The 245,956-nt window shown below is 43.5% G+C and overlaps 20 protein-coding genes across 34 annotated transcripts in view; 9 read left to right on the forward strand and 11 right to left on the reverse strand.

Annotated features, from left to right (window-relative positions):
* Positions 1–31,700, forward strand: part of ctnnal1 (catenin (cadherin-associated protein), alpha-like 1) — a 44,731-nt gene extending 13,031 nt beyond the window's left edge. Inside the window, exons 2-19 of the mRNA XM_070984994.1 lie at positions 14,363–14,552; positions 18,136–18,323; positions 19,082–19,201; positions 20,620–20,709; positions 20,975–21,145; positions 21,992–22,192; positions 23,319–23,405; positions 23,701–23,859; positions 24,658–24,750; positions 25,711–25,861; positions 26,881–26,918; positions 27,007–27,060; positions 27,346–27,500; positions 27,835–27,883; positions 28,445–28,501; positions 29,853–29,972; positions 30,713–30,796; positions 31,006–31,700. Of these exons, the coding sequence (XP_070841095.1) occupies positions 14,363–14,552; positions 18,136–18,323; positions 19,082–19,201; positions 20,620–20,709; positions 20,975–21,145; positions 21,992–22,192; positions 23,319–23,405; positions 23,701–23,859; positions 24,658–24,750; positions 25,711–25,861; positions 26,881–26,918; positions 27,007–27,060; positions 27,346–27,500; positions 27,835–27,883; positions 28,445–28,501; positions 29,853–29,972; positions 30,713–30,796; positions 31,006–31,176 (2,178 nt within the window). The 3' untranslated portion in view covers positions 31,177–31,700. The remainder of the gene's footprint in view (positions 1–14,362; positions 14,553–18,135; positions 18,324–19,081; positions 19,202–20,619; positions 20,710–20,974; positions 21,146–21,991; positions 22,193–23,318; positions 23,406–23,700; positions 23,860–24,657; positions 24,751–25,710; positions 25,862–26,880; positions 26,919–27,006; positions 27,061–27,345; positions 27,501–27,834; positions 27,884–28,444; positions 28,502–29,852; positions 29,973–30,712; positions 30,797–31,005) is intronic.
* A 1,008-nt stretch (positions 31,701–32,708) lies between these two features.
* Positions 32,709–34,860, reverse strand: abitram (actin binding transcription modulator). 2 transcript variants are annotated; one of them, XM_070984995.1, is made up of 6 exons: positions 34,686–34,860; positions 34,464–34,515; positions 33,864–33,993; positions 33,669–33,745; positions 33,520–33,589; positions 32,709–33,220 (listed from the first exon to the last, which is right to left on the reverse strand). In XM_070984995.1, exons 1-6 carry the CDS (start codon positions 34,765–34,767, stop codon positions 33,083–33,085), a joined length of 549 nt encoding a protein of 182 aa, XP_070841096.1. In that variant the 5' UTR covers positions 34,768–34,860; the 3' UTR covers positions 32,709–33,082. The 2 variants fall into 2 exon arrangements, with proteins under 2 accessions (XP_070841096.1, XP_070841098.1); XM_070984997.1 differs by having other exon boundaries at positions 34,697–34,831.
* Positions 34,861–43,569: 8,709 nt separating this feature from the next.
* On the reverse strand, positions 43,570–48,749 carry sla1a (Src like adaptor 1a). Its single transcript, XM_070984753.1, has 8 exons — positions 48,617–48,749; positions 48,037–48,117; positions 47,658–47,757; positions 47,358–47,444; positions 47,025–47,128; positions 46,094–46,225; positions 45,211–45,340; positions 43,570–44,727 (listed from the first exon to the last, which is right to left on the reverse strand). Exons 2-8 carry the CDS (start codon positions 48,107–48,109, stop codon positions 44,535–44,537), a joined length of 819 nt encoding a protein of 272 aa, XP_070840854.1. The 5' UTR covers positions 48,110–48,117; positions 48,617–48,749; the 3' UTR covers positions 43,570–44,534.
* A 16,449-nt stretch (positions 48,750–65,198) lies between these two features.
* Positions 65,199–72,369, forward strand: ccn4a (cellular communication network factor 4a). Its single transcript, XM_070984023.1, has 5 exons — positions 65,199–65,533; positions 68,645–68,933; positions 69,814–70,068; positions 71,505–71,698; positions 71,798–72,369. Exons 1-5 carry the CDS (start codon positions 65,486–65,488, stop codon positions 72,095–72,097), a joined length of 1,086 nt encoding a protein of 361 aa, XP_070840124.1. The 5' UTR covers positions 65,199–65,485; the 3' UTR covers positions 72,098–72,369.
* A 238-nt stretch (positions 72,370–72,607) lies between these two features.
* ndrg1a (N-myc downstream regulated 1a) lies at positions 72,608–85,456 on the reverse strand. Of its 3 annotated transcripts, none has more exons than XM_070984020.1 (16): positions 85,305–85,456; positions 81,472–81,549; positions 80,879–80,914; positions 78,616–78,721; positions 78,291–78,411; positions 77,897–77,959; positions 77,736–77,796; positions 77,070–77,156; positions 76,813–76,869; positions 76,617–76,720; positions 76,391–76,447; positions 76,231–76,282; positions 75,777–75,824; positions 75,241–75,276; positions 74,829–74,880; positions 72,608–74,125 (listed from the first exon to the last, which is right to left on the reverse strand). In XM_070984020.1, exons 2-16 carry the CDS (start codon positions 81,526–81,528, stop codon positions 73,866–73,868), a joined length of 1,197 nt encoding a protein of 398 aa, XP_070840121.1. In that variant the 5' UTR covers positions 81,529–81,549; positions 85,305–85,456; the 3' UTR covers positions 72,608–73,865. The 3 variants fall into 3 exon arrangements, with proteins under 3 accessions (XP_070840121.1, XP_070840120.1, XP_070840122.1); XM_070984019.1 differs by having other exon boundaries at positions 81,472–81,546; positions 85,305–85,453; XM_070984021.1 differs by lacking the exons at positions 80,879–80,914; positions 81,472–81,549; positions 85,305–85,456 and adding an exon at positions 79,145–79,305.
* A 9,346-nt stretch (positions 85,457–94,802) lies between these two features.
* Positions 94,803–95,857, reverse strand: LOC139346138 (forkhead box protein I2-like). The gene is made up of 3 exons (XM_070985069.1): positions 95,714–95,857; positions 95,524–95,619; positions 94,803–95,420 (listed from the first exon to the last, which is right to left on the reverse strand). The coding sequence occupies exons 1-3, from the start codon at positions 95,855–95,857 to the stop codon at positions 94,803–94,805; spliced, it is 858 nt and encodes a 285-aa protein (XP_070841170.1).
* Positions 95,858–103,259: 7,402 nt separating this feature from the next.
* LOC139345479 (forkhead box protein D1-like) lies at positions 103,260–105,461 on the forward strand. The gene is made up of 3 exons (XM_070984088.1): positions 103,260–104,510; positions 104,605–104,700; positions 104,804–105,461. The coding sequence occupies exons 1-3, from the start codon at positions 104,355–104,357 to the stop codon at positions 105,401–105,403; spliced, it is 852 nt and encodes a 283-aa protein (XP_070840189.1). The 5' UTR covers positions 103,260–104,354; the 3' UTR covers positions 105,404–105,461.
* Positions 105,462–106,758: 1,297 nt separating this feature from the next.
* Positions 106,759–107,795, reverse strand: LOC139345579 (forkhead box protein D1-like). The gene is made up of 3 exons (XM_070984255.1): positions 107,652–107,795; positions 107,462–107,557; positions 106,759–107,358 (listed from the first exon to the last, which is right to left on the reverse strand). The coding sequence occupies exons 1-3, from the start codon at positions 107,793–107,795 to the stop codon at positions 106,759–106,761; spliced, it is 840 nt and encodes a 279-aa protein (XP_070840356.1).
* Positions 107,796–109,354: 1,559 nt separating this feature from the next.
* LOC139345572 (catenin beta-1-like) lies at positions 109,355–118,617 on the reverse strand. 3 transcript variants are annotated; one of them, XM_070984239.1, is made up of 17 exons: positions 118,476–118,617; positions 117,422–117,471; positions 116,636–116,845; positions 116,281–116,531; positions 115,890–116,128; positions 113,709–113,910; positions 113,429–113,573; positions 113,117–113,220; positions 112,619–112,753; positions 112,239–112,442; positions 111,958–112,116; positions 111,736–111,855; positions 111,470–111,620; positions 111,147–111,268; positions 110,949–111,009; positions 110,391–110,586; positions 109,355–110,293 (listed from the first exon to the last, which is right to left on the reverse strand). In XM_070984239.1, the coding sequence occupies exons 2-16, from the start codon at positions 117,432–117,434 to the stop codon at positions 110,396–110,398; spliced, it is 2,307 nt and encodes a 768-aa protein (XP_070840340.1). In that variant the 5' UTR covers positions 117,435–117,471; positions 118,476–118,617; the 3' UTR covers positions 109,355–110,293; positions 110,391–110,395. The 3 variants fall into 3 exon arrangements, with proteins under 3 accessions (XP_070840340.1, XP_070840341.1, XP_070840342.1); XM_070984240.1 differs by having other exon boundaries at positions 118,467–118,550; XM_070984241.1 differs by lacking the exon at positions 118,476–118,617 and adding an exon at positions 118,157–118,178.
* A 2,188-nt stretch (positions 118,618–120,805) lies between these two features.
* Positions 120,806–128,737, reverse strand: dync1li1 (dynein, cytoplasmic 1, light intermediate chain 1). 3 transcript variants are annotated; one of them, XR_011603237.1, is made up of 14 exons: positions 128,523–128,680; positions 128,196–128,269; positions 126,525–126,641; positions 126,116–126,346; positions 125,695–125,849; positions 125,416–125,509; positions 124,707–124,842; positions 124,513–124,624; positions 124,203–124,262; positions 124,034–124,078; positions 123,848–123,935; positions 123,625–123,747; positions 121,488–122,225; positions 120,806–121,422 (listed from the first exon to the last, which is right to left on the reverse strand). XR_011603237.1 is itself a non-coding variant. In XM_070985211.1 (13 exons), exons 1-13 carry the CDS (start codon positions 128,624–128,626, stop codon positions 122,107–122,109), a joined length of 1,458 nt encoding a protein of 485 aa, XP_070841312.1. In that variant the 5' UTR covers positions 128,627–128,737; the 3' UTR covers positions 120,806–122,106. The 3 variants fall into 3 exon arrangements, 1 of the variants encoding a protein (XP_070841312.1); XR_011603238.1 differs by having other exon boundaries at positions 121,484–122,225; XM_070985211.1 differs by having other exon boundaries at positions 120,806–122,225; positions 128,523–128,737.
* A 2,343-nt stretch (positions 128,738–131,080) lies between these two features.
* cpne4b (copine IVb) lies at positions 131,081–151,779 on the forward strand. The gene is made up of 16 exons (XM_070985261.1): positions 131,081–131,437; positions 135,026–135,216; positions 138,082–138,261; positions 141,118–141,189; positions 141,425–141,499; positions 142,081–142,164; positions 142,276–142,365; positions 144,184–144,282; positions 144,572–144,658; positions 145,408–145,467; positions 145,577–145,710; positions 145,944–145,998; positions 146,202–146,253; positions 146,957–147,090; positions 147,513–147,749; positions 150,812–151,779. Exons 2-16 carry the CDS (start codon positions 135,046–135,048, stop codon positions 150,941–150,943), a joined length of 1,662 nt encoding a protein of 553 aa, XP_070841362.1. The 5' UTR covers positions 131,081–131,437; positions 135,026–135,045; the 3' UTR covers positions 150,944–151,779.
* A 1,405-nt stretch (positions 151,780–153,184) lies between these two features.
* On the forward strand, positions 153,185–160,766 carry mrpl3 (mitochondrial ribosomal protein L3). Of its 3 annotated transcripts, none has more exons than XM_070985406.1 (11): positions 153,185–153,402; positions 154,494–154,675; positions 154,765–154,856; positions 155,848–155,946; positions 157,893–157,992; positions 158,098–158,158; positions 158,372–158,483; positions 158,615–158,692; positions 158,808–158,885; positions 160,480–160,622; positions 160,655–160,766. In XM_070985406.1, exons 1-11 carry the CDS (start codon positions 153,329–153,331, stop codon positions 160,716–160,718), a joined length of 1,083 nt encoding a protein of 360 aa, XP_070841507.1. In that variant the 5' UTR covers positions 153,185–153,328; the 3' UTR covers positions 160,719–160,766. The 3 variants fall into 3 exon arrangements, with proteins under 3 accessions (XP_070841507.1, XP_070841509.1, XP_070841510.1); XM_070985408.1 differs by having other exon boundaries at positions 160,673–160,753; XM_070985409.1 differs by having other exon boundaries at positions 160,480–160,690.
* Positions 160,767–169,970: 9,204 nt separating this feature from the next.
* cspg5b (chondroitin sulfate proteoglycan 5b) lies at positions 169,971–183,835 on the reverse strand. 2 transcript variants are annotated; one of them, XM_070984315.1, is made up of 6 exons: positions 183,250–183,835; positions 178,088–178,865; positions 176,697–176,885; positions 175,939–176,101; positions 173,319–173,483; positions 169,971–171,205 (listed from the first exon to the last, which is right to left on the reverse strand). In XM_070984315.1, the coding sequence occupies exons 1-6, from the start codon at positions 183,329–183,331 to the stop codon at positions 170,573–170,575; spliced, it is 2,010 nt and encodes a 669-aa protein (XP_070840416.1). In that variant the 5' UTR covers positions 183,332–183,835; the 3' UTR covers positions 169,971–170,572. The 2 variants fall into 2 exon arrangements, with proteins under 2 accessions (XP_070840416.1, XP_070840417.1); XM_070984316.1 differs by having other exon boundaries at positions 169,974–171,205; positions 176,023–176,101.
* A 6,106-nt stretch (positions 183,836–189,941) lies between these two features.
* Positions 189,942–197,955, reverse strand: smarcc1b (SWI/SNF related BAF chromatin remodeling complex subunit C1b). Its single transcript, XM_070984111.1, has 28 exons — positions 197,689–197,955; positions 197,175–197,294; positions 196,687–196,772; positions 196,525–196,606; positions 196,340–196,432; positions 196,118–196,187; positions 195,954–196,023; positions 195,787–195,862; positions 195,480–195,605; positions 195,185–195,267; positions 194,997–195,103; positions 194,833–194,892; positions 194,686–194,714; positions 194,461–194,576; positions 194,278–194,349; positions 194,075–194,188; positions 193,621–193,774; positions 193,322–193,432; positions 193,063–193,122; positions 192,665–192,923; positions 192,477–192,548; positions 192,335–192,381; positions 192,141–192,249; positions 191,891–192,030; positions 191,147–191,281; positions 190,707–190,839; positions 190,408–190,512; positions 189,942–190,307 (listed from the first exon to the last, which is right to left on the reverse strand). The coding sequence occupies exons 1-28, from the start codon at positions 197,863–197,865 to the stop codon at positions 190,240–190,242; spliced, it is 2,874 nt and encodes a 957-aa protein (XP_070840212.1). The 5' UTR covers positions 197,866–197,955; the 3' UTR covers positions 189,942–190,239.
* Positions 197,730–202,521, forward strand: aste1b (asteroid homolog 1b). Of its 4 annotated transcripts, none has more exons than XM_070984116.1 (7): positions 197,730–197,838; positions 198,576–198,826; positions 199,172–199,438; positions 199,569–200,509; positions 200,633–200,864; positions 200,970–201,162; positions 201,378–202,521. In XM_070984116.1, exons 2-7 carry the CDS (start codon positions 198,589–198,591, stop codon positions 201,688–201,690), a joined length of 2,184 nt encoding a protein of 727 aa, XP_070840217.1. In that variant the 5' UTR covers positions 197,730–197,838; positions 198,576–198,588; the 3' UTR covers positions 201,691–202,521. The 4 variants fall into 4 exon arrangements, with proteins under 4 accessions (XP_070840217.1, XP_070840216.1, XP_070840214.1 ...); XM_070984115.1 differs by lacking the exon at positions 197,730–197,838 and adding an exon at positions 197,913–197,999; XM_070984113.1 differs by lacking the exon at positions 197,730–197,838 and adding an exon at positions 198,157–198,206.
* On the reverse strand, positions 201,959–207,265 carry klhl7 (kelch-like family member 7). Its single transcript, XM_070984117.1, has 12 exons — positions 206,801–207,265; positions 206,513–206,615; positions 206,108–206,201; positions 205,874–205,998; positions 205,385–205,560; positions 205,053–205,227; positions 204,671–204,813; positions 204,191–204,431; positions 203,835–204,036; positions 203,559–203,656; positions 203,237–203,420; positions 201,959–202,984 (listed from the first exon to the last, which is right to left on the reverse strand). Exons 1-12 carry the CDS (start codon positions 206,927–206,929, stop codon positions 202,819–202,821), a joined length of 1,836 nt encoding a protein of 611 aa, XP_070840218.1. The 5' UTR covers positions 206,930–207,265; the 3' UTR covers positions 201,959–202,818.
* A 397-nt stretch (positions 207,266–207,662) lies between these two features.
* Positions 207,663–209,067, forward strand: LOC139346140 (uncharacterized). The gene is made up of 4 exons (XM_070985072.1): positions 207,663–207,721; positions 208,125–208,203; positions 208,339–208,560; positions 208,670–209,067. The coding sequence occupies exons 1-4, from the start codon at positions 207,668–207,670 to the stop codon at positions 209,065–209,067; spliced, it is 753 nt and encodes a 250-aa protein (XP_070841173.1). The 5' UTR covers positions 207,663–207,667.
* A 1,580-nt stretch (positions 209,068–210,647) lies between these two features.
* Positions 210,648–229,427, forward strand: hycc1 (hyccin PI4KA lipid kinase complex subunit 1). Of its 2 annotated transcripts, XM_070984441.1 has the most exons (12): positions 210,648–210,832; positions 218,135–218,216; positions 218,764–218,865; positions 219,195–219,374; positions 220,199–220,279; positions 220,364–220,479; positions 221,320–221,415; positions 222,061–222,177; positions 222,798–222,885; positions 224,209–224,371; positions 225,437–225,780; positions 227,188–227,305. In XM_070984441.1, exons 2-11 carry the CDS (start codon positions 218,166–218,168, stop codon positions 225,733–225,735), a joined length of 1,293 nt encoding a protein of 430 aa, XP_070840542.1. In that variant the 5' UTR covers positions 210,648–210,832; positions 218,135–218,165; the 3' UTR covers positions 225,736–225,780; positions 227,188–227,305. The 2 variants fall into 2 exon arrangements, with proteins under 2 accessions (XP_070840542.1, XP_070840541.1); XM_070984440.1 differs by lacking the exon at positions 225,437–225,780 and having other exon boundaries at positions 227,188–229,427.
* Positions 229,428–229,875: 448 nt separating this feature from the next.
* On the forward strand, positions 229,876–232,733 carry tomm7 (translocase of outer mitochondrial membrane 7 homolog (yeast)). Its single transcript, XM_070984664.1, has 3 exons — positions 229,876–230,035; positions 231,707–231,755; positions 232,368–232,733. Exons 1-3 carry the CDS (start codon positions 229,933–229,935, stop codon positions 232,381–232,383), a joined length of 168 nt encoding a protein of 55 aa, XP_070840765.1. The 5' UTR covers positions 229,876–229,932; the 3' UTR covers positions 232,384–232,733.
* Positions 232,734–234,370: 1,637 nt separating this feature from the next.
* Positions 234,371–236,472, reverse strand: LOC139345817 (interleukin-6-like). Its single transcript, XM_070984663.1, has 5 exons — positions 236,407–236,472; positions 236,137–236,315; positions 235,874–235,972; positions 235,637–235,780; positions 234,371–234,602 (listed from the first exon to the last, which is right to left on the reverse strand). Exons 1-5 carry the CDS (start codon positions 236,420–236,422, stop codon positions 234,372–234,374), a joined length of 669 nt encoding a protein of 222 aa, XP_070840764.1. The 5' UTR covers positions 236,423–236,472; the 3' UTR covers position 234,371.
* Between the last annotated feature and the right edge of the window lie 9,484 nt (positions 236,473–245,956).

Below are 245,956 nucleotides of genomic sequence, written 5' to 3' on the forward strand. Positions count from 1 at the left end.
CCCTTTCAGCTGCAGACTCACAGATTATTTTAGTGGAATCCATTCACTTCTCACACTTCTCAAACTCTAATGTGTAACGTGAGAGAGGAAAATTGCCGTCCCCGCTGTAGAGATTCGAGAAAACGTCACATTTTTATGTTTGGACCAACATTCACAACCACATTAAGATAATTCTACATAAAAGGTAGCGTGACCGTGATGGCTCGTGGGCTACTGTTTCGAAGCCTTGAGTTGAGTGGCCATCGCCATCTTGGTTTTTCATAACAAGGAGTATATTTGGACGAGACGGCGGAGCTGGGGATACACATTGCTCTATCCCGATTGTGTCTGACTGCGAACCCAACAATACGCCGTGGTACTGACTCGTCAGTCACAAGGTAGCCATGCCCTCAAGCATACCCTGCAGTATTGTCTGTTTTCCTCTAAATGGGACAATAATTTACAAAATGAACAAGGTGCTGTATTGAAGATGATTTGAAACTAGCAGTGGAGTCCATAAACTCAATAGGGGCATTTTTACTGACGAAATATATCAGTTGAGAAGTTGGGTCATTTTCTCACATGCATACAATGAGACTTCTCTCTGGAGTCGCCCCCTGATGGCCAGAGAAAGAATGCAAGTTTAAGCCATGTCCACTGTTCATGGACGAGAAGACTGTTAGTATCTAACGTTTTGTCGCCACCACAGAGACTCCAGCTAAGTGCTAAAGTATGATAAGGTTGTCAGACATCCACCGATTGCAGTTAGCTGTTGGTTGGTTGATTAATGGTTTACAGTCTAATGATGTGTTTTTGTATTGATTACTGACGGTGTAATTATCAGCTAATTGTAGTCAGTTTCTAATGGCAGTGTGCAGTAAATGGTTGCCCTTTTTGTGTGTGTGTTTTCTAAATTACTTTCCTAAACATAATGTGCTTGATGGTGTTATTAATGACTCATTATGAAACCTGAAAGCTCAGCATTCCTGTCGGCCTTTTTTAGCTTCCCTTTAATAAGTAACATCAACATTTACTCACCCAGAAGCAACTTCTCTGTACAATATCTCCTCTTTCTGTCAGCTGCTGTGTGGCTGCAGTGACCTGAAGAGACCCAAGAGGCAAAAAAGTGTTTTCAGTCATTTTTGGAACTGCTAATCTTGATCGCAATTGGCCCATTAATAGACTTTATTCATCATTAGAATATAACAATAACAATTGAGTTGGTCACATTTTAAACAGACATTCATGTTACACCTTTAATAAACTTTTCAATACAGAGTCCTACATACTTTTCTGTGTTCATAATATGGGTTCAGGGCTTCGCCTTTGAGTGCCTCTTGGTGCTGTTTTTAATGCCGTGTTGCCATTAGATTAATTGTGATCAAGTTTTTTTTTACTCACTACCCTCCCACCAAAATCTGTAAAGGATTTTTGAAGAGAAACAAGGTCGGTGAACCACAACAGTGGTTTTTGTCATGGTCCGGTGTTCTGCAAACAGGGGAGATCGATTCCCTCTGCTCCCCTTCCCATCTTAGTTAACCTTGGATCGTGGTTAACAGAGCAAAAATCGATCCACAGCCATATTTTGTTTGTCTGCCTCCTCAGCAGCGACCGTTGAGGTCACTCCCTCGCACTCTCGTCCATCCACCACACCGAGAGGAGTTTCTTCACCGGCCCACTACAGTTTTAAAGACTCATTTCGCTCTGTGGCTCCCCTCAGCCTTCTGTTTTTCTCCGTCCTAGCTGTCCACCCTCTTTCCTTATTTACTGTATGCCCTCTGCCACTCTCCCGCATATCTCTCCATCACAGCTGTCCATCTGTTTTTCTCCCAGGTTTATCATTCTGTCTTATCAGCCGCTGCTGGTCCCTCTAGGCTTCCTGCACCTCATATCAGCCTTACTGATTACACTGTAGATTATGTGTTACTGTCAGTGCACTAACAAACCAGGTCAGCGACGTCCCACAAGACGTTCTTGTACTTGAATGAGTAATACATCCACTCAAATGTCAAGTACGGCTTTCATGCATATGGGGGCTAAGCACGTGAATGAAAGTGTATTTTATTGATGGCTGTTTTAATGGAGACTGATTTGAACTTGCTTGTCAAAATGTGTCACACATAAACTACAACTGGCCCAGGTCAGAGTGACTCTGGAGAGCTCGCTGCTCAGCACCCTCGGTGGGCCCACTTAAGACTTGATAGATTTCCCATTATTTTCAGACAGCCATGATGGAGTACCAGGAAGCACACAGCCTGTTCTGCCTCCCTTTTCGCTTCCACTCCCTGAGCCGCAGAGCTACCCTGCTATGGCACATGAGTGGTAAACCAGTCTGCTGCCAAGCCCTGGAGATGAATACTCATCTTCATGGGAAACAATCACAAATATGTAATCTGGAAACCCTGGGCCATATTTCCACCCCCCCTGTTTCATAGAGGCTATGAACGCTTGAACTGTGGCAGAGCACCAAGGATCGATGCCAAGCTGTAACACCAGGCAATAAGTGGGATTATATTTGTCGTTTATTTGACAGTGAATGGTCCCTTGGAAAATATGAGCTGAGTTTATTGGTTTTGTCTACCGTGTGCCAACCTCACAGTCTATTCTGTTGTCTTGGCCTCGCTGCATGCACGTGGGCAGGCTGAGCTGATTGTCAGATTGCCGTAACGTAGAGCTGGGTGCCCTTGATGACCACAGCAGCTGCAGAAGAAGCGACTGATGGTAGCACAGGTTCAGCGTTTGACTTGCTGAATTGTACCATTTATATTCCATTCAAAGAAGAGTACTTTTGACGTTGTTTTGAAGGCTCAGCCAAAAGAAAGTCACAGAGCAAGTTTGCACTGTCGGCATTAAAAATGTTTTGATTGATATGCTTGTTGTTAAATTGGTTTAAGTGCTTTGTCCAGTAAAACACATCTGCATTTTCACAATATTCAAGGGGCTCCTTGGTGAGTCAGCTAATCTAACTGAGCTTGAATTCCTTACACCCCCCCCCCCCCCCAAAAAAAAAAAAAAATGATGATGCACGCTGCAGCAGCACTTGCTGTTGTGCCATGGTGCGACAAAAGCTGAAGCAGGAGGGAAGGAGTACGCCGCTTGACACGTTGGCCATGCTGTGAGTCATGAGAAGAGCCCGGAGCTAACATTTCAGTTGACTACTCAAGGGTTAGATGCCACCTCAGCTTTAATGGGAAAGTCACGGTCGCCTGCAGAGATTTCACTGCAATGAGGACAGATGGGACAGTTAGCAAGTCATGTTATTGCTTTGACCATGAAAATGTACAGTGGAAGCAGCTGAACTCTCAGTTCTGTCCGAGAAGAGGGATTAAGGATGGAAAGGAGAGTGAGGGTTTGATCAGAAACACATCTTCAGTCAGATGTCTGTAATCCAAAAGTTGCTAATTTTAGAGAAAGGGTTAGATGAGAGGAGCAACACCACTCTCACATGAGTATGACAAATCAAGGAAAGCAAATCTATATAAACCTTCCCATGCATCTTTTCCTTCAGTAAAGCAAATGTTTACAGCACAGAGGAGGCACTGTCACAGCATGGGAAGCTCGGTGCATGTAGGTCTCGAGGCCCAGGTGAGCCAGCGCCTCGGGGTGCTCTGTATCCGATGCTGACCCCCACAGTACATTCCTAGATGCTTCCCCAGGTAGAGCGGAGAAGGGGCAGGTGAACAGCTGAGGCAGCCAGAGGGACTTTGACCCAGCAGTCACGTTGTGTTCAGGGCACATCTCTCTTCTCCTTGCTTGACCCCCCCCCCCTTCCTGACTTTCTCTTTGTCTGCCTCTCCCTCCCTCCCTCCCTCCCTCCCTCCCACCTTCTATCCAGAGAATTACGTGAGCAAGAAGGAATGAAAAGCGGTATTGTGCTCTGTTGACTGCAAGCTGTGTGTGTATGTGTGTGTGTGTTTCAGTGACTGTCTTCTCTCCACTCGAATGCTACGCAGCTATTGCAGACATCACAGCCTTGGCATGCCACAGTGGTCAGAGGTGCAAGGAACATGTTTTAACCGGCATCATACTCATCATGTTTTCCATATGTCAGGGTCACATGCAACACACACACACACACACACACACACACAGCATGCCTCTACAACACCAGCGGCATAAATTGATGCTAACAAAAAAGTTGTTTTCCCAAAGACGAAAGTTCCATTACATCATTTTTACATGTACGCAAACTTGTTTCATTCACTGAATAATGCAGGTGGTGCAAAGTATCCTAGTTAAACTGCAGTGCAGATAAAACATTGCCTCATGGCAGCGGCTGGAACAGAGCCCAGGAGCACAACACTGTGTCCGCTAACATACGACTTAGACAGCACTGCCCATGTGTGGCCTCCTTCTGGCGTCTCTCATGTGATTGTTCACAGTGAGAATGAAGACATATTTTGTCAACCCCCTGTAATCAGCCATTTACAGAGAAAAAGTAAGTTATTGTTTCCCATAGACGGGAAGAAAACAGGTCGAGGTCTGCGCTTTCACTGCTCGTAGTGTGCAATTAACTGTTTTTGTTTTTTTTTTTTAGTCAGGAAATGTGAATTGCACACAGTGGAACTAAAGCTTCAGATTGAACCCTCTGTACTCATTAAATGCTGACAGAAATGTGCCCGTAGCACTCAAACTTTGCATGTCTTGACAGATTTGTTTTCTTGTTTACTTATCAGATAAATCCTGATTGAAATGAAAAAAAAAACATCCATTGTAGGCTATTGTGTGTAAGAAATGTTCTTGTGTTGCTGCCTGTGTTCACGCAGCCTTCAACATTTGCGAGATTGGCTTCTTTTGTTGAATACAAAAAGGGTTTTGCAAGAAAAACATACTCAAAATTTCAAACGCTTCCCAGCCCTAACTGGTGCACAAGTAAATGCGTTGCTGGTGTTAACTATTTCCGACTGTCATGTCTTCCAGCTCTTAAATAAAAGGCCTCAACGGTGGGCCTGTGTGTCATTCAGAGCCACTAAAGACGATGATATGCAATTGGTGGCCATTGGCCTTCTTGAGGAGTTGGTCTTAAACACCGGGATGCAGCTAGTTGTTATTCATCGGCTTTAACCTTCTTGCTGATGTTTGCTGTGGATTCAATCTGCCTGTCCACATATTCAAATGTCAGCTGTGATTGCTGAGCCAAAGCTTGAAGGCCAAACAGTGCCCTTTTCACATACAACTCCAATGGGGTACAATCTGATAAAAATCCAAACTGATTCAACTGTTGGCCCGCATGCCATTCAGGCTGCCTTCACTGTTCGTCAGCCCTCGTCTGTGCACCCCCATTTCTCTGTGTCTCCCTCCATCAGCGCCCCCCCCCCCCCCCCCCGCTCGTCTGTCTCCGGGGCTGCATGTCTGTTGGCACGCATGAGCCGAGTGTTCATGTCATGTGCTCCTCATCTGGTCTATAACCTTTGTCACCTGCTCTCTCCACCATGTTTGCTGTGTCTACTCACTGGCCAGACGAAGTGAAGATTGGCTCAGTGTCTTACATGGTTGCCACTTGAGAGCGACTTGGAAACGTGACAGCTTGAAGATTGAGCTCACTTGAGCAATAGTAACACAGTAGTTCCAAGATCGTGGTAATAGGTCATTTGAAATGACCTGAAGCATTAAGAAACGGCTTAACTAACGAGCAAAATCATCATCACCGTGTCAGTTCACATGTCTCCAGCAAACATTTGCATCTACACAGAACATCATTCATTCAGTGTTTTCCCCTGGACTGAAGTCAAATATTCACTGTCATTCCAGGTCCGCTCTTGTCCATATTTGGCTCTTCAAGCTGCTCCACTATGTTCACCCGGCTAGTCTCTCACCATAGAAAATATCACAAAGTATTGATATCAAGCTAATGCTGAGCAGTGTTCTCATGCAGCTGCAGTTAAGGCTCAGTCATAAGTGTCAAAAGAGACAAAAGCACATGGGGATGCTTGCCCTTTGGGCATAAATACGCAGAGCTGCTAATCTGTTTGTAGGCAGCAGCTCCACCACACTGTGTGGCTGTCAGCCTGCCCGTCTGTTGGCCTCTGTAGTCTTCCCACATCCATCACCTCCTCCGTACCCTTCTCCCCTCTCTGCTTCTCTCTTAGGCAATCAGCTGGTATTATCCCTGTTATCTGGTGGTCGTATAGGCACACAGCGATCTTTTCTCTGGAGTTATCCGTCTTGCTGGGTAAAACCATCTGTGTTCAATCACCCTAAAGGGTCGCAGCTACTACTGCCAAATCACTGTGCTCTCTATCTTTATCTCTGGGAAGTACTGGGAAGGAAAAGCGAGCTTCATTAGGCGGATGCAGCCTTATAATGCTGGGCTGCTATGGCTGGTTTGGAGAGCTGAAATTAGGCCCCTGAATCAGACAGATCTGAGGTCAGCTTGTCTCAGGAAAAGATTAAGAGAAGCGTAATGCTGTGACCTCCACGGTTTCATTACAGCAATCATAGTCGGTGCTGATAAAACATACTTTCTCTTTTCCCTCTCTAATCTTGTCTTCTGTCACGCCCCCTGCATTTGCTCTGTTGAAACAGCTGTTTTTCACTGTGCATCCTGATGGCCTTGCTGTGTGTGTCTGAATGATTGTGCGCAATGATTAAGTTGCAGAATTCTTTAGTTTCTGCTTCTTTCTACCACTTTCTATTTGGAAACAACAGAACTTTCCTAATTTCACCCGTCAGTTTTTTTCCTGGCTTGAGGTGGTCTTCGCCCTTTTCAATACAGAGTTAATGCGATTAATGGGGCGTGGAAAGGCCTTGTCTGAATAAATTCTGAAGTAGTGAAACATTTAACTCACATTCTTGATGAGCTGTTTCTGCTGTGGCAGACGAAGAAGAAGAAGAAACTGGCAGCATGTTTCTGTCAGAGATAGTCAAGGTGGCTGGTTTTGTTTCTTCTTTGAGGAAGCAACTGCTTTTGTTCCTGGTTTCTTCTTCTTCTCTCTTTATTACAGTCACGTGTAACGTAGCCTATACCGCCACCTTCTGAGTTAAAACCATGCTGCTCCAAACCAGTTGAAATTTCTAGTTTTGTTTTCCTTTTTTTCTTTACGACTTTTCAAAAGTTTGCTTCAAATTCGCTTAAGAATTAGATGGAAACACGGCGAATGCTTATATAAGGGTTATATAAACTGTATAATGATTAAATTGTACCCGAACCCCTCAGCTCAAGCAGATTTGAGTGTGTGTGAATGCCTCTGCAGGTATGTGTGTGTGAAAAATTGCTCTGCGTATGCAATCTAATTCCCAAAGAATGCATGACCAGTCAAGACTACATATGGATGCGGTTCAGCTCGGGCTTTATGCTAAATTGAACGGCTGCCTTGTGGTTCTAATTTAACAAGGTACGCCAGAGAACTTGCACTCCCATTAGCCGAATGTAATTCTCCACTGTGTTTGCAGGCAGCTGAAAGAGCATAAAATAAGTGCATCTTGCATTTGCTACATAAAGGCATGACTCATTGGTGCAGAATATGGATGTAAATTGGAGGCTGGCCCGGCGTGTTTTACTAATTTTTTGTTCTGTAATGACCAACTGGTGTACAACTTTGTGTCCAGAAAACTGGCAGTATTCATTCGGACCAGCTGTACGGTGCATTGTGCACTTAACATAAGGGCCCTAGAATTGAACTCATTTCATGGGGGAATGAAAGAGCATATGCTGCTTGAGCAGTAAGTTTTTTCAGGTTAAGAGTTGAATGGTGTAGCAGCTCTACTCTTTGTTATTTCTGCTGTTCTGTGCACATGCTGTTACAGTATACCCCAAAGGATGCAGCTTAAACATCACAAGCTGCTGCTATACTGTATCACACTGTACTGTACCGCAGCAGCGTGGCTCCAGGGACAGACTGGAAGCTCTGCACACACGGAAGACGGCTAAAGGAGGGACGGATGCAGGTGGGGAGGCAAAGACAGAGGCTGCTGAAGCCACAAGGGAGGGAATTTTGAACGAGAGGAGTGCGGTGCCAGATACACAGCGAGGAGGAAGAAGAAGAAGAAGAAGAAATCCTTTATTAGTCACAAATTACATACACAACATGCAGAGTTAGAGCCATGCATTTTGTGAAATTCTTTCTCCGCTTTTGACCCATCCTGGTCGTCCTTCCTCCGTCCTTGCTCCGACCAGGAGCAGTGGGCTGCCAGCCGACCGGCGCCCGGGGACCAGTTCCTTCTTTGGTCAGGTGGTGGTGATCTTTTTGCATGTTTTTAGCGGGGGTATTTTTGTGGAGGATACCCCAGGTGAGCACGGGGAGAACATGCAAACTCCACACAGGAAGGCCCCTTTCCTCGAGCAGCAGGCACTGAAGGCATGGTGGAGGACACGCCCCCAGCGCCCACAGCGGGATTCGAACCGGGGACCTTCTAGCTGTGAGGTGACAGTGTTGCCACCTGTGCCACCTCCACCAAGACACAAGACATGATGTAGATGTGACATGTCCTCCTCTTTATTCTCTCCTCCCTGTCTCTCTTTTCATCTCCCTGTATCTCTTCTCCAGCCTGGCTCTCGTCCAGCGCAGTGTCGAACTCCCGTCTGCTAGCAGCCAATTTGGAAGGAATTTGCTCACCCATTAAAGTGCATGTTCAGTACGACTTTCATCCCTTTCCTCTTATTTTTTTTTTCTCTCTCTCGCAGTCCCCAGCAAGCAGCCAGCCACGTCTCTCTTTGCATCCATAAAGACCGACAGACACTCACAGTTCAGATTCTGTGGAAGACAAAAAAAAAACCCCTGTACAGCTCAAAGAGAAATCAGCATGGAAAGGACAAACATGTCCTTTCGGGCGCAGCTCTCCCTGCAACAATGATCTCTTTGTTCTGTAATGGGCCCAAATGAGACCTGGAAGCGTTCCTTTTCCTGCAGATCTTAACAAAGTGATCCATATGCTGTAGAGACGTGTACCAAATCAGCACAAATGGAGAAATTCTTTTGCATATTAACAAGGACAAGCCTGAAAACTCAGACGTTCTCCTCACTTAAACTACTGTCCAATCATTGCCTGCACACACACACGTCATGGTTATTCAAGCACACAGCAGTGCTGCAGTAAAGCAAATACTCGTCTGCACACTCACACATGCTGAAGTGGACAAAAAAGTCACTGTTGATGGATCGATAATGTTCCTCCTCTGGTTCACACCCCCACATTCACATGCGTGGAAATCCTTGAGCTTGACTGCTAATAGCTGAATGCGAGATGAGCCCCTTCACCGGGATTTCGTTTCTAATCTAAAAACTTAACTTGTTTTTGCACTTTCAGTCTCGTCAGCAGGCGGAGTAAATCTTCACAGATATAAATTAGACAAATAAACACACTGATATAACACTTACCAAGCAAGCAATTATTGTGATGAATGGCCACAATGTGTGTTTAATAAAAGCCCCGTCAGGCCTCCAGGATGAGCTCGTTCACGCTCACTTTAATGCCGCTGCCTTTCTTTTGCCAAAAGGATTTGTTGCAGTTGTTAAATGACAAGAATGACGCAGATGTACCACTGGAAACGGGGCTTTGAATCGATCTGTTTGGAGTAAACTGGAGTTTTCTCCCACAGACGCACCCATTTATCTACTCATTCATACAGCCGCACAATCCAAGAATCTGAGCAGAGACGGAAAACAAGCAGGGAGAAGAATGACTCTGATTACAGCAAACTTTCTCCCTGCGTAGCCATTCAATGAAACTCAGCCAGTAGCCATGGGAGGCAGACACAAATGTTTCCAGCCTTTGTTACCCTCTGATTTATAGTCGGTCAGTGTGTCCTTGAGGTGTTAGTCTAGATTTCCCACGAACCAATGGGTGAGCTCTGTTGGTGCATTGTGTTGCTCCGAGTACGCCGTTGATGTTGCTTTTATGGCCTTGTAATTGTCCTCCTAATTATGGACAACAAAGAGATGAGAGGTGGATGACTGGGAATTGACTGGTTGCATCCTAGCAGAGAAAGTAACAAGAAGATGACGGACAGGCTCTGCTGTGCTGATGTGAGGGTGAAAAAGAGAGGCTTTATAAGAGATTATGTCCAGAGTTGTGTGTGTAGGTGCAGGAGCAGGGCTCACACTGTTCTTTCAAGTCCTGAGATGTGAAATTTTTACAGGGTTTTCTCTCTTTCTCTTTCAGTGTCAAGTGCACAGTAATGCCTATAACAAGCTGGAATTAGCAGGCGTGTTGCTTTAGTGAAGCTATTCTTAAAACATCAAAACAGAAATAGAAGGTTAGTGTAGCGTTCACACTGTCGGAGTATCGGCTGAGTGTAGAATGGAGCGGCAAATCACAGTTTAACCTATTGAATCTAACCGCCGAGCAGACTGCAGAGCGCCCAGAGAAAAACCCCGGTTGGGGCTCAGTAATGATCTTGAGTCACTTGCTCTTTTCTGGACTGGAAAGCATTCAGAATTAAAGGGTATTAAGGGAGAAAATACGGTCATAACCTATGGTTGTATCCTCCCCTGCCACGCAGCACTGAGGGGACTAAATGAAAATTTTAATCATTTAATTATTCTTCTTTTGTGGCCCAAACTATTTCAAATGAAATAATACATTCAGTGTGTGAATTATACCATTTTTATCCACTTAAAAAAAGCCATTATTGAAGAAAAGACTGCTAAAAATGTAATGTATTACATTACTGTAAATAGTAGATTAATAGCTGTTTGTCTCCACAGCAGACACTTCTCTATCCAGGCCGACGCAACGCCCGTCGACACAACCAAACCAGGAGGAAGTTCAATAAACAGATCTGCTGGAGGTCTGACTCTGCATCGGAACCAGCATTTGTGCTTATTTCACAGATTTCATATCGCGTAAATCCTCAGTGGGTTTTGGGAGGCTTTGGGCCGGATGCTGCTTTGTTGGGAGTGCTCATTGGCATTCAAACGCTGCTGGAGTGCAGCAGAGCACAGCAGCATGGTATGGAGCGGGGTGTGTGTGTGTGTGTGTGTGTGTGTGTGGGTGAAAAGGAGAGAATGAACTGAGGAGACATTTTAAATGAGTCGACTGCGGTGAAATATACAGTACACCCCTAACCTTTGGCCTGAAGGCAGCTTTAATGATTCAGCAGCTGCCAGCCAGAAGCGAAGCCGGGAATCGAACCTTGGTACTTTTTCTGGTATCGATCGAAAGGCGTCCGTAGAATATAGAGTATCAAACTCTGTGAAGGCCTGAAAGTTGGCATTGGATGTCTGGTCATATTTGTAGCCTTGTTTACTGAGTCTCTGATCAGATTTTTACCTTGAACATGATTTTTGGCTCCCTTTGTAAGAAGAGACTCCGGAGAAATCGCGCTTTTTGTGAACTTCGCTGTTTCTGAGGCGTTTCTCTAACAAACCTCTGCACAGTGAGACTGACACACAATGGCCTCTCCTCTGCGATGGCACTGTATCAATATTATGTGCTCTCCACCCTGCTCGGTTCCTGTTTGCACAGCCCAGTGAACGTACCCTCCTAGTAATCCCTAATGGAGGAAATCCCAGGCAGCGGTTATTCTCTGCTTCTCTCTCTCCGTCTCTCTTTGCAATCCACACAGACTTTTTCACTGTTTTTCGCTCACAGATGCTCCACTTGAATCTTGTTAAACCGACTTCACCCTCCGCTCATCTGCTGCAGTGTGGAAAAAGCTTCTTTTTTTTTTTTTTTTTTTACACAGGAAGCTCTGTTATCAGGTTTTCTCCTGGTGCCATTTTGACCCTCTGTTGTTTCCCTCCGTCTGTCTCTCTATCTCTTTCTGTCACTTCCTCTTCCTCGCCGCTCTCCGCGAGCCTCAGGTGCTGGTGTTTATATACCTTCACACACATACACACACACTCGTAGGTTGCTCTCTCGCGCTCTCTCCCCTCTTAAACACTGCTTTCTGGATCAGTGCCAGGCCCGAGTGCTCATGAGTGTCACCGTTTGCTTGTACAAGTCCTCTGGGGGAAACGATCATGCCTTTCCCTGCTCTCAGACGTGCACCCTGCAGACATTAAAGAAAAACAATGCCGTCCACGCACATTTTTAGACGTGCACAAGACACACAGAAAAAGACAGGGACAAATGACTCATCAGAAGCAGACACTTTACATCACAGAAATGTCTATCCGTTGTTCCATGAATGCCACCTGCCGCTGAGCAACAGCCTATTTCATGACGTGGGTCTGAATCGTGTGTCACGGTGCCCTAATTCCCTCCGTTAGGCTGCATAATGTCCAGCCAGCCAGCGTTGGTGTTTTCTGAGGAGTAGCCTCCTCTGAATGGGTGAGTCAGTGAAAAACACTGGGCTCGCACCGAGGGAAGCTCTAATGCTGAGACATTTAAAGTGACTGACCGAGGCCTCACGGGCACTTTGAGGGTCAGGATCCTGCCGCCGAACAATGGTCCTTCAGAGAATGAAGAGCGAGACGAAAAGGTGAAAGGTGGAGACTGATAAAAGGGTGGAGGAGAGAGAGAGAGAGAGCAGCGTGGTTACAGTAAGTTTATTCCAACCGTGTGCTTGTGGCATTTAAGCAACTACTCATCAGAGCAGCTCACAGTGTGATACTCACACACACACACACACTCACATTGTTTGAGCCGCAGTCTCTCATTAGGCCTTCGAGCACCTTCACGGTCCTGCAGCGTTCAGGCTGCCCTTGAGTGATTTTCTGTTTTTTGTCCACTCAAATCTTTTTCTTTATATCCTTTTTATCATGAGTTTTATAACACAATTAGATTCTTAACAATCAAGACCTTTCATGTTGTTTTATAGAAAGCAACAGGAAGGCTCTTGTGTTTGTTAAAAATCCTTGATGAGTGCTGTGATGAAAGCCCGTGGGATTTTTGAGTAACAGAACTACTATTGCAGCATCAGTGCAGTACAGAGGTATGACCTTCATTGTTCAAGGGATTTATGCATCCAGCGCAGTTTTCTGTGCCGTGCAGAATTTATGCCAAACCAGGCAGCAGTGATTTCTTTTCTTTCTCTTTAAACACATTTACAGATAAGGTATTTCTCAGAAAGACAGGCGTGCTGTGCTCAGTGCTAATGGGCACGAAGAGGCTTCCTGATGTAGTGAAACAGCTTAAGCAGCGTTAAACAGTGCTCGTAGACCTTTGAAACTCATGATACTTGCTGAAACTGTCAGTGCGGGTGATGCGTGATGTACGGTTTTGATGTGGGCAGCAGCTCAAGAGGTTTGCTGTGCTGTGGCATTCAGAGTTTACGGTCTCTCTTTTGTGGTCTGCCACTGGGAGGCATATTTGAAGTCACTGTGATGGGAATTTCACTGTTTTCTTACATTTTATAGAGTTAATGGTAATGATAATGATTCGGTGTAGAGGTTTCTCTTAACTGCTCCTAATTTAACTCAACAGTTTATTACAGATTTATGTTTTTGATGTTTTAGTGGATCAAAATGAATCAGGAAAATAAGTGGCAGTCAATCGACTAGTCAACTGACAGAAAGTTCACCTCCATTGCTAGTTGTATTGTGTTAAGTAAGCCAGCAAAAACCTTAATGTCATGTTTGGGCACAATCTGTATGAGTATGTGTGCGTGCGTGCGTGCGTGCGTGCGTGCGTGCGTGCATGTGTGCGTGCTTCTACCTGGGAGGTGCTGATCTGTGACCGTCCTGTTCAAAGTCCAGTCAAACATTCCTTTAATGCATTTCTTTCAGAGTCTTTTGGGCTCAGCGTGTGCTCTGTGGCCCACAAAGACTTCGCCGTCAAAGATTCCCCACGTGGACCACCTGCAGCTGATGGACCAATTAAAATCACCGCCCACCACCCCGCCTGACCCAAGCGCTTTGGCACACATACACACACTCACACCCACAATGATAACAGCTGGAGAGAGTGGAAGCAATCAATAAATAATTGATGATAATTGGCTTCCCATTCATAATTGATACACTCAGATACCACTAAGAGGCCCCACCTGAGTTTCGTGTGTCTGTGTATTCACCGGTCTTGTCACACAAGGCGTGCGAGCATGTGCTGTGTGTTGCGTCTCCTCTTTCAGATTGCATGAAAGTTTGTGTCGGGGGTGTTGGAGATCGGGTGTGTGTTCGTTCCCTGCGCACAGCAGCTTTTACGTGTGCCGTCCTCCAAAATGTTATCTCCTCCTGTAGCTGCACAGGCAGGAAACTCCTCTGCTGATAAGCAAATGGAGTGTGCGCTCCAGACTCAACATGCTCCCTTGTCAGAGATGTTGTTGCACATTATCACAGCATACTTTCACTGTTGAACAAGAAGTTATGATCCTATATTGGCAAGGTGCAGCCATGCAACTTGTGTATTCATTTATCTTCCTCCAGGCTCTTAGACGGGTCAGTGGAAAAGTAACTAAAGTATCCACCAATGCAAGCCTTAAATAACTGGTGAGTGTAAAGTCTGAGGCTTCCTCCACATAAATAATGTCGCCCTTTTCTTTTTCCATGCATTCCTGCAGATAACCACTCTGATCAACCATAAAGACAAGCCAAAGAAGTCAGAGCGCACCCTGGCAGCCATACACAGGGTGGGCCAGGCAGTGAGCGTGGCTGTGGGTCGCTTTGTCGCCGTCGGGGAGGCCATCGCCACCGAGAACCAGGAGCTGAAGGATGAGATGGGTCAAGCCTGCTTCGAGGCACGCAGAGCAGGTAGGAATCTTTGTCTGCATCTTATTATGGCTGTGTGACGTTTTGAATGGCCACTGAGGATATTAAAGCGAGTCAGCCAATAAGACTTACTGTCTCCTCTTCAGTGTTTATTTGTTAAGACAAACAGTGACAGTCTCATTAAGCAACCGGCATCACCTGCAGGCGCCGCACGGTTATCAGATTTCAGCACATTTCTATTTGTCTGGACAGCCTGGTTGTCAAACGGCATTATGCCAGAGGACCTCCAGAATGATCTAAAGACATTGTTGTTATTAGGTTGGAAGTAAAGGGGAAAAAAGCACTTCTTCACCCAAGGGTGCTGTGTGGAAGGAGGGAACGAATGTGCCGGCCCTGGCTCGGAAAGCACAGCTGTAATAGATTCTGAAAGAAGGCTCCCAGAGACTTTATGCGTCAGCCTGTTGGCAAGATTGAAGGGGTCGTTTTCCTGATATTCACTGCCACATAGATTGCTCCTGTGTTACGTTAAGAAGTTTCTCAACCTGAGGTCAGGACCCCTATTTTATTTTTATTTTTTCAGTCTTCGGCTGGGCTTTTTCGTGGAGTTTACATTTCTCCTCACATCTGTAGCCTGTTCAGGTTAGCTGGTAGACTCATGAACTGTCCAGGGTGTAGTCCGTCCCTCGCCCAGGGTGTAGCTGCAAGGGGCTTCATCTGTTTGGATGGATGCATGTCAAGTAAAAAAAAACAGCAACTGAGAAAGACAAAGCGACACGGAGGGTTGCAGGAGGGGTGGAGACAGTGACAACCAGTGTGAAGAAACAAGAGCGTGTGGATCACTCCTCGGCTTTTATTGAACCCGAGAAAGAAGAGGTGATGGTTTTGTCAGGAATTTGTTTCCACACTTTCTTCTAACATTTTGCCGTTAAAGCGCTGTCTCAAAATACTCTCACGCGCACGTCAGCTGTATCTTCCCGTCTATCTCAACGTTCCTGCAATTCTTTGTGTAGATACTCGTCACCACTTGCTTGGAGAAACAACTCTTTCTATCTGGAAACTCGGTTCTTATCAGGCAAAACAAGGACCTCATATAGCCTCCTACAGAGCGGACTGCAAACAATATCACACCGGATAAGAATTTAGACACAACACTGTGATAATAGGTTTATGTTGGGGGATCCAGCTTGTGTAGCAAAGCGTTTAATCCTCACACAGTGCTGATTTGTAAAGACGGCTAAAACTCAGACAAAGAGAGCGCTGGTGGGAGGAGGAGAGTAGACTGATGAGAAAATGTGTGTGTACATGTTTGTGTGTGTGTGTCCAACCATAAAGCCAAGTAAAGTATATGTGTGCGTTGCCCACTGTCACTAATTTATTCCAGTTCTCACTTTCCTCTTCGGGAGGTGTTTTCACAGTTTTGCCTTGCACCTCTCCCGACAGACACTGCACAACTGTTCCCTGATTAAAAAAAGAAGACGTCTTTGTCTTCTTTGCCATCGTTTAAAAAAGATGGAGACATTTCCAGGGATGGAAAAAGAAAGACTTTTTTGGAGTCTTTAAGTCTCTTCTCAGAGAGAAGGGCTAGTTAGTGAAGGATTGACATTTCTGTAATACCTAGCTGCAGGCAGAGTTTAATCAGGCAGGCTTCAGCCTTGTGCGCTGTAATGAATGAAATAAAGGCAGGCTGAAAGCACTAGTTTAATTAGATGCTACCCATCATCAGAGCGGTGGTGAGATCCAATGAGGCAGGTCAGTGGAGGCAATCTGCGTTGGATCTCTGTCTCTGTCTCTTTCACTCAGTCTCTCAATGTCATTCTCACGTTCACGTGCTTCTGTCTCACTTTCTCTTTCTCCCTCAGAAGCTTCAAGATAAGATGGTGGTTAGGATGAAAACAAAGTCCTAGCGCTTACAGTCTGTGTTTGCGTACGGGACTACATGTGGACTGCAGGTGGCGGACGATGTGTTGAATGTAAACGCCAAAATTCATCGCAATCCAGACAGACAGACGTTGCCGTCTGTTGAGTCATGTGAGATCAATTGCCTGCAAGCGCTGTACCAACACGTCAAGGATTTGCCCTTTCAAGTTTTCACTTATGAATAATACATTTATCCTACAGAAAAAAAAGCAGAATTCATTACCATCATTCATACCTCATACATGATTGTCCGTGTAGGAACCCAACTGCTTTTCACGGTGGAGACACAAAGGTCGCGAGTGCGTACGATAACGAAGGGGCGTGTGGAAAAGCTCAGCGTTACATTTTAAGGTCGTGAAAAACTCATTCTCCACTCCACAGCATCCGTACTCTGGGATTCAGAGGGGACAGTTGGCTCGCTCTGCTTTAGTGTCGTGGGGGTTGAGCAGCAATCTTTGTGAGCCAGGCCGAGATGCTTTAACTGGTTAGCGGAGCTGGCGCTGAAAAGCAGCCTGTCGGATGCAATCAGTTTGTCAGTGCTGCTTCTTTTAAAGGACCAGCCAAACCAAGTAGACGGCCAAGCTGCATGACCCGATAGAGACAGAGCCCTCCCCCCTCCTTACTGAGCTCTCTCTCTGACATTTCTCCCCCACTCCCTCTTGCTCTTAACATTTTTCTCTTGATAGGTACTATTTTGGTGATGTATTCTGCATTCTGCCCTCTTTTGGGGCTCGTGTGAGCGAGTTAGAAAGGGAGAAAGGGAAAGTTGGACACTGTACAGATATTTTTGCCTTTGCATATATTCTGTGTATGAATATACTCTTTGAGGGCCTTAGTTGTCCACCCCAAACAATTGCTCACATAATCCAGAAAGCATGCCAAAAGTGTTTGGGTCAGGCTGGCGTGGCTGACGCTCCACAGTGCTGAATATAGTACTGTTGTTTTTCATCCTGTCTAGGACGATATGTTCTCCCCGAGGTGATGAGGTTGGAGGCAGGTTGGAAGTACATTTCTCCATAGTGCTGTCTGAACTAACATGTAGGAAATAATCAACTGACCATCCATCCTTCCATTTTCTGCCTCCTTTTCTGGGTCCAGATCTCAGTGGCAGCAGGCAGAGCAAAGTAGCCTAAAGGTCTTTCTGCGCAGGCACATCTTCCAGCTCCTCTTAGGGAATCCCTGGGTACCCCCAGTCCAGATGGGAAATGCAAACCCTCCAGCATGTTCTGGGTCTGGCAGGAGACTTTTCTTGAATGGTCTGACAGTTAGCCAGAAACTCTTCAACTCTGACCGAAAGTGCCTCTGAATTTAGTGTTTTCTTTATTGTTTTTGATAAGAAGAAAGTGCATTTCTTCAAGAACTGTGACCAGGGTTTATACTGCAAGTTCCTGTTACTTATCATTTAAAAGGTAATCCATCATCTGCTACTCAGATATATGCAGGGAGATTTGTGCATTATAATGACGCAGTCTCATAAGCCATGCATGGATGTCTTACAGTTAATGTTTCAGCTGTCATCTTTGATCCCAGTGAGCATTCGTGCAGTGAGGAAGGCTTATACAGATTTTAAATTTGGGAAAAAAAGAGTTTACCCAGAGTTCAGGTAGACAAATTGGTAAGAGGAAAGAAAATGTCGAATTGCTAATATCAGACAATATATTGCCATGTACGATTTCTGACTTTAGCACCCTTCTCTCCTCTCTTGCAGGTGATGCCATAGCCCAGCTGACAGATGTGGGATCAGCCTTGCCGTCTCAGCCAGACGGACGTGGCACGGTGTTCAGTGATAGGACAGGGATGGTGAAGGCTGCCCGCTTGCTCCTCTCCTCGGTCACCAAAGTCCTGGTCTTAGCCGACCGCATCGTCATCAAACAGATAATCACATCACGCAACAAGGTGAGACGTGCAGACGGAAGGTGATGCAGCCTTTCAGAATAGGCACAAAAATCTCCTGCTTAGCCTCTCTTGCAAACAAACACACACACACAAACACCATCCCCAGTCCTTTATTTCCTTATAGACAAGCACTGACTGTCTGAAGGAGTACTCCAGAGGTAATTGAAGGGAAGCAGCACATTTAGCGGCCACATAAAAACACAGAGCGAGAGACTGCCTCCCTCTCTCCATCGTACCTGGCTATGCTCTTAGCCAGACTGCGTGATATGAATGTAGCTGCAGACTGAGCCAAGAATGGAAACAGGAGGCCTAATCATGACTGGTTAGCCTCGTTTGGACAGACGCTCGACAGCCCCCTGTTCTCCATTACTGGCAAACACAATTACATCTCTTTCTCCTCTTTGTCTGGTGTGGATAAAAGCTGCTGCGTTAGCGCTGCCAGCTAGCCTACCGTCAGCAGCTAAATTAGCAGCTACATAGTCTACTATTAACTAAAGTGCAGGTTAGCAGCTACTTAATCTGCTGGTTTTTATTTTAGGAGATCACTGATATAATTCCATCACACTGAACTGTTATTACTACAAAAGGGAACAATGAAGTAGTAGAAATAGCATGTGAAAAATGTCATTTTGAGTCTTGGTTCTGTTGTGAGGTAAGGATTCACTCTTGGCATGCAAACATGGTGTATGATATCCAGCAAGATCAGAAGCAGGTTGTGGACATTCGCTATACTACCTCGATGTTTTCACCCCTCTCAGGTCCTGGTTACCCTGGACCATCTGGAAAGAGTCAGCACCTTCCAGGAATTTGTACAGATTTTCAGCCAGTTTGGCAATGAGATGGTTGAGTTTGCCCACCTCACCGGGGACAGACAGAACGTGAGTAGCATGTGAAGAGAGCAGCTCTCTGCTTTTCTGTTTTAAGAGTGTCAAAATCATCAGCGCACTGTAGATTTCTCCCAATAAATGAAATGCAAATGCAGTCTAGCTTGGCAAAAAAAAAAAAGCTGCATATGGATAGAGTGATGTTTATGAACATGCAGTAATTTGTCTCGTTTCTGCAACGCCGAGCTTTTTTTGTTTATTCATGTAGATGTAATCTTCTAACAAGCAGCGGTTTTCCGAACATGGGATTCTGAATATGCAAGCAGGTGGTGAAATTAGGCTGTGAAACCTGCAGTATTTACTCGATGAATGCGCAGGCATACCCGGATCAATGATTCAAGCCTCAAATATTTATACTTCCCAAAAAGAATCTAATGACGCAGTAACAAGGCTTCTCTGGGCTTCTCTGTTAAGTTTCTTTATTTGTGTCTGAGTGTATGTTCATTTTTCCAATCCATAAAAGAAATGCACAGGCCAGTTATGACTCACACCCCTCAGACGCTGCGCTTCACCGTTGATATAAACTGACCTGTTCGTTAAGATGCGTTCTCTCTGCGAGAGTTCAGCAGATCTGCAAAACAAAACTTTTTCTCAAAGCTGTAGAAAAACAGTTCAACTTAGGTGTTTTTTCTAACTTGGGTCTGTCAAAGACTGCTAATCCTACTTTGATGCACACATACAGCCTCTGCAACTAAAGCGCTTTGCCTGCAGAAGCTGATGTAAAGTGCAACGGCTGCGATATCTCGACAGGGAGAGCGGATCGACCGTCCCTCTTTCTGAGTTTCCTCTGGGCTCGTGTTTTGACACACATCGTGTCTCTCCCCAACGCTCCTCATCGCAGCTAATGCTCTCTCTCCTTGTTTGCCAACCTGTTTTCTTCGTTTTTTTTTTCTTTTTTTTTGTCGTACTCACTCCCACTCATGCACTCACGTACGCACGCGCCCCTACAAAAAAATCCACCATCTTCATCTATTGAAGCCAGGCGAGCACAGAGGCAAAAATAATGACAGATAATCACGTTGTCTTTGTAATCTATGGCGACGTGATGGGAGACGGGTTGATTCAGTTGTCTTTTCCAAATCCCGTATGTACCCAATTCAAGCCTATTTCTGTTTGCAGGTCACACACACTCACTCGTCTTTCCTATTCTGGCTGCATCACTTTTAAATTGACGACAATTAACCTAGGAAGTTTCATGTGTGTGTAAACTTGGAGAGGCGTCTGTGTCACATTTGTGTGTCCCTTCGTACCAGCATGAAAGAGATTTGTTGCATGTGTTTGATGCTTCATGTCCCTCGGACACCCGGAGAGTTCTGAGAAGTTGCAACTGAAGTAAAGCCACCCATTACCATATGGTGTGTGTGCATGTGTGTGTGTTTATGTGTGTGTTTGTGCGCTTGTTTGTGCTGTAGGACTTGAAGGATGAGAAAAAGAAAGCGCGGATGGCAGCAGCCAGAGCAGTGCTGGAGAAATGCACCATGATGCTCCTCACAGCCTCCAAGGTAAACAGCTGGCACACCAACACTGCACCTCTGGGCGAGGGTTATGGATTATGTCCAGCCGCAAGATTTAAGGCCTTCTAAAGTTTATTTAATTCCAGGGTCTCTCAGTCAGTGGTGATGCTCACAACTAAAAGTCACACAATCATAAAAAAGAGAAACAAAATGTGAATAATCGTGCTGGAAATACTTCTATAAAAAGGATGGAAGTTGAAAAGAGTTGAGGAGGATGCAAGCTTTGACATTTCACATCGAATTTCTTCTTAAGACTTGCCTGAGGCACCCAGATTGCGAGTCTGCGCGGATCAACAAAGACGCCGTGTTCCACCGAATGCGCTGCGCCCTGGAGCAGGTCATCGAGATAGTCACCGAGGCACGGAGCTGCGGGGAGAACAAGGTCCTTCCTGCCAGCATCTACGACGGCATCAAGGATTTCAAGGTGGGATCAGAAATGAGGCTTAGTGAAGGAGACGATGCATATCACGGCAAAAGCTTAAGGTCACTGATGCTCAACTGACAGGTGTTGTCCCGTGAAGTTACGTCATGATCCTCTTGTGGGCGAAGCATTATGCTGAGTTTTAGCTGTTTAAAAATCAGTGGAGCACAGCTTTGAAAAAAAAAGGTATAATAATATTATCTGTTTATTTCAAGAAGAAAGACCAAAGCAAAAATCCTCAAATCAGAATTTTCAAATGTAACTCAGACAGTCGACACTGAGGACCAGACTTACTGTATCTCTTTTATAATTTGGTTGCGTGAATCACCATTAAACTTACATGTCTATGACTAATCCCCTCTCTCCTCCTTGTGATCTGAAAAATGAAAGACATGAAAACAAAACACAGAAATGTCCTGAAGGGGTCTTTTACATTGAGAGAAAAGAAGGAGAAAGTATTTTAATGAAAGGACTCTCGGATGCTTATTGCCTTTAATGAATGGTTTCATAGCTTTTAATGGCAGAGTCGAACTAAAAGCTTATGTAAACATGTCACCTTAGGACGCGCAAGCAGAGGCTATTTCTTAAAAACAGAGCCTTGTTGAAAAAGGATGAAACAGGAAAATGCATTAGCTTTTATGTTTTTGTGTTTGTTTTTTGTTGGCCCAGGTTTCTCTTAGGCTAAACCCATATCCCACAATCCTATTTGATGATGAGGTCAAGTGCATATTAATAATGAGATAGTACATCGTGTTTTTCCCTGAAGACGCTGGTTAGTAAAAGTTTTGTGTGTCTCTCGTCTCAACAATCCTTCAAATGCTCCTTTAACTCCAATGACCCCCCCCGCAGTCCAGCGTGGAGTGCCTGCGGGAGAACCTGTACACCTCATCACCCCAGAGCGTGGGCAGCCAGCTGGAGGCGCTGGTGGAGCGGACAGAGGACTTCACTGATTCGGCCTACACCAGCCACGAGCAGCGGCAGGCCATCCTAGGTCTGTGCCAGCTGGCCCGCCAGGACACTCAGCAGCTGGTGCACGCCTGGGTTGAGGCGGTATGTTGGCGCAAGCAGGCAGGCTTGCACAGATGCACATACGCCTGCCGGAATATTCATAAAAAAAACATATGCTCCCATATGAAGGACGATAATAAGTACCTCATCTGTAAGACACTTGTAAAAGCAACGTGTAATAATACGATGCAAAACAGAGTTATCCAAGCAGAGAGGAAGAGATGTGGTGGGTTGTTAGTGTAAGGAATGATGAGGGATTGGCAAGGTTATGAAGAAAATGTAATATTTTTTACAGTGCAAGTGGGAGCTCTTGTGTGTGGCATGCAGTATCCGTACAGCACACACAGCATGCTGCACAGAAAGAAATCCATAGACAGACTCTTTTTCCACACATCGCTCTCAGAACAACAGAGCACAATAACCCACTTGAATAACTTTATTTTTTAACCAAGGCTCGTTCAGCCAAGACAGAAGCATCACGTAGTGTTTGGCGCCGTGCTGCCATTCAGCAGATTCTCCTTGGCCTTCAGAATTGATGGACTTATGAAACACAAGTCATTATGTTGGAGTTTCTTTTTCTTCTTAGACTTTCTCAGTGTGCTCGGAGTACACAGAGACCGCTGCAACATGACTGTATAGTAGCGCCTCACCTAGCCTTTGCCATCAAAGATCATCTGGAGAATTGAAAAGACCAGAACGCTGCAATGTTGGGAAATTGCAGTGAATCATCTGAATGTGCAAATATTCCTGGGTGTTCTGTCCAGTCCAATTTGTGGTCTTCATTCTTATTGTGGCACGTTTAGGAGAAAATATATATTTGTTTTCGTTCCAACTGGATTTATGAGTCACAAAGTATGAAATTAAGAAAATTGTGGGACAATATTTAAATGAAATAGTTTGTTTGAGTCGTTTTTGTGTGATTGCACAAAATTGCATGTTGAAATGCCCAACTTTCTCTGCGTATTGACACCATAATAGGACACAAATGTAATTGGAAAGTCAAAAACCGTGCTATTAAGACCCAAAGTTAATTTCGCAATCCAGTCTTTTTCAAGTGCATTATCATACTCTTCCACATAATAATGCAGCTTTGTGTGTGGGCCTGTGAAACCATGCTGCCTCTCACGCTTTCTTCTCCTCTTCCTCTCTCTTGTCTCGCTTGGAGCAGCAGTCTGTCCATGCCAAAGAGGCCACAGAGGACATGGAGGTGGCCATCCTGAAGACATGCCAGAGCGTCAATGACCTCAGGCGTGAGGTGAGCAGCAGTCTGCCTCTGCTCTGTCCATCTACCCTCTGAGTTTGAGTGGATGTGCTCAGTTTCAGACACGACTGGGATGTCTCTGGCGGGATGCTTTGCCTCTGCCGCTGGTTTTCTTTTCCACATCACTCTTCAGCTTGCCTGTCACCTCGTGTCATTGTGTCGCCTCTGCTGTTCCTCCTCAAACCCTCCCTCATTCATGCCTCTCACTCATCAGTCTTTCCCTCATGTCGCCTCTCCTCTGCTCCATCCCCTTCCCATTCTGCTATCTAATCTTTGATTCCTCCTGCAGCTCCATAAGGTGGCAGTCGGTCGTGCCTCAGACTTGCTCAAAGTTCACGGGGAGCAGCTGCCTCTACGGGCTCTCAAAGCTGCCGGCGCCGAGGGGAACCTGGAGGCGGTGGCCGAGTATTCACGCACACTCACCGAGCAGAAGGAGCAGCTGGTGGAGGTAGGGTCGGAGCAGGGAGAGGAGAGGTTTTTGGTGGTGGTGCCACCCAGTACAAGGGTTTAAAGAAAATACACCAGTAGAAATGTGGAGTGAAGTTTAGATTTGTCCATTTATTTGTAGGTACTTATCAATCTTAGGCAAAACAACTAGTGTGCCACAAGCGCTTGTTTAAGCAAGTGAACTCATACTAGTTGAGATAAGTGAAAATGTAGACTAGACATTGAACCCAATTAAAGTCAACATGTGGTTTTGTTGTGCAAACACTGAGCAGAAAAATACCGTGCAGGCTTACTCGTGTCTTTGCCGGCCCTAACAAACAAAGCTCCAAGTGCCGCTTGACAAAAGACGCTTCGTAAGGGAAAAGGTGCTCTTTTTGGAAAATAATAACATATTCTTAAGAGTCATTTACAAAAAGTACACAGAGCTTTTCTTAAATATGCAGCCTAAACATTCACTCATTATCCACCCACACTAAAACAAGCAAAAACAGCATTAAAGTTCCTGCTGACACCACAAATGAAAAACATACCTTTCTGCAGGTTTTCGTGCAGTCAGCATCAATGCTAATAAGGCTGCTGTGTAAACCTCTGAAATATATATAATTCGTCCACTGTGAGACAATTAGGTCTGATCACCTGTGATTCTGTTTGTGCCTTTAAGGTTCAAATTGGTAGGTAGCAAGTTGGTATATAGAGCCAGATTTAACATTTATCCTGTATATATATCCATTTATGTCCTGCAGTATAACTTTCAGTGTCTCCAGCCAATCATTCTCTCGTCCTGTGTCTTTGTCTTCAGACGTGCCGGCTGCTGTGCCACGTGTCAGGGTCAGAGCCTCTGGAGATCACCTGTATACACGCTGAGGAGACCTTCCATGTCATTGGTCCACAGGTAACTTTAACCCTCCAAACTTTTTTTTCTGTATTGATTTTTGGGTTGCTTAGTGTCAAAGCGTACCCCGCTGACCTGCTGTGTAAATGGCAGCAAACAGGGGAGACGGGATGAGAGACGTACAGGTTTACTTTTAATTAAAGCTGAGGCCCATTTCGTTCCATTCAACACTTTTATAGTATGTCAGTAAAGTCAAACCAGTCTCGCAGTGGTCTGGGAGTGAAATCAAACCTGAGTAATATTCTTCTTCAACACAGTAGGGAGGGAAAATAGACAAATTACCTCATGTCTCCTCTGCCTACCTCCTACACCTGCCGTCCATTCAAGATGGCTGAGAACATGCTGTCCACCTAGTCCCCCCATCCCAGATCTAATTATGTTTGCTCTTGGAAACCATCCATGCCAGTAATTATCCAGCAATGTAGAATGTTCCCGTCCTGCGGCGTTAATGTCAGGCCCCGCATGACTCTGCAGTAATGACTCCGCTCCTAAGTTCAAAGGTCAACCAATCAATAACGTTGCAGTGTGGGTTGGTGGTGGCGTTATGTCTCTGTGTGTGCCCAAAGTAATAGAGGGGTGGCCCAGAGGGTAATTGGCTATTAAATACTACACTGTAGGGGATGGGCGTGCGGTGCGTGTGTGTGTGTGCGCGCTCGTGCTCGCACACGTTTGTGTGTGTGTTTTGTTTTTTTAATTCAGATTTGGAAATGCAGTGCCTAATTGTTGCTGTCTTATACTCACTGACTCCAGATACCAGACTTGATTGCAGATTTTCTAAATTGTGAAGTTAAATTTAATTTAATTGATTTTAATTATAATCCACTATTAATAAATTGTGTGTAACATTTGAGCCGCTTATTCATCTTCCTGCCTTTGTTGCTCATTTGTGAGTGTGACACTGACAGGTTCATCCGTAGAACATGGTTGTCTCATGTCACAATTCTTCCCGCTCTTCCTCAGATCATCTCAGCAGCCCAGACGCTGGCCCTCCACCCGTCCAGTAAGATCGCTAAGGAGAACCTGGAGGTGTTCTGCGAGGCCTGGGAGTCGCAGCTCTGCGACATGGCCCTGCTGCTGAGAGAGATCAATGACGTCTTTGAAGGCAGGCGAGGTGCGTTTCGGTTCAGCGAATGGATGCTCGTGTACATTTGGTGGGGTCGGGGGGATGGGGGGGTGGCACGTACAGGAAGTCTTTCGGAAAGAGAAGCAGAATACAAGCTAAATGTGCTGTCAATGGCATTTTAGCCTGAGAGAATCAAAAGCTAATTTTGCAATGAACACCTCAATAGCCTTAATGAAAATTAAAGTCACTGCAAAGCAAACAGCATGAGCACATCTATTAAAAGTGAATCATCGCAGACTGTGGGAAGTGTTTTATAAAAGGGACGTCAGTGCCATTAAACACCCATGCATTCATTCATGCCTCCTCTGTACTCCCTCTCTCTCTGCGTTAATACACCACTTACCTGACGTGTCCAAATCACGGGCCGCCCCCTTTTACAGAGCAGCTGCTTGTTTCCTCACTGACAGACACTCAAATACATACCCAGTGTGTATATTTGTATCTTTGTCGTGCACACACAGATGCATATTTGTGTCAGGGAGTGTTAAGTGTTATGGACCCCGTGCTTTCACGCACTGCAAATCTGAGAAATCTCAAAGACAGGGGAAAGATGTTTTGGCACATTTCCAAGTCGTGGCTGCCCTCAAGAATGTGACTTTCACATGAAAAGGCAGTAAATATTTTGCTACTCAGTGGGTGAAAGGATCACATCCATCACGCATTTATATTCCCATGAAGCCAAAGTGCTCTGTTAAAATGTAAAAATATGGACACTGCGGAGAGATTTGCTTTAATTATTTTCTCCAAATCTTCCCACACGAACATGACAAGTAGAGTTTATCGTCCCTGCAGTCGATTGGAACAAACCGTGCTGTTGGTGTTTATGATGGAGGATGAAAAGGTGTCGAGGGTGGACAGTGAAACCAGTTTCATTACCATAGTTACCGAATGAGCTTAATGGCCACCCTAATTGTCTGAAAAAGTATGAATATCTGCACATGATTACTTAATTTTAATTATTTTTGTGAACTTGTGTTCAGATAATCACAATAACTCTCTACTCCCAGGAGACAAAAGACCTTATTTGTCACTTCCCAGACCCGGGGTGAGTATCACGCCCACCAGCCTCATGAATATTCCAGTGATCCAATGGTTTGTAATCCTCTGATTAATGCCACTCTCTTTTCCCACAGAAACACTCACTCACTAACTTGAAGACTGCCAAGGCTGTCAAGTTGGACGCAGAGGTAGCGCACGCTGTAAACTTTTCTGGTTTCAGCACAATACATCATGTCACGTCTCGCACCCTGTTCTGACAGCAGTATATTCATCTCCAGGAAAATTGATGGTGTTCCTATGGTAATAGGCTGCGATTTTTGCCGGCCGCCAGTTTTTCACATGGCGTACTATCACGGGAAGCAGGATTATGCTGATTTATAGAACCGCTCAGTTTGTTAACAAATTAAAACAACCCTGTTTGCTAAAACTGGCCCCATTATATTAAGTCTTATCCCATGCATGTCTTTCCGCAGGAGCAGACAAGCATGGCCAAGCTGGGTCTGGAGCTTCGGCTGCTTTCGTCGGATGTGGACACAGAGGTGGAGAAATGGGAGGAGCAGGAACACGACATCGTGCGACAGAGCCAGAGCCTGGCCAGCATGGCCTACAACATGTACCTGTTCACCAGGTGACTGGAGAGCCACGGCCACGCACGTGCTCCGATTTTACATGTGCAGCCGGCTGATGTGCTACATTCATTTCAGAGCTCAGCACTGTAAAGCCTCTTAAGCATCCACATGAATCTTTTTAGAGGCTTAGTGTTAATGAGCAGCTATCGATATTCTCCAGGCATAGTTTGAGGCACTGCTAAAGTTGACATGACTGTGACTCATTCTGACAATAAAATCATTCGTCCAAGTTGCTGCGTTTGTTGATTGCGGTGGGTGCATTTTGGCCCCATCCATCTTTCTCATCCATGTTTCCCTTCCTCATTTTCTGTGTTTCCCATATTGATCCTCCAGAGGGGAGGGGCTGCTGAAAACAACGCTAGATCTTTTTCATCAAGCTGAGGTATGTGCATCCTCAGCCGCTAATCTCTCCCTCTCTCCACCTTCCGTTGCGTTTCACTCCTGTTTTATCGAAGTTGTAAATGAATGCATCTGTTGTTTCATTAAACCAAAGACACACTGGGGCAGGCAGATCAATAGGTTACAGTACTAAATGCCAGCATTCACGTCCCGCTCGCAGATCTGATTGGCCGTGACTAGGACTTATCATTATCATGGAAATATAGTGCCGCATCAGACACAGGAGGCGATAACAAACAAGGCTGCATGGTGGAGTGTATCCTATTGAATTGGGATCATTGCCAATAATGTGCAGTAATTTGTAGAATCAGGGCCCAAAATGTCAGCCAGGATTTATTCCATTTGGGGTGAGCGAGGGAGATAAGACAGGAAGAGGAATGATAGGGGAGAGAGACGGGAAGGCATGCTGATAAGAAGAGCATAGAAAAGTAAATTCTCATAATATTTACTCACTGTGCTGTGACTGTGGAAGTTTACAACTCTAGTTTTGCTTGTATTTGTGCAAGTTTTTTTGATTTTTCTCTTCTTTTCTGACACTCTTCAGGTTCTTTCTGAAGAGGGGCTCCAGCTGTGCTCGTCTCTCCGCACTTTCTCCACTCAGGTATGAACTCGTAAATAAATCTCTCTCTCCCTCCTGAACACACACACAGCTGAAGGCTGAACATGAAACAAGGATGCAATCACATAATGCCAAATATTTTTGAACATTAAGCAGTCTAGAAAAAGAAACTGAATGCGTATTACATAAAACAAAGCCGACTTTTTGTGAATGAGGTAAAAAAAAAACATGAGATGTGTGTTTCTGTGCTCGGTATGTTCTCGCCTCTCTGGTGGAATCTGACTGCAGTGTCGTCATGTGAGGCCAAAGAAATCAGTATAGAAGTAAGTAACAGATAGAAATGAAGCCAAAGAGGAATGCAGAGGGTGAGCTGCTAACCCATCTGTATGCAGACACACACACACATACACACTGGCACCTGTGCCCCCACCCACGTTACGCCTCTCACACACACACCCATATCACCCATCCTGGCATGCCACGGTGCCAGGCCTGCCTTATAAATCACACAGCGAGAGCAGGAAATTAAGGCTGTCACATACTTTCGCCGTCCTCCTCTCCTCTCGGAGTTGAGATCCAACAAACAAACGCGGCCTCAGTGCCTTCCTTCCTCTTGCCCTCCACCAACTTCTTCCCCGGGTCCTCCAAGTTTAATTAAATGGCTCTTTTTGACAGCTATTAACGACTGCCATTTGTCACCGCTGCGTCTGTAGGTGTGTATGTTTTGCGCACATGTGCGTGTGCAGAGGGGGTGAGGGTGGGGGAGTTGACTGCGACCTCCCATTAATAATCAGGAGGCCCAGCTCTTCAACTTGCCTCACGCTCTCTGATTAATTACATCAAACAAACTGGTGCTAATGGAGTCCCTCTGCCTCACCCTCCACTCCCATAGTTCTTTGGCACCACACACTTGTCGCACACCTGTGTCGCCCTCATTGAAAATTACGAGGCTGTTCGTGCAAATTAGCTCAAGCATTTTTAATTTAGCCTCAAGAGGTTTTATATGTATGTATGTCGCAAGTAGAGCTGAATAAAGGAGCTTGTGTTTTTAGGTCATCGGTGGCATGTCGCTTGAGTAGATTGATGGCCCCCGTGACTGAGATCCAGGGATTAACTCAGCTGGATAACAGACTTAAGCAGTAGATCATGACCGGGTTGTTGCTGATGGATTACATCAAACAACACTGAATCTGAATATATTTCATCCTCCTTTTTCCTTTTTGTGATTTGTGGCCATTGTAAATCCAGACCTGCAAATCTATCATTGTCTGTACATATTAACCCAGTCTCCCTGGATAACAGCATCATAAACCTTCCCGTCTGTCCTGAAAGACATCTCTCTCTCTCTCTCTCCCTCTTTCTCTCTCTCTCTCTGTCTTTCTCTGTGTTCCAGCTGGTTGATGAGGAAAAGTCTTTGGTGGTGACAGAGATGGAGAAACTGGTGGCATTATGCCAACAGCTGCAGATGGGGGCCAAGACTCCTGTACAGGGCAAGACTGCCACCTTCCAGAAGGTGCCCATACTACGCTTGCGTGACTCCGTATCTTTGTTTGTTTGTTTGTGTGTATGTGTGTGTGTACACAAAAACTGAATGGATGACTATTTTTTGCCCTAAGTGTGTTTAGTTTGGCAGACATTAAATTAGTAACATCACACAGAGCAGACTATCTGTAGTTTTTTTTTTTTTTTTCTTAAAGCACTAATTAGGGTTGACAGCATCAAATCTACAAATCCAACAGCAGACGGGCTTCAGTGGAGCTGGGCACACAATAGAGCATGACTAACTGCGTGGCTTCATTACTGGCTCCGGCATTATCTTTGAGTGATCTGCTAGTAACGCCATTATCCAACACAGGGCGCTAAATTAATGAATGTCTGTGAGGAATTAATGAGCATCTTGGGCGGGAACGAACTGTCTTAGGTCACCTTGTAATAAAGGCGAAGGTTGGAATCAAAAGGACGGAATGAAGAATAGTGTCCTTTGATTAATGAGTGTCTCTTTGATATGTATTGGCTCCCATCTCACTGTCCCTGATGTTCACTTTATCATTCCTCACTAATGGGAGAGTGTGTGTCTGTCAGTAGAGCTCTGATCAGGAAATGTTGAGCTATATGCTAAAAACAGATTAGATGGTGATGTGCATGTGTGGTTGTTAGGCTGTGTTTGGATGCTCTTGTGCATTTGTATCCAATGTGTACCCGCAATACCCCCTTAAACATTTTTTTAAAATCTTTTTATTTCTTTGTCTCTAGGTGGACTCATCCATTCAGACAACCAGAGGGATCTTGACTGTGGTCCTCTCCCTCCTCCCGTTCTGTAACAAGCTCAACAGAAAGGTGACAATTACTGGCATTAGTATTAGATAAGCAAGCTCAAGTCAAGCTAAACTGAAAGAGCACAGAAAAGTTTTATTTACCCCAAGAAAGAATGATCAAACTGGAAGTCACTAAATCTTTGGCCAGTTTGTGGCAGTGGGATCAAGCTGTGAGCATTGATATACACCAGTTTTTCATTCATTTCCCCTCCATGTTGTGTCCATTTGCAGTACAAGTCGGAGAGGAGCAGCCTGGGTTCCCCGCAGGACTGGAGAGACCGGCAGGATGCAGCCACACCTGTCAAAGAGGAGGGAGCTCTCAACAGCAAGAACAGCAACGGCTTTGGTGTGAAATCCTTGGAGCAGCACATGGCCGGCCTCAACCTCCTGGAGAGCAAATAATCCAGGAAACGGTCGCCTCCCTTGTCCACTTTTCTCCCTCGGAGCAGCACATAGCCAACCTCACCTTTTCCGGAGGACATGTAAGCCAGGAAATACTACACACCCCTCATCCTCATGCACCCACCAGAGTGGGCTGGAGCCGTGGGGTGAAGATGGCTGCCTGGGTCAGTCAGAGTTTGTATTTGCTGTCTGGATGATGAGTTGTAATGTTTACAGTGGAAAAAGATCCAAGCTCTCTGTGCCCAGGGGCTGCTTTACCCTGGGGTAGCTTGCTACCCAAAGCACCAGTTCCACCCCAGTCCACAAGATGGAGACAATCAGCTAACACTATGACTTTGCCATTTGCAGTGAGCCACTTAAGAGAGCGAGAGTTTCATAAAGAGTTAATAAACTGATCAGAAATCAGGAAAGATCTCTTGATGCTCAGCTCAGCCATACATCTGTCTTCACTATGTGCCTCTGTGTAACAAGCCTCTTTGCTTTGTGGTGTACTGTAAACGTGTTGCACATGTTAGCCAAATGAGAAAAAAAAAAAACCCTCAGTGAAATGGCTAAAAACCCACCATGCATGATGCCATCATCACCAAACCCCTGTGTTTGTTTATGGTCGATGTGTCATAGGTTTGTAATGTTAACACTTGTTCTCTAATATTAGCCACAGTGGTACATTCTGTCCTTGATCACTGCATCTGCAGCATCTCACTTGGATAAATAAGTCTCTCAAAAGTCAACCACACCACATGATTAATGTCTGACTTCCACAGTTTGCAATGGAATGATCCCCATGTGCCATGTTAGTAACAAAATGCAAAAATCTCAATTTAATGCCAAATATGACTGTCTTCATGAAGACGCCTCGGTCTTCAGCTTGCTTGTATGAAATATAAAGCTCTTAGTCCCCTGGTGGATATCACTGGAGATCTTTATTTGGTTTCTCCAAAAAGTCAGATGATAAAGATAAAGCTCATCCACCAAGATGCTTCTGGGATGTCAGAACCTTACTTTATACTGTCCTTAGTATTATTAAATCATGTTCTGTGTATACTGTTGTACTTTTTCCTCACAAAAGAAATGAAAGATAATTCTGAACTTGCACCTGTGTCTGTCAGATGGAGCCTTGAAGTGTACTTGTTATGAAGTCTCAATCAAAAGCTGCCTAGTAGGCCAGTATGTATTACATGGTATATGGTATGTATGATATGGTACTTGAAGCATAGATATATATATATATATATATATATATATATATATATATATATATATATATATATATATATATATATATATATATATACAGTAAGTATCCGAAAGTAATGTCTTTGGTACAAGGTGAGGGTGTGATGATGACTGAAATGAATAAACATTAAGCTTTAGAGTTGCTTTGTACAGTGTGAGAGCAGCTAAGGATGCTGGGTATTGTAGTGGCACTACAGATGTGAAGAAATCATAGATCTAGTTTTGGACCATCTATTCTTTTGACAATTCAAAAGTTAATAAAAGTGACACGTAAAAAAATAAACAATATTTTTTCTTAAATTGCTGTTGTTTGTATTTATTGGTGTAGAAAAATAATTCAAACTGAATATTGGTTGAGTCTTTAACAAGCAGCCTTAAAGTAACTTGTCGTGATTTCCTCTTTTTCCTCTTTTTTCATATCAGAAAAACCAAACAATAAATTAAGAACTCGAACGCTTCCTGAAACCTTCCTTCTTCTGAAATGGTGGAAAACATTGTGTGATAGTCCTGAGGCACAGCGCAGTGCTTGCATTATATGCAATAGTCCCTTTGAAGTGATGAAAAGGTAAATGTCTCTTTCCAGGATAATGTCCTCAGCCTTCACTCAAACAGTGGGATGAAGGGAAGCTCTCTGAGTGGTTTTGACCTCAGGCAAAAACACAGAGCTCCGTCACAAGGGCTGTGATTGGGCACCGGCACGTTTGGAGACGACGCTCTCGAACTCCTCTCTGCTCAGAAGATTCTCTGTTATGCTCTTGCTCTCCTCAAACTTTGGCAGGATGACAGCGATGTATCCTTCAGTGGATGGCTGTTCAGATTTGATGGACAGAGCGCTGTTAAAACATCTCAAATGCTTGTTTTGATAAGATTAGGTGGCTTTAATGATGGGGGTGGAGATGCTGACTTTTCTCAAGACAAAAAAAACCAAACTTTAAAGCGGCACAGTGCGAGAACAAACAGTATAGATGGTGTGTGCAAATGTGCAACACTGACTATTAACACACAGATGCACAAATGTGAATTATTAGAAATACCAATGATTAAAATTCACACCTGGATCAACTGCACATGACTGTGATAACATTACAGAGTAAAATGAACGCTCACCTTTTGCAGCAAGAGGCTGGGTGTTTCTAAAATGTTCTCATTGACCTCAATGAGCCGGCCCCGGATGCAGCTAAAAACATGACAGATGCAGTATGTGTGACTGATCTTGACATACAAGCATATGGGATGAAAGCAAACTGATGTCTCACCTGTAGATGGTGTATTCAGATTCATCTGTGCATGTTATCCTGCAGAGAGGAGCGTAATCAGTGAGGAACTGACCGCCCTGTAATGGAAAAAATGAGTGACAGGAATTTAAGGCCAAGCTTAAAAACATATGAAGTTCAAGTTCATGCACTCTGACCAAAATCATCTTCAGCTTTATGAATTAATTATGAATTTACCCGCTTGGACTTCCCAGAAACTTTATTGTTCAGCCGACTGCAGCCGTTACTGATCTGGTAATTGATGCTTTTGATTGTCCGCCCATTCTGAAGGATCGGGTGAGTGTCTGCTAGCGTGACAACGCACAGTCTGCAGAAAACAAACACAAATTCAAGCGTGCCTTTAAAAAGGTTACCAGCCTTTAACAACATCAGTGTGGAGTCGGGATTACACCAGGTTGAAAACAGCGTGACACAAATCTCCATTTCTGAACAGGGAGCATCAAACTTAACATATTCGGAAAAGGCTCACGAGGTGAGACATCAAGCAAATATTGGGTGACCAGAAAAACAGGAACCCCTGCAATATGCAATTAACTGCTGTGTGATGATATCACCTTTGTGGCGGTGTTTTAACAGTTACTGGTTTGCATTAAATATGTATGGAAGTAGTCTCAACAAAACCTGAACATGTGTAATAATACTGCAGCCTACGTGATTCTGTATCAATCGTCAATCAGTGTATACTTGACTGATGGTACAGTTTCTAAATATCACGTTTCGTTTTGTACTCATCACCACCTGGTCTTGATTTCACTGTTCGCCCATCACACCTGTTACCTGTTTGAATGCTGCAGGATGCAGTGGTCCTCGCACGGTTTCCCCTTCATATCTAAAGAAAACAAAAATCATTTTTAGCGTATTCGCGACATTTTAAGTAAGCACATGAGTTATGAAAATATGTCGCGCTCTCTCCTCCGGGGGTCTGAAGTTTACATTAGCTGACTAAACGTTAGCCACCCTGCAGCTAACACGGGAGGCATTCAGTGGGATTTTATTTACCGGCTCTGTACCATCGTGTGTAATATCGGTCGACAACTGAAGGCGCCTTTGCGTCTGTGTCTTTCTGCTCCAAGTAGTCCATGAAAAGTGTTAACAACACACGCTGAAAGAAAAAGACTAATTTAGACGAACGCCTACGTTTGTTCCCTGTAGTTACTTTACTTGACGGACAGAAAATGATGTGACACTGAGCGGTCCGTCCTTCATAAGAATCCGAAGGTTTTAAGAACGAAAGGGTTCCGGCGATTGTTTTCACTTCTTTGGGGATTGGATGGATGAATTTAGCGGTTGTTGGGTTTTTGTTTTTTTGTTTTTTTAAATCAATACATGGATATAAATGCTACTCTGGAAAAAATAACGATAAATTATGTGGTGATTTTCGAAAATGGCAGTACAGATGCATCGGCATCTATAACGTCTCAAAAGTCGACTGATCTAACTGTAGCTACTCTCTCTGGTAAGCACATCTTCGGGTTGGCTTTGGCATACAGGATGTCACTGTTGGAAACATTTCCAAAGCATGCCTTGATCTACCCCTTCTTCAACTTTTATAAACGGCGGTGAAGTTTCATAGTAACAGATGATGCCACGCAAGTCGTAACACTGTAATTCCCAGGCTACTCAAGGCTGCATTAACACTGCAGCTGCACCAGCACTCCAGCCCCTCAGGGGCCAGAGGACCCAATTTACTGTGTGTGTCACTTGATTTGTGGGAATTAGAAAGTCAAATTTTCCAACAGTAACACACAATATTAACTCAAATGATAAGTTCCTAAAGGCTGCTGTTGCATCTTTATTTGTCTGGTACCTGTCTTGTGAAGCCCTATCCCAGCAAAAAAATCTGGTTAAAACAAATTTGTATTTGAACAAATTACCACAACCACAGGTCAATAAAGGGACAAAGCATTTTTTCCCCACAATGAATCTTTTTGGCTCCTGCTACAGTCTGTACTGGTGCCTCCTGGGGCATATTGTGAGAGCAAGCACTCACATTGCCCACTAGATGTCAGACTACTTCTAGCAACTGCAGTATGCAGTATGGTCAATGTGACTTGGCACACGCAAACCACAGACGACATCAGTTTGTTCAAATTCCAAAACCTCTCTATGATGCGGGTACATCCCCATATCTTTAAAGTGAAACATTATGTCCTAAACATTTCAGATTTAATTAGGATGCATAAACCTGTCTAAGTGTTTTACGCCCTCTCACAGTGTATGTGATCATCTGTCCCCCCCCCCCCCCCCCCCCCCCCCCATTTGGCTCTAATGATTTTCACAGATGGCAGATAGACATATAAGTATGTTAATCCTGCATCCTGGTGAATTATGTAATGAGGAAGTCAGAGGGAGACTGGATGCAGGAATGAGGGACTGTTCCCCCTTCCCTGGATTTGGCAAGCAGCCCCTCTCTGACCCAGACCAATCACATACCAAACATATCTGGCTTGATGTGCTTCTTGCACAATGCTGAGGGATCATTTTTCGGGGATTGGTATTGGCACGAGGCACATTAAGTAATGATGACTTCATCTTGGTCACATAATTGAGAGGAGATCGCAAGAGCGAGAGAGACTTAGCAGAAGGTTTTTGGGGGCACAATGAGTTTTCCATGTATCTGCTCACCACTACCAAGACTTGGAAAGTTTAGCTGTCAAAACCCATCGTAATGAGTTTTCCATTACTCCTTCGTCTGTGGTAGGCCATGGTCTGCAATTAATTCAGAGATGAAACACAAAACCATTGTGGAAACACTGGACACAAAGGGAGTATCCCATAGATATGCCATCTTGCATCAGGCACTTCCAATAAACAGGGCTATCTTTGATATGAATCAGCAGCTCTACCTGTGATCTTTTTCCAAAAATGCCCTGTAGCAGACTATACAGCTGCTATGAGACAGGATTTGTCATCCCACCTCAAAAGGCTGCTTCTCATTTCAGATTGTGTTGTCAGAGGGAAAAAGGCCTTTGTGTCCTGGTAACTAGCAGAATGTGTGTGCGTGTGTTTATGAGTCTGTTCATTGCCTATATGTATCTGTCACACTGTGTACATTCCCAGCCATTTACGACTTACTGTTGGAATGGAACATCGCTCCCTCTCCCACTCTTCAAGAGTCCACAGTCCCTCGCTGGCTGTCAGACAGGCATCTCGAGTGTCTCCAGCTGCACAGTGCTTCTGTGTTTATGTGTGTGTGTGATGAACGCGTAGCTCCACGTCAGCTACTGCAACAGCGAGCAGCACTTCTTCGCTGGCCTGTTTTCGGTCTCTTTGGCTCCAGCAGTCTCTCCCTCCACATGGAAGTCGTCCTCTGCTCTGGTCCTCCGTGCCAGAGGAGCCCCCGATAAGGGGAGAGAAGCTCTAACCAAGGGGTTAGCTTATAAAAAAGCAGTGGCTTCTTCTCATTATTAGGACTGTGGACTCACCTAAGTGAAGCAGCAGACCAGAGAATTGAGGATTTCCTGGTTCGTGGCGCACAGTTAGATGACAGATGAAATATGTCTGTGTTGTGATGCATATTGAGAGAATTGTTGCCAGGAATGAGTTTTCTTTTCCCTAAGCGGTTCACACAGACAAGCTATCAGTAACACTCTCAGCAATTCATTGGTAAAGAGGGGAATTGCATGCGATCCAGGCCCACCCTCGCTATCTCTTTTAATAAATGTCAAGGAAAAAAGGGGGAGGCATGCTGCAGTCAGAAATATAGCCCGTCTTTTTCCTGGATAGCATTGAGGCGCACACACACCTGCTTTTGCCATTTAACAGATCCAGTCATATGCTGCCAGAATGCACATTAAAAAGCTTCTTGATTCTCTGGTATGCACTGTGGGTTTCAGTAAAAAGAGCTGTATCATTTGAGCGTAAAGCTTGTCTTTTCTGAAGCGCTGTCCAATGTGCATTTGTGTCACAGGACAAGAATTTGACTTTAGGGTGTAATTAATATCCCAGTGGACTGATCAACAATTACAGTGTCACACAGCCATAGTTTACAAAGTTAAACTCCCTGAAAAGCCGAGATGGGTATTCATGAAGATGTCAGTCTGCTGTCAGTGTGCTAACATGCAGCAGCGCAGAAACCCCGGAGCCCGAATCTGCCCTACAAATGCCATGTCTGCACATGAGCGGTATCACTCTGATAAGCTGGTCCCACGTCAAGTTATTATTAGTTTTCTCTGTGGTGATCATGGGCCAAAGGAGCAATCAATCACGTCAGAGCTTCTCTGTTATTTCTGGCCTCTCTCCACAGGCAGCGAGGCCCGGGGCTCTGAAAAATGTGTGTGCGTACCAGTCAGCTTTATGATCGGTCCCTTTAGGTGAAACATATTTCATCAGAGAACTGTTTGCATCAAGGCGTGCCCCCCCCCCCCCCCCTTCACGGTGGTAGCAATAAATTCAACAGGATACAACTAATTAAATTACAATCGAAAACAGACTGAATGTTGAGCAAGTGATCACATGTAACATTTCACTCTGCCTTGTTTGTTTTAGTAGTGAATTTTATTGTTGCAACCCTGATTCCAAAAAAAGCTGGAACACTGTGTAAAAGAAATAAAACAGAATGTGATCACGTCTAATCCCTTTTGACGGATACTCAATCGAAAACAGCACAAAGACAATATGTTTAATGTTTTACCTCATCAGCTTCATTGATTTTTGTAAATATACAATATGAGTTTGATGCAGCAACGTTTCAAAAAAGTTGGGACAGGAGCAACTAAAGACTGGCAAAGTTGTGGAATGCTCCAAAAACACCTGTTTGGAACATTCCACAGGTAAACAGGTACATTGGTAACAGGTGAGAGTATCACGATTGTGTATGAAAGGCTCAGTCGCTCAAAATTTGATATTCCTTTATTCGTCCCGCGAGGGGAAATTCCGAAAGCAAGCAAGGATGGAGCGAGGTTCACCACTTTGTGAACACATGATTGTATAAAGGTTATTACTACATGGACTCAGGGACACTTTGTTAAATTGTTGTCACAACTTTTTTGGAAGCCAAAAGCCACCTCTCTCATATCTGTTAGATCTCAGGCCAAACTGTTCTGTAAAGATCTAACTGTTAATCGACTGACTGAGAGCATGAACAGTTTATGTCTGCTCCTGAAAGAGGAGAAAAAAGATTCAGAAGTTTTCAGTGTTTCAGATCTGACTGTGTGCCTTCAGTATGTGTGTGAGAGAAAGGGATTAGGTCTTAGGAGCCCAAATAGTCATGTATCACTTGTGTGGTGTGTGACAACAGTATGAAATTATAATGCACGGTGGCCAAACAAGCCTCTTTTGGTTCCTTCAGAGTTATCATTTGAGAGACTCAAGGTTCTCACCCAACGATGATGTCAGTTCACTTTGACCTCTGAAGCGTGAAAACAAGAGGAAGTGGTCGAAACTGGTTTGTTTCAAGTCAGTCAGTCACTCTGTCACTTTTGGGAAACTACTTTCATCTCACACTTGCTAAAGACAATCTGTTTTTTACAGGATTAAATACAAACTGTGTTTTTGGACCATTAAAATGTCCAGTCTGAGGAGTCACAAGCTAGCTGAAAAATGTTCCACTAATTGCGAGTCTCTAGCAGACCTGGTTCCATCAATCACATGTTAGTTCTGTCTTATTGAACGTCCATCTTTTACCCACAGCTTAACCTGGTACCATCCATCTTTATTATCCCCCTTCCCTTTTTAATTTCACTGTCTTCGAAGTGCTTCAGACTCATTCCTGACGCCGATTTGTTCAAAGCTGTCGTCCCGCTTGTCATCCTCCAGGAGACAAATGGGGTTCAACAGGAGCTGAGGGCAATGGAAAGAAAATGCACACTGCCAGGTAAGACTCCAAGAATCCACATGCACACATGAGGAATAATTTACAGGTATTAAGAGGTTTCAGCTTTGGATCCTTACCACATGCTTTCTCTGCCAAAGCAGTAAAATTTAACAAGGCCTTTTTATGAGACACTGAAAGGGATACATGCATATATATTAAGTCACCAACTGCGCTTATGTAGGTTTACCAACAATTGCATTTCTAATTAGAAAGTGCCTGCGCAGTGCTTGTGTTAATTATTTGTAGGAAGCCACGTGGCAAACTGCTTGAAAACTCCCTCTTCCTCCAAGAGGGACTCTCCTCCTCTCGTGTTTGCTTGTAGCGCCGCGGCAGGCAGGATGCTCCAGACTCGAGCTCAGCTGGCGACTGAACGACAGCCGAGCCAGGTCGTTCCTTTTTCTCCAAATACACACCCTTCAAGTGCGGCCCAGAAAAACTCATTTATGCCTCTCCCAGACTGAAGCGTTCCAGATCCAAACGCTTGTTTTTTTCAAAAATACCCCTTCCAGCTCATGCAGACAGGCTTCCCAGCAGTTCACCAAGGTGTTGAAATGTTCCCGTATTGTTCAGCTTTTCTGTGGTGTTATAGTTTGCTCCTAATGGAACATGCCAGGCACGCCTAACTATTAACAAGATCACTCAAGTCCAGCTAATAAAGCAGCTGTTGCAAGCAAAGTAAAAGTTTCCTTGTGCAGAGATTAGAAAGGTCATTGTACAAACCTGTCCACTTCACGGTAACATGCCAATGAAAGCACACAGAGCACAGCACCGCCTACTCATACTACACTTTTGTAGCATGTCCCTCTTTTCCTTTGAGCTTTTATTTTATAGCACAATGAACGGCACTGCCTCACTGGGCAGTATTACATACGAGAAAATGCTTTAAGGAATGAGAGCACAGATTCCTGGCAGGTCACAGAACACTCGTTCCCTGGCAAAGACGAAGACATTTGGAGCTTTTTTTTTTTGTAGAGTTTGGTTTTTGTTTGTTTTCCTGCAGCTCTCTGGACAGCCATGAATATGTGTGTATTGGCTGAAGTCCTTGGTTCAGCACTGAAGGACATGTTCTCATGTGCTGTTTCTGAAGGGAACACTGCACTTTGCTGCTCTTAAAAGGAGGTTGTTTCACAGGTTTGGTGAAAACGGTCAGAAGCAGCCTCGCCTTGCGTCAGTTCATTTGTCAAGTCAACTCAAATTTCATTCACATTGCCCAAATTCATAACAGCTTTGCAGTCTGTACAGTTTATGACAGCCTCCGTCTTTAGATCCTCCATTCAGGTTCGGGAAAAACCCCCAACATAAAGCCAAAAACCACAGCGGAGGGATCCCTCTGCGACGACAGACAGACATGCAACAGATATTGTGTGTACTGTATACAGTGTATACAGATTACGATGACAACATTTCTGATACATGCAGATAAAAGTGAAGAATGTGGATCCTGGGGGAAAACTGAGCAACTTCAGGTGTCGCCAAGTGAGACCTGAGCCGTGCGTCTTCTTCTCTACCGTGGAGACAGATATATGTCGAATTATTGAGCTTCACTTTGGCCATTTTACCGTCACTCTCATTTGGGTTCTACTGAAGGAGTTCTCCGCTTCTCAGTGAAAATGTCTTCATTATCTTTCAATCTGCAGCTGCTATATTCGTGTCCATCTCGGTGTGAGAACAATGTACAAATCTAGTCTCATTTCTGTTTTACACACCTGGAGGAAGTGGTCAGAGTTAAAGTTAGAGTGGAACATCATTTTTTGTGTGTGTCAAATTAAGATGAAAGTAGCAACAGTTCATAGTGTGAGGACAGTAAGTGAGCACCAGACCTATATATGTGATTCCACTGAAAAACAAATATTAACTCATTTTATATCCGATTTATTTCTGAAAAAAAAAAAAAAAAAAACCTCCGAAAAAAGCTGCTGCTCAACATGATCTCCAAGACGTCTCCGCTTCAAGAATCAGCCGCAGTGTCACGTGATGAAGCAGCTGCAGAAAGGAGCGGGTAAACAGCAGTTTTAATTAACGAGGGAGAAAGCACAGAAAGCGTTTTTAATTGAGCAAAGCAAATATTTTCTCCGGATTTTCCGCGGCTCAGCAGCGAGCATCCAATGCACGAGTGGTGAAGTCAGAGGTTTGGACAGCTGGGCCACGGGGTCGAAGCCAGGGGAGGATGTGGCGAGATTAGAAGAGGCTGATTAACAGAAAACAGGCTGGAGGAAGAGGAATCGCCTTTATTTATCCCACTTTTTCTCTCCACGCCTTCATCCCATTCCTAGAGACGGAGGCATGGACGGCCCTCGACTCCCCTTCCTCTTCTTGTTTTTGTTCAGGGGGAGAAAAAAACCTCCAGTCCAGAGTGTGTTGTTGGAGTGTTTTCCTTGCTGTTTCCATCCACTGTAACATCAAACAGGCTTCAGATGGAGAAGGGACTAAAGGATCCCTTCTGTCTCATCATAAAGTCATGCTTTCTCATAAGACAACATGCGCCGTGCGGGTGTCTGCTGTTTTTTTTAAGTTTGAACTGTAATTCTTCCGCTCTTCATCCCACCGAGAGCCTCTGTTTTCACCATGTACACACACACATGTGTGATGATTGGCAGGGCGACGGAGTATTGTCTTTCTTATCTGCATTGGTGTTCCAGTAAATGCTCGCATGCCTTCAGGGAAGAGCTGTTTTTGTTGAATGTTCACTGATGTGAATATGGATGAATAGATGGGTGACCTTTGATGACTTTGCCTTTATTCTGATTCAGGGTTGAACTCTTGAACTTCACCCTGTGATTCACTCTTGTCATTTAATCACACCATATTGTCATCAGCAGCAAGTTTCTTCGACCTTCCACTGGTTTGGTCCCCAGTCTTTTCTAGACTGGTTCCTCATGGTCTGGAGACAGCCTGATGTGAGGCGTGAGTAATGCTGACTGGACAGCTGTCTCTGCATGGTGCAGCAGTAGACTACCAGATGTGTGTGTGTCTGCATCACTGATTGTTCCACTCAACACAGACACACTCATTGCTCACCCTCTCTCCCAACTGGTTACTTGCAGGCATTTTACGAGACTTTAAAACCAGGAAACGCAAGTATTTGATCCTGCTCTTTAAGTGAGAAGAAAGTGCTGACCTCGTCTTAACTGGTCACACACAGTTGGCTCTTGAGTTTAATGAAATGTAATTAATTAGATTGGCTCAGTTGCCACCAGCTTTCGGGATGTGCATCAACTTCCTGGTACTGTAAAGTTTATGCTGTACGTTTTCCCAGGCAAGTGAATGCAGCAGCTGTGAAGTTTAACATCCAGTGATGGTGAGGAAAATGTCACAGGTTGTTTAAACCACTACCACTGTTTTAGTTAACCTCAGCTTTTCCCCTCACCGCCTGTCTCTGCTATGCTTCCTCTCACATTCTTGGACATATTTATCACTCTTTACTTTCTGACTCAGATGCACCAGCAAGGAGCAGCCGTAGATAATGATTCATGCTGCTCTCACATAGCCTGAAGCGTATGTTTTCACATACAGTCTGTTTTTTCGGGTTAGTGGTTAAAAATGTTCAGGTCAAGCGCCGAAAAACAGAAGAGGAAGTTGCTCAAGCGCAAATATGAAAATGTTAAAGGGGAGTCTGGTTTTAGTTTTTTTTTTCTGCACTGATACTTCTGTCGTGGTGAAAAATGTTTATTGCTGGCACACACTTGTTAAAGATATGCTGTGATCGTCTCATTAAATTGCAGTTGCTCCGTCAACCTGTCATATGGTAAACATGTGAAATTAGTGACACTGTCGTACTGGCAAGAATGGCCACAGCTCAAGAGAGGAAGTTCAATAAATATGAACAGTTTGGCCGGATGTTTGTGAGGAAATTTGAAGTTAGGAACTCTCAGAACTTCTGCCCATCACTGGAGCCTTTAACTCTGGAGTCTGTTCAAAAAACACAAACGCTCTCAAATGCTTAAAATTACTGACATGCCATGGCACAAGCTGACAAATCACACGGACGGGCTGAGCAACACTAGATCATGACCATGGATTCAAACACAACCATCAAGCACAAATACTAATGTCGGCTTCGGTATTTTTATCAAAAATATGTTTAATGGAATTGAACACAGTGCTATTACTTACTCTTCTTCAACACCAAATGTTTAAGAGTTAAGCCACTCTAATTAATATCTAATTAATATCTGTGTAAACTATTGATGAAATCCCATTAATGCTACAAAGCATTTTAGCGTCTTTTTAACGAATTGTTTTGGTTCACTGCCACTGCTCTGCATGATGTCTCAGCGGCAGCAGGGAGCTGTTTTTGATGAAAAGGCTCTGATAAACCCTGTGCGCTACCTTCCCAGCACTAAACGTTGAACAGACACATTTAATGACTAGCTGCTAAACTGGTAGGGCCAAATCTTTCCCTGAGGAGCTGGTGGAGACCAAAACACAGCTAAATGTAGAGTGAACACTGGGCTTACCGGGTGGATGCGAACATGACTCCAAATTATTGCGAACGTGGCTTCATATCTGCTGGATTTGTACGTTTTCAACACGTTTTTCATATCCATCCCCACAAAAAATCAACAAATGCATGTTTAAGTTGTTTCAAAATATGTATAACCATATAATATTCATTAAGAACACAAGAAAATAGTTTGAAAGCCACTAATGCTCATTATTATTACCTTACAATACCCTCAGCATTCAAGACTCCGTTTTACTATCATCATGCCAGGCTGCGTGTTTTTCCGCCTCATGTGCAGAATACACGTCACAGTTCAATTGCACCATTGCCCACTTCCGCTCCATATAGTCCTGTCTTATCAGCGGAGGCAACTTCTAACTCGTCATGCAATTTGCATTATTGTTTAAGTACTTGAAAGTGCTCATGTTAGAAAGTATAACACACTTCGATGTTTGGGATGCTGAACACAAATGTCGACACAAACGTGCAGTCCACTGCCTACATTAGAAATGTGCTGGATTTCAGAGAAGGATGCCCTCTACTGCCCTCCACTTGAAGGTATTCCAGTCTTTTTAATCCCTCTGCTTCTCTAGAAGTCGTCATCATAGTCAGTGTTTGCGAGGCTGCCGTCAGGGAGCGCATAAAGAGATTTGCTCTTCTTCTTCCTGCTCTCTGCTCCCATCTGTGCAGGGTTTTGAAAGGACAGGTAGGCAGCGATGCTGTTCCTGACTCCATAGCTCACCATGTTGTCACTGCAGCTCTCTGTACTGACCAGCTGTCTCCTGTTAAAAAATAAATGCGAACAGAGCTTAGTACTGGAATTTTCTTCTTGACTTTTTCATCTTCTTTCAAATGCAGCTATTTTGATAATTGCTTACACACATATCAGTTTCCAGTTAGAGGATTTGCTGCTTTTCTTTCTCAAATATGAAAGTAAATTCAATATCTTTGAATTTTTTAGTCTTGGTCAGATAAAGCAAGCAATTTCAAGAAGTCATGGCTCTGGGAAATTATAAAGGGCAGTTTTCAGTGTTTTAGAACATTTCATACACACACAAAAAAATCATTAATTGAGAAAGTAATCGGCAGTGAAAAATAAGAATCATTATTTGCAGTTCTAATCTTTATTCTTACACTTAATCTTTGCTATTAGGACATACAGCAGGGATCAGGTGACACCAACTGAGCTACCACCTGCCACAGTCGTAATGCACGGTCATGCTGACAGATCAAAGTTGGAAAATTTTGCCGCCAAGTGGCTTTACCTGTCTACTTTCTTCCAGTCAAAGTTGCGTCTCATGACTACAGGTGGAGCTACGGACGCTGCATCTGATGGCGGGGTCGTGGCCGACAGACAGGGGGAGGTTAACACACAACACAGGCCATCTGCAAAGTCTGAAGATATGAGGGAAGGGGAGGTAAGATGTTGCTCACAGGCTTATAAACAAACACAGAACATTTCTGCCTAATTTGCATAAACCACCGCTCTCACACTCTGTTGCTCAGGCAAACACACATGGCAGACCTGTGTGGGGTGGTTTGGGAATCCATACTGGCCCAGAATAACTGCAGTATTACAGCAAGAAACGCTAAGACTTCTCGCTGTGTACGCACCAGTGGTCATTATCAAGAGCACATATTGTATCTCATTTCCTGTTTTGTTTCAAAAATGTGAGAGCAGGAAATATGTATAGAGTCGACCACTGATAAGAAATGGTTCTATATTAAGAACATGATAAATTATTTTCAGTTTGCCTGTTTGTGTGCGTGCATATGGCTCTGCATGTTGTAATGCTCGTTTCCTTTTTGTTTTCATACCTGTGCAAATCTACGCGCCTCTTGCTTACGAGAAAAATCCCTTATGCAATAATTTTGCCTAAGAACTGAAACATGTCTCATGTGATGTTGTGACTTCGCATGAGAAATGTCCAAAAACCAAGTGAAACATGCGAAACCACACGTGCCTCAAGATGAGTCAACGTGCAATGTCTGAGAACCACATGCTTATTTTCTCGGCTGAATTACAGAAAGAATCCAAAGTGAATGAATGTGTGTGAAGTGGCAGAGTTGGCACATTGGTGCATGACTTCCTGAAAATGTTCAAAAGCAGCTCTCTCCACAGCATGTGATGTTTCCGTGTCTACCCACCAGAGTAGTGGTTGATCAAATCTTCAAGGCACTGGAACGTGAGGCGAGGTGAGATGTAGTACCAGCTGTTGTCCAGTCTGAAGATGCGATAGTGCTTTATGATCATGTGCTTCACGGAGAGCGAATACAGACCTGAGGGTACGACACACACCGTACACACAACAAGAAGCTTTCAGTCACGACACCATATTGGGATCAGGTCACTGTAATGTTGCAAGAACATCAACAGCTATTGAGCTACTCGTAAAAGCAGAAGTAACTGAAAGGTCAATCCTATACTGTAATGTCTACCTCCTTGCATGCTTCGTCACTGTACTTTTTTGTATCGTGAGGAAAGAAAAGTTTCAGATTAAAATATGACCACACAGACTCTGTCAGGGGACAATGCACTTACAGTCCCCCAGTACATATCCTTAAAGATATAATGTGGGAAAGTTTGAAAATATACTCATTCACTTTAGAAACCACTCTCATATGTCTGTTAAATGTAAAGTTTCAGCCAGTTACCTTAGCTTAGCATAAATCCTGGAAACAAGGGGAAACAGCCAGCCTGGTTTAGACCAAAGGTTAAAAACCTGAAGTGTAAAAAATGACAGTTTGTGTTTTTGCAAGGAGTTGTGTGCCAGACTGGAAGCACTTACTCAGGAAATAGTCAGATTGAACAGAGGATATGACAGAACTTGATCATATGACGTGTTAATTTGTGAGCTTCAGAGGTGCTGGAAGATGGATTTTGTTATCTTTGCACAAAACCAAGCCAGCTCACCCCGTGCACTCAGTCTTTGTGCTAAGCTAAGATAACTGCCTGCTGGCTTCAGCTTCATATTTCCTGCACCGATGGGAGAGTGGTATCTATTTTGTGAAACAGTCCTTTTGGCTTGTTCTCTGTCGTTGTTGTATTTTTCGAGGCCTTGGGCCCAGACGTACTCACCTCTCTCCCTGGCACTCTCCCGCACCAGGAAGGAGCCCACTCTGTTCCCAGGTAGACAGAGCAGCTCCTCTGCCTTTTGCCTCTCCACCCCCTCAAACAGCCAACTGATGAAACAACAACAACAAAGAACATCAGATCAAATACCACAACAGTAAAATCCTGGAATCAACACACACTGCTGTAACATACAACAGATGGCTGATATCTTGTGTTTGTTACCTCCCTCACATGCCAGGGGAATCTTAGATGAAGTAGTGGAAAAGGGTTGGAATTTGATATTTTTTGCTGTTATGTTCAAACAACAGAGGATGGCATCAGTATATTTTTACTTACCTGTGGTACACTTTAGCCACATGGCTGTTGGGTATGTAGTTCTCTTTTCCTGTTTGGATAGAGCGGACTCTCCACCAGTAGGCCTCCCTGATCGCCACAAACAAGCAAAGAGGAATCAACCACTGACCTTTTTCTGTGAGCACTTCTCTATACTGCAAAGTCAGAGCAGCATGGAGTTACTTTCTTTTTTGCTAGACTTTGATTCCTCATAGTTACTTGGGAACTTCGACCAAATGTGCGTCTGGATTGGAAAAAATTGCTTTTAATCAAGAAAGCAAAAAAAAAAAAAATATATCGTACTGAGCGATGACTCTGAGCTTCTCCCCAATCCTGTAGATGGGCTTGCTTATTTCAGCCGATGGGTAGTCCTGAAGCACCACCACCACATCGTCTTCCGAACCTGCCAGGAACAATATTTACAGCATTTACAAACAGACAAATGCTGATACACAGACGTCATATTTTGCTAAGGTCTTAAGATGTCCAAACCTCAGAAATTATTGCAAATTCATTTCACTATACACTATACTCTGATACCTCTGAAACCATCAGACTTTTACCATGACTGCTGTTACTGTCTGCAGTGGAGAAAGTTTTCAGTCTGCGCTCCAAAAAAAATAAATAAATAAATAAAAAATACTGTAATTAGAAAACAATGATGTGATTTTAAAAATCTTACCCTTTGGAGAGCTGTCACAGTGATCTGTGTTGACCTTGTCCTTGGCACTCACACCTCGCATCATATTCCCCATCCTCCAGCCTGAAGTCAGGGCAGAGAGACACTGTGAACGTACTCTCCAATTTTCCACTCATGTACTTGAATATTTTTATACCACAAAGCTTCTCTTTCTGCTGCTGCTGCTGCACCATGGGAAGTTTGTAACTTCCTATAAGCTGACCGTTGAACAACATCAACTGAGAGGCTCTCTGCAGAAATGGGGAAGCTGAGGCTAGATGCAATCAGATTCAATTTTCCATTGCAGCACCTTGTGCTGTGTACCCACAGCTAACTGATGAATGATATGCGATTCATATATTGCAAAATCCTCCTCCCAGATTTCAAAGTCACCTTACATAATTACAGTATGATGAATCAAAAGTACATGCATTTCAACATGTCTGACCTACGTGTTGCATATTCTTAAGTTACGACACACTGTGCTCAGTTGACCAGTGTGGAGCAATAACAGTTCCTTCGATACAGAAACAATGAGCGGTTCGTAGCAGAACAGCTGATGTGGTAAAATGGAGACAGATACCTGTGGGACTTGAAGCTCGCCTGCTGAGATGGCATCAACTGTGCTGAGAGAGATGACGGCCCAAGCGCGGCATGGTTGCAGCAGCAGAACTTGGCACTAAAGAAGTACCATGTTCGCAAGAGTTTAGAGCAATGACCTGTCACAGACTGTGGTGACAGCACTGCATCACACATCAAACTTACTTCCTGTAATGAAATGAGGAAGAGGACCAGCAAAAGTGCTGTTGAGACACAGACAAATGAAAGAGGAGAGGACACACAGTGCTCTAGATGTGCTTATTTAGAGTAACTGAAAGTGCCATTATAGGCTAATGGTTTTCTTTTAACAACATTTATAACACGTCTGGATGTTTTTTGACTGTCGAAGTGTTCTGTCTGTAATGTTCCAGCAGAGATCATCACAGTTTTATGACCGTCCAATAGCCTTCTTTGCTGCCAGTTGTTTCCTCCTATGAAATATATGGAATGTATTTTAAAAGAGAGTGGAAAACATTCATCGATTGACAGTTGTGGGTTAAGGTTAGCCTAGTCCTGCAGGACGTTACTGGTGCCCGGCAGGTGGAGCATATCTGTTACCCACACCTGTGGTTGGCGCCCGCAAAATAGTAACTTCCTACTGAGGCTACCTACATGAAGTTATTTTTTCCCTTGTTTGAAGGCTTTGTGCTAAGCTAAGCTAAGCTAAGCTAAGCTAACTGTACAGATGTGACAGTGATGTCTGATCTTATCATCTAACTTTTGGTACAAAAGTTTATTCAATTTTTCTTAATTGATTGAGCCAGGAATTAATCAACAGATTAACCTAAAATGGAAATAATTATGGGCGGCACGGTGGTGCAGCAGGTAGTGCGCGTGCCTCACAGCAAGAAGGTCGCCGGTTCAATCCCTGGGTCGGGCAGGGCGTAGGCTCCCTCCGGGTGCTCCGGCTTCCTCCCACAGACCAAAAAACATGCTCATTGGGTTAATTGGTGACTCTAAAATTGTCCTTATCATGAATGGTTGTTTGTATGTCTATATATGTTGCCCTGCGATTGGCTGGCAACCGGTTGAGGGTGTACCCCGCCTCTCGCCCATCGACAGCTGGGATAGGCTCCAGCCCCCCGCAACCCCGAAAAGGAATAGTCAGGTATAGACAATGGATGGATGGATGGAAAATAATTAGTTAGTATAAATAAATATTAGTATAAATTGAGATATGCCAAAGGAATCACTATCCAGTTGATGGTGATTTGAGAACTGTCCTTCACACCACTAATTGGTAATCAGAGACAAAGACTAAAAGATTAAAAACAGAAATGATTCTAAAAATCCCCTTTTGATTTATTGGAAAGGTCATCTCATGTTTCAAGTCTTTTTTGGTCAGAGGAGTAGCTTGTTTGGCTCAGCCGTAGTGGAAGTATGTCTTTAGCCTTTGTGTTTGTCTGCTATCTGAATGCATCCCAGAATGACGCTGCAGAAGTTTCTAATTAAGACACCCATAAATCATTCAGTTTTAGATGCATGACCTTCTGAGAGAGTATATTACAGTCTGCATCAAATTTATATCTTTAGATGTTCAACGTTGTGTTGTAGGGATGAAAGCGTTCTGTGGTGATTTTGTGTGGGGGCGGCACACGTGTCATTAAAAAACTGTTTCAGCTTTCATCCAGACTTTTCTTCCACTTTCTTCCATGAATGACAAACCCTCTCCCTCCCTATCTCACTCCTGCTTACCCTGACATTCACAATCTCTCACTCATTTCCATGTTTTTTTTACCTTTAAATTGTTTTGAAGGTAGTGATTTAAATAACCCTCAATTATTTCTTGTATTTGCCCAAATATGTTGTTTTTGTATTGAAATCACTGTTTTTTTTGGCACTTTTTTTCTGAAGCCAAGGCTAAGCTATAAAATGTAACTCCCTGAAATCAAATATAACACCATGTTTACCATTCATCAAGTCAACCATTGCAATGATAGATTGAGTCTATCTCAAGCCTCAGATCACTGGTTACATAAGAATATTCCTCTGTGCCACGCTTTATTATTCAGGACAACTTAGCTGTATTTTCCATATTAAAATCTGGATTAGACTGCTGCAGATCATTAGGCCTCTTTCCTCTGCCACCTTTCCTTTCTGAACGCGGGACAGTGATGCAGTAAAAACAAAAAACAGACAGAGCGAGAGAACAGACTCATTGTTCAAGTGAAGGAATCTGTAAACCCTTTAGGGGTTTCAGAATTAGATAAGCAGGGCTGTCACATAAAACCCTTTTCACGTCTGCGTCATGGTGGAGTTTTTAAAGTCGTGGCAGATAGTAGTTGGAGGCAGAAAACTCTGAGCTGGCAGTTCGTTTTTCTGGCTTCCTGCTGTATGTGTGTGTGTGAGGAGGAGACATAAATATTCCTCAGAGGAAATACACAGGAATCGCACGTCACATCACGTCTTAACTGAACTGCTATAAGCTGCGTTTTAGGCTGAACCGAACAGTTCCTCTGCTGGATGTAGAAAAAAAGCAGTAGCTGTGGCTTGGTGGGTGGTAGCTGGTGACAAATGCCAGGACTCTAACTGTTGTGGCCGCGAAGAAGGAAGGAAGTCTTCATCGGCTTTAGATGAAAATAAATACAAGGTCAACAAGTAGCTTGTGTGGTGACGGTGTAAAGAGCTCAGTTTCATGTTCAGAATAGATTTTGCAACGTTTCCTGTCGCCAGTTTTATTCATTTTTGAATGTTTTTTGAACGTTTTCAAGTAGATTCTTGCATTTGTTGGTGGACATGTTACAGACAAAGATCCCGTGTGAAAAGGTTGTTTCAGCTGCATTACAAAATGGAGAAACAAACAAAAATAAATGTATTTTCTCACTTATCATAGTGGGAACTGTGCAGATGGTTTTTGGTTAAACAATTTTCTTGATACCCCAATAATATACACCAATGTAATTTGGTGTATTACCAGTGCACTATAAGAGAAGAATAACACTAAATATCTAAATGTCAGTGATAAAAGAAATAAACTGATCATGTATCATGTATCAAGATCATGTATTTTGATCTTGTATGTAGGTAGAAGTAGTCAAAATACAGCATAATGTACTTAAAGTATCAAAAGTAAGGTACTTATGCAAGGGAATGGCACCTTTCAATTTAATTTTTTAATTAATACAATAAGAAATAATATTATTGCAGAGATTATTGCATGAGATGCACTCATGCGTAACCAGAATTTATCTCTTATATTTTGTGGAGGTGGAGCTAATTTGAACTACTTTGGTTGTATAGTTTAAGTTTAGCAATACATCATAAGCTGATCATGTTTTTGTTTATGAAATTTTAATTGAAAAACAATTAGTAACTATAGATAAATGTCGTGGCATAGAAGCATTGAGCAGCAAAATATAGAAGTATTCAGGTAAGTTATATTTCACTGTTAAATGATAAAACAACAGAGGCATCCAAAGATAAAGCACAGTATAGAAAAAAAGTGAAAGACTTAGAGCTATTTGACACGGCAGGTTTTCAGAGACACAGTATTTAGGCCTTCAAGGCTCTTCCTTCACTCAGGGACATTTTGCTCCTTTACCACGCAGCTTTTTTAGCTCTGTTTTTCTGTTCAGGCCCTGGCTCCTCTCGCTGCCTGTGTCAGGGCCATGTGTGCCTTTCAATGAGTCACCAGCAGACATAACACAGGTGAGACTCGACCAGTGGGGCCGTCCGGCTCAATGGACCCTTTGTTGCATCAGGATGAGAAAGCAGTTAAGGTAATTCATCAAGACTCCTTCCCATCTGAAGTGTCTCTGTTAGTTAGTGTTGTCTGAAGTTGGATTAGACAGATGTTTATTTGTCAGATTGTATGAAAAACATTTTATAGGCTAGTGCAGTTAAGAAAACAGGCGCTAAGCTGCCACACTCCATTACCATTACTGGTAAAACCATGAATTCAGGCTTGATCTTTTTTTTTTTTTTTTATAGATTAAGGTCCATGTCAAGACACTTGTAAAAAATTATATTCATAAAATGCTCATAAAGGCGGCGCAGCAGGTGTTTGCAGGTGTTATTCCGGTTGTAAAGCTGACATTTAGCTGTCAGAGACTTTCCTCACGTGGATAATTGCTAAAGAGGTCTGCGTGATTGATGTCCCACTGCCTGTTTATAACACGTTGGGGAAGTTGGGCTCCTACTTTGAAGATGGACCGTGATTTGTAAGCACTTTTTCTGGGCAACACGCTCGAAAGGCAGACGCTCTCTGTCTCTGGCTGACGTTGGCCACAGTTGCCAGTGGCTGCTGTGCAGGAGACTGGAAACGTTTGAACATTTCAAGGAGAAGAGACTTCCACGCCCTCTGTCTAAAATTACAAAATTACTGACTGCTAGGAATTCCCATCATAATTTATTTTTTCTAGAAGTCTAATTCAAGAAGCGCTCATATGGCTTTAAGGCTCTTTGGCAGGGAGTGGAAGCAAGAGGTGAGCGTTGTTATAATAAAGCTTTCCACGGTTCCTCTTTGCCTAAAAACAATACACATTCCACATGCTTGGACACCGGTTGTTAGTCCCCATGTGGTTGTTGTGTTCTCTCTCTGTAATGAGCAGTATCTAAATACAGAAGCAAGGCTGACCCCACTGGACTCGAAACCACAGGCTTGACAGGAACGGGGCGTGCGTTTGCTGTATGTGCATATGTATGTTTCTGCAGATTTCTGAGCTGTGGTCTTATCCGCAGGCTTTGTAGGTTTGAAACACGTAGAAGCAAAAATAGTTAACGTAAAGGACCTCAAATCATCCACCAGTTACTCTGTAATCATTAATGTAACGTGGTCACTGTATGTGGGTCATTCAGGCATCTGGACCATCTTATCCACCAAAGCATCTGCACAAGTAATCAGCCCTCCCTGCTTCTCACGTCCATTAATGCATTCCCCCGAGCTTTCACAAATATTCCTCGGGAATAATCTGATGAATTTTGGCAGCAGCGTTGTTTCTATTTGCTTGTTTAGCGACTTTAAAATAACTATAATAACAGAGCATATTATCCCCGAGCTCATTTCGGCAGAATCATTTTGCTGATTTTAATGGTAACATAATTGGATGAGATTGCATTAAGACAGCCGAGCCTGTACTTGCAAACTGCTGCATCATTAGAGCAGAGTTTGCGAGGCGAGAGAGCACAGGGCTGCGTTTGTTGAAGTTGTCCTCCGTTTAGTCTTTTCTGGCAGGGAAGTGAAAGCACAGTTCCTCATTGGATCAACAACAACAGCTTTTAGACTCGAAAAACCTTTCCAGACCAAACATTCATTCCAGTCTGCTACAATAATGAGACCTGACTTAATGGCTTTTTTTTTTTTTTTTTTTTTAAGCTGCGCATCGGAAAATATTACTCAAAAGAATTACTTCACTAACATTACTGTGAACCGCGATCACCGTTAAAAAAAATGCAGCACTGGGCCATGTGATGGCACTTAGTTAAGTGGAGGCACTTAGGAGAACTGTTGCTGCACCCTCTTGGCTAAATAGCTCACATGTAGAAAAGCTGAAGTCATGAATAAGACAGAAGCGACCCTGTGATGCCGCTCTCCCTTCTCATTCATATGCTGGTCTGAAATCACTGAGATCGAACTCATTTTCATACTATTTATGGTCAACCTCTTTTCAGCAAAAGCCATTTCAGTGTTTACAGCCTGTAATTAACTCACTATATAGTAGTTTTCATTGTTTGTGGCAGAGTCTGCCATTCCGCCTGAAGTTGCCTTTACATGCACAAGGGATTCACAGGAAACGGTGCAGCATGTTGCTGTTTTTAATTCTCTCTCGCTGATATTAGCCTTACTGTTTGCTCTTCACTCTCCCACAGCCCTGTCTGAGTTGTATTCCCTTACTGCTCATGCAAACCCAGCATTAAAAGCGACTGGCACAATACTGTGTGGCTTGTTTTGTGAAGCAGTTGCAAGAAACGCAATGTTGTCATCACGCTAAAGCCGGAAAAGCTAATAACTATTAGAAAAACATGAGCTTGTTTGGTTTCACTGTAGACAGATACGACCGCTGCTCTTCTATTGTGATTCGAACAAAGCAGCTGTGGGTCTTTCAAACTCCACACATCCAGGCTTTTGGTTATGAATTTGTAGTCTCCAGGCCCAACCCGAGATAACCCGGATGGCTTTGTCTGGGTTATTTTCTCAGACTTGAGACAGCTCCCTCCCGAGCCACAGGAGAGATCGTACAACTATTTTCACAGCCCTCCCCATGATGAGTAAATTGACTTTGATGTGTAAAATCATTGGAGAGCCCCTTTAATTCTAAAAGTCAGTCAGGTTGCCTGAGGTTATCCCAGCACAGAGTTGACATGGTACATCCATTAGTGGATGAGGTGCAGTCTTGCATTAATTGAGCCATTAAACTCACACTTCTCCCTGCAGTGGAATGCCCACAGGTGAGCTCTGCAACGAGGGAAAGCCATCCTAATGTCAGGGTGTCACTCAGGCGCTGTTATCAGTGATACCATGAGGCCCACCTGTGTATTCTGGCTGCCCCACCCTCTACCTCCACCTCCACATGCACGCTTACACACGCACACATCAAGGATAATGCCAGCCTTCACATCCAGAGCAGGGTAACTATCGGTTACTTTGCCAGACAGCCCTGCCAAGCCCATAATGAGAGTCTGCATCAGTGGACGCAATCGCTCTCTTCAGCGCTCCAGATGGGAGTTTACCATTTACCGCTGCGTCATCAGCTATTACCCAGTCATTACAGGCCAGCGAGCTATTTTCATGATACATGTTTTCACTGTGCACCTGTGAAAGTACATCCACCCCCTTACAAACATACAGGAACACTGCTGTTTTTAATACATGTAAATCCCAAAAAAAGGCCCCAGAGCCAGGTCTGATGAAGACTTTAATGCTGTCATCAACTGCGGTGTAAGCATGTGTTTGCTCACTGGAAACATGTAATGAATGATGTATGACTGTGTGGAATGTAATAATTCACAGTCCTGCAGATAATGTCATGTAGACAGAGATGTTAGCTGACTTCAAGAGTTTATATTTTCAGGGCTGATGTTTGTATGAGTATTCCCAATGTTCAGTGTGTTTACTTGAATAAAAAAGTAACATCCAGTATTATTTTAACCATTCAGCTCAGTGAAAGAGAAAATGTGACACAAACACACTGAAGTGATATTAGCTGGGCCCTGTCTTGCTCGTCATGGTACCTTTTCAGGAAAAGCCGATCCAAGCATCTGTTACATAATAAAGGAAACACTCTGGACTTATTTTTCCACTGCCTAGTTTTCCAAATCATTCAGCTCCTGCTGGCACTGCAGGCAAATCATTCTTTGCTTTATTGCTTTTCTAAGAAACAATCCACTGTGGAGCTGTGAAAATTAATTGCCAACCATTCTTAAATTTACAGTCCACTGTGTAACCGTGGCTGTCTAAGCCTGCTGCCTTACTGGAATATATAGATGCTGTCATGGATGCTGGATGTCTGCAGAGAAAAGCTCAGCGCATACTGTGACGTGGTTGAGGTGAAACAGAACAGATTGAAATGCAGATTATGATCCCGAGCGTACGGCTGGTATCACTCAAACGTCCTTTTTGCGTGAAATAAATGACTTTTGTAGAGTTTGTAGGCATAACTTTACAGTCAAAGCATATCTCTTCTAGTGTTTAAACTGAGACTTGTGTAACTTTTGAAAGAATGAATAACACAGTCCCCCCCTTAAGAATGAAAAGTTGGATTCCTATGCAATAAAACACACCCTTGTTCAATAACACACTCAAGAGTTTGACTGCTATACCATTACTTAGTCTGGTATTGAGGCTAATTTCAGCTAATGCTAGCAAGCTTTTGATAGATATTGCTGTGTAACTCACATGACTGAGTTGTTTGTGGACGTTACGGCTCTTCTTGTGCTGTCGTTATTCCAAGTTTTAGCTCTTTCTGTTATCCTGTTAGTGTCTATTTGGCCACAGGGGGTGCTGTTTAGTACAAGTTACATAAGCAACTATTAGATGACACCAGCAACTAATGGTAGTTGTCCAAAAAAACCTTCAAAACATACCTCCTTTTCCTTTTCCAACAGTAATAAAAAAAACTGTGAAATCTGAGGTTCATAATGCAGCTTTAATGTGCAGGAAGAAACTCAAGCGAGGACCAGCCTTCCTCACTCATATTATTTTCTTCATGACCTTTGGCTTACTCTGCCGACAGACACCTTTAAAAACTGGATAGTTTTACATTTCGTCTATTCACCAAAATACTGAAGCTTGATAGCTTTTACAGTTGATTTAACTTATAATAATACAGAAAAAACGTATTCCATTTCTGTGTTTTCTTTAAGGGGGGAGATGCTTCTTCGTGTTCATTCCACTAATGTAACCGTCACTGAAAACATGTAACGTGATTCCTGTCATTTCCCTCGTTCCTGACATTCCTGCCTGATGTTTTCAACTTTGGAATTCACCTTGTCATCTGTGTTCAAGCTATCAAGCCAGAACTGACCGGCGCTCACTAACGTTCCTTCATCAGAGCACAAGGTGATCATCATTTCTGCTTTTATTTGTTGTGATTCCTTTTCACACAAGTGGTTTATTTAATCTCGAAGATGATGCATCAAAAGCTAATTCTTTTTTTTTTTTGTTAGTTTTTTAAGGTTAAACAGGCACAAACTATGTGATGTTTAATGTTTGCAAAGACTTTGTCCATGACTGGAACAATTTCTACTGATAAAACAGGAAACTCTTGAGGCTATGTTTCACCTGTCGGCACCCACATGCACTGAGGAGAATTTCATCTCAGGTCAACACAATATACTTAATGTCTAGCCATTAAACTGCTGCATAGGAACGTATTTCATGGTCTATTGAGAGAGCGAGAGATGCCCAGTGTGCACAGGTTGTTTCATTCCAGTGTGTAATTGGCCCTCATTCTCTCCCATTACCAACTTCACAGAGCAGGAAAGGTCAAAGGAAAAATACTGAAACTATCTTGGATGATTGCTGACAGCTTTGCAGTCCTCTTATGTATATAGGCCTACATCTGCGAGGATGGAGCAAGGCATAGAAGGAACCCTGTCACATTGTCTCACTTTCAACCGGTCCCTGCAGGTTGGGAGTTGTGATTGCGTAAACCAGACAGACGTTTAAAGTGTGGTTTTCTGCTGTGGCGGCTTCCCCAGGGGTGTGCTCAGCCCTAAATCCCGTTAACGGCCTCACTTCACTTTGAGAAGATCCGTTCAGCCACCACGGCTCCAAGATTCCCCGTATCCTTTTGAATTTCTCAACAGATGGAGCAGATAAGGCTGCCTTATAATCGTTTTTCCCTCCTCTAGTGTTCCTTGTGCTACTGATGGTGCAGCTGCGTCTTCCAGCCATTCAGCCCTATCAAAAATTAGGAAATGCACAGCAGCTTTACATCTAAATCCATCCAATCTTGGGTTATTTTGGAAATTTGTCGTTTCCAACCATCGGCCTGATCATATCAGAATGAAAGCAAATACCTGCGAAGCATCAGTGACTGATTCCATGAATGCTGAGGGGATTAGCTGACGATGTAAGCGATCTGGCATTAAATCTGAGAATGCCTCAAAGTCATTTAGCCCTGTCAGTCACTTGGATATGCGCAGGATCCGGAGGGATTGTGATAAACAGCTGCTGAAAAGTCTGTGCAGATACCAGAGAGTCAGATGGCACCTTGTACCGGTTCTTGGCTGCAAATGGAAGCTTTTCAAAATCACGTATCCTGAGGCTAGGCCTGTAGAGATAGCAGGTCAGCCAGGATAAACACAGTGAGACAAAGCATTCCTCCAGTGGGCTGGAGTCAAGAAATGCCAAGACCTCGACAAATCAGCCATTTATAACCAAAACATATCCAAAAACAGTTGCATGTTTGTGCCAGCATTTGGTTTGAATTACATAGAGACCTGAAACGTATACGCCTCACTAGGCTGCTTATTGTTGAACCACACACAGATGCCCTAAAAGGCAGCTTTTGTTAAAAGTCGTGATCTTGAGAGCAGTTGGGATCGCGCAGCATCCTAATCCCTCGCTTTGTCTACATGTCACCTCTCGCCTGCCAAAAGCTAAACAAATGAACAAAGCAGCATGAAAGCTCGAAGGAGACGTGGTGTGTCGGAGGCCCCTTGATTCACGAGATGTGAACCGCAACCTCTGGAGAAGCGTGTGTTCAAGGCACACGTGATCACTCACAAACACACATACACTGTAAACCTGTATAATGTTTTTAGGTTGGCACAATGCCAACATGTGCAATACATACACCTGAGGCATGTCTGAGCCTGGGCTTAAATCACAGGACAAGGCTTACATGACGTGAGGAATTTCAACCAAAGTTACCTGAACACCAAAGCTATATTTACATAGATGCTGGATTTTTTGGTAACATGAAACTCAACACAACACTGAAATATTCCTTTAAACTCCGTCCTCTTGGCAAACCATGTGTCTACCTTGTAGAAGCCTTTTGTCGCCCTGTGTTGGTGGTTGAATTCTTTAATCTCATTCTTAGGTTTCACATGATATGATCAAGAAAAAAGGACCAAAAGTTCAAGTTTAAAAACTGAAAAACAAAAGCTATAACTTGTTTCATGCTAACTTCTACTATAGTGAGCCTTAAACTGTGATATAAGCAGCTTTTGAGCAAACCAAAAGCTGACACAAACCAGATTCAAACTACAACAAAATGTGCTTTACAAATAGGGCTCGGACTAAAGATTGCATCCTTAAACTTCTCATTTCTATTTAATACAACCAGTACTACCCGGACTGATCTGTTATTGTGTAGGTGGGTAGCTGCAGACAGTTAAATAGGTGACATTAAAGCAGGTCTTTGATAGGAAAAGGAAATGTCAGACAAAAATGCCTCACAAAAGTTGTAAATCTAGCCTTGTTGGGTCGGCCAACGGAAACAAGCTGCTGGGAGAGGATAATCATAGACATTAAAAGCCTTTGGTATAAATCATTTTAATCAAAAGCAAATTATTGTTCAGCTTTTAGCCCTGTGTGTGTGTGTGTGTGTGTGTGTGTGTGTGTGTGTGTGTGTGTGTGTGTGTGTGTGTGTGTGTGTGTACTTGTGTGTGGCAGTGTCTGCATGCATACGCACACACAGTAATTGAGTGTGCACTACGCATGTAACACACCACTTTTCATATAAAGCCGATTGGAGCCGACAGCATTGGCCCTAGAGCTAAAATTGTTTGTGGCAGCGCTTTGATTTAACAAATGTTTGCATAATTTGTTAAGATTTTCCACTTAACAGCTGAACCACAGGCGTGCATGGAAACTTGTTTTTTATATAAACATCTCCCTTCAAGAACTGTAAGTCACTGAAGGTGTCAATGATTAGTATATATTTTCATCTGGCATGTATTGTACGCCCAACCTCACTCATATAAAACATGCTGAGAGCACTTCAGCTAACAAATCAAAAGTTAGTAAAATACCCTGTGAACTGTGTTTGAACTGTAATGTGCGCTGTTTGCTTTACCAAGGTTTATATCCATCAGTGATACAGCATTAACGGCGTGAACAAATGCGATTCCTCGTGTAGTCTAGAGAGCTACACGAGGAATCGCTCACTATTAAACTGCTTCGAGTTCATGTAGGTTTCTTCTGGAGCCCAGCAGATGTTTTCCTCAGTCCATGAGTCTCAGACCACAGCTATATAAAGACGGCATAATTACTGGACTGGTCTGAGCACAGCCTGCCGTACCCTTTCTGTCACACACACACACACACACACACACACACACACACATAGATACACACAAACAAACAACCGCTCATGTAGTTAAAGCATGAAGTCCTACATATGGCTCATGAAGGTCAGTCACGTCGCTGAGAGCTAGATGAGACGATTGCTGTGCTCATGTGCGTGCAGTAAATCTGAAGCTATAACCATCAGCTGGTTAGCTTAGCTTAACATGCAGACTGAAAATGTTGAAATGGTCAGCCTGGCCTGCTTGCCTACCAGCACCTCTAAACCTCACTAATTAACATGTCTCATTTGTTTAATCTGTGCAAAAACCAAGGTATAAGAACAACACATTGTGGTTTAAAGGGACTGTTTTTAGCATTGCACAGTCACTTCCTGCACAACCCCGCTGTAAAACCACAGTATATTGTGTTTACACATGCAACAAAGGAGATATAACATGATAATTACTGAGCTTTAGAGGCTCAGGCAGGCAGTTTTTGCTAGCATCAAACAGAGCTAGCTGTTTCCAGTTCATGCTAAGCTAAGCTAACTGACTGCTAACCGGAGCTACTGTGGAAGAAAACAAATGAGGATATTTCCCAAAAACTCAAACTGATCTTTTTTAAATGACTGTGTCACAGTTACTGTCTAATTTGGACTTTTTACTGTTGGTTTTGTTGTAATTATTATTGCTGAATTAAGATTCGAGTCATCTCAGTGTATTTTGTCATTCACAACACTTCAGTCAACTTTCAAACTTCCCTTGAACGGTAAATATACACAGTATGTTTCTGCAGTAACTGATTGTTCAGATCTGGAGCTTAAAGCCAAAGAGGAAACTCTGCTGTTTACAGCCTATTATGAGGCCACTAGCTGCAAAGCAGTGATGTGATGTTCAGAAAATGTTCCCACACTAGTGGTGTGCTGCGAAGGAGCTTTTTTTTTCATGTATCACCTCAGCAGTTTTTGGTCGCCTCAAGGTGTTGTAAATTCATTCTCCCATTCTAAGGAGGATTACCGACTCCACTTGACTTTGAAGCTCGAAGATTTCCAAAACACGGTTTGACTTCAAGGCTCCTCTGCGAGTTGAGGGGATTTTAATGAGGGGATTTTCAGTTTGACCAGCTATGCAAGACTTGAGTCATAGATGGTCAGCTCCTGTAATCAGGCCATCTATCACACTTTTATACCTGGAGTGCTTTACTGGCTCCTTCACTCCCATAGGACTGATACTGCACAGTGCTCAGGCGGTGCTGTGTTTAATTCTGCCCCACATACATGCACACATTTGAGGCACCCAAAGAGTCTACGGGTGCACATGCTAATATAGGGTGACAGTGGATCAGCGATTCACACTGTTCACGTTTGATCCCATGCATGCGGGCAGATCGCATGCTTGTACCCAGGCTTTTAACTTAATGCAAATCAAGTGGAGACCTTTACCTCACCATTAATATGAATAAATGGATGATGGAAATGTGTCTACAGTGTTCCCAGCTCCCCGCCCAATGCATGCTGGGATATCTTCAAGAGGATGAAAGGAACAGTTTGACATTTTGGAAAATAAGCCTTTGAGATGAAAAGATTAATAGTGCTCTCATGCCTGTCCACTAAATATGAAACTAAAGCTAGTAGGCGATTAGCTGAGCTTAGCAGAAAGGTTGAAAAACGGCTATTAGCATATTATGTCAAACTATTGGCAATAGATAAATTAACACACTAGCGCTCTTTGTTTCTGCTGTCACCCTGTTAGGCCTTTCCCTTAAACGACCTTCAGCTTTAGTCTGAATCATAAAACACCCTGAATTCAAGTCAGCTGACAAGCTGAACCCCAGATTCACTTCATGTGCGAGCAGAGCAGCAGTCGCCTCAGCCCTGGCTTTCATTGTGAGATATTTTTGCCAAATGTACCACAACAGACGCATGAAGATCACAGACGAGTTGGCACGGTGCGGCGCTTTAGCTGACATCACCTAATGATGCATACTGTTGGTTCACGTAGCTCTGCAGTTACTGCTATAGCATCAGGCATGAAAATGGGGGACAGATGCTGACATGAGCGTGAATGATACCACCTGTGGTTTCAGACTTTTCTTTCCTGTCTCCATGTTGTTTCAGTGGAGGATGTCAAAGCATTGGCGTGTGAGAGAGCCAGTTTGTGGCAGACGAGTAGAAGAAGGTTAGAGGATTAAACAGAGGAGGAATTAAACGGACTGAGCAATTAATGCCCAGAAAATCTCTCAATGTTGAATGAAGATTTAGCAAAAAATCTCCATAAATGAATGACAGAACAGCACCTTTTCAATGTTTTTTTGTTTGTTTGTTTGTTTGTTTGTTTTTTTCATTTCTGGTTGTCTCAAAATGAGCTTTATATAATAGTTAGACATCCGTCTGGCTTAAATTGTTTGTTTTGCATCTTAGCAACTTAAAAAAACAAAAAACATTGTACCTGTTTTAGTCTTTTTTTATGTGCCACCTCATGCATCTCTAATATATTCCAAGGTAAAATTAGATGGCTGTTAACCACACACACACACACACACACACACACACACACACACACACACAGTTGTTTTTCCGGCATTTTTGAGGACATTATACAGACTTACATTCATTTCCTGGAGGCTTACCCTAATCATACCCATCGCCACTACTTGCTTAACCCTAACCTAAACCTAACCTTACTCGAACCTTAACCCAAGTCTTCACCCTAAAATTCAATGATTAAATTACGGGGACTTGCATTTTGTCCTCATAAGGGAGACAACTCCCCAGGATGTGACTGTGTGAGTAATACAATATACACATTACCTTATGTGGCTGAAACATTGTCCATATTGTCACTGGTCTGAGCCCAGTTTGGCTCTTTGTCAGCTACAGATGACTCAAACAAACTCAGGTGTGTCAGTGAGAAAACTGACTTACTTTAACTGGATACACACAAGATTATACTGTATTAGTAGTACATCACAAATTAATACTGTCTGCACAGGAAACCACTAAAGAAGTGACTTAACTATGGAAAAGGGAATCAAACAAGGTTATTGAAATCCTTAGACAACACAGAATAGGATAACACTGAAAGGCTGATGCTGTCTTTACTCCATTACACAAACGGTTTATATGAGGTTTCCACAATTAGCCCCAGGGGGCTCCTAGTTTGCATACGCACATCATAAAAACCACTACCAAAGGAACATTTATTTCAGGAATTCAACAATCTTTTCAAAGCCCAGCATCACTAAGGAAAGGGAAGAATGTGACATAGTTAAAAGATACTAAATCTTAGATGGCACAGAGCAGGACTGAACAGATCTTCTGGTGAACTGAAGTGAGGTGGATGGAGGTAGATTGATGTGGGAGAAAGAAAGAGAGCAACAGAGACAGAGAGACTGGGTACATTGTGCTGTGGAGGGGTCGGGTCGTCCCGGTCACAGCAGAGAGGGAATCGCTGCTCAGATCAGCTCAGAGGCTGACAGCTCTCTGACAGGGATAAGAGGACTGCCTGTAAATAATAGGGGTTCAGACCTGGGGCACCTTGCTCCTTGACAAAGTGTTCACGTCTCATCTATCACTCTTTCCCTCTCTCTCTCTCTCTCTCTCTCTCTCTCTCTCTCTCTGTTGCCTGAGGTGCCTAATTCTCACAGAGTTTAGGTTGTTTTCAGTGATATTTTCAGTGATTAGAGCAGTGACATGAGAGGTCCAGCATAACTGGAAGAAAAGAAATGTTCCATATGGTTGAACAGCTGTGTAAAGTGGAATTCTTTTGCCTCCCGGCTGCGTCATCTCAAAGAAAAACATTCAAATTTCCAGGACAATGAGAGGAAAACAAAGTAGCAGGCTTTGAGATAGATGACATCATTGATTTAAACTGAACATCTGTGGGCCAGACACAGCCCCAGCCTTAAAATAGATACTGTAGGTAGGAGGTAGGCAACCTGTAGGGTATATTTATTCGCGCCTTCCAAAAGCAAATGCTTGTTTCAACAGTTTGTGTGCAGGTTCAGATCACTCTTGGAAGAGCCACGGCTGAGTCATCTGAGGTAGAGGTACAGTGCGGCCTTAAAGTGCGAAAAGACGAGCTTAGATCAGAGGAGGTGGGATACGATGAGATGCTGCGAAGTGAAACATCAGTGACTCAGAGTTCAACAATTGGCACCTCTGACTCAGATTTTACAGTTTTATCATGAATGGGGACATCTAAATCAACATGTGCAAGACCATCAGTAAACAGTCGAGCCTACTGATCATGTAAAAGTATCCATTACTATTATTATTACTGATGCGCTCATGTGTAGTTAACATTTTCCTGTTGTAGTTGGTTGAGGTGGAGCTAATTTGAACTGTTTTTATACTGTTGGGTAGTTTACTGTATTCAAAACATATGATGATACATGATGCATTGCTTTATAAATTCATCGTATGTTTTGCACTGCAAAGCAACTGCTAAATGTAGCAGAGCAGAGTGCAATATTTCCCTCTGAGCTGCAGTGCAGTGGAAGTACAAAGCAGAAGAAAATTGAAATACTCAAGTATAGTACAAGTACCTCAAAGTTGAACTTAAGTACAGTCCTTGAGTCATCCCATCACTTGCTCACTGTAATCAGAGGGAAGATGGAATTTCAGACACTTAAAGCACCTTACATTCACTTGATTTGTTGAACTCTCATGTGAGCTTTGGCTGGATTTTTTAATCACTTAGATCGACATGGTGTCATGAAAGGGTCTCTAGAGGCCAGCGTGGCGACTGAAGCACCTAATAAAGCTCTAATGCACATATACGTGCATGCCTGTCTTTTAATCTTAAATGAAGCAGCATCGACTCAAGTGTCACAGGGACCTCTGCCTGGCCCTTGTCTCTGGCTTTCCAGACACGCCCTAACCACCGGGGTTACCAGTGCTCCGAGGAGGAGGATCGAGTGAAAGTGGAGCGGAGGGGAAAGAGAAGGGGGAAAAAATCCGTCCCCTGTCAGAAGTATGCGGGGCTCGTCCTTTCAGACCTTACGTCAGCCCGGACTCTTTAACAGGCTGTCAGTGGCGATCCGGACTCACAAACAGAGGTGCGCGCAGCTGGCAGCGACGGGACGAGGATGCGGCACACCTGCACAGAGCGGCGCGTCGAGCGTTTGAAACGGGACTGATTCTGGATTCAATGCATTTGCGGTTCCTCATCAGTGATGAGTTGGCTCCTGTTGTGGATTCTAACAGCAGCCGGGATTCAACAGGTGGGATGGAGGGATAGATATTTATGTTTTTTAAAAAACAGCAACAAACAAAAACAAACCCTTTTTAATCTTCAGGCTGCATGCGTATCTCACTTTCAGGGTGCAGGAGCAGTGAGGTGAATGAGTATTATCCTGAAAGCATGTATTTAAAAGTCAATGTCCCTTCGTACACACTGAGAAGCTACTATAAAACTTCCTTTAGGTAACGTCTTAATGACTTTTTAACTCTTACTATAACACTACAGAGTGTTTGTTTAGCCTCTATCTCTGTAGGGACTGTAGGGAAATGAATCTCATGAAGACATCAAGAATGAGTTAGTTCCTCATAATGGGGACGGATGCGTAATGTTTATTATTAAAGTGACCTTATCATGAACTTGTTTTGATTGCCTGCTGTAGCCTAACAGATATCATCCTCCTGATGGTACACACTTCACCCAGACACACAGTTTCCATTCTTATCTGTAGCTGTGGCCCCAAAAAGATCATTCAAAGTTGGCCTACTGTATGGAAGGTTGTCTTCACTTGAGGTAGGTCAAGCTTGCTCGGCCTGACTCCCTTTATTTCCTCTAAATATCCCTGACGTCTCTGAAGAGAAGTCATTTTGCAGCCTTCAATCACCCCGGGGTTAAACTTGCAGTGAGATGCTGCAGCTGCCTCTCTGGAGCGTCACTCTCCATTGTTTCTTATGTTTTAGTGCCACCTCGTGGTTAGATGTTAAACAGCCTTTTTTATGGCTCCATGAATGTTTTTTTTTTTTTCTTTCTTTCTTTCCACAGTCCCCCACAGTGTATCCATCAGTGCGTGGATCATCATTTGGAAATATGATTCTCAGAAAATTAAAAAAAAAAAAGCCACGCATAACTGGAAAAATTAAATAAATGTCAAAATATACTAAAATATCCGTCCAAATGGTGTTATTATGATAAGATGTTACAAATTGGGTCATATTATTACATTATACAATATGGGATGTTATTATTGTCAATTTAGCTGATAATGTAATGCAATTTATGACATCCTTCATGCTTTCATTGCATCTTTTAAACACGTTTTAAATGTGTTCAAAGTCATGTTGTCTCTCTTAAATGTCAAAGTCATTTGGAGGGAAATGAAAGAAAAACAATACCTCAGTGAGAGTTTGTTCATTACCCTGCTGGTATTTTTGGAGGGGGGAAAAAAGGGTGGTGGTGGTGGGGGGGGGGGATTTTGAAATGTTTTCCCACTTCCCTGAGGCAGGGTTTGTCCATGCCTGTGCACAGATCAGGGGTCAGGGAAGGGAAGCAAGGAGGCTCATCAGCCCTTTTCACAATGGAGAGAAAAAACATTTTCATCAAAACATGACAGCTATTTGAGGTCACAATGGAAGACATTCACAAAGATGATTGTATTGAAGGGTGTGTCAATAATATCTAAGCCTACGTTTATGAATGTTTTGAGATCACCTCTGTTCTTTTGCCCCTTTCCTGATGACGATGAAATACCTTTCAAATAAAATCAGGCTGAATTTCGTTAGCAAAGATGAATGCTTCTGGGATGATAATTGCATTAGGCTTACCCCGTGTTTTCATAATTAACTTACGGAATAACACCCTCCTTTCCTTGTCAGGGTGATGGACAGGTTTTATTTTTTTAAAGCTGTGTTTGGCTTTTTTTCTTCTTCCCTGTAAATTAGCCTGATAGCTGTGGGCTAAATGAACTCTTCTGAGGAATGGCTTAGTGGCACAGCCGTGATTAAAACTCATTTATCTGCATTAGCTTTCAACACAGTGCACAGCAGTTATTAATATGACCATAATTCCATTGAAGTGCGGAGAAAGAGCTCAGGGATATGACATAGGGGTAAGGTTTGCATAAGATGATTAACCATGTTTCCTCACAATTAATTGCAGATTGTGTGTGTGCACGGACGTATGTGCGCGTATGCATGCGTGTGTGCATGTGTTTTGCATGGATCAGAAGCTCCTCACTAAAGTGCAGTACTCTGCAGTCCAAACATGTGGATCAAATTATGATTTATGAGTATACAGCAATACTGGACCTCCCTGTCCAGACCAGTCTGGTAACTATGATGGACATGGCATCTGCTACAGCTGCAGTGTGTCTTAACCACAAAGCTCCTTCATGATTTTATCATTACTTCATGTGAGCTGCATGAAAATTGACTTCAATCTGTATTAGTTTGTTGTAGCACAAACAGGATGTAACTTTTCTTTGCCTAAGCAGCAAACCTCAGCGTCTCGCTCACTAAACGACAACCCAGAGACAATCATCTGGCTTTTTCTCAAGCACATAGTGTTCTCAAAACAAGCGGAATTGAATATGGCCTCTGAAAATGTTATTTGTTGTGAGAGAGTTTCCTCTGCTGCATGTATCCACTGTCCCAACACGAACCTCCACACACTAAGCTGTTAATGTGGCTCATGTGGCCTGTTTCAGTGAGAACATCTGCCTTTACGAGCGCTCTACTGTGTGATCTTGGCTTCACGGAGCAGCTCGTACACTGAGGGGGAGATGTTGATTAAGCTTCATTGGCAGGATTTTTGTAACTGTTCGGCACAGGTGTCGATTTTAAACATGATGATGGAACGCTTCCAGACTGTTAAGCACATACAAGACCAGATGTTGTTGTTGATTAAATGAGATTATCTCCACTGGGTGTTTAATTCATTTTTACAGTCTTATTTGATTTATTGCACAGCATGGCCAGACGTTAACAGGCTGCCATGTAGTCCATGCATGAAGCTAGTCAAGCAGAAGTGTTGGGATCAGCTACTTTCTGAGACCAAAGAGGGCTGGATATGAAAGAATTCCGGATTAAGGATATTGAGAATATTGCCTTGCTGCAGGAGGTCAAATACCTTTCCTGTAATAAATGATGGCATTTTGATTTTTTGCTCAAACGCAGAGGAACAGTAGCTTTTTTGTAAGCCTGTGACTTTTTGCAACAAAGGTTTATTCATGATGGTGCAAAGATGAGAAGGGAATTGATGACAACAGGAAGAAAAACACAGTATTTAAATAATGTATACATCATGCTGCATTTATATGCAAGCAAGTGGTTGTTGAGCCTGTGTTTCAAGCTAAATTCATCCACTTTCTTCTCTCCAGGCCTACTCCCAGAATTCCACTGCCATGCCGCCTGCCACAGCTGTCACATCCCCAGCTGTGGACCTGTACAACCGGACGCAGTACTGCAAGTGGCCCTGCGAGTGTCCCGAGGTCACCCCGAGCTGCCCGCCGGGTGTGAGCCTCCTCATGGACGGCTGTGACTGCTGCAAGGCCTGCGCCCGGCAGGTGGGCGAGGTGTGCAATGAGGCAGACACATGCGACTACCATAAGGGACTGTACTGTGACTACAGCTCGGACAAGCCGAGGTACGAAAAAGGAGTGTGTGCATGTAAGTGTCACTCACCAAGACCTACAAAACAAACTCACACAGCAGCAAATGTTTCTGTTTATTTCCTGATGTGTTTCACCTTCACGCACTGGGTTGGATTTGAGCAGATCAGGTGCTCACTGCTATATCAACACTGACTGTGTTGACAGTTTTCTCCGTCGGAAAGGCACATTTCTTGAAACTTTCAACAATTTTCTCAAAACTCTAAACACAAAAAAACAAATCTGCAAGCTACATTCACAAAACCTCTGACTCTTCAGGCAAAATCAATCACTCAAAGCAATTTTAACTGTGCTCACAATCAAGCAGCGCTCTCAGATCATACAGACAGCCTGCAGTCATTATCTTAATACTTCTGAGCAGTCATTGCACAATACATCAAAAAATCCAAACACTCTGTGTTCAGAGCACGTAGCTACAGAAAAACATTTCTGTTGTGTATAATAAACATTGCATTTTCAAAAACATATTAAAATGTATATTGACAGGGTGCAGGTCATATTGTGCACTGGCCTTTTTGCAAGTGAGTACACTTGCACAATACAGATGAAGGATTCACTCTGTCTCAGCATCATGCTTTTGTGCTGGGCCAGAGGACTTTGTCTGCATACCACAGGCAGCGCTTTCTCCTGCCAGGCAAAAGCGTAAAAACCTTCTGGTGTGCTGGATCCAGCTTTGACAAGACTCTAAGACCCATGTGACTGCAGGCCAAGATCATTGCCTGTAACAGAAAATGTCAAACCACAATGCAATTTATCCTACAATGTTGCATATTTTCAATTCATTCACTCTTTTTCAGAGTTACATTATAAATGCAAAAACATTGATATAGCCTCTGAGTCTGTCTATTACGTGACTGCTTGTCATTCCTCTCTGCCAGATATGGTGGGAACAGGCTGCGAGCACGATGGTGTGATCTACCGTAATGGGCAGAGCTTCAAGCCCAGCTGTAAATACCAGTGTGTGTGCGTGAACGGTGCCATCGGCTGTGTGGCGCTGTGCACGGAGTCTCAGCCTCCGCGGGTGTGGTGCCAAACCCCACGCCGGGTCAAAGTCCGGGGAGAGTGCTGTGAGAAATGGATCTGTGATGAGCCCAAAAGAGGGCGCAAGACAGCGCCACGACACGCAGTAGAGGGTAGGATGCCTTGGAGATGCATGTGTATATATTAGGATGGGGTAGTATATTCTAATGCTTGGTGAAGTTTGGCTTTAACTTGCAAACTCTTCTTAACTTTTTAAATTCCCAATAGAAAAGCCAAATCCCCTTCAAGCTCACTGAATACAGTTCATAGTTGAATCTGAAAACATGAAGGCAAGTGAAATCAAAGAGAACGCTTCAAGTATTGTAAGAGGGCACAAAAAGTAGGTAATGCTTGGGAATAAACTAGGGGTTATTTTTGTCATTACTGGGCTTTTAGGGACTCTTCATTATTCTGTGTCATTGCTTTATAAGCACGGTTATGTAAACTGATTTAGTTTCAGGAGGCCTTTCAAAGGATCCCTGTGATCTGGAGGATATGACTAATTTTGTTCATGAGTAGATGATCTTTTATTTTCATAAGAGAAAGAAAGAAAATGTACTCCTACGCACTGTTTGTCAGTAGTGGATGGTTATGATTGGATTTGATGAATGTAGCTGCAGCTGTGTTTAAGATGGGCAGTCAAACATCTCTAGCTCAGGGAGAATCCTGAGTGTGTGTGTGTGTGTGTGTGTGTGTGTGTGTGTGTGTGTGTGTGTGTGTGTGTGTGTGTGTGTGTGTGTGTGTGTGTGTGTGTGTGTGTGTGTGTGTGCAGGGACAGGCCAATCCTTTTTCTGTGGAAGCCCGCACACTGTTTTTGGGTCATGTCCAGTTTCTGGTCAATAAGTGCAGCAGTGCTGCAGAGGGAATGATGTGAATGAAGATTTCTTTGTGTTGCATAAGGAAACTAATTAGATCCAGATCAGAGGGCAAGCACAACATAGGGCTTTAGATTAAAAGCAGAGAGGGTGGATGGAGGTGCAGTGATCCTCTGTTTCTCAGGGTAAATTATTACCAACGGAGGAACTCTCTTCAACTGGTCCTCAATAAAATGTTTAAAATGAAACCAAGGCAGGCCACTGAAGACAATGTGGCTCAGATATGCTGGACAGGACACTTTGATCCAGCACCACTGGATTGCAGCTTGCTAATAGGCAATATTAACAAACCTTTGCCCATTTAGGATAGCTACTTTCCTTTACTGAATCTGCTACCGGGCCCCCTATTAAAAGCTTTAAATAGCTTACTTGGGGTGACCCTTTTCACACATCTGAAATGCTTGTTGTATATATCATGAATTGTATCTCCTGGATGATGTGAATAAACTAAACTAAACTACCCTGCATCTTTTTCTCAGAACATCAGAACATTTTCCTCAGTTTTCAGGGCTTTTGTCTTTTCTTTGTTGTCAGTTTAAATCATAATGTTGATATTATCTTTATTTTATGCATTACTTCCTTATTTTGTTCCTGAACTGATTCATAATTTTAAATGGAACTATCAAAAGTGAACAATGACGTGACACAATCTCTTTAATTAACTGTTGATCCAGCTCCCCCAGCTGAGACCAGGAGCTGGCACAGGAACTGCATTACCCAGACTACCTCATGGAGCCCCTGCTCAAAGACCTGCGGCCGCGGCCTGTCCCTGAGGATCTCTAACGCCAACGAGCAGTGTGAGCTGGTCAAAGAGTCTCGCCTTTGCAACCTGCGGCCCTGCGAGGTCGACATCACCAAACACATCAAGGTAGCAAATCTGTTTTATGTCTTAAGCAGTTGTACAATAAAAACTGGAGGTTTAAAAGGTTCCCAGACTCAACATCTCCCTACTCCCTTCCTCCATCAGCCTGGAAAGAAATGTCTGAACATCTACAGAGAAGAACTGCCTGCAAACCTCACCATCTCTGGCTGCACCAGCAAAAAGCCGTACAGGCCCAAATACTGCGGCGTCTGCACAGACGAGCGCTGCTGCATCCCCTACAAGTCCAAAACCATCGACGTAGAGTTCGAGTGTCCGAATGGGACAGGGTTCACTTGGAAGATGATGTGGGTCCAGGCCTGCTTCTGCAACCTCAGCTGCAAAAACCCCAATGACATCTTCGCCGAGCTGGAGAGTTACTACGGTTACCCAGAAGTCATGAACTAAGAGTTGTCGATCATGCTGTCGGCCTGTGGGAGCATCCCATCTTTCTCCTGACTTCTTTTCTTCTGCAATGTTTTGTGTCTGTAATGTGTATGACTATGTACAAGGGATTTTCTCATGTTTTTTTTCCTATTGGAAAAATCTGTAAATATGAAATGTGTCTCCAGAAAGGATTCATGAAGCATGATGTGCCTTTGAGGAACATTTGAAGAAATGCCTGGCAAACGAAAAAAAAAAAAAATCCAGTGTGTGAAATATTAAAGGCTTTATTTATTTATGTTGCTTTTTGCATATGTAATAACACATGCAATGTTCTTGAGATGCTTTCAAGAACAGCCAGTCATTGTCTGTCTTTAAACTCACGTCAGCTTAGATAATAAGTGTATATATTTTCCTTTATATTCCTTGAAATTAACTTTATGATGAATGTTAATGAAAAGGCAGAAATGGACTGAGATGCCAAAGACAAAGCCTTTTAGGTTTAAACATGCAATAATGACAGGATCAGGGATGATCAGTTACAAGTTTTTTATTGTCATTTTTTTAATAAATACAAACTGTTATGTCATTTTAATGCTTTTCTACAGCATTAGACAGTTGTGCATCGCATCTTTACAAAGCTGTGTATGTGTTCTACAAAGCAAAATGTTGCTGTAGTGCAAGTAAAATACAGGAGTAGAAGGGGTCAGGTAAGTTCTATGGCTATCCTCATGTTAACATGTGGACCTATCACTTCACTCACCCAAAAATCCACAACCACATAGGAGCATCACGTCTAAACAGTGAACAATTCCATGGCACATCTTTGTTCCATTGTGCTTGATTGCATAGAAATCATCGTTAAAAAGAAGAAGAAAAAAAAGCCATGATCCATTAATAAAGCATATGATGGAAAAGCTTATGAATTTGTTTCAGAATGTAATTAATGACAAAGCGCACAGTCTCACTGTAATGTATTCAAAATATCAATCATTTGATTCCTGAAAAGATTAAAAGTTCACCAGTGAGCCAATGTCTAATTGTTCAAATAACAGGGAATGTTTTGAAAAACTCGAGGATAATGGATGCCGGCAAGAAGAAACAATAGCATTTGCTGTATATACATGATATACTTGAAGTCTGTCCCTTAATTTTAAAGTTACATAGCAATTTGTGAGGCAAACTCCCATTTTTATTTATCCAAGTGCCTCCAGACTCTCTATCCACATTCACGAATCTGCTCCTACGTACAAACGACAACACTTCAGACATGGAGAGTAAAGCATAAATGATCAAACAATTACAGTGGGAACAGAAAACAGTCATTTACAGTCAGGTATATTTGAGAAAGCTGTGTCAATGTGGTAAAAGTGGATAAAAACAGGGTGAGGGAATGCAGAAATGGAAATTAAAACATTTTTTTTATATGTATGAGAGATTATGAGAGATACATGTACAAGCTGGTGTAGTCGTTGCCACAGCTTTCTCCGACATTCTGCGCCTCGGTGTCCCCAGATGCTGCGGTGCCCCTGACTTCACACTCACCTGACCAACGAGCTCAGACTGACAAACAGTTGATCCTGACCTCTCCCTGAAAAGACATCATTTCTAATTGGAGAATCTCAGCTGCTCTGAACAGTCTGCAACTGAGTGTCCGTTGTGCGTTTTTTTCAATTCCAGGTATGCTATCTTATTTCCCTCGTGCGTAGGAATGTGTGTGTCAGTTAGAGGCAGCGCAGCACAAACCGAAAGCACCTAGAAAGGTTTCGGTGTTAGGAGGGCGGAGGTTCGCTTAGCAGGACACTTCGGCGGACTTGGGCACAGCTTGGTCCACGTTGCTGTTGGCTGTGCCGTCCATGGAGCCTTCCGTGTGGGAGCGGCCGCGCTGGTTCTCGGCCGTGTGGCTACGGCTGCGGCTGCCCTCGTTGGTGTGCGAGCGGGAGCGGTTTCCCTCGCTGGTGTGGGAGCGGGAGCGGTTACCATCGAAAGAGGTGACGCTGGAGCCGGAGGCGGTGCGGGAGCGGACCAGGCGGGTCATGCTGGCAGAGGGCACTGAGGAGAGAGGAGGAGGAGGAGGAGGATATAGTGAATGCACTGTTTTGTATAAAGATTATTGTAGTACTTATTCAAGGTACTTTTGCATGTTACTCTATACTCTCTACTCCATCACGTACATCTGATAGCTATAGTTACTTCTTACTTTGCAGATAAAGCTTTTAAAAACCCATAAAGAGCATCATGAATACAATTTAAACCATCTAACAGATTATAAAATAGCTGTTAAAAAGCTGTTTACATACTTATGCATCACTAATGAATATCCAGTGTTATATATATAGCTTTACCTGAGTAGAAGGTATTTTTACTTTCATAATTTAGGTTAAACTTACTGATAATACCTAGATGCTGTTTTTAAGTACAGTTTTGAATGCAAGAATTGTATTTGAGTGATGCTAATTCATCCACTGCTGTACACTCTGTACTGCAATAAACATCTTTAGTTGACTTTCAGCCCAAGAGTTCAAGTCACACCCCAGTGAGTCCATGAGTCATTTATTAACCAACACCAAGGTGGCGAGGAGGGGAGTGCAGACTGCGAGGCCAAAGATCTTCATCTCACCACAAGGTGGCAGAAAACTCATCTTTTGCAGGGTGCTGGTTATAATTGCACAGTATGTATTTGTAGTGGCAAATTTAACCTCACCACTGCTGAGATGTTGGCAAAGTCAAAGTACAGCATGTCTTGAATACTTACTGTATCCCATGCCCTGAATGAAGTACTTGAAAGCTTCTGTCAGTTTGCCAGGCTGCAGAGAAGGAAACCACAAGGAGGGAGATGATTAGTCCTCTTGTCATTAATTATTACACTTGTTTACATAACATTGACAGACTCCATCTCTCATCCAGCAGCTCACGGCGCAGGGTCTGCGATATGACAGCTGCTACGAGCAGGTGCTGCGCAGGGCGGAGGATTACAACCTGACAACTGTGGTTCATGTCTGCCACTTGTTAATGCTCTTAAGCGTAACCTTCTTATGCCATCCACCCGTCCACCTGACCCTCTGCGTCGATTATCCAGCCCTGTGCAGCCGGCTCTACGACATTAACGGTGTCTCGCAAAGCTTTCTGTTTTTCTGTTTCTGTCACACAAACACAGACGTACACACCTGGTCCACCTGGGGCATGCCTCCGCAGTCTGCCATCTGGAGAGAGGAGGGAAAACGCAAAAGAGGGCATTAGCATTTAGCATGTTTGGTGCATGTACATTTGCACAGCAGTGGACACACGCCATTAACCCCCATTACGCTCCACAAGTCCCACCTGAACACGCCGAACACCTTGTCCCCTGCTGCCTCCACTCAGTGTTCCTCCAGACCCCGAACAGTTAACCCCAATAAATGTCACCCATTTTAGCTCCAGAAGCCATTTGGTTTCACTTGTGGATCATAAAAGGTTGCCATAGGCCAGCACAAGTAGGTCAACTGCAGCAGATTGAGTCCTCAGAGGCGACATGCATACGCATGTTGCCTCTGAGGACTCATTTAGCTGTCTTAACCCTTGGTTAATATGTCACCAAGTAAATGCTGAGCCGGTGGAATCTTATCAGCCGATGTGTTTCCATCAAGGCTATTATAATCTGAACAAGGATATGAGACAGGAGGTGGAGGGAGGGCAGGATGGAGGGAGAAAAGCAGGCCTTTACCTTCAGCAGGGTTGTCTTTGTTGGGTCCAGCTTGGTGTTGCACTCAACCTGCGAGTGCAAATAAAACCAATCAGTAACATATCTTATATGATTAGTGATCATATTTTGCAGATTGAATATATAAATTGAAATGAAATAATTATCTAATGTACCACTTCTTATCGCTGGCTGTGGCTAAGAAATGCTAACAAATCTGAAAATAGTAACAGCAGATTAAATCTACTCTGCATCGCCTTCAGTTCCCAACTTTCCTCTCTGCTAAACCATGTCAAACTGTCGTCTTCAGGTGTTTTAATCTGGCATATCTCTTGGTTTTAAACAGGTGACTGGAGTGAACGGAAAACACGTCCGGCACATGATAGCCGAGTTAACGGCGGTGGGAAGTCTAATCATTAGCATCAGGGCTTTGTTTTTAATGGCTGTGTGAACGTCGAGAGATTTTGTCTCAACTCACCACAGCCTCCACAGCAGGGGAGCTGTCGCCAACCACCAGCAGAGAAGGGCACCTAGACGAGGGGAACACATTCAGTTACATATCAGCCACAGTGAAATATCATAAAAGATATTGTGATTTAAATAATAAGCGAAGCAGGTGATGCTTGATGACAACTCACTTGAGGGTTCTGACGTTGCTGCCGGGAACCGGCCTCTCAATTTCCAGATCCCTCCGGCTGTAGAGGAGGAACATTTTATAGTAAATCTCAAACAAATTCCAATTTTTGCTAATTAAAAGTCGAGATTACACAGCTTGCTGCATCTTCAGTTTTACTTCCAATTTAAAAATTCATTCTACTATCCGTGAAAGCAACAAGTCAGCTGACTTTTATGTGTTTTCTTTACCTTTCGTAGGACTTGACAAAGAGCTGCAGGTTGAACTGGTTCATGTCGTTGAGGATGTGGTGGCGGTATGTTCCGATCAGGTCCTGGTTGTGGTGGATCTCCTCCTGTGGCGACCAAACGCAAAATCTGTTAACAACACACTGTGCTGTACCAGAGGAGTGAGATTGAGGTAAACATCCAAAGAGAGAACCTGTACCTTTCCAAAGAGGTGGGAGATGATCATGTCCGGCATGGCATGAGTCCAGCCGCTGATCTGAAATCAGACAGAAATCTACATTTAGCTTTTAAGCATCATGTTTGTTAGCAGTATAAAGTTCTGTTTCCAGCTAGCTTCTAGTGATGTTTCAGACAATTATTTACTGTACGAGTATATGTTTGAGCTATTTATGTTTGTGTGTGTGTGTGTGTGTGTGTGTGTGTGTGTGTGTGTGTGTGTGTGTGTGTGTGTGTTACCTTATGAGCAGCCCAGTCCATCCATCCCTCAGCACACGGGTTGATGTTGATGAGCATCAGTCCCTCCACCATGTTCGGGTAGTCCAGCTAAAACACACACACCACCAAATTTGTTACTTGTTACTGAACATTTCGATTACTGAAATACAAAACGCTGCATTTATCTAAATATATGTGCAAAAACTGCATTCAGGCCGACACTGTTTCAGGGTATTTTTAAACCTTTTCTAATTGCATTTCTGCTTCATGTTGCTCTGATTTTGTGGCATATTTATTTGTGTGGCTGCAACTCTGTATTGCTGCTTATCTTAGCCAGGATGGATTTAAATCTAAATGCCAAAGAGGATTTCCTGGCTAAATACATTTTAAAGAAGAAAACAACTTTGTGCAGTGATGCACAATTGATTCAGCTCCAGAGAAGGCTGCAGCAAGGAGTTAATAGTTGTATCTCTGTCAGCCTTGTGTCAACAGAGTGAGACTTCCCACTGAGCACAGTGTTAGTGTTGAGCTGATCTGGAACATTCCTGAGGCTTTTCTGGCTCAGCAGGCTCAAGCAGCATTTTATTGCCAAAATCAGCAAAAAGAAGAAACACATTAGCTGGCTCTGCTAATCCGAAAATGATTAAAACACATAACTATTAAGCCTGATTGAGAGGGGAAACTTACAGCGAATCTGGTGAGTATGTAGGCCCCGGCTCCAGTGCCCATTCCAATAATACTCTTCAGCCTGCAGTCAAACATACACGGATACTGTTAGAACAACAGGTTAGAAAAATATCTTGAATTTGAGTGTGAAGAGTGAGTGTGAAAACTGCAGCTCGACTTACCCAAAGTGCTTCAGCACCAGGGGGAGGGTCTCAGAGAGCTGGTCCATTGAAGGGTACTCATATCTGGAAAGCAAAGAGCATATTGTTTACTTAACAACTTAATGAGAATAATAATAATAAGCACCATCTAATCACTGCTCTGCATTGCTCCCTATTGTTCATATCAGCCTGTAACAGCTATACGTGTTTCCATATCACGTTCAGTTCAGGCTGCATTAACATGAGGCAAAGTCCCACCATTAAAGCAGCGATTAGGCCAATAACACCTGTCCCAACAACACTCTTGTCAAATTAGGTCGTCTTAAGTACATCCGCAGTGATCTACCGGCCGAGTCAAAGGTCACAGACTGCTTGACATACATTGTCTGTTTGTGTGTTTGTGTGTCTGGCTCACCCAGTGGAAAAGGTGTTAGCTCCCTCATGCTGCCCGAGGGCATCAACGTGACACACGGCAAAGTGCTGCATGATCTCTGACATGTCCTCATGGTTGAAGAGCATGCTCCAGCAGGTTTTGTCTAGAAAAAGAGGAGGTGGATGAGTGATCCTTGGCTAATAAGTAGGACATTCAGATGTCGTGCCTCATCAGGCCTTGCGAGGTTTAACGCTGTGATAAAAATCTGTAGGTACCGTAGTGTAACAGATTTAGCGATACAGCCCAGGCTCTGGGCACAACAACAAATGTTTCACCGAGGCAGAGCTGAATAAGGAGCCAGGCTTACGGTTCAGTCCAATGTCATGGAAGGTGAGGATGACTGGTCTGTCAGCCTTGGGAACCCCCTTCATCGTACAGTGGATTCTTCCGTAAGGCGTCTCCACATCATGCTCCTATGGGTGCAAAAAAGGTCCAGGCTTAGCATATAATAGGTAGATAAAAAATTGAAAAAAATTCAAAATAAACATATTGAGGAGTTCACTTCTAAAGCTCAAAAAGATGCAGCTCAGCACTAAAGCTACAGAGTGATATGTCAAACTTGAACATTTACAACCACTGCCATCACAATTAACCACACAGGTTCTTCATTCACGCATTTCACTTTGCAATGATGAACTACTTTCCAACCAAACTAAAAAACAGTAAAACCATTTAATAGATCGCCCACTTCTTTAAATGCAGTCCATTCCTTCCAATAAGCCACAAAGCAAAAATAGAAAAATGATTCTCTATTCAGAGCTCCGACAGCAGCGGCATAATCCAACAAATCCACTAGAAACTACTCACAAACACTGGAAGTCTACTAGTCTACTCACGCTGACTTCAATCTCAGCAACAATCATTTCCACATCAGAATCCTCCAGAACCATGTTTGCAGGAGAGGAGTTCAACGCCGCTCGCTACTGAAAAAGTGCAGTCGCAGTGGCTCCCTGAGCTATAGATCCGAGTGCTGGTAAGCCTCTGAAGTTGTTTAGCTCTGCTCTGAGAGCTGCGTTTTATACCCCTGCTGCTTACCAGTTGGCCTAAGCTCCTGGCCTCCCATGGTGCCTGCAGGCTGGTCAAAACAAGCTAACTCTAGATGAAGAGATCCCTAAATTGGATCAGCCAATGTCAGACAGAAGGGGCATTGGCAACTGAGCTGAGATGATGAATAGGTATGGGTTTGTGATCAATGGGAAAACATCTGAATGAATGAGGGAGGGGGAGAGCAGTCATTATTCAGCAGCATTTCAGGGAAACGTTTTCAAACTAATGGCTGAAACTACATTTTTTTAATTTAACAGATCAGTAAACTGTCTCTCATGGCTAGAAAGAGGCAAAGAGAGACTTTTGAAAATCAGGAACATTTCATGAAAATCCTTTTATTCCAAAAATACACAAACAATGTTTATTTACAGGTGGATGTGTGTATTTGAGGACTTTTATTCTAAAATGAGACAGACAGTCTTGAGAGCAACTTCCTTTCTGAAAATATTGCTCTAATGAAAATATACTGGTGCAGATGTCAGAAAAGCATTGCCATAGAATAAACATGCTTGTATACAGCCATAAATGTTTATACTCTCACCAAAATAACATTTGTCTGTAGATTGAGTCACTGAAAAAACAACACAAATCTGCCCCATAGTGACCTGACCTGCAGGTCTGGCACACTTCAACATGGCCTGTTGGGTAGTTTCCAAATCAGCTCTGACTGCATGAGCTCTTCTCTGGAGGAACATCCAGGGTGGCATATAACCTATTTACTGGATGCAATGCACACGTAAACATCTTAGGTTTCACCGCGCTCCACCCACCCTCCACCTCTGCGCCGCGTAAGCTACACAAGCAAGATAATCCTGCAGTGTGCATGTGTAAAAGTGTGCACTGGTAGTTGTGAATGTAAGTATTTGCAAGCAGGAAGATTCTGGAAAAGCGATATTTGTGCATATGCATTAACTATCTGTATACTTCAGTGTAACATCAAAGTCAGTCAGGAGAGCGTTAAGGGCAAAAAAACGTCGTTATGTTTGAGGTAAAGGTAAAACACATTTCTGAGGAGGGGAGAACGTGTACTTCATACTGACACTGTACCTTTAAGATCAAGAGTCTGAGCGCTGTCCAGGGTGCTGAGAGGCCCCCAGCCTCAGCAGCACCCATGCACTGACCACAACTGTGCGTGTCAAGGTGCTCGAGAAGAGCGTGAAACAGCTGATGTATTGTAGCTGTGTTATCTTACAAATCCTGCCCAACGCGTGTTTCATCACTTTCAGCAGCTGACTGAATTAGTGGAGGCCCAATTAGATTCCAGCTCTAATAAAATCACAGCGAATGAAAGGTCAGCACCAAGATAAAGGAGTCGACAGCTATGTTGATTAGAGTATTTCTTTTTATCAACCACTAGATGGTACCAGACAAGCTAGAATAAGAAGATATAGAATAAAACCGACTGTGTGCACAAACTGTGAACTGGCATCATTTGCCAACACAAGCTTCAAATTATAAAAGTGGGTTTACAGCTGGCAGGAGCAATAAATGCTGGATGTTATTTCTTGTGTGTGCAAACATACCTTGATAACAAGCTGCTGCACAGCCTCTCTCAGGCCCTGCAAGGAAAGAACAGAGTGATGAAAACATAAAACGAATGCAATTACAGTGTAACATGCTAGAATCTGATATCCTGAGGGCGTCAGCCTGTCACTGATTGTATGTTTATGGCTATATGACCTCTGTCATGTGAGTGTCGCTTCAATTGCACTGCTTTGTAGTTTTGGACAAATGATTGAACTGTGTTGTTTGTAGAATTAGGACATTTTTGTCCTAACATTTTGGAAGAACAACAGAGCTATGACTCATAAATTCATATATCCACTGTGAGACTCATACAGGCCATATGTTATGTTCTTCCTTTGAAGAATTACCAAAATAACTGATCCTCAAATGTGTTTTATGTGGCTTTGATGGGTCAGATTTCTTCATTCATTCATTCTTACATTGCATGCAGCAACTGGATTAAACCACAGATGTACTGAAAAACCACACAAGCAACATGTCAGGTATTAATCGTGCAACGCTGAGTGTCACAATACTCGAGCAGGTCAGAACACATTTCTGACAAGTCTTTTCAAACACTGTTTGACTTGTCTTGGTTCAGAAAACATACCGGCAGTTCCCTGTCAACCAGCAGGGGTTTGGACTCAACAACCTGGATGTCATCCATTTCAAAGAGCTGCAGAACCTGCTGGTAAGAGAGGACATAGGAGTTGGTGAGTGACTGGTTCAACCTGTGTTGCAGTGGTTCTGAGCCTTTCAGAAGCTTCGGGTTATCCGAAAGGAAGTTTGGATAAGATGTGGGAAAAAAGTTTGTTCAAGGCTTTCCCGAATTCCTCAAAATGATTAAGCACGTCCTTTTAAATGACTGAGTTATCATCATGTTACTCCCTGAAGCTCAAACCTCTTTTAAAACAGGTCTGGCAAGGGTTGGCAGGCTACAGGAGGCCGGCTTGCAGACAATAAAATGATATATTGTTTGAACATTGGTGTGGGAGTGTTTCTTATCCATGCAAAGCTAATAAAAAGATATGTGAACTGGAGACCTGACACACACACACACGCACACTAAGGTGTACAGAGACAGGAGCATGCAGAGACTGACGCTGTGATCTGCGCTAACATGTGGACAACATAAAGGGCCACACCTTGATACACACAGGCGGACTGAAGTCTCATAGACACCCTGAGCTGACTACCCACAGAAGTGAAAACTGAAGCGCTCCCTCCCTGATGATAGCTTCACGACTGGGAACATAATTCAAAGAAAGAACACTAACGCCCTGTTTGATGAGAAAAACTCAAGAGGAACAAGAGAGGGATAGACAGAGAGAGGGAGTGCGAGAAACTGGGAGAAAAAAGAAGGGGGGGGGCGAGGAGAAGCCAGGCGTCAGCTTGTGCTGTGGATCATGATGGAGAGCGGGCAGGCTGCAGCTCTGCATGCAAATCAAATTAGCCAGTTAAGAGGGCCCTTTGTCCACTGGCACCGGTGGCTCCTGAGAGCCAAGACCCTGCCCCCATGTCTCCCCCTGCTGAAGGAGGCCTTCACTGACCCGTACACACAAACATGCACAGGGTGCAGCGGACACCCATGGTTCCCACCAACGCATCCGCGAACCTCTTTTCATCCCTCTGCTGGCGTTCAGGCCCTGCGAGTTCTGCCACTTTTCTCTGTTTGTCTTGGTTTCAGCTTGGTTACAGTCGCTGTGTTTGCGCTTTCCAGACTCCTTCCATCTGTTTTGTGCCCTCCGGCTTTCTGTGTGTCTTTGTTTACAGCCACCAGCAGAACATGAATCAATCTACAGGACAGCAGAGTGGTCGTCAGAGCGACGCGGTCTATTTCGAGGAAGTGATTCATTACATTTCAAATGTGGAGATGACGGCTGTCCGGCAGAATATGCCTTGGACAAGAACACACACACATACACACACATGCTCCTCTGTCTGGGAGAACAGAGACCGGAGCCAGCCGGATCTCACAATAGCACAGAGGAAGAGGAGTATCAAACAACAGGTTCATTTTTCTGCCGAGGCCTTCAAAAACATGGCCGCCAACACACTGCAGGGGCTTTGTTGGAGAGGACAAGAAATCAGCCCCCGTTGAGATTCCACAGCCATGTGAGAGAGGGCACATTCATGATGCTGGAGAATGAAACAGTTCAGGGCATTACAGATTGGAAAAAGGGGGAATACCAGTTCATGCATCGACGTGTGTGTGCGTGTGTGCGTGTGAGCGTGTGTGTGTGTGTGTGGGGGGGGGGTCCTCTAAGACTATTTTTGAGCCTATTTGCAAACATGGCTACATAAAAAGGATCCCAAGAGCTCATTAACAAACACACACAGTGCAGACTTCCTCTGTACTTGGCCACCATCACAACCTGTTAGCATCTGGCAGCAGAGAGAGAGAGAGAGAGAGAGAGAGAGAGAGAGAGAGAGAGAGAGGCAACTAGGTCACCTGCTGTTTACACCAGCGGTGTGCTTCGAACTGTTCGCCTTGCTGAGCTAATGTTTCACCTGGCCAAGAGGGAGGGGACAGGGGGTGTTAGTTTAACCTCAAAGGATGCTGATTCCAAGCCGTGAGATATGAGTGCAGCTGTCTTGACATTTCTGATGTAACCATCAGTCAAACTCATTTCATAGATAGAGAGAGTTACATGTCAAATAACCGGCATGGAAAAAATTAAAAATGTCCATATTAATGAAATCTGAAGAGTTTCAGTAAGCTGTCAAATGCCTGAAAGAATATATTAAAGGGGAAGTGGTGTTTTTGCGGCACATCTTTTTCTCACAGGGATTTTCTGTTCCCGCAGCAGCAGGGGGCTTTCTTTAAACTGGCTTCACTCCAAACTGGTTTGGTGTCACAGGCAACAGTCGTACACTGTCTTTAACCATGTTGAACCAGTTCCTACATGCTTATTCCCCATTGAGATGTGTGTGTGTTTTGTTTTCTTGTCTTTTTTTGTGTGTGTGTCAAGCTGTGGGAGAAGAAAACAAACTATTCAGTGAAGCAGCTTTGGCCTGGCAGAAGTGAGACTGTGTTATGCAATCATGAACAGGAAGCTGGGGGAGGATATAGGGTTGGGATGATCTGAAATGTGTAGCCCAAAATCAGCTGCATAGAGTACACACTATGTACTTCCTCCTGGTACAGTTTCACTTTTTCAACCAGAGTTTGTTGACTGGCCATATTATTCTGCTCTTATCATCCAATTGATGATCCATCGCTCTTTCAACCTCTGACAATAAGCATAATTCTCATTATTAGGTTTCAATTGTTGATTCCTCAAAAGCTGACTTTTTGAAAATCCTGTGTTTTCACTTTAGGAGGTTTGAGCTTTGAGGGAAAACAACAACAACAACAACAACACTGATGCAGGCCTACGTGACACATAAGTGCTTGTTTTTCCACAGTAAATCCAGAGATATGACACACTACTCTAAGCCAGAACATCACGGTTACAAAACAGCAGGAGCTCAAACTCTGCCTCTGTTCGCTGAGGGAGAGGAGCATATGCACTGATTAGATTTGGACTGAGAGCCTCAATTTTGGGAGGCAGAATCAAGGCCAGGCCATCCTTGCTCCATCGCCTCCATATAGTTTTAAATCCACAAGCCCGCGGCATCCATCTGCAGAAACAATGATTGCTTCTCTAATCTTTGGGAACTCGCTTAATCTGTCAAATCCCTGGTTCTGAAATATCAGCGCAGCAGCAGGCCTGCTGGACTAAGCTGACAAAGACCTACATTTTCAGAGTGTAAAAGATATCAAAATGTGGGGGGTCTCCATTGCTGCGGGAAGTTTGTGAGCAGGGGTCAGGGTGGTTTCAGGAAATACACCATTATTGGGAGATGGAGCCTCCTGTATCACCGCAGCTGAGGTCAGGAGATCAGGCTCATGATCTTTAAGGACTGAACACTTGAAGATGCTGTGTTATTTTGGCTGCAGCCAATGGATGATGTGCTTCATATTTTGGCAGACGGCCACTAATTCCTGAAGTTAAATATCAATATTTTTCATATTTTGATTCAGCTAGACACAAGCACCACTCCCCAACCCTCACCCTAATGCGTGCTTGTTTGTTTTCTTAATGCTTGAAAGCAAAGAGGATTTGTTATTGCTCCCATAATATTTACAACATTTGCGTGTGCGCGTGCGTGTGCGCTTCAAGTGTCACGTGTAAAAAGCATGTTGTTCCTCTACCTGTTACCTTGGTTCACACAGGAGTGCCCTACCCTACTTTAAAACGCACATCATTACAGTTATGTGCAAAACCCCCTCCCGAGAAAAGTATGCATACATGTAATAAGGCATTTTTTAAAGGCTGCGTTTCAGCGCAGTTGCGCAGCCAAACAGGAACATCAACGCGCTCAGACATGCTGCGAGACAAAATCTTCCAAAACCATAAAAACAAGAACGCAAGTTATTCATCTGAAGCGGAAACCTACCTGTCGGTTTAACTTCTGATTGTCCTGAGACGAACGCTCCCCCACACAAAAAGTCCACAAAAACTTTTTTTTTTTTTTTTTCCCTTCCTCTCTAAGAAGAGATGGCAGATTGCTGCAGTGACAGACGCGTTGCTTTGTTTATAACGTGCGGCGAAAGGCGGATGTACGAGGGAATTTTATAAAGGCTTGGGGGCGTGCAGGCCGGCCCACTTTCCCCGCTGCTCTCTCTATTGGGCAACAGCAGCTGTGGGACTGATAACGCAGCCTGTTTCCAGCGGTTGCATGACGAGGAAGCTGGTGACAGCGACCCATGGGGCAAAGAAATAAGGCCCCCTCCTTCAAATATGAAACACCACCAGTGCCTGGTGTGATACTTAGTTGTGGATTCCTCCATTTCTTTTCATCTCCTGTTAAGAACTCACTTTTGGGTCTCTGTTTTCTAGTAATACGCCTGTTTGTTATGGGGTGTGGTTTTTTCAGCCATACTTTAGCTGGAAGTGAAATTAATCTATTACATCCCTGTGTGTGTATTGTCACTGTGTCATCATCACACCTGTGTCAGGAGTAATTACTTTGGTATAAGAGCCACTCCTCTCCCCCCGTGACCAGACAGGGTGTGGATCTTGGCACGGCTGCTTTAGACACCAGTCCGCTGCAAACTATAATTCATCTCACTCCAACGGCAGCAGTCGAAGTCCGAACGTCTCTTTTTGTTTCACAGTCTCTCGCAATCCCAGCAGCTGACATTTTTTAAAGAAGTGTTTGAGCCGCTGTCAGCTGTGGTTGAGTGAAGCTGGAGAACAAGGAAGGCAGCCAGCAACCTTGATTTGAGGCCAAGAGGAGATAAGTGCGTACAAAGGGAAGCCCTTCCCTCTCCTTGGATCATACCGCCTTTCCTTGATAGCCTCTGCTATTGTCTAATCAAAGTTAGCTTGTCCCACACATGCAATAATCAATACCACAACAGAGATGGTTTGCTCCCGTGTGAGCTGCTGTACAAATTACTCTGAGGGAAAACATGCAAGACATGTTATCTGCAGCAATCCCCTCAACAAGTGGCTTCAAACAGATAGCTAATCTGAAATAATGCCCTATGTTGAAAGGCCTCTTTGTGCCATGACACCTTTTAGCGTGCACACAGTACACATAATCTGAGTGCTTAGGTTTGTCTGTATAAATGCATTGCTCAGCATCTTCTAGGTCTGTGATTCCAGATCCATCCACTTACTAAGCATGTACTACAGTGCAGGGTTTTCCATGGAAATTTCCACACCTGCAAGAGTCTGGCTGTCAACACTGTGAATCTGCCAATAAGTGCTAGTATTGGCAATGAGCGTGTGAAAGGTCCTTGTCAAGATACAATAGCCGCACTGTGGGCTTGTAATGTGAGGCCCTTGATAGGAACGCACTGGACAATAGGCGCATTGGAGGGGAAAACATAACCACTATGCTAATTTCAGGTCAGTCATACATTGTAATACAGACGGACGTTGGACGAAATCTTACATATCTGGCCATTAATAAAAACGCGAGCATCCCCGAGTGTGTGTGTTCATGCGTCTGACTGCACAGTCCTGTCCAGCCACAATTGTGAAACAAAGATTGTGAGAGGTTTAGTGCAGCATATGTGGGTCGCAGTGTCTCAATGCTTGATAAAGGTGGTGGACTTTCACCTGGCTGATTGCCGTGTTCGTACGAGCAGCTGGCAGACTTTACAAGGCAGAACGAGGCCACAGCTCCTTCAGTCCTCAGGTGTGGCCTTCACCCTTTATGTTAACTGTAATGTCTTTGTGATTTCATATGATTCTTATTTTCACAGGTTGAAAATAATCAGCCTGTGAGGCACTTCCTTCCTTTAATTTTCTTATAGTGCTATACAAATAAAGCTACTCTTGGTAACATTCTGTACAATGGTTCCAGGGAGCTTAGTGTGAAGTAAAGACATATAAATCATTAGATGAGGTGGTGTAAGGACACAGCATGCAGACAAGAAAGAGAATATACTGGAAAACTTTTGAATATTTGAACATTCAAGGAACATTGGACTTAGATGCTGTTCTTTGTGTAATTCATTGGTCTTGTTCCTCTTTCCTTCTTCTCTTTTTTCCACGAGTGCACATGCAGCAGTAGCACTGGCTGAAACTGTGTCCTGGCCTCTGGATCTTCTCTGTGCTGCGTGGCTGTCAGGGGTCATCCAGTCCAAGTGTGTTTGATCTCTCAGTTCATGTCCACGATGAACTGCTGTTCACTGCAAACAGAGCAGATAATAAGAGACAGAAAATGTAACACTGACCGTCAAAGCTCGTCCATTCCACTTACTACTGCTGAATCCCAGTGGAGGAATGTAACCAACTAAAGTACATTTAGTCATGTACTGTACTACTCTATTTGAGTATTTCCATTTTGTGCAACTTCATGTCTCTACATCTCAGAGACAGATAATATATACACAACGCTACAAACACATGATCATCTTATAGAATATGATGCAATGCTGTAGATTAAACTAGCCAAGAGTATATAAAGTGCTTAAAAGTAGGCTGGCAGGGACAATTTTACTCCAAAATGAGTACTTTAAGTACATTCTGCTGGTAATGCATACTTTTAATCAAGCAAGGTTTGAATGCAGGACTTTTTCTTGTAGCGGAGTATTTTCACAGTGTGGTATTAGTACTTTTACTGGAGTGAAGGATCTGAATACTTCTTCCACCACTGCTCAGTCCTGTACAGCAACTGCACTTACATTAAAAGTGGTATGATTATGTTTCCTGACATCTGCTTGCTCCTCACCTTCATTCCATACATGCCCATCCCAGAGTCTTTGTATGGCCCTCCTCTGAGGTGGATTCCACCAGTTGTGACAACACACTGTGATGCAACATACGTTCAAGAAGAATGGGTGATTCAGATGCACATGAAGTGAAATGTGTGTCGAGTCACGTAGTAAAAGGCTTGTAATGAGGAGTAATGAGCGGGTTTGCCTGCATTGTACTTTCAGTGAAAGGCAAAACAGAATGAATGTTGTGTGACAGTTACTGGAAAATGTTTTTGTAAAACTAACAAAGAAGTTGAAGAGTCACTCTCCGAGGTTAGCTGTGGCGTTCAGATCGATCATTACAAGCCGTCTGTGGCAGGTACCACGTGAAATACACTTCACGTGTTTTCTATCACGTCTAATTTCTTCTTGCTTAGTTTAACAGACGGATCTTGTTCCCTTCACACATTATTATTGTAAACCGCTTTGTTATTTTAGTTTGTGGCTTTAACCACAGAAAGAGATCCTTTTACTCCCTAATAGCCAGCACCCAGGTGTTTTATGGATTTATGCAGCGTGCATGTATGAACCTTATCACAGGTCAACAGACGAACAAACAGTGGATTTTTACAGAGTGACTTTAACAGCAGTGGTGCTTTCTGCGCCTGCGTGGTTCTGATGGGACATTTTCCTCAGCCCGACCTATATTCAGTTCTGATTATCTCAGTAAGGTACAGTAACTGCTATGATAAGACTGTCCTCGCTTCTCTTGATGTTGATAAGGCTGTTACTGAGTGACTAACCGGGCTGGGTAAATGTTCCTGCTGTATAACAGTCATCATTACACAGTAAAGTCTTAATAACAGTGTTTGCTTGGTCTGTGGGCCCCAGGGGGCAAAGGTTAAACTAACTGGGCAAATACAAAATGTGAACACACTCCTAAAGTCTTCACCTTTGACTGAATTTCTATGCCTGTCTAATGCAGACAGTGTAATCCATAGAATATGACAACATGATAAGTCCATCTTCTTAATTGCTATCAAAAATATTTATCGGATTGTTTAGAGTCACATAACCATGCTGGCAGTCAGCTGACACATTCTCAAAGCAGTGAGACAAATAGGTCTGTGTAATTATTAAAGGGTGGAATCTTAAAAAGGCATGAACAACCTTCTGTCTTCTAGGAAAAGCAAAGGCACAAGACTAGTAACGCATTAAAGTGTGTTTATGCATGTATTCACACTGTAACTGAATGAGAACAAATGATTATATGCAGTCAAGTGACAATCCGATATGCATAGTTGCCCTTTTCTGCCAAAAGGGAGTAGTCCACATCAAGCTACACAGCTGAATACAAAGGGGGTGTTGGTTGTATGAATGAACAGCATGCATCTGACTGAGCGCATTCTGTGTTGCATAAGAAAAGATAAACAGCGAGTGGACTTTAGCTAATCCCACTCGAGCTGCTGTCACTGTTTGTCAAATTATCCACCGTAGCGCTAATGTCTTTATCACCAGCACCAATTTTAGACACAGTAAACATGCCAAGGCACAGTGGGTGCTGATGACACCCTGGAACAACGCTGGAGCAGCACTCTCAGAGGGTTTTTACGCTGTGCCATGTGTAAATCTGTGCTACTGTACTCACACTGGTGCTCCCCAGGAATCGCTTTGATGAGATGAAAACGTGATTACATTGGAAAACAGTTGTTTTGCTGAGCCTGTGATGTTCAATACGCTTCCATATGTTAGTTTTTCATGCATGTGGAAATTCCACCAAATCACCAAGTTATTTCTGGCAGGAGCAACGCATTCCAGCAGCAGCAGGTCAGCCTGCTGTCGGAGTTGGACCGGTGGCTACAGTGGAAACTGCACCTAACCATGCTCTGTTTTGATTCCTGAGGAAAATATTTCAGGTCAGGGTGACAGAAGTTTAGCTGGTGGGTAAGGCCGCACAGTGCTAGATTCAGACTTATCTACAGTGCTACAATATCAAGTAGATATTCAACCCACAGCTTCAGTGAGTTCCTATCGTGTTGATTGGAATTACTGGAGCCTAATAGTGAAATTAAAAGTCTGATCCTCATCACAGGCTTCCTGCCTGGATGTATTAAAGGGGAGGAGGTCTGTGTCCTGTGACATTCAGAGGGAAAACTGTGATAGCAGCCCCTGCTGTGTCGCAAGTGGGACACTGTTTACAACGTCCTCCACACAGAAAATTAGTTGATGCACAGCAGAACAATAGGGTTTACATAAACAGTGGACACAGCTGTTTGGATCATTGGAGTGGGGGTGGGGGTGGGGGGGCTGAAAAATGAAATAGATTAAGAACACCTCTCCTGTCATTGCCTCTAAAAACACAGGAACAGGTTCAAGATTCAAGATTCCTGTAATTATTTTAAGGAATCAGTCAGCATTTGGGGAAATGTGTATCATTGCTGGTACTTAACTGAGAGGAGATAACACTCTTGCGGTTGTATGGTGATTATGAAGCCCTGTTAGCATAGCTTAGCACAAAGACTGGAAACAGGGAACGGCTTGTTTGGCTCTGTCTGAACAAAGTCCAGCTATTAGGAACTTCAAAGTTCACTAACCTAGCTTTGTTGTCACTGTGGGTCTGACAAGAAACAGTCTGGCACCTAAACCCCTGCAAAATTGAGTTGTCTTTACAATACATCATTTTTTGAACTGAAGAAATTAGATATAACCTGCTAATTTGTGTGCTTGAAAGGTGCTGGTAGGCAGATTTTAGAGAGCTAGCTGTTACCCCCCTATTTCAAGTATTAAAGCGAAGATAACATCTACCTATTCAGGAGATCCAGCACACAACTATGAGAGTATTGTTCTCATCCAGCTCTCTGCATTAAAAAAATTACATATTTCCCCAAATCTTTAACTATTGCACTAAAAAGTATCTGAGGGGTGTTACAGAGGGCAGGTGGAGCTTCGGAAGGAGACGGTCGCATGACTGTGATGTGTGAAGGATGTTTTACAGACCGCGTGTCCTCAAAGTTACAGATTCAGTCACGGCCAAGGAAAACTTACAGCTAATTAACTCAGTGCAGGACAAAACACACTGCACTGCCGGGAGGAGTGGATACTGTACCGTGTTTTCAATGATTGACAGTTTGTTTTGGACACATCATTGGAGCACTGTGATACTGCCTCCTTCAGTGTCTGTGGTGTTGTTAATAGTTAGTGAAGAATTAGTTTGTGACCCAGATATCCCAGCTGTTAATTATTCCTTATTAACCTTATAGTGAGGATAAACAAACAGCATGCTCTTCAGAGGCAGGTTGTAATCCCACAGTATCACTCATGTAAATCAAAGGTCACTCCTACACAGGACAAAACACTCGTGCTCTTAATAAAAGTAATTAAAAAAAAGTGCTGCAAGTGAAAATGCTGTTAATTGTTATTAGCCCATTTAAAGGGGCCCTCAAGGCCCAGTTTCTACTGGGATGTCCCTTGTGATAGGTCAATAGTATCTTATAGTGTCAGTAGGTATTCAAAGATATGACAATATATCATGTGTTTTTTTTGGGGGGGGGGGGGTAAAATCTTAATTTGAAAAATTAATAATTATAATTACAGCTGTCAGGAAAATGTAGTTGAGTTGAGCAGAAGTACTTAGTTACATTTCATCACTGAAAAATTGGGACATTTCTGATGTGATGTTGATGTGCCATGAAGGGGACAGAGGTTATAACACTAAACTTCATGAGTTACATACTGTCACAGGACTTAGTTTTTATATTTAATTTTTTTTATATTTTTATTCATTGAATGTAGATTACTTTCTCTTTGCAGCAACTATTTCGTCACTGTGAAGTTAGTGCAGCGCAAACCTGCATCGTGCGGCTTTCAAAACAAAACAAAACAACAGCGGACCTGATTATGTTTATGTGCAGCCCTTGAACGCAGCACGGCCAGGCAGGCTGAATGGACAGGCTGGAATGATGATACACTGCTCTCCGGATGACAGCAGCAGCTGTGGGCGGTGCAGGGCGGGACCGGGACGAGGAAGACGAGCGCGACGTGACTGCCCTCATTGTTGTTTGTTGTGAGCGGATGTCAACGTGGTGCTTGTTTATCCTCTTACGTCCGTTACGTTCAGGACACCTCCGTTATTTACTCAGGACATTACATGAGAACAGGGAGTTCAATAAGATGATGTGCTGATCTACTGGAGCTTATCTTTAAGAAAGACAAGACACCTGTAATTTACTCCTGTGGTTACCTGGTTTTATATGAACTTCCTTTGTGGTAAATGTATTTTTTCTATGGTGTAACTTACTTATTTAAGTAAATTCTATATTTTGAGTAAAATATTCTTCTTTTTTACACACACATATAGTTACTACAGTTACTTTGCATGCCTATCTTTATGGGTAATTTGAATACTTTGTCCACCACCTGGCATTACTGTATTTGTAGATGTGTATAACCTTGCTTTCATTTTACAGTAAGCCAAATGTTTACATTATAGTATTCTTATTACAAGTATTTGCTATAATAGTGCAGAGCATGAGACAATGACTCTTGGTGACAGTAAGATATTTTCAGCACTCTAGAGACACCACTGCTATCTGGGAGGAAATGGTAGTTTGAGGGCTAATATTAGTGCTTCCATGGTGGCCTTCATGTAAACAAGCTGCAGAGCAACTGTCTCAGATTAGCCTGCAACATGCACACACACGCGCGTGCGCGCACACACACACACATCAGAGCAAAACATGCGTACATACAGAGATGCTATATGATGTCATACAGAGATACAGTCAGTATTCTCTGTACAATACAGGGGATTAATGCTTGAACCAGTTTGTAAACCAGCAAGTGAAGTTAATCCTTAACAGCAGACAGACAGACAGACAGACAGACAGACAGACAGACAGACAGACAGACAGACAGACAGACAGACAGACAAGCTCCAGTTTCCTTTGATCATGCAGTCAAAGGAAAACTTGTCAGCTCAGTCTCCTGGTATCATTTTCCCAACACTTCCATAATATTCTGTGTGTCACAGTCAAGGATTTCACTGTGACACACACAGACATTGAAAACAAAGCAGTTCCTATGCTTGATTAAGGCCTTCCTCATCCCAGGGTAGTCCTTAATGTAATATCCCCACAGAAGCTGCTCTGGAGGAAGATAAAGGGGTCTGTGTAAATTACACAAAAGTATAAGGAATACAGTGGAGGAGAGGAAAATGAGAAGCAGAGAAGAAAAGGGAAGAGAAGTGGTTTTTTGTCCCTCAGTGTGTCACTCAGTCACATGCTCAGTTGTCCTGTCTGACTGCCAGGCTCTGCTCTCTGAGTGTAATCTCTGTTGACCAGTCTGGGAGGGAGGGGGAAAAAAAGATGGAGGGCAGGAGGGCTGCACTGCAATCTAGGTCGTCCACCACTAATCCTGCAGTGTGGAAGTATGTCGTGGGCATGCAGTGCCAAATGCTGAGCTCATCCAACTCCTCTTCCTTGCCCTTGTCAAGTCAAGCCAAGTTCTTGGCTCATGAGAGACCTCCCATGGTGTGCTTTCAACTGAAACACTCACATGCTCTGATGTTATCAGTGAGAAATGCTTGACCTTGATAAGGCGTATCAAGCTGGGGGATAAAATGAATGAGAATCAGTATCTAAACATGACATTAAGCCACACAATCTACTCAGTTATTTGCTCTGTAACTCAAAAGTGAGGAACAAAGCTCAATCTCCTCTGACCTGTTGAGTTGTTCACTCTTGTTTTAAATGAAATGTTGGAAGACAAAGATTTGGTAAAACTTTACTGTTAACCCATGGTTTTACTTGCTGAATAACATAACTTGAGGTAGATACAAAGCTTTAAAAACAAAAGTGCATATAGGGCTAAAAACTGTGCAAACATGCAATTTTCAGTCCATCTCAGGTGTTCACATGCACACTATTTACAGTCTGCCTTACCACCAAACCTGTTTGTGAAGAGGAAATGTGCTGATCGATCAGAATTTAGCAACTGTCTTGTGTCCTAACAGCAAGATGTGGTGGAGAGCGACACTCCCATTCTCTCGTCCAGGTTCAGGTGGACTAAGTGGGTCATCGCTCAGGCAATGTACCTCGTGTCATAGATGTGCTGCAAATACAAACGCAAACACATTTCATCTACTAACTATTTGCTCAACTAAAACCATGCCACCATGGTCAGTCAACTCAGTATTATGTCACCCACTGAATAAGGTGACTACAGCCTTCAAACTGATGGTTTGGTAGGTCAAATTTCAACCAAGTGATCGGGTTAATGCCATCGAATGGTTTCTGGTGCTTGAAATCATTGCAGGCACCAATAGATGTTGTGGTTAGTCTCCTCACACCCTAAAACATGACATGACCTAGATTTACAGGTGAGATTAGGAAGACAGGTGTGACTATGAATAGACAGTCTAATATTGATAATGATCAATAGCAACATCACATAAAATGTTGCACAAAAGGATGGATGGATGTTGACAATTATTTGATTTCATGCCAAATTTTGACATACGATGCTGCCTTCTTATGGTCAGATGCCGACCTCAAAAACACACGCACGCACGCACGCACACACGCACAGAAAAAAAAGTTTTAGCATCTTCCTTGAGTTATCCACTGACAACACAAAGCCACACAAAGGAAATATTTGAGACACACATGAGACCAGTTGGGGGCCTTGTGTGGTTTCTGAGGAAAAAAATCTGAGGTGTTCACTCAAAAAAAAAAAAGAAAAAAAAATCATATAAGTGCAGTTTGGAGATAGGAGACACGGAAAGCATCATGGGTAAATGTGGGTACAGAGTAAGTGATGTAACTGCTGTGTGGGCTGCTGAAATAAGGAGCAGGGTTGGCTCTGCTGTAGACGGGGAATGAGGCCTCAGTGCACACATGCATCCTCTTGATGGGCTGAGCAGCTCCATTAGCAGTGAGTCCACGGTGTGTGCTGCCCCCTGTTGAGCAGATGGAAGAAGTTCCAGCTGCAGCTTGAAGGAGGAGAGGCTCCTCGGGGTCCCAGCTGAAGCTCCTCTTTGTGGACCGAGGCTGCGGCTTCGCTCCGAGCGGCACACCGGACAGAGGAGAGGCTGCGGAGGGACTGTCTCTCTTCAGGAGGGACTCGATGGAGAAAGGACCGCTGAACTTCACCTCACACCTGATGTGAACAGCCTCAGCACAGTGGAGAGCTGAGTGGCACTCTGATGCTCTGCTCATGTTCTCCGTTTCCACTTTGGAGGCCAACTCAGGGAAGAGCTGCAGGATCCCTTTGAAGTGACGACGCACCATCTTTGCTGTGATCTGACTGGGCTCCAGTTTCCAGTAGTTTTTCTTACTGTCCAGTGAATCAGGAAACACTGGAACCTGGAAAACACAACACAGGCTTTTAGACACAGAGGTTCAGTTTCCCCTTTGATGAAATGATACAATCATTTGAAATATGAAAAGGTTTGGAATAAAGACTCACCTTGACAAAACATTTGTTGGCTGATAAACACACTCTGATGTTGTTCTCAACAGATTTTCTGTCCTCACAAATGAGTGGTGCCAGCTTGTCCATCAGCTGGAAAACATCAAGTTGAAAAGAAAGGTTTGAAAATGACACTTTGTGTTTCATGGGACTCTTCTCTTACAGATGGCCACTGACTCTCTCTTACCTGAGTGAAAGTGAGCATCTTGTGTGGAGCGTCTTGGAGGACGACAGCGATCTTAGCCAGGTAGGTGGTGCTCTTCCTGAACAGACGCTGCTGAGAGCTGCTGGCTAGAGCAAAGAGAGGCAGCTGAGCTCCACGCTTCTCCATCTTGTTCTGCATCTTGTTTGTTGGAGAGAATCAGTCGAGTCCACACACAGAGCAGTGTGATGTGAACCTGAAGGGGTCACCTGTGGCTATAAGTCCTGCTGGGACAATAGGACATCAGAGGGTGTGCACTGCAGCTTAATGAGGACCTTTTGATAAGCAGATGAGCCATTCCTGCTGGAGGTGGAGCCAGTCATCACAGTAATGGTGCAGTTCCAAAAGTTCATCTGTCTGTGTGTCTATATGGATGTTCTCAGACTGATCTGCCTGTTTATTCACATTAGCAGTCTAAGTTGTTCAGAATTAAAACTTTAAAAAAGGCAACAGATCAACAAACTACACAAATCTACAAAAATATACAAGGTTTTGTGAGCGTCTGAAGCTATAATTTGATTCTAATTCAAACAAAGCCAATGCATTTTTCAAAACAGTCATCAGTTTTAGAATAAATCATCCACTTTAAATGTTAACCTCAAAGGAAAACTGAAGTTTTCTTTAGCTGAAATGAATCCATCTCAGAGCAGTACTCACGTCGAAGCTGGTCACAGCAGACAGACTTCAGCTCATTCTCAGCTATCTGCAGGCGAGTGTTGTTCCTGCTTCAGTCTGTGGGACTGTGGACATTTTAGTTTGAAACATAAGTTTTCCATCGTACAGCCTGTACAACATTATTCCTTTGGTTGTTAAAAGACACAAAATAAACAAGCTGTTTTCAGCCTCTCAAAGGCTGGTCTGCTAATACACACTGACATTGCAATGAGCAATCAATCACATTCCAGCCATTCACATTTGCACGTCACTCCTTCAAAGTCAGACTTATTGCCTTTTGTCCCACATAATGACAAAGGTCATTTACATCAGTGATCCTCATCAGATGCGTCAACACATTACCTGGACTGAGTGCTCTGTGCAAAAACAAGTTTAGAAGCTTCCATGTTGAGCAAGCCAGCTGATTTCACTTTGTCTTTGATTGAAGCTGTGCTAGTCAGCTGCTCTGGGGTCTGTTGCAAGAAGTGTTACAGTTTAGGGAGACAATAATGAAAAACATGAGAGAAGAAAGCAAAATCAGAAGGCACATTTTGGGTGAACTAAATGCAAAAGTAATTTTACATTTTTCAGTTAATAACACAGGGAGTTTATCCTTTGCTGGATGGGTTGCTTTAAAAAAAAGGGACACAAGGAAGCTTCAAACAAAGCAACACTTCCCTACACACACACACACACACTGACAGGGTTTACATATAAATGTCCACTGAAATCATTTATTGTACAATTTGTCAAGTTAAGATGACCGAAGGTACTGGCAAGATGCTTCTACCTCTTTATCAAATACTGGCCACTCACACAGTCTAATATTGTTCTTTTTAATCAACAACAGAACACTCAGATCCATTTAAGATATTATTTATCAGTACTTGTATTTATCAAGTACTATTTTGACTTTCTCTAATATTTTGGACAGAGATGGTTGAAACAACATCTAATGAATATTTAGCAGATTCAAGTGTGGTCCATCACAAACAGGTAAATCACTCTCACAGACAAAGGCTGTAACAAAAGAGGTGATAATCGCTGGAATGTCACTGCTGAAATGGGCGATTACAGCAGACACAAAGGTTTTGACTGGAATGCCACTGGAAAAGTCTTTAGACACATGAGAACTCATCTTCTGAAAACTGAGGCATTTCACTAACACACAGGCAGTGGTGTCTGAAGAAATGGCTATACTCAAAGTGCTTTTACAAATCAAGTAAAGAAAAACAGCAAAATAGAAACTAAAGGAAAATAGATCATTACAGCTCGATACTGACCGCGTTTACACCCTTTTGTATATACTTTGTGTGCACTTTGTCTTTTAATATTCTATTCTGTTATTGATGCTGCTGTGAAATTCGGAATTTCCCCTCGAGGGACGAATAAGGGAATATTGAATTGAATTGAATTGAGTTTCTGAGACCGATATTTAGTTTAATGACGAGTTTACCATGTGTGTACGTATTTAACGTAGCAGATCATTTCTTTAAATTTTGGGACTTTTTTTTCAAATGGAAGTTATTAAAAGTACCCCTAACTCGTCTCATGTGTGTCTCAAATATTTCCTTTGTGTGGCTTTGTGTTGTCAGTGGATAACTCAAGGAAGATGCTAAAACTTTTTTTTTTCTTTGTGTGTGTGTGTGTGTGTGTGTGTGTGTGTGTGTGTGTGTGTGTGTGTGTGTGTGTGTGTGTGTGTGTGTGTGTGTGTGTGTGTGTGTGTGTGTGTAGTCCGGGGTGTGTGTTAGTACATACGAAGGTTGGGAGTAATGGGTTTTTAATGTTGTTCTGTTTTTAACTCTTGTAAAGCACTTTGTGTTGCATTTCAGTGTGTATGAAAAGTGCTATATAAAAAAGTTTGATCGATTGATTGATCGATTGATTGATAGGCTACCGTCACTCATAGAAACCTGCACACCTTTATCTTTTGCCCGTTTCTCCTCTTCTTCTTTTCTTCTTGTTCTGAACTGGGCACCTGGAGGCTTCTTTGGTCTTTTAATTTGATCCATGATGAATATGAAGACTCGACATCATTACCTTTTGCCAACACCGTCAGTCCGCCTGTCAAACAACCGGAGTCACGTGGTGTAAAAAAAAATTCACGTAGATGCACGCACAGGGTTTTTTGCTTTGTTTTGTTTTTGTTTGTTTGTTTGTTTGTTTGTTTGTTTGTTTGTTTTACATTTTTCACATAACCCAATTAATTACATGTAGGTATATGGGTCTATATTAATTTTATGAATTAAATATAATTTATTTGACCATTAGGAGTTGAATCAGCGGCTTCCGGTAGGCAGCATGCACGACAGAACAGCGTGAAGGGCGCGCTGTTTGCAGTCAAATTGCTCTAAATGGCAAAATCACAACGTAAAAATAACGCTATGAACTCATAAAGGACATCGTTACGGAATGAACCTGCGCTCAGGGGCGATAACTCCAGAGATCTCAAAGAAAACAAGGACAGACGACAAGGCACGTGGGGAAAGTCAATCACCCGACGGCATGGCAGCTGGCAAAAGTTTGGAACAAAGCCTCAAAGAGATGAAATGAAAGATGATATCTCCCAGCAAATCACTGAATTTAAAACAGGATTTGAAGGCTTCACGGCAGAGGCAAAAGAGCTACGAAAGGACATTAAAGAAATCCGAGGAGAGAGAAATAAACACGTATTGATCGAATTTTTGATAATTACTCAACTTTATTTTAAACATACTTTTGGTTAGCCTTGCCTTGGTTATTAATAATAAAAATAGAAATCCCGTAACAGTGAAGGTGAGCAGTGAAGGTCATGATCTCGAATTTTGTTTTGGATATGGGGTGGGGAAATGAGCTGATGGCTCAAGTATATTCTCTTAAAAGGTAAGATCATATTTGGCATAAATGAGGTGGGACTGACTGAATTATTACTCTCCATTATATATTTGATATATTTCTAGAATGTAAAACCACCTCTAACAAGTGGATTTGAATCTAGGAATCTGTTACAATTGATTCAATTGACAATTGAGATCTTTTTCTATTGTTTAGAGTGAAAAATTCATACCAAGCAAGGAGGATGGTACTTTTAAAACTCTGAATCAGAAAGGCTTGTCGATCTGTGGACAATTTATAGATAAAAAAGGAATTGTGGAATTTTACAGAAGGAATATGGCCTACAAGTAAGAAGCTACATAGAGAATAATAATGTAAAGGGGGAAAAGCTCACAGATCTACATGTCTTAATACAGTTTTGATTAAAAATTATAATACTTGGAACCTCAAACATCATATCTCAGCCTTGTAAAGCATCTTAGAAGGAGAAAATAACAAAAAGGATCTGAGAGAAAAAACAAGATGGCAAGATGAACTTGATGTTACAGTTCCTCAGACTGAAGGGGAAAAGGTTTGTCTTTCTGCACACAAGACAACAGCATCTCAGTTTTGGCGGGAGTATGCATCGAAATTTCACATGAGATGCTTCCTGACACCTTACTCAACAAGTAAAATTTCAACAATCAGTGACCTCATGTTGCTGGAGAGAGTGTGGAGAAAAACATGCAAATTATAGCCACATTTTCCGGTACTGTCCTGTTCTGACAACACACTGGGCACACATTTGTAATGAAATAAGAAATGTTTTAAAAATTGATTCTGTAATTAATCATGAATTTATACTCTTAGGCAGATTACCTGATGGAATAATGAACTCTGACGGTAAATATCTCAGAAGAATAATGAGAGTATCTGCACTAAAACTGATAACTAAAAACTGGCTTCATAAAGTCAGTCCGGGGGTAGATAAATGGAGAGAGCTGATGGAACAAATTAAGGAATTGGAAACCTTAACATATAAAATTAGAGGACATTCAAGACAAGTTCAAATACTGTGGGGAAAAAATGGGAAAAATATACAGAAACTAGAGAGGCAAACACAGGAAACTAATAATAATATTAACAGTAATCCGATGACTAATAGCATCACAACTCAACTGAATAAAACATTGTAACTTCAACCACATTGTTGGATCAATAAGAGTAATACCTACTATCTGTAAAACACAAGTCAACAACCAAAGAGGGGAGCACTTTGTTGTAATTTATTTATTTATTTATTTATTTTTGTCTTATCGGTATTGAACTATTCAATTCAATATACCTTTATTTGTCCCACAAGGGGAAATTCCAATAACTACTTTTTTGATCTGTTATATATGAGTCCTTTTTATTTATTTATTTATTTTGACAATGAAATTTGGATATTGCTGATGTTTTCATGTCAATGTTTTCTTATCTGTCAGCTAGTATTATGTTTGTTTGTTGGTTGGTTGGTTGGTTGGTTGGTTGGTTGGTTGGTTGGTTGGTTGGTTGGTTCTTGTTTTGTTTTGTTTTGTTTTGTTTTGTTTTGTTTTGTTTTGGCCCTTTGTAAATATAAGCTGTGTTTCACAGTGGTGAGCATTTGTCTTTGGCAATAAGCCCAGACATGTTCCGCCTGCATATTTAGGATTATTTTCCTTTGAATGTTCATCGAGGGTCACGACGTCATATGTCCTGACGTCACCGGTGCGTGTACCACTGCATTTGATGTCATAGCCAGGCTTTATTCATAAATAGCCTCAAGAGGCAATTTAATAATAATAATTTTCAGAACACAACATACAACATATCTACAAACAATTTCGAGGCAGTGAAGGATTATGAACAAAGTGCCAATGATGTACAATAATATAAATGATGAAAGTGATCTCCTGTGTGGTTCATAGGACACACAGGACTCACACGTGGCAACAGGCTACAGGATGAGATGGAGGAGCAGGATGCAGCCTTTCAGAAACTTCTGGAGCAGCAGAGGGTTCTGAAAAAGGAGAATGAGGATCTAACTGCTGTCGTGGCTCTGCTTGAATCAAAGTGGAATGAGAAAGCCATGAATCAATATTTATCAGAAGATGTCGAGAAGCTTGCGGATGAGGTTGAATTGCTGAGGAGCGAATGAGAGTCAGCAAAGTTGAAGCTAAACCTCTGCAGTTCTCAGGAGCAGAAGCGCAGCAGTGAGCTGGCTGAACTCACGCTTCTGACTCAGGAAGAAGTTGAAGAGAACGAACTCTTGAAGACAAGAGTAGAAAACCTTCAGCACAAACTGAAGGAGGCTGAGCAGCTCAACTGCTATCAAGAAAGTTGATAGAAACGCAAATGAAACGACTGGCTGTCAAGCAGAAAATGGTGGATGACTTTTCCGCCATCGCAACCACCACAGAATCCATCCATGATGAAAGAGGCCAGCTGAAACGGACTGAAGCCTATTTCCTCCCGGAGAGCGAGGAGCGGAGAGAGGAGAGCGAGGAGGAGAGGGTGGAGAGCGCACCGGAGAGTGAGGAGGAGAGGGTGAAGAGCGTCCCGGAGAACGAGGAGCGGAGAGAGGAGAGCGAGGAGGAGAGGGTGGAGAGCGTACCGGAGAGTGAGGAGGAGAGGGTGAAGAGCGTCCCGGAGAGCGAGGAGGAGAGGGTGAAGAGCGTCCCGGAGAGCGAGGAGCGGAGAGAGGAGAGCGGAGCGGAGAGAGGAGAGCGCACCGGAGAGCGAGGAGGAGAGGGTGGAGAGCGAGGAGGAGAGGGTGGAGAGCGCACCGGAGAGCGAGGAGGAGAGGGTGGAGAGCGAGGTGGAGAGGGTGGAGAGCGAGGAGGAGAGGGTGGAGAGCGAGGAGGAGAGGGTGGAGAGCGAGGAGGAGAGGGTGAAGAGCGTCCCGGAGAGCGAGGAGCGGAGAGGGGAGAGAGGAGCGGAGAGAGGAGAGCGCACCGGAGAGCGAGGAGGAGAGGGTGGAGAGCGTCCCGGAGAGAGGAGAGCCGAAGCTCCTCCTTGTGGACCGACGCTGCGGCTTCGCTCCGAGCGGTACACCGAGCGGAGGGACTGTCTCTCTTCAGGAGGGACTCGATGGAGAAATGACCGCTGAACTTCACCTCACACCTGATGTGAACAGCTCTGCAGGCTGCAGCCTCAGCGCGTGACAGTGCTGAGACAGTGCTGCGTCCCGGAGAGCGAGGAGGAGAGGGTGGAGACCTCCACTGCAGAACCCCAGCAGTCAGAGACTCCCGCTGCTGAAGTCATGTCCAGAAGTTTGTTGCGCTTGTTGGCTTGACCATCTACTGAAATATGATAAGCGCATTGTAAGGACAGTGAGATCCCTCTTCAGTCCACGACGTAAAAGCCAACAGGAGTAAAACCCTCTCAGACTGATGGAGCACCTGATGGAGCCCTACCACGACCTTGAACACACGCTGTACCTCCCGCCATCTAACCAGGGCAAGCTGGGCAATTTTCAAATCTAGTTTAAATCCTTAACACGGATTTTAAAGTCAAAGCTCAGCCAATGTTTAAAAAAACTACGACTACGAATATGAATTCTAAATGTATCGATAATAATGATTAGCATAAATGTATCCAGAAATGGATGGAAAGAGTAACCAAATCAATCAAATAATCTATAAATAAAAAAGAATATTTTGGAAATGGAATTAATTTGTATGATCACTGCTGATGAAGGAGCAACAGGCCGACCTAAGAAATTATCGCTCTGCTGCACCTTTTGCTACACACACACACACACACACACACACACACACACACACACACACACACACACACACACACACACACATCCCTAACATTTCAATTTTCTTTTCATTTTGTTTCTGGCTAGGAAAAAGGAGCTTTCAGCTGGAGAGGGATTGCCACTGCACACAGGGAACATGTTTTTAAGAGTTCCATAAGTTGTAAACAAGACCTAGGGTCATATCTGAGGGCAATAGTTAATGTAACTGGTGAACAGTGTGTGAGATCATTTTAGGCACAGTCAGTTATAAATGACAGATTCAACAAAACCTTCATGGATGCACCAGACCAGAGTGACTGTGTCTGTAGTTATCTTAAAACCTGAATCCCCCTCAAATCTGAATTCACCCATCCCAGGATCAGCCATGTTATCTGCACAGCTTACTGAACCCACATCTTGCAACAGACCCCAGAGCAGCTGACAAACAGCTTCAATCAAAGACAAAGTGAAATCAGCTGGCTTGCTCAACATGGAAGCTTCTAAACTTGTTTTTGCACAGAGCACTCAGTCCAGGTAATGTGTTGATGCATCTGATGAGGATCACTGATGTAAATGACCTTTGTCATTATGTGGGACAAAAGGCAATAAGTCTGACTTTGAAGGAGTGACGTGCAAATGTGAATGGCTGGAATGTGATTGATTGCTCATTGCAATGTCAGTGTGTATTAGCAGACCAGCCTTTGAGAGGCTGAAAACAGCTTGTTTATTTTGTGTCTTTTAACAACCAAAGGAATAATGTTGTACAGGCTGTACGATGGAAAACTTATGTTTCAAACTAAAATGTCCACAGTCCCACAGACTGAAGCAGGAACAACACTCGCCTGCAGATAGCTGAGAATGAGCTGAAGTCTGTCTGCTGTGACCAGCTTCGACGTGAGTACTGCTCTGAGATGGATTCATTTCAGCTAAAGAAAACTTCAGTTTTCCTTTGAGGTTAACATTTAAAGTGGATGATTTATTCTAAAACTGATGACTGTTTTGAAAAATGTATTGGCTTTGTTTGAATTAGAATCAAATTATAGCTTCAGACGCTCACAAAACCTTGTATATTTTTGTAGATTTGTGTAGTTTGTTGATCTGTTGCCTTATTTAAAGTTTTAATTCTGAACAACTTAGACTGCTAATGTGAATAAACAGGCAGATCAGTCTGAGAACATCCATATAGACACACAGACAGATGAACTTTTGGAACTGCACCATTACTGTGATGACTGGCTCCACCTCCAGCAGGAATGGCTCATCTGCTTATCAAAAGGTCCTCATTAAGCTGCAGTGCACACCCTCTGATGTCCTATTGTCCCAGCAGGACTTATAGCCACAGGTGACCCCTTCAGGTTCACATCACACTGCTCTGTGTGTGGACTCGACTGATTCTCTCCAACAAACAAGATGCAGAACAAGATGGAGAAGCGTGGAGCTCAGCTGCCTCTCTTCGCTCCAGCCAGCAGCTCTCAGCAGCGTCTGTTCAGGAAGAGCACCACCTACCTGGCTAAGATCGCTGTCGTCCTCCAAGACGCTCCACACAAGATGCTCACTTTCACTCAGGTAAGAGAGAGTCAGTGGCCATCTGTAAGAGAAGAGTCCCATGAAACACAAAGTGTCATTTTCAAACCTTTCTTTTCAACTTGATGTTTTCCAGCTGATGGACAAGCTGGCACCACTCATTTGTGAGGACAGAAAATCTGTTGAGAACAACATCAGAGTGTGTTTATCAGCCAACAAATGTTTTGTCAAGGTGAGTCTTTATTCCAAACCTTTTCATATTTCAAATGATTGTATCATTTCATCAAAGGGGAAACTGAACCTCTGTGTCTAAAAGCCTGTGTTGTGTTTTCCAGGTTCCAGTGTTTCCTGATTCACTGGACAGTAAGAAAAACTACTGGAAACTGGAGCCCAGTCAGATCACAGCAAAGATGGTGCGTCGTCACTTCAAAGGGATCCTGCAGCTCTTCCCTGAGTTGGCCTCCAAAGTGGAAACGGAGAACATGAGCAGAGCATCAGAGTGCCGCTCAGCTCTCCACTGTGCTGAGGCTGTTCACATCAGGTGTGAGGTGAAGTTCAGCGGTCCTTTCTCCATCGAGTCCCTCCTGAAGAGAGACAGTCCTTCCGCAGCCTCTCCTCTGTCCGGCGTGCCGCTCGGAGCCAAGCCGCAGCCTCGGTCCACAAAGAGGAGCTTCAGCTGGGACCCTGAGGAGCCTCTCCTCCTTCAAGCTGCAGCTGGAACTTCTTCCATCTGCTCAACAGGGGGCAGCACACACCGTGGACTCACTGCTAATGGAGCTGCTCAGCCCATCAAGAGGATGCATGTGTGCACTGAGGCCTCATTCCCCGTCTACAGCAGAGCCAGCCCTGCTCCTTATTTCAGCAGCCCACACAGCAGTTACATCACTTACTCTGTACCCACATTTACCCATGATGCTTTCCGTTTCTGGCTGTAATGTGTGTTGCACCTGACATATCAGCTTTATGGAGCACTTTATATTTTCAATAAAATGGAAAAACAAACAAAGCTTTTAGTTGTTTAATAAGAGGTCACACCAGAAGTCACTGACATCATTAAATGTTGAGTCAAACATTTTCCATAATATGCATATAACTTGTGTGCTATAGTAACTTTAATGATGGCTCTGTTGTATTTAGTAAGTAAGTTTTCCCTGTAAATCATGACAATGAGGCAGTATAAACAATACCAGGATGAAGGATTTATCCCTGCACTCATATTTATTCTCCAGCAGTGTGAGACGTCCCTGTGTCTGTCTGCAGGACTTCATTCCAAATGACACAGCGCATGCTGAGATAAGACAATATTATTTAAGAGTCCGCACAGCAGCGTCCATACATGTTCACTGCACGTCAGTGAAATGCTCCCGCAGAGCTCGGATGAGGCGAAAATCACTGGAATGTTGCCAAAAGGTTTCCACTTAGAAACTTCACCTAACAGCATTGTTCTTGTTTAATCACCCTCATTCCAGTGTTTGCCACCTCATTTATTACAGCTTCTGCCTCTGAGGGTGATCTCTTTGTGGAAGGACTAAGTGTTCCTTTGCATCTGCTTAATATGTATGAAGTTTCCTCTGAAGCAAAAAATAAACTGGGATGTAGTGAAGTGCAAACATTTCCACTTGCATCTATTTTAATGAAATTGGTGACTAGTCAGAAATACTTGCTTTGGCTTCCTGAAAAGAACACAAATAAGGCCTCCTTATGAGATAAAGAATAAAAAACTAACAAATCATTGGACTTTTCCTACTGCCTACTGCTCTGGCATACTTTCACCTAGAGACTCTATTTAAACTTTAAACTGTAGACACAAGTCTTGTGTATTTGTGTATTATTCCACGTTTTGATAGGTCATATGGTTTTTGATCAATCACTGTTCAATGACCATGATCATCTTTGGAGAAATTTTGAGATTATGATGGATGTGTGTAGTATAGTAAGTATTCTTATGATATTCTCGAACAATATCAAATGTCTTTTTACAGCAGGAAAGGTAATGTGTTATTTATCAAACTTCCCTGAAATATTTACTAAAGAGCTGTCTGCACTGTTGTTAGATAAGACTTGCAAGTCTTTATTCATTTAGAGTATGTAGTTGTGATTTTTCACACTTGGTAAGACAATGAAACATTTCATGGCTGTGTGCATTTTACTGTTTCTTTTTTTTTATAAGGGAAGTGTGGGTTTGTTTGCAGCTTCCTTGCAAAAAAACAAAAACACAGTTCATCTGTTTTTCCATTTTATTGAAAATATAAAGTGCTCCATAAAGCTGATATGTCAGGTGCAACACACATTACAGCCAGAAACGGAAAGCATCATGGGTAAATGTGGGTACAGAGTAAGTGATGTAACTGCTGTGTGGGCTGCTGAAATAAGGAGCAGGGCTGGCTCTGCTGTAGACGGGGAATGAGGCTTCAGTGCACACATGCATCCTCTTGATGGGCTGAGCAGCTCCATTAGCAGTGAGTCCACGGTGTGTGCTGCCCCCTGTTGAGCAGATGGAAGAAGTTCCAGCTGCAGCTTGAAGGAGGAGAGGCTCCTCGGGGTCCCAGCTGAAGCTCCTCTTTGTGGACCGAGGCTGCGGCTTGGCTCCGAGCGGCACACCGGACAGAGGAGAGGCTGCGGAGGGACTGTCTCTCTTCAGGAGGGATTCGATGGAGAAAGGACCGCTGAACTTCACCTCACACCTGATGTGAACAGCCTCAGCACAGTGGAGAGCTGAGCGGCACTCTGATGCTCTGCTCATGTTCTCCGTTTCCACTTTGGAGGCCAACTCAGGGAAGAGCTGCAGGATCCCTTTGAAGTGACGACGCACCATCTTTGCTGTGATCTGACTGGGCTCCAGTTTCCAGTAGTTTTTCTTACTGTCCAGTGAATCAGGAAACACTGGAACCTGGAAAACACAACACAGGCTTTTAGACACAGAGGTTCAGTTTCCCCTTTGATGAAATGATACAATCATTTGAAATATGAAAAGGTTTGGAATAAAGACTCACCTTGACAAAACATTTGTTGGCTGATAAACACACTCTGATGTTGTTCTCAACAGATTTTCTGTCCTCACAAATGAGTGGTGCCAGCTTGTCCATCAGCTGGAAAACATCAAGTTGAAAAGAAAGGTTTGAAAATGACACTTTGTGTTTCATGGGACTCTTCTCTTACAGATGGCCACTGACTCTCTCTTACCTGAGTGAAAGTGAGCATCTTGTGTGGAGCGTCTTGGAGGACGACAGCGATCTTAGCCAGGTAGGTGGTGCTCTTCCTGAACAGACGCTGCTGAGAGCTGCTGGCTGGAGCGAAGAGAGGCAGCTGAGCCCCACGCTTCTCCATCTTGTTCTGCATCTTGTTTGTTGGAGAGTATCAGTCGAGTCCACACACAGAGCAGTGTGATGTGAACCTGAAGGGGTCACCTGTGGCTATAAATCCTGCTGGGACAATAGGACATCAGAGGGTGTGCACTGCAGCTTAATGAGGACCTTTTGTTCCCTTAATGAGGTGGATATAGCGGGGTGGGGCCTTAAACACGAATATCTCTCTTTTTGCATCCAAGTTAAAAGGTTTTTGTAGAAAAAAAGAGTTACATTTCTGCACAAATTCAAGATCCTTTACTGATATTAACACAATCAATTTAATCTCAGCACACTAAAACAAATATAACTTATGTAAAAAAGGAACAAATAACTGATATGTTCCCTTCTGCTGATAATTTATATAACCCCTGACCATAACTGAGTATTTACACACTCACACTCTCAAGTTTGTATCTTGATGTTCAGTTTATATGGTAGATCAAACTTCCACACAGAATAAAAGAATCAGAATTTGAAGGTTCATGGGTCATACACATTCACAACACCACTGAACAAGATCAAGCTCTATTGTCATGTGCATGAGCCCACTGGAGCATTCAGACCTCCATCGCTCATGAAAAGGTCCTCATTTACACTCTAATGTTGCACTGCTCTTATAGGCCTGTGATGATAGATCAGTTCCAATGAGTCTACACCTTTTCACACCTTTCTGAAGGCACAAACGCATCAGAGATTTACTCTTCAACAACTACAGACATACCTCTGAAACAGGCTGATAAATTGTGCTAGATTTTGTTTATTGAGAAAACTGTGGACCTATCCAATCCTGAATTTCTGCATTGTTTCAGTCTTACTTTATATCTAATAAGATTTTTTAAACCTTCAAGAAAAGCTCGTCTTCTAGTTAAATTTAATATCTTGAGATCTTATTTTCTTGTGTCGCTTGCTTTTATATCGTCATGCCATGAAAATCTTATTGAAATGTGAACTTCTATCCTTTCCGGCTCTCATAAACCACTTCAAACTTTTTCTTGAGCACCTCTTTGTCTCCCCTCACTCTTACGCAAGCACTGAAACATTCGTGAAACTCTGTAGCCGTGACTCTTGCTCCTGTTTGGGGATTTACAAATCAGGTTGTTTGATTTTTCTCTATTGGACTCATCTGAACTTACACAAGAGAGTCAGCTGAAACTCAGAGGTTAATAAAGGTGAAAGCTCCTTTTGAGGATGGAAAAGCTTGAAAGCATTTTTTAAAGGAATGTTTTCCATCCACTGAACAAGTCAAATACCTTCAGCCTGCTTGTCTCCATCACATGGTGCTTAAATGTTTCTGAAGTGCACAACAGCAGCAAAAACCACAGGAACTCTGACCACTCTGACACCATCATACTGAGCTCTTCTCCTGGCTTACAATGTCGTCCACACTTCACAGGCAGAACCGTCAATGCAATGACCGGAGGCGCAGTGATGACGAATGTTGCATTTGAAATGTGAAGCTTGAAAACACGGGCCCGTCTCTCAAAGCGTTAAACAACCACTGCATCCCATGGGCGGACAGAAGACACAGGAGAGGCTAAATGAAATAAAATGCCATTTTATTGTTCAGCCGTGTCATAACCTCGTCTCCAAAATAAGCACAGCAGGACTACAACTGGTTCATCAACCTAGCTACCTTTGATAGCACATAAAACTGGGTTTTATTAGACCACCAATGATAGTGTTAAAGACTTTTCTATCAGACATCCAATGATAGCATACAAAATAGTTGTTAACCTACCAGTGATACTGTATATAAAACACTTGTCTCTAGATTTATCCCAGACCCACCCTCAATTTCACCCATACCCCTCTTTAGAACATTTGTGACACTGACATATTTTATGCTTAAACAAGCACATATTAAGAATGCATAATTCTCCATTTTTGAGATTATAAAAAAAAACTACACAATGTTACACTTTAAGTCAGAGTACAATTCAACTGATTATTAGTGTTCTACACATTCGGCCATAAACCAAAGGAACATTGTATAATATCACTATAACTTAACACTACATGTAATATACGTTTAAAAAAAAAATTACAAATGATTAGCATTGAAGAGAAAATGAAGATGGCTAGTGCGAAGGCAAGCTGGGTCAGTACCATAACAGAGAAGGAGTAATACAAAAAGAAATAAAAAAATAGAATAAGAAAAATAGAAACAAAAAACTGATAAGAATACAGGCAAGGCTAAAACATTATGTGTTTCAAACTTTTAAGATCCACCTCATGTGCACTCATCCATTTAAGTAACCTGCTCCAAGACCTCCACTGTGTCTCTCTGATACTTTAACCCCCCCCCCCCCCCCCGCTTCGACTTGCTTAAACTTTCCCGTGGCAACCATCTTTGTTTTCTTGTGTCAGGCACTTTCCAAGACCCCTTATTCCTCTCTTTACCTTCAACAACTCTACAGGCCAATCATAATCCTGATTCAGACAATACAGGCCGATCACGATGCAGGTTCTAGAATACAACTGCAAAAAAGAGCACAAGAGAACAGTTTCAATCGATGTGTTGCCATTTAGAAAAATATTGCTTTCACTGTCAACTTGCAAGTATTCTGTCTCTTACCAATCCTACAGGTCGGTGTCAAACCAGGCCAGCTGGTTGCTGTCCATCAGGTCCTGGGTGTGGCCAAGGTCTGGCAATGGATCAGTGTGGTGGCCCAGGTCGGGCAGAGTGTCAGCATGGTAGTCCGCGCCTTCCATCATGGGATCCAAAAGGGCGTCCTGGCTGTAGGCTGTTGGGTAGGCCCGGTATGCTCCATCTGATAGGCAAAAAAAAAGGAAAAAGATGTAAATGTACAGTCATCAGCTGGCATTGCTGAATAGCCCTGGATGACAGAGGAAGGAAGATATAGGATGACATTAGCTTCATCTTATCTGAGATATTTGTGGTTTTTATGAATTCTTGAGATTCAATTCTCAACTGAAAAGAGTCAAAAGCCTCTATGCAGAAAAACATTTTGTCGCTCAACATTCAATCAGTTACAATTTATTTTTTCATCAATATCAATAGAAACCACAAAAATCAGATACTTTCAAAGATCAGATTCCATAAACCAAAGGATGATGAAATGAGGTGAGAAATGGAGAAGGGATTTTATTTGAGATAAAAGCAGACACGAACCATCCTGCCTGTACGCCAGAGGGTCTCCCTGAGCTCCCATATCCAGTCCCAGGTCTCCAGTCTACAAAAAGGCACAACAGCAATGAGTGAAACCTGACAAGCCAGCCTACGAGAAGGAGTGGATGTCTGTGTCCTAATTCTGTCGTAAATTACTAACTGCGTGCAGAAGTGCAATAATTGTGCATATTGTGTATGTACCTCATTCCAGGCCATAGGCTCAGTTCTGAACAAAGAGCTGGTCAGCTCCACCGACAGACGTTTCTTGTAGTCCTGGGGTTTGTCCTCGGACATGCGGAACAGGACAGCTGCAGCATAGGTTGCTACAGGAGACAATGCATGGAAACACAAGTCAAGTAATCGGAGTGTGCACAAGAAGTGTCAGTTTTTTGGAGCAACAGCTACAACTTCTGCTCAGCAGGTGCAGCAGTAGAAACACACAGAAACAGGCTTCATGTGGGCCACTTCTGCCCACAGTCTGAACGTTGTCACACACACTGACAATCAGAAATGTATATACTCACCAACGCCCTCATTGCGGGAATGCAGGAGCTCAGTGAGGGGAGCTGTGGCTCCTTCAGCTTCGATTGCCTCTGCGGCTTCCTTGTCCTGAGCCAGTTCACACAGCACACCTGCTGCCACACGCTGGATATTCTCCACTGGAGAATACAGCAACTGGAGACAGTGAATAGCAGAGAGAAAGATAAGATTTTAAAATATACATTCACATGCAGCTATTTTGTGACTGTAGAAGTTTGTCTCCATAGTAAGATTGGGGGTTTAGTTTTACCTGGACAAAGAGTGGAATGGTGTTGAGCCCTCTGATGACAATTCTGTTGTGGACGTCCCGGGCCAGGATGTGCAGAGCTCCTGTGCAGCCTTCCACTATTTCCTCCATGCGCACACCCTCCTGGATGTGTTTGAGTGAAGGGAAACAAAAGAAATCAAACACAAAAAAAATCTAAATGCTCAAATTAAGAAAGTTTGAGGGCTTGTTGGCTTGGTTACACACCACAAACTGCTGCTGGTTGCCTCCCATGCTGGTGCGCCTCTGGGTGTCCTGATGAGCCCTGACGAGCAGCTGGACCAGTCGGGGGATGGCTCCCTGCTCCCGCAGAGCACTGTGGTTGGCTGGGCAAAGAGCCAAGTTGCGGATCAGACCAACTGTGGCCTAAACGGTGCAAATTAAGAATATTTGAGTTAGTTAATCAGTGATGTCACTATATGCAATGTTGATCCAAAATGCTAGTCTGGGAAAGAGTGTAGGTACAGAGAAATTGACATTTGAATGACCTTGATTAGTGGCCAGTGGGATGGAGGGTGCAGTAGTTTGACCACCACAGGCAGGCCATAATGAAGGCGCACAGCATTCTGGGCCATCTCGGCATCCTGGTGGCGCGAGGTCAGGTGACGCAGAGCACAGACTGCCGGCTCTGTGATGTCCTCTCTGTCTCCAGCTCTGAGCACTGTTCGCACCAGAGCCTCAATGCCTCCAACCTAACATGATGAGATCATTCAGTCGGTGCACCGCATGATACGCCACAAACTTTAAATCAGAATACACAATCTATGTTCCCAGAGATACATAGCAATGTTCAAAAGTGGATAATGTCAAGTGTCTTGGTTTATGGTACACAAAGAAACATGTCCAAAAAGCTGTGTTGAATACATACCTGGCAGACCATGAGTTTGTTACTGTAGTTGTTGCAGGTCAGGTTGGAGAGGATGCCAGCAGCACATGTCACTACATTGATGTCATCACTGCCCAGCAGCTGGACCAGGGTCCCCAGGAGACCCTCCATTCCCTCCTGGAGAGAGCAGAGGACAGGACAGAAGAAATCAAATGAGCAGAGAGGAATGCATGTGCTCAAAAACATTTAGTATTTTAGCTTATAATCAAATGGGTTTCAATGAATAGGCAAGAATTTAACTGTCCAAACACAACTGGAGGCTGTATGTATTCAGTTGTTGTATTGTTTTTGAAAAATCACTTCATATTATAGAATAAGTGTTGTATGTATTTGTATTGTTTGCTCCACACTTTGGATATTTGGATAGTTAACACATAGACTTTGAGCAGCAGTTCTAAACATTACATTACTGTGTGTGTGTGTGTGTGTGTGTGTGTGTGTGTGTGTGTGTGTGTGTGTGTGTGTGTGTGTGTGTTGTACCTGTTTAGTGGCAGCATCTGAAAGATTCCTCAGAGTCCAGAGGCAGTTCTGCACCAGACGCTGGCTGGGGTCTGTCAGATGAAGCCCCAAGGCCTGCATGCCTCCTACACACACAAGCCAAAGTACAAAAAAACAAATTCATGATATCAAAAGGCTTTCACCTTGGAAGCAAATCACAACTACAAAATGTATCCAAGACCTCTAATAATGCCCACAGCTGTACTGCAATGAGTGAGACAGAACATTTCTATTTATGTATTTTTCACTGTACTGTGTTTCTATTCCATTTCAGTTCCGGGAGTATGTACGTACCAGCCTCTACGATGGCAGGCTTGTTGCTTGAGCAAACAGAGAGCACCTTGAGCACTCTGCTTGTGGTCCACAGCAGTTTCTCATATGTGAAGGTCCTCATGATGTTGACCAGGGCCTGGGGACCACCGCTGGCCAGAATGATCAGCTGAAACAAAGACAGGTTTAGGTTTAGACATGGTACGGTACAAACTGCTGTCAGCCAAGTGGTGAGGAACCACGAGAGAGGCTTTATGAACAAATTCACGTAAATGCAGGCATAAATAAGTTGACGTTCCAATACCTTGCTTTCCTGGTTTCCATATGCCAGGATCTGCAGGCAGTCAGTAGTGATTGCCAGGAATTTGACATTGGTGTTAGACAACAGGGCCACCATCTTCTGCAGTCCTCCAGCCAGACGCACCGCCATCTTTGCCCCTTCCTGATGCAACAGCAGGTTGTGGAGAGTGGTGATTGCGTAGAACAAGACACTGTCCACTGGCGAGCTGGAAAAATACATAGAACAAATAAATAACCAGACCACTTTTAACAGCCAAAACCACCATTTAAAGCTAGCACTTCCGATATAAATACACATAATTATCTCAGAAAATCACACACACAGTGACAGCATTTCCTTCATCAAGCATAATGACAAGTCACAATCAGTATTATTCGGGACTCGGCTCAGCAGTTGACAGTTATCAGTTACACATGTGGTATACAGTTCAAATTGCACACAAACACACACTGTAATGCATTCTGGTCTGAGGCCACCACCCAGTTGGTATGCCGTGTGACTGGTAGGTGGCAAAGGATTCAATGAGCTAGTTTGGTACTTCGAGCAAGAGACCATTATGCCATGAAGAGCAACTGTGACTTAACACACTGCAAAAGCTAGCCTGGGCAAACAAGCTAGCTCTGACCACTGACTGCTTGACAGCCCTCACTTACGAAAGCTACAGCTCAACGACCTGTCACTTCATCAATGCTGACTGGGAGCAGGGTTTCCGGTATCTGATAATTACCATTTTTTACAGAGAAAATCAGTTGAAGTGTGACAAATCTCTAGTCATGATGTCCACTGAAAATGATAATCAGAGTAAGATGAGCCATTAGTCACAACATTTTGGGACCAGAACTTCTCCATTTGTGTGAGATAATGAATTCTTCTAGGACAAGCTGAGTCCAGCATGCTCCTCAGCACAAAATTAACTGATAAGTTATCAGTTAATGGCTGCTGGGCTACTGAAAGCGAAGTTAACCGAAACTGACATCCCTAGACTGGACAAAACAAACAAACAAACAAACAAAAAAATCAACAAAATATATATTTTTTGAATCAGAAGTCAAAGACCTTTTTATTACCTATCAGGGATTCTCAAAAAAACTGTCAAGTGACGTTCAAGACGAACAATGAAACTTGGCAACACATCACCGCAGAAAGCTATGTTGTCCACAAAGAATGGCTTATTGATCTGACCCGTTACTCATAACCATTGTGCAGACATCTGCAAATTACAAGTACCTTGGAGCACCAGTACCAGGAGAACACAGTCTGCCATGCTCAGTCAGTGTGTTAACTGCTCCTTGAATCTTGGATTAGGGCAGATGTCAACACAAGTTTTTAAGAGCACGACAAAGACACTCAAATCACTGAAATTTTAAACTGTCTTTATAAATATATAAAATGTGACTACATTTAAAAAGATGACCATTTTGACTCAGGGTGGTTAGATCATGCTACAGTTCCATCCTGCTTTTAAAACGTGGTAACATGATGCCAGGTGCAAATTCAAACACACACATCCAACAGGTCACAACTTGCCAGCCAGGTAACTGTTTTGGCTGTGTGCTTTGGCTTTTCATGGAGAACACAAAGAGTAACACGAGGAAGGAAGACATTTTAATAGTTTCAAATGTGTCTAATTGAGGGGCATTCCCGACTTTGCGAATGTAGCTGGTTGGTGAAGCTCTGGAGTTGGTTATTTGAAAATATAGCCACAATTTGCTTTGATGTGAGAAAAGCACTATGATAAAGTGCTGCCTTTTAAACTGTGTCCAGTGTTCACCTGTAGTGTAGACTGACAGAAAGAGAAATGGGGGAGAGCAGGACTGTCTGAAGCACACAAATGTGAATACATTTCAGTTCACTTGAGCCATTGTCTGGGAGGCCTCTGTGATTAAAAGAACATCATGAACATGTCTTACCAATTAGTGGCCAATGGTATGTAATCAATAGTCAAAGCTGTAAAATAGGACAGGGCTTGCCTTATGAGATGCCATTAAATGACACAAATTTGAGCTGCAAGGAAATCTTAAAAACACTCATCAAAATCACTCTCTGCCATCAACACAACACAACCCTCAACACAAACCGCTCCAAGACGTCTGTACTCTTGTTGTTAGCTTTAAGTCATTTGGATGTGTGTACACTAGTAGCCTATCAAACAGGCAGTAAAGAACAATTCTTCTAGTTTCCTACCCCAACATCTTGACCAGGGCAGGGATGCCTCCAGATTTGAAGATTGCAAGGAGCCCCTCACGATGGTGGGAAAGGTTGTGCAAGGTGCCAGCAGAGCAGCGAGCTGTCTCCACATCGCCAGTGTTCTGCATGGCACGAACCACGGCCGAAACCATTTGTGGAGAGCGCATCAGGGCGTGGCGTGATGCCTCCTTCTTTGACAACTGATGCACCATTACAGCTGCTTTATTCACAACAACCTGGAACAGAGACAGTGTTTATTAGGGGTGCATCATTTAGGAAAGGATGTAAACTGCATTACTAAAACCTTCCATTGTACCATGTTACACAGCAGGCATAATTTTGGCATTTGAGTATGTCCATGTGATAATGCACTCAATTGTACACATACTTGGTCCTCATCGTTGAGCAGTTTGGTAAGCTCGGGGATGGCACGAGTGGCCAGCTCAGCATCATCTTGATAGTTAATGAGGTTGACCACAGCATGCTTCAGCATCTGAGAGGGCTCTGCCAGGCGCTGCACTGCTGTTGGGTGGGCAGCATCCAGTTGGGTAGGTGGAATCTGGATGCCCTCCTCCAAGGTCTCTGGGAACATGGCAGCACGCACCCGCTGGGCCCGGGTCATGGCATACCCCTCAATGTCTGAGAGTAAAGCAATATGACGATCATGAGATTCAACAAATCTTTAGAGATTTGGCGCACCATTTGTGCTGTGGTAACATGATATTAATCACGATCTTGTATACCTGTAGCCTCAGGAGTGAAGGGCTGGTTGAACTCCCAGTCATAGAGAGTTGGATCATCCTCCTCAGCATCAGGGTTTCCCTTGCCGCTCAGAGATGGTGCTGTGGTGGTGACTCCAGACTGGATCCCTGAATCCAGGTAGGACTGCTGCTGCCACTGGCTCACTGCAGCCTTGCTGTCTCCCATTGCCATGTCCAACTCCATCAAATCAGCTACACAAAAAGGGCACAAAAGGTGAAACATAAGAATTGATAGATTCTCAGACAGGACAACAGTAATCTTTATTTTAGCTTCTCATTTAAAACTCTCACTATAGCATCTTTAATCTTGAGTCAAAGCAAACAGAAGATTTAGAAATTAAAAGGTTGTCAGGAAAATAACAAGGGACATGTAAAATGAGAGTGACAAAAAATTGAATCCTGTTTGAGCAAGCTGGGGTAAATTGAACAAAAAGCAAAGAAAAACTGGTGTTCTTTTGTACCTGATACACTTGAGAACAGATCATTAATTGAATCTTGTAAACATCAAATTCTTTGTTAAATCCACAGACATTTTTTTTCTGAAGAAGAAACTCAGATGTAACAAAAGAGGAATCATAATTACTTGGGATAGTGTGACATGTGCTCACCTAGCTCCCATTTTTCCTTTCCACAGTGCCTCAAGGCTTTCAGAAAGTTGTGTTTTTATGAACAGAGAAACTCTTACATGTACAGAGAAAGTCAAATTATGAATAGTCATGTTCATAGCAAGTTAAAAACTATTCTCTATTAAAAGTTTTTCATACTTACACTGGGTAGCCATTGTTCTTGCCTGCCCTCAGCCCGCACAGCAGATATGTCTGAGTAAAACGAAATAAGTACACAAGGGAAAATGAGACAACTCACACTCTGCCTTGAGCTCTTGTTTGCCAAAGCCAAACCTAATCGTAATGTTTATGCGTTTCTCCTACGTGGTCTCAATAATAAAACCGCTGTCTCCTGCACTACCTGTGCCAGCTCCCCCGATTCAAATACTTGTTTGGCTTTCTAACGCAGCTATGAGGGGAAATGCCGAGCCTCCACCTCCAGCCGAGAGAGCAAAGCGGTGGGTATTTCCAGGCCAGCATGAACACAATTCACCATTCAGCGGCAAAGAACATCAAAGGCATATTTCTCCCCCTCCCCCTACCACGGCCAAGTTCCGACCTCGCAGCTTGGGTTTCCAATGAGAGAAACTACCCCCTCCGCCCCGCAATTACTTCCATGACTCCTCCTCTCATGGTGGGTCTAACTACAAGCGTAACAGCTTATCTAATCAAAACCAAAAGCCCTAGATAACTGAATACGTTGGGATCAACCACCAAACATATTTATAGGCATATAATTCAAGATCGAAGCGCTAGCATATATTAGCCGCCACTGCTAGCTAACAGGTTGGCTAGCTTACCTTGAAAGCTCGCTAAGCTAACGTGCCTAGCTAACCCCTCCGCTAGTTAGTTAGCTAGCTAGCTAACATAAACAAACACTGTTCAGGGCTTTACTCACAAAGTCTAAATTATAAAGACATCTGCTGACACACAACCAATATTACAAGTCATTATTGTTACAAATCAGTTCATTGTTGGAATCGTGACTTTCAAGCGAAGCCTCCAAGTGTTTAATTCTGGTTTGATTAGCTTAGCTAACCAGGACGTATGAAAAGTAGATCCAAGCGCCACCGTACAAAACCTGCTGTGCTGCCAGCCAAATCAGAAAACCCCACCGGAGCCCCCTCCCTGGCCAAAGATGATTTTCTTTGGTAAAGCAAACATTGACGCGCTGCGAATCCGTTGTATGATAGATGTAGTAAATATACTATCTTTACCAGAGTCGAGCGGCTCCTCCGTGGTTCCTGCCAGGAAAATTTTCTCCTTTCTCTTGGCTGAAAATAGGAAAAGGGCTGCTAGGTGAACCACCCGTAGAAGTCCGAACCACACCCGCTGTTGCTCCGCCGAAGATGTTGCTTCCGCCTGTGCGATCGAACATCAAGATGGCGAAGGAGAAAATACAGTATTCCGCCGCACTCGGAAAAATAGGGCGACGTTTTAAATAAAGTTTTAGCATCGAAATTATTACTTGACAATTTTCGCCAGATATTGATCTCCTTTTAGGTTAAGAGCAGCCGGCCATTTATAGTTCTGAGATTTGTCACCTATGTAAGATGTGTGATACTTGTCGTAGTGGTGGGGAGGGCGAGGTGCATTCATTAGAATGGAATGTGATTCATGAGCTGCTGTGTTATGACGGAGGGGTTTAATTAACGTGCAATTAACTCAGAGACACAAACATTTCCCCGAACAGCTTTAGCAATATCATTCATTCGTCTCAATCACTGAAGTCATAATGTGACAAACATGAAGGTTGCTTGTCAACCATCTCTCTCTTCAGTGTTTCACACACTTGCACACTCATTTTACAATTGATCAACTGCAGTAGCAAAAGGTGAAGAAAGGATTAAATTAAAGAACATAGGAAGCTGCAGTATTTCTGTGGAAACACCTAACTTGATCCCATGTCACACACTAGCCATTTTTAAAACAATGTATTGATCGTATGAAAAACATGAAATTAGCTAGAATGACATTATACTGTGCTGTGGTTAAAATGGTCTTTTGTCGCCTCAATTTTAGTCATGACATGAACTGCACAACATGAGACAATTGTGAAATGAATCCATCAGTAACTGATTGAAGGCTGGCAGTAATAATCAGACGCACTAGGTTACATATAGAATACTCTGCCTTTAAAAGGCATAAACACATTTTATTCTTGAGATTGTGTCAACAAATTCTCATGTATGCTTTTCTATTTGGGGCAAACAACTACAGGATGGCTGCAATCAAATTGCAATACACATGCCTGCAGGACAACAGTCTGATATCTGACATCCACTTAAATGCATCTAATCTTCTTGTGCGTCTACTTCAGCTTCTTAGCGTTACATACACACAAGCACCACACTAATTACAGTTAACCTCTGTCGAGAGAGGAAGTGTCACACACAGTGCAGTGCATGTTCATGAGTCTGACATGTGCTATCGACTAGAAAGGGTCAAAGTCCATAGTGTCACAGGGGTGCATGTCGGTGTTACTGCAAGACAAAGGAAACTTATGATGATTTATTACACCACAGCTATTAATGGGAACACTTCCAAATCATCTCTCAAAGAGTGACAGAAGTGTGAAGTATCACATATCATCACATATCTGCAAAGTGTATAAAATCAGAGTGAGGACAGTAAGATAGAGCACATGCATGAGTATATTTTTCTCATACACTGCTTAAAATGAGTCTATCATAAGGTGATGACACCTACTCCAGTGACTGCGTATGGATTTTCATTATTTTCTGTCAGTATCTGGGACTAACATCAAACCCTCTCAAATAAAACTATGATGCTCATCTGCTGCTTCCAGCTGCAGTGGAGAGCGAGTGTGTTTCATTTACCTGAGTAATGACAAACACTGCATGGTAAATAGAAAAGAGAATGAAAAGAACAACTACTGTTTGTCTGCGAGGTATCATCAGTGAAATATACTAGCCATCAGGATATCCTACAAATTGCATATGCAGGTTTAAAGAATAGAAATGCAAACCCTGTCTTGCATGTGTATTCATTTATTTGGCAAATTGGTTGTTTTTATGCCTTGCAGTCATGCAAGTCAAATGTGCTGTACATAAATCAGCCCAGTCTCCCTGAGTGATTGCACAGCAGCAGCCACAGCGCCTTCACAGGGTGGACAAAATAACTGAAACCACAAACAATGTATATGAATGTATATGTACCCTCTGTCCTACCATGCACTGTAACTGCTGCACAATTCCTCTGGAGATAAATGAAGTTCTATCTTTTCCCGACAGTAAAGACCTGAGTGATGAGGCTCATAAGTTTGAGTTATTTTTAGATGAGTAAGAAGGGCCGCTCCAACACTGATTGAAAAAGATGATGGCATCCATAAATGGCAATTTAATTGAATCAGTATGTCCAAAAGAAAAAGTTCAGAAGGTATTTTTGTTACTTTTTTGTCACTAATCATACTCGGTGTCTTGTCATCCATTACCCTTTTGTTTCTGCCTGAGGTGGATGCTTACCAACACGGGCTCAAGCCCAGCGATCTAAGTGAAGAGAGGAAAAAAACCAAAGGGAAGCCAGCTGCATGAATCCGAACAAATACAACTTTTATTTAACCGATTAACAGATCTGATTATACAAACGCCAACACAGAGCTCTGAAATAACAGGACCAATCAGCGAGACAATGACTGTACATTCTTGGTGTGACCCTCCCTTGTTCTGACCCCCTTGCCCACCCACCACCCCGCCCCCAGTAACTATGAAACTGAATCACTAGTGCTTCTTTCTGTACAAGTAAAGCTCAGCTACCCACCCCTTACTACCTTCTACCACCCTCCCTTTCCAGTGCACCGTCTGTTATCTACAGGTCTGAGCAGAATGTACCATGAGGGGAAGTTTGGCCAATTGTAGAACTGGGTGCCACGATGGACCTTAGGTGCCCTCGAGACCAGACTAATGCTTGAGTGTGAGCTTTGACTCTGAAGTGTGTATACATATTTGTGTTTTGTCATGTTTGGTTTGTGTAGTGTAGCAGACAGGGCTGTTTGCACTGTGTTAAGAGCTTGTAGCGTAAGAGCATAGTAATGTTTTTTTTTTGCCTTTTGGTTGAAATGCAAACAGCCAAAAATCTCTCAACGTAAGGTTGAAGTAACTTCCTTAACTTTTTTCATCTGCCGAACTCTCTCTCTCTCTCTCTCTCCATCACATACACACACACACACACACACACACACACACACACACACACACACACACACACACACACACACACACACACACACACACACACACACACACACACACACACACACACACACACACACACACACACACACACACACTCTCTCTCTCACACATACAAGTGCAGATTCTTCACCATGCGCCCTTCAGCAGTTCCTACAGTAAAAACACGATCTGTACCATCACAACAACTGGATGGATAAAACACCCTCGCTTTCATTCTTGCAATCAATCCTTTTCAACCCACCTTTCACTTCTTCTCTTCCCAACCTCCACACCCCCAGTGGTTCCCCCATCCCCATTTACTCTCATGTAACAGACAGTCTTGTATATAACAGTGACAAATACTCGCCCTTGGCGAAACAGCCAGGAAGAGAAGGGGAGGGAGGCGAGCGAGGTGTGGGAAAAGGGGTAGGTGAAGAGAGGGTGAGTTCTTCTCCTTGAGGAGAGAGTGTAAGACGAGCAGGAGGCAAAACTGTGTGCCCACCCCTCCTCTTCCCCCTACATCCCTCTTTCTCCCAGCATCCCTGTGATGGAGTGGAGGGTGAGAGCGGAGGGAGGAAGGACAAGGGAGGTGGAAGATGACTGAGGCGGCGGAGGGGGGTGGGGAGAAGGAGAGCAGGGTGAAGTGTGTTGGTCTTCATGTGTCCTGGCCGTCAGTGGCAGGCGTCTCGTTGGCATTGGGCAAGTCCGAGTCAGTCTCCCGGCTGGATATGCGGTCCAGTTCCGCCTGTACATCGCCCAGGCCCAGCTTCGAACCTGCATCAGATTCACGCAGGCGTACAATTCAGGACCATATCACAGCGAAAAAATAAGCAAATAATCAAAGAAGCATTTCAGTCAGCGCAATAAATAAGTGCATTTTCACAGCATCGAGCGGCTAAGGCACAATGCAATGAGCACAAAGGCAATTACACATGGTTACAATAAGAGCTGGGTGGAGCGGTTTTTGCATATTACTGCACTAAATGTGTCAAACATGCCTTTAGTGTAAAATTGACAAATGTTTTGTTTGCTAACCAGCGAATGAAAGGCCTGCAATTTCATCAGCATGGAACGAGGTTTCACGCAGTAAACGCAACCCTTTTTATTAAGTGACCAAGTTTAAAGCAGCATTTCTTTCCCATATTGTCCAGCCTTAGTTCGAATCATGTGCAACGTTTGTGGAAGATGTTATGACAAATGCAATGCAACATGCCAAAAAAATGTCGAGGAGCAGCAAAGAGACGGGGCGTTAGGAGGGGAAACATTAAGGGAGCAAATATCATTTAATCGTATGGGAGTCAAATTAAATGATCCCGTCATGGCTTGCACTTTTTTCCCCAACCAAATATGTGAAAAGAAAAGAGTGAAGCCTTGAGACATGTTATCAATACGCCTATTCTGATACAGATCCAATGAAACCTCCTTCTCACAAGATTGAGACCCCTGAGACACAAAAGGTGCAAGCAAAAGTAATTCAACAGCCATGGGATCATCTCCTGAACCACAGCTACAGTTCTCAGACTGACTTTCATGATCTAATAGTCTAAATAAACAAATTAGCATAATTTCTATTCCAAAGCCAAGTCCTTGTGCATTTGTGTGAGAAGTAAACGGGTGATACAGGAAGCTTGATCCCGGCATCGCTCCTCGTCGAATGCTGGAGACAGTTGGAGGCTCAGGGGAGGGGGTGGGGGTGTCAAAGGAAATCAAAGGATGCTTCTGAGAATGAACAGTGACATACACAAGCAATAATAAATTAGGAGTTTCTCTCTCACACACACCTTAACGTGGCCAGCATCCTCTGACTAGTGCATACACACATACACACACATTGTGAGTGATGTTAAGAGCGAGACCGCACAACAGACTATGAGCACAGTTAAGACGGAAAAGATGTCATAGGTAATCATAAAGATGGTGGGTGATCGTTTGTGTGGGTGATAGATGCACTCAGACCCTTTCATCATGCGCTTTACCATGTGTTATGTTCATGTCTCGGGTAGAGGAGAGTTAAGAGGTGAGAAAACGAAGGATGGAGGTAAAAACCGAAAGGAGAAGCTGAGTGGTGAGGACTGACTGAAAATGGCATTCAATCCCAAAACACGGCTGAGTAAATAATTATTATCAGACAAATCCAGAGCGTTGTAACAACCTCAATCATGTGTGTTCTCACCTGACTTGCGAACTGTTCCTGGAGTGTTGTTACCGCCACCTGGCGTCCCGGGCCCGCCCGTCCCCGCTTTCTTTGTCAGTAGACTGTTGAAGAAGTTGGCCAACACACCTTCACTGGTCTGACCTGCAGCATACAGCGACAAGAGTTGCAAAAGCGAACATAAACACAAAGCCATGCACTGACTGAGGTCATGGGTGTGCGTTGATGAGACGCTGTGGCGTACCCGACTGTGGCATGGCGTTTGCTACGTTGGCCGCTGCGGAGCGATTACTTGTCCTGGGGGAACCGGTGGGTGCTCTGCTGGTGGTGTCCTATGAAAGACAGTTTATTTCACTCATACGGACACTGGAGGGAGGTTCTGTTTATCATATGAGCCAAAACGAGACAAAAAATGAAAAGGAGCACTCACCACTGGCCGCCCTGCTGTCACAGCGGGCTGTTTGGCGAGCAACGACTGCAAATTAGAGCACAATAGGCACACTCACTCCAATTAGACTTTAATTAACATATCAAGAACCTCAAGTCTGATTTAATTGGGAGTACCGACTGGCATCAACACAACAGGAATGTTTTCTGACCTGCAGTTTTACCAGAAAGACTTGGTCATCTTCTGCCTGAATCTCCTTTTCATGTACAATCTGGTGACAAGCAAGAGAAAAGAAATCACTTTTTCATTACGGCTCCACAAAAGCTAATACATTAGATTGGATAAAACTCTGATGATCTCTGCAGGGGATATTGGGTAAAGCTTAGCGCACTGGCTGTGAAAAATGATTTAGACGGTAATGATACATAATATTATGGCAGTAATCAATCTGTTGCGCTGTAGGCTTAGCTCGCCTAAGAGTATCTTTCCATGTTAGCACTTCATTCAGTGGGAGCTTCTACCTTTCTGACTGGCGGTTTGACTACTACGTCCTCAAAGCTGTCGTCTCCTTTTACTGTCTGGAAGTTCTCGTGAAGTATGGCAATCTTCTTCTCATTGTCCCAACCTGAAGGACTGATGGAGCAGAGGATGGGTTACAAACCGGGTACAGGTGGCCTCATAGCCCTGTTACGTATACACACAAAGGCAGACTTACATGAAGACGGCATCTCTTTCCACCACTTGTGCCGGGCAGTGGAAGGGAAAGCCGTAGAGTCTGTGGACCAGATATTTGTACAGAATGTCCAAGTTTTTCATCTCCTTCACTGATGTGTAAACCAGAGATGCTCCATCTGAGGCGGCTGTTAAGGATATTTTCAACCACCTTTTCTAAATACAGGAGCAAAAATAAAACCAACACCACAGTGACAAAAAAACCTCGTCTCTCAATAACGGTGGCACTACAGAAAAACTTCTAGCCTTGACAAATTGCTCCCCGTACACAGACAAGAACAATGGCAGTGTGCAGTCTTGCCTCGTTTGAAACACAATAACCTTTGAAACTTTAATACTGTTTCCACTCGGCATTGACTGGAGATTCTGAAAAACAAACAATTTCAAGCAGTAGCGGATAATCTATGACTTTTATCGAACTCTCGTTGCAACAAAGCAATATCAACTTCAACAACAGTTCAGATACAGCTTACAGCGGCCAAAACACTGAAATAATAACACTGCTGTGAACGTGGCCTTTGGTCTGAGAACTAAACACCTTGTAATAGTACTGATCAACAGCACCTTTAAAACCCCTTGTGCATACTGTACTGATCAATAGTTTCATGGTTTTCTGACAATATAAATTTGTTGTTTGGGCACCTTTCCGCTCACAGCAGCAAAGGGCAGAAGCAATGTTTCGTGAAGGATACACTGCAGACAGAAACGTCTGATGTGAGACTGGATAAAGTCCAGGTGTTCGTCTCTGTAGTCGTGCTCCTTCTCCAACGTGCTGATGGCGTCACACTGAGGTCAGACAGGTAGGTGTCAGACAGGTGTTAATGTATGTAATGCAAAAAAATAAAAAAAATCCAATTATGAAACAATGACTTTTCCTAGAATAATGACTTCAACAGCACATAGATGACCATGTATACTTTGATTTTCAGGTAAAATAAGTTTATCAGCCAGCAGTGAGTGTGTGTGTGTACCTTGGTGCAGACCACAACCATTGGTATTCCCAGATTGTGTGTGAGTGTGTTATCTCCTAACGGCAGCAGCACGCTCTCCTCATCTTCACTCCTCCTCTGCGGGGTGCCATCCTCCCCACTGCCTGGCTCTGTGTACTCCTGGAACTGTTTCACAACTACACACACACAAACAATGGCAAACCAATGGTAAGACAGGCAGAAGTTAAATGTGGCGTTATTCTAACAGTTGGGCCTCCAAAGACAAAACCCCTGGAGTGTTTTTGGTCCAATGTAAAGCTTTTTACAAAGGCTTGATGAAGAGGCTCCTTGTTTAAGAACTGTTTTCATATGGCTAAGAGCCTTTCCATGAAGACACGCTGACAGATACTTTTGTTTGCAACTTTATCCACAAGCCAGCCTGACTGCTGTCAGTGTGACTCACGTCTGTGCTCCAGCTCCCGCAGCGTTTCGGGGGCGACCCGGAGTTTGTCGATGTGTTCCCTAGCCACGGCTGCCCACTTCTGGAGAGAGTCCAGAGCGTTCCAAGGCCGCGACATGTCGACCGCTATCAGCAGCAACGTGTTGCCGATCGAGTCTACCGGCACCGCGACTCCCTGCAGGCCTTTGTGGTAAAGGTCTCCGTCTAACACCCAGGCATTACACCTAGCATGGTCTGCACGCACGCACACACACACACACACACACACACACACACACACACACACACACACACACACACACACACACACACACACACAACAGATTAAGATACATTCAAAACATACAGCTCATTTACTCTAGAGGACCTCTTTCGTGAATACAAAAAACAACTGCAAGCATTTGCTGGTTACCGTCGATGTCGTCATCATGGACACTGAAGTAGAGGTATTCCAGGCCACGCCCTTTCATGTACTCTTCAACCCCCTGTAGCTTTGCAACCAAGGTGGTCTTCCCTGAACCCACCTCACCTAAACACAGACACAATGAGTGAATAACAGAATTATGGGTGGTACACTCGTCCATGTCAGCATCCAGTGCTACAATGATAACGACATTGTAATATAGTTCTTGAACCATAAATGCTTTCAGTTTAAATAAGAGTGAGCAAGGATTTAAATATGGCTAAAGGATGTTGAGTAACTAACTGAGGCCGGCCAACACACCACACCACTGCTGAAGGTGTACTATTTCTGCATGCAGCCTATTGTCCTCTGACATGCTATGAGCTGCGTTAGTTATACACTGCGGGGTTCATAGCTAGGATATGGTGTGCACCACTCACTATTAAACCAGGATTGCACAAAGCTGCACAAACACAGAGCAGCATATGAGTATTACTTTGATTATTGATTAACCTGCACATTACGTCCTTGATTCATTTATCAATCATTTGGTCTATAAAGTACCAGAAAAGAGAGACAGTTGCCCATCACGGATTCATTAAGCCAAATGTGACATCTTGCTCTGTCCAAACCCTAAATATATTCAATTTTCTGTTACACAAGACAAAGAAAAGCATCAGATCAAAACTAGTAAGAAGCTGGAACCAGGAAATATCTGCAGCTATAGTTCTTGTCCATCACATAAATTAATCAGCTAATCGTTTCAGCTCTACACAAACGTATTTGCAGTACATGTACACTATAAACAATCTGATCCCCCTGACTAGAGCATATAGCTTCACGTAGCAGTTTTCATGAAGGATCATCGGCCTTAATATATATATCTACTGACACTGTGTTTGTCATGCCATTATTACTAACCACTAAGCTGACAGCGTGCTATTGTTATTGTTAATGTGGGAGTGATCATGTCAAGGCTGGTCCCATTTTTGCACCATGCCATATTATCTAACCGACAGGGGGACTCAACGCATCATAAAGCAGAGCTTGCTGATGTTGTCATCGATAGCACAACAGACAATTTCCATCGGTAACCAACTCGCCGATTAGCTGGGATGGATAGCAAGCTGCGGATTATCTCAGGCGGATGTGTAGACCGTGTGTGTGCGGCCAGCAGCGGCACACGAGGACCGAGCGAGACAGGGAGGCACCCTGTCTGCTTCGGCCACATAAAGAAAGCCCCGTGGCCCAGTTCAAAAAAACACAGGCTGATGGTGTGTCCTGTCCCTTCAGCATCATCTCCTAGCTAGCATCACTGGATGCTAGAATGACTTGCAGTGTTTCAAAGAGGCCCGATTCTCCCTCATAAGATGAGACTCTATGTGTGTGTGTGTGTGTGTGTGTGTGTGTGTGTGTGTGTGTGTGTGTGTGTGTGTGTGTGAGTGTGCGCGCGCCCGTGCGTCTGTGTTGGTGCTCAGAAAAATACACCTGCCTCTCTCTGCTAGCCGACGCACCAGCTCCAAGACGTGAACACAAAAAGCACCATCAGTCCAGAACAAGCTAGCCTAGTTATCGAGCAGTATTAAGTCTACCAGGATGATATGATCAGCAGCTCCAGGGCTATTCAAGCTAACGATGCCCATTGGCTAGCCAGGAGACTGCAGTCACACAGATACCCACCCATGACCAGGACATTTTTCCCAGACGGTAGCTTTGATCTTGAATGGGTTGACACTTCGCTCAGGATGGTGGACCTGCAGACAGAACAGCCCCGTTACAACACGGCCAAACAAGGCTTGTTCATTCATGAACAAACAACGGCTGACAGCGGCGAGGGCTAAAGCGAGCTAGTGCTGCTGTGTCACCAGTGCCCAGTCAGCCTGGTGCTGATGCTAGCTAGCCCCGTTAGCAAACTAGCTGTCAAACCATCCTCCTCCCAGCACAATGGAGCCTCTGCGCCCACCAACCCCGCTCAGAGAAACCCAGCTCAAATAACAAATCTCCCACCATAAATCCTGTCCGTCATCCTCCTCTGGGTTGGAGTTCTCCAGTGTACTCTTAGGTCCAGTTGAGGTGGAGGATAATAATGCACTCCTCCCTGAAGTCGCCATCTTCGCAACGTTTGTAAACCGAGCAGAGCGCCCGGATGTAGCAGTTGTGTGCTAACCTAGCCTGGTGCACCGCACCGCACCGCACCGCACGCCGGGGCCGGGGCGTGGTCCGCCCGCACAAAGCTGGGCTCCCAGCTACAGACATGGAATGATCTCATCCGCAAGTGACAGATCTGGGCTGAGCATACACACCAAGTGATGAACAGAAAGAGAGTCTACAACTGAGTTTACTGTTGGTGTCAAAAATAAATCTGTCATAAGAGGGGCACTGATTTACTGGCACGCTATGAAGCCTCGTGTTTGTGACCTAATAGAGAAATAATGAAATAGTCTGGTGGTACCAAGACTAAACAATAATGACAATTATAAATATGCTGCAACAGTGTAAGCTCGTCCTGCACGAGTTATCTGAATAAAATATCAGGATAAAGGAGCTTTTTAGAGAGAGATACAAATCCGTTTCAGACAAAATATCCTCTTAAATTTGAATTTAGTATGCCTGCTGAATCAATGCCTTGATTTGTGGATAATAGGGCACCAGGCCTAAGTCCACAGGATAGAGATAAAGCTGTAATGCCATGTAGGAATTGGATGCACTTCAAACTGCCTGACTAACCTGTTATGCATAGACTACTGAAAAGTAGAGGTTTAGATAAAGAGCACCAGTGATTTTAGGACAGGTGAAACAAGTTAGTCAATCCAAAAAGTAATGCAGCCCTATAAAAATCTGTTAAGGCTCCAAAAATTTTACTGAATGATGCATTCCTAGTGTCACATAAATGTAAATTGTCACATGAGCAGAGCTGTTTACTTTCTGGTTGCATCATGAGAAGTGGGTGGCTGGAACAAACAAGAGTTTAATAAAGTTTTTTTAACATAAAGCCAGGACAAAAATGTCTGGTACACATCATCTTTAAGGTGCCTAGTATCGACATATGCATTTGCAATTACTTTGTTCAGTGCTGCCATAGAATGATGGAATATTATAGGAATATTATTAGAGGAATATTACAGACAGCAGCTATGATCCTGTATATATATATTTACTGTATATAGGTAAGAGAATATTATAGAGCCAAGACAAAACTGACGGAAGGGCAGAACTGAATGAAAAAGGTGCAATTACAACTTTATCTGCTGTCTCCACCACAGACATCATCATGGATTTATGATGTATACAGTGTGTGTGTATACAGCACAGTGAGGCTACTGATACGTCAGGGCTGTGGTCAGTAACTCACACGAACCACAAAGGATCATTGAGTCAAACTAGACTAGACTACATGAACATGTTCAATTAAAAACAAATCATTTTGCTACCCCCTCCAGATTGTTTACGCTGTATCTAGGTGACCGTACAGACAAGGTATACAACATTGCAGTTATCCTTCAAAGCGAGAGAGATGCTGTCCTCTGTGATTGTGATGGTGATGGGTATGAGAGCGAGACAGGCCATTTGCCAGCCAGGACGTCAAACACTTAATGTGCTGAATTTATGCAAACAGATTATGACAGGAACAAAGTTATCAATGATGGTGAGCTCTGGAACAGTGAGGCAAAATCATCTGTTTAATGTCCCATGCAAGCCACCGAAGGACATTATACAGGGCCGGCTCCAGTCATTTTGGTGTCCTGGGAGAGATTAGGATTTGGTGTGTGTGTGTGTGTGTGTGTGTGTGTGTGTGTGTGTGTGTGTGTGTGTGTGTGTGTGTGTGTGTATGTGTGTGTGTGTGTGTGTGTGTGTGTGTGTGTGTGTGTGTGTGTGTGTGTGTGTGTGTGTGTGTGTGCATAGTTCGGTTGAATTAATACTTGAATGCATATTCTAGGCTACTCATTGTAAATATATCACACGACTGCTGTGCAGTGAATGTTGCACCAAAATGTCAAAAAGACAATTTTACAATCAACATTGCACTAAATTAGTGATGACACATGATTTGTAGAATTTTATTCTGGGAAAAATTCGGGATTAAATGGGTTAAATACACCCTGTGTGTATTAGGAGTCAGTGAACATTCAGCACAGTAAGAAAAATCTATCAATATTTATAACAGCTGTCATACAGGTTAGTCCAATTCCAAGTGACAGCTGATAATAAGCTGATACAAATCTAAACTGTAGAAAATTGGAAATCAGTGTACAAGAAAATAGAAATGGTAAAAGGGAATCAATCAAAACTCAAAGAGAGACCCAGGAGAACCTATAGGACTTGTTATTTACTGTTTATCTCGGCAGCGAAATCGCCTCATACGCTGTGCTGAAACGTTTTAAATTCATCTGAACCAATGACTCTGGTGCAGCGTGAACGTTAAATTATACCAGGCGGTCTCAGGTGTGTGGTCATTGCTTATTACAAAACCACTGAGGCGCATCGCAGCCAATCAAAGGCGAGGACCAGAAAATCAGTTTTCTCAGCGTCAGTTAACTGTAACAACCACGAGATGGCGCTGATGCACTGCGCTGGGAGGCCGGTGGTCCCTGGGCACGGTGCGCTCTCTGCGCCCCCGATGGAGCCAGCGGATTACAAACTCCAGTTAAGTGGCGCACCGTCCTCCTCCTCCACCCCATCTTTCACCCAGAGTAAATCCAGGAGCACGGAGCGCATCCTCACCGTGCTCGCCCAGTGGGAATTAGAAAGCAGCTCTGCCTGGCTGTCAGCGCAGTGCAGTGTAGGGGATAGAGTGAAAACCTATAGACAAAGAGAGTGAGGAGAGGGAGATGGGTCCGGAAGCGGTGAGGTATCCGTGATTGTCAAGTAAACGGCGGTGAAGTTCTTCGGCTCCGGTCGGGTCTTTTCTCCAGGTCATTGAGGTGAGTTTTCTCTCTGCAGAAGATACAGCAGCCCGGATGATGCATGTCTTACAAGGTGCATGGGAGCTGTCCAGGCTATTCCAAACATCTGCCCTGGACATTTTTCTGTATTGTGCTCTTAAGTGAAAGATATGATGGCATCAGTTGTTTATAGCCTGGTACAGCTGTAAGAGAAAAATCTGCTATTGTTTAGCATCTTATGAGACTTTGTGGGCTTATTAATTATACTGTATAATACAATAGATTAAAAAAACACACACTATTTTTTAACTATCTGCCAGCAAAATGTTATTCACAGTGACTTGGGGGATTCTTTCCTTGAGAAGATACAGGAAAATACCTTATAGGCTACACTTAGAAAGCCCCTGCTTTAATTTTATTCAGCTGGAGTGCTATAAGACAAGATAAGCCCTGTGAGAGGGGAAGATCCGCTTCATTCTCCGTCCCTCTCTCCCCTCTGCTTCCTCCACTCTCACTTGCCTGCCTTTCTCCAGTTTTTTCTCTCGCTCCATCTCTCTAATCCCCCCTCTAACAACCTCTGTCTCCCTCACTCTTGCTGGTTCCCTCTCTCTGTCAGCTCTAATAACACTGAGAGTTCACAACACCAGCCTGCTTCACTTCTGATACTCCTCTCTGTCTTTTCTCAGACCCAGCCGCCTTTTATGTGCCCACTCTTTCAGGCGAACATATTGCTGTCACCAGCCGTGATTAATATTCCATATAGGGTTGCATAACATGCCACATAGTTCTTCAGCTTGTGCCTGTCCTGTGGCAGGAAGGGGATGTAAGTCATCTATGTCTGTTAATCAATACATGACCCAGCAATTACAGTGTACTTGAGTGTTGCGGACCTTCCTGTGGCTGAATCATTAGTGTCACATCTGTCACAGTCGCTTTACACACGTGAACATGTGAAGGTGAACGGTCGCACACATATGCAGGTTTACACACAGGCATGCACGCACACACACACAATCAAGGGGTCATGGCAATCGAGCTCTGCCATGATTGATTATCACAGTGTGGAGAATAAGAGCTGACAGTGAGGAGCCTTGGAATGATTTTGAGAGACCTTACACCGCCCACCAATCAATCATTACTATTCTGGTTTTGTTTGGGTGTTATTTTGATTTACACACACACTTCGGAGCAGACAACCCGCTTTTGTTACAAAGCATTTAGGCTCTCCACAATTTTCTCTTTTTTACAGTGAAACATAGCAATTTTCTGCAGTGACATTTCTACATGCCCTGTGAATGAGAAGGACTGGCGGGAAAAAAAACAGAATGCTTCAACAGTCCCCACCAATGTGGTTGACTAGTAATATCAAAATGAATCAGCTGTCAGCCTCTGCATAACCACTATTTGGGCACCCCCCGCCCAAGAAGCTATTGCAAGATCCTGTGATGAAGCGTAATATGAAAATTCATTGTCACCTCTGACAATGTGAAACACATGTGACAGCCGCTGTGCTCTTATACAGTAGCTGTAGAAATCTTCCACATCCTCAGTCACATTCAGTGTCATCTGCTGTCAGCCGGAACAGACAGGCATCTGCTGCTTCCCACACACACGTACGCGCACACAGATGTGCCACCGTGCAGGGGGAGCACGTAGGGAAACGCAAGTAACTACACGCTACGTTCACACAGGTCTGCTGTATGTCACACACCTGCCCTGTGACCCTCTGTCCACGTCCGTTTCCCCGCATGCGGCCCGTTCAGTGTGCTTAGCTAAAAATAATCACCACCAGCCAACACACATAGAACATGAATTATGGAAGACAGAGGGAGAGAGAGGAAGAGAGAGAGACATTCAGGTCAGAGTCAGACCCAGTTCCGAGAGCTTCGTTCCCTAAGGATGATATTACTAGACCGCTGCATTAATATTCAGTTTGTACCATCCAGCACATCAGATCTGCATTTATCCTTTAGATTGTGCTAACTGGACGTGAGGCTACGCAAGGTTTAAATCCAGTCCTCTATAAAATTATGGGCTGGGACAATGGATCCATACATTTCGAGATTAATTTCACATGCAATCCTGTATTTCCGACGTTATAAGAATGCTTTCACAGCTTGGTTTACGCATCACGTGGCTCCTGTTTTAGACATTGTAGGCTTGTTGGGAGGGTAGTAAAGTATTATTGATTGATGCCTTTTTAAGTGGACTGCTGTGACAGTTACTTTTCGATGAGAAGATTGATAGCACTGTCATATGTTTGCATTAAACATGAAGCTCCAGTCAGGAGATGGCTATCTAAGCTAGCCTGGCTTTGTCTGAAGGTAACAAAATCCACCTAAACCTCACTCAAAGGTTTTTTGTGTGAAATAGAGAAATTAGACATAATGTCTAAATTAATGAGCTTTAAAGGCGCTATAGTTGGCTTTTTTTTTTTTTACCTTTACACAGAGCAAGCTGTTCCCAGTGTTTATGCTATGCTAACTAACAATTCAAACTATTCCTTTCATGGCCATGCGCACCCAACCAGATGTTTTCAGTACATCTGGAGAATTACATCTCTGATCAGGTTGGAGGTGGGTGGGGTTACACTGGGAATTAAAAGTGTCCGCTCAAACAGGTGGAATTAAACTAAAAGGAGAGTGAGGAAGATGTCAATCAAGCTGAGTGTGCACACGCCCACGCAGTCCTGGAAAGAGGTCTGATTAAGCAGAATAATTGAAAACACCTGTGTGGGTGGTTGATGGATGTGTTGGACCTTTAAGAGCAAGAGAGTTCTCCCCTGTAACATGTTCAATATTAGTGCCATGCGTATGTGATACTGAGCATCATCGCTCCTGTGAGATGTTTTCCACCAACACATTTCCTGGATTGAAATGAATGTGTGATTTACAAGATATTAGTTGGTGCGTGAAGACCAGAACTCTCACCTTGAACAAATGAAAAGCGGTTATTTCTAACCTTAATTGTCATGATAGGTTATTGTAAAATGTGATTTAAACTTTTTTTTTTTTTTGATGATTAACAGTTCATTTCACATTATCATGGGAAAACTGTCTGTGTCACAGCGATTAGATGCTTGACAGCATTCTATTCAGGGACTGTGAACACTATACACCCTGTAGAAACCTGATAAGAAACCTGGTGATTTATTCTGGTTACTCAGCAGAGCACACTGTGTATGTGTATGTGTGTGTGTGTGTGTGCCGGCGTATGTGTCTTTATGTGCGTGTGCACTTGTATTTGTGCTGATCTATATACAGTATTTGTACATACATCCCAATTACTGTCCACAATGACATGTGTAAACGTGTTATTGTGTGTTTCTGTATATATGGTTCAGCATGTGTGCATTTGTGTGTATTTGGAGACCTTGTCTGATATTCAGTGGCTTCAGAGTCCTGACCTTGAACAGTTTGAGTGCTGTCTGCTTAGTCAGGGCCACTGCATCTGCTCAAGTCAAAGCAAACAACAGTTCAAATGTGCTGCAGTGCATTGGATTTATCCATCCATCCATCCATCCATCCATCCATCCATCCATCCATCCATCCATCCATCCATCCATCCATCCATCCATCCATCCATCTATTTATCTATAAAGTAACTCTTTTCTCCCTCTCCTTTCAGTGTGCTATTGTATATTCAGCATGAGTAACATCTACGAGTCTGCAGAGGCCACATTGGGCTTCATCAGCTCTCCATGCCTGACCAAAGTGGAGCTGAGAGTGGCCTGCCGGGGCATCTCTGACCGCGACGCTCTCTCCAAACCCGACCCTTGCGTGGTGCTGAAGATGCAGTCGCACGGCCAGTGGTTTGAGGTACAGCAATGGAGGATGGGATGAGGGGTTGAAGTGTCGCTCGTCTGCATGTGTGTGTGTGTGTGTAGTCTGGTATGTACATGCTACACACTGTTGCTTTATTATGATTTACAGGTGTCATTTGCCATTTTTGCTTTGCAGTAGGTAACATTATGGTGTATAAACTTGGACTTTGAACCCTTTCACAAACAATTTATCTCTGAGCTCTGTGGGAGTTTCTGTCTTCTTCTGTACTACAAAGTTGATCCAAGCTCCAGTGTCAGTTGAAGTGAAAAGAAGTGCCTCTGAGGTGACTTTATTGCAGCTTTTCAATGTTATTTTCACAATCTTCACTATTTGCCCATGACCTGATGTGCAGCAGGCTGGGAACGTAAGTGTTTTCAGCTGCTCTTCAGGCTCTGTGGCAGATGATTCTTTATGAATTTCTCTGTAGACAGCACTTGAAATTATCCAAGCGTGTCATTGGATTCATGTTTGACTAAATGATTGTGTGTAATCAAGGACCAACGCTATCAAGCAGAGCTGTGATTGTGTCGCTAACCCTCTCGCACTAAATTGCGGCTTATGTTTAGTTCTAAATTATGGATGCTAATTGTCGCTGAAGGCAACAGAAATCAAAGCTTGTGTGGATTGGTGCATAGATTGCATTTCATCTATCCAAATGCTTTTGTCACCCTGAAACGGAGAGTGTGCTGGTTTTGTTTCCCTCCTCGCCTTAGTTCTTCAAAACAAGTTGTCTGCCCCAATAGTTTTGAGATGCTGAAAATAATGAGAGCACCAAACTTCTTTTCTCCTGGCATCATGGCCGATTTTATTGGGCTCATTGTACTCAATAACAAATCTCAAATAGATGGAGACAACATCAGCCAAGAATAGATTTTTTTTAGCACTTGAAAAATGGAAGAAAAAAGGGAAGAGAAAAGCTAATAAATGTTCCACTTGCTCAAGACCCAACCTGCTCTTTCAGGGACTTCAAATGGAATCACCTGCTTTGAGAAACCTCTTATTCCCATTGAAGTCTCACCGGTGGCACTGGCACATGTATTAGCTGAACTTTGTAAGAGCGCAGCATGGGGTAAGAGATGAAGAATCTCATCCGTCTTTCTTTCTCTCACCCTTTTTTCTGAGTCTTCTTTTTAAATACGTAGGCACACACACCCATGCGTGCGTGCACACGCTCACACACGCAGCGTTACAGTGACCCATGGCAACAGACGTGCATGGATTCACACACATGTTGCTCATTTACGCAAACTGGCTCAGGCACAGGCTCTACACTACTCACACACACACACACACACACACACACACACACACACACACACACGCACGCACACACACGCACACAATTTCCATAGGGGCTCAAGATCAAGTGCTCAGAAAGTAGTGCAGCATTACTCTGCCTTTGGAGACTCCACAAAAAGCTGCTCTGTACCACATACTGGTGTGTGCGTGTGTTTGCATGCATGTGTGTCTGTGTGTGTGTGTGTGTGTGTGTGTGTGTGTGTGTGTGTGTGTGTGTGTGTGTGTGTGTGAAAGAGAATTTGTTTTTATATGTTACAGTAAGTCCCTTTGTGAGAGTGTGGAAATGGCCAAATGTTACCACTGCCCATCAGAGCTCTTAATTGGATAATTGTTGAGAGACAGTGTTCAAGCCACGATGTGTGTGTGTGTGTGTGTGTGTGTGTGTGTGTGTGTGTGTGTGTGTGTGTGTGTGTGTGTGTGTGTGTGTGTGTGTGTGTGCGTGTGTTTGTGCATTTATGTGTTCTTTTTGCTTTAATGAGATGCCAGCCTATTGAGGTAAGTGTCAGAAAAGGCCAAATCTGTTTGTGTGTGTTTGTTGAACCTTCTGATGTGCCATTCACTTTTGGGTCTAAGTTTGTGTGTGTACTCGTGTGTGTGTGTGTGTGTGTGTGTGTCTGTGCCAAAGGGTTATCAACAATGAAAGGGACCCAGTCGTTGCTGCTAGTGTTGGATATTTTTGTTGGCAGCTCTGAGACAGACCTTTGTTCGGCTTTCTGTTCCTTTCTGCGTCAGGCAGTTAGAGAGAAGAAAATACGAGATCAATGTTGCAACTATAGTCATTTCTCTGTGTTGTCAAACAGCTTGTGTGATTTTAGCCATCAAGAAAAATCTATAGTCCCAATTCTCAAGTTGATAAGTGTAAACAATGTGGTAATGGCTATTTGTGGTAATTGCTGTAGTGCTGAAAAGTCTGCTGAGGTTCACAATCAATGCACAGTGGCAGTGCGTTGGATGTTGAACGAAATCCTCATACCTCAAGCCACTTTGGAAAGAACATAAAAAAAAACCCTCAATTTAAACTGAAACTGCCAGCAATAAAAGAGCACAGTTTTATGAAACACCTACTGTGTCTCATTTTTTGAAAAAACATACAAAGTTATGTAAAAATATTGGTTCCTCAAGTCTGTATAACACTATGTGTGAAGGTAGTCTCACAAATGGTTATAAAGTAGTCAATTAATATACAATTAATTGTCAGATAATAGGAACAATTAATTACAGTTTATAGATCAATAATTCACAATGTCAAAACATTAATTACATTATAAAACTACTTACATTTGATTGGACATTGGAAAAAATAGATTGATTCATGTGGAAATAAGTAATTGAATGTGTAAATCAATTTCACAGGAGCAGTAACTTAATATTTGTTGATGCTGGTTCAATTATAGTTATGTGATCCTCAGGGCTTTTTACTCGGGTATAACTGATAGCCCTGAGACCTTTGAGAAAATTGAGTCCTTTAGATTCCAAAAAGTCCTTGACTGCAAGGGTGCTAGGGTTAACCTATTTGTGCGTGTGTGTTTGCGCCTCTGTGCACATGTGTGTGATTTGCAGGTGGACCGTACAGAGGTGATCCGCAGCAGCAGCAGCCCAGTCTTCTCTAAGATCTTCCTGGTGGATTACTATTTTGAGGAGGTCCAGAGGCTCCGCTTTGAACTTCATGATATCAGCTCTGGCAACAATGGCCTCCGTGATGCTGACTTCCTGGGAGCCATGGAGTGCACCTTAGGACAGGTCAGTGCGTGGCCCAGCTTCGTTAAGAAGAGTGAGAATCAAAGAAAAAAAAGGTGTGCTCTCAGTGTCTCCCCCCACTGTGCACTGTTCAATAAAACATACATCTCCTAGAAGTCAGGCTTATAGCATTGAATATGAAACAGTGTGTTCGGCAGGTCACTGCACAAGCTAAGTGGAGCTTGTGAGTGTAGTTTAGAGTTCATATATGCTGCACATCTGTACACGATAGAGTGAGTTCACCATAAGAACCACAAGTGCGTATGATGAATGCATGCTTGCACAGGTGAATGCATGACATGAGGGCGTTTATGTGCATCAGTGCAGCCAGCAAATTGCATTTAACCAGTGTATCACATGCAGTGGGTGTTATGTTTAGCAGTGTAGAACATGCATGTGTGAATGCAGGCTGCATGTTTTGAGTGTGAGGGCTAAAGACTGGAGAGTATAATCCTTTGTATGGTACATTAAGCTAGTTGGGATATTAAATGCAGGCAGCACGGTGGCAAGAACGTTGCTGGTTTGATCCCCGGGTGGGGCCTTTCTGTGCGAAGCTTGCATGTTCTTCCTGTGCATGTGTGGGTTCTCTCTGGGTACTCCGGCTTCCTCCCACAGAAACATGCTCATTAGGTTAATTGGTGACTCTAAATTGTCCTTAGCTGTGAGTGTGAATGGTTGTTTGTCTTGTGTGTTGCCCTGCGATCGTCTGGCAACCGGTCCAGGGTGTACCCCGCCTCTCGCCCATTGACGTTGGGATAGGCTCCAGCCCCCCCGAAACCCCGAAAGGGATAGGTGGTATAGAAAATGGATGGATGGATGGATGGATGGATGGATGGATGGATGGATGGATGGATGGATGGATGGATGGATGGATGGATGGATATTAAATGCGTACATCAGGTAATGTGCACTTAGGGTGAGAGTGCAACTTTAAGATTAGAGAGGCCAACTTTAGCCGTGGGTGGAATCCTAATGCGATCTTTTCACTTGAGGTCAGCAACTGTCACTATTTGCAATTACACCGTGCTGTAATTGTCCTTGAGCTCTTAGTTACATTAAGCCCTGAGGGTGCTTTAAACTACTTTTTCAAAGCATGTATATGTGCATATGCTAATACATATGGCCTTGTTTCTTCCTTAATGGCGTTTCCCCTTAATGATCTACTTGTGATCAATGTTTAAAGATTTGCTTCATTTTTGTGCTTCATAAATATCGCAGATCATTTAAAAAGGAAAATCATAATTGCGTGATACTCATTAACAAGTTGATTTCAGGAAATTACCAGTTAAGTCTCACTGAGTGGAAGGGAATGGAGAGAAAGCAGAAAGGACAGAGGCTCAAAAAGTACTAAAGTCGCTGTTTCTGTTTCTCATTGTCAGAGACACTATCAGCAACATAAAGCTGGTGGATTTACAATAGTTGGGAGAACTGACATAATTGACATGGAGGAAGAGGATTTTGAAGGCGAGAGCCAGGGAGGTTTACTGAAATGAGATAACATGCTGCCAACATTCTGGATGCCGCCTCCTATCCAGAGCATTGTTAAGAAAAAGACAGCATTATGTCAGTGCTGTATGAAAGCATCAGAGGCATGTATGAGAACTTCAGTGACTGACAGCAACTCATCGCTTGATAGAAATCCATCATTGTGAAAACTGAGATCGAAAGAAAGGTTATGTTGAACTCTGAGTGCCCCCCCCCCCCCCCCCAGTTGCTGGAGTCATCACTGGGAAATGTAACCGAGGGGAAGCATGTAACAGATGCATTGTGTCAGCAATATGCAATATCATCACAAACAGCATGTAAGCAGTTATATATGACATGCTGTCCTGAAAGTGGTGTATATGATAACACCGCAGAGAATTATCTCATGAGCTCTGCCTTTCAGCTCATCGTTTTGATCAGCTGGTGAACATATTTGAGCATTTAGAAGAAGCTACAGAGCCACATATCTTTCTCAGGAGTTGGTGGAGTGAATATGTGACTTTCATTCATTATGAAGCCAAGAACAGAACTCCAGATGAATGCTAATGCTGCTGCGTGTCTGCTGGATATGCCAACTTATTTTTAAGTTAACTATATCAACTTAAAAATAACATGTTTGCAAATGTGCTTCTGCTGCCTCCAAGTGGCTGTAAAAGAAATGATTGCAGATTTGAATAGAGGTAAAAACAGGATTTTTTTTTCCTGTTTTACCTCTTTGCAGTGTTATTTCATTTTAAAATTAAATATATTTAAAGCTCCCATAACCATTTTTTTTTTACATGAGAACACAAAAGCACACTCAGATCTTTGCACTCTGTTTAATTACATACAAGCTTTCAGGCGAGATCTTCTTCACATTAAGTGGAAGAACATGAGTGTACATGTAGACACTCCACTAATTAGCTCCAAATGCAAAACACCTGCATGTGAATCACTTTTGCTCTTTGGATCAAATGACTCCCTGTAATTTGAATGAATTTTTAGAACCGCCGATCCCACTGGGACCACCAACACGTCACTCTTCAGCTGTTTGCAGCTGCCAGATGCTTTTAGCTCATTGTTTAGATTCATATGTCCATGTGGTTGACACTCACCCAAAACTCACTCACAAAGCTCATATGGTCCAACACCTGGCCAGCTCAATATAGTAATGGGTGAGAAGAGTCAAGGAGCTGGCAGATCAAATCAATGATACAACTCCAGGGGGAATTGCATGACAGGTACTGATAAATTTGTGTCCATCATGCTGCTTGAATGTGTTAGTAGGCAGTTGTGTGCAAACAGTGACGACAGCAGGTGACAGTAGCGGCACAAGCTGCCCCTCTGAGGGGAAATGCTGGAAGATGTGAGCTGATTTCATGGAGTCTGTTTCAGATCGTCTCTCAGAGGAAACTGACCAAAGCTCTACTCAAGCAGGGAAACACTGCTGGAAAGTCTTCTATAACGGTACGTCACTGTTTCGGCCCACAGTTACGCACACACAAATCCCACACACGCCACTTCTTGCACTCAGACGCTCTGAAGATAATTAATTTGATGATGTTGCCCATTCAATCTGTTCTGTTCCTCATTTCCATCTCATTTTCTCTCACCTCCTTCTTCCACCTCACTGTGTGTCTCCCCGTCCCCCTTTTCTTCCCTTTCCCTCAACCCCCCCCCCCCCACCCCCACCCCTCCAAAGGTGACAGCAGAGGAGTTGTCTGGTAATGATGATTACGTTGAACTCTCCTTCAGCGCTCGCAAGTTAGACGACAAGGTGCGTGTGACTGTGTGTGCGCCTTCAGAAAGACTGAGAGTGTGTGGTTTTCCTGTAGATTTGTGCAGCATTAATATTCAAAGATATGAGTTAGTCTCTGTGTGTGTGTGTGCGCTGTCAGGCAGGTGTGTGCGTGTGTGTGTGAAGGAGGATGTGGGTGGAGGGCTGTGGGATTTCATGAGGAAGCAACTCACACACAATACACAGAAGTACAATCTGGCATTATAGGAGGCCTGCTGAGATAGGTGGGCACCCTCCCCCTGACTCCACTATAGCCCCCCCTATCTCACCCACCCCACCACACACACAGATAACTATATTAATTTTCAGCCTCGCCACGCACACACATACACGCACGGCCACGGATGACTAATCCAAACAAGTTGTGCCTTAGGGGAAAGATGGAAGAAAGCAGGGGAGGGGAGGATAAATTGGAGAGGACAGGAAAGGGATGGGTGGAAGAAAGAAGGAAGAAAGGGAGAAAACTGGGGTGAAATAATAATTCTGTTATTATATGAATGATTTATGGTGATCAAAGGTAGTTCTGAGGCAATGCATTACATGTGTGTTTCTCTCTGAAGGATTTTTTCAGCAAATCAGACCCTTTCCTGGAGATTTTCAGAATAAATGACGATGGGACCGAGTCGCTCGTACACAGAACTGAGGTAAATGCAAGCACACACAGGCACACACGTCTTATGTAGCGTGATATGTGTTATTTACTGCTTCATACCTGCGATTAACTAAACTGTGATTGTGTGCACTGTACGTGGAAGACGGTCATGAACAACCTGAGCCCAGTTTGGAAATCCTTCAAAGTTTCCTTGAACACACTCTGCAGTGGTGACCATGACAGGGAGCTAAAGGTGAGTTTGAAACTGTAACTACTTTTTTACACGTTGTAATAACAGCAGCATCATTTTATTTAACCTTAATCTGCGACAGTCTGAGTCCAGGCAAACGTTGGCCACTGGACCCTTTGTTATTTAAATGCCCCCAGGGATACATGTGCTTATTTAGTGGAGGTAGATGCCGAACAGCACCTGAAGGCCTGCGGGTGTTTCTTTGCAAGGTGTCTTTTTTATGCAGCATACAAATGATGAGATCTGTAAAGCATAAGCATTGCCAAAATCTCACATACCCACAAGTATATAACTGAATCAAGACACAAAGCAGCCTCAGTCGTCTCCTTCCATTTTCTTCTCCAGGAGTTGAGTTCAGGTCCTGATGTCAAAGTGATATTTAAAGGGCCGGACGGGTGTGAAAGAGCTCAGCAGTCGTCCTAAACTCTCACCTTTACTTGCCAGAATAGGTCTGCGTGTGCTCATCTGTGAGTGTGTGTGTGTGTGTGTGTGTGTGTGTGTGTGTGTGTGTGTGTGTGTGTGTGTGTGTGTGTGTGTGCGCACATGTGTGAAAGTGGTGGCCGCACATCAGCTCCAAACAGTAATTCTTACCATGAATAAACATGAGCTTGTTCATTAAATATTCAAAGGCGTCTTAACTCTGCATGGCTCCTGACAGCAGGAGAAAGGGCTCGCACGCTCACACTCGCAGGCACACACACACATACACACACGCGCGCGCACGCCACGCGTCGGCTATGGTTTCCAGGGCTACCTGTTTGAAGCATCAGAGCAATAGTGAGAACTGGCAGGGCAGAGATTTCTATTCAGACCAGTGCTTCCTTTTCACCGGGCTCTTAACTGACCAATGCATAAATGCATAACCCACCTCTGCAGAGTCTGTCTGTCTCCCCCTTTGTATGTTTCCTTCTCTGGTTCTCAGTCTCTCTACTTCTCTTCCCATCCCTCCGCTGGTCTCTCTCTCTCTCACTCTCCGTCCTACAGTTAGTATTCAGTGAATGGAACGGAGGTTCTTCATTTTTTCATTACTCTCTGGCACAGCTCGCAGCAACTTGAAGTGGAAGCAGGGCTGCAAAAGCGAGCCCTCGCTCCCTCACATGCAAAAATGACAGACGGACACACATAGGAGCCACAAATGATCACACACACACCAAAAAAAGAGACTTCAGGTGCAGGCACTTGGCAGCTTAAGTGGGGGACAGGAAATGAGGGGATTACTGATGGTCGTTGTTTTTAATCAAGCGTCGTTGGATTGGTTCTGATCACCAGTTGTTTGTGACCTCAGGCAAGAAGGTCACAAGGCTCAAGAGCAAAATTACTCATTCATAACCATTAAACCTGGAAGCATTTTCCTCTGTGTGTGTGCGTGTTAATGTGTGTGTCTATTGACCAACTTTATTGAACATTATTGATTGTACAAACTCTGCAGGATGGTCCATGTATTGATGCCTTTTGTCACCTTTTGAAACAGTGGGACTGTTTCTTTATCCTGTGCTAAGCCTTGGCCCCCCCTGACCTGCACTTTTCACTGGTGATTGAGGCCATTCTTCTTGTCTAGTAGCTCCTCTGAGAGAAACAAACTATTACGCCTAAACACACACACCCACACACACATAAAACTGTCTCTTAAGCCACGTCCCTCTCAGCATCCTCAGATTAATATTTCACCGCTCCATTGCCCCCCACCAACACCGCCTTATCAATCATTCAGCATGGCATTTCCCTGCATGCCACGAGTGCATGTGCGCGCGCGTACGTTTCGGTGACAGTGTTGCAGCTACGCTCTAACCGAATGAACATGTGCGCTTGTGTATGTTCCAGTGCACAGTTTGGGACTGGGACTCTAACGGCAAACATGACTTTATTGGGGAGTTTCAGACCACCTTTAAGGAGGTGAGAGCAGAGCAGGAGGGCAAACAGGTAAGCACAAGCACACACAAGTGTTAATTATTCTTTTGTCTATAATGGATCCCTATTAGTTTCCACAAAGAGGTCTCTGTATGTTAGATGTAGAAAGATTAAATATTGTACATGATAAAAAGCTGTAAAGGCATATTTTGCTGGAAAATGTCCACACATGTGCATCTAAATAAACTGGTGGTTGTTCTGTTTTGAGCCCTCATGTGACGTATATTTAGTTATTGTACGATCCCTCCGTACCACCCAAAGCTGTACCTGCATTAACATGAATATGTGTGTGTTTGCCTAGATTCAGTGGGAGTGCATCAACCCCAAATACCAGATGAAGAAGAAGAATTACAGAAACTCTGGCGTGGTCATTCTCAACCACTGTAAGGTGAAGTCAAACAACATCCACCTTCTTCCTGAAGGCCCTCCGTGTTTGACTGACACGTCAAACAGAGCTGCAAATAATGATTATTAATTAAAGTTGCCCTGAGGATTTTCCTGAGAAATTCATGTTTATATTCAGCGTTTCTTGTGGCCTAACAAGCATATTGAATTCATTTTTCTCCTCACTTAACATTTGCTAAATATTTTTCATCCTGCTTTCTTGCTAGCAGCCTTCTTCTTCTCTGCCTTCATTGGCACATTTCTGTCCCCAACTGTCAATTAAGGAAACGGTGTGAAACAAGTGGCAGGAATGTGCGTAGCATTGTGCGTGTGTGTCTGCGCGTATGTGTGCATCTGTATCCTCAACCCACTCATAACATCACTGCTCTCCAGTGCTGCTAGTGGCCAAAAAACTGCACAGGGTGCCTTTAATGTTTTGTTGATTCGTTGTTTGCTGTTTAAATGTCAGATTACCATGAAAAGTACCCATCTCACATTTCCCAGAGCCCAAGGTGACATCTTCAAACACCCTGTTTTGTCCAACCTTCTGTTCAAAACCAATATTGCATATGCAAGGAAATAAAACAATGACAAGCAGCAGATGCTCATTTTTATAACCAGTAAACAGCTGGCATTTTTGCTTAATTTTGTGTTAGTTAATATTGAGTGTTACCATGCGTCGACCACAGCCACATCCATCTCATTCAGCTTTTATCAAATCTGATCTTGAATTTCTCCGGTTCCCCCTGACAGATCATCAAAATGTATTCCTTCCTGGATTACATCATGGGAGGCTGCCAAATTCAGTTCACTGTGAGTTTTGTCACATATAATCTCCTCAGTATTTACAGCAGCATGTCGTTGTCTGTGCCGTGGCCACTCACGCTGTGTGAGCGCATGCGTGCGTGTCTTTCTGTCCCAGGTGGCAATAGACTTCACAGCGTCCAATGGGGATCCCAGAAACAGCTGCTCCCTCCACTACATCCACCCCTACCAGCCCAACGAGTACCTCAAAGCGCTGGTGGCGGTAGGGGAGATCTGCCAAGACTATGACAGGTAGAGCTCACGCCATCAATCATCGCTTAGCTAATGCCGACACATATTCAAACACACACACACACACACACACACACACACACACACACACTAGATTCTCCCTCTGAGGATCAAATCATTTGATGAAAGAGTGCATGAAGAGATTTCTACGTGTTTATCATGTAAAAAGTTGCATAAATCTCAAGGCTTTCATCCATTGCTTATATTTTCTGTCTGATTCCCTCTTTCTTCAGTGATAAAATGTTCCCTGCGTTTGGTTTTGGAGCTCTGATACCACCTGACTTCAAGGTAGGACATGCTGGATGTGTGTACGTGTGTTTGCACTTGCAGGGTGAGTTCTGGCCACTTAAGATTTTAGATCTCGTTCAGGAGGCACAGCTTGCTTTTGATCAACATGAAAAGAGATTGCATCTGTCAACCTGTAAATTGGACTGAACATGTTCTGCTGAGTGTTTGGTTAAGAGGCTCTGTGTTCTCTGCCCCACATGAAGGTTTCACACGATTTTGCGGTGAACTTTGATGAGGACAATCCTGAATGTGCTGGTGAGCTATCAAACACACTTGACTCCCTGACTTATGGAAACCTTTACATTCATACATCACAGGACCAAAACAATCCCCCAGTATCACTGCTGCACGCCTCTCATCTCTCCCTCGCCGTCAGTCCCATATTTCTCCCTCTATATCTGTCCCCACCCTCTGTTTCTTCCTCTCACACACATGAACACACAGGCACGCTCATGCACGCACACACACACACACACACACACACACACACACACACACACACACACACACACACACACACAGCTGGGAGAATTGTTGCTATGCTGCAGGAAATATTTCAGGCCCTAAGATACAGAGAAAAACAACACTAATCTGTATGTGTGAAATGGGCTTCTGTGCAGTTCTCACCACATAGTTGCATTCCTGCCGTGAAGGTATGTGTGTGTGTGTGCGTGTGTGTGTGTGTGAGTGTGTGTGTGTGTGTGTGTGTGTGGACTGTTTGGGAATGAAAAATGCCCAGTCATGTTAGAATGCAATCACATGGACCTGACGTGTTTTAGCAGATACTTTTGCAAGTACCAGAACCTTGACTTGGTGAGGTCAGTGCAGTGTAACACACAGACAGACAGGAAGACAAGTAAACAAGCAGCAAAAGAACCTGTGTGTGTGTGTGTGTGTGTGTGTGTGTGTGTGTGTGTGTGTGTGTGTGTGTGTGTGTGTGTGTGTGTGTGTGCTGCAGGCATCCAAGGTGTCGTGGAGGCCTACCAGAATTGCCTCCCCAAGATCCAGCTGTACGGGCCCACCAACATCGCCCCAATCATTCAGAAAGTGGCCTCGTCCGCCTCCGAGGAGATGCACACCAAAGAGGCCATGGTGAGAGAGAGAATGAGAAAGTCTGGACCGTTTCACTCGTATTGTTGTGGATGTTGTTGTTTGCACTGGCACACAGGGAGGCAAGGGGAAGACAGATAGCAATGACAAAAAGTGAGACATCAGAGGAGGTTAAAGATGGGACAAGAAGAGCCAAAAGAGATGAATTGAAAAGTGTGTGTGTGGGGAGTGATTGATATTAATTTAATTCCAGTCATAAATTTTACAGCACTATTTCCTCTCTGCCTTAATGCCTCCCGCTTCTCTCCGGCTCTCCAGTGGATTAGAATGAATTTTATTCAAATTAGCCCCTGACAAGAAGCCACTTTTAAAACATAAAATTCAACGAACTCATCGAATTCATCTATTCCTCCCTCCCCACATCCTCCTCCCTTCCACCCACAATTTTTTCCCCATCACACCAGGAATACTTCATCCTCCTGATCCTGACAGACGGTGTCATCACCGACATGGCGGACACACGGGAGGCCATCGTGCACGCCTCCCACCTGCCCATGTCCGTCATCATCGTCGGGGTCGGCAACGCAGACTTCACGGACATGCAGATATTGGACGGGGATGACGGGATCCTTCGTTCACCAAAGGGCGAGCCGGTCCTCCGCGACATCGTCCAGTTCGTCCCCTTCAAGGACTTCAAACACGTGGGTGGTGGTTGGGAGGAGGGGTAAAGGGCGAGGGATACAAGTTCTGGAAAGATGACAGAGCTTTGATAAATGCATTCCAGGCAAAAAATGTGACTAATTCTCCAGAGTCACGATATAATGCAGCAGGATGGATTTTTGCACCAGACGCTGTTTTTCAGCTATTTTTGTACCTTGTGTTTCTACTTCTTCAGAGGCAGCATGAGTATAGTGGATACCACAACACTTCAGAGCTTTCTCAAGCCGGGGAGCAACATTAAAGAGAATAAAAAATGTGAGGTAATGAGAAAGTATCTAGTCATAAAAGGTTAAAAAAATTCACATCAGGGCCACAAGCTTAAAGCAAAGGCTCTAAGTGGGGCTAAGTATCGCTTTAAGGGTTTCAGTATCGCTGCCAGTAACACCTGAGGTTCTGCATTGATATCCATCAACAAATTCCTTTCCCCCTCTTTGCCGAAACAAGAAAAATGGTGATACAGAGCAGTGGTAGGCGAATAGCAGCCCCTGGGTTACATCTGGCCCGCTAGCAAAAAATATTTGGCCCCATAACAAAAGCTAATGTTTTGACTTTTATTATTCATTCTCTTATTAAAACTTCTACATGCTCTACTGCATATAACAATTTGAACACAAGGCTCGCAAGCATGCAAAGCGTGGCCGCTGTGCTTCGTTCAGCACCGGACCGCATGAACAGCGTGTGGTGCTGAAATGAAGTCTAGTAAACTTACCGGATGAATAATGCAGACAAAAGACATAATCCGCTTCATTTAAAGTAAGACTATGTAACATTTGAGAGAAAGAAATAACACAAAGGAAAAGTGGAATTAATAAGCAAGCTGTTAGTTGTTTCGAACACAGTTTTAATTCCACAGCTGTAGCCTGTGCCCTATTTGACCATAACAGATTTGTGTCTCACAAACACAAATAGGTGTCACTGGAGACCTTTTCCTAAGGCGACAACAACAGCATTTTAATTCAACCATTAATCGAGTAGCACTTTTTTCTCTAGCCTGCACTGCGGCACAGAACTTACATATCACATACGAGTGCCGTCGGATACGGTCCAAACACTAAGCAATACATCAATTTTACTCTTAAATGATTGCCTGGAAACAAAATAAACAACACATATTGAAAACATATTTAACAGGCACGTTTTTCCAGCATCCATTAGCTCCCTAATGAACACACTGAAAACTTAATTGCTGAACCTTGATTTAGAGGAAATGTGTGTAAATTTGTGATTAAAGTAAACAGACTGAGAATCAGACCAAGCGTTAGATTCCAGTTTTCAAGTGGCTTATAGTTTCCGCTACTCAGAAAGCATCGACGTAGGGCAGATCAAGCGATGGCATTTAAAAAGTTCTACTTCAGCAGTGGCTCTGTGTGTGTGTGTGTGTGTGTGTGTGTGTGTGTGTGTGTGTGTGTGTGTGTGTGTGTGTGTGTGTGTGTGTGTGTGTCAGGTGGGTGGCAAACAGTGCTGTATTCAGGGGGTAACAAGTGTGAATGTGTGGGCGTAATATGCTTGGTGTGCTCGTCAGATTGCATCAGCTATCTTCTCACGCTGTGTTTATGTGTGTCTCTCTCTGGTGGCATTAATTTTTTCCTGGCTTTGACAGGCTGGGTCTGCTATGGCGAGTCAGGTCTGTGACAGGTTGAGAAATCAACCAATTACCTCCCAGCTAAACAGAAACAGAGGAGGGAGAATGCGGGAAGGAATTGAAAAGTGTGGTTTACCCAAAAGTACATAGAGAGAGTCAGAGAGGAGAGGTGAAGAATAAATCTAGAGGAGAGTGGAGGGAGAGAGGCAGCGGCCGGTGGTGGTGGTGGTGTTGGAAGGGGGTCAACGGGAGACCGGAGCTAAAGACAAAAGGGAGCGAGGGAGTGTGTGACAGAGGTGGAGAGGTGATTTTCTGCTCTGTCGTTTCTTTTCAGAAGGGATTAGCAGGACGGAGCTGCTGTGTGACAGGCAAAGAGGGGGATAACAGGTAGATAGGAGCAGAGAGAGGAGGAGGGAGGGTGGAAGTGGGGAAGGGGGTTGTTGCGGTGGGTGCACTTTGATGATGCATTGTCTCGGGGAATTATGTGAGACGGAGTACGACAGACCCTCTGACTTTGAGGATTCGGAAGTGTGTGCGGTGTGGGAGCATGTGTGTGCATGCAGACAAGTGGCAGACCAGTATGTATCTGTAATTACAGTACGTGTGTGTGTGTGTGTGTGTGTGTGTGTGTGTGTGTGTGTGTGTGTGTGTGTGTGAGAGAGAGAGAGTACATTAGTATAGTTTTTAGTCTTTTTGCATTATCTGAATATTTTGCACTTTTACTGTACATTTAATAGTTAGATTACCATCTATTCTGTATTTTCATCATCATTTTACTGAAATCCAGAGAACATAATAGTTGAGAGTAGAAGAAATAATAATAAGCAGTCAGTTGAGATGAGAGATAGATTACAAGCCTGGAATGATTTCATTTTTACAACGTGCATCCTGGCTATGAAAAGCTCCCATTGATAATGTCAAGAAAAGGGTTAAGCTATTGGTTTTAATTCAGTGCCAAGGTTTCCAACATAGTCTGACATTTTTTAGGCTGCAGTAGTCCCTGCAAGGAAAACATACCTTTTCTATGAATGTGCGAGCTTTAAGAGTTGGAATTTTTCAAATAATAGCAAAATCCATAGAGCACAGACAGTTGAACTACTTTGCATTAACTCATACAGCATAACCTTCACCAGTAGCTAATGATCATGGTGTAAAGAGTGTTCTGTCATGTATGTTTTTTTCTCTCTACATTGACAGGATCTGATGTGTTCTCATGTTTCCCTTGAGAACACACAAGTATATAGAAACCAAGCTACGGTACTAGAGGACAAAAAGGTGAAAGCAGGGATGTTTTGAGGTTGTCAGCTGAGCTTGTCTGATCACATCAGTCTCACTGGTCCAGACCTTTGACAGCATCAGGACCAAAAGTAAATTCTAGCGTCCTGGAATCACGCATGACCAGTGATGTGAGTGTATTTGTGACCCCTGTCCTGCTCTCTCTGTCTGTCTCTGTGTTTCCAGGCTTCACCAGCTGCACTGGCTAAGAGTGTTTTGGCAGAAGTCCCGAACCAGGTGGTGGATTACTACAACGCTAAAGGCATCAAACCCAAGTGCATGTCAGACTTCGAGTCCACAAGGACCTTCAGCCCCTGACAATGGAATACATGCAGACATACACTCAAATACACACATATATATATCATATATATATACTTTATGTACTGTATAATATATACACATGCAAAAGCACAAGCACACATGCAAACATGTACACATAACCATACTACATACTACAGACAGTAGTTTAGCTCAGAGAATTAGCTCGTTCTGGTGAAACAATTTGAACTATTCCATTGATTACTATTGCATGTTTGGCCACAATGGCATCACCTGGGAAATCATTACTATCTACTGTATATCTGAAAGATGTTTATAGAAATAAGAGCCGTCTTCTGAACCAGCATGCAGACTCAGACCATAGCCCACCCAAAAAAAGAATGACACTCCTACCTTATTTAGATAACTAGCAAGTACATAGGCCAAAAGATCTGCGGGTAGAAACGCCAAAATATGTGATTGCATTGCTTGAACAGCTTAGAATTAGCATTGCAAATGTTATTTATGGGAATGGTAGCGCCCCTGTTAGTGTAGTGCATAAATGCATGCATAATTCAGCTCCTGCTAATATCCAATCTCCAGTAGCCGCTTGCTAGTTATGAAATAAAGTATCTCTGTCATTTGAGTGACATTCAGGGTTGTCTTGGGTGTTTTGGGTTCTTTTCTACAGATTTTGTTGGAGATTTTGCTAAATGGAAATTAACAGAATAATTGTAATAATTTCTTAATAACCTTCTTACATTGTAAAGAGTTTTGGAAGGATAGAAAAGCGTGTGTGGTAGACACTCATCTGTGAGCTGAAAACTGTTTTTTTTCTGTATTCTGCATGTTGATTATAATAAAGACACTTTGGTTTTCTCATTTTAGTGTGATCTAATGCTTGTGTGCACGTGTTTATCATGTTGTGGGGACAGTATTTTGTATTTTCACACTGTCACAAAAGGGGGCTTATCTCTGTTTTGGGGACAAAAAGCTGGTCACCACAAGGTAAACCATAAGATTTTAGATTAAGACTTGCTTTTTGATAAATATTAGGGTTAGATTTGGGGTTAGGCTTGTAGTGATATACCAAGATAAGGTTAAGTTTCTGAGGAACTGATGTAAAGAAAATGTAATTTCCTGAGTGACAAAAGCAGCTTTGCCTGTGTGTGTTCAGGCATGCAGTGTAGAGGTATAAGAATATAACAAAGGCAGAGCAGGTGGCAGCTTGTTAGTTGATTTATTTTCCTCTGCCCTGTGAGCTTCTGTCTTCTCTGTTTGCCACTGAATATGCAGACTATTTGTATATGCAGGTAGATATCACACATCTCTTTCTCTAATGGACAGCCCTGCCTTGTTGTTGAGCAAACCAGCTTCCCACAATACTTCAAACTGCCGCATACGCTTCCTTTATCCATACAAATAATAGTCGGCTTGCAGACACCTTCATCCACTACATCTCTCTTTACTTCTTTCCCTTACAGACATTAAAATGCAAGAATAAATTATCTAACTAATCTCCATTAATTAGGGCCAACCGAAGTTGGGCTGTCCTGAGAGTGCACTCCATATGTGCCTCAGTATCTGGCAGATCAGTATTCATGACATGAACATCCTGATATCTCTTTCAGAGACCGCCCACATAAGAGGAGTTAGACACAGATGCAGAAATCAGATGTATAAAGGCTGGGAGTAACCAAGTAAAAATCATGCTGCACCCTGTGCTCTATTTTGTTCTGTCCTGTTACGTAACACAATTCTCTGAAGCTATATTCTTTATAATACAATAATATTATTTACAATTGTTTAATACAATTAAATGAGACAATGAGGCAATAAGAGTAATCATGATGAATCAGAAAAATAGTTTCATGTGTTACATAGTATATTGTTATAATGCAGGCGATATCATTCATTGAGAAATCAATGGGACTTGTAATTCTTGATAATTGCTAATTAACTTGTTCAGAAATAGAAATTTGAACATCAAGATTTCTATGACAACTGGGCAAACTCCATCTGCTGATGAAGAGCATCTAATATGATTTGAAGCTCCAGAACTGCTAAACGGATCTTAAGGTCAACCTGTTGCATTTGCTTTTTCCAAGGTCATGAACATTGAAACTCACCATATATTATCGTTGCGTTGCCGTACACAACAACGAGTTTTTTATGAACTTGAAAAATTTTGTACTAATTGCTTTGTGGATATTACAACAGGTAAGGTGTTTGCTGAAAAGTATAACTGGTGACTGTCCGGAACCTTTGGCATGAGTTCCAGTGCTGCGGAACTGTTTTGATTAAGTACCGGAAGTAGCCAGGGTGACATTTAGACTAGGAAAGCGAAGGCATGGTTGTGCTTATGTTCTGAGACGTCATGTCTTTCTAGTTCGTGTGTCGTTTTTTCTTTTTTATTTCTAAGTGTATACATTAAAGAGCGCGATGGCGGCGTGGAGCTGTCGGTTTCTTCTTCAGCGGGGAAGTCAATTCGTTTCTGTCCGAGCAGCAGCTGAAAGGTGGCTAATGCTAACTGGCTAGTTCTGCTAATGTAGCCGAGGTTAACTTGAGCATGTTTCTGAGCTAAAACAGGCTGATGTGGTGAAGCAGCGCACCTGTTTTGCACGTTAATTAAGTGCTATCATTGCTTTTTTTTCTCTTTTTAGCGAAGCCTAGTACTTGATAATAAGTTAGCAAATATTAACATGTTGTCGTTAAAAACATAGTTAAAGTTAGCTAAATTGTCTCTGCCTCCTAGTGACGTAATGTTAATTAGTTAATAAGCAACGTATCATACCATTTATTGCAAATGTTTGGTACAGTTCCTTAAATTGCTGGCTTTTTTATTGCTTGGAGTAGCTTAAATATGAACCGGGGCATTTGGGTAATGTTAGAAGTTTTCAAGGTATAGAAATGTTGAGATTTTCAGTGAAATGCTTAATGATTAATGTAGAGTGTCCAAGAGGACGTCACTGTTGAACCACTCCACAGTCCCAATCAGTATATGAGTAATTTTTATTTATAGCCAGTGGCATTTATGCACCTTAAATGGCCAAACTGTCCATGTGAATGTGTGGATCTGTCTGTTACTCATCAGTTAGGACACTGCAGTGACTCTGCAGCAGCAGTTTGCTAAATGATAATGAAGTGTTGAACTTCTCTTAGCTGAAATGACCAAAGGGGTAGCATGGGATCAGTTATGCAGTGAATTCATTAGTGCTGGATTGATGATCCTGAGATCATCAGACCTTTATTTATCTTACCAAAAATGTCATAACAGCTTTTCAAATATGAGAATTTGGTATCATTGTAAAGTGCATATGTTTGAGTTTGGGGCTGTTTGTCAAACCAATAAACTATCCCAAGTCAGCACATTGGATTTTGGAAAATGTTTTTTTTTTATGGTGTTTCAGTAGCTTAAAAAAGGCAAAATAGTCGGTAATTGCAGCCTTAAAACATTTACGTGCATATTTGTGTATTGTATGTGGCACTGTTGTGTTGATTGGACTCAGTTATGAGTATGTGTACGACCATCATTAGTGTAACTCTGGACGTAACTGATGGTTTTGCCTGCTAACTAACTACACTTGTGTCTCTATATTTCTTGCAGTCCTGCCAATTTGGTGGGTTGTGTTAGGACAGTAAAGACCACCACGTTTTTTGAAGAACACCTCACAGAGGATAACCAGGAGTACATGAGGAAGAACATGGCAGAGGAGTACAGAAGGCAAACAGCTGAAAAGCTCAACCCACTGAGAGATGAGCCCTGGGAGCGGCATGAGTGGACAGAGGGTGGGTGTCGTGATGAATGAGAGCTGTGTACATCATGACTCCTCTGTCCGTTAGCCTTTAACTGTCTTTTCATCTGTTCCTCTCCTCAGGTAGTCGAAGAGTTGGTTTAGTAGCCGTGAAGCTGGGTATGGCCCCTATCTGGACGAAGACAGGAGAAAGACATGTCGTCACCATGTTACAGGTACCCCACACACACACACACACACACACACACACACACACACACACACACAACTGTTGTGTGTTTCTGTTGTGCCTTAGCTTTGCATCAAAACAGCTGCAGGCATTCTTTAGGAATGATAATGTGTGTTTATGATTGTCATCCATAATGACATAGCCAGCAGGTCAGAAAAGAAGTCAGATAAATTGGATTGTTCTGTGGAGTGTGGGGGGAAGAATGGTAAATATTGAACACCCGCAGGCTTTGATCGTGCATCTGAAACGCCTCAGTGTTCCTCAGGAAGTTACTCCTCCCTCAGCAAGGTGTAAACAGAAGATATGTGATGTCAGGTGCATTCAGATCACGTTTTAATCCCATCCAGGAGTCTGTCAGTAAAGTCAGTTGAAAGCAAACCGTGGCTGTGTGTGTTCACTCTACTCTTTATTGTATAACAGATTCAGTAAATGTCAGTGTTAACAGTGAAACAATTAATCAGCTTCAAGGCCATCCACAAACTTCTATTCCCATCTGCTGATTCACTTTTGTCACATCTAGTCAGATGCAGGCACGATCTGTGCGAGATGAAAAGTAGAACATTTGGATTCACTTTCCGAGGCTGAAAGCACTCCCACCTCTTTGGTATTTTGGTATGTGTTATCTGAAGTGAAACTCAGAGCAAATAAATACAGTACAGTTTTTGGTGTTGCTGTTTTAAAAGCAAGTTTGACTTTTGTGGGGTTTACTTTCCTCTTCTTCCTCCTCTCCTTGTTTTCTTGCCATGTATCCATGTATTGTGAAATGGCTGTGATTTCATTCTATTGAGTTTGGCCATAAATGGTGTCAGGTTCCCAGTGGCCTCATATTAATACGTTTCACTCTGGGGATTTTCATCTAATTGCGTTTTTATTCATGTTGTAGGTCAGGAGGAAGCAGGTGGCGCAGTGAAAACTGCAATCAGCCTATGACTAATCCAGCCTCTGTCTTTTTTGTTGTCATTTGTTTTGGTTTTTAGGTGCAGGATTGCCATGTGGTAAAGTACTTGTCCAAGGAAGAATATAATGGACGCACCGCTGCCCTTGTGGTAGGAGGGAAAAACGTATCACCATTCTATGTAAGAAATAGCTCTATATCATAAATATATATAATATCAGAAATAATATCATAAAAACATATGCAGAATTTTAGGAAAATTCAAGCATTATAAATAAATAATCGATCATAGAAAATAGAATAGAAAATAAAAAAAAAAGCTTGGTCATCATCGTATGACCTGATGCTGTTTGTGGAAATAGTTTATTCAGACCTTTAAGTGATACTTTGAACAGCAGATACGAGCATTTAGCTGAAATGCTACGCCACCGTATCGTAGAAGAATCATAAAATCAGCAAACCGACTGATCTGTCGTACAGCTTATACAGTTCCCCAGTTTGCTAACATCGGCCACGATAAGCTACTGGTCATACTGGTCATACCAAGTCAGGCTCGAGCAGCAAAAGCCCCAAGTGAAGTAAATTCTAGTTGCTTCTGAATTCACCTTTTCATTTGTAAGAGGAAGAATGTTTTATTTATTCTCTCAGAAGTTACATAATCTCGCTTTGAGCAAAATAAAATGTTTTGAAATGAGGTTGAAGTGTTCTTTGAAAATATGAAGTTTGGGGGGGGGAATGGTAATGATTGAAAAAAGGTTTTTGTACTCAGTAATGTGACGGCAGTATTTTTAACCAGCAGCAATCCTGGCACAGAAATGTCCTTTATATCTTGTGTGCTTATTTATTTCTTCCTTGCAACAGTGTGAGAACTGCCAACCTTACATTGACATTTGTGTACTTTTTTTTTAACCTTTACAAAGCAGAGCTGTGTTTACACAAAGACTAAGCGATGACAACATTTTCACAGCATGACTTATTTATTCAATTGGCCATGAGATCAGTGATGGCTTGAGCTGCTGAACTCATATTTAATTGTAACATTTGAGAATATCACATCTTACCGTACCAGTCACAGTACTTTTAATACCAGCAGAGCAGCCACAACTTGTCACCCAGTAACGCATTTTGCTCATTTTAGTTCTGGCTGTGTTTCTTAATCAAGCAAAGAAATCAAATCAATGTGACAGCTTTATGGAAACATGACTGAATTTTCTAATTTCCCTGCAGCAGTTTGTTCATACCAGCCCTCCCAGTTCTGAGACTTTTTATGAAAACAGACCCAGAGTCAGGAAATTATACTCGCCCACTAACCATCACCATATTTCATCTTAGAGGTCTAAATAGATTGCGTCCAGTAGATTTCATCGCTGCCAAGTCCCCACTAACAATGACAAGCACACACACATTTGAAGTGCCTTCCAGGCTCGTAACAAACTCTACAGTCCCATCACTACTCAGACTGCCTATCAGAGCTCTATTAACACAAACACTGAAACCTGAGATGACAGACGGATTTTCACTAGCTCTTCAGCTCAGTCTGTACCTGAACTGGTAGATAGTTTTAAAGGAGATGTTTTTGTAGAAAATCTGTAAACCTGTTAGTATGCATGAAGGGGATTTGTCCTTTAAATGTTGCATCCATCTTTTTAAGATAAAAAAGCTAAAGAACAAGAATGAATAAATCAAGGTGTAATTTATTCATTGAGTGTGGATAGATGCTCGATGGGCCAGTGTTGGGGGTTTCACACGCTCACTGTGAGGTTGTTTTGAATCCCCCTCACGCAGCCACATTACTCTGCAGTCAAAGGCAGAGTTTGTCAGGAGTATGAAGCTCTGGCAGGCTGGTTTTCAGTCAACAGAAGGGGAGAAGCAGCGTTTAGAGTGACTGGAGGGGCTGAGATGAGAGTGAGTCGAGTGAAAGCAAATGTCAGAGGCTCTCGCTGCCAACTGTGCGTGCGTATGCCTGTGTGTATGTGTGTTTGGCTCCCGTACAGTTATAACAGGCCCACGGTTAATTTTAAAATGCCAAAGTCCAACTGCTGCTCACTGTTCGTAATCGCTTTACCACTTTATTTCCCTCCCTCATCATCATACATTTTTCTCTCTTTCCCTCTCTCTGACTGACAGAGGTCTGAAAAGCAAATGGAGATGTTCAGGAGTGCAGGAGTGCCTCCCAAACAGAAAATCAGCACATTTAAAATCAGTGACAACGCCGCCATCAAGCCAGGTATACACACATCCACGTCACATGCTGCACTCTGATGTCTTATCGTGGCCGGGTTTCGAATGTTGTGCACATTTAGTCATGTAATCCCATGTGTGTTGTGTTCAGGCACTCCTCTGTACGCAGCACATTTCCGTCCGGGCCAATATGTGGACGTCACAGCCAAATCGTAAGTTCTGCTCTGCCAGCTTTCCCTCCTCTTTGGCGTTCTCTCCTCTTGGCTTCCTTTCCTCCTCCTTGCCTTTTCTCAGCTTCAGCATCTTGTTTTGAAGATAGATCAGTTATCAGTTATTTTTATATCGTTATCCTCTGAGGCAACAAGTTAACATGAATGCAGTCTGAAAATGTGAGTGTGCTAACACAGATTTCCTCGTGTTTGTAGCATTGGTAAGGGTTTTCAAGGCGTAATGAAGCGATGGGGGTTCAAAGGTCAGCCAGCGAGCCACGGTCAAACCAAAACTCACCGCAGACCTGGAGCGTCTGGACCAGGAGGGGTAAGACACACATACACAGACGCCCAAAACTGTGAGCCTCAACATTCTCAGCCGTGCCAGACATGAACAGTTGGCTTCCCATAATCCAGTAATATCAGCGTGTGTGTGTGTCATTCATCATCTGCGTCTAGGATCCAGCCAAAGTTTTCAAAGGGAAAAAGATGCCCGGCATGATGGGCAACATCGACATCACAGCTTACGGACTGAAGGTATACACACTTACAAGGACACATACACGCACACAGACACACACGGTTTGTCCTTGACTGCGATTTCAGTTCAATATTCTCTCATCTACTTCCTCTCCGTCTCTCTCTCTTCCAGATATGGAGAGTCAATACCAAAGATAATGTGCTGTATGTTAACGGCTCTGTCCCCGGCCACAGGAACTGCTTACTGAAGGTAAAAATAATCATACACACACGCACACACACACACACACACGCACACACTCGGAGTGAAGTTGAAGGTCAGCCCCAGCATGCTTAGTGTTCTGTCTGAAGACCCACGACCTTGCACCTTTAAAACACTGTTCTCACCTGCAAGACAGTCTGATCTGTCTTCGTTGACACTGTGCTGCTTCAGCAGTGTGTGTGTGAGTGTGCATGTGTGTGTTTGTGTGATTTCCTGTGAGCGAATGGGAGCGCGTGCCTCAATGATGTTAGTAATATCCACAGCATCCATCTCCGCACTCAGCATGTTGTGTTCGCCTCGTGTGTTTGTGAGCGCGGACACACACGCAGCCTATTATTTGTTTTGCAGACAAGCGGTAATGAATACAAATGTGCGTTGCATTTCACCCAGCTCAGCTGTCTTACACGCACACACATACCTGGATCCACTTCAGATTAGATTACCTTAAAGGGTCCACATGCAGGTTAGTGATGTTTGTGCGCTTTTGTTTGTTTTTATTATTCTGTGCAGCCGTACTGTCCCGGTGTAAATGGTAAACAGCCAGGACTTATTGATTAAATTAAAGACTAAGGCTGCAGCTTAGAAAGATTTTAATTATTGATTCATCTGTTCATTATTATTTTACAGTTAAATGATTAATCATTTAGCTCAGTGGTTCTCAGACTGGAGGTCGGGGTCCCAGGGGGGTGCATAGAGCCACTGCAGGGGGGTGTGTATGACCAAGGGGAAACATGTTGAGTGAATGAGTATGATCCACCTGGAAACACCAATCAGATGCTGAATGTAACTTGGCTTCTTTTGTTAGTTTGTTAATGATAGAGTAAGAAATTAAAAAATTAAGATTTCAGTCTTCATTGATTCTGTTAAACTGTTTTGAACTGTGGTTAATGTGGTTTACTGGTTACGTCTGTGGTTACTATGGTAACAACAAGTGCAGTTAATAGCAGACAGTCTTGGACTTGTCAGAAAACACCCGAAGAGCCGCTGACGTGTGTTTACAGTGCAGCCAAACAAACTCAAATGCGAATGTATTCTGACGTCATGCTGCACGAGGCAGAAGGGCGCAGTGAAGCCAGTCATGTTGCTGATGAGTTGAAGGTGTGCAGTCTGATCTTGGTCTTACAGCTCACTGTGGCTGCTCCTCCTTGTTCCATTGCTGCCTCATTAGACATGATATGTTGAAAAAAAAAAAGCTGAAAATGAGCATTTTCAGCACCAACCTCTGTGACGAAAACGAGGCGTTTCCCCTGGCTGCTTGTTCTGCTAGAGGAGGGCCGCATGACAGAAAAAGAACTGCTGATTTGATTGGAAAAGAAAACGTAGAAAGAAGTGGCAAAGGCCTGTCGCACATTATCCAGAGCTGGTTCTGTTGTGCCAACAAAAGATATTAAAATGACAGAAAAGCAATAAATCCTCTCATTTGTGAAGCTGGAAAATGCACATTTTGGGCATTTTTGCTGAAGATGATCAAAGTTGTTAGCAAGGGAGAACAGATTCTCTGTCACTTAATTGTTTCAGTACGTACTAGGACACAGGTGTTCTCACAGTGTTTTCAATACGTGTGTGTTTGTGTGTGTTCCAGGTAAGAGATACTGTACTGCCAACCAGGAAGTCCACCCTGCTCAGCCCACCTTTCCCTACCTATTTTGAAGAGGAGGGCGACCTGGATGAAGACCTGTACGACGACAACTTGTTCATTCACACAGATCCGTCATTAACACTGACCTAACCACACACACACACACACACACACACACACACACACACACACACACACACACACACACACACACACACACGCTCACACACGTTTTCACCTAAGCCCACAATCTACATCTGGATTCTCTAATAAACTGTAATTCCATTGAATGTCTTGAGCCCCTCTCGTGTTTTTTCTCTTTTTTTTTCTGTAAGATACAACAGCATAGAGCCAGTCTGTTTGATCCAAACAGTTATTACAGTCCCTTTCCCCTGAAACCATGGTAACTGTAGGAGTGATGATGTCACTAAAGGATCCCCAAGCAGAGAGATGGGAAAAAACAGACAATGAAAATAAACAAGAAAGAGAAATGTGCAATATCTTTGCAGGATGGAGGATAGGATGGGGGGGGCAAGGGTGAGCTGGACACAATGAGCTGCAGAGAGCAAAGAGGAAGAGAATACAGACAGGAGAGAAAGGGGATGTAGGTGGGGTGGAGCAGTGAATGGGGTAGAAGGCATGGAAGCAAATACAAAGGAGCAGAAACAAGCAGGGTGGGAGAGATGAGTTGGTGGAGGGTGAGTGAAGGGGGAGAAAAGGAGAGGCAGGGATGGAGGCTGACAAAGGTTGACATTTGTGCATAAGAGGATAAATGAGGACATTAATGTTGCAGCAGGAACCGCTGGGCGCTTAAGTCTGTGTGTTTGTGTTCAGCGGTATTTAAATGAGAGCTGGCTGGGGGCTGCCAGATCCCATCCTGCACCACGTGGACCCCTCCTCGCCTTCTCGGGCAATAAATAATCAAATGAGAATCATGTCCTCTAAAGTGTTCGACTCTCGTTTGATGTAAATGTATCCTCAGAGGCCTGCACGTGATTCAGTGCTTCTCTCTGTTGGCCTCTGCTGTATTATCTGCCGTGCAACTGACAGCAGCACAGACGAGCCTTTTGTTTGAACCGATGGCTCACAGGACACCCTGCAACAACTGCACACGCGGCCTCGGTGCCTTTTTCGTTCAAGCGGCACACATCTGTTTGCTTGTCATTCAGGTGAAAAAGCAGATGCAAGGCGGTGATTTCAGTTTGTGGCAAACAACGTCCTGCTCTGTGTAACATGCCACAGCTTGCAGGTCCATAAGGCAGCAGCAGGTTGTTTGAAATGGTAATGATATCGCTTGAAAGTCCTGCTCTGTGGAGCCTGCACATCATCAGGCTGTTGTGGGGGTGGAGGAGAGGAGAGGAGAGGAGAGCAGAGCGGGGGTGGGGTGGGGTGGGGGGGCGCTGCCTGTTAAAGCAGCAGAGCAGAAAGAGAAGATGCTGAACTCCAGCTTTGATGTGTGCGTGTGTGTTTGCAGGTGAAGACCGGCGAGCTAGTCAGTTTTCCATGGACCAATGACCTGATTCCAGAGAAAAAGCATCTGAAAACTTGAATGGATTCAAGCACAATATCTGTAAGACGTGACCATGCATTCAGATGGATGTGCTTTGATATTAGCTGCTTCACTGGAAACCGCTGTTCAGCCCACTGCAGTGCTTTCAAACACTAATGTCAGAGCGAAAAGACCGAAACATGTGGCAGCTAACCTTGCCTTCCGAGATGTAGACTTGAGGTCGATTAAAGGCCCTGAGAACCACGTTGTTGTGCAACTAGTCATTATGAGTGATTGCAGTTACACCACGAGTGACGCTGTGTGCACAATTATTGAGTTTTTCACACCCTTGACCCCTCACTCAATGCAGCATTGATAGAATCAAGTTCTACTAATCGGTAACTTCTATCTGAAAACTTGACAGAAAATGTAACTTTCCGTTAATTAGCAGCTGAATTGTTTGTCGGATCATAGCGTCGCCTTCAAAAGAAATTTGCTATAAAGATCTGAGCTGCATAAATCTCTCCTTGTACTGACCGTATGGCTGTAAAGCCAAATTAAGCCACGTTTGCAGCAGGTTTGAGATAAATTTAAGAAACACAGACCTCTGCAGGAGTTTAATTGGCTTTGATTTCATTTGATCTGATGAACTGACATTTGACATTTTTCCCATTGACTAATATATATGTGTGGCGTTTTAGCGTTCAGCATTCAGGGCAAAGACTTGCAGCGGGCTTTTCATTTGTTTGTGAAGACGTTTGCGTCGACTGGAACTTGATTCCAGACTTGCTTTGACACGACTTGAGAATCAGCTTGACCCAAAGCACTTAAAAACAGCAGACGAGTTGTTGAGCTGTGGGACCGAGAAAGCAATTTAAAGGCAACATGCCCAAGCAAGACTCCGCGCGGCAGCCCGCTGAAGCCACCACTCAGCAGAAAACACACAGGTTTGCAAGCGCTTAAGTGCTCCCTCCAAAGCCACCCACCTGATTTCTTGTCTGTCAGACCGTCTGATATGTGATCCTTAAATGCGATTGCATTCACTAATTAAAGACCTGGCTGAGTTTTGGCTGAATCTAAAGGTTTTGGGGGAAATTGGCTGAGTGGAGGTCGGCCCATGAGTTTGACCCCGATGTGACATGATGGATCTGTGCTGCTCGTCTTCTGCTGGCTCAACACACAAGAGATCTGATTTCAATTAGCAAAGAGGACACACACACACACACACACACACACACACACACACACACACACACACACACACACACACACACACACACACACAAACCGCCTCTGTCCTGTTGCCATCCATACTGTGATCGTCTCTAACCCTCTCTCTCTCTCTCTCTCTCTCTCTCTCTCTCACACACACACACACACACACACACACACACACACACACACACACACACACACACACACACACATCACACTTTATTACCTCCTTAGCAAGCAAAGATTCCGCACCGACTGGTCAGCACTTACGTTGCTGCTTCCTTGCCAAAGTCCACACAAAAAAGCGTTGAACTGACCTGCATCTCAGCACACGCGCAGATCAGCGCGCGCGTGCTCGTGTGCGGCGCGCTCCTCGCAATATGAATTATTGAGTGTGTTATTTGAGGGACAGCTGGCTCTTGAACACATTAACTCCTTTCGACAGCCAGTTGTAAGTCCACGGTGGTGGGTGCGACACAGCAGACAGGAGAGAAAAGGGAAATGAGGGAACGTTAATGCGATTTCACGCTGACTTCAGTATCGGCAAGCAGTGATATTATAAAGTGTTTATATAAGCTCTCAAGTCAATTAACATGAGGAATGAAAAGAAATAATCTTTTCCCCAGAAAGGGAACATTAAGTTATTTTTATTAGCCTGAATACAATCCCTGTCTGCAAACAGAGGCGCCTGAGTGACATTTGAAGTGTAGAATAGTCACTTGTGAGTTGATTGTTCTTGCGCTGTATCATGTGTTGCGTAATTTTTTGTTTGTGTTCTCAGGGAAAAGAGTGACTCAGATACTCAAGTGATGCACATACATCACACCTCGGACAAGTGATTGCTAATTATAGATGTTTGTATTTATCTTCTTTGTTATGATTTAATCCAATAAGAGGCGTTTAATTGGGGAAAGAGAGGAGAACCCCACTTCTTATTTTCACATGCGCCATGATCACCACTCATCCCTCTAAGCCATACTGCCGGTGATCCTGCTGTGGCCAGTCCCTCCCAGTTGTGCACACCTGCGTCTCATGTGCGTGTGTGTGTGTGTGTGTGTGTGTGTGTGTGTGTGTGTGTGTGTGTGGTGTGTGTGTCATGCCCCCCCAGCTCATGTTGGTAAATTTGGGTTCCTTCCTTCCAGCAGCTTTGGGTCCCCACCTTCCTCTCCACAGGTGCTCCTATCCTGCCCTCAGATATCATTTGTGTGTGTGTGTGTGTGTGTGTGTGTGTGTGCGCGCGCGCGCTCACACTGTACCTGCACTTGTCTGACCTTACAAAAGCAGTCCTTCTCATTACCTTTCACTGTCTCTTTCTGTCTCTCACTCTTTCCCCTCAATTAAAACCCACCCTGGATGTGAGACATCTCCATGGTAACAAGGACCAGTGGGTGAATGGGAAAGTAGAGTTGGCACAAGAGTTGGGAAGAAGGAGGAGGGAAAGTCAGGGAACAAGGATCAACTAACATGTTCATAGTTGTGTTTAGGTCTTTGCTTATCGTCTCTGACTCACACCTCTCAAGTGTAGCAAAGTGGCTCGTTATACAATTAGATGCCCAAAATGTCTGCAGTCGTGGTTTGGCTTTGACGCCACCAGCATGCACTGTTAAAACGTGCACTATTTTGTGGGGTTTAAATGAGCCGTGTTGTGACTGGGAGGTAAATGTCAGTGGTTTTCAGCCGGAAACCTTCGCCACAAGAATGTGACCGCGGGATATCGAGTAAATCAATATGGAAGCCAAGGGAGGAGGCTGAAGGTGGGGGGTAAAGAGAGAGGGATGTTACCGCAGGTGAAAACAAAATGACAGCAGCAAAACGGAGGAGAAGTGGAGAGGAGATGGAGGAAGACGAGGGGAAGAGGAGACTGAGGGAAGAAGCTGATTTTGAGAGGAGCTAACTTGTCTTCTTGTCTGACCTTTGAGACTCTGGGAGGAAGTTAATCTCTGACATTATCTGTGTGTGTGCGTGTGTGTGTGTGTGTGTGTGTGTGTGTGTGTGTGTGTGTGTGTGTGTGTGTGTGTGTGTGTGTGTGTGTGTGTGTGTCACAAAAACCCACGAAAAGACCAATCCCAATAACCCCCTTAGGGCCTAAACCCTGAGCTTGGCAGAGGGCTTGGTAGCACCTATAATGTGTTTGAGTGTGAGAGGCTGCAATGACCCAAAATGCTATAAAGGAATGGGACAGAACTTTACAACACAGAAAAACATGTCAGTGCAATTGTGGGTTTGGGACTTCATATTTCACATTTTTTTACTCTCTTCACGGCTGAGACAGCTGTGGGGCTGACTGCTGATTTGAACATCTTGCCTTGCAGCATTGCACACTTCCATTCAAACTCATTTTTAATTGTACTTGCGTCTTCCGTGTTTGTTTGCCATTTTTTGAACACTTCAACCGGTAACCCCGTGTTTAACATAACAACACTGTGTACTGTGGGTTATTCCCTCAGGCAAAGTCTGAAGAAGTGGTGCATAAAAGGCTGTGTGAGAGAGCCCTCATGCATTTGACAGTTTGACAGTTGGGCAGCCCTTAGCCCTTGTGGACTTCGTGGGGACACACCTCAAAGTCCATGAATCTGTGACTGTGGACAGTGGGATTGGGCTCCCAACCAATAATGTGTTGGTCTGCCTCTCAGCTTGCCTGTCTCTGTCTTGTAGTCAACATTTGTTCCTACTGAAGACTTAAACCAAAACATGTCACAAATATATGCCTCATTTTTGGCACTAAACTGCTCATTTGTTGGGGACAATTTTCAGCTGCAGTATTCATCACTCCACAGCACAGGGTCGTAAATCTACAATGAAGCTGTCGTCCATTTATGCGACACATGAAACAAAAAATGCTTCTTTTTTTTATTCATGGTGAATCGTGGAGGAAGAGTTGAGGAGTCTTCCAGCGGATACTCCTGTATTGCTTGCCTGAAGGCAGCAGGGTGAACATTTCATTTAGTGTCCTTTGGGCTCTGCGCAGCTCACTTCACTGATATCCGCTGATGGTCAGTAGATGCATACCAATGATTTTCTATGCAGTTTTAATCACATTTTCATGTGCTGCTCAGTGTTTCCAGCAGCAGGATGATGCAGTCCAGTGCGGCGCCCGTGGTCATCGTAATGAAGGAACATGTTACCTGATGCAACTGTGTGACTCAATGATGACTCGTCACAACTCCAACACAATAGAGGTGAACAGAATTTTGCTTGTGCTGCTCAAAGCATCAAAGAATGACGTTTGACCAAATGCAGATAAATAAAACTGAAGCTATTTGCATGGCTAGATACCAGCGTAAGTGGGAAGATATCGTTTTTGTGATTAGGGTGAAGTGACCCTTTACGATGTTGTTTCTCGAAAAATACACTCTTCTTCTGCACACACCCACACATGCACCCAAAGTGATGACATTTCTCACTCCTGAATAGAAAGCCATTTAGCCTGACTCACAGAGAGGAGCGAACACAAAGGCAACAGCACAAAGAGAGGGGGAGACAGACAGTGAGTAGGGGGTCTCTTAATATTGTGGAGAGTAAAATACATTAAAAAACACAATTTTAAGACTTGAAAACCATACAAATAAATACAGAGTTAATGGATCTTTTGAGGGGGAATAATAGATACATTAACCTTCATAGAATATCCAGATTCTATGTGTTATTATTATTGTCTGCATTTTAGATTAGCCAGGACTTTTTCTTTGCTGCTGAAAGTAAACAGGTGAATCCATTTTTGCCAAAAATGATTAAAAATCAAACTGGGTTTTGTGTGAAAATGCAGTTAATTCACTGCACTGTGTGGGTATTCAACTAATTATAAAAACCTTCATCTGCTGTGAATTCATCTCAGGAGACATGTGCTGTCTGTATGTGTGTGAGTGTGTGCGCATGTGTGTGGGTGTGGGTGTGGGTGTGGGTATATCACAGACAGAAGGGAGGCAGAGTGGGAGCAAGGGAGAGAAAATTACATCTGTTTTGGGTCAGCAAAATTTCTTTATAGCCTTACTTAAAGAGGCAGTAATGAAGCTGCCAACAGGCAATGCACTCAAGTAGTTCACACGCACATACACACACGCGCGCGCACACACACACACACACACACATAGCCTCAGACAACAAGAACGCCTATAGTACACTAATATATAATCTCATTAACCCAGCACAGTATTAACTGCAAATCACATATTATCCATCCTTGACACACACACACGAACGCACACACACCTGTGCACTATCCCAGCTCTCATCTCCAGCCCCTGCAAAGCTTTAAATATGCCTGAGATCATCAGAGATCATCCAGATATCTACATGATAACAATATCAATTATCCCAGCATCATGTTGAATCAGCACACATTCCCTCAGTCGACACAGAGTGAATGCTAATGAAGATGCAGATCAGCGGTTTCAAAGTGCCAGCGGGTCTTATCTGTATCTACAGGAACAGTGCACACCCAACTGTGGGACAACGCTGCCGCTCAGTGGTTCATACAGAAGCTGCACACATACAGGGAGTGTGTAGAAAAAGGGGTACGTCTCTTAAAAGCGTCTGTATGGTTCAAAACGTTGATGCAGTATTTCTGAGGAAAACCGAACATGGACGGAAAAGATTTCAGCTCTCTCAGCTCACTTGATCACATACGGGCCTGTCCACTGTCTGGGCTGTGTGGTATGACGTAGAGATGGTCTCAGAGCAGACAAAAAGAGTATGGTACCTTTTGTTTCAAACCACTGGTCCTCTGGAATGATCGACTGTTGAGATCAGGGCAGTAAAATCCCAACAGTGATGTCACAATGTACTGACACACCCAGGAGTACACTTCTACAACACTGGCCCTAGAGAGCGCCTTTGATTAGTTTCACGGTCACCGTGAAGGCGAGGGGTATTCAGTTGCTTGCGATCTGCAACCTCACTGCTGGATGCCATTAATCCGACACACTGGCCCTTTAAAGGAGAGTCATGCATGTCTGTCTTTTATTGCAGCTACATGAAAACTAAAATGTTGAATTACATGTTCTCTAATATAAAAACACACTTCCAGAAAAGCATAATTATATTTCCGAGTGAAATTATTTTGGTTTCAGAGCAAAATGAAACTTTATTAAGACCACCGATCTCTTCTGTGTCCTTGTAGAAAAAGTGCTGGGGCATTTCTTGACGCTTCAACAGCTGAAAAAAGCTGAGCTGACGACTGAGAGCACACTGCAATCACCTTGCAGGTGGAGCAGCTCTTCAGAGGCGCCGAGTGTCACTGAGAGATACAGACACTCCACTTTAAAGCCTGTCAATTACTCTTTTCATGTCAACGCAGCCTAATTCTGATGAATGAGAACAGCAGAAAGGACAACTTCACCTTCACCTGATCCATCTGAGACAGGACGGTGCGTTTCATCCGGGGAAAAAAAATGGAGAACAAAACAGTTGAGCCACTGCTGCCTGCAGCTGTTCACCGCCGTGGAGGAGGTCACATTGTGGGAATTATGTTAGATATTTAATTTGAATTACCCAAAGAAACAGAAGTGCCTGTTGGCAGAGATGAGCAGATTCACATCCTGAACACCAAAGTGGATAGAAACACTGGCCCTCGCAATATAAATAATACAGTAACAACACGAGGGAAAAGTGCAGGAGAAACTTGCAGGGTATAAAAGGATTCAAAGGGAATAACTCATTCTCACCATTCTGCATCTCAACTGGATGAATACTGACTGAATCAATTCAGACTTCTTTGGTCCATTTCAGTTGATGCTGTCACGTTTGAAAGTCCAGCTGAATCAAATTTTGTCTGCTGCTGCACCACGTGTCTGCTCGTTAAATCGCACGTGCTCTCCTCTGAGAAAAAAAAAAATCAGAACATGAAAGGTAGAAATTTATGTTTTATATGTTTGGCTTCATGATAGGGCCCCAGAGGGTCATTTCACCACTGCTCTGAAGGTATTTTCAAAATCTTCAAAGGCCTTTCTAACAGTCTGGATAAAAAAAATATATATATATATATATAAAAAGTATTCTCTTGAACGATAAAAAAGATATTAACCAGAATTGCCAAGATCTGCCTCTTCTTCCTCATTCAGACAAAGATGGGAGCAGGAAATGACATATGTCTCAATAATTTATACATCAAATTGCTTGTCTAAAGCGATCTTACTTTCAATTATTGTATATTTCCATACAAAATATTCATGTTGTACAAAAAGAGCTATATTGCATGAGAGGCACGACCCTGACCAGCAGCTAATGGTGGCTAATGTTAGCGAATGTGAGCAAACTTTGATGATATTACTCATTACTTTGATATTACTTTGCTGACTTCAGGACTATAATTATGTATTTAACATTCTTCTTTTAAGTGTCACTTTTAGCCACACACACACACACACACACACACACACACACACACACACACACACGTTACATACTCTTACTTTAAGCAGATATGGCTGGTGATGTGGAGCAGTGTTTGGAGCAATGCATGGAGACACACATGAACTGCAGTTCATGCTGTAGACAGACAGATCGAACCCAAACAGAAAGGCACCTTAAAAGGTCATTGAATTAGCAAGGGGGCTAAAATGTGATTTTAAGTCTGCGCTTTACTACTATTACATCATTCCACTGATGATTTTCAACCTGAAATGTACCTGAAGCTGTGTCCACAAGGGGGCAGTAGAGCCCCTTATATTTTTGTAACTTGGCAACATCAGAGGAAAATCCTTGTCTCTTCTCTTAGCCTTGCTGTCTGTTTCAGTCTTTGTTTGCTTTGTTCCTCTCAGCTCTCTCCATCTTTACAACACAATACCGCACGCATTGTTGTATCATCTATTTATTGAGGATTAGAAACATGAAAAACATACCAAAAAAGCCTGTGAAAACATGAAATAATCTTACACACTGAATAGCAAAAGATTTATATAAACTGGTGATAACACTAAGGCTAATTTAGTGAGCCTCTATGAAACCTTTACATCCTCAGCAGACGCTGACGTTGGCACCATGCTAGGAGAGCATGTTCACATGAAGTGGTTCTTTTTGTGCTTGTGTGAGCAGCAACCTGAGCTTTGAGAGGTTGTTATTTACACCAAGGTGTGCTTGGCTGCAGTGACTACACAGTGTTTTATGTGTGCATTTCGATGCATTCGTGTCTGAGTCTGATAGAGTGTGGTGTACGCAGAGTTATCCCAATTCTAGTTTTCTGTCCCCATGGACCAAGACCAGGTGGTGTGCTCATCCTCTGAGTATGCATGTGGGGAGGCAGGGTGCAAAGATGGATGATAGATGGATGGATAAATGATCTATAAGTCACTAATAAAAGAGTTAGAGCCTTGATGGACAGACCATTGGATAGATTAGATTATGACAGATGTTGTGCGTTTGAATGCGTGGATGCCGGGCTGGGTGGAGGCCTGGTCAGGAGAGTGGTGGCAGGGAGCGAGTGCTGACCGGGCTGCACTTCATCCTGGATGGTGATGGAGGCGGCTGGGTGAGGTGAGGGGAGGAGGGGGATGGACGAATGTATCCACACTGATACTCTCTCCCAGTCCCAGATCGCTCTGAGCCAGGAGCTTGTGATCGACCTCTGGGCCGGCGTAACTGAGGTGGGGTGGAGGAGGAGGTGGGCATGCATTTGTACTGGGAGGGAGAGTGGTGGGCTGATGGATGGCGGGTGGGGGATGAATAGCACCCAGGTGCAGAGTGACGACCGGGTGATGGTTGGCGACCAGGTGAGGGGTGACGACTAGGTGAGGAGTGCCTCCCGGACAAAGATTCACGGTTGCTGGGTGGGTGTTCCTTGGTGTGTCTGGGTGATTTAGACACCTTGGGCGACTTGGGTGTCTTGGGTGTTTTGGGTGATTTGGTCATAGGATGAGAGGAGGAGTACGAGTTGGAGCTGTGAGTGGGAAGCGCTTGGCTGGGAGAGGCGGAGTCTCCGTTGTTGGCAAGCTTGTAGAGGAAGACGTCATACTGAAGGGGCGAGCTGGTCTCTGCGTGGAGCTTGGCGTCTTTGGGGAGGAGCACTTCCAGGCCAATAGTGACTCCATCCTGACGTGGAAATATGGTAAGTAGAGAAGGATGCAACAATGTAGGGACAGGCACAGAGTCAAGGATTATGAAATAAAAATGTTCGAAGAAACACAAGCACAGACAAAAAATCTTTTATCTGCAGCAACATATTTCTTCACCACTGGGGGGCAGTGGAAACAAGCTGTGGATGCAACACTGACATGATGCCTAGCTACACATCCAGCAGTTGTGGAGCAGCATTAGCATTCATTTGGAGCCATGTTTCAGGACACCTGACAATATTCACGCTCCCATTGCTCTGATTTTGTTCTCTAACAACCCCTGAGGGAAATATCTGGCTCTTTAGCTGCAAAATGCTGCACAATGTTCACCAGCTTGTCGCCACCTTTGGTGCTTTCAGAGGTTTTTTACTGGAAACAACTGCCTGCTGCAGCAATAAAAGATATAAAACAGTACAGCTGGGCTATGAAGTAGTCATGTGATTCGTTGTTACTATAAAAATATTCATTACAGCCACTGTAACTTTGGTGTTGGATGAAAACTGTTACTGAACATCAGCTTTTTGTTCATGCTCCATACCCTCACTGACACAGTCGTACAGGAAACCATGTAATACTGATTGTATGTTCTTAAATAGGGCAACAGATCTTAATGTCAGGATAAATCAGCATAAAACTGTGGACTGTGACAAGACATGATAACAGTCACCCCCTTGGGCCTGTTCCCGGTAGGTAATCCAGTAATCCATCCATGGATACAGGACAGAAAACGAGTACAGATGTAAGGAGTACAAATGATCAGCATTAGTCATAGAGAAATAAAACAAGACAATAAATATTCAAGAATATAGAAATTAAAACGTCACAGTTAATAAGTCAGAGGGATTGTGAGTTTGACTAGAAATGACCGTGTGTGAACATATTCAAAATTCCACTGTGACATAAAGATATTGCCTTGTAAAAAATTGCAAAGGAAAGAAAAAAGAGAGCTCAGAACAGATATTTCAGCATTCATGTCTGTTTCTCATTAATAAAGACAGATGTTGCAAATCCTAAATTAAAACAGAGTTACTCCTGTGGCGTCTGTTCTTGCTGAAGAGCTGTCCGTGGTGCTGAAGGGGCACACAGTCACCATTGTTTGTGTGGCGTAATCTGCGAGCAGCCTACTGTAGCACAAAAGCAGGGTCAGCCGTGCATTCAGTTATTATTAGCATGGGAGCAGTTGGGCAGCGGTTAGCTTCATCATGAGCGGACATGCAGAGAAAGAGAGCGAGAGAGAGGCTGGAGGGAAAATAGAGCTCATAGCAACACACAGGGACAAGCTGGATAAAATTAAAAAGGTTTATTCCAACAACTGTGAACTATAATCCTCCATGTATACCCAAAAAAGTACAAAAGAACCTCAAGTACATTAAAGTATTATAAATCACATTGAAAACCAAGACACAGCGTGTGTAATATAGGTATATATAGATTCAAATATCAACTCCAAGCAATTACTTTGACCTCATGTAATCTAGACAGATCCACTTATTAGCAATGTCGAACATGAATATTTCGCAAATACAGAGTCACTTAATTTCCACTTACTTCTTTTGCAAATATTACGTTTTCAGACACTTTTTGTTGATAACACCAATGCATGCGGGCAGAGAGACACAGTAAGGCGGGGCAGGCAGAGGTGAGGGCAGGGTTTTGGGAGGACGGGAGAGGAGACAATGAAGGAGCGAGAGTTCATTGGCCAAAGAAGACCAAGGCAGGGCATCAGTTGAGAGGAAAGTCAGTCATTAGTTGGTCCAAGCCAGAGATTTTAGTCCAGCGTAAGATGCGGATAGAGGAAGGGAAGGAGGCAGCGGCGCCACTATGTGATCAGCATTGGCATGGCAGCCTTGTAAACAGGACTATTGTGCTTCTCAAGTTGTATCCGTAAATTCACGTTGTGCTTACTTTTGACATTAGGCCTGATTGGACTGTTTAAAATGCACAGGATGCACTTCTCAAGCTGTAAACAATGTTAGCCTGTAACCATTTGCTGTTGTTTGTGTGCACGTTACATATTTTGGTCTGATTCTCCTGCAGCACACTTTTGCCAGATGGTGACATTATACCAGGTTGTTCTGGAGCGTGTTTACCTCAGCGTTTTCCTCTGTGTGGTTAGGGCTGTGGCCTAAGTCGTGGGCGACAGAGGTCGGGCGGTTGTTCTCGTGCTTGGGGGAGTGAGAGTTGAGGATGTTCATTGACCCCTCTTCCTTGGGTTGTGGGGACTTTGCTGGGTCCTCCTGCTTCTGAGGCTCATCCTGTGGGGAGAGTGTGGGACTTTTTATACATTCCTGGCACTAACACACAGTATAAAAACACACATTGATCAACACACACACAGGACCCAAAGGACACATAGGACATGTTCTGCAACCATCAGTTTGAATGTCTGGGTGTGTCTGCAGAGCTTTAAATGTGTTTGTACATGTGAATAGTAGCTTCCCATCTTCATTTGTTGTTGTATAATTTCTTATCCACCAAACATGTATTTTATGTCATTTGAAGGGATGGGGTAGCATTTCTTTTCATTTAACAGGAAAACCTTCATGCACGAAGGATCACTTGAACTTCTGTGGCACATCGCACTTGCGCAGTTGAGCTCCGAGCCAAAAGGCGAAAAGGAGAGGCTGGCTACTTCATGTAAATTGGAGAAAGCACATGGGAGTCTGCACCCTCCCAAGATAATAGTGGAACTATAAATGTTATGGATATTGAAGGGGCATTGGTCATACTGAATTTTCAAGCATTTTTGACCTGGTTAAAAGTGAATGGAAAGCAAAAGCTGCAGTAAAAGTTAAAACCTGTCCAAAGCAAAAGTCTCTAATATATTCTCCATGTTGAAAGGAGCATTCTTGAACTCATGGGGGTCACTGTATGGACTGCCTCAACAAAATACCAACGAGACCTCTGACATTTAAAAGACTGCATAGCAGACCACGTGTCTGCAGGCGCTTTTTAGCCTCGAGATCTGACATTTAGAGCATCCGGAAGTCACAGAACTCATCTATAACCACTGCAGCTGAAATGCCAGCATAGCTCTGAGACCATGACTTACGTTAAAAAGAGCAAGTTGCAATTTGCTCACTTGATTTAGCCCGGCTAAGTATGGGTAATGGAGTGAAAATGAATAAATGAGTTTGAAAATACATCAGCATTTTGGCTTGCAGAGTGCATCTGCGTTAAATGCGGTGAGTGCGTGCAATTATCAGTCAGCGAGCTGTGTTTGGATGACTGACAAAGCTACTGTGTCTGTGTACATCTGCTGCATGCGTCAGTTTGTAAATGGTCAAGCCATCGATTGATTGGTTTGTCACAGACATGTGAAGGTCGTAGGCGCAGCAGGCAGGAAGTGGGGCACCATCGATCTTTAAACTGGCTACTGCTGGGTAAAACATGCTAAACGTCCTTTCATTCCAGAAACAACAAGTTCAGAAGGCTTAAAGTCAGTATACTTGTTTTGTTCTGTCAATCTCATAGACTTGATTTGCTGTCTATGGTTAATCTCTGTTTACATCTGCCTCTATTAATATTCCCCATTGTTTATTGACATTGATTGGCATTATATATTGTATTGCCTTAGTAACCCAGTGGGCAATTATGATTGACGAATACTAAACAGGGACACACATAAATCTGCCTGCAACAAGCCCCTCCACCTCACTTGCACGCACGCACACACACACACACACAGACACACACCCATAAAAACATGGATATGAATTAATGCATCAGTGCCTACACATTCATAATCACAGACACACAAACATGCAGCTACAGAATGAAAATTCACTTCATAGAAGCACTACATGCACAACCTTGGGAATATAACTAGGTAGTAAAGGAGAAACTTGCTGCACACAGACCCTAAAATGGCCGTCTGAGCTTTAGGGGCAGGAGCAAAGCAAGCAGTGAGAACAAAATGGAGGCTCATTTTCTTCATTGAGCTTCTCAGGAAGCTGCAGAGGTGCAGGTAAGAGAGGCAGCAACTGTGAGAACTTGCTATTTATTCACACAGCAGCAACTACGTAACACCTCCGAACAACTGTTTGCAGGAAGCCTTGCAGGAGGCGATTAATCATTTCACCTACAGCACACGTGGTACACGGCTGACACAAGATCAGATGCAGGAAGAGTTTGTGGAAGTGAGGGTTTGGAGCAAAACGGAGAGCCAGAATCTGACATCTAGCGGTTGCACAGTGGGTAAGTTCAAAGCAGAGGCAGGGAGGGAAACTGCTGCAGGCGAGGTGGACGTTTCCGCTCTGCTTACCTGGAAGTGGTTATAAGGGTTTCTAGGTTTATATTCCCAGGTATAGCTGGTTGTTGATGGTCTCTGAGTGTGAAAATCATTAAAACACACACACACTGTACATTCACAACTGTAGGTGGAAATCCCAATGAGAAGTTACTGATTTCACAAGGCACCAGGGGGAGTTGTGTGAGTTGCATAACACTAGATGCTCAAGTTAGTAGTTGGGTGTTGGTACTGTGAAATAGAACAGAAAGATGGCAATGCACAGAGACAGAAAGACAGACAAAGCCAGCCAGATACAAAAATCAAATCACTATGTGAGAGAGAAGACGTGGGGCAGGACATCATGAACAAATGGAGGTTGTCACAGAAAGCAGGAGATGATGGAGCGGACAGGGCTCGAAGACGAAGATGAATGGAAGGAGAGAAAAGGGAGAGTAAACATGAGGAGAGTAAGGGCGTACCTGACAGATAATGTTGTCATAGTACGCCAGGTTGTGAGTGTGAGCTTGGGGAGCGGGCGGAGGCGTGTCACACAGTTTCCTTACGTTTGGCTGCGAGCCGTCGGCTGTTGTGGAAACTGAGAGGCCGTCCGTCTGTGGCTCGCTGCTCTGTGGGCGGTACTTACTGCAGGAGGGCAAAGAGAGAGAGCGGTTTGAGTGATGAATATCTGCAGTCTTTTATGAGCATTCTGTGCATTTGTACCTCTCCAGGTCCAGGTTTTCCTACATTGCTCTGCACAGTGTGAAAATAGGGTTAAATCATCTGGGACACATTCATCACACACAAAAATGTATCATCACAGTGTGAGAACATAAATAATTTAGTGGATACTAAAGGGAATTGGATCAACTCTAAAGACTACATTGTGGCCGGTGACTATAAAATCAAATTTGATTTGAGTGGATGGATTTTTCTTGCTGTTCACTGCTTGTTCTACATTCTTCTTCATCTCCATTTAGCTCCCTTCTCTCCCTCACTTTCTTTATCATTTGATTCATCAGCTGTCAGGTTGTAAAGTCTTCCAGGAAGTAGACACAGACATAGTCACAGCCACCTCTCTCAGCACATACCACATTGTGTAACTCACAATACATATTTTTACATTCCCACCTTCTTGCCACGCTCACACACACACACACACACACACACACACACACACACACACACACACACACACACACACACACGCACACACACACACACGCACACGCAAGCGCACCTGCGTTTGCGGAGGCGCTTGTTCTCATTCTTGAGGTGGTGCAGCCTCTTGGCAAAGAATACGACGATCATGAAGAGGAGGATGACCACCAGGGAGGCCACGCCCACCACCACACACATCACCTGGAACTCTGTGACCGCCCAATCACAGCGTGTGCCTTTGTTCCAGATGTAGTCCTGCACATTACACCTGGATGCAAAGCGACACCAAGCAGCAACACTGGCATTTTTGATCGATGTAGCTTGTTATTTCTGTCAGAAAAAAGTTCTAAGCACAACATTCCTCTCTCCTGACCTGCTGCATAAAAAAAGCCAAGAGGTTTTATATGAGTGTGTACCCACGGCAATAGCCATTTACCACATTTATAGCTACTGCATGTAAGCCAGAGCAAAGGGTGTAAAGTGGTACTCAGAGCTGATGACATGGTGTCCTGAGGTCTGTCCAGCAAAGCAGGGATTCAGCCTGCAGCCTAGCCTTTAATGAGATCAAAGGATCAGGATACGTGTGTGCATTTGTGTGTGTGCATGTGTGTGTGTGTGCATGTGTGTGTGTGTGTGTGTGTGTGTGTGTGTGTATCTTTTCCATATTCGTGTCTTGCCCTGCACAACTGCATGCCAGTGTGTGGACGTGTGTGTGAGTGTTTACTCAGCAGGTACGGTGAGATGAGCAACAGTTTACCTCTAAGCTTACACTGAGGCTGCGTGATGGGACAGATGGTGCCACCAAGGCGTGTTGCACCGCATGTGTCTGTGAATGTGTGTGTCTGTGTGCACGAGGAGTGTGTGTGTTAATTTACATGTGTGTCCCTCCCTGACCTTACTGTATTCATCTTCTTTAGACTTTCTATGTGAGCAGAACTGTGTGTGTGTGTGTGTGTGTGTGTGTGTGTGTGTGTGTCTCCGTCAGCTGTCACCAGCCAATGAACGCACACACACATACACACACACTGTTTCCTCCCTGCCCCCGAAAACTGAGCTAATCCTTTGGCGACCCTGCTGTGATCCTGACGAACCCTCATGACACGTTAAGCCAACCTTCTATCTATGTGCGTGTCTGTCTTTTCAGTGTCTGTACGCTTGTCTGAAGTGTCCTTAATCTTTTCTTTTGTGTTGTAAAGAGAACATACTGGAACTCATCCCAACAAGACAAATTAAAAAGGGGAATGTTTTAGTGCCAAACCCCCCAAACGTCCTCGCTGCCTCGCACATACTGAACATACGCATGTCTACCACTTTCCTCTTACACGTCACCGCCTGCTCGTAAATGCTACCTAACGTGACTTAACATAATGAAAAAGTGAAGACTACAATCCTCCTTACAATTTACCCAAGGACAACAAACCTGCCAGTGCAGTTTATCTGTAAACTTGCATGTATTTGTGTTTTCCTCACCTGCAGAAGGCTCCCATTCCTGCCACCACGGTGCACACTCCTCCATTGAAGCAGAAATTGGGTTCAATGTCACACTGAGACACACAAACCCCAGGTCCAGAGCGCACAAAGCCCAGCCTGCAGCCATCAGCCCCCATGGCACCACCTAAACCTAACCCATCGCCCTTCTCCAGCCCTGGCATTGGAGGAGCTGATAAGGAGGGCCCACTGTCCACATCAGGCCTCATGTTGTCAGGAACAGCAGGAGAACCAGCCAGGAGTGGATTCTCATCCTCCATGTCGGCCGGAGGTGAAGGGGTGGGCTCAGGTACTGGGGTCGCATCTAATGCCGAGAGGTCGTCGTCAGGGGACAGGTAGTCGTAAAAGTCAGAAAGCGTCCACGCAGTAGGATCTCCCCCTTTTTGTTTCTGGGGTTTTGGGGCTTTGGCCCAATCTAGAGCAACTTCAGAGGGCACAACATCCGGCGCAGGGCTGTGAAACTCCACGGTGATGACATCATCAGATAAGGGGTTTCCTGGCTGGTCTGGACCCGCTCCTCCGGCAGTGAGCTCCTCCCCCACAGGTGGGTCCTCCTCGACGAAGTCTAGGTGGACGTGTTTTTGAGAATGGTGATGTTTGGTGGAGCTGAGCGGGAGTTTGGCACCGAGCCCGAGCCCTGCTCCGATCAGGTGGTCCCTCTCTGCTGAGTCATCACTGAGCACCATCCTGGTGTTCAACGCCTCCTTGTTGACAGATGATTGGTTGTGGTGATGATGGCGCCTGGCCAGTGAATGCCTCCCTGTTAGTCAGACACAAAAAGGCATTAAAGAGGCAACCCAACACAACCAAACCCAACACAAAGCTGTTTTCAAGCAAACTGACTTTGAAGAGTAAAATCAATTGATTATCCCTTTAACACATCTTACTGATATCACTGCATCAATAACAAAGGCCTTTTCTGTGATCTTGTCAAAATGCAGTTGACAAAATGATGAACAAAGACTTGAATACGCACATAACCTTTTTTTTTTGCATTGGAGCCAGTCCCAAGGCACTGACTCTGTTTTGTTTGATAAAGATTGTGGCCCAAGGAGGAGCCACGAATAACTGAAATCGTTCCCTACAGAATTCTGCGGAGACGCTTTAAGATTGTGCCAGGCTGGTTTTCAGGGAGAACACTGTTATGTCCCTATATCCTTCACTGTAAAGTCACTATGAATTTGACGTGGACAAGACAATGTGCAATATGCACAGCATGTGTTTTCACGGGAGAGCTGATTTGCAGAAATGTTCGCCTCAGCAAAAAAAGCTGCCATGGTTCACATTTAAGGACTAAGTGATTAATTGTCAAAGAAATCAGAACAAAGCTGAAGACTGCTGTGTAATCAGACCGTGCCGATGTAGGATTAGACACAATGAGTGACTGACTAATGTGCTCTGTTGACCGAGACTGGGTGAGGATTAGATTAGGATTTAGAGCTATAGGTTAGAGGCTGATGGTCGTGCACTTCTCCTGCACTTGGCCATCTGCAGAGAAAGATGCACACTCACATAACAAGAGAGGACAGGAGCTCCTGAAACCTATTAGCATGCAGCAGAGCAGCGATGGGCCAGTCCTTACAAACTCATGCTGTGCAGGCAGACATTGTTAAAGCCAACAGAACTCTGTTAAATACATGTAGAGATCCCAGAATTTCCAAATATACTTAACCTGTCTGGCTGAATTTTGGGGAAGATTTCCATTAAACAGAATGGTTCAGAGAAGATTTATACCAGCTCACGTATGTAGCTAATCACAAAGACTGGGAAGAGGGAGAAACAGCTCCCCTAACTCTGTCCAAAGTTAACAATATCCACCTACCGGCACCTCTAAAGCTAATTTCTGAACTTTAGATGTGCTAAGTGGATTTCGGTATGTTTGGACAGAGCCAGCCTAGGTGTTTCCAGTCTTTTTGCTAAGCTAAGTTAACTGGCTGCTGGTGATAGCTTCATATTTATTGTAGAAACGCGAGAGTGGTGTCAATTTTCTGACAAGAAAGCAAATTTGTCAATATGTCAAACTGCATCTTTAGGGGAAAAGCAAAGGGGACGAGAAAGAAAGAAAACAGACCCTGCTGTTGCACAATTTTAGGAATGCTTGTCTTTCACTGGAAGTAATATTCCTGCAGTTGACTGAATGTCAAGAACCCACTTTTTCACACTTTTCCACTGGCCTAATACATCTGCACAAATGGCCAAACTCAACCAAGTACTTGGCTCTACGGCTTCTCTCCCACTGCCACCCTGAAATCACCGTGAGATGAGATCACTCCTTTCAGCGTCTGGCACTTCATTCAGGGCTAATGCTAAAACCATCTGAACGTGCCTCGAGTCACGAAGACTAGCGGTGGCTGAGAAACCATGAGATTCACCTCACACACACACTGCAGTTGCCATGGTGAGATGTAAAGAGGTGCCATGTTGAAAGGAAGAGTGGAGCGAGGGAGTTGCAGTGGAAACAGAGAATCCAGTGTTTGCTCTCTCTCTCTCTCTTGTTTTTCAATCAATCAGCCAGCCAGTCAGTAAGTGTTGATATGCCAACTCCATCTCTGGGAAAACTGAGGTGGAATGAACTCGAATGCTTCACAGTTTGCGAAAGAGATAGACATGCTTCACCGGTGTAAACTGATTACAGCTGATTCAAATTTCATTTAAAGGTTCAATCTGCCAATTTGTTCCCTGTCGAGACTTAGATGCAGCATCTTGTTAGCAGCTGGCTGCCTCACAGCAATTACAAGAGAAAAAGAACATGAAGAGATTACAAGAGCAAGACGGGCAAATTGAAAGCGCGAGCCCCTGCTCAGCTATTTGACTTCAGTCTCAGAAACGGTGTGATTTGCGCCTTTAACTGCTGTTCAGCTCTTCACCTCGGGCACGAGGTCACTCTGCGATTGGCTACAGTGCAAATTCCCAGCAACCCCTGCACGCAGTTGTTGTTTGATGGAGATGCAACTAGTCCTACACATCCACACACAGAAACCTGTTGGTGGGCATTAACTACACTAGAAACTAGATTTTTACTCCAGCTAGTTAATGCACAGACCCCATCCACCCATTTACCTGCCTGCATTTTAGTTTTTCTAAACTATAAATAGTATTCTTCCTCTGTGTGTGTGTGTGTGTGTGTGTGTGTGTGTGTGTGTGTGTGTGTGTGTGTGTGTGTGTGTGTGTGTGTGTGTGTGTGTGTGTGTGAGACAATAAGAATCTGGGAGTTGCTGATGATCTGATCCATTGTGACATATCATGGGCTTTCTGGGGCTACAGGGCAGATGGACCTCACAGTACGCCTTCACTCAGACAGCGGACACACAAACACACACTCACATGACAGAGCGCCCAAGAGTCTGGATTTAATCCATATTGCTTTACGTGGCTACAAAGGACAAGCTATGTGTTTTTCTGTATGTTTGTGTGCATGCCTGAGTTGATGTATTGGCTTTTTATGGAACTGAAATGGGTAGTTTTAAGGCAGTAGTTGCGATGTGTGATTTTTGGGCCTACATCAAAAGAAATACTTGACAATCAAGCACTTTGAGGATGTTTTCATAGGCCAAACAATGAAGATCAGTTTGGAGTACATTAATCTAGGCTGGCAATCTGATCAGTAATGAAAATAAGTTGCAGCTCTAGTCTTTTTAATGATCATTTATTATGACAGGCCTGTTATGAAAGCAAAATTCTGTGCATGAGTTGCAGCATGTGTTAAAGTTAGCTTGCCTGAACAATGAGGTAATCAGCGGAGAAGCCCCTATTAGCACATGAAAGGAATATTAAGGCTGTATGTTCCGCTGTCTGTGTTGTGTTAAACGACAGAGACATAAATACATCTTCTTCTCATACCTCTCTTAATATTCTCCGCGGATGGCCTATGATAAGACATGAAGATCCACAGATACGTCGCTCCTAATGAGTCACGTATCGACAGCCACGTGCTCCCTGGGCTTTAAAGTGTGAGAGACGGGCGTGTATTTACCGGTCAATATGTCACAGTGTTAACGCTTGATTACACATTGAGGGCGCGAGATGCGGCCAGAAAGGAGGGGCGAGCTGTGCAGCTCGTGCCCACGTGAACCCCGGCGACCCTCTGCGTGCACGAGCCACCCTGTTGCTGGGCAGCGGCAGCGGCGCTCGTTTCTTCATCTCCAAGATTTTACACATTTATTTTCCACTACTCTCGGCGCGCGCGCGCTTGTATGTGTGTGCTTGTGTGTGTGTGCCAGACAGACAGACAGACAGACAGACGGAGCAGAGACTGGTTGTCAGATTTTCGTTCCCACACTGCCTGTCTCAAGGGACGGACAGTAAATGAGAGGGCGAAGGCGGGGAGTGGGCCCGGTTGTCTCGGGCTTCCTCTGAACGTCTGGAGGAATGCAGTCCTTTAAGCGACGTGAATGGGCCTCCTGTAGCCTGGCCACGGTGCACCTAATCCCGCCTTTGTCTGGGCCACGCACCGCCGCGGCGAGTCGCAGCTGCAGTGCTGAACTGTCAAATGTCTCTGTCGCTCTCTGATCACCCAAAGGCCGATCTTTATTCTTTATACTGATGGACAATACTAGAGCTTATGACATTTAGAGCAAGTCACTTACATTTGTATTAAATAGTTGCAAAAGGGAGAGGTTTTTTTTTTTTTCTTTACCTCACAGTGAATGGACATGAGATTGGCCGGGCCAAGACCACAGTCAGTGGTTCAAGTGTCATTAATGATCGACAGAGACAGAAAATAGCAGCTCATGCATTGGGTTTGTCAGCACAGCCTTGTGAAATAACAGTCTGTAATTTCATGTGTAAAAAATGAGCCCAATTAATGCCAAAAATAAAACGGATTATCAATGCATTTCAAATATTTGTGTCTGCAAAAAACATAATTCAATATCAGCCTATCAGTGCCCAGCAGGTTACTATACTTAAAGACTATTAGACTATTAAAGACTCTCCGCGCTGTCAAAAAAAAGATTATTGAATATTAACCATCAGGGGCAAAATTTCCGATGGCACTTGCCGCATACATTAACAATTATAGTCTATCTGTCATTTTCCATATCATGTCAGTGCAGGTGTGATTTGAATCACGTACGTGCGCGCTTTCTTGCACACGCACACACAGCCTACACACACGCACAGGGTGGGACACAGGGTGCGCTTACCGTGCGCGGACGCGGGGATGATCACCATTGAGATGGTCAGCAGCACCTGCCAGGTCCCCAAGCGACTGTCACCGCGCGCCATTCCGTAGACTGTCCTTTTGACACACTGGTGCAAACTGCGATCCCGCTCCTCGCTGTAGCCTGCCGGTCAGACTGTGACTGCACGATAATCCTCACACTGGATCCTCCAAAGTTCAGATCTTGCCCGTTTTCGCCATGTCGCCGTGACCCTCCTCAGCGTTTGGCTTTCTTCACAGCTGCTGTGTGCGCGCGTGTGAGTGTGTGTGTCTGAATCTTTTAACGGCTTTGGTTCGGTTCCATTGCACCGAGCGGGTGGCCTCTCCTGCACACCTTTAGCGCGCGCGTGTCACTCTGCGCTTTGGGGTCCGTCGGCAGCACCGCGAGGAGCTGTAGTAGTAATGCGCGCGACCGGCGGAGGGTCTGCAGAAGAGATTTTAACGAGCCGGGTTTGTCGCTGCCTGCCTGCCTGCCTGCCTGCCTGCCTGCCTGCATGCGGTCCGTTAAGCCTTTCCCTGTGGCTACACAGGCGATGAGCGGCGAAGCACACGCACGGCGCGCGCGGATGGGTGTCAAAGTGCCATCACACACACACACACACACACACACACACACACACACACACACACACACACACACACACACACACACACACATCCGAGTAAATGCTCGGCAGTGTCCAGCCTCAGTCTGTTGTAGCTGATGTAGAATGGGGCTGAGTGGGGGATTTAAGCAGCGTCTGTTGTCACTAGAAGTCAATATGCTCCATTTTACACCACAGCTAATGTGTGTGAGCATGATGTCCAGAGTCCCTCTCACTCTCTGGGTGGTGTTTAGACGTAAGGGGGGTATTTGGATCCATGTTGTCTTTAGCATGCAAAGAGAGAAGTGTGTGTGTGTGTGTGTGTGTGTGTGTGTGTGTGTGTGTGTGTGTGTGTGTGTGTGTGTGTGTGTGTGTGTGTGTGTGTGTGTGTGAGAGAGAGAGAGAGAGAGAGAGAGAGAGAGTGGTGGGTGGATAATCCTCTTATTGTTATATTGTGATATAGGCTCCAGACAATGGCAATCTGCTGCTTCACCATACAGACACAGACACACATGTACTTCCCTGATCAATACAACTTATAATTTCCATTCATTCATGCATCTTCCTCCCCTTCCCACAAGACACCCTAACAGCACACACACTGTTCACACTGCTTTTGCTCCACTGGGTTCGACTCTATCAGCATGAATGCCATCATTTTTATTTGTTTGTAATCATCGCTCTGTCACACTAATCCATTTTCCTGTTTCTCTGTCTCCTTTACAAAATGGCCTCTGGAGGGCTGACTGCCCACTCTCCTCCTAAATGGGATTATGTCAAATACGTTATGAGATAATTAAGACCAAATGCTCTCTTCTGGGGGAAAATGCAGTTTCACTCATCACTCACTGGATCGAGAGTGAATGGATCCCAGCCCCTGCTGTGTGCAGCATCCCGCCGTTCCCAATCCATTATCCCCTAAAAAATCTTGCCAAATTTGAGTCCATACCTCAAGTCTCTATTCTCAGGGATGAAACAGTAGAGGGCAGGGTGACAGACGGAAAGAGGGGAGGAGAGACAGAGAGAGGGTGTGTGTGTGTGTCGGGATTCAGAGGATGGACAGACATGGGTGAACGTTGAGGAGAGGAAGCTGGAGAGTGGTGGAGATGGAGGAACAGAAAAATGTTCACTGATGCACTGCCAAACAGAGCAGAACGAAATTGCATCCGCACCCGCCAACTCCCCCAACAAACACACACACTGTACACGCACACACATATCTCTCCTGATAAATACACACAAGCACTTCCATCCTATCTTTAAACTCTCACTCTTCCTATAGTGACTGAATGAATTCCAGTATTGGGCTTTTTGCAGGCAGGATGGTTGAGTTGTCAGAGTGTACGGGGACCAAAGGAGTGTTTTTTAGTGCAGGATGAACAGATGGATCTTACTGAGAAGCAGAATGGAAGAATAGCACACCTTCGTCGACGCCAAGCACTGTGCGTGCATGTGTTTGTGCATGTTGTGCTCAGGCCACGTCGGTTTTTCCATCCTGTTCCTGCAAGGAGCAGCGAGGGGTGGACAGGATGTCCAAATCCTCTCTAAAGCATTCCCTGTGTGTGTGTCTAATGTTGCAATACCCGCTCTAGGACGAAAAAGACGCTGCTTATTAAACCATATCTCCATCCATAAAGCCTACATGCATGTGGATGTACATATGGCTGACGATGAGCAGGTAGCAGTGTGGTCTCATCCACTGAAAGCCTCAGCTTCATGTTTTCAACATGCAGTTCACCCCAACTTTTATCACTGTTTGTCTTCCTCTTCTGGACAGCCTCTAATCTCACACTGTCAAAACCAAATTGTTGCATCATGACTCTCTCCTTCTTCAATGTTCTTTTTTATTTGTGCACCAAAAAAGATGCAAAGCGTTCATCTGAGTACGTCCACCTCCACTGACATGTCACTGCCACACAACCAGCTGTCGAAGCAAGAAGACAAATTAATTCTCTGGGGGCTGCTGATGTCCTGTCCAGTGACAGGATGGTGCTGACTCTGACTGGGTGGTTCTGTGGCTGAGGCTGGTTGATTCTTGCTTTGCAGGCCATGTGACCCCTCCGTGTTTGCTTTTTTGACCCACACTTCTCAGTTTATCTTAATTAGTTCTTAGTTAGGACAGCAGAGGGGGGGAAAACCTACAAATTCTACATGTCAGTATGTGAGTTTAGAGATGGTAAACAGACCAGAGGCTTATTCTGTTTGACTCAGCAGAAGACTCACAGTGTGAGATGATATCAGGGGGCGTCGGTCTGCTAGATGGTTACAGAAAATAAGCTGAAGGCGCTCTGATGAAGGGAGCAGAGCTGCCACTAGGTGGTGACAGAGCTTTCCTTCAAGTTGAGGTAAGGAGACATGGAACACACAGTGTGTCATTTGCTGTTTAAACAGTGGAATGAACACAAGCAGATTTTACAAACAATGTAAATGAAGCAGAGCTCATCCCAGTAAGGCCTCCCTGGCTGGTATTAGCACTGCATGATAGTTAATGTTATCAGAGGATGATAAAATGCAAGTGGGATACAGTAGCATTCCATGTTTTCCAGCTAATGAGATTGACCAGCCAATTGTTGCAAAGTTAACAGTGATGACAAAACGGAGACTTTATGTTGTATTCACAAATAGGGCATCTTGAACAACAGAACTTTCAGGCAACGTTGTCGTAAAGATTCCATTCGGGTGATTTTTTTGATTTTGAGTCAAGTCAGAATGAAACAGAAAGTGTCACTGCATTTTAGTGTTTTGTTATCATAACACAAATGTCACGCACTGTAGGCTAGAGGCATTGAAGAAGAAATACAACTTAAAATATATTACCATGAATACCTAGATTGCACACAAGAAAAGGATGCTTTTGGACTGTTAAAGCTGTAAACTTTCAGATATGCTGATAACACTGGATAAAAGCAGGACTGACGGGACAGAAAGAGCTACTCATTCCTCAGACTTTTTACTGCTTTGAGTATTTCCACACCACGGAGTTGCTAATTTCACTGAGGTAAAAGGTTTAATTACTTCTTCCTCCACTGTTAAAGAGTGAAAAATGCCAGACATGGCAGACTGAATTCTCGTCTTTGAATTGCTGCAGTGTACTGAAACACACCCCTTCAGGCGGCCCATCAAGACAGACCTCATATATGAATGCATTAAACTGAAACTGAAGTCAAATCTTCACATTAAATCTGAATGATACAGCTGCTTCCAGAACACTAATATTACAAGACAGATAAGATATTGAGGATGGCTTTGCATCTGTAAGTACTTTTACGTTCAGCTGTTGGTGATAGGGTTCTGTTTGTAGAGGTGGATGAATGACAAAGAGACAGTTTATGTTGAAACAGTGTTAACGGGTGGGGTGACAATAAAATTGGCAACAGGCCTGCTGCCAATACTGTTTACACTGGATATCCAAAGTCTCACAAGTCGTCACTTAGTAATTCTTACATAATTTTAGTTTTGTAATTTAATGTTATATCATGGTTTCAGTTTAACTGGATTAGCAGTCTCTGTGAGACTATTTGATGAACTATATATTAGGTTTCACTTTCTGTTTCACTCAGTTTCGTGAGTTTTTGAGCACTTTTAGCCCCTCAAAAATGCAGTTCAATTGGATTATGAATAATAATTCCCTGCATTATAATCAGGCCTTTGCAGCAGTCTGTGCTCAGGTCCTAAATATGATCTGATGATGGCATTGGATGAAAAGTCAAAGATGTCAAATGTCATGGCACAAATGAAATGAAATATGAAATGTTGTCTTGCTGGACTGAGCGAGTACAGATGCTGGCTGTTCTCATTGGTTTTTAGGGAAGGTTTGGCTTTGGGGGGCTTTGTATTGAAGAGCTTGAGTATGTCCACTCCTGCTTTCGGCCTGCTGGTATGTGGCGTTGTTGCAGTGGCTTTGGTGTCGAGAGTGGTCGTGCGCTGTAATGTGGTAAGTGATTCAAAAATTGCTCTAAGAGATACTTGTTTTGTCTGAGAAATTAAAAAAAAAAAAAAAAAAATGCAGTGTAGAATATAAATGTTACAGCATGTTACAATTCCTTTTTTTTTTTTTCTAGACAAAAGAAAGAAAAGAAAAGCAAGCTTGATGGACAAGTGAAATCTTCTGGAATGAACTGCAGAAGTATCGACGGCATGATAACTGTTCAATAAACTTAAAAGTGGCAAACAATCTGTGGGTTTGAAGTACATGATTCTAATGATGTTAACAATATGCTGAAGATATTTTATGATTTCATGGCTGCTAAGAGCTCCACCACACCCATTGTCCTCTTGGAAAATAAACAGGAACAGGATGTCTACATCCTGAACTCAGTAGATTTTAGACTGAAACCTAGAACCTCCTGCTCATTACCAAAGCTGCCTCAGCTGACCGTCTCTCTGCAGCCAAATAACACCAGCTTCAGCAAAACAAAAAGGCTTTTCCCGAGATGATCAGTCCAATCCATTTGTGAGTACAGTCTCTGACTTCACTGCTGACATGATGCATCCCCGTGTAAATACAACTGGGGTTTGATCTCTTTTTGTTGTCATTTGCCAGGAAAAATCTTGCTTTTGCGTTTGGTTTCACATCACTGAAAGCATCAAATGTCATAATTCCATCTTATGATGGCGTGAGAGTGGCGATAACAATCTCGCTGTTCTTCCTGGGAATCTTTTTAGTGACCAAAAAGATTTCTTCAGAGTAAGTCTACTTGTATTATTCCTGCTTCCACACACTTTTATTTCCTCATGAACGTACTACATAAACATGACAGAGGACACACAGCTTTTATTGGCATAGCCTGTGAGATATTTGTGAAGCAAGATAAAAAGCTCAGTCTGCTCTAAACTCATCTAATTAATTACTCCTCCTGTTTTTCCAGAGATATCACCAAGATAGTCATTGGAGTGATCGCGCTGAACGTCACTGATTCGCTCAAAATGGAAACTAAGCTGGCCTGTGGATTCAACGCTTTTGTAATATTCATACTTGCCTTTATATCGCTGAACGGGAGGCAGCAATCAACAGGCAAAACAGAATAAAAAGACGAGTCCAGAGGATGTAAATACAAAGAAAATGTTTCAGTAAGTTTACCTTGACAATCTGACCGAAACAGTGTGTCTTAGAAACATGGAATTAGCTTTTTATGTTGAATGAATTCTTACAATTTGATTAAAAAAAAATGACTGTAACTGAATTCTGTCACTGTGTTTAATGAACGGGCAAGTGTTTCAAACTTTGTTGATCCATGGTGCAGAGAGAGCTTAGAGACAGTAAATAGACCAGAGGCTTCTTCTGTTTGACTCAGCATAAGATTCACAGCGTGAGATGATAACTGTGTGGAAGAATGTGGGTGGATCAGTAAGGCGATAGTAATCACTTCAGGGCGTCGGCTCAGGACACCATTTTGGCATTTTAGACCTGTGAACCTGAGTTCAGCTTACGGCATGAATGGAATCATAACTGTGAAACAAAAGTGACACACAAGTACATGTTTGTATTGACATTAACAAGATTTATTCTAACTAATAGTTTGCAGATACTTTGCTGTTGACTGCATTTCCAACATGTTGAGCACATAATTGAGGCTGTGGTACGGACACATTTTAGCCTCAGTGCAAACTAGATCTGGTCAGAGATGGCTCTTCTGTGTCACAGTTTCAGCTTCAGCTACCTCAGACTGACTGACAACATTCACTTATTATTACAGTAAAATACATCCTGTTGTAGCTGAAGATATTTCATGATTTCATGGCTGCGAAGAGCTCCAGCACTCCCATCCTGTTGTTATTGTCATAGCCTGTGAGATATTTATGAAGCTAAATAAAAAGCTTAGTCTGTTCCAAACTCATCTTTAATTAATAATTCGTCCTGTTTTTCCAAAGACTTAGCACTGATGAGCCTCTGAGACAACTCAAATAACACTGGACTAGAATTCCATTCAACCACTGCATGCCTAAAACCTAACCTAACCTTAACCCAAGTCTTCACTGAAATATAATGATTTGAGTCTTGAATTTTGCCTCATAAGACGAGTCCCTACAACAACACACACACGCACACACACACACACTGAAACCAGATGGCCTACAAAAACAGAAAAACTTAGTTTCATGTAAAACAACTTTAATGAGTTGAGTTCTCAACTCTGACATCAGAGCACAAATATTTCACAGATATGAGACGGACTGAGCCGTTGACCAAATACACATCAACTGTGTCTATGTGCTTGTGTGTCCTTCAGTCTATAAACACGTGACTACTGAGGAGTTACAGACCTCACTTTCTTAACAGCTGTTCCTGAACATTTAAGCCAGTGTTACATTTTCATGTGTGTGTCCTGGTTGAAGGAGGACTGATGTGTGCATGTGTGTGTGCGTGTGTGTCTTGTTTTCTGGTCAGTTCAGCTATGACTGGGTGCAGGAGGACCCGGCTGAGCTGGTGCTATCCCATCAGGCTGCGTGGACGGGTCTAAGACAGAAACAGAAGATGTCGTCACACCAACAGAATCTCACTCAAAATAGCACAAAATCAGCATTTTGAACCTGTGACAACAGTAGAGAATACGCACACATGCCATTGGGAGCTCCAGGGTGTCGAGGGGCCATCGCCTGGGTGCTTCCACCTCCAGGTATCATCCGGTTGGGCATGGCCTGGCCTGAAGGAGGAGGCAAGGCTAAAATATAACGAGAGAGCATCAGATAAGTGTAAGAACGGATAATGCATCCAGGGTTAATAAACACTGGATGCATTTTACTGTGCAAATCTGTGGTCTTGTTGTATCCTAAAAGGGAGTATCTGATGTGTTAGTGTGTCATTTCTTAAAGGGTGTTTGAGTTTTGGTTTGCGTGTGTGTGCATGTGGTCAGACCTGAATGCTGCACTGTGTATCCCGGCTGCCCCTGCTGCTCCCTCTGCTGGCGAACTTTCATCTCTGCCTGTTTGAGCTGCTCTGTGTGGAACGTCTGTCTCTCTGACAGGAGCTGCTGCCGCTGCTGCTCCAGCTGCATCACACACAGGCATACACACAAACAAACACACACACACACACACACACACACACACACACACACACACACACACACACACACACACACACACACACACACACACACACACACACACAATGTATTAATAACACCGCCTGGATTCTAGACATGTTACTGTTGTTGATTCTGGATATAAACAAAATACAAACAAATGCCAAAAACTAGCCATTTGAGGGTTTTTTTTGGTATTTCCTGTTTTGGGAATTTAAGCTTATGCTACAGAGAGTTTAGATGGACTATAGCAGATACTATGTTCACTCACAGCCTCTTTTTCACGGTCCATGATGGTCTCAAGCTCCTCAAAGTGTCTCAGCTTGATCTCCAGCTTCTTCATCTGGGTCTCCACCAGCAGAGCCACCAGAGACTTGATCTTCCTCTCTTCTACCGCCGCCAAGTGCTGCAAAAACATGCGGCCAAAGATGGAGAAAGTTAGAAGAAAAGAGACCTTTTATGATTTTATCCCAAGAGACACTTGTACTGAGTTATGGCAAACATGTGTTGTGCGTCATCACAGTGAACTTGACTGTTGACCTTTGAGCATCAAAAACTAAAATCTGTTCAACCTTCAGTCAAAGTGAGGATGAATAAAAGTTCATACAAATGCAACACACAAACACAGTCAACAGACTCACTTTTGTTTCCATGTGATAGTTAAAAAAAGGAAGGACATGGAGGTATTGGAGGTAAAGATAACAGAAAGAAAACACTGAGGAGGAAGAGAAAAAGATAAGAGGTGAGAGGAGGCTAGAATAAATTGGATGTGACAGAGCGTAGCAAGGAGGGAGAGAGGAAATAAATGAAGAGACGGAACGGAAGAATATATGTCTTTAGATATACTGTATATCCTACATATATTCAATTCTATGTGCAAGGTCTTAAAATGATCTTCAAGATGGTGGAGGACCAGTGACACAACTGAAAGAAAGCCTCTATTTAAAATGACAACCCCTTCTTCACTTCATGTCCCTGCAGTCGCTCCGTTTTGAAGTGGAAGGTTGGGCTTTACCTTGGCCTTGGTGGCAGCTGAGGCCAGAGCAGCCGCCGCTGCCGTGGCAACGCTGCCCTCCACCAGATCCAGCTCCATCACTCTCCCGTCATCCCCGTCTCCTTCCCGCCGCCCTACGCTCTCGTCGTCATCTCCCCTTCCTGTGTCAGAGAGAGAATTTCTTTCATATAGACGAACGTGCACATTTACAGACACGCACAGTAAATACACAGAAATACAGTACAGTACAATACTGCACATATTTCTATACCGTCTCTCTCTTCTGCAAGTATATTTTCAGCGTTTTCTCTTTTGACTCCTTCTCCCTCCACTTTGGTCCCACTGGGTTCCACCTTGAGCCCATCTGCCCTTAAAGGGACCTGAAACAGGTTCACACACGCACTCAAGGTAAGCCACAGAAATCAGCAGCAGACACAATAAGCTACACTCTCACTGCTGTTTCACCTGATGAGAGGTGGAGTTAGTCTCAATTTTTTCTGCGTCCATCGATTCTGAAGGACAGAGGAGGACAAAATAAGAGATGCAGTGTAGACATTGTATATGTGTATATATACTGTATATACATATATACATACCACAGTCTTACCTGTTTTATTAGGCTGGTTGGACGTTTCAGAAATCTTATCCACTGACTCCTCCTGCACTCGGGAAAACTCCTCTAAAGACAGAGATGAAGATTCACTACACACATACTGTACACACAGTGCGCTAGCTCAGAGCCATACCGAAACCTAGGCTACACACAAATTAACACTCCTCCCTCTGTCTTCTCACCCAGTGCAGCCTTAGCTGCTGCTGATGCCACCCGTGGGTCCACCACAGATGCCAAGAAGGCCACAGTGCTCATGACGGGGTTTTCTGATTGGCTGAAAGGCACAGGCTGGTAGGCCAGTGGGCCCAGGGAGGCCGAGGAGTCTTCTAGGTAAGGGTCTTCTATCGGCAGACGGAGGAAGTGCAGGATACATTCGTCCTGTGTTCTGGAGCCCACGTGCTCGGATACTTTGTTCCAGTCGTCTCTGTAGACCTCTAAGGCCTAAAAGACAAAGAGGAAAGACGTGAGAACCAGTCAGGCTGAGAACATGATGCAAAACTGCAGGGCTTATGTAAAGGAAGGCCATGACTTACGTTTAAGATCTACGATGGAAAACCAAACATATCAGTGAAGGTCTTACCTCTAATAGCAAGAGTGTCTCTTGCTCTGTCCACTCCCTTCCTGCACTCGCTCCTTTTGTCTGCGACAGATGTTGTGAGAATCATTTTAGAATCGTTCCAAGAACAACTTTAACGTAATTACAGAAATTGCTAAAATGCAAGAGTAGCCAAATAAATATGTCAACAAATAAATGCAAAATGACGCCAGTGCACCAAACGAGATTAGAGCCATTGGGGGTTTAAAAAAATGTCATTTTCAGTTGCATTTTGCCGGGATACCTTGGGGTGTTTCTTGGTGTAGATGTCAGTGCGCAGACCAAAGTTCTGGCAGTCTGAAGGCTTCTCTCTGCTCTTCTCTGGGAAATACAACATGTGCTGCGAGGCGGACACCTGCAAGAGTGAGAGCGAGTGTCAGAGCTGATCCAGAGGCAGATGTCTGTCGAGTCAAATACATCTGTGGGGAGCTGACACCATGTGCTCTGTGTGTGTGTGTGTGTGTGTGTGTGTGTGTGTGTGTGTGTGTGTGTGTGTGTGTGTGTGTGTGTGTGTGTGTGTGTGTGTGTGTGTGAGTGGTCTACCTGCAGGGGTTTGTGTTGTAGGGGGGCCAGCCCGGATGGTGTGTCAGCAAGTACGTTGAAATGAGGAGTGGGTGGGGGTCCCATGGGGAGGGGTCTGCTCTCTGCATCCACCTGGTAGTTAATCAAACCCCACTGCTCCAAAAACGCATGAACCCTGGACACAGAGTATTGTTTCTGTCAGTTCATTTGACAGTGCTGCAGCTGTAAACTGCCTCCACATATGGAAATACATAAAAACACTGATGAAGCAGCATGTGTCACGTTGTAATTAAAATTAAAAGCTGCCTTTGAACTGCCGGCCCATTAAGCACACCACATACCGCATGTTCCTTCTCAACATTACCAGATTTCATTTGTTAACTCATAAATATTTCAGCGCACCCACACACTGCACCTAATTTAGCAGATGCAGCAGACATTGCGTGACAGCAAACACCCACACATGAAATCATACCTCATGACGGCACAGACGTCTCCAGTGAGGTTGCGCCTGCAGGACGTTGAGCTGAGGTATTCCTGGGGGTTGAGCCGGTATGTGTCGATCATGAAGTTACGGTACGCCAGGTAGCTGCAATGTACAGGAAAGATCATGTTTTTAGCGTCGCCGCCTCCATCATCTGACTTGAACAGTGAAGTCTGACTGTCTGCTGTACTTACATTTCTGGAGATTTGGACTTGTTCTTTCCATTGAAGAATTCAGGCAATGCACGTTTCTCTATCGAGTGAATGCTGGAACACATGGGGAAAAAAAGGTTTTTAGGCTATGAAGTTGGCCGTGTACTGAAGACAGCTAAGGTTCGAGTCAGTGTTACAAGTGTGTAAATCTGTGTGTTTATTCACCTGTTGTAATTGAACCAAGATGTGTAGCTCGGTATTATGATATGGTGGGTTTGTTCTGTGATGCTGTCCTCTCCCTCTGACAGGCGAGGGATTTCCACTCTCCCTTCTTCATCTTCCTGGATACACATGTACACACAGAATAAATGGAATAACACTGACGCAAAGACACCAATTGAGTCAGACCAACCAATCCTCCTTTGATTGAGAAAAAGGCGTCATATTCACCCTTCCTGGGAAATCATCCTCCTGTTCGTCTGGAAAAAGGAAAAGTGAGGGAAGGTTGAAAACTCAAGGTGCATTTTTTACATGTTTATGTTTTAAACAGGAAGAAACGCTCGTCCTTAAACATGAGCTGTATGCGTGTGAACCTACCCAGATCAGCCATGGTCCCTCCTTTGACAGGAGTATTCTCGCTGTCCTTCTTCAGGTTGACTACAAGAGAAGGAGATACATTAAAAATGGTTTTAAAGAAGAAATACTACTACTGAACACTCTTATGTGACGATTTCCTAGTTGCTGCTTTTTTAGTGTTTTACCAATCTTGGGTAGTATAACCTCCTCCATGTTAGGAACAGGGGTAGGGTCCTCCATGTCTTTGGTCAAGTCCTCTTCTGGCTCCTCCTCTGGTTGTCCACGCCTTCTCCTGTGAAACACACACAAATCAATGCTGAGACCGCACACTGACATGTCAACCCAAGACTTGAGTAAAACTGTTGCTTCTTACCCCTTCTTTCCTTTCTTCCTGCCCTCAGAGGAGGGAGGAGAGGGGGAGCGTCTTCTTTTTTTGGAGGGGGTGGATTTGGAATCCTGCAAAAAGGGTAGATGGTAGACGGTGCCAAAGCGAGAGTTTCAGTGTTATTAACTGAAACATCACAGGTCACGAACATTTTGAAAGTGTAAGTCTGGTGGTTCACAGTTATCTTCATTTCCCACCGGGAAACTGCAAGATCCGCATATCAATAATTGAGAACATCTTTCCCATCACAGGCCCTCCAGCCTGCCTACAGCTTCACACAAACCTGGTCGTCTCGGAGATGAATACGCTGGCGCAAAATGACTGGTACATTCCTCTCATTCACAGAATAGTCTTCCTCGTTCATCCACTCATTGAAAACATCTGTGTCCAGAACCCAGCCAGCATGGACCTGGAGCGCAAACACCAAGAGAAAAAGAGCATTAATGTGGTGAGTGCTGGTTCATCTGCACACCACACCACCAAATATGGCTTGATATTGTAAATGTAACACAAAACGGTGTTATGTGAACAAGTATGCAGAGTGTTACAGCCTTGAAGGTTGTTTTTGGTGTGCGTGCGGGTGAACTAACCCGCAATGGCTTTTCTGAATGCGGTGGCTCTTCAACCTTTCCTTCAACGTCGCTTGATGACAGCCAACTGTCATAACTGTTGAACAGTGAAAACACACATAGTGAGTAAATAAGTATTCTGCTTGTGCGAGAGCATCTGTGTGTGTGCGTGCATGCTCATGCATTACCTGTCAGGGTGCATGCCCCAGTGTACCAGGACAAGTTTGTCTTTCCGCATGACAGGACGCATCCATTCATCTGAAAATAGAATTAAAAAATGAATCAAGTTAAATTAGCAGCAGGCAATTAAAAAGACTAACAAACACACATACGTGCGCAACTTTTCTCTGACCTTCCTCTGTAGAAGCAGGTGAAGGGCAGATGTGGTGACTAGCGAGTGTTCGGTCCTCAGTGAGAGTTCCCTGTGGAAGGACAAACTGTGACCCCTGTAGCACTGAAATTGGACTGCATTATCACAGCTACACTGGATTTCATATTCTCACTGCTTTTCAAATCAACCAGATCTGTCTAACCCGCTGTCTGCTCAACATTACTGCTCACTGTACCATTATACCTGGTGTTTGGTGATAATTGCCGTAAGTCTGCTAGCCAACTCCTCGTCCAGCGTAGGGTCCAGATATACCACAGGCAGTGACATACAGCTGTTCTGTAAACACACAAAACACAGGGACAAGTTCATCAGTGGTGTGTCCTCGGTGGGCTTATGTGTGTATGTACTTATATGTGTGTCGATGTCACCTGGATCAGCGCTCTTTCAATGGTAACAAACATCTCAACGTTCCTCTCAGTTCTGGATGGATTCTGCAGGTCGAACCTCCGCCTGTACAAGGGAATGGAAGAGAGATGATATGAAGGACACTGCTGTGAAAAGGCAAAGGCATTACAGGCCTGCAAACTCACCAGCCTTGCTCAGCCTTGAACTTGTAGGCAGTGCCAAGAATGTGGCAGAGTCCACCCCCGGGCCGCAGGTCCAGGAAGCACTGTGCCTGCAGAGGAAAGGTAAAATCAGCAGTCTGTTTTGTTGATTGTTTTGTGAGTTTTTAACCCATCTTGCCAGAATTTATGTCACCTTACTCTCCCCTTTCCAATGAAGACCACAATTGAAAGCAGTGTTTTTATCCTCAGTTAGTCTAATGTACATGTCAAGTCTGGGTGACTGTATTTTATTTATATTATTGAAAACAAATGTACCTATGCTATTACTAATGCATATATTTATCTTGTCATACAATTATATAGTGTATCAACCCCTGTAAAAACGACAAGAAGACTGAATTAACATAACATTTTTGAGATTTTGGAGCCTACTGGCAACAATAAAGACAAACCCATTTTAAATTCAGAGTGATCAGAGATTATAAGTGAAAGATGATGAGAGACAGACTCACAGGCAGTTTGGTGAGAGCAGGATTGGCAGCTTGTCTGCCAAAGGCATCCTCCTGGAACTGGAGAAGCTGCATGGTCACTGCAGCCAGAGCCTGACACGATGGAGCATCCACCAGCACATACTGAACACACACACACACACACACACACACACACACACACACACACACACACACACACACACACACACACATTTGGTAATGAATTTGAGGAGAATCTTTCATTTTTATTAATATTTTAATGCAACGTACGACCTGCTGCATTTTACCGTCTCCCCAACTTAACTATTGTATTGGTCTGGCTAACTTCGAGGACTTGGCCATATTTGCACTTCATCTCTTCTAATTCCGTTTAAATTAAAAATACAAAGCAGTCCTTAATTTCATCACACAATTATTGCAAGCCAGTGTAAACCCAACGTTATCCAGCATGAGACGTTTGTTTACAGTCTGAGCCATTGGACTTGCTAGCAGGGGGCGGCTAGCTTATTAGCTAGCTTCTCAGCCAGCTAACTACCTTTTTGTAGTGCTTCCCGATCCACTGCCGGACCACCTCCAGCTGCGCTACAGTATCCGAACTCTCCCAGAACCTAGCAGACGGGCTACTGTCTTTTTTCCGGTGTGCGGATGTTCCGGAGCTGGCTTGGCTTGTCCCGGGAATCCCAAGGTTTGCCCCTCCGGACATTGTGGCCATAATAAAACGAGATTAATTTCAAACGTGAGAACAAAACTGGCTAGCGCCCTCGCTAGCCTTGCGTTCTCGCTTTCTCTCGCGAGATGTAACGCGATTGTCCCATTTCGGTATAAGGGTTTTCAATTTTTGAACATGTAAGTCTTCCATTTTTACGTGCTTTTTCTTCATTTAATTATGTGCCCCTTTAATGCAATATTTTATGCTTAAACTGTGCAAAAAAAATATAGTATGCACAACATATTACACACCTTTGTTGCAATCTAGGGCTTTTACTTTGAAGTCTAACATTATAAGGAAATAACTGCGACATACACAAGAACAGAAGTGAAGTGACTTTGTTGGTGTGTAGAAACTCATTTATATATAAGTGCTCCAATTCAAAAATACTTTTCGGCTAATTGTTTGAAAATGTACTTACAATACAGCCAAATTACTTGCCTTCATTTGATATGACATGTTTGCAGTAATTTTCGTTACGTCGTAATTTTTCAAGAGACAGTCACAATGTCTGCAAGGTGGAAAAACCACTGTCCAGCTGACTGTCTCGTGAGCTGTGGCCGTGAGTTTGTTGAGATTCTTTTGCTATGCTACAGTCGGATATCTGCAAACCCACAGACTCCACACACCCTCAGCACAAACTACGCGAGGCGCTTGAAGCAGCAGCACTCATGCGTGGAACTCATTCATCTTCTCACTGCATGTTTTTCTAGGCCCTGAGGTCCTATGGGTGTCCAGGGTTTGACCACTCTTGTGGAGCGGAACCGACACCTCCTCCAAGATGTTAAGTTCAGGGACAGTCGCCTGGTTATTGATGGCTGCAGTCTGTTTTATTCCCTCTACTTTAACCACAATTTGGACCAGCGGCATGGAGGAGACTATGATGCGTTCGCTTGCCTACTTACCCAGTTCCTCTCTGCATTGGCAGCCTGTAACATCGAGCCTTATGTGGTGCTGGATGGAGGTGAGGATGCTTTAGAACTGCAAGGCCCTGCCAACTCCTTTAATTCAGGAAACTTAACTTCTTACTATTTGTAATATTAATGTTTCTACTATGTATTTTGGACACAATATTATAAAAATAGAAGTTAAGAGGGGAAACTTCCAGATAATTTATTTTCAAAGCAATTCACACATTTAACCAACTCAGCCTACATTTCTATAAGAATTATAGTTCTTCTCCATCCGTATTCGATAGCAATTTTCATATTAGTTATAAAATTTTAATTTGTGCCAAAAAGAAATCTTGTATCATATGTGTTTTGCTTCTTTCAACTTTATCTTTGTGATTTTTTCTTGTGCTTACAAGGGATTGACCCCAGTGACAAGAAGTTTGCCACTCTGCGTCAGCGTCTGCAGTCCAAGATAAAGGAGGCGGACAGTCTCTCCCACGGTCGCAATGGCTCTGTTCTCCCCATCCTCATAAGACATGTCTTCATCCAGGTCCTCATCCAGGAAAAAGTCCATCTGGTCCAGTGTCCAGCTGAGGCTGACAGGGAAATCGCATGTTTGGCTCATCAGTGGAACTGCCCAGTTCTGACCAATGACAGTGACTTTTTTATCTTTTACCTGCCAGGTGTGGGTAGCAATAGGATTTTTGTCACTGTACTTTAACAAGGCTCCAAATAGGCCTTTGTAATGAATGGCAGTAAGTGTATTAGCTCCTGTTTTACTTATTGTGTATGTGCTTTATTTTCTTATCTTAGGTGGTTACCTGCCACTCCGTTTCTTCCAGTGGACCAACCTTAACGGTAAAGCCTCTCACCGCTACATCTCGGCTCAGTGCTACACCACTAACAACCTGTGTCGCTGGTTTGGGATCATGAACCACGAGTTGTTACCTTTATGTGCCGTCCTGACTGGTAATGACTACGGTGCTCCAAAAGATGCCGAAACATTCCTGGCTCTTATAGATGCAAGTGCACTGGGGAGACGTGGTGGCAGGGGTAAAGATAGCATTTCGCGCATTGAGATCATCCTCCTCTGGCTGTCCTCTTTTTCAAATCCAGCAGATGCCCTGGAGGAAGTGAGTGGGCTAATGGGGGAGGAAGGCAGAGATGGAGGTGGTCGAGGCAGGAGAGGACAGAAGAGTAGGCTTAGTTCACAGCTGTGGGCGGGTATGCAGGAGTACCACAACACCCAACAAAGCTCCCTGGCTCCTTGGTTCTCTGGAGGTAGGGAAGCCCCTGGATGGGGGATCTCTGGACTGCCAGAGTGTCTGTCGCTGGCTGCAGCACAGGGACTGTTGGCCCCCTTGGTGGTGGATGCTTTGGTGATGCGCCGGGTCCTCCTCATTCCACAGGTGGAGAATAGCAAGCTAGCCAGCAGCCACTGTAGTGCCAGAGCCATACGGCAAGCTGTGTATGGGATATTACAGCAGAGAGTCCAAGATGTCCGAGCACAGGATCTGAGGGCACAAGAAAGCATCAGCCAGGGCACAAGAGGTTGGAGAGGGCAAAGGGGGAGGGGAGGTGGTCAGGTAGGTGGAGGCAGGGGTCAGGGCATCATTTTACCCACACAGCAGGCTCAGGCTTCTGGCGTCCCCCTGTGTGTAGAGGAGTACGACCGTCTGGATGTGAACCTGAAGAAAAACCAAGTAGAGGCACGTCTTCCCAGAACCCCCCTGTGTCTGGATACACTCAGCCAGGTAAACATGACAACAAAAATGATGCATGTTTTCTGTAATTGGAATAGGAATTTACAGGTTTTAAAAGCAATTGTTCATGTGATTTGGTCACATTTCCAAGTGTTCTCGCCTCATTTCATCCAGGCTCCTGTGGCAGTTCGTCTCAATGTTCTGTTAGACGTCTTGGGGGTGAAGGAGGCTGCCCTGGCGCCTGTTCCTCTCCACCTGAGGCTGGCTGTAGCAGTGACGGTCTTCTGGCTGCGAGAGGCCACACCAGCACCCTCACAGCTCCATCTCCAGGCTTTGGTGCTGGGCATGGTTTACGGAGAGCTGTCGTTGAACATCGAGTCTGGAGCTGCCCACTGCCAACATGCTGGTTAGTTGTTTTGTATATTTTGTATAAAATGTATCTCAATAACAAAGCGAACTGTGATCTGTCCCTAACGATCTAAAAACCCGTTGCTGCTGTGTGTCATACTAGTACCACAGCTCAACTGGGCTGCAGAGCGGAACATGTGGGCAGGGCTGGATCGACTCCGCGTGAGGCCAGGGGACAGACGGGGCCTGGATTTTGGAGTCGCTCACAGTTTCTGCCAATGGCAGGCCTGTCTCTGGAGTGCACTGTGTCTCAATCAACTATTGCTGTTGCCATTGCCTGAACCCCTGCTAGCACGGTAAGGCTCAGCAACATTAAAGAGGAGAGATAATACATGGTTTGCATTCTCCACCTGTGAGAAGAAGTCCCGCAGCTAATGACTATATTCATTATCCATTAATCTGGCAGTTATTTCTTTGATTGTTTAGTCTATAAGATGCCACAACGCAAAATGATAAAAATGGCTGAAGTTATCATCTAATTGCTTGTTTAACCTGTGTAACCATGTGTCAGGTTATTCAGTGGTACCCTGGTGCATGGCCTCCTGAGGTATCTGAAAGGGGGCCGAGCTGCTGAGTCCCTCGTTGTCGGGGGCTCCTTGTCTGGACAACTGTACTCCTCCCTGCTGGATGCGGTGAGAAACTGCAGCTCCAAACCCCATCCTTCCTCTTCGGCAGCAGGGAGGAGGAAGAGAGGCGGAGGACGGGGAAGGCAAGGAAGAGGCGGAGGTGGGAGAGGAGCGTGGGGGGTAGGGAGAAGCATGGAGGAAATAAACAACAGGTTTGCTCTCCTGATGAGTGAGGGAGAGATTTATTATGATTACTGATTAGGAGGCAGAGTAACATGATGAGATTGACATAAAGCACCTGCGAGGGGCCAAATGAGCGAGGACATTCCAGTGTTTCATGAAACACCCTCAGGGAATGCTACAAATAGTTAACATCATGCAAAGAACGACAGCTCTTAATATTTACCACTGTCTACCTTTTATAAATGTATTGCACTAATTTAACCTTCCTCAGTAGTATTTATGAACCGTCTCACATCCAGACACCTGAGATCGGTTTTCCCAAAGCACACTCTTGCCATATTTTAGCAGATACTTGAGAGCTTTTATTAATGTCACTGTAATTAATGCAACAGATTTCAACATGACAGTTTTATTCAGTTACACCAACACAAAATTTTAAACAATGAATGTCTTATTTTAACGTCTCTGTTGACCAGAAGAACACGAAGAACTACTTTCTCGATGCCCTTGGGGAAATTAATTTTTTTTTTGTATGGCAGCTAGTGTCATTCTTAATGAGCAACTCAACTTATTTTGGTATTTGCCTTAATACTGATGAATTTGGTGCTCCAGTTTACTTATCTTTGTACATTAAGAAATAGAAATTAGACTCAACATGTTTTTAAATGTCACATTCAGTGAGTTTTTACTTGTAATCACATATGGCTTACAATAAAATGTTTACTTAAAGCTGTAAGTTACAGAGTTCTACCAAAGCATTCTTATCAAATATATACATGACACAACCAAGGCTCACCTATTTGTAAATGCAGTATATCTACACTCTGTAACAGCACATCACTCGCATGCTACAAAAACATTACAATGTCAAGATGAAGAAATCAAATAAAAAACCTGGCTGTATTCATCAGTCTTTTTGTTGTTTTGTTTTGGGATTTTTCCTAAACCATTAAAGGTCTCCTTGTCCCTTTGAAAATATATTTGTGGATAGAGTTCCACCGGCACTTTAACGTAACAATGCAATTCTGGCACAACTAACACTTAAAGAGAACTTAAACTGCTGGACGTAGTTACAGAACACCACCAGTTTGCTGCCTAGATACACACATGAATATTCACATTAGTATGAGCTGTCAGTGCGTGAGAAGTCAGGCCTGGCAGCAGCTGTCACAACCTCGTGTAACACTTAATCTTCCTCTCGTGCTATGAGGATGACGAGGTTGAGGCAGATGAAGACTCGGCAGACGCCACATGCGACTGAGAGTCTATGAGGTCCATGTCTTCGTCTTCGTTGACTCCGCACGTGTCGACCACGCAGATCAGGCAGCTGGTGACGGGGAACGCTCGCACCTTGCTGCAGGTCACCCACCTGCATGCACGGAGGAAAACTGATTCAGAGGCAGCACGACACAGCAAGATGCTAATTTTCAGTAATGGTGGCAGTTAGGTTCAGGGTTTAAATAACATTATTTTGTGAAGAAGTGACACCAAATGGTGTATACAATTGTCTTTATCAGTACTTCTTTATTAATAAGGATATTGGAGATACAGAGATAGTGACATCAGCAATGTCTATTTATTCATTTGTTTTATTTTAGTGATATTTAGTTAATACACCGACCTGTCAGTATCAGTGTGGAATTCAAGGACGTGCCCGAGCCGCCCCACACCTTGGAACCCGGCCAGCACATAGATGACATCACCGACCGATGCACACTTCACCGTTACGCCTCGCCATGGCATCGCAGAGGCAGCACGCCATTCATTGCTGGCGATGTCGTAGTACTCCACAGAGTCCAGTCCACCTAGAAAATAAGCACACACAAAAACTGCATCATACTGAGGAATCTGGGAAATGCAACTGCTACTGTGTGCAATGGTGTTATGACTGTGCTATTCATTCTCCATCACTGTCGAGGTTTTAGTAGTATCCATTTTTGTACCCAGTGCTCCCTGCCCTCCGACAGCATAGATCCTGTTGTTGACCACCGCCAGCCCGTGGTTCTTCCTGGCCTCCCTCATTCCACACAACTCCCTCCATCTGAGGACAGAAAGATGAGAGAATCACAGAGAGCACAGATAACTGTAGCAGCACATTATGTGATTTAGCACATTTGTATGTATGTGCAAATGATTGTCAGATAAAAACTCCAGTTTTGACCTTTCCCACATCATCCTTTGGGTTGTACAGTTCTGAACTGAATGTTTATGCAACTCACTGTTGCGTGCTGGGGTCGTAAACCTCACAGTTGTTGAGGACCCTGCCCGACACGTTGTTGCCCACCGTTCCTCCGCAGACATAGATGAGCCCGTTGGCCTCCACTGATCCGTGGCTGCAGCGGGCCATCAGCATGCTGGTTTTCACCTGCCACGACTCTGTTCTTGTGTCGTAGCATTCGAAAAGGTCGAGGGCAGAGCTGCCTGCAGACACACACGTACAGCATGACATTGTGAATAATTTACTTAATTTAACCATCCCATACAAGCACTCTGCTGTTGCCAGCCCCCAAACTAGATACATAAACTTCCCCAATTTCACATCCCAAGTTCACCCCTTCCACCTCCCTGTGCTCACCCACTTCCGAACCCCCAGATGTGTAGATCTTGCCCTGGGCTGCGCAGGCAGCCAGGCTGTCGCGAGGCGTGGGCGGACCCAGCTTGGAGTACCAGCTGTCCTTCAGGACGTTGTAGCAGTCCATGCGCTTGATGGGGAAGAGCTGTGAGCCACCCAGGATGTAGACCACATTGTCCCAGAAGACGGCTGTGGCATCCCGGCGCTTCTCAAAGGGGCAGCGGATGTCCGTCCAGCTGGTGTCCTGCAGGGAAAGCCAGACTGCCAGTTAAATGCTAGCAAATATGATTTCAATTGACCTAACTCCACAAAACTATAGCTATAATATTTGTTTCTGCAATGTCTAATTTGATTAAGATGAACTGTACAGTACAGGGGCACTGTAAAGCCCAAGAGGTCAAATATTTTTTCAAATGAAACCAAAAACTGGAGCTCTAGAGTTTCCTCTGTGGATCAAATGTGTTTGCATGTGGAGCCTGGTACCTTGGGGTTGAAGTAGCGGCAGGACTGAGGCTGGGATCCTCCAAACAGAGCGATGCGGTAGTCGTGCTTCTTGCGTCGAGGTCGGCTGCTCTCTCCCAGATCCTCGCGATCCTCCAGGGACAGCAGGTGGTAGCGCATCCCACCTGGGATAGAAGAACAGGCTGTCTTATTCGTGTTTTGTTTGTCTTTTGTGTGTATACGTACTCCTGTCAAACCTGCAGACCTGAGCACGAAAGCTGTTTGATGTCAATGTGTTCTCATGAGTCTGTATTATCTATATTATGAGGCAGTGTATGTAATGTATGCTGGTGACTCATATGTTATACATATGCAAGTTTGTGAATTATGGTTTGTGTGTGTTTCTGACTATCCTCCTACTCACTGATGACCATCTTGAGGCACTGTGGGTTGTCCTGGATAAGGGGCTCAGCCTGCACCGTCTTGGAGAGGAAGGTTTTGGAGACCAGGGGAAAGCGAACGCACCCCAAAACCTCCACGATGTACTGTTGCCGGTTACACACATCATACTTCAGCCAGCGCACTGCTGCATCATAAATCTAAACACAAAAGCAACAACGAACCATGAGGGAACAGAGAGGTCAAACTAATCACAAGTTAAAAGTTTTACTTTATGAAAATTTGTTAGGAACTTACTGTTTAGCTAAACTTAGGCACCAAAGTGAAATTATAGTCAGAGACTGTGTACTCGTGTACCTGGGCCTCTGCACGGACAGTGAGTTTGTCCTGGTGCAGTAGATGTGTGAGTTGTGTGACGTCCAGATGCAGGAACTCGTCCAGTTTGTAGACTTCAGTGAAGTGGAGCTGGAAGAAGTCCTCTGCTGCTGCCTTCAGCTCAGGACAGTCCATACAGTCTGATAGGGCAGAAATACCTGCAGGGAGGACAGGACAAGGATCAGTTGACTTAGTTATGTGATTGACAAGCCTGACCCAATTATATGCAGTAAAAATGACTTAAATATTTAAAATACACAAAGATGCTCTTAATTTTACATACCAGGCTCTTTCCTAGCCATAAGAAACACGTACAAGTCCCAGTTAAACTCACACAGTTGAATCTTTTTAGCCCTGGTTCCATAATAATTAATGCTGGAGACACAATAAATTAAAGATCCAAGGGCTCAGAAATTGTGGAGTTAATGCAAGTGAGGTAAGACTTTACCTTGACTGTATTTCTATTCTTACCAAGGCAGTTTGTTGCATCAATTTGTCCTTTGAGGAACTCCACACACATTTTCTTCACAGGCTCAATCTGGTACTGGTTGGCCGCATCAAGCAACGACTGCACATTACTGCTGTTCACCGAGATCCTGGTACAGACACACACACACACACCTGACCATCAAAGAGGTGTTTCTGATGGAAATGCGTGCAGTCTCTTGATTTGTCACGATTTATGCTTTACTTTTAGATTCTTACCGAGCTGTGTAGATAAATTCGATCAACAGCTCAATGATCTCAGGCTCAGCACTCCTGAGCTCCACCTCGTGGGACATCGACTCCATCATTCTGGCTGGAGGTGCGGAAAAATAGATTTAGAGTTCACCGAAAATAGAAACACTCTAACAATACATGGCAGCATGAAATAAGTTTCCTGCTATGCCTGGTGGCAGTTTAAGGAGCACTGCATAATTAATAATGCATAATCCTACATATCAAGGTTTTGGTTTAGAAAATAAATCATTTTGATATACAAATATGTTGAGAAAAGTGCAATATCTGAGCGGCAATTTTCTCATTATTGTATCTAAGTTGGGCTCAATGTATAAAACATCAAGCATGTCTGTTCTGTCCATGATTATGTGCTTTCGTGTCCACACTTACTAGTGAACATGAGGCTGAAGAAGTGGCTGGCAGCAGCCAACACTACTCTGTGGGCAGGAAAGTGTTTCCCCTGAACCACCAGAGTCACATCACAGAGGGTACCCTGAAGGAAACACACACAAAGTCTCAGGACAAGGAGGAACGAACAAACAAACAAACAAACACACACACACACACACACACACACACACACACACACACACACACACAGAGGGGATGTTCCTCGTACGTCCTGTAACAGATATACAATCCTGTTCTGCTGCTTTGTATTTTCTCTTTCACACACACCTGTTTCCTCAGGTTGTTCATGACTCCCATGATGCTAGACAGCTGTCTGTACTCCTCTTTGGTGGCACACTTCCTCTCGCCCTTCTTCTTGGAGCTTGACGGCTTCTCTGGAGAGGCCACCCCCGTCATGTCAGCCTGAATAATATTACCAGTTCAGACACTTTCAGCACCACTGCCAGCAGAGTGCAGCTAAAGTCTCTTTGTTGTCGCTCAGCCACTGACAGTTTACTTGCTAGCAGCAGCCAGCAGTTTGTTGTGATTTTATGAAATAAAAAGCAGTCAATTTGGGGACAGCTTCTCCTTGAAAACTCGTAGAGAGAAGCGTACAAAGCCAAACTTGATGTCAGGTGTTAAAATAAGAATAAAACCGTTATCGCGGTGTATTTCTTAAGCTAGAAACTTAGCAGGGGTTAGCATAGGTTATGGTTTTCCTCTTCTTCTACGCTGCGTGCTGTACATGGACATGCTCGCCCCCTACCGACAGACGCGACAAATTACATAGTAACCTTCTGGACTGCGGAACTGACTTATCCTTTAATCGATTTCTCGAGAATATGTTTTCAGAGCAAAATCACTTAAGTGGTTTGTTTCCCTTGAAATAGCAGATTTCGCATTATATTGTAGTAATAACCAATGAATTGATACTGCTGGCAACTGCATCGTCTCGTCCACCTCTCTGCAGCAGCTCACCTGTAGGCTCACCTGTCCGTCACGTTCTTATGTACACAGCAATCCAGAAAACATAACCAGGAAGAAAAGTTTTTCAAGAGTCTCATGACACTGACGTCATGTGGAATGCGGACTGCAGATGTATTGTCAGAAGTAATTGACCCGAAAACGAACTGAGAGACAGCCGAGCTGCAGAAAATGCTCCGTTTTCTCTGTTGTTGCTGCTTCTCAAGTGAAAACTCCGACAACGAGGTATGTGTTGACTTTTATGTACACGTTAATGAGTTCATAAAGTGGTTTCAGTTGATACGAGAAACTTGATCAGTGCTTTGCTTCAGTGGATTAAGCCATTACTACGAGAAATTGAATGTAACAACATCCATTATGAAGCTTTAATATAGGTCGGTTAGGATCGTGCTGTACAGTTGTCACAGGAAAACGTCAAAGTAGAAGTAATGCTGTTATGATAAGGTCTCCATAAAGGCTGTATGACCCACACAAAATATTTTTTCATGAACACACACACACGACATGTTGCAGTGAATTTATGACTGAATATACATCAGGTAACGGCAAGCCTTATTAGTGCTTTATGTCTCTTTCTAAAATGTGCCAATAAAAACAAGTTCTTACGCAAAGGAAACTGCTATTTCAGAGGCAGCCCCTCCTGCACCCCAGACCATCTGATCTGAATGGAGCTGCATCAGCCAGGCAGACCCGGCCAGCACACAGTGGTACATCATCTGTCTAAATCTTTATGTGTCTATCTCTCAAACCTGTATACTTCCAATGCATGCAGTTATGGATTCATTTTAATTACACGTGTTCTTTTTTGCATGTCTGCTGTGTGATTTTTATTCCCCATCCAGATGCACAGACCGTGAAGCGGATTGGCAGGCTGGTGATGAGGCGAGTGTGTGTGCCCGAGTTAGACCAGAGGTTTACAGACATGGCCGAGACTTTCAACCAACAGCAGGAGTGCTATGAGGCCATGGTCCGACACATCACCAACCTGCAACAGCTCTACAGCTGTAACCATAATGATACCCTATCTATAGCTGAATGTTTGGGCAAAATCAGAGATGAGCATGGTAAATGACACGCTCTGAGCTCCCTGCCAGTGCAAGCAATGTGATGGCAGCCTTAATTTTCTGTTTCCTTTGTGTCTCTGTTTCAATCTTCATCTCTCTCTCCTTCCAGAGGCCAAGTACAGGGTGACCCTTAAGATAAAAGGCTATGACTTCTCCCTCAGTGTGGTTCCTGTGACGTCAGAGAAAGACAGTGAGGAAGAACCACTGCCTCCACATCTGCAATTGGCTCAGAATGAACTGAAGGGCACTTCTGAGAGTGCCAAGGCCACCATCTCAAAAGGTACCACTCTTCAAGAGTTGATTGGCTGGCTGCTCCGTTGCAGGGATCAAATGGCTGAGCAAGTGAAGGGCGCTGCAGCAACTTTCCAGGAGCAAGGAAGACTGAATGATAACCTGGAGGAGAACATAAAGGAAGTGAGGAGGGCGAAGGAGTTGTCGCTGGGATACAGACAGCAGGCCGGGGAAGTCCTCACAGAGGCTGCACAGATAGCAGGGGCTTATCTGTAGTTAAAATACGTGGTTCAAATATTTAGAGAGGTCATGCACACTGCCAACCTAGCAACGGTCAGTTTGTGAACATGCAAATGGCTGCCAAATATCAGTATCAGTAACCTGCATTTATATCATAGCATTTACAACAACATGAGGAGTGTTTGAAATATTACAAAGCAGATAATGAGACATGCACACACAGAACATTATGCATGCATTTAAATGTATCAAGCGTACACTCTGCTTTGCAGGCCATTGCAGCCTTTTGCATAATGTTTGCTACAAGAACATGAAGGCATCTTATGTGCTGTTCTACTAAGATTGTAAATAAATATAACAGGTTTTAAAATATTTACTTAAATGCACTTAAAGTATATTGTCTGCGTCAAGACTATCAGTATTTTCCTTGATGGGTGTGATTTTAGGAGCTAACAGTAGGGGGCATTGCACACTGACTTAACGATAACAACCGCTCTTTAATTCATATACACAGTCTGTTTCTGAGAGATTGCGCTACATGGATAAAGATTGCCTAAAGTCCCAGAATCAGGTAGCAGAATGACACATTTTTGTATTTATATCTTTTTAACTTGTACTTGATTTTTGCAAAATTTTGCTGTGAAGAGACATTGTAGAAAGTAAGTAAATTAGCGATTAAGAACATATTCTGGTTGTGAACCGCACTGTATAGTACACTTCTTCTATAATACAATAAAGGACACTCTTTCCTATAGCAGCAATGGGAATTAGACCAGAGTTTGCGTAGTGTTTTCTTTGAGTAGTGTTTTGTTATTATAACATTGAGAGGGAGCAGATTTGCTGCTTATTATCCACAGAGGTCCATGCATTTATTAACTGATTAAAATCTGCAGCTTCTCAACTCCTATTAATGTGAAAGCAAACCACCACATGCTCATATGCCATCTTGATAATTAATTTTGGAAAATCCATTGTTTCGGAGGTCATTGTCAAGTGGCCATGCATTATTAATCCGAGGCAGACCGTTTTAGGGTACTGCTTTCGCCTTAAGCTTTACAAATTAATTTGTCATAAAGTGTGCGGGTGTGGTTGGTAAAACCTGAGAATGAATTGTTCATCTTTAAATTACAAAATCTGGGAAATAAATTGAGAAAATCTAATGAAAAAAAAATGTATATGTTTGTACGGGCAACATATTAATCATATCCTTCGTGACTGTGATTAGATGTTGTGTTACAGCGACAAATTATTAAAAATTGCAAATTCTGTATATATATATTTCACATGTTTCAGTCAAACGAATCAAAGGATATTATTGACTAAATATCATTCAACTGCAGTCAGTTTATATTCTCCAGAATTATATTCTCCAGAATAGTCAATTACTCTTACAGTGCCATCATATGCCAACTGTCGATTAATTACTTATTTATGTGATCAATTTAAAGCAAGTCTGGTTAATCACTCTACTGTCAAAGAGCGGTGACTGACAGCCACAACCTACCATGATCGTGGAAATTATTATCAAGAAGCCTACCCCCTAATTTGATTGGTTACTGGGTTTTAGAGGCGTGGCGGTGAAGTGATATACTGCTTGTTCATTGGTTCAGACCCTTGCCATTCCAGGGAGACGGAGACCCTCGTTTAAGGTAGTCTGAGTGGAGAAAGTAGTGAAGATGGAAGGAGCTGATGTTGATGAATTATTGAGGACATTTATGGACTAGCGAAGTGATAGCCGTTTACTCGTCTTGTCGGAACGATAGAGGACAGCGATACCAGGAAATTGACAGATAGCATGCCAGTAAGTAAACAGTAACTTCTCCAGTTTACTTGGTGTCGCGCCTTAGCCAAGCTAGCTAACTAGCAAGCTAATATGTAAGCAACTGTGGTGACAGCCCGAAGTCATTCAGCAAGCCGAGATAGAGAGTGTGACGGCGGAGGATTAATTTACAGGCTGATACTGCTTAACGAATACACTGAATTATATTGCTGGGAAAGCTAACGTTTGCCGTAGAGCCAGCAGTTCCTGCAGACTGAATTTCCCGTGTTTTTAGACATAAACTGTGTTAATAGCAGTTGTCATTGTGACAAACTAACGTTAGCTGGTTAGCAGTACCAAGGGGCAGATATGGATACCAGAATTAGCTATGCAGCATGAAATACCACTGTATTTAAGATGGGAAGGCTTTCCAGCGTGCTAAAATAATGAGCTTTTCATTGCGACCATTTCCTTACTGTAGTAGATAAAGTCACATGTATCACAGAGACAGACTTTGTACCTGACAGTATTCAGTTTAGTAACGGCCGTGGGTGTCTTGTGCGCTCTGTCGGGACCTTATTAAGATACTTGTTGAGATTCCTCAGGTGAATCCTGTGTGCGTGTTTGTGTACCAGCCTGGCAGGGGTAACGCTAGATACACCTCTGCAAGCTGGTTTGTTAGATAATGCGCTGTCAGGCTTTTTCTAATAGCTATCATGTGATGCAGCTTTCCTCCGTACTACTCAGCCAGTTTAGGGGTTTCCTGTCTGAGGGGGACTAATATGAAGCTTTGCTGTAAAGCCCATGGCAGCCCTGCTGTATGAAATGAGCTTCTTTGTTACTGCATATGCATTCAAGTTGCAATATGTTTGTTTCTTGGACACAGAATGTCCATCACAAAAGATGTGCTTCTGGTAGTTCATCGGTTATTGGTTAAATAAGATTATTGCGTTGTTTGACCTTTACTTTTCATACTGTGTGTGTGTGTGTGTGTGTGTGTGTGTGTGTGAGAGTGAGAGAGAGAGAGAGAGAGAGAGAGAGAGAGAGAGAGAGAGAGAGAGAGAGAAAGTGTGTCGGTGTGTGTGTCTATGTTTGCCTTTGTCATTAGGGAGGGACTTGTCCTTCAGCCATAGACAGGTTTGTCGAGTGGGTGATTGTGCACTGATAAAGTGGCGTCGTTATGGGGTGTGTGTGTGTGTGTGTGTGTGTGTGTGTGTGTGTGTGTGTGTGTGTGTGTGTGTGTGTGTGTGTGTGTGTGTGTTTGTGTGTGTGTATTTGCATAAAAGTGATGCATCCGTAGCTGTCAGTGTCTCAAGCCTTTTAATGCTTTTTGACAGTGAAGCCCGGCAGGTCTTGGAGCAAGAAGATCATGCGTGCTCTCCTGTCATCCAGCATCATAGCCACCCATTCCTGCGGTTTCATGAAATATCCTGACAATTCGAGCAATGAAAACAGTTGCTATCCCTTGAACATAAATAGTTTACGAGAGAGTTGTCTAACTGTGTAGAGAAGCTGAGACAAATTAATTGTAAAGGGGGCGATGAAAGAGAGCGTTGGAATTGAAACATCAGTGATGTTAATCACTGGTCTCTTCGGGCTCACTTGCTGAAGGATGACAGGGAATTGGAGGGGCGAGAGGAGGGACGAAGATGCATCACTGGCTTAGAGGCAACGGAGAAAGGCACATGGGCTGCTATAAGAGGATTCCTCCCTGTCAGATCTCTCTATCTGTCTCCCTCGGCAGCAAAAACCACACACAGACTCAGTTGTCATTTGTGCTTAGCTACAGGCAGTCCTCTGCTATATATGTATGTGTACGAATGAGAGAGAAAACAGAAGCAGAAAAGCAGAACCACCCCCCACCCTCCTCCTCCAAGCTGTAAGCAACCAGCTATTGAAGACGACCCAGGGGGAGATTAAGGTGGGAGGTGGTGATGCAACAGGGTTAACCTCAGGGCAAGATGGTCCAAATAAAGAATATGGCAACAGACAGCTCGAAAAAGATGTGATAGAAACTGAAGAGAGATGTTTAAACAAAATGCTGAAGTCCCAGGAACAGAGACACTGTGTAAACAGATCTTAGCAGGGCTGGAGATCAGGGCAGGCAGGCTGTGAGCTCTGGGCATGTTAGAGGTTCTGCCCTTTTTGGCCACAGTTATATAACGCTACCTACACCTTGGCTTGGACACCCCACAGCTCCTCAAAATAGTTCCTTAACAGCTTTTGCTTCCATTCGAGTTGAAGTCAGCTTGTTGACAGTTGATAACTGACCCAGTTTGGAAATTTGAGTTGGAGGCATATTGCTGTAGTGCCAGGCTCTGACATTGGCTGGTGCAGTTAAACAGTTTATTAGTGGTTTGGGTGTGTCCGTAAAAGAGTTGAGTCAGCCCAGGATACTTAAGTTAGGTTCGGTTCATTTCAGCTCATTTGATCTGTTTTGCGATTCTTAGTTTCCTCGTAGTTTTGGGCTTCGTAATGTTGGTGTCATTATCAGCCTAACCAATAGCTTGTGTGGCTTCAACCACAGGAAAAAGCAGCCGGGGCAGCTCTGACTTTCAAAACCACCCACTTAGTCTTTCTCTCTGCTTTCTTTCTTCCCTCCATTCAGGCCCTCAGTCTTATTGGCCCACTCACTTCCTGAAAAAAAGAAGGTTCCAAAGCATATGTGTAATAGGAAGTGACTTAATCAGCAGGGAGGGATGTGTATGTGTGCCCTCTTAATTCATTCTCACATGGACTCGCTTCACTTCTCTTTCCGACAGCTTTCTCATACAGGTATGTTCTTGTTTCACCGCTGTTCACCCGAGGACACTCTGTGTTTTGATTGCGCTGATTTCCTGTGTTTTTTGTGTTTATCCATGTGAAGTAGTATGTTTATGGTGTGTTTGTCAGGTGTTTTACGGCAATTCCTGTCAGGACATGCAAGCACGCTTACAACAAGGATTAGGAATGTAAATTCAAAGGAAACCCGTTTGCATTGGCAGAAGCCTTCGGAAGGAGGAGTCAAAAATAAGCTAATTTAGACTGCCTACTCTATGTTCATGCACGTGCGTGTTTCTGTGTGTGTGCGTGTGTGCGTGCGTGCGTGTGTGTCAGAGTTTAAGACAGAGGCGTGGGTGTAAATTCAGAGGGAACGAGCTGTCAGCTTTAGCTAGCTCACAGGAACAGGTTTTGTCAAACCAGACATTCAGTAAACACACTTGTGCAATGCATGACACATCCTCCGTCACTGCTTTTGCAAGTAGTTGGCTTCATCAGAGCCTTGTATTGGTGGAAAAACTCAGTCGACCAAAGCTAAGCTACCAAACGCATGGCTTAGATCCATAATTTTTGAAGCCTTTTGAGATCCCAGAGATGCGTGTGTGTTTCAGTATCTGTCTGTATCTCGTGTGTTTCCCAGCGCCTGCAAGGTTGTCAGGGGCAGCACGGATTGAAGCCTAATGAACTCTCCTCCTTTATTGACCCCACTGTCTCCATCCTTTTGAGTTATCCATCCCTTGGGTTGTCATAGATCCCTCTTATCCCTCATCTTTCTATACATCCACTTATCTCCCTCTATTCATTCAGTCATCAATCTCTGCTGTCCTCCTGCACTGCCTACCCGTCTCTCCTGCATTTGTCATCCATCCACTCGTTCATCACGCCATTGGTCCGTTGCTTGTGTTTGTCAAGCCTGCTCAGCCACTTATCCTTAACACTGGTTTATTCATGTGTTGTTTGTGTATGTGTGTGTGTGTGTGTGTGTGTGTGTGTGTGTGTGTGTGTGTGTGTGTGTGTGTGTGTGTGTGTGTGTGTGTGTGCGCGCATGTGTGCGTGTGCATTTGTTCTGGACAGTGTGGTTGAGCTGCACAGAAGAAGAGCACCAGCTGTTCCATCATTTGCAGTGTGTGTGTGAGAGTGTGTGTGCGCTCTCCCTGCCTTATATTGATTTCTGTCCTGATCTGTGAGTCCGTAATGATATAGAGATGGCTAACAGTTCGCCATCTAAGACGGAAGACAGTCTTCTGCCTAATAACATAATTACGCTCTATATTCCCAGGCCAATTAGTTTTCTATTTTCCTCCACCAGTTGCTCCTGCCCGTCTGCAGTATGTCAGTAGATCTTAGAAAGCTTCGAGACGGCATTATGTGCCGTTTGTACTGCTCTCTCTTGTGGTTTGAACACAGTTTCAGATTGAGTCATCACCATTTTCATGTTCAGTTATTTATTTATTTTTTTTTAGTGGGTTCATATGAACTAAAATTCTATCAGTATTAGAGCTGGAATAGTTAGGTGGTTAAACAATTAGCGGACCAACAGACCAAATTAATCAGCAGATATTTTCATAACTGATTGATCATTTCATTTATCAATCAAAAACATTCTCCGGTTCCAACTTCCCCTGTGTAACATTTTGCTCATAGTGTTATTTCATTGTAAAATGAATGTCTTTGGGTTTTGGATTGTTGGCGATCCACTTTGGCTCCAGGAAATAAAAAAAGGTTTGACCAGTCAATTACTCACAGGTGTAATCCTGAATCTTTCTAGCTGTTGGAACATGATAAAAGTCTTCATACTGCATTAAACATATTAAAATGGCTTAAGTGAGGGTGATAGATGGGTGTTGGTAAGTTTCTTTTTGTTGTTGCTGCTTGTGCTGAAAGATTATTAGCTGATTAACTAATTAGTTGTTGAAGGGCAAATTGATCAGTTCTGAAAAAAAATTGAAAATCAAGTAATTGTTAGGTTAGCATTTTTTTTGTTTATCTTAAAAACAAAATATCTTTGGGATTTGGATTGTTTATTGGACCAAAAAAAAAAAGCTATTTGATGATGTCATCTTGGGCTTTTCGGAATTATGATGGGCATTTTTCTCACTGTGCTCTGACATTTGATAGACCAGATGAAATAATCAGCAGAGTGATAGTAATTGTTACTTGCTGCCTTTGACTGACACCAAATAACAATTTGTCTGAAGGGGCTTTGGCATACTCCACCCTCTGTCCTTCCACTGAATGTATTCTTATTATTTTGTTACATGTTTGTTACATTCTACATTATTAAAATAATTTTTAAAATACACTTCACTATACAGCTACATACCATTTCAGCAACTTTGTACCTGAGAGTCTGCCCCCTGCACTGCTCTTATGGTGCTGCAGTGGCTTCTTGGCTTGCTGCTGAGGTGGGAGGCATATATATCAAACAGGTAGGCGGCATGGCAGGCAGCTGCTGATTTCAGTGTTCAGGCATCTTTTTCTGGATACAGATGATGCAGATGTCATGCCCCAGACAGTGTGGACCGAGTTGACCGGTTAAAAGTGACTCTGTAGGAGGAGAAAGCTGTACTCTTCCAAGACTGACTCATCCGCACTATAATCAAAGCCTTTTATTTTGTCGTTCCGTGAGTTTGCCATTAAAATGTACATGCTGGCTTTAGATCTCGCTGTCCGCTTTGTTGTCTTCACCAGCGTGAAATAACAGAACAACAGGCTGCCACAAAGAACTAATTTCTCTAAATGGAGGCTATTCTGCTTTATAATCCTTCCCCATTTCATGAGTCACTGGCTCCCCTCCCCCCTTGTCGTTCCTGTCATTGGTACAGTCCATAAATAGACACCTGGCTGCCATGGAGGGACCAAGCACCGGAATAATACAGAATAAAGCATTTAGATGTGTCAAAGACAGATTACGGAGTAGGGAAGACGGGGAGAGTGTGAGAGAGAGAGAGCGAGAGAGAAGTGATGTTGTGTGGGAGGATGAGTGGAGGGACAGAGGAAGCAAAGCAAGGACAGGGAAAGGAAGCGATGAAAATCACCATAACAATTTTTTTTTTGTTTGTTCTTTATTACACCACATGCATTAGACACGCATGAACACACACACACACACACACACACACACACACACACACACACACACACATACACATACATATCATGATTTAAAATCAGGTCTGTAATCTCCTGAATCTTTCAGAATATGTCTGAAATGTTTTTCTCACAGCCGGATAGGTTAATACTTGTGTGTGTGTGGTACGTGTGTCGGTGTGTGTCATTCACTAAGGGAAATGTTTGAAGTGGAAGAGTTTTGAAACATGGTAAATTGTGCTACCTTCATCTCAGATTTGAGCACATGTTTCTGCATGATAAGAGCGCACATAGAAGGACTCCTTCCTCCCTCTTTCTTTTTCTCAGCCTCTGTTACCAGACATACCAAACATGGACTTTGTTCCAGCATTCAGCCAGTTTAGCCTTGTGCTCACAGATTCAGAGCGCAGACACGACATACCCCACAGAGAAAAAAAAATGCCAGTAGAAAGCAGATAATCCATCAGAGATGCATAGAGACTGTGTCCTCCTCCTCAGCAGAAAGCAGGTATCTGTTCAGCCGCTGCCTTACGTTGACCCTCACAGTGCAGAGTTGCAGTCTGTGTGTTGAGCTGTGTTTCAGAATACCATCTGAATTTTTTCTCATCGTTTTCTGCCTCTGTTGCTTTTCTTTCTATTTCCATCTCCCACATTCTCCCTTCTGCTGTGGCTGCAAGCAGCAGTGTCAGATAGGAAGCAGCAGATGCTGTATGAAAACACACAGAGAGGGAATTAAAATGACACGGAGAGCATAAGAAAAATTGTCCAGAGAATAAGCAAGATGTGTGACATTGGAGGTTCAGTAGAAAAGAAGCTACATGCATGCAAGTTGAGTGTGTAAAGGAGGGAAGAGGGATATTTAGATGCAGACAGCGTAAGTGCTGCGATGGATAGACGAGGATATTCGAAATAACCAAGATGGATGGAGGCAGAGATAGAGAGAGCAGAGCATTCATTTCAGCACAGGTAAATGTCACCTACAGATGCAGGAGCCTCTTCTTCTGCCTGTCCCCGTTTAAAGACATACGAACTGTAGAGGCTGTTCAACAAGCATCTAAATTCTGCTCTGCCGCTTCTTTTTTCTCATCAGTGCTTCAACCGTGAAGCCATCCAGGCTTCTCTGGGTGGGTAATTTTTTTTTCCTGACTTGTGAGCCAGAGTTGAGACTAGGTTAGGTACTTGCTGCAGAGATGTGTGTCTGGAGAGGAATATGAGGCAAACAGGAGAGTGAGAGGGACGGGGAGACTTTAGAGTATTGAATGGATGCCTGGAGCGGACACAGTCACTTTTCACCACTGCCATGGCATTGTTTGCCATTTGTAATAGGATATTTTTAAAAGGATAGCAAATAATAGAAGGCTGGCAAGGAGCCTTGTCCAAGCTGTGATTGCTTGGGTGTATGTATGTTAGTGTGTATGTGTGCACACACATTTGCGTTTGTGTCTTGAATTATGCAGGATGTGTGTTTATGCCATATTTGTTTCTCTCTCTCAGGTAGAGGTGACTCCACTGCAGATGAGGGAACATGTTGGCTATGGACCAAGGAGTGGTGGAGGAATGGCTGTCAGAATTTAAGGTATTGTTTCTGTGTGTGTGTGTTTATGTGCAAAAAGCAGTGTTTAAAAGGACAAAAGCCATAATCAGTATGCAGTACATTCTCTGCTGCTTATTATTGGCAATTCTTTTCCATGCACATAAACAAACACTCTCTGAAGTGTTTTGTTCCCAGAGAATTGCATGCTCCTACTCAAACATGAGCACTGATACGTGACTGTTACTGAAGCAGAGGCTTGGTGAGGCATGATAATCATAAGGGAGCAGCAGAGATTCTCCTGTGTGATGGGGACCAACCTGCAAACCCCTTTCAGTTGATCTTTAAATGCAACCAGATTGATGTAACTGACCGGGTCTTTAGACACTATCACCACCTGTCTCTGCAAAATTTAATCCAAGTATAATCACCCTTATCGATATTAAATTCTGCCTCCTGCCTCTTACCCCACCATTCGTACTTCAGAAGCAGAGCATTTTGCTTGGCTGATTTTGTTGAATTACTCAGATCGATCTGATGGAATCAAGTCGGTAGTGTATCAGTCCTCAGTTGCTGTTTGTGTCTGTTTCAGACCCTCCCTGACAGTGCTGTGTCCAGCTATGCCGCCTCACTAAAAGACAAAGGTTGCCTGGTCCCTGCACTCTACAAGGTCATCCGAGAGAACTACAGCGATGTATGGCCACACATGTTTTTATTCATGTTAACAACATCTGCGTTAAATACCTGACCATACAACACTTTGAGTATTTTGTCATGTTTCAGTGCAACCATTTACCTGTAATTATTACATTTTGCACATTATCTTGTATTCTTTTTGTCCTTTGTTTTTTTGGTTTATGGATCTGTGTGACAGTCCAGCACACTGCATCTCCGAAATACTGCTGTGCTTCATCCTGACATTATTGATGCACCATAAATGCCAAATGCAAAATTTATCACAGCTCTAGTGGCAGTTATTGATGTAACCATGTGCCCGTGTTTTTGGCTTTCTGTCCTACCCAGTTGCTGGAGCCAGTATGCCACCAATTGTTTGAGTTTTACCGGAGTGGTGAGCCGCAGCTGCAGCGTTTCACGCTACAGTTCCTGCCAGAGCTCCTGTGGAGCCTCCTGTCCGTCAGCGCAGCCAGAGACCCCCACACCTCCGGCTGCATCGAGGCCCTGCTGCTGGGCATTTACAACCTGGTAGGGGAGGTGTCTGTGTGTGTCTGTGTATGTGTTGGTGCTTATTTAGATTTTTCACACTACATTCTCACATTCTTATATCACAGCTGACTTGTTTTATGTATTATCAGTGGAGAAGTTCTACGCTTGTTAATAACAATTCATAGTTTCCAGTGTGATAAGTTCAAATAAGGAAAAATGCTCGTAAAAAGTCAATGAGCCTTAGCAAGTGGGTGTAATCGTGCATTTCCAGAAGCAGAGGACTTAACTGCTCTAGTATTTCTAAGATCTGCATCATGTGTTTTCAAAGATTGTGGGAAAGAAATAAGGGAACTGAAATACAGTGAGTCTGCAAATACACAATATGGATGGGTTGCACTTCATAAATGCCTGCAAGCTTCCCACAGAGAGATGCCAGCACGAATAATTATTAAGATATGTTGAGTCCTATTTTCATCCATTTTGGCTCTCAGTGTCCTATCTATCAGCAAAGTACAGTGTCCCCTAACTTCCTCTCTGAATAGCAGAATAGGTCAGCTGTCACTCAACACAGTGGCTGGCTCTCATTAATCTATTTGACATTAACATGCTCACAGGGGACACCAAAACCCCAGGGTTTGTGTGAGTGTGTTCAGGCAGTACACACTCACATACACCATCAAACTGAGTGGGGAAACGGAGACCCTGAGGTCCACACACACCCACACATCACAGATGAGTGTGCTTGAAGAGATAAGCACACGCTCTTTAGAGGTTCAGGGTACACACACAAAAGAAAAAGCTTCTGTTTTTTCTCACCCACTAAAGCATTTTTTTCATTGTGTCCTTGTCGTTCTCTCTCACAGGAAATAGTAGATAAAGATGGACAAAGCAAAGTATTATCTTTTACCGTCCCTTCCCTCTCCAAGCCCTCAGTGTATCATGAGGTGAGAAAAACAGACACATCTTTTAATTTGCTTTTGCTGAAATGTTCGGTTAAAAAAATCTAATCTTCATCTTCCCGCCTCCAGCCTTCAGCCATCGGCTCCATTGCCCTTACTGAGGGGGCTCTAGCCAATCACGGGCTGAGCAGGGTGGTGTACAGTGGGCCGCACCTCCAGAGAGAGACCTTTACAGCACAGAACAGGTAAGAGGCCCAATGGAAATGAGTAAACTTCATTTATTGAAAGTATTCATGCTCTTGTCAGGCTGCATGTTTTCTACCAGGATGGTCGTGAACTTGATACAACTGTCCAGAAATTCAGGCATAAGGAAAGAGGTCAGTCAGTGGGAAGAAAAAAACTAACCGAGATCTGAAATTTTAAGTTAAATGTAGTTTGACAGCTTCATTAAATATAGTAGGTTACCTTAAAAATCAGTCTACTTCCAGTGGCTCTTGTCCTCAGACTCGTCAAAGGGAGTTTAGCTGCTGCCAGGGCCAATTATTTTGTGCATGGTGAACTGACGTCAGTGAAGGCCCATGGCAGTTCCCTTTGCTTTGTTGCATTTGAAGTTGTGATATTGCTGTTAGGGTTTCCTAAATTAATGTAATGAGGCCACACTGCAGCCAAACTCTGAAGGTCGTGGTGGTCAGAGTTTTTTCAGGGCTGTTTTCTTCTGCTGCTTCAGACTGACTGGAAATAGTCTTTAAAATAGGAGATGACAAAACAAGTCTGGCTGCTTTTTAAGATCCTGCAGAGATACTGACTGTCATTTTTAAAGGTGAGCCCCACAGGTTTTTACACATCAGACTCTGTTTACGGGTCTTCCTTGGAGTAGTGAAATACTTTTACTGTATCTGAAGACATCAAGTTTTCTTTTGTAGTCTTTCAGTCTGTCTTTTTGTGGTGTTTTTATCCACAGATAGATGAAAAAGTGAGCGTGTCTGAGAAATTGGGATCTAATATGCTTTTAAGTGTTGTTTTGTGTCGTGTTGGATGTGAGGACATAAGAAGGCTATTTTTAAGGGTCTGTTTGTGCTGTTAAGATTTGAGGTGCTGACCTTCCTGCTGCTGTGCTACAATGCTGCTCTCAGTTACATGACCTCCACCTCCCTCCAGTCCCTCTGCCAGCTCAGTTCCAGGTAAAAAACACACACACACACACACACACACACACACACACACACACACACACACACACACACACACACACACACACACACACACACACAATCATTATTTTGCAAGCACTTGCTTATCTGATCCTCTTATTGACTTTGGTGCCAGAGAAAACCAAGATATGGCTATTCAGTGACGGGCTGCGGTGTACACACATCTCAGCTCAGTGATTTTGGTAATCTGAGAACTGCAGTTGAGCATTGCTCTGATAAGGACAGCGCTAAAGAGAAGTCATCAGCTTTGATTTCCCCTTGACAGTTTGCTGTGTGTCAGCGATGTACTGTATATGCGTACAGCAGCGCGTAAAGCTTCACATGCACAGGTGTTAGGTGAATTTTCTTTGTTGCAACCTCTATGAAACCTGGTAGTAATTAACTATCTCCAGTATATGCTTTGAAATTATTCAATACCTTGAAGTCCTGTGGGTAATGTTTATGCAACGCAATTATTTGCTCATTACTGAGTTTGGTATCATCTTATCACAGGGAAGTAAATTCCCTTGATGCAGCTGCAGCCAAGTAGCACATTGTAGTGGTTTCTCTGAATGAAGCTTCTCCGTTTCACTTCTACAAGTTTCTTTATTGTGTTTTTTATTGGTTATCCTCCAGGGTGTGTATATGCGGTTACCCACGGCAACAGATGCGGCGCTACAAGGGCATTAGCACACGACTGACGGTCACGTCAGAATTCCTGGTTCAGCTCATCACGGGGATACACTACGCCTTGTGAGTGTACACACATGCCTGCACAAACAGCCAGCCCAGTCCAGCACAGACTCACTGATCAGCTTGAACTCTTCAAGTCCTATTTCTCTAAGTGTATGCACTGCTGAATGTTTTTCTCAAAATCTCCTCCATGTGTCCCCCCATAACAGAGTTATTAGAGTTACCCTAATTATGTATTTTTTCTAAAAGAGCTTGTTCTGTGACAACTTTGTATCAATTTACTTTGCTGCATTGCATTTCACAAATGACTTGACATCTTCATCACAATATGACATAAAGCAGTTGACATCAAAACATACTGATGGTGTCTGCTGCCTCAGCCTGTGTGACTGTTACAGCTCTGATCTGATGATCAAGCTATTAAAGGGGCCCTGTGGAGTCCTCTTGTAAACAAACAAAAATTCTGTTTACATTCAGTGTGATTCACCTGTGTGTGTATGCGCGCATGCATGTGCATTTGCGTCGTCATGCGCGTACACAAAAATAAACAAAACGGGGACGCACTCAGAGAAAAACAGCTCTATAGTACTGCAGTGTCTCAAACTCCACTGGGAAACATCAAATTGTGTCTTAAGCTCATACGCTGTGTTCCATGTTTATGTGTTTGTGCCTGAGTGTAGGTGTAATGGGGAGGTTGAACTGGGATCCAAAGCACTGGATGATGTTCTGTATCGGGCCCAGCTGGAGTTGTTCCCTGAAGCTCTGTTGGTGGGTGCAATCATATTTTTTTCCTGCTGCTATCACATTTCCCTCCTCTGTGTGTGATTTTGGACCTGTAGAGTGTGTGTGTGTGTGTGTGTGTGTGTGTGTGTGTGTGTGTGTGTGTGTGTGTGTGTGTGTGTGTGTGTGTGTGTGTGTGTGTGTGTGTGTGTGTGTGTGTGTGTGTGTGTGTGTGCGCGCACGCGCGCGCGTGTGTGTCAGAGAGCATGTGATTTAGACGCACATGCTCGCCTGTGGTTTTGATTCATGCACAGCACACCATGCTGTATTGTGTTGGTCTCTGTGTGTGTGTCAGAGGCTGCAAGCAGAGTGTAATCCCACTAGATTATTTACATGCTTTCCACTCTGCTCCGTTAAGCCGTAATCCTTGAGGCCCAGGGAGCAGAGGATTGAACCTAAGCTCACAGCATTGCTACACAAGTCAAGGTGTACTCCTCCACAACAATCAAAACCAATGAACTTTGGGCTCTCATTTATGAGAACGGTTTTGGTGTTTAAAAAGACGTTTTTAAAATAATGAAACAGCTTTGTGGACACATGCCATGAACACACTCACCGTATTGTGGAAAGGTTAAAATCTCAGCCTCTTTGCCCAGCCTGTTCATTTGTTGCAGTGGAACACACGAGGTGGCTGCTAGCTAAGCGTAGCTTGGTGACGCGTACCTCATAAGACCAATGTGTTGCAGCCTCACAGACAAAAGACACGTTGTGATTATGATGCCTTTTACCTCATGTTACAACAGTTACATGATCATTAGTGCAAGGGCCACTTGAGATTTCCCAGCAAGGATAGAGGGTATTATAGAAAGAGTTGTGAAATAGTGTTATGGAGAGTGAAATACAAAGCCTATTTGTTTTTTTTCTTATATCACCAGTCTGTGTACCTCAGTCAGTTTAGACTAAGCTTTTAGGTTTATCCTTGTGCAGAAAATGAGGTTATTGGTCAGATGTTATTGGTTTGGTACCATGATTGAAGCAACACGTGTCTTAGTGTCAGGAATTGTGTAGTGGGCCACTGCCTTTACATTTGGAGCTTTTTTCTGGGGGATCGGTTGGGGCTGTTCTTAATTGGATGATGAGAACTTGCTCAACAGTCTTACTATGTTTTCACTGACCTAAGTGCCCAACAGGCAAAACTTAAGACAGATACTTTCTGTATTTCCGAGTGTTGAAAATATGAAATCTATATGAAATGTCAGAAAGCCAGTCCAGTTTCTCACTGGTTGGGAGCCACTGGTCAATCCTTCTGTGAAACTCTGCCATCAGCTGAAACAGTAAAATTAGTGGATGTGTGCTCCTCCTCGCCCTCAGGTGGGTAACGCCATCAAGTCGTCACTGCACGGCGCAGCGCTGAAGAGCAACAACAAGGAGGGTGCACGGAGCATCCAGGTGGAGATCACACCCACCTCTTCAAGGATCTCCCGAAATGCTGTCACCTCCCTCTCCATCAGGGGACACCGCTGGAAGAGACACGGTAAGACTCCTACACGAGGGGAGAAGGAGAGGAGTGACACAACTGTGGGAGTTGAATCCACTAACACAAAAGAAAGGCTCTCACGGACAGTCTGCACATTTTTCTTTAAACTATCACATTTTTATGGAGTAATAAAAATCGAATTGTTTGATTGAAGAACAAAAAGATGCCAAAGGAGAGAGCGAGAAGTTTAGATCTCCTCATTGTTCACTCAGTCTACCATTTCATGCCGTACAGTCTCCGTGTTGAGTGTTGTTGTCATCCTTCTGTCCCGAAACTTGTAGAGGGCCATTCACAACTATGTGTGAGCTGTTTTGCCCAAGTTGTTGGCTATACAGAGACAGGCGAGCATACACAGTGTGAGGGCAGTCAGTGAAAAATACTGATCGAGAGCAGGTAGCGTATTTATAGTTTAATACAGATACACTTGTGTACTGAATATGTGTTTTATGTTGTGGTTTGTGTAGATTCAGCAGAGTTTATAACGTTTCAATGACCACAGAATAAATAAGAGTTAAATGAAGAATTAGAGTCAATGATGACAGTCTGTCCGTGGTTTAGAATGAGGAGAGTGCAGCTCTCTTTTCTCACAGTGCAGATAAAGGCAGGTAAATTACAGCGCTCAGCTAGCTTAATGAGTAGGTTTCATCTTGAGCCTTAAAGCCTTTTTTTCATCTCATGGACATCTGCTCGTTGGAGCCAGCTACTTATTTATGCTGTTGTTTTGAGCAGACGATGGAGGAAAATACTCTGAAATATTAATTCATGTGTAGGGGTGAGCGGCGACCCGGTATGAAACGTGATTCCATTCAAACACAGTGTTCGTGTTCATCTCCACGTAGCATGCACTTTGACCATGTGTTATGTTCTGATCACTATGATTTTTGTCTTTTTATTTTTCTGCCATTACATTGATTACCTCTGTGTGTCTTGTGTCACTGTGGTCGTGTGTGCCCCTGCACGCGGCCATCTTTTTGTTTTGTGTGCATGATACGTGTCTGTCTGTCCGTGTGTGTCTTATATATGTATTGTCGCACTACTTCCATGCCCCCCACCCACCATCAGAGTCCCAGGAGGTGAGTGTAGACAGTGAGGCTGCGCTGGGGGGCGTGGCCATCCCCGAGATCAGTGTGACAGGTGTGAGCGGCGAGCGAATGCCCAACGGAGACTCCCTGCGGCCGCGCCCCGACGGCCGTGTCCAGCCCGACGGCGACATGTTGGGCACCGCCTCCGAGGTCAGCCTGGACCTACGAGGTCATGACTCCGGCTCGCGGGGTCAGGAGGTCAGGAGGCAGAAGTCTGTGAGGCGGATGGTGGAGAATGAGGGTTCTGGGTCGGCCTCCACAGGGAGGAGCCAGTACTAAGGTCCTGACCCTCCTTCCCCCTGCCCCACTCCTGGGGTAACCTAGGTAACCGTGTGTGGGGGGCGTGGTCTGAAAAGCTGCATGATGACTTCCCCCTTTACCTTTACGCGCTGGGCTCCACCAACCTCTCTTCACCTAACTGCACTATTCCTCTCATCCGTCTATCCAATGTCATTCATTCACTTACTCTCTCCTTTGTGGCTAAAGCTTCCTCATAAAGATCTCCTGCTGAGACTCCTTCAAATCAAATGAATTTTTAAGATCTAACTGACTCTAACAGACGAATAACCGAATAAAAACGCTTGATAATGAAATGGGCTTCGCTGAATCATACAAGTAAAAGCAGAAAATCAATTAAACAAGCAGCATAAAGAACAGGTATTATAAACAGTGAATATGACACACATACTGTAGATATAAAAGTGCAAACTTTCATAAAAGTCACTGTAAAGCCTGAGGTCAGGTCACTGATCACGAAAAGGTCTCATGACCTTGAATCATAAAGCCTAGATATCATATCTCTATTAGCAGTGCCTGAACCAGGAGATTGAACTCTTGTGGTGCTGTTTGGGGGTCACACCTCGGTACGCCTCGACACATTACCCCTGGGTTGCACCTGGAGACAGATTACTTCCTTCTGACTGGTAGCTAGAAGCTGAGGAAAGATATGCAGGTCTTGAATTATTTGAAGCAAAAGCTGCTTCGCGTTAAATCTAGACTTGAATCTGATGACTCCTGACCTGTTTTTTTGAACAGGCGAAACCTGACCGTCAAAGATTTTAACAGGACCTGCCTATCTGTTCACCAGCTCATTACAGGTGTTCTGTTACAGTGATAGCATCAGATCAAAAGTGTGTGTTTGTGCATACGCGGGTTGTTTGCCGCACACAGGTGTGGATGCACGCCTTGAAGCAGGAAAGGTGTTTATTTTTGTATGTGTGTCTTTAGAGTTAGTGAAGAGGAACACGTGTTTTGGGTTTACTTCTTTCTGCCTTTGTTTGCCTTCCTCTACTTTCCCTTTGTGGTCTTTCCGAGGCTTACGCTCTTAGACTCTGTCCTCTCCTGCCTTTGGGACAAAACATGCACTCCTCTACCAGTATACCGCTGACTGTTAATCTAACCTGTGTGCTGGGCTGGAATACACAACTTGCATTGTCTCATGTCAGGTGGCCAGATGTCCTCGCTAGCTGAGGTTACAGTGTGAAGGCGCCACCTGCTGGACAATGATGGAACTCCTCCGTCATGCAGCCCAACACAAAGCTCAAAGCCATCACATTGGACCCCACATGCAAAATATTAAATGCATAATATATTGTTTTTAAAGAATGTTCATCTTAATGATTTGGTTGGATCAGATGGGCTGGATGACAGAGGAGCTGGTTATTTTTTTCCTCTGCATGCTCCTGTTTTTCATTTCCGTCCTTATTTATCTCCTGTGTGTCTGTCTCACAGACGCAGTGGATCTGGGTTCCCCGGACGAGCTGATGGATATATCGGAGGTGGATGAAGGGGTGTGGCCAGGCGGTGTGGGGCCTGACATGACCCCACCTACCATCACTATCAGCAACAGTGTTACCACGTTGAACCTGGGGGCCAAGGCCATGAAGAAGTGTCGGCTGGGCGGGCGCACCAGCAAGGACAAAGACAAGGACGCGGGCCCTCTAACAACAGGCCGGGCCGTCAGCGAGAACACAGAGCTGTCTGTCAAGCGACTGACACTTACTTCCAGCCAATCTGTGCCCAAGGCAGGAGCTCTCACCAGCCTGACGCGCACTGCCAGTGCCGTCTTCTCCCGCTCCTTCGAGCAGGTGGCCAGTGGCAACGCCCCCCCCTCCAGCAACCACACCGCCTCTGAAGCTGGCCGCTATTCCTGCAGCCTGCAGGAGGAAGGGCTGGGGTACTTGAGTCCAGCGCCAAACCACACGCAGCGCTCTCCCAGCATCAGTGTGCACCTTGGTTCTGACCTTTGAGCCCGTTGTGACTTCTGACGACCTGAACCCTCGCCTCTGATCTTGTGACCCTGTACCTGTGACCTGGAACTCCAAGCCATGCCAACTGCAGCGCACCACAAACAAGACGAACAAACACTCCCGCTGGTTCCCTAGTCACTCCGTTTTAACGTCTTTGACTCTTTGTGCTGTAAACCAGCCTGCCACCCTGCTCCATTCAGACATCCGGAGCTCCATCAGCTCCTTCTGCTCCTTTCCCCCAGCAGAGGATGTCAGGGATACCACCTCCAGTTTCAACTGTGTTTTGTTTTTTACCAGCACACTGTTGCCGTGAAGTCGTGCCAGGACGAGACTGCACTGAGCAGCCTGTTGTAAAAGGGTGTGCTCAAAACTCATTACTAAAAAAAACTGTGTGGAAAAGTATTTGGAAAGTATTTTAATTGGCATTTGTTGCCCCTGCATGGCTTTTCCATACATCCACCCTGACCTTGCCCAGGTTTGTCAGAGGGCAGATGTTGAGTATGTGTGAGCATGCTTGGGTGTGTGTACTGTATGTGTGTATGTATGTGCAATTGTTTTTAGAATAAAGGCTGCTGATTGATTCAATGAACAAGGTATGATTCTCCAAGCTGAAATAAGTGTTTCTACTCCTTTTTTAAAAAAAATAAAAGCTCCCCTCCCATAGCAATACAAATCTCTCCTGTGCTTTCCATCTTTCTGGAAGATAATCCAAACTCCCTCCATTGACACGAGTTACATCTATGCTTCTTCAAAGAAAATCTGCATTCTTCCCTTAAAACAGCAGGAAAAGTGACCACTGAATAATCAGTTAGTATGATTAAAAAAAATCAGTTCTTTGTGTTTACAACTGCACAGTATTGTCATCATGATGGAAAAGCAATATTTCTGCCCCCCCCCCAAGCACTTTCCTCAATTGCTATGTATTCGGTGGCAAAAACTAACACTCCAACAAATGACGGGGATGTTTTGAAAATGGGGGATGACGGGTGTGTATGATTTTAGATATTGAATTTTGCACTTGAAAGAGCAAACGAGTTGTGTTCTCAACTTTGGTATTTTCTTACGATGAACAAGAGAGGTTCAACTCTCAACTGTGGTAACTTCCTGTGAGAAAGCTTTGTTGCTCCATATGGATTTCTACGATCTCACCATTGATTAAAAAAAAAAAAAGTTTAAAACCCGTACAGACTTGAAGTCCACCAAACTTCTACAGAGGTAAAAGAATGTGATAGCAAAACTGTTACTGAACCTCTTGCTGTGCGGTCTGCGGTGAGAAAGTGTGCAGAGCAACTATGGTCTTTCTTCCGATCCACCCGCCATTCTTGCTGTTCGTAGTACTTTGGTGATGTGTTTCCTGTGTCCCTCCTTGTTGTTCACATCATTGCATCACATGACATGGTGATATTCTCTTGTACCAAAAAAGGAATTGAACTCCACCCATCTGCTACAGTTGATGTCCTAAAATCAAGCGTTCTTGCTGCCCTACCCTCAAGCAAAAGTGTGTGCTGTTGTCTGTGTACTAGAGCTGTTGAGTGTCCATGCAGTAGCTTGGTGGGACAATAACAATCATCGTGTTTCTCTGTGTGGGGTTTACAGAATGTGAATGGGTAAGCTCTTGTTGTACATCACGCTGTTGTACTAAAGTTGGTTTATATTGGCCTTTCTATGTCTGAAGATAACTCACTGCTACAAATTCTGGGAATAAAGTGTTTCTATATTTCACTTGTGTGCTCGCTTGTATTTTACTGCCTCTGCATCACCAAACATTGCAATGATAAATTCAGAATATATGCCAAAGCTATAAAATTCAGCATTTTTATATAGACCAGGAAAGTATATTTATTTTTAAGCTGACTGAAAACCCTATAAACTATTAGGGTTGTCTAGATGATGTCTCCATGGCTGGAAACCATTTTTTATCTACTGAACTGGCTGCACAAGCTGATTTCTTATAGCCAATGTAAATAACTATGAATAATTTAGGCAACTAGACAACTGTTTTAACACACAGTTGTTGAAAAAAAAAAAAAAAGTGGTCCAGTATTAATAAAAACACCTCTAAATACAAAACAGCCCAGTGTGAGCTGCAGCAGACGTGCAATTACAGGTCTGTCCACACGATGGCAGCCTATAACAAATGGACGCTGTCGGCTACCAGTCCTACGTCACATCCTCTTACCGTGTCCTTGTCGGCAGCAGCAGCATCATCGCCGTTCGGGACAAACACATGGCTAAACTGAGCAAAGAGACCAAACAGCGGCTGCAGCAGCTGTTCCAGTGCGGCCAGTTTGTCATCCGATGGGGTTTTATTCCAACCGTGCTGTACCTCGGTCAGTATCTGAACAAGAAAAGGGGGAATACGGCGGGCTGGTAGCCTCGCTGACGTTAGCCGATTAGCTTAGCACACTAGCACTCAACTATGAGCTGTAAAAAAAATAAAATTAAATTAAAAATTCAGGCCAGTGCACGTGATGTAGCTATGACATATTAAGACCACAGTGTTTACATTTTAAGCGTTGTTTTATTAGCAACAGTTGAAATGGTTGTGTTGCATTCTGGTGAAGCTTGAGCAGCTCCAAGGGTCGTACATGTGAAATTGCTCCCTCGGGAGAAGCAGTGTAATAGTGTAGAAGCAGTCATTTCTGCACGTGTGTGAACTAGCTGTCAGCCTTAACTGGTGATGATTTAAGTTTTTTAGAAAGAGAAGTAGTATACGATAGATCATTTGAAATGAGGAACTGAGGAATCATGTTCTTGAAGTACTTGATCAGTAAATCCTGGATCTTTAGTTTAAGCTGTTAAGTAAGTGTGCACTTGCATTCTGTTGTCAAATTTCTGGGGCCTGTCTAGAGCACTAAAATACCTGGTTGGGCTTTGGAGTAGAGAGGGGAAGTTCAGACTTATACATGGCTGTGGTTTGGCGTCAACCAGGGGAAGTTAAGACTTTTGCATGTGTGACCACACAGCCGGTGGATTTGACCCCCTCTGACTGAATCTTCTCTGACTTCAGCATTTTGGAAAGGCCGACGTTGATGTCATACTTTCTCCCCTCTCATTTCACTCTTTTTTTTAGCCTTCTTTACATGCAGTTCTCTGTTGCGACTCATTTACTTCTTAGGCGCAGGATTTTCTGGTCCTTGTCTTACCACCCCCTGAATAATGCTGCCTAGCTCAGACAATTTTGATCTGATAGCGCTGAAACAACTAGTCAGTTATATGATTACCATGTTAAAAGTTAAGTCACTTATACAATAGAAATACCACACTTGTAGATTTAATCTGTTTTTATTTGAACATTTTTATGTTTGAAAACTTCAGGCTCTTAAAACATAAGCGATGGGCATTTTTAGCCCCAGATTAAGGGTGGAGTAAGTTGAGGTTATATTTGGTCTTATAGGAATCTCTCTTCTTTTTTCTGAAGAATCAGTTGCGTCATGATTGACCCTGTCCATGACCTGTGAGCAAAGCTAGGAAAAAAATACTGGGGAAGTGAATGTGTTTTCCTTTCTGTGCGTGCGTGCGTGTGTGAGTCAGATGTGTGGCTCGCTACATTTTGGACGTAGTTACAACAGCTCTTTCACTCTGTTCCACATAAATGACATCTGCAGGGCCTCTGCAGATGTCAGAGCTCTCTGATGCAATGAAAGCGTTAAATGAAACTGGAGCGTTTGTGCTGTAATCTGCTGACGAACTGTATCTCACAGTGAAAGGGCATCTAGTGGCAAAAGGATACACCAAATTGTCAGGGGAGGTTTTTGCACAGTGCACAGGCATCACTTTAAAAAAATAAAAAAATTTAAAAAATTAAAAATACTCTAATTCGCCCAGCCCATACTGGAAAATTTATGTACCAGCTGATTTTCTACACTAGTGGCTTGCAGCTGGCTGTAATGAGTTTGTTTTTGTTTTTTTTGTTTGTTTTTTTTTTTTTGATTAACTAAATTCAGTTTTCTCTCTAACTTTTCTGAAATATAAACCTTCTTTCTGGTTTTGATTTGCAGGTTTCAAACGAGGAGCAGATCCAGGAATGCCTGAGCCCACGGTCCTGAGGTGAGGACAGTCTGGTTTTAGATTTGTGCCTCCTGTCGAACAGATTAGTGTGAAATGTAAATGAAAAGGAGTTTTCACACCTCTGCACTACAAGGACGTGTTTCCTGTAGTCATGGAATAGTTGGGGTAACTGTCAACTAGTCATACAAGTTGTAATAACTGTCAGCAACGTGAACTCTGAAGGTTTTATGTTGTGCATTAAGATCGAGGAGGCTGTGACGAAAATGAAAAGCCTAATTGGTTTATTTCACATTTTTCACATCGAGATCTTTGCCATTTTCTTTGTCCTTGATCATTTTTATTTGACATAGAAGAACAAAACACTTAGCTGTAGGTGCTAAATAAGGTGAACTTAATATTTATTACAGTTAGTAGCTGGAAATCAAAGTCCTGAAATAGAATAATGGTTAGTATCTTAACACATATGCAATGTGGCAGTTTAAACCTCTTCAAAATGCCTCATCTTGTTTTCAGTGGGGTTTGTTGAATTGTGTTGGTTTGTCGCCACTGAAAGTTGAAAAAAACATATATGATTTAAAAATGGATTAGTATAAAAATGACAATAAACTTGGAAATTCAGCCATAAAGTTGAATTGTTTTCTTTTTCTCCAGTTTGCTATGGGGCTAAAGGACCCTTCTGCACAGCCAGTCCCCTCTTCACATCAAGACCATGTGACCCACCCATCATAGGAACACCAGGAAAAAGACACCACAGGAGTAATGAATGAATGTTATCTGTGACCATACTGTTTATGGCCACACATACAGTACCTGACCACGTGGACAAAATGTATTTGGATTAACAAGCTGGAATCAAGACTTCGTCCGTGAAAAATGTTGTCTTGACTGGACTGTCTGTCTGTATGTTATTGGGATTGTTTGATGCTGATGTTTGGTTATACTGTACCATTCATTCCATGTTTTTCTTCTTTTTATTAGTAATTTAAAATTTCTGGAAATAAATCCACACAGAAATGTTACTCTAGTGTTTATTACTGGGAGCAGTGTTGGAATGAAAGTACTGTACTTATTTCAAATGTGCGATCCTAAAGTCTTTTCTTTTCACGCCACTTTCGGCTTTTACTCAAACATTTTAGAGGGAAATACTATGCTTTTTACTTTACTATATCTCAGTACAAGTACATCTCCGTGATTAGTTGATTAGCTGATTAATGGATTGACAAAATTCATTGGAAAATATTTTAATACTTTTTCTGGGAGTACCCTCTGTGACGTTATGTGCCATCGCCAAGTGTGCAACATTAGCTCATGTTAGCTTAGAAATTGAGTCCGCAACATCAACAGTTGACCGGCGCCCACAGCAACAGACCCAACACAAAGTCAAAAGTCAAAGCTAACATCACTACAAAGCATGTGAAATATACTGCAATATTGTGGTTTTAGTTGACTAATATAGCTTTCATTAACTAGAAATTGTCTCACTTGCCATTTCCAAATTCCTTTATCAGCTAACACCTAGCAACCAACAACACATCCATGCAATGTAGCCAAGTTAAGGCTAGCTGGCTAACTGTACTTGCTTGCTCACTAACATTATTGCTGCAAAATACTAAGTGCGCATTTCAGTTCGCTAGCTTGCCAATTTACTTCACCAGCTAATTACTTCACCACTATACTTCCTTACATATTACAAAAGTGTTGAATTAGAAAACAATAGATGATGTAATGCAAGGCAGGGGCAGCCAACTAGCTATCTGTAACCTGAGCTAAGATTAGCCACCTAGCTATATCTTAACTATAGGGCATGTCTATGGCATTGGTTGCTTCATCTTGTTAGATGATAAAGGAAATTGCAAATGAGAAGCCAAGTATGTTCTGAAAGTTCCACGTAGCGTCTTTATCTTACAAAGCAGGACTTCTAACAGAGTACTTTCCCAGTGTGTTCGTTATATCTGTTTTCGATCATAGTCACATTTTCCAGTCTCCAGCAAACATAAGGAGACTGATAAAAATCTACAGCTATTGCTAACAGTTTGTCAAAAAAAAAAACCCTCCCTGCAATGACATGAAATGTGTGAAAGTGATGGAATGAAGACGCTTGATTCTTATCTATGCAAATGATTTTATTTCTGCATGTGTCCAGAATATTCACAAATTGACATGGTTTAATGCAGCTCATTGCATCGTAATTCAATTAGCACCAAATTCAGTTTAATAATAATATTAGCTGTAAATAAATAACAGTTAACAGTACTGTAAATATAAACTCATTGTTTACAAAAGTAGAAGACACAATTATTCCTGGTTTTTCTTTTTGATAAAAAGTAATGGAGTTCTAACAATGCCGTAATATCACAATCCACAAATGAATCCGCAGTAAAATCAAATCACTATCAAGTACAAAGTTTTAGTGCACAAAACCCACAACTGTGGATTTTCCTATGACTAATAAATAACAATTGTCACCAAGTATAAATATATTAAATAAGTTACGAAATAGTGGCTGATTGGAGCCCTGAGGCCTTAAACATTTGCACAATCATAGATTGCTATAGATCAACTCAGTGCACTCAGAACATGCACTTTCATGATATCCCCCTTAACACCACCCAGTGTCCCTGAGGTATGCCTTCATAACTTCAACTTTTCATCTTTTTAAATTTTGGTAATAGGCTGACTGGTGAGTACCAGGTCCCTGTTATTTCCTCTGGACATCTCCCTTTTCCTCAGCTCTCTCTTGCAGTAGATGAGGAACTGGCAGAACCTGTTGAGGATGGCGTGTGCGGTCATCTTTCTGCTGAACATGTTGGGGCTGTCGATGTCCCTCAGCAGCTGCTCACTAACCTGGCTGCTGGTGACCGCTGTGACGCGCTCAGGGTGCCTCATCTGTGGGGCAGAAGTGACAGTAGTATAATATGACTGTATGCCATGTCATGGTAATGAACCTCAGATGTAACTACAGTAAGTACATTTACTCTGGTACTGAACTTAAGTACAACTTAGAGGTATATTTGCGTTTTGTTTCAGAAGGAAATACTGTAGTTATCTCAGACAGCTGTGAGTCTGCAGGAGACCATCCTTTGGTTGAGTGCGTATGTGTGTCTGTCTGTATGCTCAAATGCATAGCACTTTTCATGCTTGCACTGATTCCCAATTTTTGAAAAACCTACTTACAGACTGCATACAAAACTCATGAGGAGTGTAGGAAATACCAAACAGTACACAAACCTGTTTTTGCACTACTGTTATCTATGTTAATACATGCTCACGTTATCCATTACATCTTGTTCGATTTTAAATGTAATGTATATCTTGTTTAACTGCGCAGTAGCACTGTATCTATTACCCATGTTGGCAGCAGTATTTTTTAGAAACTACATATATACATACACTAGTGCAATTCAATGTTCTCTTAATGCAACAGCATTTCTCAAGTACAATTTCAACATATGGCATTGGTAGTTTTTATCATAAGAATATTGGCAATAGTATTTTTATAGGCAGTAAAGTTTTTAATACTTACTGGCTGTAACGACTTCAACTGCAAAATGCATCTTACACAGTAATGCATCAGTGACAATCCAATACTCATATTCATATAATGTAACACTAACAGGAGATGGGACTTTTACTCCTACTAGAGTATTTTTACAATGTGGTATTGCTGCTTTTACTTTAATGAAGGATCTACATACTTCTTCCACCACTGAACACAATAAAGATGATGAAAAAGCCACCCAGATGAAAAGTGATTACATGGCAAGATTGACACAAAGGGCACTAGAGTGCATTGAGACAACGCGCGCGCGCGCGCACGCACACACACACACACACACACACACACACACACACACACACACACACACACACACACACACACATATAGTCAGAAAGAAAAGTCTGCAGCCTCTCAGACCCACCTTTTGCTGAATCAGGGTGATAACCAAGCTGCTGTAGTGTCTGATATCTGAGGGGAACATGCTGCTGGGGTACACCTTCTCAACATGCTGGAGAAGAGCTGTGAAGGTAAGCAGGCCCTCCACCAACCTGTGGAGACAATCCTCCTGCGGAGGGAGAAGACAATCACTGTCACATGATCCCCATCAGGTTGTTCTTTTATCAGCGTCTACAGGACAACAAAGGAGGAGACACACTACCTTGCTGAAGTTGGATTTAGGGCACCTCTCTGGGAGCGAGGAAATTTGGTAGTTGTCCAGAAAATCATATGCCAACTTGTCGTGGAATTCATCTTCAAACTTATGGAGAAAGAGAAATGATGGAGATCCTGAGCGCAGGTTATGTGCACATGGCCAGACACCTGTCATCCTTCTCTAACTTTAAAAAAATGACTAAGTTAAAGGACGCAACTGCAAAAAATATATCTCAGTTAAAGGCAATCCCTGCTGGATAAAGTACTCACCTGCATCTGGTGGCGAGTGGTTACGCCAAGGACTGAATCCCACACATCTCTCTGCGGGTCAAGGGGCGCCTCCTCCTCACCTGAGGTGTCACCTGCCGGGCTGTCGGTGAGCGCGTCCTTCACCGGAGCTCCGGGAGCGCAATGCAGCAGAGCGGCCAGCATCACCGCAGAGAGCACGTCTGTGCAAAAGGGAAAGCATGAATGACTGAGTGAATGAAAAAGAGGAAGAAACGCAGGAAGCGTGCGCACCACAGGCTGCAAATCACTTACTGAGTTTAGAGGGCATGCTGCGCTGCTGGGAAGCACTTGTTGAGTTTCCACTGATGCTGAGGTGCTGTCAAGGCCAGAGGCTGTCGTCTTGTCTTTGTGATGGGCTGTCATTTTATATGCTTCAGACTGGAGGGATTTCCCAACACCTCTCTGCGACATACAGGCACGGAATTGAAGTTTTACGTCAAGCATCCGGTTTTGATGAAGGTAGCGGGAGTATCCATCTTCAAAATGTCCACAAAGAGACGAAACTGAGCGCGAAAGCTGCTTTGATTCTGTTGCCTCCAGTTTAGATTAAAGGATGAACATAAAATTCTAAATATTTCAATAACAGAAACAATATAAATTACGTTTCAGACCCCCCACCCCCCCACCCCAAACCCACCCACCTCCCCCCGCACAGACACAGACACACAGACACATTATTACATAATTATGTGGCCATCCACATAATTGTGAAAAATCCCTTTGATATTTTCAGCCAAATAATTTAAAGGGAAAATCCAGTCCAGACCATATATTTGCATGCTGTAATTTTAGAATCACTGAAGATGAAATGAACATAAGACAGCAAGTGATGAAAAGTCACATTTACATTGTAGTTTTAACATTTTAATTCCTCACTGAGGTATTAGTTGCCTATCCTTGACTTCCTGGAGTATTTCCATAAGTCTTTCCCAATATTAGCAACACAAGATGCTCTTCCCCTCACATGACCGGCTTAAGGATCAATAGGCCTATCTGTCACACTTTGCCATCAAACGGGCGTTTCTATTATTCCAGTATTAAATCTGAAGGATGTGTTAAGCTTCAATGGTGCATGCAATCAGTGAATTTCTTGTTGTTTCCTCACACTGATGTTGTGTTATCACGTTCCTGTTGCAATATTAGTCATGAAGCTTGATTTTTCCATGTATAAGTTTGATCGCTGACCTGTTCCGCACCTTTGAAGAGATGGGAGAATGGGGTCATGCTTTTAAAGCCGTATCCTCGTCACAAAGCCAGTAAGAATATAACTGACAACAATGAACAATAACCTGATGGCAGAGAGAAATGTGACCCGATCTTCATCACTGGTATACTCTCTGGTCAGCGTACCTGTCAGCTTGGACAGTTCACCTGGATGTTTTCAGCATGATGGTGCTCCAAACATGGTTTATTTTTCCAAGTTAGTAATAATGGCTTTTGGCCTTGACCCCAGCAAATGTTTTACAGATTTTACCAGTTTGACATCAAGTTTATTAGCTATTCCCAGGGTGATCTGAGAATGTCATAATACATCAGCCCATATTTATTGAAGGCTTTGTACTGTCAACCATCCACTTGAGTGCCTGGAAAAGGGTTTTATGTGCCAAATCCTACCAATGGATTAGTTTAACTCCCCCTTCTGCCCCCTACCATCCCCATCAGTGCCCCCAGGGACACCAACCATTAGGCTGCCCCTATAACTAACCTTTTGTTGTGTCTTTTTTTTTGTCTTTTTAATGTTTTCATGGAAACATTTGCTGGCCTGCAGAAATCACACAGCTGTCTGTCGTCATTAGATGACACCTAAATACTGAGCTCATTCATGTATTGTCCAAAAGAATGAAATACTCTCCAGGATATTTTCTTATTTTATACAAAAAAAAATGAAAAAACTGTAGAATGGGAATTTTACTCCAAAATGGACCGACAGTCATCAGCTTTCTGTTTACTCTGTTTAGCTGAGCTGTTGACACCATCCGCATCGAAGGCGGTGAGAGATTGTTTTAAGAGCTATTCTAGACAAATTCTACAACAAATTCAACAAAACAAATTCTAGATTTGTTATGTTTTCTTCAACAAATTACACTGTATTGTTCACAAACTAAATGCTGGGACACCACAGGGCGCAATTCTAGGCCCACTGATATTCCCCCATATAAATGCTTCCTCTCACTAAAAAGTCCTGTTAGAGTAAAGTCAGTTACTGGATATTTTGTCAAATACCCCTCTAAATGTTGCTAACTGTTTCCATAGTTACTCTATCAAAAAAGATACATTAAGATAACATTAAGTAGGACATATTAGTATGCTAACACCGTAAATTAATATGATAAACATAGTAAACTACAGTAACTATAGTAAATTACAGTATATCTGCCAAACATCATCATTTTACCATTGCCATTGTGAGCACTTCAGCATGCTGAGGTTAGCATGTAGCTCAAAGCATGGCTGTGCTTCTGTACAGTGTGTGTCACAGAGATGCCAACTGTGGGCTCTTCTTTTCATCCTCTCCATATTATCTTGATCGATGTGATGGGCTATCATCTAATATTCTGCAGACAGGCACGCAATTAAAATTTTGCACCAAGCATCTGGGCCAGCATCCGTCAGCAGTTTGTGGGAGTATCCATCTTCAAAATGTCCACAAAGAGCAGGTTTTAATATCACTGTACTCTCCCTGCAGTGATAATAGAAGTTAGTCCTCAAATGTGTTTCATCCCTCTGTGAACCCTGATTATTGTCACTATCACCAGTTGTTGTATCACCAGAAGTGACTTGGTGTATGGATAGCTCACAATAGTTTGGGTTCTCCTGCATATTGTATATGGTGCATGAACAATGTATGTGTATTTACTAACTTCTTGTAAGGTCCCCCTGTCATTTTGGGCCAGAGTAGAAGGATTACTTTGTGTTTCTTCCATTTTTGAGTAATTCTTGTTTCCACTGAGGATGTAAGATTGGTGTTTTGTTTTGTTCTTGTTTAACTTTCATTTATGGTGTTAATAAGAAAGAATATGAAGATTCTGCAGAGATGCACAAATGTGGTTCTGACTTTTGCTGTGCATCCTTCATGAGTTCAACTACCATGACAAAAAAGCATTTTTGATATCTAGCATATTCTACAGTGTGTCATGATTCTGTGAAACTTGGCTGGGATATGACGCTCAAAATATGACCCCCAACCCAGATATGACCTTCCTGATTCACATGTATCATACTGTAAGCCAGTTACTCACACTCTTTCACCTCGAGACACACATTGTTTTCTTTTAATCACTTAAAACTGAATTAAAGGGAATAAGTGTGTACAAAAGATTTCACTACCCAGCGCCATTTAGCTCATTTCCTCCTCTTGAATCATTGAAAGAAAAGTCTCCTCCCTTCACCAACTATCAGTTGTGCTTTCACAACTTTCTTCCTTTCTTCATATTCTCCTTTCAAATGATAACTTGCAACTGTCTACTTACTTTGTTATCAAAATATTTTGTTCTTTATAATTCCCCATGCTTCTATTTTTGATATGTAACTTTCCCTCTGTCTGTTGGTATTACTAATGGGGAATCAAACTGGAGAACTCCCAAATTGGTTCAAAAAAAAAAGAAAAAAACAGCAGTCTGTACACTAGCCGATGCTGGATCTGCTCTACAGTGGATGTCGTAAGAATGGGTTTGTGTCCACTTTTAATCGGGGAGTGTTTTTGTACTTCCAGTGGACAATTTGACCCTCTAGAATAGCTCAGTGGTTGCAGGGTGGCGTCTTAATGGGAAGTGCTGATCTGGGACATTCTCCTCCCTCCTTAAGACCTCAAGGCACGCTTCCAGTTTTTGCTTTGTGGATTTGCAGTTTTGTCTAATACATCTATTCCAGTTCTAAACAGTTATTGCATTGAGATGCATTTCATTTTTTATGTGTGATTATTGCGCTCGGTGGGAGGAAAGTCTGGTGAAAGCAGTAGCTCTGACTCTCAAAGCGAGCTGCTCTAAGAAAACACATGAAGAAATATGTTTTGTTCAAAATGGAAATAGTTAACATCTGCTTTTTTGTTACATGATCATGCACTGAAAGGATATTGTAATTTAAACACAGCAATACAGAAGATGAGTGTCAGTCACAAAGCGTTACACAAACCAACTTCACCTTCAAACTGAGCTGAGCTCTTTATCAGCTGTTTTACCAAGGCCATGTATAAACTTTGGAAACTTGATTTTTAAGCCAATGTGAATGAGATGTCTTTAAAGTGCTGTGGGGAAAAAAATCAATTCAGTTCACGTCAATTTTATTTATATAACACCAAATCACAACAGAAGTTGCCACAGGACACTCTCATATGTACAGACCAAACTCTTTATCCGCAGAGACCCTCATGAGCAGGCACTTGCCGACAGTGGCAAGGATCAACATCCTTTAAACAGGTAGAAAACTCAGGGGACAGAAATGCCATCACAGTAACAGTGACAGCTCTAATAATAGATTCTTAACTATATGCAGTATAGTATAGTTTAGTATATACATATGTGATATATTCATGTATGTGAAATATTTACATATTAGTAAGAGATAATATATGTACATAATACAGGATTATGGATGTAGTAATAGTGGAAGTATGACATAGCTATAAACCACAAGCCCGCACAGCTGAGACAGGCAGCTACATGTAGGGACAATCCCATCATGAATATTAGCAAATTCTAACTCATATGAGTTAAAACATTAGAACATTATAACTCATATATGGTAAAACAGAGCATTATAACTCATGTGAGTTGCAGCATTATAACACTTTAACTCATATGCCGGTGAACTGGTTTCACCTCATTCAGGTTGTGTCAGGGGGGTTAATGCAAAGAACAATCTTGAAACATTATTCAGCATATTTGCACCATGTCCATCAGTAACTAGTTTCCTCTTGCTCTACAGTTTTTGTTCCTCCTGCGTTTCAGCCGAAATTCTTACGATTGAAAAAAGTGTGATGATGGTGTAACTCTCCAACCCCCAGCATACATTTTAACTTTGTTTATTTCATGTGCATCAGCTGTGTTCAAGATAATTATATATTGCCAATAACCTTATGGCTGCCCAAAGGAAAGGGTAGGATCCATCAAATGTCCCCTTTGGTCTTTCCCTATGAGCTCCATCCTCTTCAAGGACAATCCCATCTTATTTCCACCACAAAAACAGAAAAACCTTGTATCTAAATTACTCAGTTCCTCTTTTTATTCTTTCATTATCAATGATACCCAAATTCAGGGAAATCCAGTTTGTTTCTCCTGTTGTGTTACTTTTACTATGAACACTGACCAGTGTCAGAGTCTATGTATAGATGTGTATTCTTTTGTAAAGCCAGTTTAGTACCACAATATGCTCTGTATATGTTCTACTACAGGCAGTGTCTTATATCTCACACAATATAGTACAGTGAGTGATGATATGTACAAAAAAAGCATGTGATACAAACACACAATATTTGTTTAAACCCTTAAAATAACCTTCACAGACAATATAGACAAATATTCTCATGGGTGGTTGGTAGCATGGATGAAACTTTATATCAAAATGTATGCAATTTTATTTAACGTTACCATTATGTATCACGTTACTGTACGTTTGTTACTGTCTAGGAACTCAATTGTGAAACCACTTACAGTAATTACGGAAATGCCTGTTTTTGGCTAATGCAGGAACCCTGTCAAAGCCTGACAACGTACTTTTACTTCACTACGTTGATGCAAAAATCCTGAAATTCCAACATTACCATAAAGCAGTCCTGCTCACTGATTTGCACCATTACCTGCAGTGGCTAAATACAAATGTTGCCCCCAAGTTCTCATGAAGTCCAGTACACCCAGAACCTCTGTGTGACACTGGCTCCACTACAAGACAATTAATTCAGAAGTCAGTTTTTCAGTTTCACAAAATTGCCTAAAAACGCTGGACCCACATTTGATATTGCTTTTCAGCAGCGTAAATTCCCCAACAAGTTTATATATGCTGTTTTACCAAAACTAATTGACATGCAGTCAAGCAGGGACTTTTGGGCCCCCTTGGGGTCTGGGTCTCTGTAATCCAATTCTGGTTATTACACTACAGATACAGAAGTTATATAATAAAGGTACAGCTTTGAGAAGTAAACTGATGGACTAAATAATTACCTGGAGGATCAAATTAGCAAGTTTGACTTCTAATCAATAGAAATATGACTTCAAGTATTATTTTACTAGTAATAAATAATCAATTAATTTAGTCTCCCCTTGGTTCCTTTTGATGATATGTTTGCCTGATTAGTATGTGTGGATGGCAATGCAAAAATTATGCAGTGTAATCAGTGGGAAAGTTCGCTTGTGCACTTCTGCAATAAGATATAAAAATGGCTGATTTTTTGTCATATGAGCGACCAGATTCAGATGCACCCTGTCATCAAAAGAGATGTGGACAATATAAAAAAAATGAAACTCTGATGTGCTATCAAAATATTTAGTGTAATGTCTTACACATTTACACATACCTCTCTTTGGTTGAAAGTGGAACTGGACGATTGAATCTGCATGTTTCTCACGGGACAAAAAGAGCGCTGTTTTTGTTTTCAGATAAAAGACTCTGAGTGCAAGATGTGAGCACTGGCTTGTGTCCAACCTGCCCCCAGTTGTTTTCATGTGCATAACACTGTCTGATCTTAAAAACCCTGAATTGCTCAAAGCCTGCACCCTGAGTCAGCCTTTAAAATCAGCCAAGTGTTTAAGATTAGCACTTATAAATGTGATGGCTGAAGAAGTTGAAATAAAGTCCAGTGAACCTCTGTTCAGTCTGCAGTTCGCCATGGTCACTGCTAGATGGCAATCACGCAGCATCTGTGATGAGAGGCATGTTCAGTCCTCTCTGATGTCTGCAGGCGACAGTGTGGAAAGGACTGTTCTGTGCTTTGCCCACTCACCACAACAATCACATATCACCCTCAGGGCCTGTGTGAGCATGGAAGTGTGTGTTTGGACTTCAGTTTGAGCATATGGACGAATGAGTAATCATGCACGAGCAGGCTTCTGTGGACGACTGTTAAGTCTCCATCATCTAATGGCTTTTTAATTGTCTCAGCAGGAATGGATCACTGTTGCCCTTAAGTCTGTGAAGAGTTTCTGCCATATGTGTATGGAAGAAAAAACATTTGGAGTCTCATCGCATTTTGCCCTCAGTGCACGTTCATATCATGTTTCACTTCCAGCGCTAAAATATAATGACCCTGTATCAGGACAAAGAAGACTATGAGTCTAAAGTCATGCTAGCGGTTCTCTGAGGCTGCACTTTGGGACAGTTGCGCTTTGAGCTAAATGCTAACGTACTAACATGCTCACACTGAATATCCTAACATGCTGGTGTTTAGACAGTTGAAGCTTGAAATGCTCACAATCTTAGTTTAGTGTATTAGCATGCTAACATTTGCTAATTAGCACTGAACACAAAGTAGAACTGAGGAAGCTGAGAGAAATTATTAGGATTCATCCTCTGGCGACCATGAGTGTTTGCACAAAACTTCATAGCAGTGCATCCAATAACTGTTTGGCTATTTCAGCCTGGGCCAAAGTGGTGGACAGACCAGCTAGCTAGTGTGGCTAAAAAGTATTGTTATGATGTCTGTCATGCACCAAAGGTCAGTGCAGTTACAGAACAGTGTCGGCTCTTTCATGGCGCGAGCCTTTTGTTCTTTTATACATGACCTTGTCTGTCATATTGTGTTACAGTTTCTAGTTCATTTTAATATGGCAGTCCTCATTTTTCCCCCTTCTGGTTCTGCTCCGTCTTCTTGTTCACGCTCAGTCTCTCTTTTCCTGTCTTTTCATCGCCGCCCAGCTGGTTTCTCATCCCGTTCCCATCCCTCCTCCTCCCGTCCTTCACTCTCTCCACTCCTCTTCATCCTCCTCTTCCCTTTGTGCCTATTTCTCAGGCCACTGTGTTCTTGCCTCTTCTTCCTCCTTCTTCCACAGACAGGGAGCTCCATAAGAGACGGGAGGAATTGTATCTCCGCTCGGTTCGCCACAGGCACTCCTCAATATTTAATCAGGAGTGCATTTGTTTGAAGACAGCTCTGAATGTGTGTGAGTGAGTGATAAAGAGAGATGTCTGACCGTGTGTGTGTGTGTGTGTGTGTGTGTGTGTGTGTGTGTGTGTGTGTGTGTGTGGATACTGTATTTGTATGCAGGAGCCAGGCAGATAGAAGTGTGTATATTTGTGTGTGTGGTGGCAGTTTTGGGATGAAAGGCTTTCTCCAGTCCTATGGTAATTGGTTTACTATCTCGCTCTCCCTGCTTCGGCCCCCTCGTTCCCCTCGCACTTTCCTTCCCCATCTCCTCCTTTAGTCCACTTCCCCTCCCCCTATTATCCATTCTTCTCCCCGTGCATCATCATGCAACCCTCGTGTACTCCTCAGTACTGTATGTGCACTACTATGTGGAGCTCATTCATTCAAATGATGTACAATCAGGTTTGTTTGATTTTGCTGCGTGTGCATATGTGATGGTATGTGCATCAGCGGCTGGTTTCAGTGGTCCTCAGGGACCGCAGAGCAGCATATTTCATCATCCTCCAGACTCGGCACAAGAAAGCCCAAAGTCCCCTTCTCTCCTTTTGCTTCTTCAGCAATTCAGCTAACACAGTATTTTCCTGATTTCCTTCTTTCACTTTCAGGCGGCATGCGTGTGCTGTAAGTCTAAATATGACTTTTGCTGCTTTTTGTCAGATTTACTGTAGAGCTATTGAAGTTGCTGATCATGTGCTGCACACTAACTCCAAAAAAATAGCTTCTGGGCTTCACCTCAGTCTTGTCCAATGTGACACAAACACATGCGCAACTGTACGATGCCACTTCTCTGGAATTATGTTAAGATGTTCACCGGCTTTGTGTATTCTAGTGGTGCAAAATCTTCAGCGGCATCTCTGGCAGTGTTTCCCACAGCAGTAATATCTCGTCCTCACGGCTGACTGTAGTTTCATGGCTTCTCCTTCCGCACTGCCCACCAAATCTCTGGAGGCAGCTATCTGAACAATGATCTGAATGAAAGGCTGATTGGTCTGCGCTCTCAGTAATTGTGTTTTGTTCTCCTTTAGCACTTTGACAGATTATAGCACACATGAGGCCAGACAGGAGATTTTGTTTTCTGCTGCTGAGTCAATCACAAATGCAAACAGTTCAATTTAGGACAATTGTTTGTAATTTACAGTTTAACTAACTGATGTCAAGGTTGCTTTTTGACAGTATGCGTCTCTCCACAGAGCACATGCTGTCTGCAACAGCGACTGAGTAAAACTGTGAGTGAAACCAATATTTCACAACATCTCACTTTGATACTAAACCTCTGGGCCGTGAAAATCCATTTTCTTAATCAGTGTCTTACTATGAGTGATGGGACCCTACATGAACGCATGGTTTTCGAGCAGTTTTGGTCGTTCCACATGAGAGGTTGCTGTCTTTCGGTTTTTGCACGTACTTTTCTCACTGGTTTGAGGTGGGCAGAAATGATGTCATGTATTTCCATCTTCCAATCAGGATTTGTTTGCTCATATTGCCAGTGGTGTCATTGGTGACATTGCCTGTGTGGGCATAGGGTAAAGAAAATTAGCTGAACCTTTCAGTGTTTAATAAATAATAAAGTCTAAGCTTCTGCTTTGATTGTCACCAATTTAGTCATGAATATTTACCCACAGCACCTTCTTGACATTTTCACCACAACATCATAAACAAAGAGAAAAACTTGACTACTTTCGATATCCGTTGTGAGATAACGACACAACCACAGAAACTTAAGTTGAA

Source organism: Chaetodon trifascialis, chromosome 17, assembly GCF_039877785.1.
Source record: "Chaetodon trifascialis isolate fChaTrf1 chromosome 17, fChaTrf1.hap1, whole genome shotgun sequence".
Classification (NCBI taxonomy): Eukaryota; Metazoa; Chordata; class Actinopteri; order Chaetodontiformes; family Chaetodontidae; genus Chaetodon; species Chaetodon trifascialis.

What these genes read in the sequence shown, in the direction of transcription:
- klhl7 (XM_070984117.1), bottom strand. Translation starts at nt 206,929, where the DNA reads ATGACGGGGGTGGCCTCTCCAGAGAAGCCGTCAAGCTCCAAGAAGAAG. An exon ending in TGAACAACCTGAGGAAACAG is followed by an intron (nt 206,616 to 206,800) that starts GTGTGTGTGAAA and finishes TGTTTCCTTCAG; the next exon opens with GGTACCCTCTGTGATGTGAC. An exon ending in GCCGCTACTTCAACCCCAAG is followed by an intron (nt 204,432 to 204,670) that starts GTACCAGGCTCC and finishes CTTTCCCTGCAG; the next exon opens with GACACCAGCTGGACGGACAT.
- LOC139345479 (XM_070984088.1), top strand. Translation starts at nt 104,355, where the DNA reads ATGCAGAACAAGATGGAGAAGCGTGGAGCTCAGCTGCCTCTCTTCGCT. An exon ending in AGATGCTCACTTTCACTCAG is followed by an intron (nt 104,511 to 104,604) that starts GTAAGAGAGAGT and finishes GATGTTTTCCAG; the next exon opens with CTGATGGACAAGCTGGCACC. An exon ending in CCAACAAATGTTTTGTCAAG is followed by an intron (nt 104,701 to 104,803) that starts GTGAGTCTTTAT and finishes TGTGTTTTCCAG; the next exon opens with GTTCCAGTGTTTCCTGATTC.
- cpne4b (XM_070985261.1), top strand. Translation starts at nt 135,046, where the DNA reads ATGAGTAACATCTACGAGTCTGCAGAGGCCACATTGGGCTTCATCAGC. An exon ending in ATCTGCCAAGACTATGACAG is followed by an intron (nt 145,711 to 145,943) that starts GTAGAGCTCACG and finishes CTCTTTCTTCAG; the next exon opens with TGATAAAATGTTCCCTGCGT. An exon ending in GGACAATCCTGAATGTGCTG is followed by an intron (nt 146,254 to 146,956) that starts GTGAGCTATCAA and finishes TGTGTGCTGCAG; the next exon opens with GCATCCAAGGTGTCGTGGAG.
- hycc1 (XM_070984440.1), top strand. Translation starts at nt 218,166, where the DNA reads ATGTTGGCTATGGACCAAGGAGTGGTGGAGGAATGGCTGTCAGAATTT. An exon ending in TGCTGGGCATTTACAACCTG is followed by an intron (nt 219,375 to 220,198) that starts GTAGGGGAGGTG and finishes TCTCTCTCACAG; the next exon opens with GAAATAGTAGATAAAGATGG. An exon ending in CTCTGCCAGCTCAGTTCCAG is followed by an intron (nt 221,416 to 222,060) that starts GTAAAAAACACA and finishes GTTATCCTCCAG; the next exon opens with GGTGTGTATATGCGGTTACC.
- abitram (XM_070984995.1), bottom strand. Translation starts at nt 34,767, where the DNA reads ATGGACTACTTGGAGCAGAAAGACACAGACGCAAAGGCGCCTTCAGTT. An exon ending in CACACGATGGTACAGAGCCG is followed by an intron (nt 34,516 to 34,685) that starts GTAAATAAAATC and finishes TGTTTTCTTTAG; the next exon opens with ATATGAAGGGGAAACCGTGC. An exon ending in ATCCTGCAGCATTCAAACAG is followed by an intron (nt 33,994 to 34,463) that starts GTAACAGGTGTG and finishes TGTTTTCTGCAG; the next exon opens with ACTGTGCGTTGTCACGCTAG.
- LOC139346140 (XM_070985072.1), top strand. Translation starts at nt 207,668, where the DNA reads ATGCTCCGTTTTCTCTGTTGTTGCTGCTTCTCAAGTGAAAACTCCGAC. An exon ending in GTGAAAACTCCGACAACGAG is followed by an intron (nt 207,722 to 208,124) that starts GTATGTGTTGAC and finishes CTGCTATTTCAG; the next exon opens with AGGCAGCCCCTCCTGCACCC. An exon ending in CAAAATCAGAGATGAGCATG is followed by an intron (nt 208,561 to 208,669) that starts GTAAATGACACG and finishes CTCTCCTTCCAG; the next exon opens with AGGCCAAGTACAGGGTGACC.
- ndrg1a (XM_070984020.1), bottom strand. Translation starts at nt 81,528, where the DNA reads ATGGATGACATCCAGGTTGTTGAGTCCAAACCCCTGCTGGTTGACAGG. An exon ending in TCTCCCACCTCTTTGGAAAG is followed by an intron (nt 76,721 to 76,812) that starts GTACAGGTTCTC and finishes TGGTCGCCACAG; the next exon opens with GAGGAGATCCACCACAACCA. An exon ending in AGCAACGTCAGAACCCTCAA is followed by an intron (nt 76,283 to 76,390) that starts GTGAGTTGTCAT and finishes CCCCTCGTCTAG; the next exon opens with GTGCCCTTCTCTGCTGGTGG.
- LOC139345572 (XM_070984239.1), bottom strand. An exon ending in GCCTGCCATCGTAGAGGCTG is followed by an intron (nt 113,221 to 113,428) that starts GTACGTACATAC and finishes TTGTGTGTGTAG; the next exon opens with GAGGCATGCAGGCCTTGGGG. An exon ending in TTCCCGCAATGAGGGCGTTG is followed by an intron (nt 111,269 to 111,469) that starts GTGAGTATATAC and finishes TGTCTCCTGTAG; the next exon opens with CAACCTATGCTGCAGCTGTC.
- tomm7 (XM_070984664.1), top strand. Translation starts at nt 229,933, where the DNA reads ATGGCTAAACTGAGCAAAGAGACCAAACAGCGGCTGCAGCAGCTGTTC. An exon ending in TCCAACCGTGCTGTACCTCG is followed by an intron (nt 230,036 to 231,706) that starts GTCAGTATCTGA and finishes TTTGATTTGCAG; the next exon opens with GTTTCAAACGAGGAGCAGAT.
- mrpl3 (XM_070985406.1), top strand. Translation starts at nt 153,329, where the DNA reads ATGGCGGCGTGGAGCTGTCGGTTTCTTCTTCAGCGGGGAAGTCAATTC. An exon ending in ACAGGAACTGCTTACTGAAG is followed by an intron (nt 158,886 to 160,479) that starts GTAAAAATAATC and finishes TGTGTGTTCCAG; the next exon opens with GTAAGAGATACTGTACTGCC. An exon ending in GATCCGTCATTAACACTGAC is followed by an intron (nt 160,623 to 160,654) that starts CTAACCACACAC and finishes ACACACACACAC; the next exon opens with ACACACACACACACACACAC.
- LOC139345817 (XM_070984663.1), bottom strand. An exon ending in CCACTCGCCACCAGATGCAG is followed by an intron (nt 235,973 to 236,136) that starts GTGAGTACTTTA and finishes TTTCTCCATAAG; the next exon opens with TTTGAAGATGAATTCCACGA. An exon ending in TCACCCTGATTCAGCAAAAG is followed by an intron (nt 234,603 to 235,636) that starts GTGGGTCTGAGA and finishes TCTGCCCCACAG; the next exon opens with ATGAGGCACCCTGAGCGCGT.
- LOC139345579 (XM_070984255.1), bottom strand. Translation starts at nt 107,795, where the DNA reads ATGGAGAAGCGTGGGGCTCAGCTGCCTCTCTTCGCTCCAGCCAGCAGC. An exon ending in AGATGCTCACTTTCACTCAG is followed by an intron (nt 107,558 to 107,651) that starts GTAAGAGAGAGT and finishes GATGTTTTCCAG; the next exon opens with CTGATGGACAAGCTGGCACC. An exon ending in CCAACAAATGTTTTGTCAAG is followed by an intron (nt 107,359 to 107,461) that starts GTGAGTCTTTAT and finishes TGTGTTTTCCAG; the next exon opens with GTTCCAGTGTTTCCTGATTC.
- cspg5b (XM_070984315.1), bottom strand. Translation starts at nt 183,331, where the DNA reads ATGGCGCGCGGTGACAGTCGCTTGGGGACCTGGCAGGTGCTGCTGACC. An exon ending in AAGCGCCTCCGCAAACGCAG is followed by an intron (nt 176,102 to 176,696) that starts GTGCGCTTGCGT and finishes GCCCTCCTGCAG; the next exon opens with TAAGTACCGCCCACAGAGCA. An exon ending in ATGACAACATTATCTGTCAG is followed by an intron (nt 173,484 to 175,938) that starts GTACGCCCTTAC and finishes CTCTCCCCACAG; the next exon opens with GATGAGCCTCAGAAGCAGGA.
- smarcc1b (XM_070984111.1), bottom strand. Translation starts at nt 197,865, where the DNA reads ATGGCCACAATGTCCGGAGGGGCAAACCTTGGGATTCCCGGGACAAGC. An exon ending in AAGTCCAAATCTCCAGAAAT is followed by an intron (nt 194,189 to 194,277) that starts GTAAGTACAGCA and finishes TGTACATTGCAG; the next exon opens with CTACCTGGCGTACCGTAACT. An exon ending in TACAACACAAACCCCTGCAG is followed by an intron (nt 193,433 to 193,620) that starts GTAGACCACTCA and finishes TCACTCTTGCAG; the next exon opens with GTGTCCGCCTCGCAGCACAT.
- aste1b (XM_070984116.1), top strand. Translation starts at nt 198,589, where the DNA reads ATGGGTGTCCAGGGTTTGACCACTCTTGTGGAGCGGAACCGACACCTC. An exon ending in TTATGTGGTGCTGGATGGAG is followed by an intron (nt 198,827 to 199,171) that starts GTGAGGATGCTT and finishes TGTGCTTACAAG; the next exon opens with GGATTGACCCCAGTGACAAG. An exon ending in TGCCCACTGCCAACATGCTG is followed by an intron (nt 200,865 to 200,969) that starts GTTAGTTGTTTT and finishes GTGTCATACTAG; the next exon opens with TACCACAGCTCAACTGGGCT.
- dync1li1 (XM_070985211.1), bottom strand. Translation starts at nt 128,626, where the DNA reads ATGGCGACTTCAGGGAGGAGTGCATTATTATCCTCCACCTCAACTGGA. An exon ending in CCATGATGACGACATCGACG is followed by an intron (nt 126,347 to 126,524) that starts GTAACCAGCAAA and finishes GCGTGCGTGCAG; the next exon opens with ACCATGCTAGGTGTAATGCC. An exon ending in TGGTTGTGGTCTGCACCAAG is followed by an intron (nt 125,510 to 125,694) that starts GTACACACACAC and finishes GTCTGACCTCAG; the next exon opens with TGTGACGCCATCAGCACGTT.
- ccn4a (XM_070984023.1), top strand. Translation starts at nt 65,486, where the DNA reads ATGAGTTGGCTCCTGTTGTGGATTCTAACAGCAGCCGGGATTCAACAG. An exon ending in CGAAAAAGGAGTGTGTGCAT is followed by an intron (nt 68,934 to 69,813) that starts GTAAGTGTCACT and finishes CCTCTCTGCCAG; the next exon opens with ATATGGTGGGAACAGGCTGC. An exon ending in GCCACGACACGCAGTAGAGG is followed by an intron (nt 70,069 to 71,504) that starts GTAGGATGCCTT and finishes CTGTTGATCCAG; the next exon opens with CTCCCCCAGCTGAGACCAGG.
- sla1a (XM_070984753.1), bottom strand. Translation starts at nt 48,109, where the DNA reads ATGGGGAATATGATGCGAGGTGTGAGTGCCAAGGACAAGGTCAACACA. An exon ending in AAGCTCAGAGTCATCGCTCA is followed by an intron (nt 47,445 to 47,657) that starts GTACGATATATT and finishes TGTGGCGATCAG; the next exon opens with GGAGGCCTACTGGTGGAGAG. An exon ending in GGAGAGTGCCAGGGAGAGAG is followed by an intron (nt 46,226 to 47,024) that starts GTGAGTACGTCT and finishes TCGTACCCTCAG; the next exon opens with GTCTGTATTCGCTCTCCGTG.
- LOC139346138 (XM_070985069.1), bottom strand. Translation starts at nt 95,857, where the DNA reads ATGGAGAAGCGTGGAGCTCAGCTGCCTCTCTTTGCTCTAGCCAGCAGC. An exon ending in AGATGCTCACTTTCACTCAG is followed by an intron (nt 95,620 to 95,713) that starts GTAAGAGAGAGT and finishes GATGTTTTCCAG; the next exon opens with CTGATGGACAAGCTGGCACC. An exon ending in CCAACAAATGTTTTGTCAAG is followed by an intron (nt 95,421 to 95,523) that starts GTGAGTCTTTAT and finishes TGTGTTTTCCAG; the next exon opens with GTTCCAGTGTTTCCTGATTC.